At 34.8% G+C, this 288358-nt stretch overlaps 1 pseudogene; it reads left to right on the forward strand.

Annotated features, from left to right (window-relative positions):
• Positions 1-323: 323 nt before the first annotated feature.
• On the forward strand, positions 324-190638 carry LOC101086539 (annotated as a pseudogene).
• Positions 190639-288358: the final 97720 nt, after the last annotated feature.

Below are 288358 nucleotides of genomic sequence, written 5' to 3' on the forward strand. Positions count from 1 at the left end.
CTATTCTATTCAATTCATATTGTTATTCAGGATGTCAGCTCAACTTCTATTTTCTCTTAGTTGATTCTCAAATATTTCGATTTATATTTGTTTTCGGAACACAATCCTCCAAGGTACTTTGACATGTTTTGTGATAGCTTTTGTTCCCAACTCTATTTTCAAGGATTTTTGTATAGCAGAAAAGCTTGAAAGACAGAAATCATGTCTCCCATTGAGGACAGGAGGTGGGTATGTTTCCTGATGAGTCTGATAAAAATGATGTCTCCATCTGGGGCAAAGTTTGGTCACGTTTGTTAAGAAGCCTCTCAAAAACAAAAATAACAATGACAACAACAACAAATGATTTTCTTCAGCTTGGACTTCCTCCATTCTTGCAAAAATCCACTGTATGTGCAGTGTACAATTGGGCCCGCTTCCGGATTGCCTCGGTGGATCTTGGCAGGCCAGTGGAAACCAATACAAATATAGAATCATGCTGTCTACTGTTAGTGAATAGTATAGCTCTTTATTTGTGGCCCAAGAGTCTCAGGTCCTCTGCCAGAGTCTGTGGAACTGTGGTAGATTAATTTCACAGTTCTCTACACTTGTAATGGTGTATTCTTTTTGTGATTATTCATTTAGAAAAAGGGCAAAAGGAGAGCACATACAGAGTTTTTTTTATAGCCTGAAACCCAATGATAAAAGGCAGAAGAAATAGTCTCTTGAATGTGACCAGAAAATGTTTATTTTAAATATTTCAAAATTTTCTCTTTGAGAAAGAAAAGTGTATTTATTCATTCATTTATTTATTTAAATTTATTTTGTTTTTCAATAACTAGTTACTTTGGATAAAAGACCTAATCAAAATATCTACTTTTTATGGGACGATGTTTGTCAATGGCCAAAGATGAATACACTTCTGTTTTTGTAATAAGGTGAGTAATGTACTTTACTATGGGAAAACTACACTAAAAGTAAATTGTGATCATTTGCAGGGATTGCTACAGACCCCACTGTTTCAGATGACATCTTAAGATAAACATTCCCCACTTATTTCCCCATTTTAAGCAACGGGGGAAAAGTTCCCAGCGTTGGTCAAAACCACTGTTAAATAGTCATCATGAACGTCTCCTTTGTCCCTAGTCACATTCATCATGAAGGTGAATGTCCAGATCATGGAAGCTTCCTGCTCTGCAGAAACTCATAACCATTTGGTTTGATGTTAGTTTATTTCCTTCTTTAGACACTGTACACAGCAAAAAAATTCCAACCCCTTCATTGTTTCAGAACCTGGTATTGAGTGATCATGCCTATTGCCATATTTTTGGGGGCTAGGGAAAATTCCTCAAGATGGTTCTGTATCTAATAAACATTAGATATGCTAAAATATTGCATCAATGTTTCTGACTATTTCTTCTGTCTCTTCTTTCTTCTGGTCTCTTTTATTCTGTTAAAAGATACCAGAGACATTTTATACTGAAAGGGTCATATATACAATTAAAATTTGTAAATTCTCTTGCAAAGTCTAAATTCACAGTGGTTTCTGATGAGCAGCAGCTTATGTTGTGTTCTATATTGTAGCCAGTAGAACCTAGTGATTTTTTTTTTTAATGTATCACATTGTCTTGCCTACTCTTGTGTATAGTGTGATTTATATTGAGTGGACCTAGAACACTATGTATATTTATGATCAAGGTTCCCCTTCTTGATTATTTCTCATAATTAACCAGTAAAATGATTGTTCTATAATTCATCTTTATATGTTAATCTTATTTCAGCCCATAATCAAAGAAATCTCCTATTTACCAAAATACAAATATATGAGACAGCCAACAACTCATTTTTGTACAGTGAAGCTAAGTAAAGATTCTGTGACAGAATTTTCAACTCTTTTTAACTCATCTTGAGTATTTAAATTTGTTTCTGAACCTTAAATATATTTCTTTCCTCTCCAACCAAAATGAGATAAATGTCAGCTTTTGGATTTGATTTAAATTTACACCAACCTTTTTCATCTCAAATGCACACATCTCATCTGTGACTGCTTATCACTGAGATGACTGAAGGCAATTGCTTTAAGTGCCTAACTCAATATATCTACATCCATCTGTAGAACTTCAGTGCCACACTCATATATCACCATGCTCCATGCTTCTGTGATTCTTTCTATGGAGAATATAAGTCTCATGAGATGAGCACTTGGCATTTGTCTTGAATCACTGTGTTAACCTAACCCCACTGCCTTTCTCTTACAAGACTGGATGAAGAAATTATAGTCAAGTGTGAAAACTGAAGACTCAGGAAAAGAATAAAGAAATATTGAATATCTGTTTCATGAATGAAAGCTAATATGCACTTTTGAAGAAAAAATAACATTTGGGCAGTTGATTCCCTTAACTATTAAAATATTTTTTGGTCTGCTAATCGCCTTTCTTGTTCCTCAACCACAGCACCCATTATAATTTGTACATTTAACTTTTATTTATTAAAATATAAAATGGCAAGAATGAACAAAATAAATAATGACCAACGTTCTCTTAGAATAGCATCAATTTTAATGTGTGAAATTTAAATATGAATGTCAAAACAGTTTTCACTTTAACAGTATTATGGATTAACATTGCCACAGTAATCTGGAAGTCTGGAAGGTTTTTTTGTTTTTGTTTTTGTTTGTTTGTTTGTTTGTTTTTGTCTAAGGTAACCATATCAAATTTAAACTTGTCAAATTCCTCCCTATACACAGAAATTTTACAACACTTTGAGTGGTCTGCAGAGTAAATATAGATTCTGATTCAGACTAGAAATAAGCAAAAAAATATTTAAAATGTTTTTATCTCATTTCCTCAATAAATTCCAGTAATCCTCTATGAAAATGTTGCCTAATAGCCTAAAAATACTGAACAAAATAATGTGCTTACGCAACATCATTATTTGTTGTTTTAACAAGAATTGGATTAGCTTAATATCCGCTGAAGCAAACCAAATACTAATTTCAAAGTTGGAGAGTATTTTCATAAATTTCATCCTTTGAAATTATTTTTATATGACTAAATTGAGTGTAAACATAGGTCACTAAATTTCCAAGTAAGATAACATTTACTGCTATGTTACATGCTGAACTATTTCCAGACATGGTTTGTTACCATACTATCATTAAGTGATATCCTGGTACTGGTCTTAGTTAAACATAACAATATTTTTACCTTCAAGGTCGCAGGACCAGGATACATTGGCAGTTGCATGAGGGGAGGAGGGAAATCCAGTGACTCTGCCTGTACAAGCATGGAGGCAGTTGAGAAACCTCCCTCCAGCACCCCACGCCTTGAACTCAGGAGAGACCAACGTCCAGGACTTTAGTTCTGGGGATTAGAGTGGATCTGCAAGTGCCCACCAGAGTTGGGGATGGCAACTTCAATTCACAAGCAGTGAACTCGCTTCTCTATTTCTTTCTTTCAGCTGTGCACTGTTTTCATCAGTAAAATACACAGTAGTTATTCTCAGGTCACATGTTTTGATAAGACTCTGCTTCTTAGCCTTCAGTTAGTTGACCTGCAACAGCTCTAAAGGAAATGGAAATCCATTTTCCTTGTTACTTTGTAAACGATTTGTCTTTTACTATATATATATATATATATATATATATATATGTAAAACATATATTACATTGTATACAATAGTGTATTTTATACACACACATACATAGCTACACATTCCTTTACTAAAGAAAATACTATGGCGAGGGTGAAAAATAGATACAAAGAGCCATAATACAAAGCAGTGTGTAATCAGAATCAGTAGTTACAAAGTGGATGCAAATAAAAGTTGGAAGTGTCCTTGAGGCATTTGGTAGGGACTCAATTTTGGCCTGGGATGGAACTGAGCTAGCATTCTAGGGAGAGGAAAACAGGAGAAGCAGAATGCTTGGGCAGGAAAACGTACAGCACCTTATAGGATTATAGAGAAATCTGCTGTTAATGGAGCACAATTTACATTTATATTAGTTCTCAAAGGTGGAAGCTCTCGAAAGCCCTGCAGAGAAATCAAGATGTTATCCTAAGGGAGGAAGGGGGAGCTTAGGAAAGGTTCTGAACAGAACCATGGTTTAAGTAGAACTATATATTAGGAAGTAGCGTTTGTGATGAACTGAAGAGAATAATGAAGACTAGAGGAGTTACAGAAACCATTGCAGAAGTCCAGGTAAGAAAGGAAGAGGCATCTGAAAACAAAACTTGTTAGAAAATGCAGAGGAAAGGACGCTTTGAGAGGGCACTGACTTCGTTAAAGTTTGCTTTGAGTGAAAGAAGCTACCAGAAACATATACTGATTTTAAGTCAATGTGTGCATAAAAACAATACTTCAAAATTATAAAGCATTATAAAGCATTAATTGATATAACTAAAAAAATATCCTAACCTATAGTAATAACAGGGGACACTAATTCTCACTAACTTGTAGATCCAGCAGGCAAAAATAATCAGTAATAATATAGATTTGCACAATGCAGCTAATAAACTTGAACTACATTTCAGGTGTAAAACATTGTGCCCAACATCAACAGAATGTACATTATTTTCATGTGAAAATGAAATATCTCCTCAAATTGATCAGATGGTAGATTATTATACATTTGTTTTTGAGATTCAATATATTTCAAAGTTTTAAAATCACTTCAGATGTTCTCTAATCACTGTGGATTTAATAATTAGTAGATATTTTCTGTTTTAAAATAAAGTGTTGAATCAAAGAAAAAAAATCACAAAAGAAATTGAAAATAATTTGAACTGCCTGGTCATAAAGAAATGATAAAGGATGCAGGCCAAGTAAAGTAGTGTTTAACTAGAAGCTTATAGCCATAAATGTGTATATTAAAAAGGAAGAAAGACTAAAAACGAATGATTTAACATTCTTTTATAAAAGTAGAAATAATCAAACTCAAAGCAGAAATAATCAAAAATAAAAATGATCAAATAAGCAACAACAAAAACCAGGCATATGGTCGAGAAAAATCAAAACAAAAATTCCATTCTTCGAAAAGATTAAAAAACTCAGTTAAGTCTCACATACTACTGTTGGCAAAATCTGCTAAAGCTGAGCCTATTAATTCACCAATTCTAATTCTATGCTTATATGACACCCCCCAAACAAATGTAAACACATGTTCACCAAAAGACTTGAATCTAAATATTCATAGGAGTCTGTTCTTAATATCTCCAATCTGGAAATTGACAATTGTCCATCAACTACAGGGTGGATAAGTAAACTGTACTGTATTCATATAATTAAATATCTTCCAGAACTGCACAATAATTTAGATGTATCTCACCAATATAATGTTGAACAAACAACCCTGAACACAAAGGTATGCATCATGCATCATTCCACTTATCTGAAGTTGAAAAGCCACACAAAACTAAACTCTATTGTTTAAGGAAGAATAGAAACCTCAATGAGCTGGAGATTAACCCTGAGGAGGAAGCCAAGGGGATTCCCTGGGAGATTGGTAATGTTGTGTCTAAGTGCTGGTTATAATGGTAGGTTCACTTTGTGAAACTTTTACATGTTCACTTTTCTGTAGACATTTTATAATTTAATACATTTAGTGAAAGCATATAAATCAATCACATTTAATGTAATATTTGTATATATACTCCACTGTGGTCAAATATAGTATTCATGTTCAGTTGAAAGCCATAGTATTAAATTTTCTAAATATACCTGCTTTGTCTTCTGAAGTTGGAGATGTTGCCTCCAGAATAAAAGCAAACACAACATTTAAAAGTGACATGATGATCCTAATATGAAGTCATATGATAGAGCACAGTTCTTTATTAGATAAGCATGGCAAAGATTCTTTTGTGCTAAAACAAACCCAAGTATGAAAGGTAATTTGGTGTAGATAAGTTATTGGGCAAAAAAATGAGAGAAAATACTAACACTTTTAAAAATAGTTTATTTCAAAAAGGCAGCACTTTTATGTTTGAAATCCTTTAAATTTTTTTTTTAATGTTTATTCATTTTTGAGAGACAGAAAGAGAGACAGAGCACGAGTCAGGGAGGGGCAGAGAGAGAGAGAGAGGGAGACACAGAATCTGAAGAAATCTCCAGACTCTGAACTGTCAGCACAGCCTGTCGCAGGGCTGGAACCCATGAACCCCTAGATCATGACCTGATCTGAAGTCAGACGCTCCAACTGAGCCACCAGATGCCCCTATGTTTGCAATGGGACACATACCATCAAATGATGTTTATTAAATATTTTTTAGTGCTGCTGGATTTAACATGCTAAAATTTAATTTAGTGAAATATTATTTGAGGGCATATATTTATATCATCTGTGTGAGATAAATGAAAACTCCAAAGATAAAAATGGCACTTCTTTAAAACAAGAGAGACCAACACATGGCCCTTGATATGAAACTTTTCCATGCCGGTCCAACCAGCTAAATAAAACCCCACAAGAACCATAAAAGCTGCTTCCTGAACTTACATGGAGAAGTAAGCAGTATGAACAATGGAAATCATGAAAATGCACTGCTCAACTCTCATGTTATAGAATTCTAAATGACTGCTGATCCTCTGTTTCCACAACTATGTTTGGACCATGGCAACATTTCCTGTAGACCGCCACGACCAAGAATGGCAAATGCATTAAGGCCTTTTACAAAGAGAAGCAAGATAAGGTTTTTTGTTTGTTCGGTTTGTTTTTGTTTTTTTAGGTTTTGTGTGTGTGTGTACATGTGTGTGTGTGTGTGTGTGTTAAGTTTATTTATTTATTTTTAAAGAGATAGAGAGCCAGTTGGGGGGGGGAGCAGAAAGAGATGGAGAGAGACAATACCAAGCAGGCTCCATGCTGTCAGCATAGGGGCTCAATCCCACGAACTGTGAGATAATGACCTGAGCCAAAGTCAAGAGTAGGACTCTTAACTGACCAAGCCACCCAGGTGCCCCAGAGAAGCAGGATCACTTTCATGGACAACCTTGGCAGGGGGCTACTAGTTCATCTGTGTTTGCCTATCAGTCTTACCCAAAAGAAAAGTACATTTTCCTACCTTTATGACAGGGGATACTTTTACAAGTTGAAGCAAGGTGTCTATGGAGGTTGGGTATCTTTCCCTGCTCAGACTAAGAGGCACTTTAGCTTCCTTCAGGATTACACTTCAAAGGGGATGGCCCTCAAGTCCATGAGAAAGATAGTCTAGGATTGTAAAAGAGGCAAGAGACTATTAAAAATATTTACAACTCAAAGGAGCAAGCAAAGAAGTTACAAAGACATATTTTCTAAAGTGAATGCTCTAAGAAGGAGAGAAGGGGCCTCTGTTTTTAGGCCATTTGAATTCTCTAAGGGCCATGGCTGTCTGTAGGAAATGTGACCATGGCCTGAACTTAATTGTGATGACAGAAGGGGACCACGTACCTAGAGGCTGGTCTAAAGTTTAGCTGAAGGGAATGTAAGGGCATCTTGGACATGTCTCCACTTCCTGCTCCCCCTCTCATCTCTTAGGTAGGTACATCCCATTTTCAATTCTCTTCTCAGTGGACCCAAACTAACACAACATACTATGTATCTCTCTAATGAAATAAACTGTGTAGCTTACTTAAAATAATATCTGCCATGCACAATATGAGAGTATCAGAGGGTGTGCTGACACATAAATGGCTTGTTTGAATAAAAACACTGGCTCCAGACTGGCACAGTTAATGCTTCAGGGCATGAGCTTATTGAACACGGGTACTAGATTTCAGTTCTCCTATAGTCCCTTTATCCTGGATTCCTTGGTTAGAACAAAAGTCATTAGTTTTGACTATTACTATTATCTGCATTGCCACTATTCCACACCACTGTCTTATCTTGTCAATTGCAGTGGTCTTGCAGCTTCATTCTTCTTATTTTTTGAGTGGAAATACACACACACACACACACACACACACACACACACACACTCTACCTGGACAGAAACATAGTCTTTTAAAAAAGTCACTGCAGGTATTCCCTTAAGGTTTTAGTAGGATTTAAACAAAGGTGATTCTAAAGATAAATATTGTATTTACCATAAAAAGCATATGTTCAACTAGGTATATACTCTATTGATTATGTATTACCATGTAAGTAACATAGTCATGAAAAATTATAACTTCTCTCAATATTTGTATGATTTTGTAGATTTTATTTTTAAGAACTTCATTTAACCCACTATGATAGGAATAATGACTTACATTAACTGCTAAACCTTTAGTTAATCACTGGCATGCTTTCAATTATTTGAATATATTGGGCATGAATAATTAATTTCTTCAGTTCTCATTTTAATATTTTTCATTATTGAGCCTGCAGAATTTCCCCACCTTCACCCACAACATACCACACACACACACACACACACACACACACACACACACCAGCAAAGCCATTCCTAGCATACTTTTTTTTTTCCCCTCTCTCGCTGTTTTATGTAGTCTTAGGGGAAACTTGAAAGGAACTCATTTTATTTCGGACCTATAAACCAGTAACTAGCCTTAAAATCTCACATATGTCATCTCATTTAATCCTGCCAACACACTGTGCGGTTGGCATTACCATTCATATTGGTAAAGACATTCAAAGCTAAATTTGGGAAGAAAAAACTTACTCAGGTTCTCAATTAGAAAATTGTAGAACCAGGAATTAAGTTCAGCCTGTCTGACTTCAAAGGCTATGGCTTTCCATTCTATGACTATCTTCTTTTTCATTATACTATTAAAGTCGTCAACCAATGAATGCATATAAACTTAGTAGTATATATTAGAGTGACATGTTTATATATTTTATTAGCATTAAAATAAGCTAATGGGTATTGCCATATTACTGAGATATATATTGCATAGACTTAATGGTTATTGCAATATTAATAAGATATGAAAGAGAATTTTTGTGGTGGTGATTGCAATTTTAAGAAGATGTATGAGGAAGTTTATAGGCTACAAAAAATAAACATGCTGAAGGAAAACACTGTCATAATGCATATTCTAAGAGTAGCACAGCTTGAATGGTTATGGATTACAAAAGTAATTCCACTGGAAAGTTTTAATGTCTGTTAAATGTAAAGTTAAAATGATATAGGGAAGGCACACTTAAATGATCTCCCTGTCTTCAGGCTCCCCCTGCTTCAGTCCATCTACTAGAATTGTCTCCTTCCTAACATACAATTTTGATTTCATTAAATAAGTTTTTCCAAGTTGTATCAGTTTCATTTCCGTCAACATTGACAGGAGAATAAAGGCCATTTCTGTAAACTGGGTTAATAAGCCATTCATGACCTGACTCTTGCCTACATTTCTCCTGTTCAATCCTACATTGCTTCTGTTTTGAACAAATTTGATTTACTAACTGTGCATAAACCCTAGTTACATATTCTCTTCTCCTAAGTTGTCAATCGTAGTCCATCCATAAAAATTTCTTCTGTGTGCTTTTAAGCCATTCAAATTACCAACTTGCTAACATCCTATTCCAGGTTTATCTCACCAATATACTTATGTTACAAATATTTTCTAAGTACTATTTGAAGTAGTACTTTTTTAGTACACATTTTAATTGTGTATTCCTTAGATATAGAAACAATTGACTTTTCTACAATAAATATATGTGGGACTCTTTGGTTATATTTTACGGTTTGCAGATTGTATCCAACATGCTGACAACATAATCTGCAAAGAGATCAGCTTTGGTTATTTCTTAATAATCCTTAGGCGTGCCATTAGGGTATACAGGCATACCTTGTTAATTTTTTTTAAGTTTTTTTTTTATTTAAAAATTTTTTTTTCAACATTTATTTATTTTTGGGACAGAGAAAGACAGAGCATGAACGGGGGAGGGGCAGAGAGACAGGGAGACACAGAATCGGAAACAGGCTCCAGGCTCTGAGCCATCAGCCCAGAGCCCGACGCGGGGCTCGAACTCACGGACCTCACGGACCGTGAGATCGTGACCTGGCTGAAGTCGGACGCTTAACCGACTGCGCCACCCAGGCGCCCCCTAATTTTTTTTAAGTTTTTAATGTTAATTTATTTTTGAGAGAGACAGAGTGTGAGCAGAGAGGAGCAGAAAGAGAGGGAGTCAGAATCCGAAGCAGGCTCCAGGCTCTGAGCCATCAGCCCAGAGCCCGACGCGGGGCTCGAACTCACGGACCTCACGGACCGTGAGATCTTGACCTGGCTGAAGTCGGACGCTTAACCGACTGCGCCACCCAGGCACCCCCTAATTTTTTTTAAGTTTTTAATGTTAATTTATTTTTGAGAGAGACAGAGTGTGAGCAGAGAGGAGCAGAAAGAGAGGGAGTCAGAATCCGAAGCAGGCTCCAGGCTCTGAGCCGTCAGCACAGAGCCCAGCGGGGAGACTCAAACGCACAAACCACGAGATCCTGACCTGAGCTGAAGTCGGATGCTTAACCAACTGAGCCACCCATGTGCCCCTGACATACCTCATTTTATTCTGCCTTGAGATATTATATATATATATATTTTTAGCTTGTTTGTTTATACTGAGAGAGAGAGAGAAAGCAGAGGAGGGGCAGACAGGGGGAGAGAGAGAATCCCAAGCAGACTCTGCACTGTCAATGCAGAGTCCAATATGGGGCTCGAAATGGTGAACTGTGAGATCATGACCTGAGTTGAAATCAGTCAGAGTCTTAACCAACTGAGCCATCCAGGTGCCCTGAGAGAAAACATTGTTTAAACTGAAGGATTGTGGCAACTCTGTGCACGGCAAGTCCATTGGCACCATTTTTCAAAAGCTTTTGCTCACTTCATGTCTCTGAGTCCCCTTTCGGTAACTTTCTCAATATTCCAAATTTGTTCATTATTATTTAATTTATCATGGTGATCTGTGATCAATGATTACAACTCCCTGAAAGCTCAGAAGATGGTTAGTATTTTTAGCAAGGAAGTATTTTTAAAGTAATGTACGTACATTGCTTTTATAGACATAACACTATTATACACTTAGTAGACTACGGTATAGTGTAAACATAACTTTTACATTCACTGGGAAACCAAAAAAAATCATTTGACTCACTCTATTGAGGTACTCACTTTATGGCAGTGGTCGGGCACTGAGCGGCAGTTTGAACTAAGCCTCTACTTGTGTATGGGTGGGAGGGCTTGAAAGGAGGGGCTGGCAGAGGTGGTGGCCTGGGGTTATCTGCCTGCAAGGTCAGGGTGTTCAGCACAGTGGCAAAAGGAGTGATGGAGAGGGCACCTGAACAGTGGTGTTGATTATTCTAAAACGTGAAGAGCTTACAAATGTCCACCATTAACTGTGGCTGCTGCAAGGTTTGGTAGATTCTCCTTATTAAGGTAATTAATTTCCTTTCTGTTCCCAGCTAAGAAGATACTTTAATTTAAAACATGATTGAATGTGTTTAATGACATGTCTATGTATTTTAAAATGATCTTAAGTTATTTTTTCTAGTGGCCTGTGATGTGGTAATTTACATTACTGGCTTGTTTAGTGCTAAATTGTTCTTGCATTTCGGCAAATAAATACAATAAGATCATGTTTGCTTTTTAAACTATTGTTAATTTACTTAAGCCTTTCCTATTAAGGGGCACCTGTGTGGCTCAGTTGGTTGAGCATCCAAGTCTTGATTTTGGCTCAGGTCATGATCCCAGAGTGGTGGGATCCAGCCCCACTTCAGGCTCCACGCCAAATGTGGAACCTGCTTAAAATTCTCTCTTTTTTTTTTCTCTCTCTCTCTCCTCTTTCTTTCTCTCCCTGCCCTTCTCCCTGCTTGCGTGCTCTCTCTCTCTTTCTAAAAAGAAAAAAAAAAGACTTTTGTATCAGAATTTGTGAGATTAAATTATTTTCCTTTCTCATTCCTGTTCCAATCTAGTTTATTGATACAATAACAACACTCTTGATGCCTAATAAGCCGTTTTAAAGTAATTCAATAGAATACCATTAGACTGAAATGGCTCTAATGTCTTGGTTGCCTACATAAGTACCAAAACATAAGCCAGCATCAATTCACACAAATCTGAGAAAATGAAATTTAAGGACAGCTAATCACAAACAGCCTAATCAGCATTTCCAAATAAGGCATATATATAGTATATAATAATATAATATAATATAAATAATATAATATGATATTATATATTATATATGTATATACTATATAGTATATATAATATTAATATAATATATATTATAAAATATCTATATATTTATATAATATATAATAATATATGTATATATATGCCATACATATATATGCCATATATAAATACTGTATATAATATATACATATAATATATAATATCATATATATTATATTATATTATATTATATTATATTATATTATATCATATATAACACTATATATATATATATATATATGCCTTATTTGGAAAAGCTGATTTAGAAAAGGTTTTATACACACACACACACACACATATATATATACCTTATATATATACTTATATATATATATATATAAGTATATAGTGTATATATATAGTATATACATAGTATATATGGTGTATACTATATAATATAATATATGCTATATAATACTATATAATATATACTATGTACTATATAATATATTATATACATAGTATATATAGTATATACTATATAATATATTATATACATAGTATATATAGTATATACTATATACTATAATATATTATATACTATATATGCTATATACCATACTATATAATATAATATATTATATAGTATATACTATATATACTATATATATGCCTTATTTGGAAAAGCGGATTTGGCTGTTTGTGATTAGCTGTCCTTAAATTTCAAATATATAAACATATATATATATGCTATGTCTTCTCTATGAAAGCCTTCACTTACCTTCTGTTTGTTGAGTGCTTCTCACCAATGTTTGGTCCTGCCTCATTGGAATTAGTTTGTTCAAATAAATTATTGGAAATGTAATGTGCTTCAGTTTATCTCTTAACAGACTTTTGCTTTAAAGTCATTTTTTCTTAATGATGTTATAACAATGACAATTTTCCTTTACTTGAATATTCTTACTATAATATTTTTAAAATATGTCTACCTTTTTTGTGGCAATTTGGATCATTCTATTAATTGTAATTTTCAATATATTAAGACTAATTTTCACCGTCACAATTTGGGTGTTCCTTTATTCAATCTTATGCTTTTTTTTTTTCTGATATCCTTGGACTTTCCATGCTTCTTATTTCCTTACCTATCCACACACTGGTTTTAAAATTTATACATTGTTATTTTTTTCCTTAAAACGATACTTTTGAAATTTTTTCATGTATCCTAGACTCTAACAAATTTTAAAAATAACATGTACATTCTTAAAATAATCTGCTTGGGGCAGCGCAGATTTGGATATAATACAACTGGTAACCATTTTTCTTTCCTCAGCAATTCCTAAGACACTATATTAATGTTTCAATAACTTGCTCTACATATTGATATGTCAGTATCTAATTGCTTTAAAGACTTCTCATTGTACTTAGTCACCTGCAGTTTTCCTAAAATATGCTGACATGCAGATTTATCCTACTTAAAACTTCTGCCCTTTGAGTCTGAGAAGTCATTTATTTCATCAAATTATTCCTTTTCCTTCTCTCCATTCCTTCCATGATAATTCCTAATAGGCATGATAAACTGCCTCCTGGTTCATTATATTCCCTTTTACATGTTTCCCTTCTATCTGTCTGTAATATATAACACAACTTCAGGTCCTACTTTTCCAGCCAAATTGAATCTTCTGGTTAAAATTCAATAAGCTTCTATGATTCAAACTCAGTAACACTCTTAAAGATCCCATTTAAATAATTTTAAAATAATCTTGTCTCTCTGCATTTTTATATGTTTGAACTTCCTATATGTTAAACTAATTTCATTATTTTAAATCAATTAAGTGTTCTTACTTAAAAGTCTATTAAACATTTCTATAATCTTTAGTTCTTGGGAGTTTACTTCTTTTACTAATATATCACTCATGAGATGTTTTCTTTCTTTCCTTTAGCCTAGATATTAATACCTTGTCAATATCATACACAGTACAAATCACTTCTTTGAAAATGTTTGTAAATCATTGTGCAAGCCCTCTGTTTAGTACTATTACTTTTAATATTGATATTGTTAACTTTGGATGCTGTTTATAAAAGTTCTTTCTTACTTACAAACACTTTTTTCCAATGCTTTTTGAATTTTTCTATTTGTGATTAGCTCTCTAGTTTTTATTAATTTTTGTATATGCAAAATATAAACCTAAATTGACTTTCTTATATCTGGAAGTCATTACCCACCATCAATTTTTGAATAACTAATACTGACCTCACAGATTTGAAATATCAAATTTATAATATAATCAATATCCATACGTGGGGAAAAAAAAGGGATAACACAGCATGAGCTGCTGGCTTTCTTCCAAAAATGGGGATGCTTCTTCAAAAGTGAGAAGAGAGAGAGAAGTATGTGGATCTGGAAAACTGTCATAAAAAGTCTGTGTGAAAATCCTTTAGAAATAGAAGACATTTAAGAAAAAATGTCATCAGGATATAGTGTGTGTCTTTGGGGTGTTATCAGAAAAGGGTAATAGTCAATGAGAAATATTTCAATGCTCTGCAACACTTTGTTTAAATCTTAGACTGTTTTATTGCCACAGTCTCATTTGTAATCTATTTTTTATTTTGCTAAGTTAATGAAATACTGCAGTGATAATATCAATAGATTCAGAAAAACATTTTGATAAATTTCCCTTTTAATATGTGTTTTTTTAAAGAAAACATAATCCATATGATGGAATAAAAAGGAACATTCTAAACTTATTATGTCTATATTATGTGCAGTTAAAGCAACCATTAAAATTTGTGGAGTTACTAAAATGCACTTCTTTTAAAGTAGGAGGAAGAATTTATAAAACCATGTCTGCCATTACTGCTATTGTTCAAGCAATATTTGAGCCTTGAAAATATTTTTAAACAAGAAATAATGCTGCAAGAAAATTCTATGAGTATGTTAAGGTGAGAAAAAATTAAGTTTTTTTTATTATTTGCAGATTTCATCAACCACATTAAAAAATCTACCATTCCCAAAAGTTATTTTATGGATATTGACAAACTGTTTCTAAAGTTTATATGGAGAAGCAAAAGACCTAAAAGAACCAATACAATATTGAAGGAGAATAAAATAGGACAGATGCTACTTAACTTCAAAATTCACTCTAAAGCTGCAGTAATGAAGAAACATTGTAGGGGTGAAAGAATAGACAAATAGATCAGTAGAATAGAATACAGAGCCCAGAAATAGACCTCTATAAATATAGTCAACTAATTTTTGATGATGTAGCTAGCAGAGGAAATACAATGGAACAAAGATAGTCTCTTAAACAAGTGGTGTTAGAATAACTGAACATTCATATGCAAAAAAAAGAATCTAAAAGAATCTAGACAGACCTTAGATGACCCACAAATTAACTCAGAATGGATCACAGACCTGTGATGCCTTTTTAGATACAATATCAAAGGCACCATCTACAAAAGAAATGATTGATAAGTTGTACTTTATTTTTTTTGATAAGTTGGACGTTATTAAAATTGTAAAAGTCTGCTCTGTGAAAATAACACTATCAACAAAATGAGCAGACAAGCCACAGACTGGGAGAAATTATTTGTAAGAGACACATTTGATAAGAGAGTGTTATCCAAACTATACAAAGAACATTTAAAAATCATCAATATGAAAACAAGGTGATTAAAAAATAGGCTAAGGATTTCAACAGTCATCTCATCAAAGTAGATATACAAGTGGCAAATAAGTACGTGAAGAGAGGTTCCACAGTATATCTCATCAGGGAAATGCAAATTAAAAACATGAGAAACCACTGCACACCTATTCGAATACAGAACACTGACAACATGAAATCTGGTGATGAGGTGAACAACAGGAACTCTCATATTTTGCTGGTAGGAATGCAAAAGAGCACAGCCACTTTGGAAAACTGGTGGTTTCTTGTAAAATGTAGCAAGCTTGTTATGGAGTTGAGCATTCGTGCTTCTCACTATGTACCCAAAGGAGGTGAAAATTTATGTCCATACAAAAACCTGCACATACATGTGTGTAACAGCTTTATTCATAATTTCCCATACTTGGAAGCAACCAATATATGCTTTAGTAGGTGAATGGATAGGTAAATTGCAGCACATCTAGACAATGGAATATTATTTAGTGCAAAAAAGAAATGAGCTATTAAGCCACAGAAAGACATGGAAGGGCTTTATGTATATCACTAAGTGAAAGAAGCCAGTCTGAAAAGCATATATATTATATACTCCCAACTATATATGACATTCTGGAAAAGGCAAAACTAAGAAAAAAAATAAAATAAAATAAAAAAATAAAACTGGTTACCAGTTTTAGAGGCAGGAGGAATGATTAGGCAGAGCACAGAAGACACCGAGGGCAGTGAAATCAGTCTGTACGGTATTATAATAATGGGTGTACGTCCTTATACATATATTGAAGCCCGTAGAATGTACAATAGCAAAATTAAACCTAATGTTCTTCATGTTATTATAATGTGTCAGTGGTAAAAACAATGCATGGTAAAAAATAAGAAAACATATGTCAATAAGCAATATAAAGAAGATCTGAATAAAAAATAGAGAGGTAAATCAGATAATTGTTTCTTTTTTTTGATAAATTTTTAAATATTTATTTATTTTTGAGAGAGAGAGACAGCTTGTGAGTAGGGGAGGGGAGAGACAAAGGGAGACACAGAATCTGAAGCAGGCTCCAGGCTCTGAACTGTCAGCACAGAGTCCAACATGGGGTTCAAATTCAGGAAAGCAGGATCATGACCTCAGCTGAAGTTGGACTCTCAACTGACTGAGCCACCTAGGTGCCCCAGATCATTGTTTCTTAAGAGCAAAGAAGTATAAAACAACTTAGCAAGTATATGTATTTTTATTTTAATTTTTAAAATAAAAATTATTTTTATTTTAATATTTTTAAATACAAATATTTTATTTTTTATTTTAATTTATGTTAACTGTATAGTTAACATACAGTGCTATATTAGTTTCATGTATACAATTAAGTGATTCAATAATTCTTTATATTGATCAGTGCTCATCATGATAAGTATGCTCTTTAATCTCTATCACCTATTTTACCCATCACCCTACCCACCTCCCCTCTGGTAACCATCAGTTTGTTCTCCATAGTTAAGAGTCTGTTTCTTGGTTTGTCGCTCTTTTTGTTTTCCCTATGCTCGTTTGTTTTGTATCTTAAATTCCACATAAGAGTGAAATCATATGGTATTTGTCTCTCTCTATTGAGTTATTTTGCTTAGCATAATACTTTCTAGCTCCATCCACATCATTGCTAATGGCAAGATTTTATTCTTTTTCATGGCTGAGTAATACTCTATTGTGTATATATGCCATTTCCTCTTTATCCATTCATTAGTCAATGGACATTTGTGCTGTTTCCATAATATGGATATTGTAGATAATGTTGATATAAACATTGGGGTATATAAATCTTTTGAATTAATACTTTTGTATTGTTTGGGTAAATACCTACCAGTGTAATTGCTAGATTGTAGAGTAGTTCTATTTTTAACTCTTTGAGGAATCTCTATAGTGTTTTCCAGAGTGACTGTACCAGTTTGCATTCCCACCAACAGTGAAGAAGTGCTCCCATTTCTTCACATCTTTGCCAACACGTGTTGTTTCTTGTGTTACTGATTTTAGCCATTCTGACAGATATGAGATGATCTGATTGTAGTTTTGATTTGTATTTCCATGATGATGACTGATCTTGACCATCTTTTCATATGTCTGTTAACCATTTGTGTGTCTTTTTTGGAAAAATGTCCATTCATGTGTTCTGTCCACTTTTTAATTCAAAAATAATAATAATCATCATTATTATTTTGGTGTTAAGTGTATCAGGTTTTTTAAAATAGATTTTGGATACTAACCCTTTGTCAGATATGTTATTTGAAAATATCTTTCCCCATTCAGTTGTTGTCTTTTAGTTTTGTTGATTGTTTCCTTCACTGTGCATAAGCTTTTTATTTTGATGTAGTCCCAATAGTTTATTTTTGCTTTTATTTCCTTTGCAGGATATAACATGCTTGCAGCAATACAACAGGATCCTTGTAGAGATTCAGCAGTTTTCTCTCATCCAGGGTGCAACGCAATTTTATAATTTTAGAAGTGTAAAAGTCAATTACATTTCATTATGTTTTTTTTTAAATTATTTTTAGTAAGGAGAGAGATTTATATAGACTTATTTATACAGTCTTATTTCGTAATGTGTTGTGTCTAGGACATAAATATTCAGTAAAGACTTATGTGGGATTAAAGACTTAATTTTTTAAAAAATGGGAATAATTTTTACATGTGATCATCACATAAAATTACATATATTTTTATATTTATATGCACTTGTGTATGTGACCTTTTCGTTATGTCCTCCTCTCTTCCAAAGCTGTCAACTATATGTGACAACTATATTTTTATATGTGGACCAACAACATAGATACACATGTTTACATCTACATATCTAGAGATACCTGAATGTACATAAACATGCATATGCATATATAGATGCATCATTAATACAAAATCTACATTTTCAAATTTTTTTTTGGTGACTGAAGTAAGATAGTAAAATAAGTAAAGCAAAGATAAGTAAAATGACTAATCGACTATGAAACAGTATAATATAATAACATAATTCACCAAATTGATTGCTGTTCAATTAAAAAAGCCATCACTTTAAGCACTTTGTCTTATTAAATTATCACTAAACTGTCCAATATGTTTATTTCAATTTGTTCATTTGAACAATGTTAAATGGATGTTTTCTAAAATTCAGGAAAATTGGAAACCAGGGTTTAATTATCATTATGACAAAGTAAAAGACATTAGTTTTATAATTGGCAAAATATCTTTTGCACTATACTGAAATAAAGTTCCATGTTACAGATTGTGAAGCATGCCATTTGAAAATTCCTGAAAAATAACACAAACATCAATAAACCAAATGCAAAAATGCCAAATCATATCAACAAGCAAACATGGTATACATAAGTGAATATTTTAGTGATGGCAGTACATTTAATTTCAAATGCTTCTGGTTCATACATAAAATAATGGAAAGTAAAAATATATATAGTATCTAAATATAGAGCATATCTTTGATAATTCACACAACACATTTTCCATATTTTTCTTTCAAATAATGACACAAACTAAAGAGAAAGCCTCACTGAGAACTGAACGAGGATACACAACATTTGCCTTCTCCCCTACACTGCATCTGTTTATCCCCACACTGCTCTCAAATAAGAGATTCAGGAATTCAAGAACTTTCCTCCGATTTTGGCTCAGAAACAGGCTGTCAGGATGAAAGAGGGTCAGGTTTTAGCAAAACAGGCACTGTACTTGAAGATTAGCCATTAGCTCCAGATCCATGCCAACAATAGCAGCTGGCTTTTAAAAGTCTCACATGCTCACTTCATTTCTGTTCATTGATTTCTCTAAAATGAGTGAGGAAGGATAAATGACAAGGATAGGAGGGCACAAGTATCTTCATGTTGTTTTCACTAAATTGGAGTCAACAGATTTAATTGTTTTTGTCATGCAATGATCAATAAACTTAAATACAGCAGTGAACGTTTTGGATCACATCTCAGAAACGTTAGACAACAAACTGCATTTATCATGCACTGTATGTATGTATATATGTATGTGCATATGTATGTATGTATGTATATGTGCATGCATGTTTACATACATGCACAAGCATGTATCATAAGGAGTTACAATAATTTGGAAAAACAGAGATACTATATTAAGTGCATAATGTATAGCCCGTCTTGAATATACACCAAGATTATATAGCGTAACTATATGCACAGATACTTAAAGATAGTTATAACTGGCTGTCAGGTGTGACTTTAATGCCCTGTATATTTGTGTGTGTGTGTGTGTGTGTGTGTGTGTGTGTGTGTGTGTGTTTAAGCACTGAGAAATTAGGTGCATCCACTAAGGTTATCTCTCTATTCCCCTTATTCCTTATTCGTCATAATATTCTTTATCATTCACTCAGTGGGTCAGCAGTAATGGCTTATAGTAGGTAAAGATCCATTTATTTTACACAATATGACAGCCAATATATTCAAATAAAAATTATGTGTCTTAGAGTACCATCAGGATGTTTAAATAGATTAAAAAACGTTAAGGAGATTTAAAAATTCTTGATTTTTTAGGAGTGGCACAATGATTAGAAATCTTTACTTTCAGAAATAAAATTTAGGTTCACATTGTGATGGACTGTGAGGTGAAGGAGAGTTTGCGTTGAGATGTATCTCCCGGGGTGCCTAAGTGGCTCAGTTGGTTAAAGGTTTGACTCTTAATTTCAGCTCAAGTCATTGTCTCATGGTTCATGAATTCGAGCCCCATATCCACCCCCACCTTGAGCTCTGCACTGACAGTGTGGAGCCTGCTTGGGATTCTCTCTCTTCCTCTCTCTCTACCACTTCCCCACTCATGCTTTCTCTCTCAAAAATAAACAAACTTTAAAAAGAAAGAAAGAAAAAAGAGATGTATCTCTCAAGGGTTTAAAACTTAGGCATAAAAAAACGGGAGTTTGGAAAGAGCTTTTGACTATTAAGAGCATTCTAAGCAATGATCACTGTCCAAAGCAGATGGAAGGACTTGGGACAGAGAATTCTAGTGGTACTTAAGAACATGGCTGGGGACTGTCCAGGGGCTTCGGAAGCACCTCAGTAGCTGAACATGTTCAGAGCACAGTCTATTAAAAATACGTAGCATGTGGGGCACCTGCGTGGCTCAGTCAGTTGAGACTCAGACTTTGGCTCAGGTCATGATCTCACCCTTTGTGAGTTCCAGCCCCGTGTCAGGCTCTGTGCTGACAGCTCCGAGTTTGGAACCTGCTTCAGATTCTGTGTCTCCCTCTCTCTCTGCCCTTCCCTCGCTCTGTCTCTCTGTCTCTCTGTCTCTCTGTCTCTCAAAATTAAACATTAAAAAAAATAAGGAAAATATGTATGTCATTTCTAAAATGGGAAGATTTATGAAAGTGGAGAGTTCACTAATTTTTTCTAAATTACCCAAACTCACTTTTTCCCATTTCCCTTTTACTTAGTGATGTTTGATATTATACTTCCAAATGATATGATTTAATTTGCCATAAAAATTGCTCCAAATGGTAATGTGTTGTCTTAAGAAGCAGAAGACATGGAAATTCAAGAAGATATCTACAGTGTTTTTAAGAAATCTGTGAGTTGAATAAATTTTGAAATCATTAAAAATAAAGTGAGAAAAATTCCTCCTCTCACAGGATTTATCATTATGGAAACATCTGGCATTTGGAATACAGATATTAAAATAAAATTCATGATATTTTACAATATCATTCACAATGTATAATTGATCTTTTTTAGCAGATTTTTAAAATTAGTCATTCTTTTTTTGCTTTCCAAACATGTATTTTATATGACCCAATCATCTTATATTACAATAAAAACATAGTAAGAAGAAAATTATACTATATGTTTTTATTTATTTTTTTAATTTTTTAATGTTTGTTTATTTTTGAGAGAGAGAGAGAGAGAGAGAGAGAGACCTAGTATGCGCGGGGGAGGGGCAGAGAGAGAGGGAGACAGAATCCGAAGCAAGTTCCAGGCTGAGCTGTCAGCAGAGAGACCCACGTGGGGATCGAACTTACCCACTGGGAGATCATGACCTAAGCCGCAGTCGAAGGTCCAACTGACTGAGCCACTCTGGCGCCCCTATACTATACGTTTTAAAGAAAATTAAAAGTAACTTCATAGAATAAGGAAATTAGTTGGGAAAAATTAAAATATGCATCATATGCTAAGGAGAAAAATACAATAAAACCCAAAATATATGTCATATTCTAAGGAGAGAAACACAATATGCAAAATAACTCCATCCGATAAAACCTTATTTCTTCTTTCTCACAGAAGCAGCTGTGTGGCTGTCATATAACTGTGCTGTTTGAAAGACAAAATGCATAATTAGTGGTCATTAAGACACTAAGGTTACTTTCTGCATGTGTCAGTCTTCTCCATGTGCCCCATGCAAGAGATTTCTTGACTAACAGCAAGAACAGAAATGTTATATTTGAGGGCCATGAAAGACTGTGTCCAATCATAATTTAGAGTGGATTTACTTCAAAGTTCTTAATTACAGGTCACTTCCGCGGTGCGACAGATGGTAGAATGGTAAAGTGGATAACAAGACAGAAAGACAGGTGGCAGAGATGCTGAGGGAATTTCTTCTAAGACCGTGTCGGTCTGGGCATTTTAGCGACATTGGGACTCCTGGGGCGAGATCATGGGTGGAGTCAGTGCTGATCTGAAATCATTTAAAGAATTGATAATTGCCTTCAGTGAAACAGTCAGCTCTTTTAATTATCACCTTGAAAGAGCATACTAACAGTACATCGAATTGTTTTGTGAAAACAAAAGAGTATGCCTCCTGGCCTTTAAATGTTTATTTAGGAATAAGCAAGTTAAATTATATGTCTAGTGAACCAAAAATAAGCAAATAAAGCAACATATTTGGAAAAATAAATTTTTGTTAGGAAGGTTTTCAAGACATCCACAAGTCCCAACATGTTTTTAAAAAAAAATTTGTAGAAAAATGCCTCATAGATCTCTTTTAAATCCCCCTCTGTGGGCATGACTATCTTCGGAGATAAAAGGAAGAGGATAGAGGCTGGGATGTTCTGCTAACCTTGAACAGGGAAGAACAGTGTCTCCACCGGGAACTGGCTATGGCTCATTTTAAAGGGCAAGAATTGGGTGGAAAGCTGCCTGGAGCAAAAGCAGTGCCAGCATCGAGAGCAAAAACACAAGACACTCCTGTTGGGATCAGTCAATAAATACTTATTCTATGGGTATTTTCATAAATCTCACATTTGTCTTACTTGCTGTAGCAAATTAGAGTTACATATACTAACCATGCCTAAATCTTTGAAAACAAACCATTGCCTGGCATGATTTAGGAACTTTGATGCTCCAAACTCCACAAGAATAGCACTACACATTTCAGCACAGTAGTATTGCATGAACACAAACTTAGAGATTGTGTAGTAATTTTGTGTTGTAGAAATAAGGATGTTGACCCTTTGACATGTCCACTTTTATTTAAAACTGTGACTCTCCTTTCAAAGCAATGAGTGGAATTATTTTTTTACGATAACAATAATAATAATAACAACAAAGTGTGTTCACAAGTTCATAATAAAAGTAATCAAGAATTATTTGGATATTATATTACTAAAGGTGATGTGATTAGTTATAGAAAGTAAGCAAATTAGATGGACTAAATCAATAGCTTTACAAGGACAGGAAAAAATATCTCCACTTTCTACTCTAGACATACATTAAATTAATTTTGAAATAAACGATAGCATTGTTGTATTTTCATTCTTGAGTAATAGTCACTTAAGAAAAATACAGGTAAAAGGATGGGAAAACATTTCCCTTTATTTATTTAGGAAGAAATATTGCCTATTCCTTGTGGTTTATTGCTAACACCTGCTATATAGGATATTTAAGGACTTAGTAAGGACCAATCAAAGGGCTAAAAAAAGTACCTTGGCAAACTACAGTGCAAATGATCTTTTAAACACAATATAATAATTTCTTTAATATTCAAATTTAAAATAATGCAAATTTCATTGAATACATTAGAATATGGCTAACTTGAAGCAGCATCCTAACATTATTACCTTGGAAAAGTTCAAGAAATTAATAGAGATTTATATATAATTTTGCATGTATCTCACAGTTTCTATTTTATTAAGATATCATAAAATTTCTAATAAGTTAAAAGCATCTAATAATATAAATGCAGAACTTTTGAAAGAGAATCACTAATCACTTCTCAAAATTAAAGTTAAAATTTTAATAGATATTTCCTTATTAGTTTATTAATCTACCTAGAAAACCTCTATTACAGAAAAATGTCATAAAAAGCCATAGAAATAACAACCTATAGTTGTTATTGTAGCCCAGGAGAAACATTCAACTGGTCTGCACTGGTTAAGATCCATTTTAAGAGTGGTCTCTATTCAGATTGGCCTGTATTTCTTGGATGGTTATTAAATATTCTGAATATCTCTGCTGAATTTGAATGTTACCTTGAAATGGTAGAGATGTTTTCATCTGCATTTTATGTTGAATTCAAATGTGTAAGCTTCCATGTCCTGCTAATGCAAGAAGATACATACCAGGACTGTGAATGAATTTTTACTATGATCTTTTAATGGCACAATTCTCTTTACCACATAAGGAGATGAAACTAACACAAGCTTATTCAGAAAGGCATTCCCTGTTTTATGTCATAGAGGTCTCTGAGTTATTCTAGGTCTATAAGAAGGCATGAGTAAAAACACTGTATTTGAAGTTAGAACAGCACTTTCTTCTAGTTGGATAGTTTTCTTTCTACCCAGAGAAAAGTTTCAGTGTCAATAAAGCTCACCAAGGTTTTCTTCAAGAAGTAGCTTACACATTCCCCACAACTTGGGGAAATATTTGGCTGAGGTATTGTAATTGTAAGTCATCACCCTTGACAAAACAATTCAATTTGCATAATTTCCAGAGTATTCATTCTCTTTACTCTTATTACAATTTAGTAGTATCTCTGTGGGGGAGGGGGGGTGGCATAGATGCTTGGTTGGTTCTCCAGCAAAAAAGTTTGAGGCCAAGGATATCCAAATTTCTTTGATTAGCTGAGTTAGTTTCTGTTGACTCTTTAAATAATAAAGAGCATCAAGTATTATGGGCTGAATTGTATTCCTTCAAAAAAATATGTTGAAGCCCTATCTAACTACCTCTCAGAATGTGATTTTATTTTGAAATAGGGTCATTACAGATGTAACTGGCTAAAATGATTACCCGAATAAGGTGGGCCCCTAATCTAGCAAGGTTAGCGTCTTATAAGAAGATGGCCGAGTGAAGTAAGAGAAACACTGGGAGTATGTCCTGTGATAATAAATTCAGAGATTTAAGTTATACAGCTACAAGGAATACCAAATGTTGCTAGCAAATCCCCAGAAGCTAGAAAAGACTAAGGAGTCCCTACAGATTTCAGAGTGAGCATGGCCCTTCCAATATCATAATTTCAGGCTTCGAGCCTCCAAAACTGTGAGACAATACATTTATGTTTTTTAAGCCACTTAGTTTGTGGTATGTTGGGATAGCAGCCCCAGGAAACTAATATTTCTGGCTAATAAAATGTTCACTTAATTAAAACCAAGGTTAAGATATTATATGTTATACTAGTTATATTAGAAAAATTGCTTTCTGTATTCGCTCCTGTTCCATAATGATAAAAACACACATGTGGAATACAATATATGTGTCCTCCTTTTTCTATAATGTTTGTGTGTTGGTCTTTAAAATGCCCGAATTCATGTTCCTACATGAAGGGATCACAAAAACAAAACACGTTCACTAAAATGCTTCAAATCGTGACTTGCTTTGTGAGGAAGCCATTTCTCTCATTCTTAGACTGATGTAAGAGCAAATCAGTTAAAGAGTTATATCTGAAGTGGTCTACCCACAAAGTATTTCTGGTAATGAAAACCAACAATAGTTCAAGGTAGCTAACTCCTTGAGTTTTCAATAAAGTTGCCTATCACCTATGAGGTCCTTATTAAACGTTTGTTGAATATCTGATTGAATTAAAATATGAATGCAGGTAAAACAAAGAATAACAATAAGTAGTAATGAAAGTGTGTTCAATATATGTTTGCTTTTATTAAATATAGAAAGAAACTATTCATATGGTGGTATTATCTGCTTCTCAAGTAATAGAATAGAGCTTGGGATATAAAGAAGACCTTACTATATTCATTTTCTTTCGCCTCTAATTTTACCATTGCAGTTATATGTTTGGAGAGGGAAACCTTGATCATCTTCACATTGTTGTAGCGTTTTTTTTAATGTTTATTTACTTTGAGAGAGAGAGAGAGATGCACAGAGACAGAGGGAATCCCAAGCAGGCTCTGTTGTCAGTGCAAAGCCTGACACGGGGCTAGATCCCACAAAACATGCAATCATGACATTGGCTGAAATCAAGAGTCTGAGGCTTAACCAATTGAGCCACCCTGGCACCCCTGTTCTAGCATTTTTATGTCAAGAATGCTCGTGGTTAGGAGATACCAAATACTAAGTCTTTAATAGCATCATCCTTAGTTTGGAAATAAAATTTACCTCTACACTTGACTCACAAGTCAGATCATAAGATAATTTGCCCAGAGAGTTCTAAATCAGTGCCTCATAGTGGAATGATCCTGTTAATTAGGATTATATATGAATGGAGCTCTGGAAAAGCTATGCACATTTAGGTTCTTTTGCTGATGTATCAGTTGTTGGTAATATAGGCTCTGTAGACACTGAAAGATTTCCAATTTAAAGTCAGGCAACTAAAAGGATTTCAGGCAAGTTTTGAGGGAACTATGATTGTTACAACACATTGATATCTATTTCATTAGGAAGCTTATTCAACATTTTGAGAAATAAGTTTGCATAATTTGTGAGCATTTTCAGAGAACATCTCTCTGGCATTCAAGAAAATTGATATGATTTATCCTTTTTGCTTCAGTCAAAACCATAGTTAGACTTCATAGAAAAGAACCTAAAAGATTGGAGAGGATATATATGTATACAATAATTGAAACTCTTTAGTACAATATACCAAGTAAGAATTAATTTTTACCATACATTTATGTCCAGGAAACCCAATAAAATGAAAAAATATAGATTTTAGTTTTTAAAGTTTCAGTTAGATTAATCTGTCACACTTGGTGGAGTAGCTATCACTAAGGTAAGTGAAAGCTCTTGCATTGCCTGGCAGAAAGTGCCATTTTGTGTTACCAGTCGAAGGCACTCTCTTGCATGTCCCTCAAACTACACTTTTGTTCTTTATTCTGTTTCTCAATGCATTTAAACTTTGAGATTTTTTTTAGCTTTTTCTAACCAGGAAAAGTTTCTCCTTCTTGCTTTTGCATATAAGTATATATTTTATGTTTTTATTATTTATCAATGTCATTTCATAAATGTATTGGGGTTCATGCCCAAAGAAGAGACGGTATGTAGTCAGCTCACAATTTGAAACTAGTAATCTGTTCGAAGGTTGAGTTCCAGTATTTGATAAAAGCCATAAACTTTGTCTGGATTGGAAACAGCACGTATATACTAAAACCAATTTTTAAGCCACTCCCTGACCCTGTCATTCCAGAGACATCATGGCTCTATCCCTTGGTATTTCAAAACACACTCCAGGCTGACTCAGTGGAAGTGTGCGCCAAAGTACAAAGTGATATATCTGAATTTCGTATAGCACTTAAGGTCCATCGATTTAATCTTCAACCACAAAGAGAGAAGTTACTGATTACAAAAATTCTATTCTTTTTATAGCTAGTAGACTTAATTATTGACATAAATGCTTTTCAGAGAATCATGAACTTTTCTGACCAATTTAAAGCAAATATGTTTTGTGCTTTTGAAGAAACCAGACAAAATAATTTCTTCAGCTAATGAAATCAGATCAGTTGCCCTAATACACACCTCAGGCAGAGGATGTGGAACTAGCTGAGTTTTTAGAAGGTGATGTGCTACCAGGTCAGAATACATTTGTAGGTCAACTTTGAATGATAACTTGCCCCCTCAGGTTACTGGAATCTTACATTTTTCCTTGTCAAAGCTCTTGATAAATTGGGAAGCAGTAAAGCACCTTGCACTTAAACACTTTTCACGTCTACTATCTTTCCTTCTGTGTGAGACGAGTCAAGTTGTCAGGCACAGATATAAACAGACTTTCTTTATGTAATGATTTCTATGGTCCTAAAAATAGTAAACCTCCCTGCATGCCAGTATGTGAAGAAGGAACAACAATTTTCATTTTGAACCAGTGTCAAAGTTAATATTAACTGAACTTAAAGACACCTAACAAGGAGCCACTGATACCTGTTTTGGGGAAATCGGCACAAACGTTCTGGATGTGTAATTCATAAACCAGGAACTAGGCTGTTTCAAAAAGTTCCCAGATATGAACTGATAACTGAGATTTGTTCCAGCACCGTGATGCACTTGGGTGGTTAGTAAGTAATGTGGTCATATAATTTGTCATATACACCTGCGCACTTTGGAGCGAATGGGGGCATTATTAATTGCACAGGAAAACAACCATAACAGAAGTGTTTTGGGCCAGGTAGAATGTATGGTGACCCAGTTTATGACTTCATGCACAGTGCCAGTAGCAAGAGGGCTCCGATGAGTTTTGTTTCAACAGACAGAACCATAAGGTCTTTAAAAATATACCTCAGATCAAGAGTTTCAGGTCACAGTGATGTTTCAAAATGTGATCCTTTACAGATTAATTTGGATGAAGTTGGCTACTCAGAATATACATGACCAAATGCTACTTCCTTAGTTTCTTCTTGGACCCATTTGGTGTGATCCAATAGTGTAAAAAGTGTGTTTGTGTGTGTGCTCACACACACGTATGTCAATTAGTAGATACATATACAATTATACACAGAGATTATCTTGTTCTGAAGCTACTTGACTAATAAGAAAATAAAACCCCAGATCCACTAATTTAACTAATTGACCTATGTGGTAAACACACTTAAAAATCACTTAATAGATAACTTTGTTGTAGTGCCATAAAATTTGGGATTTTTTAAGAAAATTAATATCGTTACAAGTAAGTTATTAAGTAATATAAAAAAAAATGAATACAAATTTGCTAAACTTGATTTTATCATAATATTTATATTTAAGCAAGCGACATAATGTATGATGAATGTTCTTTCCAGATGTTACACATATGTACAAATTCTAATACATACTAAACATAAATTGTAGATGAAACTATCTTTTATCACCCATTAAAAAACTTAAAAAGAAAAAAAAAGCCTCACCTGAGAAGTTGGTTAAAATTCTATGACATTTTGTATAGACACTCCTGGTTAAGAGCCAGGAGGCTCACTCTTAGATACATTGAAATTTAACATTGCTTTTAGTCTAAACCTATCATAATTTCATAGGCTAGATGTCTGGAAAAGAACCCACCTAAAACTATCTTTACCTTCTTTTATAGTGCAATAATTATTCTTCCTGTTCAGAACACATTTTAGTAAGGTGGAGGTCAATCTAACAGTGACGATTTTTATTTTGTAACTGTAGGTGCAAATTATAATATATATAATATATTACACATATATTGTATATAATATAATACATGATATATTTTTAAACTATCTATGAAACATGTTTATATTTTATAGGTCAACATAGTGTTCTCTGTTGTCTCAACCTATAACTGTGTAACAAAAATCTTGAGATAAAATCTATTACTATCAGATGCAGATTAATCAACACCCAAAGTACAATTTATTTACTTTTCAAAAATAAATTGGTATTTTGTGTACAAATTTGTATTAAAGTTACTTAACCCAATTTTTAATTTTTTATCTTCATTGTTTTAACAGGAAGCTCAGCTTATGTATAATGCTTTCTTTCATTTCAGGCTTACGTGTTTTAAATTTTAATTATGCATTTTCCCTTTTTACAACCTGTATTATAGTCTAATTAAGTTTGTTTAGAAAAGCAACAATCATTTAATAAATGCCAATGGTTTTAGTTTATCTTTGCATAAGTAGGTTAATTAAAGAAATTATTGTTTTTTTCTTTTTGTTTTCTTTTCTACAATGTAAAAAATGCATCCTGATACAAGGTGCAAAATTAGAATAAGATAGATTACAGACTGAAATGGATTGTAAATCAACTTCTGTACTGTGAATATTTTATAGCAGGCATTTGCAAACTAAAAAATCTGACATTTATATAGCAATGCATGCATAATTTTCCCCTTATATGTCATTTCCCTGAGATGAAAGTAATTTTAAAATGCAAGGTCAAAGAAATGATTACCCCAACAAATAATAATAGAAGTTAAGGACAAATATCAGGAAGCAATTTGGCATTTTTCTATTCCATGGAGCATTTAATATCTAATGTACACTTTCCGATAAGACCAGGGATGGTGAGGTAGAAAATCCTTGCTGTAATATGGAGATAACTTCAAGGTAGATAAATTGTTCCATTGATTTAATGGCTGTTATTGTTCCCTGGCCAAAACACAGTTGGAGCTGTTCTTGTGGGACCAGAGTATCTCCTATATCTGATAAATGGTATGACCAGGACAACCTCAGTCTCAGCAGGAAAGACGCTGAACAAATTGTCAGCATGATTTACATACAAGTTGTCAACAGCATCTGGGTTGCTCTCTGAAAGAATGATGGCTAACAGATGTTCTGGGAAATGCTACCATCTGCCCTTTCTCAAAATACATCCCCTGTGAAACAATGCATTTGAATGGATGCCACAGAGATACCTTTCTTTTGAAGAACTTAACCGTCCTCAATATTTCAACGTTACTTGCGGCCGTCACAGAAGCAAATGGTCTTAAGAGTGTAAATGCAATCAGGCTAAGTAAGCAGACAGGTCCTTGAAAAGGTCTTTAAGTTTAGTCACATAGTTTGGAAAAATAATGGTTGATGACTCTAGTGAGTATACCAGAAAAATTCCGTTGGGAGGTCAGGAACTCCTTTCGTGCATATCGTTTAGGTGCTGTCACACTAGTTAGTGGTTTGTTTAAAATCTACAGTGATTTCATATTTTAAAACTAATTACTCTACAATTGCAATAATATAAATACAAAAATCAAAACATATAATTCAATAAATTGACACCAGTATTCACCTGTTCTAGAGATATAAATACTCTCAGCAATGTATCAGTATGTTGAAGGTTAAGCGTGCCACAGTTGATCAGTATTAGCAATAGTAACAGTCAAAGCTCTCAAGAGTGAAAAAAATATTTAGCCACTTTCTCTTTGCTTTTCTCCCCAGTATGAATTATTTATTTAAGCAAAGAGTTTCTTCCTTCTGTAAAGATGGTGATAAGATTTGTGCTTGCTGGACCTGGCATCCTAAATACAGTGAAAAACTCAGAATTCAACCATATTTAAACAATCTACTAAACAGTTTTATATACTGAATTATTAATAAAATGTTATTTTTAAACATACAATTACCGCAAAAAGCATTCATAAGATTTTCTTCCTTTTCAGGATTTGTTGTGTTTTAAATTTTAATGTATAAACTCCTTATGCATATGATGAGAATACATTTATTAAAAATAAGATAATAGAGGTTAATCTTGACAGGTGTTTAGCGACATATATAACTACATTGATATAGACTTATTATATGATGCCTAATTAATGTAAATTTTTGAAATGATAATCTTGAGGAGTTTTAAGAACCAAATAAAATAGCTTTCAAATTATGACTATTTATGTTGTATATTTTTTCACATTTATATATGTCAAAATTTTCCTATCAGTTTGTTAGAGATGACAATTTTATGGTAACGAGAATATAAAATTAATGAAAGTAATTTAATCTTAATATCACTCAGAATAAGAAGAAATACAGATATTTTGCAATTGAATATGACTTGTAAGAAGGGAAGACTAGCCTAGGAGTGAAATCATCTACTCTCAGATTATACAGTGTCTTTATATGGCAAAGTTTTAAAAATGACACACATTCTCTCACTCTCTGTCTCTCTGTCTCTCTGTCTCTCTGTCTCTCTCATTCTCTCTCAGAAGAACAATAGCCAGTTTGTATGTGGGAAAATACATTTAAACCACTGAAATCTATCCCTAGCTAATTCTCTTTCATATTGGAATTCCAAAAAGAATATTTTATCTTTTTCACTTTTATCTTTTCATCTCATTTTATCTTCTCGTCACCATCACCTGTGACAAAATCAGAGAAGGAATTACAGTATTGAATTATGGCAGATTAAAAGGAAGGGATTAAGTTTGCTGACCTCTTTTTTTTTAACTAAGGTTTTAGAAAAACACAAAACACCAGAGAATTACTTATATTGACTTAAATTGTCATAATTTCATCCAGTTCAGTTGAGCAAACACTGAGGAGGCAATGAGTAGTCCTGTGTGTTAAGGAGGACACAAGTATAAAGATGCAATTGTTCACAGACGGTGGGATAGTGAGACAAACATTATACGGAAATCCACTGTGGATGCCCTAAAATTTATATTAGATGAACTCATGTGTCAATTAACATAGTTTGCTTTTGTCTGCCTTTATCAGCAACAGAGCTAAGCACATCATGACCATTTATCTATGAAAAACAAATAAATGTAGCTAATTAGCCCATTTTCTCTCAGCCCCAAAACAAAACAGACCTGTTTTTAAAGATAAAATATATCATGAAAACTGTCAGAAAGACATAAAGAAAGAATAGGTCCATAAGAGTCATTATACATGGAATATAGTCCATAAATAAAGGGATCAGATTCCATTATAACTCATACCTTGATGATCCTTAAAAGTTGATCAGCAACAGTTTCTTTGGTATAAATAGCTTTCAAGTGGGCTTGATTACACAGAACTAACCATAGATATAAATGATTCTATATAGTACAAAGTTATAGTCTCTAATAGAGGTCAAGGATGGATGCCCTTTTATTGGAGATTACATGCAAGGTATAGGAGATTGATTGCAATAATGGCCAACAATCTTCATCCTTCTCCCTTATATCTATGTTTTTTTGCCATGTGACTTCACAATTTCTCTCACTAAAGAGACTGAATCTATTCCCCTACCCCTGAATTCTGAGTTCAGGTATATAACTCACTTAGGCCAACAGGACATTAGAATATGTGATCTATGTGGAGGCTTGGAAAAAGTGTTTGTTTCCTTTTTCTCTCTTATCTCCTTGGAATGACATTAGGATATACTCACATTTGTCTCCTTGAAACAAGTCTATTTTAGGTAATCTGAAAGCCAGCTAATCCACAGGCATGTGAGTGAATTCTACAAGATCAGTAGACCAAAGGTGTATGAGCTAGCCCATTTGAAATCAATGGAATACCCAGATGTGTGACTTAAATAAATGTTTGACAACTCATGTCACGAAGGTTTTGTGATCGCTTTCTATGCAGCACGACTATAGTTGTGAATAACTGATAAACATATGCATAGGTTATTTCTGTTTGTTTTGTTTTTGACCAGCATAGTTTTTTTTTTTTTTTTTAAGATGTGATTTGAGGGGCGCCTGGGTGGCGCAGTCGGTTAAGCGTCCGACTTCAGCCAGGTCACGATCTCGCGGTCCGGGAGTTCGAGCCCCGCGTCAGGCTCTGGGCTGATGGCTCGGAGCCTGGAGCCTGTTTCCGATTCTGTGTCTCCCTCTCTCTCTGCCCCTCCCCGGTTCATACTCTGTCTCTCTCTGTCCCAAAAATAAATAAACGTTGAAATAAATAAATAAGATGTGATTTGAATGACTGTCCTTAGAAAGATGAGTTTTTCAATTAACTGAAGAGTCAATCATATATTATTGTTGTGAACCTGGAACAAAACACACATTTATGTTATTTGCTTGAATTTTATAGGGTTTTACTTTTATAGCCCTTGATCTTTGAGGATATTTATAGAATATTTATTCTCTTGATATAGTAAAGCACTATGTCAGTGCTTTACATAGACTTTGATTTTACAAATGTATTTATCTATGAGCTAAAAAATCTCTGGGTTAACTGCCAAAAAAAAATATTTCTAGAATAGTTATTCAAATGCAGTTCAGTCTGTAGAGATGAACATTGTTGACCTTTATTGCAGGATTTCCTAATTGTCAGGACCAATGTCATAGAGAACTCAGAGAAAGCACAATATAACCTTTTAAATGGTAAAGAAATTAAAGAAAAAGAAAACAAGGAAAACCTGTATCTGGCTGTAATAGTATTGAACCATGTTTTATGATTAATTTAGTTTTCAGTCATCAAAAATATAGTTCTGAGATTAATTTATTCTCATTTTTCTTTGAAAATGATAATGAAAGACAAGGTAATTTTAATGACTTGTATTTAGAGGTAGTTAAAATTATTTCCTTTCCTTCATTAATATTTTGATTAGTTTCGTCTAAAATGTCACAGTAGATAATATACCAAATTAACAGATACTCATAAACATACTGCATAGTGCAATTACTTCTGTTTTGTGAAGCCCACTACAAATAGCTCCTTTTCTGAGTCTTTCCAGGAACTACACTAAGCTTTATTGGTTCTTTTTTGTTCTTTTTTCTCCCCCATTCTTCTTTCATTTGGAATATATATCTATATACTGAGTACATGTTATGGGCTTTAACAATGCCAAGTTTTAGATGTTCCCTGCCTACAGGGAGCTATTAGTCTGGTTAGGAGGTGGACTTTTACACAAATTAACTCCTACAAGCTTTATCTAAGCCATTCATTTTATACTAAGACTAAGCAATCTTGCATTGCTGTTATTATCAACTCACCAAGGTTAGTGACTGTGCTTCAGATCTCTCTGCTTTTGTATACCACAATTCTGCTGTTCGGTTAATTCCAGGGTCTCAGGTCTGTGCATGACACACAGTAGTTCCCTTGTACGCAGTTCTGGAATCCTGAGTTTACTATTGCTGGACCCTTTGGTTTCCTCTGAAATTGGGCAAATGCTCTGCCTTTCTGCTGTCTTCCCTGGGGTCTTCTCATGAGCAGCAGGAATTCATTTGGCCTGGAAAAGTGTCCTTTAGATTGTGGAAGAGGTAGCATGTAAGGGGACAACTTCCAAACACTGGGGAAAGGGAGCTAGTGGATAAATATTACAGGGAAACCATCCTAGAATGCATTCTGTCTTCTCAAAAAATCCAGGAGAACCCAAACCTGTGCTTCCAACAGCAACTACACAGTAAACACTCTCCTAAACTGCCTTTTCCTCCTTCTCTACCCACTCTCCCTGATCTGTTGCTCCACATTTCTGGGTTGACCTCTACTTCCTTAAACCCCACTTTTTCTCTTCTCTTAGGAAAAATCAACTAAGACTTCCCTTAACAAATACTCATCAATAAATAAATGGGTTCCCTTTTCGTAGCAACATATTTTACAAAGGAGCTAAGTAAATGTTCTCAAATGATAATGACACTTGTCACATTCAAAACCTGGAGTTCCATAAGTCCATGATTGGTTGGTTAATTTTTTAGGTGAAAAATTTTATATGAAGCCTGAAGATCGGTGGAGTCCATTGTCTCTGATTATCAAAACAACTCTCATGAATTCCATATTCCTGTTATGTAAAGTAAACATTTTTAGATACTGCCAGATAATTAACAAAAACTATGTGCTTGAACCAAGTGAGGATCTGAAATGGAAAAATAAATTTCACATCAAAGATTTAGAAGTTAATGACTCCTAATCCTTGCCAGGTGAGAAATAGCTAGTGGGACCTACTTCTTTCTCTTATTATGAATTTCTAAAGTAATTTTTTTCAAATGCTATAACAATAAAGAGAATAAATTACATATGGCTCTTTAAAATTCAAGTGACCATACTAATAGCATTCTGAGTTATGCTGTTATTACTTACAGGAAATGTGGCTCTGGGTAAAAGTGATCTTCACTTATCTCTTGCCGAGTACTGAGAGCTATTGTTCTTATTACTTAAAAATAGTGAAAATAACTTCAATAGATACTTCAAATAGTTGTCTTAAAAAGAGATATAACAAACTTTAGTTAGATGTGATTTTTTTAAAAGTTAGTTTCAGTGTATATTTTTGCGTTTCCCATTTCTCCATACTTGCTACAGGTACAGTCTTTTATTGTGCAGAAAATGAGTTTTTAAAGATTTCCACTCTTGCAGTATTTCAGAGGAGTTATAATCAAATGTTTGGATCATCATCAAGGCCTGTTTTATTGCATGGATTATAATTTAATACAATATTCACAAAAAATAAATTATTAATTAAGTATTCCCCTTTATATAACTCAGTGTGGTAATATTCACTTTTATTTTTTTAATGATTATATTCATTTCTCAATGTCCCTTCATCATTGGTATATTTCTATAAGTTCAAAGCATTTTTACTTATAATTTTTCTAAACATCCTTGTTCTTTGATTATACATAAATTATACACAATGCTTATTGAAATGTTTGAATCTCATCATATATTAAGTATAAATAAATAAAAATATTTATTTTACCAAAAAGAATGGTGATAAAAATTTATAAATATCACCACTAAGTAGCTGAGTATTTTCTTTGTATTAAACATTGTGTGAGATATTTCTTAAGGAAAACCACAAAAATTTCCCAAACTGTATTTCATGTTTAAATAATATATATAACAGTTTTTTTTACATGGGCATTATTTTCATTATCAAAAGATATAATTTTATATTCTCTACTCTTACATCACACATATTTCTCATACTTCTAGAGTATATTTCTTGTTGCCATTTTACATGACTGTAGATCATTACCTACAGTTGAGGTATTATAAGTAGCTGTGTATTTTGAATACAGAGTCTCATTTAAAATTTTTGTTAGAATATTTCATATATTTTTCATCTGTAAAATAAATTTGCAATGATGGATTTATAGAAATAGGCTTAATATGTAGAATATATATTTCATGACACATTGGTGACCAAACTATTCTAATAGGAAGTTAAAAATATCATCAATCTATGAACATCAATTTTACTATGAATGCTCCAATATATATTTTCCTTCTTTTTTCCCAAGTATTATCTTCTCTAATTTATTAACACAAGTTTCAGTTTCTACAATGTTGAAATATTGTTTATATTTTTCAATTAATAATACACCTTTAATTTCTCCCTTTTTTATTGAAGTGTAATCAATATACAATGTTGCTTTAGTTTCAGGTGCACGGCATAGTAATTTGAAGCTCTATACATTACACTATGCTCACCACAAGTGAAGCTACTATCTGTCACCATAGAAAGCTGTGACAATATCTTTCTGTCTGCTGTAACTTTTGTCATTGTGACTTATTTATTACAGAATTGGAAGTTTTTCTCTCACTCCCCTCCATGCATTTTGCCCATACCTCCACACTCTGCCCCTCTGGCAACTATCAGTTTTTTCTCTGTATTATGGGTCTCTTTCTGCTTTTTGTTTGTTTTGTTTTTCAGATTTTACATATAAGTGAAATAATATGGCATTTGTCTTTCTATGTCTGACTTGTTTCACGTAGCATAATACTCTCTAGGTCCATCCATGTTGTCTCAAATGACAAGATCTCACATTTATTTTTTTATTTTTTTTATTTTTTCTTAAGGTCTATTTATTTTTGAGAGAGACCAGAGACAGAATGTGAGTGGGTTAGAAGCAGAGAGAGAGGGAGACACAGAATCTGAAGCAGGCTCCAGGCTCTGAGCTGTCAGCACAGAGTCCAACGCGGGGCTCGAACTCACAACCTGTGAGATCATGACCTGAGCCAAAGTCGGACGCTCAACCGACTGAGCCACCCAGGCACCCCAAGATCTCATCATTTTTTATAACAGAGTACCATATATATATATATATATATATATATATATATATATATACGTATATATGTATATATGTATATATGTATATATGTATATACATATACATATACATGTATATGTATATATGTATACATATGTATATATGTGTGTGTATATATATTTGTGTGTGTGTGTATATACATATATACGTGTGTGTGTGCGTGTGTGTGTGTATATATATATATATATATATCACGTGTTCTTTATCCATTCATCTATCAGAGGATGCTTTTGTTGCTTCGATAACTTAGCTATTGTTAATAATGCTGCAATAAACATAGGGCTGCATATATTTTTTCACATTAGTGTTTTAATTTTCTTTGGGTAAATACCCAATAGTGAAATTAGTGGATCACATGATATTTAGAAATATGATATTTCTATTTTTAATTTTTTGAGGAAACTCCATACTGCTTTCCAAGGTGGCTGCACCAATTTACATTCCCACCAACAATGCACAGGGTTGAACCTTCAATTTCTTATAAAAAGTCCATCTGTGTCTTTGAGCACTCTAACTCATATTTGTGTTGTAACCTAACATTTAACCAATTATGCCATTTTATACCATTCATAGCATAAACACTTAGCATTTTTTGTTTGCAAGTGAGTATGGTTATGTCATAGATATAAATCTAGTTTGGGAAAAGTAATTACCAAGTTATGATGAACATTTTATTTTGGGAAATATAGATATGAAAAGGAAGATTTCCAAACAATTAAATAAATAATATTTAATATATAATAAAATTCAGGATTATAACAAAATGGAAATTTCTAATGATAGCCTCTTCACTTACAGTGTTAAGTAGTATCTCACTGGAATAAATATGGGAAGTTTTGTATGAATATGTTGTATATGAAATTGATTATAAAAACTGTTAGATCAATTGTAAGGAAAACCATATAGAAACTAAAATTCTTAAAGGATGAAACTATCCAATTTTCATTTTTGAGGCAGAATATTAACATGGGTATGGCAGACAATTCTCTTTATTCTTGACATTTATTTACTTATATAATAATATTTGTTCCCTGTTGAAAAAAATGTTTGTTTTTTACAGAAAGTACACTTATTCTACTCCTTACTTGTTAAGATTTAAAAGTATATGTTTTTCCATTTTACAAATGACAAGAAAACAATTTTAGCTTTAGTTTAGTAAGCCGTATTTTAACCTATTTCCCTAATTTCACAAAGTATAGAATTTTAGAAATTGATTATTAATACCAATTTACGCAACATATATTTTTATTTCAGTATTTTTGTATTGGTATGGATGTACATATAAGTATCTTAAATTTAAACTTCTGTTTTAAATAGATTTTTCATTTGTTTTGGCTATTGTCAATTCATTGAAAGTACAGTGCCTTTCTTAGTATTGCCAACAGTGTACGTATATGGAATAATTTTTATACTCTCCAACCTCTGAAAATTTAGTTTCTGCTTTTTCTTGATATGTAAATGTTTGGAAAAGTCATATGGTTGTTTTTATTTTATATAAATGCAGTATTTCTCCAAATATATTTTCAAATCATTTTTTCATCATAAAGATATTCTATGTCCGTACTGATATAGACTGAATGTTTGTGTCCCCCTCCTCAAATTTATATGGTGAGGCTTAATCCCTGTTGTGATGGTATTTGGAAAGGAGCACACAGCCCTCATGAACAAGATTAATGTCTTATAAAAGGGACCCCCAAAACTCCCTGCAACATGAGAGAACACGCTGAAAATGCTGGACTATGACGCAGGATGCCAGTCTTCACTGGACTCTGGATATGTCAGCAATACTTTGATCTTGGACTTCCCAGTCTCTAACATTGTCAGAAAAAAATCCTGCTGTTTATAAGCCACCCAGTCTATTGTATTTTATTATAGCAGCTCAAACAGACTAAGACAAAATAGATTTAAATTTTCTTTTTGTCTCTGTATAATATTTACAAATATAAATTGACCTAAGTTTAGCGAGACGTTTATTACTGAAGTACATTTAAGATTTTTTTTCCAATCTAGGGGCACCAGGGCGGCTCAATCAGTTAAGCTTCTGACTCTTGATTTCAGCTCAGGTCATGATCTCATGGTTTGTGCTTTCTAGCCCTGCATCAGGTTCTACACTGAGGCTGCTTGGAATTCTCTTTCTTTCTCTCTCAAAATAAAGAAGTAAAATTAATAAAAATATTTTTTTCAAACTAACTGTAATAATCATTATAAACAATTCACTGATTAGTATATATATATTTTTAACATTCTTTGATGTGGTCCTAGAGGGGGTGTGTGTGTGTGTGTGTGGGTGTGTGTGTGTGCGTGACAGAGAGAGAGAGAGAGGGAGAGATTACTGTGAAATTGCCTTCCAAATTAACCATAGCATTTTACTCTTACCAACAGTAAATGACTGTGCTTGTTTTCAATTCTTTATATGAATGATATTCTGAGAAGCTTAAAATGTGGACTATCTAATGGTTTGTAAAATTATTTATTTTTATAAATTGTTACATATTATTATGATAAAAACATAATTTCTTATGCTTATTAATTGTGCATTTTTTCTATTGTGCATGACTTTGGTTTTTATTTTTAATTTTGATCCAGATATATATATCATATATTTCTTTAGAAATTTTGTACTTTTGGAAACTTTCCTTAACCTGATATATAAGCATATTATTCTGGTTGTTCTTTTTATTTGTAGTGTCTTTGGCGTTAGTTTTTATTTATAAAATGTTTGATTTTGAGTAACATACATTTTCACAGAATATAATCTATGTCACTTAAAATTTCAAGATTATTATATTGCATTAATTTAAAAAATATTCTTTGTACATATAATCTTCTGGATTGTCTGTGCCTTCTATGTTTTTTGTTATTTTTTAAAAATAAACTTTGTGCTTTAATGTGATTAATTCCTTAAGACAAATTCCATGATGTAGGTACTATTGAGTTATATGCTATGTATATTACAAATGCTGACACATCATAGTTGGTTGCTGTTTTCAATATTATCTGCCCAGTCCCATAAAAAATAAGTAGAACTTATTCGGATATTCATAAAAGCTTTAATTCTCTGTGATGGATAAGGCATTTAGGCCCCCATGAAACTGATGTAATTTTAAGTCATGCACTCTGGCTGGAGTGGACAAACCAAGACAGGTATGGAAATGAACCCAGCAGGTGTTATTCTCAGCAAAGATCTGGAGGTCTGATAGACAAGGAATTAAGTTATGCTCTGGCACATAATGACTAGGTGATCTTAAGTCACTACTGTCTATGACCATCAGCTTCCTCATAGCTATATGGGAATGTTGTGTAGAGTTAACAAAACTCCTACTCTATGGACAAATAAGTTTCTACCCCTGTTTTTCCTATAAAAGTAGGATGCCAGCTGTGTAACTCGGTATCATTGCTTATAGCAAACATGACCCCATATAGGTAAATGACATCTGGACAGAAGATCAATGAATAAACCATAACTGTCTAGTGAGAGTCATAACTTTGAGACTGTCCTGAGGGCAGTGGATCTTATAACTCAGATTGCCTGTTGAGATCCTGGAAGTCTTGCCTATGGAATTGTCAGGAGACATATTGGCTCCTCTTTGACACATAGCACTTCTAAGCCAGGGAAGTGCCACCATTTGTGTCTCCTGTCCTTGCACCTGGGCTATCACACTTTCATACCAGAGAAGAGCTGTATGGTTTGTGGTCTCTTCTGAGAAGACTCATTGAAGAAAAACCCCAGAGGCTGTCCTGCCCCATGCCCTATTTCCTTCCCTGTGTCCTTTTGGTAAAGCTGGTGCCACATACTGCTTATTGGAGTCTTTTAAGTTTAATGATAGGTTGAGCCTAAGAAAACCCAGACTGGGAGCAAGAAATATTAATAATAACCACGTTACAGAGTTGTGAAGAATAAATGAAATAATGTAAATGGAGCTTGGGCATAAGGTCAAAACCTTCTCTGTATCTCAGAAAGAACACTTGTGATTAAGCTCTTTTCCTCGTCTTTTCCTTGGGGAAAGCCTGCCTCTGAGCATCCAGTGTGAATAGTCAAGCCATAGTTTTTTTCTTCTTTGCTTTTCCTTTCTTCTTTCCTTTCTTCCTTGGGGAGGATCCCTAGGGGTACTGTCTCTCATTTTTAATGAGGACTTTGGTCAATGATACTCAGAGCAGCGTTCCTTGTTCTTGTAACAGATATTTCAATCCTGCTGGTCTGTAGCAACTGCTTCTTATACATGGCATTTGCACTAGCAATCAAAGACTGTTCCTTAATATAAAGATCCAAATATAAATTAAAAAAAAAACTCCAGTCTACATTATCCTATGCTAAAACATTTGTTTGCACACAATACAAAGTTCTATTTCAAATGAAAGAGAGATCTACTGAACACTTTGTGTGACTACTACAGTTATCTCAAGCAACTCTTTCTTTAAAAAGTGAGATTTGGAATGCAAACTGGTACAGCCACTCTGGAAAACAGTGTGGAGGTTCCTCAAAAAATTAAAAATAGACCTACCCTATGACCCAGCAGTAGCACTGCTAGGAATTTACCCAAGGGATAGAGGAGTACTGATGCATAGGGGCACTTGTACCCCAATGTTTATAGCAGCACTCTCAACAGTAGCCAAATTATGGAAAGAGCCTAAATGTTCATCAACTGATGAATGGATAAAGAAATTGTTGTTTATATACACAATGGAGTACTACGTGGCAATGAGAAAGAATGAAATATGGCCCTTTGTAGCAACATGGATGGAACTGGAGAGTGTTATGCTAAGTGAAATAAGTCATACAGAGAAAGACAGATACCATATGGTTTCACTCTTATGTGGATCCTGAGAAACTTAACAGAAACCCATGGGGGAGGGGAAGGAAAAAAAAGAGGTTAGAGTGGGAGACAGCCAAAGCATAAGAGACTCCTAAAAACTGAGAACAAACTGAGGGTTGATGGGGGGTGGGAGGGAGGGGAGTGTGGGTGATGGGTATTGAGGAGGGCACCTTTTGGGATGAGCACTGGGTGTTGTATGGAAACCAATTTGACAATGAATTTCATATATTGAAAAAAAGTGAGATTTGGGTGTCTCCGTGGAAATTCAGTGGAGTTTTTCTGTATGAATATCATCTTTAGATAGACCCCTACCCCCAGAAAAAGGGGTCACAGTCATTGATGTTAAGCTTTACCAGCATAGAAAGTAAATCATTCCAACTTTGGCATCCAATCTTACATTAGCCAAAGTCACACATGGGTATATTGTTAAATGGCAGTAAGAGTGGATGGGTGGAAAGAGAACAATCTATTATGATAGATGCAGTGAGGATGGATAGATCAATGCTAGATACACAAGAAATAAGCAGATAGATGATGGTAGAATCAACTGCCCTCTTCAAAAGTATTGCCTGTTTGTTAACACTGAGACTGTGATTGCCCAATAGACCACATGCTTTCTTTAGCTGCTTAGTGCATTTACTTGAAGTTAGGTTACATTGGAAGTCAAATTCAAATTACAAAGGTTCTTTGTGAGTATGGAGTCATGGGAGGAGAGACTATCTTCATTCATATCTTCTTAGATAATTGTTGTAATCACACTGATGGTTAAAGCACATCCATTGGGTTTGGGTTTTCCTACTTGACTTCCAGAGGGCAACCTAATTTCCATTGTGTCTAAATTGACAGGAGGTGAGGTTCATTGTCATCCCTTTGTAACAATAGCACTAAGTTGATGAGTGCATTATTTATCAAATTTATCAGGAACTAGATGCAAAAATTAAAGATTACCTTGAACTGGTCAGGTTTCCATTTTAATGGAAACACTCAAATATTATTTTTCATCATCTGTTAAAAACAATTGTGATAATGTCACCATTAAATTGTTGAAGACAGGGGCGCCTGGGTGGCGCAGTTGGTTAAGCGTCCGACTTCAGCCAGGTCACGATCTCGCGGTCCGTGAGTTCGAGCCCCGCGTCGGGCTCTGGGCTGATGGCTCAGAGGCTGGAGCCTGTTTCCGATTCTGTGTCTCCCTCTCTCTCTGCCCCTCCCCTGTTCATGCTCTGTCTCTCTCTGTCCCAAAAATAAATAAACATTGAAAAAAAAATTTTTAAAAATTGTTGAAGACAAATGAAGACTTTACTTCACTTCCTACATAAGTATTGTGCTTTTGCATGTCTAATATCTCATCTCTTCATTCACATCTGTTAAAACTTAAATTACCAGAGCATTTTTGCCCAATTAAAATTTTTTTGTAAATTTTCTTTAATGCTTTAATGTATAAAAATTGAAAACTCAATGTTTATTTTTCCATATATATATATATATATATATATATATGTAATTTAGAGATATTTATTCTGTAGCCTTAAGTGTCATTATGACATAATTTCCCTAATGGAAAATTACCCAGAGTATTTAATTTTCAATATAAACTGAAAAAAATATCATTAATTCTCGTATCTTTGTATTTCTTGATTTCCTTATATACAATTCATTTTACAAATTTATATTTTACTCAAGTAACATTGCTGGGCTAGATCATATTCCATAATAGTATTTAATTTATTCTATGCAATGTCAGGGGCGCCTGGGTGGCACAGTTGGTTAAGCATCGACTCTGGATTTCGGGTTCTGTGCTGGGTGCAGAGCCTGCTTAAGGTTCTTTCTTTACCCCTCCCTCTGCCCCTCCCCTGCTTGTGCTCTCTCTCAAAATAAATAAATAAATAAATAAATAAATGAGTAAATAAATAAATAAAAATATCAGTACAGCAAAGTCATAGTATGAAAAATAATATTAATAGTAGTCCTTACATTTTAATTTTTTTAATTTTTTTTGAGAGAGAGATAGAGAACAAGTGGGGAGGCAAAGAGAGAGAGGGAGACACAGAATCTGAAGCAGGCTCCAGGCTCTGTGCTGGCAGAACAGAACCTGATGCTGGGCTCAAATTCCCGGACCATGAGATCATGACCTGAGCTGGAGCTGGACACTTAACCAACTGAGCCACCCAGGTGCTCCTCAGTTCCTACATTTTAAATGTTAGATCTGGCATTATGTTAAATACTCTCTATACATTTATACAATTAGTATATCATTAATATAAATATATTAATAGAAATGGATATTAATAGAAATGGAATAATTATTGGATGAATAAATATTAATAGTAATGGAATAAATATTAATAGAAATGGAAATCCAGACTGGGAAAGAGTAAGTTCTTGTCTTAAATTACAAAGTCAATATGTTGTAGAAATTGGTCTGTGTGACATCTATGCAGAATACTTAATCATTATGGTATTGGTATCAATTCTATTCATAATATCTTAGTGAACCCAATGAATAGTTTTCTTTGAAAACACTTTTACGTAAGGGGGTACCCAGTTGGCTCAGTTGGTTAAACATTTGACTCTTGATTTCAGAGGGGTCATGAGCTCCTGGTTTGTGAGTTTGAGCCCCACATGGGACTCAATGAGAAGGCTCTAAGCTGACAGTACAGAGCCTGTTTGGGATTCTCTCTCTCCCTCCTATTGCCTTCTCTGTCTCAAAATAAATAAACTGAAAAACAATTAATGCATTGCAATAAGAATATATAGTATAGGCACTCGGAATTATTTATTCAGACACAATAAAATTGTTAGAGCTAATTTTGTGTCAATATCACATAAACCAATGTTTATTTTTAATTTTTTTAAATTTATTTTTGAAGGAGAGAGAGAGAAAGAGCATGAGCGGGGGAGGAGCAGAGAGAGAGGGAAACACAGAATTCGAAGCAGGCTCCAGGCTTTATGCTGTCAGCACAGATCCTGACGCAGGACTGGAACTCAGAAACCATAAGATCATGACCTGAGCTGAAGTCAGATGCTCAACCGACTGAGCCACTCAGGTACCCCACATAAACCAATGTTACATTGCTGTTATATGCTCCTCTATCCAAAAGCAATAAATATTCTTTTAACTTTATACTATTTTTCATCATTTTAATCTTTTTTTTCTATGTTAGGATAAAAAAGAAGGGCAAAATTATTTTTGGTGACATGAATAGAATCCAATATCAATTTTTCACATTCGTGGTGTACAGAGAACAAAAGATAATGAGTTTTATTTAGAATGTAAGCAATCAAAGAGACACAGAATTGATACTTGGCTGTCTGAGTATGCATATCAACTATGCCAAATAGACCTGCTATTTAAAACTTTTTGAGGAATTTGTAGTCAAAGAAACTACTCTGTACATTCTTAAAGTGAACTCAAGCCATAAAGAAATAAATCGTGTTTTATGGCAACAGTAGCGTGACTCAACATTGGGTAGCCTTCAGAAATGTGCACTGGGAGATCATAAGAGCTTGCCTTATTTGTAGAAATAATTAACAAGTCCATGCTGATGTCTTTGATCTCCTTCTGTTGCATTCCACTATCTATTTTGTAAATGAAACAGTGAGAAGTCTTTACTAGTGACTAGAGTTATGGAAGCTGCAAGAAGGGAAAAACAAAACAAAACAATGGACATAAGAAATGGAAGAATGTGCACAATATGGAAAAAAAGATAAAAGAAATGAATAGAAAATAAGTATAGAAGAATGTAAACATAGAAAAATTACGTCAGAGATCACATGTGTCAGGGCTGTCATCCTAATAGATACTCAATTTTTTAAAGAAATATCCGCCCTGATATATATATTTATACTAATGGTGTACATCCAGTTTTTAGCACGACAGAAACAAGTTAACATTAAAAATGTAGGTACTGCTATTCATATTATTTTTCATATTATGAATTTGTTATATTGACATTTTCCAGGATAAATTAAATACTATTGTTGAGTATAATCTAGCCCAGAAATTTTACATGAGTAAAATATAAATTAAAAGACAAATTAGAAAGAAAGAAAAAGAAAGAAAAAGAAAGAAAGAAAGAGAAAGAAAGAAAGAAAGAAGAAAGAAAGAAAGAAAGAAAGAAAGAAAGAAAAGAAAGGAAGAAAGGAGGAAGAAAGAAAGGAAGGAAGGAAGAAAGGGGTGCCTGGGTGGCTCAGTCAGTTAAACATCTGACTTCTGAATTTGGCTCAGGTCACGATCTTACAGCTCGTGAGTTCAAGTCCTGCGTCATGTTGGGTGCTGACAGCTCAGAGGCTGGAGCCTGCTTTGGATACTGTATCTCCCTCTCTATCTGCGCCTCCCCTGCTCACACTCTGTCTCTCCTTCAAAAACATTAAGAAAATGTTTAATAAAAAAAAGAAATAAAAAATAGAAAAAGATGAGAATTAACAATTTTCCTACGATCTCTGGGAATATATAGAAACATATTTTCCAAATTCTTTCCAACAAAGCTATCTTCCAAATGAAGAGGGTTTGGCAATTATTGAAGGAGTTTGTTTCTAAGATAGCCCAACATATCAACAATATCATATGCTCAGATAGGACTCCTTTTCTCTTACAAAGGAAGATATTACTTTCCTGTATGTCTAAGGAAGTCCCTGGAGATCATTGTTTGTTTGTATGTTTCTTTGTTTTTGTTTGTTGCATTTGTTTGTTAATTTACATCACTAATACATTTTAAGAATTCCTTATCAATTCCTTCTCCAAAATATTGGGCCACAAATGTTTAGAATGCAGATTGGTTTTGGAATTTAACATAATAATAAGTGGCATAAATATCATAAGCACGTCAAGATTCAAGGCTGCACTCTGTAATCAAATATTCTCCTATTGTTGATAACATATGAATAATCACTGAATGTGGGCTAAATAATTACTATACATAGCCTCATGCCCATGCAAGGCTAGTTTTGCTGCCAATGAACTAGTACAAAACCTCAGCAACAATAACAGCAACAAAACATTTTGGTTTTCAAAGCGTTTAGGGTCTTGGAATTGCTATAGGGTATTGAGAAAAGTATTATTAAAAAGGAGATTTAAGCTTTATTAAACTTCTTCTTTTCTTATTAAAAGTGATGTTTGATCATTCAGACTTAAAGTAAACCTTTTCTGTAATCCAAATATATAGGCAATTTAAATTTCTTATTACTTTTATTTTATACAATTTTTTTAAATTGGAAATCTAGAGAAAGGTGTCAGGTTATTTTTCTCATCTACAATAGATGTAATGGGTCAAAGATTACTATTGTTTATTAGTTTTTTTTCTTCAGTGTAGTGATTTTGAAATAGATTTTTGCTTAAATTTTGTATAAAGCAATTTAACTAAACACGACCATTTGAGTGTTTTGTGGTATGCTGAATTATATCCTGTTGTGTTTTTTTTTTAACTGAGATTAAATAAATAAGTGTATTGCCAAGAATAAAGGTGGTATTGAACTTAAGAGCCAATATTTTGGCAAAGCATCATTACCCATAGGGGTCTCATTAATGCTTTGGCACAAAAATTGGGTAAACAACATGTGTTTTACTAAATCTATTTAGCCCCCAGGGAGGACTTTAGCATAGGGAGAACAATATGGAACATCAGCTTTTACTGAGTTTCCCAAATGGTCATTGCTATTTTATGGAGATGAGGACACAGGTAGTATTACAAAGTTTCCCAAATAATAGTTGGGAAATCATTTCGATATTGGATACTTTAATACCATTACTACTAATTTCTCCAATCCCATTCCTCTCCCACACACACGGGGGGACACATGGGGGCACACCCACACAAAGCACTGCGTTATAAAGAATTTTTCACACTTAAAATGTATGTTTAATATTTTTTTCATGAATTCTAAAACACAACTTCCTATTTCAGATGTAATTTTTTTTTCTGATGGCACCAGAGTATGCTAATATGCAGAGGCACCACTAGCAAAGGCTTGTTTTGTTTGAATTGGATAAAGGCAGCCTGCTAGATGGCTGAATTCAGAGAAGACCCTACTAGAGCACAAGAAAGTTAACCCATCACTGACCCCCTCAGCTGAAGACTGCTGTGGGAGCGAATGTAAAAGTGATTCTTAGATAGTAAAAACCTATCTATCTATCTATCTATCTATCTACTCAGGTGTAATATGTACAAAACTTTAATGCATGAGTCAATGGAGGCAATACTCATGATGATTTTTCAAACCACTAACTCCACACTGTTTTAAAGTAAGTTGAAAATGTCATCGTTACAGTGCCTGGTCACGTTTCTATGAATCTATAGTTTTTGTCTTTTTTCCCTATACCATCACACCTTAATGTTGACATAAGTGGAGACCACCCCAGTGAGAGCAAATAGAGGCTACTTACTGAGAACTTGCTATAGAAAAGTGCCAGCCGTCATCAACTGTGTTTGGTAGAGATTTAAAGGCAGGTAGGGGAGTGGGAAAGCTTTAAAGAGAAAAAAAAAATTCAATTATGCTCTGAGTAAAGGGTATTGTCATGAGTAAGTTTAAGAGGGTTAACTTGAAGTGGGGCATCTTCGTGTTAGGCTTAGGGTGGAGGGTGCATATTTGACTTTCTCTTATTGGCCCTGAATTGATCCGCACATTGCCCAATTGTATATTCATTCTCTCATTGGATATTTAATACACAACAGTGGCTGCCTACAGTGAGCATTCTCAACAGGAATATAGGTTTTTAGGAGTACAGCCTCCCATCCCCATCCCAATCTGCTTTGAAAATCATGGTTTCAATATTTGGGTTGTTTTAAATTTCAGGAAAGAATAGATAGAAATATCTTTTTAGAAACTCTTTGAGTTTACAAAGCTTTCAGTATTCCAGATTATGGTGTTCTTCTCCAAGAATCCAGGGATGACACTAGGTCTATTCTCTACATTTCAATATTTTGTTTTGTTTTGTTTTTGGAAAAGAGACAACTGTTTATCTAGGCAGAGGGGCCACACTGCTTGAACTGAGGAGCCCTGAAAAATCCAGTCATCTGCAAGTTTTTTTCTCCATTGCAATGATCATTTTATAGACCAAGAATCAGACGAGCAGAGAATGTAAGTAGTTTGCTTAAACCCACACAATTTGTAATTTTACAATTTAGCTATGTCAAACTGTTGAACAATGTATCATTCTATCTTCTATACCATACCTCTGGTAGATAACCACGATAAAAAGAATAGAAACAGAAATCCTTGAGGATTATTCACACAAACGAATGTCAGCTCAAGCAATACAGTGTTATGCTGTCAAAAGCAATGGCATTTGTAATATTTTTATTTATAATTTATCTTCAATTTTACTTGCTTAACTGAATACATTGAACCATGTGGGAAATGAAACTCAACGAAGTCCAGGACTAGGCTCTACCTCTTTTATTCACTTATAACATAGAATATTTTGCATCATAAATAATAACTATATGGTGGGGGGATGAATATTTGAAAACTACTGTTTCATTAACATTCAACAATTCTTACCCATCACCTCCTCACCCTCTAGCTCATCTGCACACATTCATACACATCTCCTGCATAAATTATTCATGCTTATTATAATCTGTTGGTAAACTTGATTTTGATTAGAGAAAGCACATAGGTTCTGGGTTAAAGGACTCAGAAATCCACTCTGATTTGGGGGAGAAAATTTTAATAATCTTGCTTTTCTGGATATTATTCCTTCAGAGAATTTCATCCTTTTTGAATTTTACGTTTCTTGGTTATTTGCTGTCTCTATTCAACCTGGAAGGTAATAAATCCTTACTGTTTTCAGTTTACCATTACTGTATCAAAGATTTTTTTGTCCATTCTCTCTTTCATGCAACATTTTGACAACATATCAAGGATCAGACCCTGTATTAGGTGCTATAAGTAAAAAGAATGACTACAACCATTAACCTCATGGAGATCTTCCATTTCTGTATTACCATTTCCATTTAAAACAGAATTTTAAAAATACTTCTCATCTACCAACAGAATTCCATGTTTTCTCACATGCTTTGGAGTAATCTGTGTCCTACTTGAAGCACTCATACTTGTGACTCTTCTGGTTACTATTGTTATTTTTGTCTGTTTAAATGCATTGTAAACTGGAAATAACAAAAGTATGTTCAACAATTATAACCATCACCTTTAGAAAATTTGGGTTGCCAGGAGTTCAATCACCCATATGTTTTGAGATGAAGAACACAAGGTACAACTAAAGAGTCTTCTAAAATATGTCACCAAAATGTTTCTTAACTACTGTGGTGCTTTTAACATAGGCTCACAAATTGTTTGGTATTCTTCCCTCCAGGAGGGCTTAGTTGCCCTTGCTTTGAGTATAGGTTGGTCTTGGTAAATCCTCTTAATAAACAGTGTAAGCAAAATGAAAAAAATGTAATTTTACTATAGAAAACCCTGGCAGACACCACAGTAACCAAGAGGTCAAAGTTATTATCACCAGATGATATTCAAAGTAAATATCATCTACCTCCTGATAGGATGCAATGAGAACAGCACTTCGCCTCTCTGGCATCATCTCCAACATTCATAACATAGTCTAATCATGAGAGAATATCAGACAGACCTAAACTGAAAGACATTGTGGAAAATAACTAACTAGTACCTTCTGAAGTTTAAAAGCATGAAAAACAAAGACACACTGAGAAATGTCACAGACGGGAGTTTTCTAAGGAGATGTAATAACTAAATGCCACATGATATTCTGAACTACATCCTGGAATAGAATGAAAAAAAAAGAACATTAGTGTAAAAACTAGTGAAATATGAATAACGTCTGTAGTTTAGTTAATCCTATTGTATCAAAGTCTATTTCTTAGTTTTGGCAAATGTGCCATGGTGAGGTACAATGTTAACTGTAGGGAAAGCAGGGTAAGGTATATATAGGAACTTTGTAAAATTTTTATAACCCTTCCACGTATCCAAATTTATTTCAAAATAAGAATCTGAATAATAAAAAGTCTCAATCATTTAACTGAACACTAATCAACTCCATTTAAATTCTTTTTTTTTTGTAAGTCAATCATTCTTCAACTGTCTTTTTACTCCTATGCTAACTCTAAGTTGCAATTTGAAGTTCTTTTATTTCCATTTTAGTTGAGATGTGAACATTAGGGGAAATCAGGAACACTCTACCATCTGACAAAAGCAAGGGTCTCTGGAGTTTTTGATGAGCTAATACTTTCCATCTACATTCTGTGGATGAAAGAGCACTTGGATGTCTGAAGATAGGGGATCTGGTCCTACCTAGAGTGAACATATGAAAACATGCTCAACCTCAACGAAATTAAGAAAATAAAAACTACAATCATCATGGGATGCTATTTTTCATCCACTCCATGAAAACATCTAGCAATCCCATTACAGGTGAGTATTTATAACAAAAGGAGAATTATGCATAACTGGTGTGGAGATGGATGACTATAACCCTTCTAGGAAAACATTCAGTTATTATGTTGAACATTTCCATACCCTACATAGTAAACGGTACTGCTGTAAATAGTCCTTATTTCTGCTGGTGTTCATGGACATCTGAGAATGATGCGTTGAGTTGTAGGGTATGAAAATGTTCAACATAATAACTGAATGTTTTCCTAGAAGGGTTATAGTTATCCATCTCTACACCAGTTATGCATAACTCTCCTTTTGTTATAAATACTCACCAGTAATGGGATTGCTAGATGTTTTCATGGAGTGGATGAAAAATAGCATCCCATGATGATTGTAGTTTTTATTTTCTTAATTTCGTTGAGGTTGAGCATGTTTTCATATGTTCACTCTAGGTAGGACCAGACCCCCTATCTTCAGACATCCAAGTGCTCTTTCATCCACAAAATGTAGATGGAAAGTATTAGCTCATCACAACAGTACCTGTTTAAGATAATAACAGATTAATGTCCATCAGGGAAAGGGAAAAGATTTTAGCTACATCACTGTAGATCAAGAGTGGAAACTAAGGTTGAATAGGAAGAAATAGATCAGAGAGAAATCATACTTAGCATAATACTTGCATAAATGAGAAGACGCCATGAAAATAAGTTTGCCCTGAAGTAGCAACCAAGTAACAAACTAAAGCTTTTTTGTTGTTGTTGTTCTATTTGTACAGAGTCCTATGTGAGTCCATCAATGCATAGAGAGAATCTCTTCCCCATGTAAGGGCTCAGAAATCCCAGCTGCTTCCAATGTATGAATTTACCATTCAAATATAGTCTTCATTATTGACACGAAAAGGGTAACTACACACAGATAGATTATGTTCTAGTATCGAAAGGATGCATGTCCTTTGAGCCACTACTCAGAAATAATCAAGAGGGATGGTAAATTAGGGTGAACTTCTGGCTCTTTAGGAAATAACAAATGGACCTATTTCAACAGCATTTTAATGAGATCAACAACAACAATCTGTCGTTTTAGGGATAACTGAACAAGTGATAAAATTATAAGAACAGTGAGTGTATTAGGCAGGATACAGAACAATGAGGATCAAGAAGGAGAAGATAGAGAGCTTCAGTAATGTTTTATATTAGAATTCATGTTATTGGTCAAGATATTTATTTTGGTATAAATAATTCTAATATAATTTACATTTAGATTTCATACTTTCTCTTTTATGGGTAAAAAGTCTTATAATAAAAATAAAGAATAGCCATGATGTAGATAATTTTAATTTTTTGAGAAATGGACTTTCCTTCATTAGAAGAAATATACAAGGAAGGCACTTATGCCACATTAAGGCATGAAATGACTCTTTAGTGGAAACCTATAAATTTCTTCTGTGTTGTAAATTTTTAATATCTTTTTCTTGACTCTGTCTCTCCCTTCTTCTCCTGAGTTATTAAACATATTAAATAGCATAAAATTAAACTTTATGTTACCCCTAAGTAATGGCAAATCAGTTCTAAGATTGATTTTGATAATCCACAAAAGTTGAGATTTGAAATATTTTATTCATGCCCTAAAAATTAGCTGGACTAAAGCTACATACATAAAAATGTCCAGGAATTCAAAGCTGCAGCCATTTCTGGCCTTCGGGAGAATCCAAAGAAAATTGCATTTTCAGAGTTTTCCCCTTCTAAACCTTTATTTCAGAGCCCCTAAGCACAAAACCTGGCCTCATGACTTATCAATAACTTTATTCTAAGCAATTTACTTCCTTTCTTCTTATCCTATAAGCTATTTACAGATAATACTTTGGTGTAGTCAATCCCTAGTGACCTTCTGCTCCTCAGGGGACACAAGTGTTAGTCTGCTGTCGTATACTAAAGTCAGATTTTGCACAACTGGTATAATCTTAGAGTTTTTCCTGAGGTTTTGGAATTCACTAGAACCTGACTTGCATAATAACTAGCCTGCAAAATGGAGGGAGTGACAGGAATGTACTTCATATTAAAACTCTTGTCAGAACAAAAAGCATAGGACAGGAACGGAGAGAAGGTTTCTGTATGGTTTTACCTGACAGAGTTTTCTCAGTCTTCGACGTTAACCTTGCGGTCTCAACTGACACCATCTGTGTGAGGAGTGAAGCTACCCACCCAGTTAAGGGAGAGCAAAGATGTGCCTCTGACAAGATTTTATTCTCTGCTTTATGAAACTCAGGATCTGCAGTTTTTTGAATAGGTCGATGCAAATTCCTACAGTCCCTATAGGCATCATCTTTCCTGGTATGTGAGAAGCCATTGAAACGTTTTGTCCCAACAAAAACAAAATAATTAATTTGGGATATTTTTATAAGAGGGTCAAAAATTAAATGTTACTGGAGATTTAATTTTAAGAAAGGCGTAATCATAAAACAAATTGCATCTGTCCCTGACCCTAATTAAACAAATCACATTGCATTATCCATTTCTATACAAATAAGTATATCTCATGTAGCCTTTGATGACATTTAAAAAGTGACTATTAAAAAGATATTTGTTAAAAACGTAATGGTTTAAAATTATTAAAATAGATAGATAAAGCAGGAAATACGATCTTTCCCAATGAAAAGGTTTGTTTCACCAAGAAATAATCAGCTCTTCACAATTAATAGAAAAACTTGTGGTTTTGAACAAGTCACGTTTTACTTGGAACATTACCACAAATTTATTTACTTATTGTTGGTGCACCTGGCATATTTTAGAGCCTTCCGGATACTGGGCTTTTAATCAATGCTTCTTTAATGGAGTGTGTACTAAAAAAAAAATCATCAATCAATTTATAAATAAAAGAAGAACCCATGTTAGAAGAAAAAAATTAACTAGAGATAAGAAATTCAATGCCCCATTAGGTTTTATAGTGTTTTATGGTGTTTTATTTTTTTTCTTAATTCGTAAGAATGAAGAAATTGGAATGAAGCTTTATTTTAGATTTATTATTAAAACACAGAAAGTGAGTACATTTTGAGGTGACATAATTATATTCTTCTTCTATGTTAATAGGAATTGTATGAAATAATTTTACTTCTATTAAAAATAATTATTTTTGAAAAACTAAGCATATATTATCTATTATTCCTTTTTATTTTAAGTGGAGCCTAATGCCAGACTTCAAACTCATGACTCTGAGACAAGACCTGGGCAGAGATCAAGAGGCTATAATTTTCCAACTTTACTAAAGTTCCACAGAGCTAAAGACCTTAGTGTTTCATTAAGCTTTTAAAGCAGCTCTTTGAAGCAAATATTTGCTTCTAAACACTCATATCTTCCTCAAGCATTTAACACTAGTGCATGTTATTCAATTTGTCCTTCAATTATAATTTTTCCCTTGTCAAACAAAGATCAACAAGATAGTGAGACATTTAATTCTGAAGTATTATGAACAAGCTTTGTTTTGTGTATCCATAATTTGATCATTATTCAAAGAAAATATTTTATTAGTAGTATTATATTTTAACTATCTTGAAATAACAGATTGGTAAGGAAACACTTAATATGATAAAATGTATATGAGAATTCTCTTGTTTAAAATCACTGATGCATGGAAGAGGCAACTACCTATTCTATACCTTGAGAAAGACTGGAGCCTCATTTTCTGTTGGGGAAAAGAACCATGAAATAAACTACTGGAAACAGAGGAATTAAGTGTCTTATGCAAACTGGGTGGTGAGTCCAATAGTTTTCTTCTTCTATATTGATGAGTTTTAGAAAATTCTATTTAAAAAATTTTAACCAAGAAGAGGAAAAACACAAAGTCATGACTTTAAGCATGTTCTAATAAATGGACTCATGCGGATTCTCCTACAATGAAATTCAAAGTCAACAATCCACATAGATGTACTGAAAGTTTCCAAACAAAATTTTAGTCTCGGTGGAGATTAAAAAGGAAAATAAAACTAAAGATAAGTTAAAATTTTGGGAGAGAACTTAATGTAAGAGAAATTAAAACAAACAGAAAAAAAATCTGTGATATAACAAAGTCAATACAAAAAAGAAGAAAATTAAAAAGAGTATTTCTGGGGCACCTGGGTGGCTCAGTCAGTTAAGTGTCCAACTTCAGCTCAGGTCATGATCTCGTGGTCCATTGGTTCGAGTCTTGCATTGGGCTTTCTGTTGTCAGCACAGAGCCCACTTCACATCCTCTCTCTCACTCTTTCTCTGCCCCTCCCGTGTTTGTGCTTGATCTCTCTCTCTCTCTCAAAGATAAATAAACATTAAAAAATAATAATTAAAACAATATCTTCGATCATTGATCATCATGTTTTTGATGTAAGAGAATATTTTGTGACAGTAGAGCAAGATTAAGATGCTATTACAAAATGTAAAAATCTAGGGAACACAAATCTCCTTAAAACTGAAAAAGAAAAGATATCAGAATAAAAATTCCATACATTATAATAAAGACAGTGATATGCAGAACAAAGGGAAAACAAATGTAAAAAAAAATAAATAAACCTCCTTACAACCTGCAACCCATTGCTAAATACTTAAGTCAACAGGGTGACCTTTCTTCAGGAACTCAACTGCCTTAATACTTTCTGGAGACAAAAAAGCAATAGATAAAATCACGACTGAAAGAAGAGAGATTACAACCAACACCAGAGAAATACAATTATTAGAGAATACTATGAAAAAATTATATGCCAACAAACTGGACAATCTGGGAGAAATGGACAAATTCCTAGACACTCACACACTGCCAAAACTCAAATGGGAAGTAGAAAATTTGAACAGACCCATAATCAGCAAAGAAATTGAATAGGTTATCAAAAATATCCCAACAAATAAGAGTCGGGGGCCAGATGGCTTCCCAGGGGAATTCTACCAGACATTTAAAGCACAGTTAATACCTTTGCTGCTCAAACTATTCAAAAAAATAGAAATTGAAGGAGAGCTACCAGACTCATTCTGTGAAGCCAGCATTACCTTAATTCCAAAACCAGAGAAAGACCCTACTAAAAAGGAGAATTACTGGCTAATATCCCTGATGAACATAGATGTAAAAATTCTCAACAAGATACTAGCAAATCAAATTCAACATTACATTAAAAGAATTATTCACCATGATCAAGTGGGATTCATTCCTGGGCTGCAGGGCTGGTTCAATATTTGCAAATCAATCAACATGATACATCACATTAATAGAAGAAAGGATAAGAACCACATGGTTCTGTCAATAGATGCTGAAAAAAAGCAGTTGACAAAATACAACATCCTTTCTTAATACAAATCTTCACAAAAATTGGGATAGAAGAAACATACCTCAAGATCATAAAGGCCATATACAAAAGACCCACAGCTAATATTACCCTCAATGGGGAAAAACTAAGAGGTTTCCCCCTGAGGTCGGGAACAGGGATGTCTACTCTCATCACTGTTGTTTAACATAGTGTTGGAAGTCCTAGCTCAGAATCAGACAACACATGGAAATAAAAGGCATCCAAATTGGCCAAAAAGAAGTCAAATTTTCACTCTTCTCAGATGACATGATATTCTATATGGAAGACTCGAAAGACTCCACCAAAAAAATGCTAGAGCTAATACATGAATTCAGCAAAGTCATAGGATATGGAATCAATGTACAAAACTAGGGCACATTTCTATACTCCAATAATGAAGCAACAGAAAGACATATTAGGGAATTGATCCCATTTACAATTGCACCAAAAGTCATAAAATACCTAAGAATAAACCTAACTAGAGTGGTAAAAGATCTGTGCACTGAAAACTATAGAAAGCTTATGAAAGAGATTGCAGACGATAAAAAGTAATGGAAAACATTCCATGCTCATGGATTGGAAGAATAAGTATTATTAAAATGTTGCTACTACCCAAAGCAATCTACACATTCAGTGCAATCCTTATCAAAATAACACAAATATTTTTCAAAGAGCTGGAACAAACAATCCTAAAATTTTTATGAAACCACAAAAGACCCCAAATAGCCAAAGCAATCCTGAAAAAGAAAACCAAAGCTGGAGGAATTATAATCCCAGACTTTAACATGTATTAGAAAACTGTAATCATCAAGACTGTATGGTATTGGCACAAAAACAGATACATTGTTCAATGGAAAAGAAAGGAGAACTCAGAAATGGACCCATAAATAAATGGCCAACTAATCTTCGACAAAGCAGGAAAGAGTATCCAATGAAAAAGAGACAGTGTCTTTGGCAAATGGTGCTGGGAGAACTGGACAGCAACATGAAGAAAAATGAAACTGGATCACCCTCTTACACCATACACAAAAATAAATTCAAAACGGATGAAAGCCATACAAGTGAGATAGGAAACCATCAAAATCCTACAGGAGAAAACAGGCAACAACATCTTTGATCTCACCTATAGCAACTTCTTACTAGACATATCTCTGAAGACAAGGGAAATAAAAGCAAAAATGAACTATTGAGACCTCATCAAGATAAAAAGCTCCTGGGGTGCCTTTGTGGCTCAGTTGATTAAGCATCCAACTTCGGCTCAGATCATGATCTTGCAGTTCATGAATTTGAGCCCTGCATTGGGCTCTGTGCTCATAACTCAGAGCCTGGAGCCTGCTTCAGATTCTGTGCCTCCCTCTCTCTCTCTGCCTTTCCCCTGCTCGCACTCTGTCTCTCTCTCTTTCAAAAATATAACAAACATTAAAAATGTTTTTTAATAAGATAAAAAGCTTCTGCACAGCAAAGGAAACAATCAACTAAACTACATGGCAACTGATGGAATAGGAGAAGATATTTGCAAATGACATATCAGATAAAGGGTTAGTATCCAAAATCTATAAAAAACTTACCAAACTCAGGGCACCTGGGTGGCTCAGTTGTTTAAGTGGCCTACTGCGGCTCAGGTCATGATCTTGTGGTCTGTAGGTTTGAGCCCTGCATCAGGTTCTTTGCTGACAACTCAGAGCCTGGAGCTTGCATTGGATTCCGTGTCTCCCTCTCTCTCTGGCCCTGCCCCACTCTCTCTCTCTCTCTCTCTCTCTCTCTCTCTCTCTCTCTCTCTCAAATAAATAAATATTAAAAATTTTAATTAAAAAATAACTTACCAAACTCAACACCCATAAAACAAATAATCCAGTGAAGAAATGGGTAGAAGACATGAAGAGATACTTTTCCAAAGAAGATATCCAAATGGCAAACAGACACATGAAAAGATGTTTAATATGGCTCATTGTCAGGGAAATACAAATCAAAATCACAATGAGATATCACCTCACACGGGTCAGAATGGCTAAAATTAACAACTCAAGAAACAACAGATGGTGGCGAGAATGTACAGAAATGTACAGAAAGGGGAACCCTGTTGCACTGTTGGTGGGAGTGCAAACTGGTGCAGCCACTCTGGAAAACATAATGGAGGTTACTCAAAAAATTAAAAATAAAACTATCCTACAACTCAGCAATTGCACTACTAGGAATTTATCCAAAGGACACAAAAATGCAGATTTGAAGAGGTACATGCACCCCAATGTTTATAGCAGTGCTATCAACAATAGCCAAATTATGGAAAGAGCCCAAATGTCCATCAACTGAAGAACTGATTAAGAAGATGTGATATATATATATATATATATATGTATATATGTGTACATATATATGTGTATATATATATATACATATACATATATATGTATATGTATATATATATATATATACACATATATATGTATATGTATATATATATACATACAGTGGAATCCTACTCAGCAATGAAAAGTAATGAAATCTTGCCATTTGCAACAACGTGGATGGAACTGGAAGTTATTATGCTTAAGCGAAATACGTCAGAGAAAAGACAGATATTATATGATTTCACTCATATGTATAATTTGAGAAATTTAAGAGATAAACATAGGGGAAGTGAAAGAAAAATAAGATAAAAACAGAGAGTTTTAACAGTTCTCTTAAATACAGAGAACAAACGGATGGCAGATGTGGGTGGGAAGGTGGGGGATGGGTTAAATGGGTGATGGGCATTAAGGAGGGCACTTTTTGGGATGAGCACTGGGTGTTGTATGTAAGTGATGAATCATTGGCTTCTACTCCTGAAGCTAAGAGTACACTGTATGTTAAATAACTTGAGAATAAAAACAATTAAAAAGTAAATAATAAATAAACATTACAAAAAGAGCAACTTTAGCTTGACATTAGGCTGATCTCCAAGATCCTGTAAGTCTTTTTTTAACATAAAAAATCTCTTTGGAAACTTATTTTCGCTCTATTTCCCCAAGATATATGTTAGCAAGCATCCTCCAAGTATTTGGCCCACTGATATATATCTATAGGGTCTCATGACTAAGATTGTACTAAGACCTTAGTTAATGACCTAGCCCTTCAAGGTCCTAGAAATTTTGCTTCCAAATTCATTAGAGACTTACACTATCCCTAACCCCCTCCCAACTTAACAATATATAACCAATCACTCCTCACTATCCCAGTGAAGTTCTTTCTGCCCACGGGTCCTTTCCCTGTGCTTTAGTAAAACCACCTTTTCTGCACTGAAAATGCCTCAAAAATTCTTTCTTGACTGTTTGCTCCTAGACCCCACATCACATCACATCAACAGAAGCACAGGAAAGAAAAGAAATTTGAGAAAATAAAAGCAAAAACAAAAGTGATACAGTAAATAACATTTAAGAAAGTTAGAAGGCCTGTACAAAATTTAAAACATTTCAGAAATTAAATTTTCAGAAATAAAACAGAAAAAGTTGCAAGAAAGACATTTTTGATAGAAAAAAAAAAAGACAAGACATCGTTTTCTAGGTAAAATGCCTAATGAAGAATAAATAGATGAAATTAAGCCTAACAAAGACACATTTTCTGGAGAAACAATGCAATGAATAAGGTCTATAATACAATGAATAAAGGCCAGCAAGGTCTTGTGCATAGTTTTCCTTTCTCTAACAAAAAAAAAAAAAAAAAAAAAAAAAAAAAAAAAAAAAAAAAAAAAAAAAGGAGAGAGAGAGAAAGAAAAAGGAAAAACAGGCCAGACCATGGTATGTCTAGATGTAACAGTAGATTTGTATTCCAGATAAGGATGCTATTCCTGTATTAGGTTTCTAGCCTTTATATTTATGGAAGAAAAAAATTTTTGACATTTTAGAACACTGCAGACAAGGAGGAAACTATGTATTTCTAGAGCAAATGGACCATATTGTAAGGATTGAGGATAAAGAATTAGGGTGGCTACAGACTATTGTAACATTGAAATCTAGAAGTCAGTTCAGCAATGCTCTTAATACCATAAAAATTATTTCAGGCTCTTACTCTATATGCCATCAAACCATCAAGCAAGTGACAGCATAGAATAAAGACATCCTTTTTTCTCCAATGCACAAGGTCAGAAAACTTTCACTCACCAAAAATGATGGAATTAGAAATTTGAGGCAGGGCATGGAGCATCTACAACAGAAGACAAGAAAAGTAATCTCGATTATAAAGAAAGAATATTTCATTCTTAGAGATGTGCCAGTCCACTTTGAAGCAAATTATAAAGTCTGGGTGAGAGATCTCCAGTGAGAAAAAAATAATAGAATATCTGTAGTTTTCAACTGATTTGAGAGGATAAATGGATACCTGTGGCATCTGTGAGGCTGGAATAGTGTTTAAATACTAACAAAGCCAAGTGAACAAATATAAGGCAAATATCATATAGGGAAAACAAAATTATGTATAGAAAAGGAAAAGTACTAATGAATAAAAACATGGCAGAATTCCATTTAGTCATCTCATTTAGTCACAAAATGTTAAAAAAGAATATAGATTTAAAATTATGATATGGGGCACCGAGTGGCTCAGTTGGTTGATCGACCTACTCTTGATTTCAGCTCAAGTCATGATCTCACAGTTCGTGAGTTCGAGCCCCACATCTGGCCCTGTGCTAACAGTGTGGAACCTGCTTAGGAGTCTGTCTCTCTCTTTTTCTTTCTCTCTCTCTCTCTCTCTCTCTCTCTCTCTCTCTCTCTCTCTCTCCCCCCTGTCTAAATCTCTAAAAAAAATAAGCAGTTTTTAAATTTCTTTTTAATGTTTATTCACTTTTGAGAGAGAGAGAGAGACAGAGAGAGAGGGGGGCACCTAGGTAGCTCAGTCGGTTGCGACTTTAGCTCAGGTCATGATCTCAAGGTTGGTAACTTCAAGCCCCACGTCGGGGCTCTGTGCTGACTGCTTAGAGCCTGGAGTCTGCTTTAGATTCTGTGTTTCCCTCTCTTCTGTGCCCCTCCCCTGCTTGTTATCTCTCTCTCTCTCTCTCTCTCTCTCTCTCTCTCTCTCAAAATCAAATAAACATTAAAAAAAATTGTTAGAGAGAGAGAGAGAGTATGAGCAGGCTCCAGGCATTGTGCTGTCAGCACAGAGGCTGACACAAGGCTTGAACCCACAAACTGTGAGATCATGACCTGAGCTGAAATTGGATGCTCAACTGACTGAGCCACTCAGGCGATCCAATAAACAAGCACTTTTTTAAAAATTATGACATAAATATTGAGAGCATGAGAGAATGGCAAGAGTGTACGTATGTGGTGTATGTGGACAAAGAGAGCCAAATATTAATTTCCATGTTAGGAAGTTAATATATAATAAATAAATTTGAAAAATCTAGAAATTGTTATTTGGAAATGGTACTTAGAGAGGTGTTAATAAATACACAATGTAGTGCATGAATGAGTTGGAAATAATTGCCGCTTTATGGAGTAAGTATAAGATTAGCAAAGAAAAGGTATTTTTTTCTGAAATAATTTGATTAAAAATAATATAAAAGGAAAAGAATGGTGATGGACAAATATATAGGAAATTCATGTTAAAGATCCTCTCATGATTATTGGTTGGGTTTGTATTCTAAGGGAATGTGGAATAAATCTTCAAGTAGGAGAGTAGAGATAATTTTTTTGAGATAATATTTCTCAAATTGTCACTAAAATACCAAAGAAAAAATCGTCAATCTTTTTTTGACTTTTATATTACGACATGCTTCTACTTCTATTGCATTAAAAAGTTCTTGATTTTCATGCATTCTTTTGTTCAAATATAGATGTATATTTGTTTATGCTTATATTTCACAAAAAGAGACCAGAAAATAAGGAGTCTATAAAATTAATATAAATACAATTGTATAGATGAGTAGTTCTTGCAGTTGTTGACTTCAGAACTCCTTTACATTCTTAAAAGTTATTGAATAACTAAGAAGCTTCTTTTATGTAGCAAAGTCTATCGATGTTTACCATTTAGAAATTGAATCTGGGCAACTCTTAGAATATTTATGTAACAATTTGCTTGAAAAAACAATGGTAAGCCATTACATGTTAACATATGGATTTTATAAAACTACTTTTAACAAAATGTAAAGCAACTATTGAAGAGTGGCTTTATCTTACATTTTTTGCAAATCACTTTAAATACTGACTTAACAGAAGATAGCTGACTTACTATAAATTGTCTGCATTCAAGCTGTTTAAGTGTATAGTTTGAAGTCACATATCTGAGAAAATCAGGCCTCATACAGATGTATTTGTCTAAGGGAATAGGATCTTAAAAAGAAAGAGCACTTTATAATAGTATTTTCAGGTAATTATGAATACTCATCTTTGATATTACACCAATACTTGGCAAGGAAGTTTCTTAAAGGTTAATTGTAATGTGGAATCTACAACCAAATCAAGTAATTTTTTATTACTTTGTTACATTAAAACCCAATAGCCTATCTTGTACTTTCAAAGGATCTTTTATCCATGCATATTTTGTAATAGCCTGCATTGTTCACTTGGAAAATATTTGTTACTACATTGTGCAGGTTTTCCAAGATTTGACACATTTTATTATGTATATCTAAAGTCACATTTTTAATTTCTCTTATGATTTAATCAGAAAGCCTGTAAGTGTTGGCAAGCTGTCAAGTTCACAGAGACAGATACAAGTTCTCCAAATTTACAATTTTCTCTTGAGAGATTGATTTGCATGATTGGCATCAAATATTGTGTGTTGACTTCTTTGAAGTGACAGCCTCATTTGATGCATTTTTGAAAAAAATCTGTAAATAAACAAGACTGACAAACCATAACCTTTCTTTTAGAGATTGTTCCAATGAAAAATTCTGTTCCTTGAAAAAAAGCTGATAGTTGAGCTTGCAACTCAAAAAATTGGCTTTCCTTGAGACAGCTGTTGTACCTCATAAGGCAGCAGAAGTGCTTTATGCAAAATTCCCATTTCTTCACACAAAAGACTAAACAGTATTCAAGGCTAAAATGTATTCAAGTGTCAACATTAAATTAAATTAATAATTGTTTAATGCTTCATCAGGAACATTTTTATCTGTGAGTGTGGAATGGTGAAGAATTCAATGACCACTAGTCAAGATTGATACCACATTGAGAACTGCTGACAAACTATAAAGAACTGCTGAATAGTCTTTCCAATTGTATTTGAAATTAATCATGTACAATATTTGTAATGATGACTTTTAAACAACCAGACATTCTAGAAATATATCTCAGTACTTATTTTTGGAAATTCATGCATTTGTTTCTACCAAGAGAACACATTTTGCTCTAAAAAATCCAAAATGTAAAATAGCATTTCATTAGTATGGGGAAGAAATATTTTATGACGTCCATTAACTATCAGTACACATATAAAGAAAAGGTTCTGGTTTTGTTTCAAATACATATTGGAAAATATACATATGTTCGCAGAGAATTCTCAACTAGATATTTTTATAATAAGTTTATATGAAGGATTTTTCTGAAAGGATTATTTATGATAATGAAAGGTCACTTTTAGGGGCGCCTGGGTGGCTCAGTCGGTTAAGCGTCCGACTTCAACTCAGGTCATGATCTCACGGTCTGTGAGTTCGAGCCCCGCGTTGGGCTCTGTGCTGACAGCTCAGAGCCTGGAGCCTGCTTCAGATTCTGTGTCTCCCTCTCTCTCTGACCCTCCCCCATTCATGCTCTGTCTCTCTCTGTCTCAAAAATAAATAAACATTAAAAAAAAAAGGTAACTTTTAAATTTTATCTCTTACCTACTACAGGTAATGTAAAAATTTCATATGCTCTGGTCACTATGTTATTTCGAGATTGTGTAGTAGTCCTTTTTTGTTTTTGATGGATGATTATTCCTAGTGAAGAGTAATTGAGGTGCATATTGAAGGACTATATTTTTAAAATTTTGAATTTTTGAAAAGAGTCTCAGTGTTTTTGTGTGCTTAGCTATTTTTTATTATTTTTAAGTCTTTAATATAAATCTAGTTACTTAACATACACCATAATATTAGTTTCAAGGGTACAATTAGTGAGTCAACACTTCTACACAACACCTGGTGCTTTACAGTTTTTTACAGACATTGCATTTAAAACTTGTAGGTAAAATTTTTAAAACCATTCTGAGTTAACGTATATTACATATATTAGTGAGATTTCTAAATAACCTTTGTGGGGCAAATAATTATAGTTTATCTCAGAAGACATGTAAAATTGCTTATTTAAACTGTAAAGTAAAATTCTTAAATGCTTTATTTCTCACAATTGAAAATGTATTTCAGTCTTTTTGCTATTTTCTAAATCTAGGTAAGTCTGATAGAAAATCAAATGTCATATCTTTAAAATAGTTTCTTTTAAAAGTAATACCAATAGTATTTACTTGAAATGTTCACAAATTAGTATACTTTTACTGCAAATAGAAATATAATAACTATTCATTTACTTAAGATTTAGGGTTAAGTGTACACAATCCTGTTAACATTTTAAAATGTAGACTAACAGAAGATATTTGCATTTTCTTAACATTAGGATTGACTACTGTAATATCTTCCAGATTACTATCTGATGCTTGTGATAGGAACAACCTCATGGACAGTCCTTAAACTATAACAGCTTCAATTTTCTCCCAGATGGATAACAACTTGCATCAACAGCTGTTCCATCTTTGCCTAGGGGCCAACAAAGACCCTGATTCTGAAAGAGAGACAAACTAGCTAAGGGCAATGAGCCGATGATCAGGGCATTTGAACTTGGACAGTCATTCACTCATTTATGTAAACAAGCAAGTTTAGACTCATGCTTTGTCATGTAAGCTTTAGTTTTTAATTCAAAAGCATTGATCTCATAGAGATTTAATATTGCAACTTAATATGAAGTAACTAGAAAATTATGTACTGGAAATTTTTACATATAAATTATGAGTTAGCTTGGTTTTCTAGAATGTGAAGCATGTTTACACATAGTAGAGACATCTTTAAGGTGCTGTATCTTCTCACTGGCATGTATCTTTCCCAAATATTCTAATATTAACATGACATGATATCAAACTTTCAGAGTTTTGGCCTGGACCACTGTGATGGCTGTAGAATGAGATGTGGAGAATTAGAGTGAGGTGAGGGAAAACCAACGGACGGGATTGAAAAAGCATTTTTGAAATCTGAAAACAAAGCAAAAACCTTTAAATATCAGCCCAACAGTTCTCTCCAAAATGAACTATTTCACAATAACTCACTAAAAGTATACCCATTATTCCCCTGCCCATTCTCCACTGATGAAGCCATAGGTTTAAGGCAGTAGCTGTTATTTTCCTCTTTCTTGGGCTATAAAAACAGATGAGAATTTATCAAAACACAGGGATTTGGAGTCAGAACAGAGCTTCAGTTTCTGCATGTGTAAAATGGAACTGTTCCAAATGAATGTATGGTGTTAGAAGTCAGAAAACTGGTTACTGTTAGGGGAGGGATGGTCACGAGGTGTAGGTGGTTTCTTGCCAACAGCCACTCTGATTCCACTTTAAAATGGCTCCGTTCAGATCAATTTTTCACACAATATAGATTAAATTTAACTTAAAAAATAGAGATGTCCGTTTTATCATTATTCAGACAGCCTCATTTTTGCGTGTGAACCTTCGTTACCTGCACACATATATACAGACACATAGATGTAACAGGAAAGGAGAAAATATAAGTGAAGCAATGTCTGGGGACAAAAGTTGTGATTGAGAGGAAAACTGTGGATGAGGTAGGCAGCTTTGTGAATTGTCACTGTGAGTTACATACTTGGTTACTTTGAGTAGCGCCTCAGAACACCTGAGAACCTGGACTGCACCAATGGAGTTTGTAGTTACGATGGCTTCCTCGGAAAAATCACCCTTCAGTGTAGAAAGGATAGAAAGGAGACTGAATAAGCAGGAGAGCAAAGGCATTTGGACCATGGTAGATGCCACAAAAAGAGTATAGATGAGATTTCTTTTTTTAAATGGAGATCACAAAGAATACAATTGCTTTCGCCTTGGGGGCCATACAAAAGTGACGGCTATTACCGCAGCATCTGTGGCTGGTGCTAAGTGCTGATGTCGACAGGGCAGAGCTCCTGAATATTTCTTTTCAAAATGCTGGCATTTGAGTCCTTTCTCATGTTCTCCATAATATCCAGAAACAAAGATTAATTGCCATGGAAACTATGGTGAAACTACATATTTAGATAGATAAATATATCATTTGATAGATAAATGGAATGGTAATGGATATTTGCATTTAGATATTTAGGAATGGATCCAAACGGATTGTGAACAAAGGCTCTGGTCTTGTATTCTCCAACACTCTATTTTTAAAATAGTTTTTTTTAAAGTTTAGGTTTTTTATTTATTTTAAGAGAGAGAGAGAGAGAGAGAGAGAGAGAGAGAGAGAAAGCGAGCCTGTGAGCAGGGGAGGGGCAGAGAGACAGTTAATCCTAAACAGACTCTGCCGCTGTCAACACGGGGTTACACGGGGCTCCATCCCATGAACCACGAGGTCACGACCCACGACCTGAGCCAAAATCAAGAATCTGTCGCTTAACCGACAGGGCCCCGCAGGCGCCCCTTTTTAAACATTTTTTTAAAGTCTATTTTGGCCCAACACTTTAATTTTAAAGGAATTTTGCATTTCTTCTAGGCTCACTAGTTGTTTTTTTTTTTTTTTTTTTTTGGGGGGGGGGGAGGAAGAAGGAGGAGTAACTCATGTGAGGAACTTCTGAAAATAACAGAAGGACTTTATAAGGCGTCGCATTTGTTCACAGAATTTGAAGTGCACAGCACTTCACAGGGAACGGGATGGAAGAGGGCAAGAGGGGTTCCCAGATGCCTGTGTAACAGCTCACAATTAAGGCCATGTACACAGGGAGAGATCCTAGGTTATTATAAAGAACAGCTACGGTCAGCATTAAGAAGCACGTGCGATGTGTGAGAACATGGCTCGACAGCACGCACACACTGGAAATGAACCCAAAAGACAGGCCCGGTCAGAAAGCTGAGGAGTCTTTACAGTGCGTCCAGGGAGCCCAGGCATCATATCTGTGATGGGGGTGCGGCAGTTGTGATTGGAGTTGCCCCCGGGGATGGCGGAAATTGCAGCTCAAATCATCCCAGGCTCTATAACAGAGAATTAAAAATTTGTTTTCAATGGCCAGGTTTATAAAAAGGATGAAATTACAAGGTTAGGCCTTGATCTTCTGTGAAAAAAGGGTTTCCCTTCATGCATAAAGAGTGAATTCCTGAAAGGAAGGTCAGCTTTTCATTGCCACTTTGCACCTGAGCTAAGCTAGACATGGGTGGTAAGAGGGGGAGGAGGGGGAACAGGATGTGTGCCTTGCACGGAGTGGCAGAAAATAGGAGGACGCAAGGGTAATTTAACCTACTTTTGCTGCTGTACCCCCTGCACTCGTGAGAGCATTAAATGGGAGGATCAACTCATTTAAACCAGTTATTTTGGGAGTAAAAAGAGATGCTGTTAATAATTAGGTTGGACAATGGGTGTAAATTGGGATGTATGGGAACACTATCATTAAGGCAGTTTTTGCATGCATCAGCTAGAATGTTCATGACATGGGAGAGCACAGTTAATCCATTTATTCAAGACTTGAATTCTTTGTCATTTGGACCTTTTAGCACTGCCAGAGCTGTGGGAGATAACTGCTTCCCTGATATGTATCACTTACTGAATTGTCTTCCGACTTACATCTTTGTAGGTCTTGAACAAGATTGTGAATATCTTCTGATAAGGGACTATGCTTAGCATTCTATATATGACACAAAATCTATACATTAAGGTAAAACTAGAAGAAAATTTAGGAAGAAGGGAAAAAAGATTACTGTTTTTAAAATAACAGTTAAATCTCAAATCCTCCTTCTTTTATTCTTTCCATTGTTTGTGGTGATTAAAAGAAAATGTGGCATGAGACTAAAACATCAAAACTACAGAAAAAAAATCACATAGTTTGCTAATTATTGGTTTTTTTTTAATCTCTAAGTGGTCTGTTTACAAAATTCCTTTGTCAATATTTGGGCATTGATTATGAAAATTAAATGGTTTTAATTTCATCTGTATCTTCATCAACTTAAAAGAAAAAAATAAAAATTAATAAGCTACCAAGAGTTAAAATAAAATATGCAAAATGAATTTCTCATAAATATTTCAATCACACATTGCAAGCATTTATTTTTTCCCAAACATAGCAAAGAAATATATGCCAAAATACAGGAGTGAAACTTACCAGATGTCCAACAGCCTCAAGCCACACAGATATTGGTCAAAACTTGAAAATTCACAGATGTAAGACAGTCTGTTATTCTGCTTCAAGCACTAAGTCACTGAAGTGTATGACATCAAATAAATATATTTATACTTTACTTTTATAATTTTGATTAAATGAAGACTTTCAATTTATAGTATATAAGCATTGTTTCGCAAATTCTATTTATGCCATTTTATCCATAGTCATATGGATGGGATAGAATATTTCACAGGCTAAATAACATTTAAGTGTAGATATCCACAGCTAAATAAAGTTTATTAATGCATTATTGAAAATCAACTTTGTTTTAAATAATGCATTTTTTTACTGTTTATTTATTTTGACAGAGAGGGAGAGAGAGACAGAGCTTGAGGGGGGAGGGGCAGAGAGAGAGGGAGACACACAATCCAAAGCAGGCTCTAGGCTCTGAGTGGTCAGCACAGAGACTGATGTGGGGCCTGAACTCACAGACAGCAAGATCATGACCTGAGCCCAAGTTGGATGCCCAACCTGCTGAGCGCCCCTCAAATAATGTATTTTATAAAAATACAACAGAACACATTCAAGACCTAAAGTAGAATTTACTATTTTTTATTTAATTAATGGGCATCAAGTGCCTATGATGCAGCAAGATTTGTGCAAGACACAGTGCCCGGAAAATGGAATCTTGATTTCTTTTTTCATGGAGGTTATGTTCTATTAACAAAGGTGTCTCATGAACCCATTTTTTCTTTTACTTTTTTATTTTTTAACGTTTATTTACTTTTGAGAGAGAGAGAGACAAGCACGAGTTGAGGAGGGGTAAAGAGAGGGAGACACAGAATCAGAAGCAGGCTCCAGTTTCTGAGCTGTCAGCACAGAGCCTGATGTGGGTTTGATCCCACGAACCATGAGATCATGACCTGAGCTGAGGTCAGATGCTTAACAGACTGAGCCACTCTGGTGCCCCTCCCTTTTTTTCTTAATTAGACTAATACTTTATTCTGCTTGGTGTATTTAAATGCTTTAAAGAAAATACATAAAACTGAAATGAAGAATAATGAGAGAGGCAAAGGCTACTTTAGATAATGCTGGTAAGGGAAGTCCTTTTACTCAAGAACCACAAGTTTTACCAAAACCTAAGGAAAGAGGTGCTGGTCCAGTGAGAATAGGGAAGGGAGCATCACAGGCAGAGAAAACATCATGTACAAAGGTCCTGAGGAAGGAAGTACTTCCTGTGCATGAAGGACTTAAAATCATCTGGGTTTGGAGCAGAATAATAAACAGAGATTAGACAGATAGTCAAGGACCATGGCAAAGACTTCAGGGTTCATTCTAGGAAAATAAGAAAATAAGAAGCCATTAAAATCCTGTAAGAAGCAGAGTGTGTTATTAAATATGCGTTTTTAGGTACCCCTGGTGGTTCAGTGGGTTAAGCACTTGACTCTTGATCTCAGCTCAGGTCATGAGCTCACAGTTGGTGAATCTGAGCCCCACATCAGGGTGTGTGAGGACAGTGCAGAGTCTGCTTGGAATTCTCTCTCCCTACCTCTCTGCCCCTCACTTGCTTGCCACACACTCTCTCTCTCAAAATAAGTAAATAAACCTAAAATAATAAATAAATATGAATTTTTAGGAGAATTAGTATTTTGCACAGGGAGAATAAATGAGTGAAGAAGAGTCACCAGTTAATCCGACTATTGTTAACAAGAGACTGTTACATTAAAAGAGGTGACAGATAACTTCAGCTAAAACTAAGGTGTTGGCAATAGAAATGAATTAAAAAAGAGGAGAAAGTTATGTTGCTGAATTTAGGAGATGCAATTGATAAGGGCTGTTAAATCATAGGATTTGAGAACAGTCATGATGGGAATGGAAAATTAGAAATGATTTCTAGGTTTCAAGCTGGAGTAAATGAACTATGCTGTTTACTGAGATAAGGAGGGTTAAGTTGGAGGGGTGATAGTATATTCGGGTGAAAGGAGAGTTGACGTGGGAAATAAAAAGATTCTTTTTGGGCAAGATAATTTTGAGAACTCCGTGAGGCATCTATTTGGAAATGTCAGTGAAAAGTTGGATGTGTGAGCCTGGGCTTAGAAGAACATTCTGTTCTAGATCTATGCTTGTAGGAATTGTTGGACTAAGACAATATTCAAATCCACAGGAACTGATGGCGTCATTTAGGAAAGAAATCTAATAAGAGAAGAGAAGCAAAAAATTACAAGAGCTAGTGTTTTCATAAATCTCTCTTACTTTTTGTAACTATTTAATTAATTGTGCTTTTTTTAAAAGAAATATTTATGCTTTAAACTAATCCTTTTGGTTGTGCTGTAAATCTCATCTCCTCTCACCTACTCTGTAATATTACTTCAGAAATTATTCCTCACCTCTTGGATCATCAGCTGGACCATATCCATAGCACACAGATGGTAATTTATCCATACTCAGAAGAAAAAGAAAAAAAACTCCGCTGACCCACATCCCTTTCTATTTGAAGCGTTGTCTATACTTTTTTTTTTTCCTTATATTATCTTGAATGGGTTCCAAAGTTGTTTGTTTTATTTGTTTGTTTTTGTCCCCAAGGACCATCATGCCAAGGTAGCCAATAATTTCCACCTTGCTAAATTAAATGGTGAGTTTCCGTTCTCATCTAACCCATCAACAATATTTGGCACAGTTCATTCCCTTATATCCCCTGCTTCACCAGCTGCTCATTCTCAAACTACTTGTTTCCTCTTTGTATTCCCAGGCTCTCAACCTTGGATGCCCAAGACACCTCTACTCTTTCATACTACACTTAGGACCTGAGTGATCTAATTATGGTGTATAGTTGTAAATACTACCTGTGTCCTAGTGACTTCCATGGTTATATGCTCATCTTCTAAAATCAAGATAAATACAATTACTTACAAAACATTTTTATGTGGCTATCTCCTAGGCCTTTCAAACACATATGTATGAATAAACTGAGGACCTTACCCTCCTAATCTTCTTTTCCTTCTTCTATCCAATCAAACCTAACAATTGCATTCTTACAATTGATAAGGCCAAAAACAAAAACAAAGATAAAACCTCAGGTTCATGTTTGATTTATCTGTTAGCTACCTATTACTGCTGAAAAACAAACAAACAAGCAAGCAAACAAACAAACAAACCAAAGTTGCCACAACCACAATGGCTTAAATCAGTACAGTTTTATAGGTAAGAGGCCAAAAATGGGTCTTATGTGGCTATGGTTAATGTGTCAACAGGTTACTGACCCTCTAGTTTCCTTCTGGAGGTTGTAAGGTAGAATCCCTTCTTTTGCCTTTTTGAGTTCCCAGAGGCTGCCCATATCCTTTGGCCTGTAGCTCCCTTCCATCTTCAAAGCCACCAATCACACCATTCTGACTTCTCTTTCATTACCATACATCTCTCTCTGATTCTCCTGCCTCCCTCTTTCACTTATAAATATCCTTTTGGTTACATTGGTCCCAGCCAGATAATCCAGGATATACTGCCAATCTCAAGATTCTTAAATTAATCACATTTTCAAAGTCTCTTTTGACATGTAAACTAACATTTTCACAAATTTCTGGGATTAGGATTTAGGCATCCTTGGAATTTTTCCACATTTTTTTCGCCTGCCACAGTATATAGTAAGCCATCTCATAGGGTAGAGGACAGACACAAAGTATTTCAAAATAAAGCCACCTCTAACTGCTGGCTACATACACCAACAGAGTCCCTGATACATGGGAAAGGTGCTAAATCAAATATTAATATTCATTTCAGAGAACTTTTTTTTACAGTGATCAAATGGTACACATTTTTCAAATAAAATAAACCCAGACATTTCAATTACTCCATGTAGCAAGAATAAAATAAGTAATGGTATAATTACAACTAGAAGGCTCTTTGGGGAAGAAATATAGTTTAAATCCTCCATTGTAATGAATGAAAAGCAAAGATTCAGAAAAATAAGTGGCCTGTCCATGATTGCACAACTGATCAATGACACAGTTGAGACAAGAACCAGGACTCATTTCTATCTTTAATGTCTGAGATGTCCTTAAATCTAGCTAAACTCATAGCTTCCAAAGAATAAATGAAAAATATACCCACACCCTCTACTCCTAAGTTTCCTCTCATTTATCTCTATATAATTGTAAACTTTCCTATAAGATTATCTTACATCTATATTATCTTAAAAAGGAGATAAGAACTTTTAAGGTAGTCACATGGTCTTTATTGCTCATATAATGTGATAATGGAAATGACTGTATTTAAAACAATAGTTTCTCACACTTTGAAGATTTAAATGGTTACTTGATGTCAGATGTTTTCCATTTAAGAACTTTATTTCAAATACTTACTTGGAAAGAGACAATTAATGTCTTTATTTGTGAATTGCTATTGTGCAACTATTATCATTTAAATGGATTCTGGCCTCCTGTTCTTAAATGAGCCGGAGCCCAGAGATAAACAATTTGAGGCATATAAAATTGACTTGTGACATATTAGATGGCAAGATACTTTTAAGTTCTGTTTCATTTATGTTTATGATCTCTGAATGTGCTTGAAGTTCTGCTTTTATTTCTGGTAAACCTACCAATTTAAATTGACAAAGACAAAGTGATTGTATAATTTAGGTTGTTGTGGTTATTGGATTAGTTCCTCCTCTATGTGAAAGCATGACTCCAAAGAACTCTGTGATGGCAAAAACAGAGCAGAGGAAGACAGCCAGTTATTCTGTCACTTCATAATGGCAGCTTTTTATCCTCCGACCCAAGGTCAATTGCATTGTCTTTGGTGAAAGATAGAGAACTATCGCTAAGAAAGATTTTACTGGGCAGCAATTCTGAATCTATTTCCTCTGATGAAATGTCAATAGCTTTCCAGGACAAAATGTAGGTTTTTCTGGAAACAAAGGTGAAATTGGTTTGAAAATGTACTCCACAAATCAGTCCTCTTCAATATAAAACATTTGAGAGAGAAAAATTAACAAGTAATCCAATATGCTGTTATGTTTCCATCTTTTTATTTTAATTCATCAAACATATTACATTTTCTCCAAAAAACCAATTTAGGGAAGCATTGATGTTCTTCTAATGGTTTTAGAGTCATAAAACTTGTAATAAAAAGTCAGCTGCTGTGAACCTGGAAATCCTTGAAAACTAACCAGAGATAAAACCCTCTGAAGGACAGACCTATGGAACAATACATATTGCATGGCATTACAAAAAGGAAACCGGAATATTAATAAAACCCACTGGTATATGTATTCAAAATAATACACCTCTTACAGGTGATATTTTGGAATAATGGTAAAAAGTGTGTTTATCATTTATGAGAATATTAAATTCCACCTTCCACAATTTTTATCAACATCATTAAATTTTACAAAAGCTTCTTTTATTCATTTTTTAAAAATGTAGTTATTTTTCCTCAAATCAATAAAAATATAATCCAACCAAAACAGAAGAAATAAATCTTAATGTTCCTTATACAAATGCTAAACTCCTTATAATTTTTTTCATAAATGGTGTTAGTGGCTAGACAATTTCCTGAACACTGTTTGCAGTACAGATAGTTGCATACTATCAGGAATCCTCATGGAGAAGTGTAATTTCCTAAATGCATAGTTTTACTTATATGCATGTGTGAAAGGGACTTCTAATGGAAATATAGTAAGGATCAGAAGTAAGGGAGGCAGGTGAAGGCAGGGAAAAAAAGAAAAAAAGCCTGCAAATAAGCCTAGATTATTTTTGTCTAGAAGTATAGTCTCAGGTACCAGAAATAGCTCGGATGATCTAGCTCCCTTGACGAGCACAGTGGTAAGGTTATTCTGGAGATGGGCGAGTGGACACACAGGACACACAAGTCACACACTACCACTGAGATGATTCTCCTAAAATAGCAAAAGTTTTTTAGAGAATCATTTCAAGTTTGTACAGCTGGTTATGGTGATTATGGACTTTCTGGGCTCTAGTGACCTCCTCTGAAGGATCAACCCCTAACATGCTGCCCTGAGCAAGCCGTTCTATGAAAATATTAAGATGTAATAGAGCTTCTGGCACACCATAGACTGTTATGAGATAAAGGACTGGATTCATGGAACTAGCCACTTGCACCAGGGTAGGAGGAGCCTGAGTGTCTATTCAACTTGCAGTGCACTTGAATCTCCAGTAATGTCAGCACAGACAAAGAGCACATGGACGATGTTCTTCTCAATGCTCTGCTCAGTTGGATCCATACATAGAATATATCCAACCTTTTCTGGAAGGAATAATTACCAAGGCTACCACTGGGGAGAAGGACAGTGTCTCCATGTGCTTACCAAACATGGGAAAGGCTAAGGACTGACCCATTTCTGCTTCCACATAACTCAGCTACTTCAGGCTTACAGAACAGACTCCAGTGAAGGTCCAACCCAATAATCCTTGATCCACACTTGCTTCAAAAATGTGTTTAATTTTCCTCTTCCACACTCTCTGCCAGACTCAGCTGTGTTCCACTATGGAACATATTGGTATGGTTTCACATTATCTTTGAGAAGCTGTATTTCCAGACATCTGTTCAGAGAATGAGAACCACAATGACCTCTTGTCAAAGCCAAGACCATCATGAATCTCATGTGGCTGATTCCAATAACTCCAGCTCCAACTGCCTGAAAATATCTATGCTCACCTTATAATAACTGAATACGGTACTTCTATACCAGGTATCTGAGAAACTATCCTTCATGTCACCATGTAGTTTTTACATATTTCTCTTGTGTTAGTCTGTGGAGTAACAAAGGGATATCTCTGCCAGAGAAGCTGAAGCAGGATGGTATATCCTCAGAAAGACCTGTGGCACCATCAAAGGTAATGTCTAAGATTGACAAGCTAGAGATTAGCAATTTTTATTCTAACCATCTTGTTGGATATGTGTTCTGCAACAGCCTATAATGACTGCTTTTTGTTATCCTGAGTAGAAATTTTCACCTCTGTCTTTATCCAAATTACACAGGTTGAGGAAGAGACACAGTCCTTAATGAATAAAAAAAAAGAAAAGAAGAGCTCAGTAACTATAATTATTCCAACGGCAAATTGTGTTAATTTTTTGTCTTTCAGAGAGACTGCTGTCTCCCCTCTGGCAGTACCCATATGTCTCAACTCATCTGATTCAAGGGAACAAAAAATAGTAATGTAAAAATTTATGCCCATCTTATGTGATGAAAACCCCATTTATGAAAGTAGGAAAATACTATGGCTATTCTTAGATATGCAGTGGCTCTTGTCATTATTATACCTAGTGATCCACTAACTTTGTTTGTTTGTTTGTTTGTTTTTGTTGTTGCTTTCTGTCTCTATTGTATTAAGCTTCACTGGGCTAGCAATCTTTGTTTCAGGAACAGAAAAATGATTCCCTTGACCTAGAAGTTGAAATTGCCATATGGATTCTTTGGGATTCTTATGCCATTGAATCAACAAGCAAAGAAATGGATTACTGTAGATGCTCAGGAGATTAATCCTGAGCATCAAGGAGAAATGCAGTGGAAGAAACAAGCACTACATCTGAAAAATATGAGATCCTCTAGGGTGTTGTTTATATACTATCCTAAAATTAAAAGTTTATAAAAAAATGAACATGACTTGTAAGGAAACTTTGAATTTGGTGATATCATTGACCATATTGTGCTAATGCTTGGTTATATGCCAGATTTTCATCCCCACAATCAAAAAGAAATTTAACATTCAAAAATGTCAATACCACGTTTACTCTCTGACAATGACTATTCTAATTTGTCACATGTTTCAAGGCATTTGGGTTTTGATAGTCTATTTGAGATTATAGCTGATAAAGACATGCTATGGGACAATTTGGACGTATCATTGATAATACCTTAATGATAGTGTTAACATGAACTTTCTTGATGCCTGGGTATCAAAATGAGGACAACACAACTTATATTATATCCTAACACATAAAGAAAGGATCCTGAAAGAACTGATAAAACACTCTACTTCAATGTCATTAAAAGCTATACGTTTGTGATTTATAAAATAATGAGATAAGAATCAGCTGAAAAAGATCAGAGGATATTTGTAATAGGTTCATATATATCTAAAAATAAACTAAAAGAAGCAGAGATGAGCTACCCTTTTAATACTCAAGGACATAATCACAGAAATAGCTTTTGCTTTCATCATGGTAAAATATCTATACATAGGCTGATGAGTAATGATGACAAGTGTTCCATCCATTCCTAGGACCCTGCTAACTCAGTTCATTAAATGTATTCAGCTAATGAAGCTGAGGTCACAAGATCAATTCCCCTGTGGTCTTTAGATTTTCCTAACTGCCATCACACAAAATCATTTAGAGAACTCAGACTGGAAATATATAGGCATTCAGTCTAGTTAGGCATCTTAATTAGGTCAGTCCCCTGCCATCAGAAAGAAGCATCTCTTTGAAAACATTTTGCACAAAAGCTTTTTAAAAACAATTTGTTTCATTATATACCATTTGAACACTACTTTCTCCTAATTTATATTTTAATATGCTAATCTGAATACCAAATTATTCCATTAATAGGAATGATAGGGTCACAAGAACTTGTAAGTGAAGCAACAAATTTATCCCACTTTCTTTTTTGCCTTTTGGTTAATTTTCCATTTGTCCTTCAAGTGGTGAAAATGAAGTGGCCCAAATGATATTTAGGAGCTGAATTTTGTAGATATCTTTCTCCATCGTTGATATTTCTAGATGTGTTGATACAGAAGGTTTAATCATTGACATGTGCTTAAAGACTATCCATAATAGATGAAGAAAAAGAGAGAGGGAAAGAGAAGGAGATGATCTATGTAGTGAAAGTGTACTTTAAAAATCATGGATTTGGGGCCCCTGGGTGGCTCAGTCGGTTAAGCCTCTGACTTCAGCTCAGGTCATGATCTCATGGTCGGTGAGTTCAATCCCCGCTTCGGGCTCTATGCTGACAGCTCAGAGCCTGGAGGCTGTTTCAGATTCTGTCTCCCTCTCTCTCTGACCCTCCCCCGTTCATGCTCTGTCTCTCTCTGTCTCAAAAATAAATAAATGTTAATTTTTTTAAAAATAAAAATCATGGATTTATGCCCATGAATAACCAACTTATATAATGGATACATGGGTTAGTGCTCATATTACTCATACCAAAACTCCATTCCAAGTTCACCTTAGAGAAAAAAGTTCCATTTGAAAATTAGCCTGTTGACAATTATAAACATATAAAATTAATTTCACTAAAATAATTCAAACTAAATATGGTCTGGAAAGTGTATAAGCATTCAATAATTAATAACACCCTTCCCTCTGGAAACTAATGACCCACTGAAGCAAAAGTTAAAATGATATTTGTGTCATGCAGATTTATAATTTACAATATAAGCTATAATAATACTATTGCAATATCTATAATTTATATTATTATACCCTCGATAAGGAGATAGGAAAAAGAAATAGGAAAAATATCTATAGATTTACAATTTTCATCCACTAATTTGTGAAATATTAATGTAAAATTATTTACAGATTATTTCACCTTTTTCTTGTACACATACAGTACACACACACAAATTTATATATTTACCGCTGTCTAAATTCTAGGAATGAAAATGTAAACCTAAACTATTTAAAATCTTGATACATATAAAGTTTTAAATTATAAGTAAATAATTAGAATTATACTTTACATGTAAAAAGTATATATAAATACATATAACTGCAATGATTATAATTTATAATTAAAACATTCTTGGGTGATATAACATTTTTCTTACCACATTGTAGTGCAAAAGGAAAGACAGTATAGTGGAGGGATTAATATCATGTGGTAATAGATAATGAAAGGCGGAATAATTGGGATTTAAGATCTCGATTACTGAAGTAAGACTGCCTGGATTTAAATCCTGATTCTATCAATTATTAATCATGACTTAAACTTTCTTTATTTTTCCAGTACTTTACCTCCCAAATGTCATTTACTCTAGTACCTACCTATAAGATTTATTGTAATGTTTAAATGAGTTAATATAGGGAATGTATAGGGCAGGTCTGGCACATAGTGGCATTATATATATATGTTTGTATGTGTATTTGATAGCTATTATCATCATTATCTTCTTCTTATTATTATTATTATAGTTATAAAATGGCTACATCTATTTTATAAAGAATTTAAACTAGATAGCTTGTTAAAGTTATTGACCCTGGGGGTGTGTGGGTGGCTCAGTCAGTTAAGCATTGACTTTGCATTTCAGCCGAGGTCATGATCTCAAGGTTCATGAGTTTAAGCCCTGCATCAGGCTCTATGCTGGCAAAGTGTTTTCAAACACTTTCTCTCACCTTTCTGCAAATGGTCTTTCTTCCCTTTGTGCCCTTAGACCTCTCATCCTCTTCTTAGCTCATATAAGCATCATGTTGCCTCACTGTCTTTGAAATTTCCATTCCCATATGAATTCCCTATTCCCTATTAGTTTGCTCTTGTTTCTTTGTCTCATGTCAATTTGATTCTAAGTTCAGCCTCTGGACCTTGAAGGGCAGAGGAAAGTCTTCCTCTAGTACAAGCTAATTTAAGGTGCAATTGTGTATAAATACACACACATTCACCTCCATACATATACAAAAAATTCCACACAAACATGTATGTGTATATTTAACAATTTAAAACTACATATATGTGTAGTTCATTGTGACTCAACCCTCTGACAGCAGTAGACCTTATCATCTTTTAACTAAACCTTCTCAATCTTCTCATTTTGTGACCATGGGGCCTTAAGGTATCGAGAAAACAACCTGGTTACCAGAACTCTTCCAACCCTACAAAACCAATTAACCCTAATATAATTTACAATACCCTCGGTTGAAAGAATGCTTATTTCACAAAAGAAGGAGAATGTATGCAGTTTACTAATAGAAGTGGCAAAGGAATTAAAATCTTGTAACACTGATGTATCAATGAGACCCAAAGAGAATAAGGTCTAAAGTGACATTAGATGTTTTCAAAGATGCACTTTTGCAAAACATAATCATCTTCCACCTTTGTTTACTCCGTTGATTTGCAGTAACTCCCTAAAGAGAACTTGCTGCCGTTGAAGAGTTCTACAAAACTGTCCATTTCTGTGTTCAAATCAGGCTCTGCAATTCATCTCCCTATAATACATTTATACTATAATACAGAATATCTATGGGTGTATCTTGGCAACTGAGAAGTCTTTCCTTGATGATAAGTCTGAAGCTACTCGATTTTCTTCTCAGTGTGGTACAGCCATCTTAAGTTTCTCTGATGCAAATTTTGCAAAGAATCAGGCAATTACTTTCATTATCTCTTACATACACCAGTTAATGTTAAACTGACCCACTTGTTTGTTTATTGTTTTCACTGCTCTAATGAACTTGCTTTTGTTTTTGATGTCATTTGTTTAGTTTTATAGGTAATTATGGATATATATATATATATGTATATTTTAAAAATACTATTAGAGTTTGAAGATATTAGTATAATTTATGGTTAATTTTATTCCTTCTCATTTCAGTCCTAAAATCATCTACAGACTTTCCCTGAATAGATTTTAGCTCTACCACATGTGGTTACATTTCTAAGTGCTATTTACTTCATTTGCAAATGGGTTTTCTCTTTATATCGTCAATGCATGGGGTGCAAACCCATTATCAGGGCAAATGGAAGTGATATCTGCAAAGTACAGCCTTTTAGACAGCTTCAAGGCTACTTGTTCAAATGCTAAGTTCTTGGTCCACTTTACATTTATAAAGAGGCAAAAAATCCACAATTGCATATATATATGCAATTGTGGCATATATATATATATATATATATATATATATATATATATCCATCCATCCACAGGATGTTCCTGACCTTTATACATTTTACATAACTTACTAATTTTACATGTAAAAGTTTTTGAATATATATTTCCTTCTTTAACCAATATATTATCATTAGAAGTCCCCTACTAATAATCATGCTCACTTACCAAGCTTTGGACTAGAATATGTAAGATAAGTTTAAGTATCATTTTTAAGAAGCTATGGGTCAAGTACCAACTTAAAAGTTATAACATTCATACTAGCAGAGATGTTAACAGAATAAAATTGATCTAGGCAGGTAGAAGGAAACAAATAACATAGTAAGTAGAAAAGAAGCAACAAGATGGTAGAAACAAATCCCAAATATCAGTAACTCAAATAAATACAAAGCTTTAAAGTAAATGGTTAAAAGTAGAGAAACTATAATTGTTTATTTAAAAATAATTCATCATTATGTTATTTCTACAGGCATTTTTAAAAATAAAAGACATGGAAGCTTTAACAATAAAATTATAGAAATGTATGAGTCAAATAAGGAAAAGAATAACCTGCAAAAGTGAGCTTGTAATGTAATAATTGTCCAAGTTCAACATGTATACTGAAACATGTGCAAATCAAAAGTATGTTGCTTGCCACATTTCCATGAAAAGAAGAAACAGACCCACAAATTTCCCCTCATAAGAATTTCCAGCTACTCTCTTTCTCCAAAGACAACTATTACTTAGGCTTCCAAAACAATGGATTAATTTTGCCTATTTTTAACTGCTTATAAATGGAGTCACATAGATTGCGCCATTTTGTGTCTGATTTTATTGCTACAATTTTTGTTTTCAACATTTACCCGTTTTTTCATATAATTGTAGTTCATTCTCATAATTCTCTCATGTTCCACTGAATTAGTTGTCCATTGCTGTAAAATAAATTGCCACAAAACGTCAAGGCTTAAAGAAACAAATGATTATGATAGTACACTTTCTGTGGGTCAGAAATCCAGGCAGAATTTAGTTGAGTAACTCTGGCTCAAGGTCTGCCACGAGGCTGCAGGCAAGATATGAGCCAGGGTGACAGTCAATTCAAAACTTTAAAGGAGAAAAATATGATTCTGAGTTAACTCACTTGATCCACTCTGGATGTTGGGCACTTGGTCCACTCTGGATGTTGGGCATCAGTTCCTTGCCTTGTAAGTCCCTTCATGGGGCAAGTCACAGTATGGCATCTGGGTTCCTTCAGTGTGAATGGGGAAGTGAGAGAATACCTAAAACAGAAGCCATAGTCTCAACGTTATCAAAGCTCAAAAGTGAACTCTATCACTTTTCCTGTATCCCACTGGTTAGAAGTGAGTCATTAGTTCCAGCACAAGCTCAAAGAAATGTGGTTACACAGAATATAAATACATTTAGTCAGGAATTATCTGGACTCTCTTAGTGGCTGCCTACTATATCTGTTCTGAACTCAAACTTGTCGGTGAAGCCAATGCGCAGAGTAAGCCAATGTCTGAGACATCGGTTTTGAAGCAAAGAAAGCTTATGAGAAGGGCAGCCCAAAGAGAAGACAGGAAATCATTCCTAAAGTTGCCCTGTTGAGCTTAGGGGTAGTTTATATACAAGAGAGGAGGGTAAAGAGTTTCTTGAAACCTTGGAGGGGGGCGGGGGGAGGGCCTTGAAATAATCTGAAGGTAAACGTTGTCCCAAACAAGGAGGCACTATTTGGGACCTGGTATGATCAGATACATCAAGGCAAATGTTACTATCTAGTCCGCATTAGGTTTCTACAATCAGTGGATGAAGAGGCAGTAGGGGTAAAAAGGCAAAGTTAATGACTGATTGAGCGTGAAGTTAAGAGGTGCATAACCCATAATTAAGTAGGGAACAAAACAGAACATGCAGCTAAGTTAACAGCACAGCTGATACAATGATAGTTTTGCCTATTCTTTCAAACCAGGTCCAGGAACCAAGCTTCCAGTCTCAAAACCCCACTTTTATTTTATAATTCCTCAGCCTCGGGGAATAGGACTATGAGAGCTCTAGCTGCTTTCTGCTGCTTCCTATTCTTGAGTGCCTGGGTACACGGTGTGGATCTTCTTTTTGAATGTCACTGTTTCTCTAGGCTTTCCTAGGTGGCAGATCTAAGAGTGGCCAGCCATCTCATTTCTTTTTGTTTCTCAGTTCTCTGGAATCGATGCCAGTTATTATAAATCTTGAAAGCAATTCATCAATACCCAAGTAGCCTTCTCAAAGCTCCCTTCTTTTTGTAATTTTCTTCAAATAACTGGGGTGTGCTGGCTAATAAAAGTCACACTTATCATTTTTATATTTTTATGGGCTTCTTGATCAATAGCAGTATATCAATGATCTGCTTGATAGATTCACTCAAGAAAAGATGAGAGGTCTTCTTGAGGCAGCTGATTAATTTGGTGAACCTTATTTAGATTCTTTTGTTTAGGTATCCCTGTTTTTAATCCCACCAGGATAATTCTCAGTGTTTTTGAAGTCTGGGGAATCCTCCCTCATTCATATCCTAATTGAGGCCACAGGTTGACATTGCCTCTGGTGCCTCTGGCCTCAGGATCCTTTGGACCTAGTAGATGAAGCGGATGGGCTTCTTCTCTAGCTTTGTCTGAAGTCATTCAGTAGTCTTCAGCCACAGAGAAGCATTTCTGTGGAAACAAAAGAAAAACCACAAGTTCATGGTTGGAGTAGATTATAAACCCGTTGTCTAAGTCCCAAGTATTGCCAATGAAACGGTTTTTAGATGTTTTGCTCAAAGCATCCTCAGAGTACTAGGGCCAGGCAGTGGCAATCTGACACATTTTTCTGGCCCGTAGTTTGAAAGTCTCTGGTGACTGATTTCTCTGAAGGAAATTGTTCACCTTTAGTTGATTAGGTTTCAGGAAATGGATAGTCTTTTTTCCTAATTGTTTCAACATAAAAGAATGGGAGAAAATGGGAAACCTTAGTTTGTGGCATCATAGCCAGATATTGGAAGAAACTGAAAGAATTTAGGATCCAGCCGAGTTTTATATACAAACAACAATCATTTAAATGTAATGAACTAGAATTAGAATTAGAATTTATCATCCACAAAGGTGTAATTGAAACATAGTTTTTCTCTCCAACCTCACCCTCATTTTTATCAAAGATGGCCAAATTAAGACTAAAGCATTTGCAAAATAAATTCAGTTTTAACAAACTTAGCCTAATTATTTACATAAGTGCAGTGAAAATAATGATTGGCCATATAGGTTCTTCTAAATCTGCTTTGCTGTAACTTTTCATAAGGAATTTCAGATGGAACTTTTAATAGTAGTTCAAGGTCAGAAGCCAACCAAATACTCGCCATCAGATATTCCCTCAGTACCTGGAGATTTGGGTTATCTCTTCTCTTCTTGAGTTCCCCCAAATCTTCTGAGGTCCTGTATCTGCCAGGAAGTGAGATTCTTTACTTATCTGGTAAGTGAAGCAAGGTATCAGCATTTCCAAGGGGCTTCATTGGGTCTATAAAAAGTCAACTTTAGTTCCTTAAAGCTGTCTGGTTATATCTAAGTCTATGTATGTGTCTCTCAAATAAGACATTCTGGTTTTTTACTATTTTATTAGTAAAATAACCAATGTTTCCAGTGATTTCCTGTTACAAGGAAAACAGATTCTTATTGAACTTATGTAAATAATGATAATTGTCATAAAAGAAAGAATACTCACTGAGAATTTTTGAATTCTAGAGGGTTTGGCTAGAGAAAAAGAGAAATGTTTCATTTTGTCCACAAAGGAATATTTAATCAAATTTTATAAGTCATAGATATTTTAATAGAGAAATTTTCCTGAAATCTGGAAAAGCAAAAATGTGAGGACCAGCAATGTTTCAAACAAGAGTCATAAAAACTATAATGACTCCAGAAAACATGCCTATTTTAAGTAAGCTAACAAACTCAAACTTTAATTTATCAGAGATTATCCCAGATCATATGAATCTGAGAAGCATTTGAATTAGATTCTCTCTTTGAGTGTTATAAAGCCCAATTCTTGTAAGAGCTGGTCATCAACTACATCCAGCTCTTTTATATTTAATTTAGTAATACTAAGGGGAGGTAGCATCAGATATAGATAAACACAAATGATAACTTTACCAGTAAGATTCGTATTTGTCTTTGACAAGTAACCTTATGGAAGCTGCGGGCCAGACTCTGAGCAAGGGTGGATTTTTTTTTCAGCTATTTTTATTTTAGGCCTCTCCCGCCCCCCCCACCCCACTTTTCTCAGAGAGACTGAAGGATTTTGAATTCTTTCTGGGATAGTATTTCCAGTTTTGCAAATAAATAAATAAATAAATAAATAAAAATAAAAACATAAATAAAAATAAAAACAAAACAAAAAACAAAACAAAAAAACAGTTCCAGATGTATCATGGCCAAGCTACATTACTAAGATATCATTTTTCAAAGACCAGTGTTGCCTAATGCAACCCAAAGGGCTATATTTTGGGATGAATTGGTGTTTCCCATGAAAAAGATAAGATACATTGACAAGATGGGACTAACAATGTAAGTGAAAAACAAAGGCAAATGATAGACTAGCAAAGCAAATTAAGGGTGGTCTTACCATCATTCCAACTCTCAAAATGTGAGGTTCCGTCTTTAAACATCTTATTAGGAAAGATTCCTAAAAAGAACCAAAAACAAATGAGAGGAGATGCAGTCATTGTGCACATCAGGAACCCACATTTCAGCAGCAAAAGTTCTTTGCTTCAGTTGAGGCTTGGCATATAGAAGTGGCTGGGGTTGGTTGGGAAGGTATCGGGGCATTTCCCTGGATTCAACGGTGTTCCAAGCAGCAATGGGAAATTCCCCTTTAAGTCACCACCCCATCCTCCAGGCTGGTTCGCCAAAGCCACATTTGTGTTAACAAACTCAAACTCGTCCATGCCCCTGATGCACGTAGTAAGCCAATGTCTGAGACATTAGTTCAGAAGCAAAGAAAGCTTTACTATCAAAAGGGCAGCCCAATGAGAAGGCAAGGGATCATTCCCAAAGCTGCCTTTCCCAGTTGAGCCTAGGGGAAGCTTATATACATGAAAGGATGGTAGGGGTTTCTTGATACATTAAAGAGGTATGGGCTTGCAATAATCTGGAGGTAAGCATTCTCCTAGACAATGAGGCACAATTTGGGACATGGTATGATCAGATAGTCAAGATAAATATTACCATCTGGTCCCCATTAAGTTTCCACAGTCCATGAATAAACAGGCAGTAGGGATAAAAAGGTGAAGTTAATTGAGCATGAGGTTAAGAAGTGCATAAAACATAATTAAGTAGAGAGCAAAATGGAACGTGGAGCTAAGTTAATAATGGAACTAATGCAATGATATCTACTTATGCTTCCAAAACAGGTCCAGGAACCAAGCGTTCAGCCTCATATCCATTGTGGATATATCACTTATATATTTATGGAAACATTTACTTATCCGTTCTAAAGTAGATGCATAACGGGGTTGTTTGAAATTTTAGTGATTACAGAGGGGCTTCTAGGAAAGATCTCATACATTTTTTTTGAGGAAAAATGTTCATGGTTTTCTCAAGTTTATACCTAAAAGTGAAATTGTTGGACTATAGGGTTGATGTATAGCCAGCTTCATTAGATACTTCCAGTTATCCAAAGAAGTTGCAAAAATTCAAATTCCACCAGCAGAGGATAAAATAAAATTTAATAATTTTCTTACACTCTAACATCTCTACTATTTCCTTTATTTTAGTGCCTTATATGTCATAAAAATCTTTAATCAAGACCCCAAAGATATTCTTTTATGTTATCTTTTATAATTTTTGTTATTTACATATCATGCTTTGATTTGATTACATTGACAATATATTTTTGCATATATTGTGAGTTAGAAGTCAAGATATGTGTGTGTGTCTGTGTGTATATATGTGTATATATGTGTGTGTGTGTATACATATATGTATATGTATATACATATACATATACATATATGTATACATATATTTCCATTTGGATAGCCAGTTGGTCCACCGACATTTAGGAAATGACCATCATTTCTGCTGCAGGACATGTAAACAAATGGCACTATTCCTGGACTGTACTCTGTTCCATTTGTCTATTTTTTTATCTTTGATTCATTATCACGCTGGTTTAGCTGTTATAGCTCTATGATAATTATATCCAGAAACATATGTCCTCTGTACTTTTTTTTCAAGATTTCTTCAGTTATTTTTGTCCTTTGTATTTCCAAAAATATTAAAAGTGACTTGTCAGTTTGTCTCAAATGTCATTTTTTAAATTAATTCTCCTGGTAATTACCTAAGTGTCTCTGATGTTGCCTTTCCTTTATTGTCATTCTCTATGCTGTAGTTTTCATTTCAGTGATTTTTAGTCTTTCTATTTTTCAAAGGTGCTGATCACAGGTGATTCTCTATCTACACTTTGTCACTCTGATGGCAACTTTTGCTGATAATCATGGTTGCTATGGACTTGATCATTTTCAACTTGATCATATATATATATACATATATTGTCAACTCTTTTATGAGATTTACAGAGAAGAAGAGCTAGTCATGAGTAGTGCATTTCCTATCATTATCAAGAAAAAGAAAAGCATCCATGACATCCAGGAACTGACCTGGTAGTTTTAGTTAGAGGTTGGCATTGCTACGAGCTGGTTTGGCACTCACAGTGAGGTTTTGGAATTTTCCTGTTGAACATAAGCAATCTCACAGAATGTCAAAACTAGGCAAGGAGACTCTGATCATGATGGACAGAGACAAAACCAGCACCACTACCTAGTTATGTCTGAATACAGAGGAACCATGACCATTGTTCAAGACATAAAACACCAAAATTCCCTTTCACTCCTCTACATGAGTGTTGTCGCATCCTTACCAATTAGAGCTGTGTCTCAGTCTTGTCTTTCTACTTTCTAAGTCAGACTTATTAGAATACTCAATCATAGAATTATCCCCATATCCTGACACCATACAATTCAGAGTGAAGTCCCACTCCATTAAACCCTCCCCACAATCACCTACACTAGCCCACATCCTATAAAACTTCACTTATAATATATCATTTCTGATACTCATTTAATGAAACACCCCACAATTTCCCATTGCGTGGTATCTCCCTTCAGGCAACAAGAAATAATTCAACTTGTTCAACTATAGTGTTCCTGGTTGTCTTTGGCCGGAGGGCAGTGAGATTAACCAATATGAAAATCATTTATAGGATACATTTCCATGATGGATTTCTTCACAGATACAAGAAAAACAAACTTACAAGAGGAAGTAATTTGTTTTGAAATTGAGAATTTATTTATAATTTTAATTACATATTAATTAAACAAAGTAGGCTGTTTATATTTGCACACTTTAAAGTAATATTTACATCATTTTTTATTGTTTCAAAGATTTAAGTGAATCAATGTGTAATGAAAATTTTTTTCTGAACACTAGTGATGAAAATATTAATGTGCTGAATAAATAAAGGAATAAACATTTCCTCAGGTTTTGTTTGTTTAATAAATCTACCTGTCTCTACCATGTTCAAATTTCTAATCACATGCAAATATTCACCTTTGAATATCTGCTACCCTATGTCTCTAGAATAGATTATTTTATAAGGAACTAAGAAAATGCAAACATTTGATCGCAAATAAAATGCAGTATCTTTAAAAGTTGACTTTATGAGCATTATCTAATATATGCATGCTCTCACATTAATATATTATTTTTTCAACACAAACAGTTTTCATGGGATTTATGTGCATTATACTATTTATGAAGTTTAATATGATTCAACATAATAAAGGCATTTGCATTTCAACAGGATCCTTCAGTAGATTTTGTGCCAAGAAGCTTACATTGCTTTATAATTCATTTGCTTCGTAGCAGTCTCTGGACAGGATATTTCATGACCTGGCCTTATTACTTGGCGACATTGAACTCTCTCAGATGCTAAACACTTAAAGAATAAAAAGCCAACTGTCTTTATGATAGAAAGTATCTGTATACTTCTCACTCGCTTAGTTATATAAATTTCTTTACATCCTTTTGTCATACGACAAACACAAAGCTCTGTTCTTTTGTCCTCACCACCCTGTGAAATTATTGTTCTAAATGCCCTTGAATTCTGTGGCATAGACAAAAATCTTGATTTTTTTAACATAAATTCACTGTAATTGCTTATTTCCTTCTCACTCAGCTACAAACTATGTAAGTTGAAATTTCTTGTTCCAAGATCACTAACCACACCATTGTTTCCATTTGATTTGACGTCTCTACAGATTTTGATATTATAGATAATCCTCCATGTAATAACGCATGTTCTCTTGTTTCTATGACTCAGCTTTTGTCTTTCTTTTTTTCTTGAGTGTTTTTGCCCTTATTTCTCCTCTGTTGGATAATCCCCTTTTACTGTCTCATTAATGGTAAAGTTTCAAAATCTGTGATTATCGCCTCTTTCCTCTTCACACCTCCCTCTAATTGGCATTCACTATTTCATGGCTTTAAAACCATCTGTCTTTGGATGACTGCTAACTATACAGCTCTATTGCACACTTCATCTTGGAAATTCTGGATCAGACATTCAACTCTCTCATTAGCAACTCCACCTAACTAGTGCAAACTTTTCTTATCGAACATACCAACCGTGAACTCTTGAATTTCTCCTAAAATATTCTCTTTCCTAGTGTTCTCCATTTTTCATGTCTAGAGGGCACCACCTATATGATGTACCTCTGTTTTTATTCATCGTGTCTACGAAACCATCATATCCTCCCGATCTTGCATCCAAAACATCACAAGTATGCCTTTCTCTCTCTATTTCCTTGGCCCAAATCTCAGAATAGCATCAATGCGTGGTGCACCTAAGCTGCTGCAATACTTCCTAACACTTTCCTATTACTTCCCTCACCACCTGCAGTGGGTCCTGCTGCTTTTAGTCTCAGAATCCATTTCTTTATTACTTTTTTCTAAAAAAAAATGGGACTTCAAATTAGAGGGATTAATGTTCATGTCATTTAGGGAGGAGGTGGACTTGGCTTAGTAAAAAGTAGTACATCACACTGCCATAGGGTAGGGTTTGTTGAAAGGATCAGTCAATGAGAGGAACTGAGCAAATGAGAGCCAACAAGATACCACGCAGGGCATATGTTCAAGCTGTAGAGGAATAGGATGCTTTTTCTGCAGAATGTTCTTCTATTCTTATTTTTATAGAACTTATTCTTGTGCCACCTAGAAAGCAGAGTGGTCTTTATAAAGTGAAAGAGAAGTCTAGCATTGGGATCCTTAGAAGTCTTTAGTTCCCTCCTAATAGACCGAGAATAAAATGGAAGCCCTTTGCTTTAGCTTAAAAGGCCACGAGGTCCAGCACAAGTCAGTACAGAACTGCTAACTGAAGCCAGTATTAAATGGGTTTTGCTAAAGGAAGCATGATTTGCATACAACAAAAATTCTCACAATTCTTAAGGTTAAAAATGTGGACATGGGAAGAAGAACATTCAGTACATCATACCTTTCATCCCTGACAAAATCCCATCGCAATGACAGAAAAAGTAACAAATAAACAAATGACCTCATACCAGCCAGGCTTACTGAGAAGGATGCCATAATAGACCGGAAACATTAAAATATTTCTGGAATTTATAAAAGGAATGACTTTGATTGTTGAAAAAACAAAACTGAGGAAACCGGAGCTTAGTATAGGTAAATGAGTGAATATCTGACAAGTGTATTTGCTTTTTTTTAGAAACACAGAAAAAAAAAATCCAAAGACCAGAAATAGAAGGAACTTTGGTTCAAGGTAAATAGTAGGAAAACTGGGGAAATGATTAGCAGCAGGAATATAGACCAATGACCTATCCTTAGCTGGCAGTTGGATGACTGCAACTCTTTCCTTTTGAATAAAATCCAACAATTAGAAAGAAGAGCTTTATTTACTAAAAGCTATAGGGACAGTTTGCTGTAGGGAGACCCCAACTTTACACATTTTTCTATGAAACAAAAAAACTGGAACAATGTCATGTATAATGTTATGTGGCCCTGTAATGGACAGAGTTCTTCTAAACTTGGAAGTAACCTCTCTAAAATGGAGCATTAGCTTGGCTATGAATCTTCCAACACTCACCGTGACCAGGACACCTATAGTCATTTCCTGGGTTCACTCTGGAGGAGAGTAATTTTACATGAGTGGACAAATTAGTTCAGGCAACAGATATTTAACAATTTTGAATATATTTTATGAATTTAGGTAAATCAGTCTAGATTCACCAAATGTTTGAGAAAAATTACTATGGTAGATAGGCATCAAACTGGAATAAAATTCACAAAACAAACACACAAATAAATAGGGGTACCAATCTTTAAGAAGTACTATTTAAAATGAAAGGGAAGCTATATATGGAGGGAACAATCTAACTTGATTTCATAAGCATATTTTGTCAAATGTCACACATATGTGAGAACAATTGAATAAGGAAATAAGACACAAGAATTAAAAAAAAATGTTTAATGTTTAATTTTGAGCGAGAGAGAGAGAGAGAGAGAGAGAGAGAGAGAGAATGAATGGGGGAGGAGCAGAGAGATGGAGACAGAATCTAAAGCAGGCTCCAGGCTCTGAGCTGTCAGCACAGAGCCCGCCCTGGGGCTCAAACTCACGGACCGTGAGATCATGACCTGAACTGAAGTCAGATGCTTAACCGACTGAGCCACCCAGGAGCCCCAGGACACAAGAATTTTTAATAATTAAAAATAAGGTTGCCAAAATATAAGTAAGTATATATCAACAGAAAGATTCATGATAAGGCTGAAGATTAGATTGGTTATACGCAAAAGTGAGATAAGATATTCCTCCACAAATAAAATTTAAAAATTTACTCTGCTTGTGTTTCATTTCAACCTTGCTTCCTTCTTTTAGAATCTGATATTCAGGCACAATTTTGCTCTCTGCGTTGGTAAACAAATCTTTGATTTTTGTCTTGGATTTACTCTTTCTATTTTTACTTACTCTTTCTGGATGATTTGCTACCTAAATCCAACTCATTGGGACCCAACACTAAAACATATGCATTTCATGGTACTTTATATCCGTTAGAAACCCTTTTTAGTGAAAGAATCAGTCAACCTGTCATCTGGCAATACGTGGGCTCAAGGTCTGCAGGGTAACAACATCAAGAGCTCAAAATCTATCTGCTTGCTCTCTTGTCTTCTGTCTTGGCACTCATTTCTCCTGTTCATTGCTTGTGTTGATAAGCAACAGTTGCTATAGACCCAGCACTATTGTTGCATTCATGACAGAAGGAGAGAAACGCAGTGGCGAATGTGAACCCTTCTGTCACACACGTCTCTTTTCTAACGGAGAACTTCCCTGTAAGCTTCTAGAAGAGTGTCTCTGTTATTTCATAGGCATATGCCTGCCACCACCATAGGAGTTAGTACCTTCTTTCTTGAAATCAAGTTATATTCATCCAGTACTTGAAAACATTTCAGTTTTCTAGGAGGTGAGAGATTGTTTATGGTTTGATTAAGCATGGTCAAAAGATCATAACAGAAGTTCCCTGGTAGGAAGAAGTAAAACAACAATAAGGGTATATGAAATCTTTGTGAAAGTCTTGGCTATGAAATAGAGGAATGCAGTTTGGTGGAAGTTGAAGAGATGGTATAAAAACACTATGTGTATATAAGCAACTCTTCATATCTACACACACATATACACATACACACACACACACACACACACACACATAATTACTGCTATTTGGTTTTTGTTAATGGGATGACCTTGAGCATGGATAAGAAGCTGGATTTAGTCACTTCCTTCCATTTCCACACCTATGGACACAGTTTCTGTTTTGATTCCTCATCAGGAAAATGACAACACACAGAATCTATTTAATCCAGGAAAAAGCCAAAAAAAAACCCCACAAAAAACAAAAAACAAAACCAATTCCCACAAAAGCATTAGTAAACACTCCATATTTCACAGAAGGTTTTGTAGGCTATATGGAGGAGGAATTTTACATCATATATCCACAACAAATAATTTAAAATCCCCTTTGGCATTTTTTCTTATTCCATTGTCCCCCCAGTTATGATAAAATTATATCTTGATTTGCCTGAACAGTCCTAATTTGCTCTAGTTTTTAGAATAATTATTGACAGTATCCTGTTCTTTTCGAGTCCTAGTTTACCTATGAAATTATATGTTTACTCTATTACACCTGGGTCAAATAAATAACTAGTCATCAGTCAGGAGGGAGATTATAGGAGGTGATTCTTTCCTTAAACTCATCTTAATGGCATTTCCTTTCTCCCCCAACCCCAACTCAATATTTTAAAATTTTCATATCTTTATTTACACATGATCTCTTTTTTTTTTTTTTAGCTAAGCCTTGAGTTTGGCCAATGCTCATTTCATAGGCATCATGTTCAACCACAAAAACTTATTAAAATCTATTTCCAGCATGAACACCATGGGGATTTTCATACCTCTTGCTAAAATATCACAAAATCTCTCCAAACATAAAAAGGAGGAAAAGAGAGAGAAAGAGAGAGAGAGAAACCGATATGTTATATCTATATGGATTTCCTCAATACACATCATTTCATAAGGCATTTAAGTTACTTCAAAATATGTTTTTAATGGATGTATTGTTCATTTTTGCATGTTTTAGCCAGGATTCCTGCATTACCATCATTTTCAGCCTCCTCTTTAGTAGAAATTTATCTTTAACAAAGATTTTAAATCTTTATTAAGCCTAAACACAAGGATTTTCTGCAAATAACATAAATTTATGTATTTTCAAGTCACACTTCATATTTATTTTTTAACGTTTATTTATTTTTGAGACAGAGAGAGACAGAGCATGAACGGAGGAGGGTCAGAGAGAGGGAGACACAGAATCTGAAACAGGCTCCAGGCTCTGAGCTGTCAGTACAGAGCCCGACGCGGGGTTCGAACTCACAGACCGCGAAATCATGGCCTGAGCCAAAGTCCGCCGCTTAACCGACTGAGCCACCCAGGCGCCCCAACACACTTCATATTTAAAATAGATTTTGGCTCACATTTTTATGTTTATAATTGACACGCTTATTAAATGTGATGGTACTATTTATCTTTACTTTGGCTCAGTGATACCAAATCCTATTATGGCCAGATTATTTTTTTAAAATGTGAGAGATTTTTCACCACTCACAAGCTAGTAAAAATTAATAATATTAATAATGATATACAAGATTCATCTGTAAATTGTACTTTTCCACAAATCAAAAGTAAATTCACACCACTTTTTTAGATGGTTAGTTTAAGGATTTTGGAAAATATTATGTAAAATATAAAGACAAACATCAATAGACGATATGCTATCAATCATACCTTTGTCTCAAGACAACTAGATATATATATCTCATGCACACATATGAGAAAATTTAAAGTGAAGCTTTTCATTTTAAGATCTTAATCTATTTTCTGTAACTCAGTCACAAATATGGATAAACCTAATTGATCTGTTTTCCTTATGTTTTTAGATAACACTTTTTATTTTTATCCCAATCCTTTGAGATTGCTATAATATACAATAAAAATTGCTTGGTTGACAGTTAAAGAATAGGTTTGAAGCACAAACACATGCATAAATATAACTGAAAATGGGAGGAATCAGTATTCAAATACAGGATCTGTCAAACAATTCCTTATAATAATTCCAATCAAGTGCAGTCCCCTAAATATTCCATTTAAAGTATGCTTTACTATCATAAAACACTTGCATAAAATAAGAAATAGAATTCCAAATACAGTTCATGACATTTTTTATTCATGATAATCCTATCATTTCTTCACGCTATTTCAAATGCCATTACCATAATCCCTTAAATATTTTTTTTGCTTTTAGCTTCTTATAATATCTTGGTATACCAAGTGAAGAACATTTCAAACAAAAGGACACTTTCTACTTTATGATTAGATGAGAAATTGAGTTTCAAATAGATTCTCCCGATGTATTCATATTTTTTTCTAGTTTTAAATTATATAATGTATTAAAGTTTCTTCTCTTTTAGAAGTGAATTTTGAATGGCACTATTTTTATCATATCTCAACATGAATTCTCATCTAAACCAGCTGACATGATTATTCTTTTATTTCAAACTTTGATTTCCCATGCTTTTATTTGCTAAATGGCCTTTATATGCTTTGATCCTTTTTTGCCTATTATAGACAGAACTTAGTCTTTTAACTTATCATCTCTCACCTGAATCTTCGACTTCATTATTATTCCATTTTCTCTAATCTCTTTATCTCTAAATAAGCTCTGTTTTTTTCACTCTTATGTTTTCAAAATGACATAAAAACACACATTTTTTTTATGCTAATGCCCAGAGAAAGATTTTAGCTAATACAAGTTGCTTGGGTACAGTTCCTACTATCTTTAAAAAAATTTAGCAGCTACCCTTGAAAAACTATTCATTTCAACTTAACAGATCCAACACAGGCATAATCTATTCTTTTCTTTCTTTATTGAATGATTTTCTTACTGGTTTAGTTCAATGTATAGTACATAAAAATAGCTGAAAAGTTTTTGCTGGGTCTATAATACATAAAAAATATGCATACACAGAGACTGAGAGATGGATAAATAGAAATATATTAAATATGTACTTATATATAATACCCACTAGATACCACTGCTATGTCTCATATATATAATAGTATCATCTGAAATAGGCCTATGCATTTAACTATTAAAACAGTTTAATAGAATTCAACTTTCTTTTTATAATTTAATGTCAATATTTTCAGTCTCCATATTTTAATATATTTGTAAAATAGGTATCATAGTTTCTTAAGATTATTTTTAAACTTTGTTGCAGATTTTCCTTACTTATAAATTATGGAGACTGGTAGATAATAATATTAAAGTAATCAGCAACCCTACAGATGAAATTATTAAATATATGAGACATAACACGATAGAAAAGAAATAGGAAAATGTCAAATTTTATTACTCAAACCAAGGAATTATTTCCTTAAAAGTACCAACAATGGGATGGATCTTTGATAAGTATAATGAAGGCTCAACTAAGGAGCACAAAAATAAACCCTTAGGAATTAAAATAATTGCATATTTTATGTAGGTTTATGTACACACAAACACAGAAATGCATTTGAAATAAAATATACATGAAATAATTTTGAATGAAATATAGTTTGATAAAATTAACTCAGAAGTGACAGAACATTTTAATAGTCCCAAATGTCATATAAGAATTAAGAGATTCAAAGCTATGTCTCTCTTCAAATTTACTGTGTTCATCTGTTATCATATACAATTTTAAGGCATTCCACAAACCTTTATAAAAAAATTAGTACAGCTATAAAAATAAAACAGAAAAGGAAGAAAAAGACCTGACTGGAATCTTTCATTTTCCTTACGAATAGAGGTGGAAAAATCTACGTAAGGACCAGACAATCATACTGAGCTAAGTACTTGGTTTATTAAGGCTATTCATTATTTCAACTCCATATATTATTCTCAGTAGATGACAAAAAGTTGATTAAATTTGAAAATCTATTCCTGAATAAAGACTTAGAAAACTAAAAATAGAAGATATATTTCATAGATTTGCATTTCTAGGACTAGAATAAATCTACTGAAAAATTATAGAGTTAAAGCTTTCTATTAATGTCAAAAAGATGAAAAAGTCTTCACTCTGAGTGTGTCTATTATTTAACACTTTGCAGTCAGTCTTAGTCTACACTGTAAGTGAAAAAATAAATAAATAAATAAAAGCATAAGTGCCGAAAAGGGCAACAGTTACTGGACTTTTTCTAAATACATCGTTACACAACTCGAACATGCCAGACTATGAGTTGCAAAATATTACACCTAATATTAAAAGCTGGTACATTACATTAATACATGTTCAATATAAAAAGCAACTTTTCTATATAACATTATCAAAATAGAAGGTTACAGGTGAAGGGCGCCTGGGTCCTCAGTGGGTTAAGTGTCTAACTCTTGATTTAGGCTCAGGTCATGATCTCACAGTTTGGTGTGTAGGATAAATCTCCACCTTGGGCTCTGTGCTGACAGCATGGTGCCTACTTGATATATTCTCTCTCTCTCTCTCTCTCTCTCTCTCTCTCTCTCCCCCCCCACCTCCCCCATTCACCCACGTGCTCTCTCACACACTCTCTCTCAAAATAAATAAACTTAAAAAAAAGAAGATTCCAGGTGAAAGGAAGAAAATCATGTCTTTCACAAGAAAGTTGCTATATGGAAGACATATATAGACATATATGCTTCATACATCAAAATCCTACAATCACTAAAACATATTTTTAATAGAAATTTTTAAATCAAACTTATTCTTATTTTTTTTTTCAAAATCAGGACAAGAATAATGAAACATTTATGAAGCAAGAAATGACAGAACTGAATGGTGCACACTCACCACAACTCAACTCCCCTCCTCTGAGCTACTGGTATGTAGTCTTTTATATCAGTAGACATTATTATGCATTCCATAAATAATATGTAAAGAATAACATAACAATAAAGTACCTTATTTCTAAAAAAAAGATAGACTCTCTAGTTTATGGAATTTTCCAGTGTACTGAATAGTTTTCGAATTTTACTTCAATATTTCTTAGTGATTACTTTTTAAAGCATTAAAAATAAACTTGAAGTATCTTTTGCTGTCTTGTGGCCTCAGGCTGTCCCCCCTAATGTGGAGATAGGTGGAGAGAGAAGGGCAGTCTTTCTCTTCCTCTATTAGTTTTTATTTATTTAGAGAGAAAAGAGGCATTATGTTAGGGAGTATTATCACTTTTAATCCGTATGCTTTTAAAATTTCTGCACCCAAATATTGTTAACCAAACTCAAGTTCGGCTGCCATAGATCTAAAGGCCAATATTGAAGATACAAGTTTTGATTGGAAAGGAATATGAGCTTTATTCAGGAGGCCAGCAACCTGAGGAGAAGGCAGACTCTTGTCCAAAAGCCAATCCCGAAGTTTCTGCCTGGCCCAGGGATATTTAAAGGGGTTTAAGGCAGTTAATCAGTAAAGGGAGTAGAGTGGTCTGTGTAACATTTCTTGATTATGTCCGGACTTGGTGCCAGCCACAGACGTTATCACAGTACTCAGAGGTTGTGTGAAGGGGTCTGGTTCCTTAGTGCCCTGGGGCGGGGTGTGTGTGCAAGAGCTTTCTGTTTTGTGATGTACAGAAGTCCTCTGTTCTCTCTGGGAAAGAATGCATGATCTATAGATATACAAGAAAAAGTTCATCGGTCCTGCAAGCTCAGGGTGTTTGTTAAAGCTTAAAGACTACTAGGTTGGCCAGAGAGGCTGAGGTGGCTTCAATATTACTATCAAAGGGAGGTGCCGAAGAAAGTTTCCTTGTGAAAGTGCTGTTCATAATCTGAATATTTGCGCACTAAATACTCTTTTTCTTTCTTGTTTGTGACACTTTATTGATTCAAGCTCTAAATATTCTATTACATCCTCTAGGTTTTCCATTGTTTTAGAAACTAAATGGGGCTGGATTTACTTTCTGTCTAGTATTGCTTTTATAACAATTTATGATTTTTTTTTATCATAACTGAACATTAGAATCCTTGGGTGACTTACAAAAAGGAAGATAAATATGGAACCACACTGCTGGATTTTGTTTTAATTCATCTGGGTGGATTTAGGCCTTTATATTATATTAAAAACTCACTAGATAATTCAAGTGTACAGACAAGTTTGAGAATTGCCTAGAATCAAAATCAACTGTCATGTATTTGAAATGAATATTTACCAGACCAAACAATTTTCGATTCAATATCCAAAACCAGAGGAGGCTGATTTGTGAACTAGAATTTTAGTGAGTTTATTAAAAAGAGGAAATAAGAGTTCAGGTCTCTGAAAAACTCCCAGTTCTTATAAAACTGTTGAAACAAAAAGCAATTTCAAGTGTGAGAGCTGTGCAGTAAAAATAAAATTAATCACTTTGTTAAACATTATGATGGATGTTAGTTGTTCCAACATCTGGGTTAATCTCAGACTTGGTATCACCTGGTTTTCAGTCGTGATTGTTTGATCCTTATGGTTTTGAACATTCTATTACAAGACTATTGATCCTATTTGAATCTATTATTGCATCTAGTATTTATCTTGTTCAGATTTAGTGTGTAGGTTCTGGACTGCATTTGTGGATGTAATTCCATTGACTCCTTTTCTAGCACATGCTTTGCAATGCTTTTCTGGTCCTTGTTCCTCAGCTTTGAGGAGAGAGCTCCCTCTCTACCCCTGCTGGTGCTGCCTGTTGGGTCAAAAGGCACTGCCCTGGGGCTCGCTGCTAGGTGGTGAGGATGCTGGGTGGAGAATGTTTACTTTGTCCTGTTCGCCACACACAGGATGCTATAGGTTTCTGCTTTATCTTAGCTAAGCTGTTGGAGGCAGGAAATACCTCTCTGGGCAGTTTTCTGCCACGGGGTGAGAATCAGGAAATCCTGAGCTTACTCACTTTCTGCGTTGTAGTGGATGAAGACCAGGAAATACCTGACCTGTTGGAGCTGGGATTTGGTCAGATCTGTTATGCTGTTGTCAGACATGTGGACTAGTCTGTCTGCTGCTCATTAATGTTACTGCCGCTGGGTGTGGATCAATGAATGAATCTCCTTACTAGGTTTCCGCTGAGCTTAGCCTATCTTAGTCATTTGGCCAGAGAGCAAGCTTCTCTTCTCTCTCTCTCTCTCTCTCTCTCTCTCTCTCTCTCTCTCTCTGTGTGTGTGTGTGTGTGTGTGTGTGTGTGTCTTTCCTATGTCTGTTGGTAGTTCTGGGTAAAAGATAAAATTATATACATCTTTAAGAATTAAGTGCCCTAGCCAATCTATCTTCTTTCTACCTTTCAGAGCACTTTTATGGTTGTTTGTTGAATTATTTCTAAAGTATTTTGCTGTATTTAGAGGTTAGGAGAAGAGAAGAGTGAGTTCATACCATCTTATGGGACCAGAAGTATTGAAATTGAAAACTTTTTTATCATTGGAATTACTATCAAAATTAGTTCCTTTAAAAACTATAATACCTTGGGGGGGGGATCTGTATTAACAATAAAATCTACACTCTCATACAATAATGTCTATGCTTTGTTATCAGTAAAATAGTAGAGATGCAGAGTCCTCATCCAATTTTGTCCTGCATATATCCTTTCCTATTATCCCAATACTGGATCAACTACCAAATGAATATTTTAAAGCTCTCTGGCTGTCTTTTCCCATGGTTTCTGTTAATTTCTATTTCATTCCCAATTCTTTTTCTTTTGATATGTTTTCCTACTTCTCACAAGATTCATGTTTATTTCATGAAATTACTGGTTTCTAGTCCATAGTTCACATCTCATACTTAATAAATTATAATACATGGTATCTATAATATTGATTATTTCAAACTACAAATATTCTATAATTGATTAAAACTTAAAATTAAAAAAATTAAGCACTCAACTGTTATAAAGCAATCAAATCAACTCACTTAAAATAATACAAAAAAAATAAAATAAAATTCAAAATATTGGGAAAATAATTTCTGAAAAAACTAACTCAGGATACTTTTTGCTATTAAATATAATCTATAATGGTAACTAATTACGGGAGCCATAGAAATATAAAAGTAAATTCAAGCCATATTCATCTAATTGACATGTTCTAGTAGAAGTATTCACCTTAAGGGCAAAGGTATTAGAATTCATTAGCTAAACTTATTCAAATAAGTTTCCTGTTTGTTAGGATTTAAGAAACTTTGTGAAATATACAGTAATTAATGATAAATTATTTAGTAGGGTACACAGTAAGCAAATTAAAAATGTAGACTTCAATGGATTTCCAGTCAGCTCTTTTTGGACAAGCATTTATGATTCAAACATTTACCATTTTAACATTTTTTTTACAATCCACATAGCAAGAGAAAATTATAGAATATATTTTAAGTTATTCTATGATTATGCAGAAAACACTACATAACAGTAAAATTTAATGAGTATGCACTACCAAACAATTAAAATTTTCTTTCAGAGACATATGGTGCATAAGTTAAAAATGTAACATGTATGGTGGCTACTTTTTATTACTATCCAGAATGAGATAGAAATAGTGTTCTCCTAAGAATTCCAAAATATGGCTAAATCTAAAGTAATGCATCATGAACTGCTGAATAAGAGGAGCTCTAATCTGCAATATATTTCCTTATTTCTCCATTTATCTCTTATTAACTACTGCTCTAGCTGCTTAGAGATTTCTAGGACCAATTAGTGGTGACAATCATCAAAGATCAGATAATATATATTAATTCTTCAGACATTAAACTGTAGCTTGATCCTAATTCTTAAAAAGTGCATTCTAGGGGCCCCTGGTTGGCTTAGTCTGTTGAGCATTTGACTCTTGATTTAGGCTTGGTAATGATCCCACGGTTGTGGGATTGAGCCCCTCATCGGGCTCCATGCTGAGCGTGGATCCTGCTTGGTATTCTCTTCTCTCTCTCTCTCTCTCTCTCTCTCTCTGCTACTCTTTCCTGCTCATGCTCTCTCTCTCCCTAAAGTTTTTTAAAAAGCGATTTTCTATACTATAATTATATAGCTTAAGTACAATGTTTTTAGAGATATTACATTTTTCATAATATATTTTAAATAATTATTTTATGCTACAGAAAAATTTGATAACTATATGTTAATTTTTTAAGTTTATTTATTTATTTTGAGAGAAACAGAGACAGAATGAGTAGGGGCGGGGCAGAGAGAGAGAATCCCAAGCAGGTTCCACAGGGTCAGTGCACAGAGCCCAATGCAGGGCTTGGACTCATTAAACCATGAGATCATGACCTGAGCTGAAATCAAGAGTCAGACACTTAACCTATTAAGTCACCCAGGTGCCTCTGTGTTTATATTAAAATTAAAGACTATAGAAAACTGAAGGTTTTCAAGGCAATTAAAATAACAAACTGTTAGCTGTATCTCTTCATAATGAAATAAAACTAAATATTAAGTTATGGTGTCAAACGTTTGATTATTTACATAGACATCTGATATATTCCTGTCACTGTACGGAAGATAAAAAAAATTGCTGATAAAAAGATTGAAGTGTTTGTTATTTGTGCTATACTTGGTATTTTCAGTTACTATGAAACTGAGCTGTATTTGGCATTTTGTTTTTCAGTCTGCAAAAACAATGATACCAGTACTAAGAATAGATAACAGATGACAAGTTTATATCGAAATATTATAATAATAAATGTTTTTGATAGAAATACACTATATAAAAATAAAAATCAACATTCACCTGATTTAAAAAATTACACAAGAGATATTTATTTTCATTTTACAAATAGACATTATTATTATTATTATTATTATTATTATTATTATTTTACTTTGTTTTAAAAGTTTCACTAGGTAGTAATAGACTAAGTATGATTAATGGGTATCAAACTACCCTCCTGACTGAGAATAAATCTAAGACCATAAGAAATATCTGAAACAACTGTTGTAAGAATTTTGATGACAGCAACAATTCTTAGGGCAATGTACACATACAAGGTGTACTCCACAAAGGTCTGGGGGCTGCACAGAGGTGGGAGACCACCAACCAATCAGAATAAAGACACCTCACTAAACACTCTAGGAATTCAGTCAAGAACCAAGGGATACTCTAGACACGTCTCAGACAATCTGAGCATCAGTAGATGAAGCTGATCGGCAAATAAATTAACTGACAACAAGAGTAAAGGTCAATGGGAAATCTATACCCTCAACAATGTAGCATCTGCAATTTCCAGTGTACAATAAATGCTACATATATGAAGACACAAGAACATGTGTCCCATAGCCAAAGGGGAAAATTCATAGGTAATGATGAGGTTATAATTTCCAAAAAATATATATATTTAAACATTTTAACAAAAAGGATTAATGTAGTGAAAGGAAAGTTTGAGAATCTTAGCAGAAAAATGGAAATCAAGAAAAAAGGGATGACATGGAAATTCTATAACAGAGAGAGGGCTTCAGCAGAATGCGGGATTTGTCAAAGAAAACACATACATACACACACACATACAAATAGCCACCTAATGCTGGTTTCTGATAATGACATTTACAGCAACAAAATGAAGAAAGTTTTAAAGAAGGATTTGAGAGATGGGAATTCCTCTGGTTACAAAGCTAGAATTCCAGAGATCACTTTGGGCAACCTGGAGGGTGGCATGTTGGGGGAAATGAGTGTTATTGCCAGAATAAGGATGTACAAAGCCATTTGACGCACAAATTCTGATAAAATGAAATGCTCTGTGAGACTAAGAATTCTTCAGTGATTGAGGGAAACAAAGATGTAGGGCATAATGGGATTTTTCCTGGTTAGTGTTTTAGAAAAAATTCATCATTGGCCTCATTTTGGAGATGGCCTTTGGGCAATGGTAATGGCAAGGGAAGGAGATTTAGGAAGGGGAGAGTGAGAGAGATGGCCTTCTCAGGAGCATATCAAGTTATGGGGGTGAAGATTCGGTTAACTCTTGCAGTGCATACTTTTTAAGCTGGATTATGAAGAGTCTTATGTGGCCATTTATTTTGTCAGTGTTTGTTTACAAAAATAGGAATGGGGGCATCTGGGTGGCTCATTTGGTTAAGCATCTGACTTCAGCTCAGTTCATGATCTCACAGTTCATGGGTTGGAGCCTTGTGTTGGGCTCTGTGCTGAGAGCTCAGAGCCTGGAGCCTGCTTCAGATTCTATGTTTTCCCCCTCTCTCTGCCCCTCCCCTGCTTGTACTCTCTCTCTCTCTCTCTCTCTCTCTCTCTCTCTCTCTCTCTCTCTCTCAAAAATAAACATTTAAAAATTAAAAAAAAATAGGAATGAATTCTGTATGATTCTTACTTTCTTTTTTCCTTTAACAGGCTCCTTAATGGAAATTCTCCCAATTCAAACTGCGTGTATTAGCCTCAATTTTACATTATATTAATGTACCTTTAATTCAAAAGTTTAGGTAATAATAAATATTCACTCTTTTTAGATTTTATTTTGTTTTGAATTCATTTCTTGACACTAGTGATAGTCCTGTATATTATCCACTGTAGCTGGTGGTTTTCCTTTACAGATGGATTCCTGGGTGTGGGATTGGTAAGAATTCATAGTCAAGGTTACATTCATGTTTATGTTAACATGTAACTACAAGTTGCTTTATATATATAATTTTCTTTTATATCTTAATTATATTCTTCACTGATTTTATTTAATCTTAATTTTTAAAAATGTATTCTTTCCTTCCTTTTCATTTCTATTTTTATTTTCTTCTCACACTGATGCAATTGCAACACTATGAAATTGTTACTGTTTTATATAGAGTGACACTTTCTTGTTCTTTGTTAATGATGCTAAATCTTTTGTAGATCATCTGTATTTTACTCAACAATATATCTTTTCAAGATGGAAGTCCTTGATTTAAATCTCATAAACAATAACCCCTTGTCTGATTCTAAAGTTATTTTTTAAAACCACATGATAATTTATCTCCACTCATTCTGGAATGAGGCTGTTTTGGAGGCAGCTTGATCCTACTGTCTCTATTTTTTTGTAATCTTTATATTTTTAACTCTGTAGTGAAGAGCAGGATGGTGTCTAGTTCTCAATTCAATTACAATTGCCAAATCTCATAGGGATTTTATCATAGACTAAGTGGATTAAAAAGAAATTCATTGTTTTATACTTCTGGAGGCTGGAAATTCCAAGATCAAGGTTCCTCAGGGTTTGATTTTGGGTGGGGGATCACTTCTTGGCTTTCAGAGAACCACTTTTTCACTTCTTACATGAGAGAGAGAGAAATTTCCCTTTCTCTCTCTCTGTTCCTTTCCATGTCTTCCTCTTCTTATAAGACCACGGTCCAATCTAAGTAGGTCCCTACTCTTAGGAACTCATTTAAGCTTAATTACCTCCTAAGGATTCTATCTCTAGCTATCATCACCGTGAGGGTTAGAGCTTCACCATACAAACTTTGGGGGAATACAATTAAGGCCAGAGCAGGAGCTCTGGACCACAGTGTCAGAGGATATAACTATATGCCATGTGGATTAGAAAGCCCTTTATTGGGTACTATGCAGCCGTGGAAACCCAGAATTGTCTCAGAGGAGGGCTAGGTGGATGGAGGGCAGGTAGAAATAGAAGAGACTATTACTTAAAGGACTATTAAATCATCAAACCCAGTTTTGAATTTGATAGAAATAAAATCAGTTTCTCTTTTACTACCCACTGGGCAGAGGCTTATGATAATAAATTATAAAAGAAGAAAAACATATTTCCTTTGTTCACTCTTAGTAAAATGTGAATGCATTTATGAACTTGATATATAGTCCTTCACAAGTCAGAGACGATGTTAGGGGAAAAGTGTAGAAATAAAGAACACTTAAATAAATTGAAAAAGAAAATTTGAAGTCATGACAAGGGATATAAAAAAAAATAAAAAGGTAACATGATTGTAAGTTAGAGTGACAATTTTGGATGGCCCAAGAGATTTCTGATTTATGCCTTTTGTCTTAATTTAATTATTAAAAATTAAAATTTTAATATTAAATTTTTACAGATTGGTTGGATTACTGTAAATATCTTGTCATAGCAGAAAGCAAAGAAATTTTCAGACTAAAAGCATCCTTTATAAAAGGCTCAGGAGTCAGTATGGAGAAGTTCTAACAGGTTAGCAATGAAACAATTTGAGTATTAATACGAGTAACAATGCAATTGATTACAATTTATAAATATTTTAGATCAATAAGCATATCTTTATGGGATTGTTTTAACTCATAAATCAAAACATTTAGAATTAAAACATCATGATTTTGCAATCCCTAATGAGATAAAGGAACTAAAGCATTAAAATAAATACCTTTTAACGTCACAAATAAAAGATAAACATTATGTGCCTCTTATCAAAAGAATACCTATGAAGCACTTTTGCTGAAAGAGAGACAGGTTGAGAGGTTGAAAGAGAGATGGAGAGGAGAGGAGAGGAGAGGAGAGGAGAGGAGAGGAGAGGAGAGGGGAGGAGAAGGGAGGGGAGGAGAGGGAATGGGAGGGGAGAGGAGGGGGGAGAGATCAGGCCTCTAATATAATTACCAATTGAAAAATACTATGATAACGAAGGCACTTTTTTAGCAATTTGATAGGGATACAATCAGAAAAATATCCAGCATGTGAGTAACTCTATACAGAGTCTATTCAGTTAAATAAATTTTGATGGATATTAAGAGAGTGGACTTTGATAATATTAAGTTTTATATATATTTTTTAGTTTTATCGATAGTGTTTTAGATATAAATTTATGTGTCCTCATTTTATACACATCTCTACTAACATGTTTATGAATAAAATTACATGATTCTGGAATTTGCTTCAAAATAATCCATCAGGGTGTTAGAAAATGTATGTCTAGTGTAAATAAAGCAAAATTCTTTATGAATGGATAATTGCAGAACATTGTAAGTTGTTACTTGTGCACTGACTGCATTATTCTTCTAGATTTTTAAATATTTTAAAATTTACTATAATAAACACTATATATATATATATATATATATATATATATATATATATATATACCCTGTTCTGTTTTCCTTCCAACCAGTTCTAGTATTTGGGATTTTCAGAGGTAATTATTTTGATTAAATAGAAGTAATGGTTGGCTAAGTGGAAATTCATTGCTTAAAGGCAGCAATTGATGTCAGAACTAATATCATGGTGTTTTGTCATTAATTCTAAGATGAGACTCTCATTGAATTTTTCTTGATATATGACTTGTGGCAGAAGATTTTTATTATGCAGACTGGGGTTCACAGAAAGAAAGTAGGTAAATCTTTGATTAGATCCCTGATTTTTATTTGAAGGTTTGCTTAATGTGGTATTAATTAAACATATACCAATAAACGAAAGACATTAAAATTCATGTTTGTCATTGCAGCAGAAAGAGAAATGTTAAGGAAAATGTAGGTGAGAATAAATTATTTGCAGTTTAATTTAAGATGAGTAATCTAGGTCTTACACTGTCTCATTCTGGATGTTGTTAATCCTATGTGCTCCTCTTTGATGTTCCAGAAATAAGAGTATCCATAAGTTGCATGATCAATAACTCTTTGAGTCATGCTATTATGAGTATTGTGGTCATTTGTGAAATTTCCTGTGACTTCACATGCTATACCTTACAGAAAAATATCACTGAAAACATACCAGTTTCTTGAGAGGTGGATGGAATTAATTTTGTGATGTTCTACCAATATTAAATTTGGTTCATCCAAAAGGGGCAATTATGTGCACATTCAAATGGCGATATCATTACACAAGAATTTTTTCAAAATAACTTTACATTATAAGCACAAACAATTTATACATGGCTAGGAAAGTATATAAATATTAGTTTAAGAATAATTAAGTTAATAATTATTAACTTAAGCAAGGTTGGTAAGGCAGAGAAAGACACAAGGAATACACAGGGCTACATGAATTAATCTGCATTTAGCAAAAGTTTATGTTTGGAAATTTCATTGAGTTCTTTCTGGGTATGAGCTAATTTAAAATAATTTGGACACAACTCATATTTAAGTCACCCTCTACAGTAAAAGAAAATTCAAGTATAAGAGGAAAGGCTGTACTTTTTCTTCTAATGAATATTTAAGTATGAATGTTTCATTCATAGTGAAGATATTTACAAAAAGGCTGTGATCAGTTTCTCAGATTTTTAAATTAGAAAATATTATATAATGTCCATATATATCATGTTAAAGCTTCAACATAAATATATGTTGAAATTATTTATGCTAGAATACTTAAGACAACATTCTTAAATACTTCCAGTGCTGTTTACACTGAAGTCTTGCTCTTCTGGAGATGTAGTGTGTTTACAACTTGTTTGTTTTTTCACTTTATTTACTGATGGAATAAAAATTAAAATTGCTTTGGTGGTAATGTTAAAGAGGTATTAATTTTCAAAATTTCTGCTAATTAGAGGTCTTATAATGATTAATGTTGTTCAAAATTTTCTAAATTACTCTTTCAGCTAATTTATTACCCCCCAAGCAAATGCATTTGTATTTTTCTCTTAGTATTTCAATGTTGCTCTAGCATTATTTTGTTATTTTGAGTGTAGATTAACATGTGCATATTACAATTTATTTTTCTGTGAAATATTTGTTCATAGCTATAGACTATGTTCTTTTTTTTTTTTTTTTTGGCCTTAAAAGTTCTTATATGTTCAGAATATACTGTGCAAATATATACTGTGCAAATATTTTCCCATGGGTGATTTGCTTTTTTACTCAACTACAGTTGATATTTTCTTAACATACAGGTTTTCTTAATGGCCTATGATTAAATGTGTTGCTGTTTTTTTATTTTAAGCACCTAGGAGTTTGTATAGTAATATCACATATCCCTCAATTACTTATGAGAGATTCACCCACATTTCCTTCTATCACTTGTCTGGCTTTATTTTCAAATTAAAATCTTTGACGCACTTGAACTACATATCCTAATGCATGATATGAGGAACAAATCCAATTTTTAACATTCTCCACATGATTTTATAGCTATTCCAGAACCATTTATTTAAAACACCATTCTTTCCATGTTAATTTGAGATTGAAGCTTTATCAGATATAAAATTTCCATAGACTTTTTTTTTTGCATTTTCAAGATTTCTTAGGTAGATATATCTGTGTAAATGACTATAAAACTGTACAATTAAACAGTTTTTTCTAGTAAGGCAGTATTTGGAATAGTAACCAAAGCTATTTGCTTTTCCATTTACCTCTCCAGTGTAATCTTCCACCATTTGTAATAGTATTTGCTTTATCAGGGCTTTAAAAAAAATCCTACTTAGAAGTACAGAGATGAAAGTTGTTTTTATTTATTCTCATATATTGAATATTTGATCTGTCATCTACAACCATCCCAAGGTAACCTGATGACCTTCTAGGCAATGTATTGCAGTCTATAAATTGATTATTTTGTGTTATGTCCTTACACTACCATATTCTTATTCCTAATAAATGGGCTAGATCATTGTGATCAGCAACACTCTTTAAAAAAAATTAATGTTTTTATTTATTTTTGAGAGAGAGACAGAGCACAAGCAGGGGAGGACAGAGACAGAGGGAGACACAGATTTGGAAGCAGACTCTAGGCTCTGAGCTGCCAGCACAGAGCCTGACTTGGGGCTCGAACTCACCAACCACGTGATCATGACCTGAGCTGAAGTTGGACACTTAATCGACAGAGCCACCCAGATGCTCCAGAAACAGTCTTTTTGATAGTCGAGAAGAAAGCCTGAGCCTAAGACAGGCCAGTGACTTCCTTGGGTTTGTCACTCAGGCTACAGACTAACCCCAGTTATTAAAGTGAAATTAGCTCAAGATAAGGAGAATCATATCAAAGTTAAGCACATGAGGGTACATGAACATTCCTTCTGTACTAGAGCTATTAGCCTAAGTTCTTCCTGTGGAGTTCCTGATTTGTTTTCCATGGGTGATAGGAAAGTTAAAAACTTCATCATTAGAGGGCCTAGGCCATTCTTTTTCCTACCAGCGACACAGGAAAAGATCAACATATTAATTCCATAAGAGAATACATCAATCTTCATTTTCATACTGTTGAACACATTCTTTATTTCACCCATATAGCTTGTACTCCTTTTGAGCTTCTCCTTTAAAAAAATAAATAAATAAAGACATAGGGGCGACTGGGTGGCTCAGTGGGTTAGCATCTGACTTCCGTCGGGTCATGATCTTGCAGTACTTGATTTCAAGCCCCACATTGGGCTCTGTGCTGACAGCTCACAGCCTGGAGCCTTTTTTGGATTCTGTATGTCCCCCTCTCTCTCTGCCCCTCCCCTGCCTGTGCTCGCACCCTCTCTCTCTCTCTCAAAAATAAACAAAAATTTTTAAAACAACAACAAAAAAATAAGGACATAAATGAAGTCCATTTATAAGATTAGGAAAAAAATGAAATAAATGATTTAATTAGGAATTAATATGTATAAATTCACTCCATCCTTTCCTGCAGAATCTTCCTGATGTTTGCTTTTAAAGTGTCTCCCCCATTTTACTTCTGGAATTCAGTCAGTACCACTATAATACTGACAGACATATGGCAACATTGGCAAAAGACTTCAGTAGCTCAAGAATGACGGGGTCATAGAATGAGATTAATCAGGGTCTGAGGAATAATTATAGGAGGCTTCTATCAACACAAAATAGAGATTAGCTGTATGTGCATGTGGCTTATATCATCAAAGGTAGTAGGAGGCAGAGTATGGACATACTCAGCAAGAAGCACATGACCATAGGAAGCCAGAAAATCTGATTAATATAAAAGCAAGCCCTTGAATCTGAGAAAAAATACTAGCCTTGGCATCTGAAACTTGCTGTGGTTTCCATATTTGTGTATTTTCCGTGTCTGTGGAAGGTGTTGTTGCTATTGCCTGGTGCAGGATAAGGAGGTATCTCACCAACGAGACAATATGCCAACGCATAAGGTTAGGTTCTGAATGAAAATCTGAGTTGTCAAGGATTATTCTGACCCAATAATAATTGTATATTGTGATGTGCATGGTCAGGCACTCCAAACTAGATGTATCCATATATTCATGCAAATGTATAGTTGATTAGAATAGAGGAGTGCTGATAATATTCTAACATTTGTTATAAAGAATCAATACTAACACGACTGCCAATCCCTGAGGAATATTCTTTCTTGAATCTCACTTTTCCTTCTGGGTTTAATTTATTTCTACTTTAAATAGATCCTGTAGTACTTATTTCAAGAAGTTTTACTCCCGTCTCCACAAGAAAATTGTCCTAATCTTTGTTTCCTTTAAGTAAAATAATGTGTGTGTGTGTGTGTGTGTGTGTGTGTGTGTGTGTGTGTGTGTGTATATATATATATATGATATATTTGTCTCCATTTAACTCTATAAAAATGGCAGAAATAGTTTATTTGGTAACTAAATCTCATTTTGAAAATTCCTTTTGCCCCAACATTCTCAAAATATTATTCTATTGTTTTCCGGCTTCAGTTGATAATAAAAAGTCTTCTATTAGTCTCCATAATATTCCATTGTAATCATCTTAATGCCATCTTTGCTTTATTTTGATATTCTACAGGTCAATGTTATGTTTCAGGTTAAATTCGTTTTCATTCATTTATTCTGTTGTTAACTCAGTTTTATCATTTTATCACGTCTGAAAATTCTTAGGCTTATTTCATTAAACTGTTACATCTACCATTATTCTTTTTGAACTCAGATTCAATATGTTACAGCTCCTCATATGATCTTCCAAGTATTACCACCTATCTCGTACTTTGTATCTCTTTTCCTCTCTCTGCTGCATTGTGGGTAATTTCCCCAAAACTAAGTAATGTAAAACATTTACAATCCAATATTTTTTTAAACAATTAAAATAACTATATTCAACATTTATAGGAAGTCTTTAAAAATTCTTTTTGAAACTTTCTCGACTATTTTAATGGTGTCCTGGGAATTCTTACGTTAAGCATAAACCTCCTATAGAGTCTATGTAATAATAGCTTTTTATCTAAAGATATACAAGAATTGAATCCATTTTCTTTTTTGTAGATGCTGACTTTAATTTATGCTATAACAATTACTATTTTATTTTTATTTCTGAATTATGAGCTTATTTATAGAAAATTTTTGTGGGTTTTTAATTTTTTAAATTTCATTTGCATTTTTTCTTTGTAAAAAAATGTTTATTTATTTTGAGAGAGAGAAAGTATGCTTGCACACTGGTGTGAGAAGGGGAGGGGCAGAAAGAGAGGGGGGAGAGAATCCCAAGCAGGCTTCAAGCTGTCAGCAAAGAGCCCCTATGCAAAGGGGCTCATCCCAGAATGGTGAGATTATGGACCGGAGCCAATTCCAAGAGTCCAACACTTAACCAATAGTCATCCAGGCACCCCTAATTTGCATCTTTTCTGAGAAGATTTTGCATTTGCTTCTTCCAGGAAAACATAGGTAACATCCTCTAAAATTATATTTTATTATCATCTCTTAGCATGGATTTCACTTTATTGGCCTACATGTATTTGCATTCAAGATAGTGGATGCAAAGTTCCCAAACTAAGAATTATGCAAAGACACTACTTCCCTTACTATTAAAAGGCTAAATATTTGTCTTTTAGTCACCTTACCAATGAAATTTTCACAGTTTAAAATTTCAAAATTTAATCAGGCATCTCAGTTCCAAATAAAAATTTAACATGGGCTGAAGAACTGGTCTCTGACTTTGATATAAACTCAAGACATTAGTCCAACTTAGAAATCCTTAAGAGTACTGATTTCTCATCCTGGTTTTTTGTTATTTTTTTTTTCTGGCCACCAGTTATTTACCTTATTTTTTATCAACAACTTATGTGTGCTTTTAAAAGTATGTTATTTAATTCAGAATTTGTATTGGGAAAACATCAGTCTTGCTGAAGGAGAAAGAAAGAGGGAAAGAGAAAAAAGAGAAAAAGAAACAGAGTTAGAAAGAAATGTTTGAAATTTATGTCTGTGGAATATCATCACAGGTGACTTCTCACTCAGTTTTGCCAAATTGCGTCTCAACTATTATATATTAAGTGATGATTATTCTCAACAGAATCGTTATCAGAGAAGATAGCAACCATACCCACATGACAGAAGAGTTTCATGAGTAGAACTAGACATAATGTTTTCTCTTATGAAATGCTGGAAAGAATTATATACAAATAATGCAGAAAAAAATATATGGTCACACACTAAAGGTACAGTACAGATGAAAGAATCTTTTCATTATATCATAAGAAAGCTGCATTAATTACCTTAAACATTAAACGTTCACAACTCAATCAGTAAGGTTGTAAAAAATAGCCTTGCTGAAAACAATACTACATTTAAATTAAAGGCCAACCATGCATGAAAGCAGTTAAAATATTATTTTCTTAGTAGTATAGCTAACTTGTCTGAGAATTTTCAAGATTATTTTAAAAATCCTTATTCAAGTAAAATGACTAGACTATGTGTACATTGAGGTATTATTAAAATAATTAATTGTTCTTTCTTTTTTTCAGTCCAAAGCTAAACTATTATATCTTTCAAGTCAATATAGCATGTGAAATGAAAGTATTAAAAATTAATTTTCCATAATTACTCTTTATTAAAATAAATTATTTATAATTAGTATGTAATAATTTTAATACTAATTTTCCTTCTGGGTCTTTAATCCCTTTAAATAGCCTGAGGATTCTACATGAGAAATAATTTACCTTGGGAAGAGAATGGGCTACTTCAAAATAGGAAACATTGAGTGGAGGAAGGATTATAATTTAGTAGAAATGTTATAGGTGGAATATCGCTATTTATATACCTGCTAAACAGGTTGTTTCCTCCTGAAAGGATTCCACCAGTCTTTATTTCTGGAAAAAATAAGAAATATTACTTTAAAAAAATCAATGTTGTTTCTCCTCAGTTTCATTAGCTGATGATTGAGCAGTCTGACTTTTTTCTTGAGAATGGTTTGCCAGAGTTTAAAAACAAATAAAGTAAGAATCTTTATCTTCCTATTCCAAAGAATGACCTAAAATAAACCACACTTTTTGAATGTGTTTCAAAGTAATACTTCCTTCTTGGGTGTAACTAATACATGCAATTAATGCTATTATAGATTTACCTTACCAATTGGTCACAGCTCTCTTTAGGGAATCACACAATATAAGATTATTGTTGGTAAGAACACTTATTTGTCTAGCTGTGGAGACAAATACTAAGTGGTTCTAAACTTATAGCTGAGGAAAATATTTGGATCTTCTTTTAAAAAAATGTCTACACAGGACAAAGTCTTTGTAAATATACAATATTAATTTAAAACTTTCTACTACTTCAGTTACTATGAGTACTACGACTACTACAACTACTACATTATTGGGTTTGAAGACATTGATAATGATCAGTTGGTAGTTTATACCGATTAAGTATTGATATAATACATCTGAGCTGCAACCAAAGGGAGATACTCCACAAGAATGCCTTCTATGACTATTCTAAAGATATCCTACACATTTCCCCTATCTGTGTTAAGGTCAAGTGATAAATAAAAATTGTATACATTTAAGGTGTACAAATATTCAACTTGATGTTGTATATACAATATATGCATTGTGAGATAACCATCCCATTCAGCCTAATATATCCATCACCAAAGCCAAGAATAAGCCTACAGATACTGCATTTTATTTAATTTTGTTTTCCTAATTACTGGTTTCATTCACCACATTACTGACTTACAGATATATAGTGGTCTTGATAATAATATACCACATATAAATTGAGGCAATCTAATTGCTTAAGACAGAAAATAATTTTACAATGTTTTATTAACCTAAAAAATTGTTTTTTTGAAAAGTTAAAAGGTCAAGTAATATGTGTGAAGTTAAATCATGACCGACACAAAATCCCAGACACAAAAAAGCTCTAAAGTATGAATATAAGTTTAGGAGTTGTCACTTTTGGTACAATAACCAGGATTTACTTTTAACATGGATATTGGGGGGATATTCCCAAAATGAATACATCTTTAGCTGTGGTTTGTAGGTGATTTTTTGTGTGTATAAATAAGGAGGCTTTTCTAAAACAGAATTATACATATGGCTATAACTGAGGCAAAGTAAAATATAGATATACAATACTGAAAACTCTTACATGTTTTTTACCCCTAAACAGACAAAAATGATGGGCTTTTTATGCTTAAGAAAAAGTAAGCAAAAAGTCATGTATTGGTTTTTACTTCTCAAATAATGTTTCTTAAACCTATGGTTTATTTATAGGCAACGGATTCATCCCTGAAATAGAGAAGAGAAATTCACTAGATGAAGATAAGTGGATGGAAATTTACCTTAAGATAAGTCACATTTCTTTCTTCTTTTCTATGAATGTTGAACTATTTTTATACCTACACTACTTTTGGGATCAGAAATTTACTACACCTCCATTCTAGTGATCAGATGATATCTGTTAACATATTTTACATAGACAAATTGCCATTTTAACTTATCAGCCAGTCTCAAATTAATTTCACTAGTGAATTTGCCCTCTTTTAGAGATTGATAATTTGAGCTATAAAGATAAAACTGAGTTTTTGAAATTGTAAAGCCAACAACTACATGTAAAGACACTATAGCAAGTTTAATACAATAAAAATTACAATTACATCATGTCCATAAATATAATACAACCTATTAATGAGACAATATAGTAGTTTTATATTTATGAAAAGAATAAAAACATTTAAAGAGATTTTAATTTTTTAATAAATAGGATATTAGGCCAAGAAATAGGAAACCTTAAAGAAATAATTTTGTAAGAAATATGTCATACTAAAATATTTATTTACCTCTTTATAGTCCTTCAGAAATATTTATAATTCTCAAAATTTAATACACTGAAATGCACTATAAAATGTAGTGTCATTGTGGATATCTATTATTGCAGATAACAGAATTTTTACTTAATCTTATTAGCATATATATAAGAGTTTTAAAAGTCATAATTGGTGTTTAAAAGATGATAAAAATAGAACTTTGTTTCTCCTCTTTAAAAGTGCTCATTTCATTCTATTAATTCAGAGTGGATTGCAATTATTTATGGGTGCATATAAGGAGAAATATCCTTACCATTCATTTTTTTGTTTTTTTGGTTTGCTATTATTATAAACTCCCTGGCAGCTAAATTGTCATTTATAACTTACATACCAGTAACTAAGCAACACATTGCTGCCTCAAATTCTTTTTGGAATGAGGCAGGTATAATAAACAAGAAGAACAAATAAGTGGGAACAATTTAAAGTTTCTGCCGTACAGGATTTTGACTTCTCTATGCAACCTACGTAAGCAATTCCTGGGTACTTTAAACACTTAAGAGGTAAAGGGTGATAAAGTTGAAATAAGTACTGCCTGAATTTGCAGTCACGCTCTGGTTATATCAGCAAAAATGGTACATAGAGAACCTGTCCAAGAATAGCCTGTCTAGTTAGGTTTTCATTTTTGTGAGTAAAGAATATTCACTCCTGAATTGTTTAAAGGTTCTCAACTGTGGTGTTTGAAATATAACTTATGTGTTTGGGGAGTCCCACAATGAGAGTCTAGACAGACATTTTTCCTTGCTTCTCAGCCTTTGGAGACCCTGCCTTAACTCTAAAGCTGAGACTGCAAGGAGGTTAACTCAGACAACTCAAAATGCCACGTTAAATATTAGTATTGGACAAGATTTGCAGAGTGCTTATATTACCTAAGATTTAGTAGTGAGATTTTCTAAGAATCACCTCTTTGTGCCTGCTTCTACCAATGTACATACACTACCCCTTTCCTGACTGCCTGACAAAATGAAGACCATCAACTTTCCAGCCCACTGAGTATGGAGGGTCTTTGTGTCCAATGTAGTTTCCCAGGAAAATAAAGAAGACTCAGGAAGTCAGGTTGTTGAGGACATAATAAAGATGAGCCATATTCCTTCAGGGTACATTCACCCATTTGACTGAATCCATAACTACACTCCATGAATTCTCGACCATCTCTTCATAGCTGTGATATATCCTGTGAAAAGGAGGCTTCTATTTTTTATGGTGTGTTTACTACATATTGTTTTTCATTTTTGGCTTCTGGCTCTGTTCAGTGTTGTCAAGGGAAAAAAAAAAAAAAGGTAACATGTCCTACCCTGTCTGTGCCAATCTTTCATAAGCGACCCACTACAAACCATCCATCACTGATTTTCAGTCTGAGTTGATTTTAAATTCTGCTTTATTTTCTTTAACACTTAGTGGACTTATTGAAACACTTCTATTTTTTCTTATAACAGTTTACATAAAATAAAACTTTTTAGAATCGATTTTCTTGTGGTAGGAACACTTTACATGGGATCTACCTTCTTAACCAAATTTTAGGTGTAATTATAGGTAAAATATTGCACAGCAGAATTCTAGAACCTATTTATCATGTTTAACTGAAACTTTGTGCCTATGAATTAATAACTCCACATTTCTCCCTCTGTCACGCCCTGGCAACAACCATTACACTCTTTGATGCTATCAATTTCACTATTTTAGATAACTTATCTAAATGGGATTATGCAATATTTATCTCTTTTTAAGTTTATTTATTTATTTTGAGAGACAGGGGGATGCAGACAGAGGAAAGAGAATCCCAAGCAGGCTCCACACTGTCGGCATGGAGCCTGATGCGGGGCTCACATGCACGAACTGGGAGATCGTGACCTGAGCTGAAGGCAAGAGTTAGATGCTTAACTGACTGAGTCACTGAGGGACCCCATGTATTTTTTTTTTTTTTTTGTGACTGGTTTATTTGTGATCCTTTGTCTATAGTTCTTTTTCCCTCTGTTCATTTTTTTGAGATTAACAAATTAAGTAATTTGTTTTAATGTCCAAGAGTCATGACATTTTTCAACAACATATATAAAAACATCTTTTCAGGCAATTATTTGTTCATTGTATATATATTGCAGCATAAACTATGTGTCTGCACGATATGTACACTCCTAAATTGTTACAGAATTTATCCTTAAATTTATACAATAATTAAATAGAAAGATTTAAGATAAAAATATTTTTATTTCTAATTTTGTTCCAACACCACAGAAATTGTGACAGATATTGTTTAGACAAACAGCTAAATACTACATGAGACATGAAACCACAAAACTTCTAGAAAAAAGCGAACAACTAAGCCTTGTTTCAGATACTTGTATAACTTTACTAAATTAGCATTAGTTAAGTTACTTATTATGAAATCAATTGTTTCAACATAAAAAATTCCTTAATATTTGAAATACTACAAATAAAGTGGTAGAACAAAAATCATTTGCTAGATAAGATTTGTATTTTGCCTGAAGAAACACCTGTGAGTTTATTCACTTATCTCCATATTGATTTAATTAATGAAAAATATATTAAGCATAACTCCAGGCCAAACACTGCATTACAGGCAGAGGTTAAAGCTAAATTAAAACAGAACAAAACAAAAAACTAGACTCTTGTTGTTCACTGATCATTAGGCATGGGTAGACATTTATTTTCTTTAAATTTTTTTTTCAACGTTTATTTATTTTTGGGACAGAGAGAGACAAAGCATGAATGGGGGAGGGGCAGAGAGAGAGGGAGACACAGAATCGGAAACAGGCCCCAGGCTCCGAGCCATCGGCCCGGAGCCCGACGCGGGGCTCAAACTCATGGACCGCGAGATCGTGACCTGGCTGAAGTCGGACGCTTAACCGACTGCGCCACCCAGGCGCCCCAGCATGGGTAGACATTTAAATGGAGATGATAACCTAACATCCTTGGACACTTGAGAAAAATACATATATAGAAGATGTACATAAACTGAGTGGTTACCTCTGGAAGTTTCACTACTGTTTATTTCCCATCACATAAGTTAATGAATTTCATTCCTGATGAGCTGGATCCATTAATTCTATTCCCCACTTGCCCAAGAATAATGACATTCCTGACATGACTACTAAGACTTGCCTGTTTACAACCTCCCCTGGTGACCTGTGGGCCATCATGTGTCTTTCTACATAGATGGTAGTGATTTACATATGTTCTCAGAATCCTGCCAGGTAAGAGGGAGTGGAGAATAGTAAAAAGGAGTACAATGGTTCTGTGTCAAAACCTGGATATTCCTCTCTCATCTGTACAGGTACCTTGAGAATGAAACATAAGAGCATGGACAACTCCATAAATAGCCTCTTGCTTTGAAATTAGAATAGTAAACATAATTAAATCAATTATAGCTCCTCCCCACTTGCACATTATTTATGTTGATTATAGCTGACACATTAAAAATTTTAATTCTTGTATATAATTATGTATAATTATGCATGTTATGTATAATTTTAGGAGCATCTGACCCTTCCAAATTAAAAAGAAAAAGTCTTGTATTTAAGTTAATTTTACATTTAAATATACAGTAAACTTTTGTTACAGTTTGTCTCTCCTTAATTTGTACAGAATATCTAAGTAGTAAATTAAAATTTGTGAGAATTATGGGGCACCTGGGTGGCTCAGTTGGTTAAACATCTGACTTGATTTCAGCTCAAGTAATGATCTCACGGTTTGTGAGTTCAAGTCTCAAGTCAACCTCTGCACTGAATGTGCGGTGCCTGCCTGGGATTCTCTCTCTGCCCCTCCCCTGCTCTTGGTCTCTCTGTCTCTCTGTCTCTCTCTCTCTCAAAATAAATAAATAAACTTTAAAAAATTGTGAGAATTCTGTAAGTTCCAAATGATGCACTTATAGTGATTTGACCAATATTTAAATATGGGTACTGCTTAGTAGCCACTTTTTAATGTAATAAGGAAGAGTTGGACATATTACTCAATTTTATGTTTCTCAGTCAACCTCAATATGTACTCACAAACAAGCTAAATCTAATATACTCAATAACTATCAAAAGGAAAACTAAGTACACTTATTTTTCTTTTTTCCTTCACACTGTCATTTAATAATATATCTATAAAAACTGTTTACATATATCTATCTCAGTCTAAATATACACTCCTATCCTCAATATTTAAACTTAACTTCAGAAGTATTATACACTTAGAAATGATAACAATAAACACTAAACGAGCATAATTTTAGATGATAAATTATAAATTGCCCTAGTAATCATTTATTATGGTCTTTTGAAGAAGCAAAGTGTCATAAGCAAATAACTATAATTGGTATTTTGATTTGACTGGATCAATTTCAAGTCACACAAAACATTTTCTGAAACATATTCTCAGAAGAAAATTGAAGATTTTCTTTTAAAGGAAATGTTCCAGAATAAGAGCACTTGTCCAAGGGATATTAAAACTGACTGTGTTGTTTCAGCTTAAACAAAAAAGGAGCCACAAACTCTGAGTGACCCTGGATGCCAGGCCTTTACTAGATATTAACTCTCTTGACCAACGGACAATGGGAGTTTGTTTTATAAACTGCCTACAGTTCTGTGAACTTTTCCCATTCTTAAATAAATATCTAAGAGTATATACTGAGTCACAAGGTGTGTGTATGTTTAACTTATTTAAAAGTGCTGAATTGTTTTCCAAAGTGCCTATATTTTACATTTCCAGGAAGTCTTTGTGACTAATATTTTGCCAGTATTTGGTATTGTCATTCTCTTTTTCAGTTTAGCATTCTTTTTTTTTCTTAAGCATATTTATTTATTTTGAGAGAGAAAACAGGTGATCGGGGGAGGGGCAGAGAGAGGGAGAGAGAGACTCCCAAGCAGGCAATGTGCTGTCAGCATGGAGCTCCATGAAGGACTTGAACTCAGGAACTGTGAGATCATGACCTGAGCTGAAATTAAGAGTTGAACACTTAACTGACTGAGCTACTGAGGTGTTCCTCATTTTAGCCATTCTAATGAATATGTACTGGTTTTTCATTGTGGCTTTAAAATGCATGTTCTTCGGGAGCCTGAGTGGCTCAGTCAGTTAAGGCTCTGACTTCAACTCAGGTCATGATCTCACAGTTTGTGGGTTTGAGCCCCACGTCGGGCTTTGTGCTGAAAGTTCAGAGCCTACAGCCTGCCTCAGATTCTGTGTCTCCCTCTTTCTCTGCCCCTCCCTGGCTCTCTCTCTCTTTCTCTCTCTCTTTCAAAAATAAATAAGCATTAAAATTTTATTAAATGAATGTTCTTAATGACAAATGATACTGAATATATTTTCTATAACTACTGGCTTTTCATCTATTTTCTTTCTGAATTGTTTGTTGATATATTTTGCCCTTTTTTATTTAGGTGAGTTGTCTTGTTGAGTTGCAGATATTTTTTTGAGATGAAGTTTTTGTAAAATGTACATATTGTAGTTATGTTCTCCCAGTATTTACCTGCCTTTCATTTTATCAACAGTGGTATTTTAAAAACATAATTTTTTATTAACTATGTTGAAGTCAATTTAGACAATTTTGTTAATAGTTTTCCTAAAAATTGCCATAAGAATTCTTTCCCTACCCTAAGACAATGAAGATTTCCTCCCACGTTTTCTTCATGAAATGTTATGACTTTAGCATTTACAGTGAGACTACGGTCTGTCTTAGCATCTGATGCCAAAAGTTGAAATCCACAGATGAGATAGCCGGAAAGATAGATATTTATTACAGCAAAGTAAGAAAAAGTTGGCCCCACAAGCATGAGCTGAAGTTCAGGAGTGTAGACTAAAATCATGTCATCGTGTATTGCCTCTGACCTACTATGGCATGCACATCCTGCAGATTGCAGAACACATCATTATGGAGATAAACACACACATCTGAGCCAAGATTTGGCCAAATTGGAGGAAGATCGTAAGGACAGCAGGCAATTGCATGCCTACCCACTGCTTCAAGCCAGTCAGGTGAGTTAGGTGAGTAACACTTGTGTGTGATACAAAAGTTGTTGCTGTTTAACTTCCAGGATCCAGATCTCACAAAGGAATGTTGTATTGTAGTCCACTCTAACCAGAAACATTCTTAGAAGAGAATTCTGGGAAACCTAGTCCAGCCTAGCAAGTGGACACATTGCAAAGCACTGTGTTCTACCCCTTGCCATCTTGGCATTGACGCCCATATGCATTTCCTCAAACTAGAAGACTAGACTTAATATCTAATAAAGACAATAACTGTGCCATGCTTTCTCCTAGCGTAATACACAAATCCCATGTATATCTGAAAATTAGACACTATCTGTTCTTCCCAAAAGAGGATACAAACCCCTTTCAATCTTTGGGTGATGTTCATTGTTACTAGGTAATTCACTTTGACTTCCTGGTACATAAATATCATTTTAGAAAGTTAACTAGTAAGCAAACATATTATGCTATGATAAAATGATGCAGAACAACACACACATTCAAATCAAAATAAAGAAGTTATAACTGTTATAACTGTTATTGCCCTAGTTTCTGGAACTGGTTACATAGTTCACATTTATGAATAACATCTATTCACTTCATAGTTCTCATATACCTAGTGAGTGCCTCAGTTGGTTGTTACATTGTCTAGCAGGGTTACTGAAACATTCATTCCTCAAAATTCTGGGCCATTATTATTAGTCTCGCCTTGGTTGTTGGGTTGTTGTACTTTTTCAATGACTTTAATCACAAGCTATGAGAGTACTAAGAGATGCTATAGGGGATGTTCTTACAATTAAGAGCATAACTCCATTTTTGATGGAGTTTCACCATTAATAGCTTGTAGATCTCTGCATGCTCCACATCTGGGCAACCAAGGAATTTAAAAGCCCAGCACACGTCCTTTGATTTTTGAGTATGTAAGGGAATTTCAGCTAGTTGCAGCCTCTTGATTGTTTGTGGGAACTCTCCCCTTTTGAGCACCCTTTGTTCTCCTTTTTTCTCTGACCCCTGTATGAGTCCTTCAGCTGGTGTTAATCTTCAGTTTGTTGTGAGTACTAAATACACTTTATTTACGTTCATGGGTGAGTGTGTTGTGTCATCTGCCCTGACACAGAAATAAATTCTGGGAAGGTAACCATGTTTGTCTCTGTGTATATAGATGAAACACTCCTTCTCCTCATGTCCATTGTGGAGTAGCAACCCAATTCCCCCTTGGTACTCAGGATCAATCATGCAGAATCAAAATAACCTTTTTCTTTTCTTTTCTTTTCTTTTTAATCATTGATTCAATCACATGAAAATTCCAATGTGACCAGGAAGTAGTTTTAATTTCTAGTCTATTGACATCATTACTGTGTTCCCTGGTGGAAATATTTCTCCTTTTGGAACTAAGACCTCTAGTCCAGCAGAGTCTAAAGTCATGGGGATAGGAAGCAAGTACTTCGCTACTGAATCTCCAGGATATGAAGGAGAGAAGCCATTTTCATTTCCATCCCTTAATTCCCAGACCCATGAATTCAGGCTATGAGAAAAGTAACGCCATACTTTGGATGCTAATTTAGAGCATATATCTAATCTTGGCAGATACTGCTCTAGCCCAGCAAGGTGTTGCCACCTGGCTGGCACTGTAACTGAATCTTCAAAAGACATTCCACCATTCCATTAAGCTAACTGCTTCAAGATGATGGGGAGCATGGCAATCCTGGTGAATTCCAAGAGTGAGGGCCCATTGCCACACTTCATTTACTGTCAAATGAGTTCTTCGGTTAAAAGTGTTGCTGTATGTGATGCTATAATAGTGGAAAGGTATCTGTAGTTTTGTCAGAAACATTGCAGCAAGAAAGACAAAACAAAATATTCAGAGTGTGTATTCCAATAAGAAAAGAGTGCTGTTTGTTCTACAATATTAAAATGCAATGTTAACCAATTTGATTCAGGAACCTGGTCTATGGCCTGGGGAATTATGCCACAGAGCTAAATTCTGGTCTTCACTGTGTCAGATTAGAGACTCAACAGTGACTGTAATCAGATCATTTATAGTGAATATTTGTGTTGAGATAACAAGATATATTCACCATTGCTTTATTTTTACTTCATTTGAGATTGATTGATTCATTGATTCATAAATTCATTCACTCATTCATGTATTCATTCATTTACAATTTATTGTACCACTTGTTGTAGATATTTCTCAGTGTTTTAAGTATTGAAGTTAAATTTCCTATTTTTCTTTTATTTTGGTAATTTCAGGAGAAGAGAGTGTTTCAATATTTAAAATTTTAAAACCAAAGGTTTATCTGGAAGTTGCCTTTGAAATTTAAACTTACCTCAGAATAAGGAGTTCTGGTGATGTTTTTCCAATCCACTCATTAAATAGTTCAACTCAACCTATCACCAATATGACAAATGTTGATGACTATTGCCTGGTTCAATTAATTTTCAAGGGTTTCAAGGGTTGTAAAATATTACCTTTCTAATCAATTTCCCTGAGTTTACTATTCATGATGCTTCTTTTAAATATAAAGCAACTGGTCAGGGCACCTGGGTGGCTCAATCAGTTAAGCATCCTACTTTGGCTCAGGTTGTGGTCTCCTAGAGGTGAGTTCGGGCCCCACATCAGGCTTTGTGCTGACAGTTCAGATCCTGGAGCCTGCTTCAGATTCTGTCTCCCCCTCTCTTTGCCCCTCCCCCACTCACCCTCTGTCTCTCTCTCTCTCAAAAGTAAATAAAAACATTAAAAAATAAAAAAAAATAAAGCAACCAGCTCTCATTAAATGTTTTGTCCTTAGATTCACTCAGTAGAGGCAAGACATGACACATACCTAATTCTTTCTCTTTAAATATACCTACCATTTGCATAAATTGTTCCCAGTAGTCATCAAGTATCTTTCATATCATTATGAGGTTATGAATTATTATTTTTAATGCTTTTCAACCCACTGAAATTATTTATTATTATTATTTACATCACTAATATTCTGCTATTATTGTCTAGTTGGGATCCTCTGACAAAACCAAAATCAATGAAAACAGGATTTCTAAAAAAAAAATCCAAAGGTTTTTTTGTCATTATATCAAGAAAACATACTGCATTCATAAAAATTCAATATAAGATAGAATTTTTTCCTGAAAAAATTTTAAGCCTACATTTTTGATAATTTATCGAATACAAATAAAAAGATATTTCAGATAATTGCTGACAATCATATATTGTTGATTTCAATGTTTAGTAATTAGGCTATACACTGTTATTATTTTCCCATGTTATTTCAATTCTTATATATTCAGAGTTCCAATCATATATGTCAAATGTCCCAAGTTCCAATGAATGCTATTATTTTTGTGAGCTTGAACATTTGACATTTTCCCTGGTGATCCAAAATTAGGGTAACTTTCCTCTTGCCTAAGTATCTGGCCAAGAAGATATTTCTTTGGTAAGCAACAAACTAAGCATGGAGAATAAAAATGCTTTGATTACAGTCTATATCTTCATAAACCAGTGTGCATACTTTAATAATTCACTGCTGTTTTCACATGCTACTTCTATATCTAAACCAAGGATTTCTTACAGGCTGCTCAAAAGAGCTTTGGAAGCAAATGCAAGTAAATGATTCAGTACATTTTAGAGTGAGGTACAAATGTAATTATTTATTGGCAAAAATAATAAACTTAGTATTTATAGCTCCCTGTCTATAATAATATGTCCCTGTGCACATAATAATCCATTTTATTAACTCAGCTCACTTTGCATAAGCAATCCTAGAACAGTTCTTCAGAGAAAAATCTTAACAGAAAATCTTCAAGTTTTGAGAAAACACTATTTTCCCTTAAGTATGTTTAGCCCAAGGTCGTTCATAGATAAGTCATTATAAACAAGTTCTTTTACTGTAGCTTATAAAAATATAATGTTTTTTTTCTTTTTTAGAAAATAGATAGCATATACCCTCAGGTAGGTCACCAATTAAGTGCTTGACCTTAGAAAAAGAAAGAAAATATTCAGAAATGTCTTCCCAATTTTCATACAATAATTTATAGACAGACCTCAGCAAAAGCATTCTTCAGTCAGGTAAAGTTGACCCAGCTCTAGAACTGCTATTTATTAAGGTCACGATCCTGGTCAAATCACAGGTCTGAACCATTTTTCTCACCTTAAGATAAAAATAATATAGAGCCTTTTTCAATTCTTACTGTGAGAATTAAGCTTTTTTTTTTTTTTTGGTGTGTGTGCACACATGCATGAATTTATATGTATTACTATCATATCTGGTGAACACATTATTAATAAACATTATAATAATGTATACTATAATTATTATCATTATGAGTAGTAATAGACTCTCACTGTCTTGTATTTATCCTTAAAGTGAATATGTAAGAAAAAAACCTGGAGTCTAAATTCCATTACTTTAAAATCTCTTTTATAAGATACTTTATTTCAGTCACAGTATTTCTCTCTGGGTTATGAGCCACTCCCCTTAGAAATGTTAGAGTTTTAAGAGGTAGCTTAATTCTCTCAGGCCATAAAGATAACATTTCTGCACTTACGCACCTATTTTCTGCAGTTATTTTCAATGATGCCCTGTTAACTCAAATATTTTAAAGCAAGTTTCATTCATATTTATATATTTTCAAAAAATGCCATAGACTGGAAGAATGTGAGTTATATTATTTCTTTCACTCAATATTGGTATTTTTGGAAGCTAAAGCAAACCTTTAACAAAGCCAATTAAGTGATGATTAGAAAAGAACATACACTGCTTAGAGACTTCTAAAGTACTTAAGCATAATGAGGAAATTTGGTGATGGTAGAGAAATTCACTCATCTATCAATTTATTCCACTAGCCACTCTAATCATTTGGATGTACTCATTTAAAGTATAATGAAAAGAATATATAATGTAAAATCCAGTTGCAATGTGATTTCACTCTACACCAAACAGACGTGTCATAATCAATCTGCTATTCTGTTGCTAGACAAAGTAGGATTTCAGATTGTTCCTGATTGGTATCGTAACTATTCTTTTGAGTTATTATGCTACTAATATATGCAGAAATAAAAAGAGGTTTATTAACCACATCAGTGTGGTTGTTTAATAAATATTGCAGTATATTTTTGTAATTAAATTGGTCCAAGGCTCAAGTATACTGATATTTTAAACCTGCACGTTATAGAAAATAAAATATCAAATGTGTAATGAGCTGCCAGTTTGATAACATGAAGTAATATACTAGTGTTTGTCCCATACAAGTGATTCCTATGAAACCTTCACCACTTTAACCTGCTCTAAGCCAAGAGTCTAATAGGTCACCTTGCTTCCACCCTTGTCATCCTATACCCATCTCTAAGCACCTAGTTATCCTTTCCATACTTAAAAGAAATCATGTCATTCAATTCTCAAAAAACATCCAGGGGCTTTCGATTCTATGTCAAAATCAGAGCCAAGTCCTTGAAATAATTTTCAAGGTCCTCCATGGTCAGGATCTTCTCCTGCCACCTCTTCCATTCCATTCCTATTGTTCTGGAACATTCCCTCCAGTCATACTAATCTCCTTGCTGTTCCTGATCCCAGATATGTGACAGACTTACATCCTTGAAGTTCCTGCATATATGTCACTGTATCTGAAAGGTCTTCCCTAATCATTTTACATAAGATGACAATCCACACTATACAGTGTGTTTCCTACCTCCTTTATTTCTAACCACAGGACGTCATCTGATATTTACCACAGCACCTACCTCATTCACTTTACCTATCTCCACCTATGGAGAGGGTGTCAAGGGTTATTCATGAACAGAAGTTTAGATAGGCAGTCAATGACTATTTGATGAATGGATGAAAGAGACTTAGGTCTTATTTTTAAATTTATTTAAATCTTCAACTTTCTATGTATATTTAGGTGCCATACAAAATTACCCACTGACTACTTTTAATTTCTTGCTTAAAAATGTCTAAGGTGCTAAACATAATGCGTAAAAGGTAAAAAAAAATGCTTAGTTATTGTGGCTATTGAAGTGAATTGTAAATTCAATGGAAATTTTAAATTAATCTTTCATGGTATGGTTTATTTTTAAATTCAGGTCAAAAATCAACTAATGCTTCTATAATGTTTCTAACCAAAGCATGCAGGTGACATTTTATATTATATAACTATAAATTATGTCCATAAGGCATATAAGAAGAGATAGACTAGGGGCACCTGGATGGCTCAGTCGATTGAGCATCTGACTTTGGCTCAGGTCACCATCTTTTGGTTTTTGAGTTCGAGCCCTGCATCGGGATATGTGCCGACAGCTCAGAGCCTGGAGCCTGCTTCTGATTCTGTGTCTCCTAGTCTTTCTCCACTCCTCCCCTGCTCTCATTCTGTCTCTCTCTTTCTTTCTCAAAAATAAATGAATATAAAAAAAGAAGAGATAGAGTATACAATTTATTTATATCAAACACTGATAAAATACTGTTATTAAATTTTCTAAAAATAAGAACATTTCAGCCATTGAACTTTCATGAAAATATAACCTTATGGTGTTGCATGGGAAATACAACACTTTTCTTATACTGTGTTACTGTCAAAATAGACCAGGCTAAATATGGCATAATATTGTCATTGAGGGTACTACCTAGAAGACAACTTTGCACATTGACTAATTGTTCTATTCATTTGACAAATATTTATTTTGAACACTTTTCTAGCATTGGAGATATAACTGGAAGAAAACAATTTTTCAGATCTTACCACGATTATATTTTAGGAGGGCTAAAATGTTTTTTTTAAGAGGGTGTGTTTCATATTTAGTTTGAGAAGGTGAAGAGTGATAATGGTTTGAACCACAAGTCTTGTTCTGAGTGAAATGGTACACTCTTAGAGGTTCTTGAGCCAAAAGATAAAAATCAATGGAAAGAATCATAAGAGATGCTGATGTAGTATATAATCTGTGGGAACTTGTAGACCATTTAAAAAGGCATAGAAATAATTTAAGAAAGTAATTATAGTGTCCTGAACTAGAGAAGTATTGGTGGAGATGCCAAGAAGCTAAACTTTTGTGAATATGTTTTGCATTTTTTTTGTTTTGTTTTTAATTTTTTTTTAATGTTTACTCTTGACAGACAAAGACAGAGCATGAGCAAAGGAGGGGCAGAGTGAAAGAGAGACACAGAATCCAAAGCAGGCTCCAGGCTCTGAGCTATCAGCACAGAGCCTGATGCAGGGTTTGAACCCACAAGCCTTGAGATCATGACCTGAGCCAAAGTCATACACTTGACCAATTGAGCCATGCAGGCTCCCCATGTTTTGCATTTGTTAAAGACGGATGTAGAACATGACAGAAAGACAAGTGTTAAGCACAACACCACCTTTTTTTTAAGCCTATGGAATGGAAGTCAGAGTTCTAAAACACTGAAATTGGGCAGAATTAATAATAAGCAGATTGAGGAGTAATGTCATGCTTTCTTTGATGAATCAATTGAGCTAGGTTACAGTCACCAGTTATTCAACTAAATGATAAGCTAGATGTTGCCATGAAATTATTTTGGAGACATGAGTAAAGTCTATTATCAATTGACTTTAAGGAAGTGATAATATCCTAGATAGTCTGAGTGAGCTTGATCCAGTTAGTTGAAATCCCTTAAAGCATAGCTAGCTAAATCTTCCCTGAAAAAGAAATTTTACCTCTGGACAGTAGCTGTAGTTCATGCTCTGGAATCCCAGCCTGCACCTAAAACTTTCCATATCATTTGAAAATTGTCCAAGTCAGCCCTCTACATTGTACAAGCCAATTTCTTGCTATATGTCTCTCTTTTTTTTTTTAAGTTTATTTTGAGAGAGAGTGAGAGACAGCACAAGTGGGGTGGGGAAGAGAGAGAGGGAGGCGAAGAATCCCAAGCAGGCTGCATACCATCAGCATGGAGCCCGATGTGGCTCTCAAACTCACAAAACTGTGAGATCATGACTTGAGCCAAAACTGAGAGTCAGATGCCTACAGACTGAGCCAGGTGCCCTGTGATGTGTCTCTTAACATATATCTTCTGATTTGCTTCTCTAGTTGAACCCTGACTGACAAAACTAGGGAGTAGTTTTTCCTTTTGTTTTGTTTTTTTCTATTCCCCTCTTGAGATACCCATGAATCTCACAAATGCAGGTGTCAGCCAAATATTTGAAAACGACACTAAATGTCATTGGAAATGTGTGGGCTGGAGAATTACATGTTGGAGTTATTAGACTACAGATTATTGATAAGCCAAAAAATGATCTCTTGGAAGCTATCCACTGGAGACCGTGAAATCTGGGAACCTGTGAATAATAGCTTATTTGGAAGAAAAGCCTTTACAGATGGAATTAAATTAAGGATCTTAAGATAAAGAGATTTCTTTTGGCCAAAAATCCGTGGCAGGTGTCCTTGTAAGAGATATGCAGAAAACTGACATACAAAGAATGAGTCAGAGGTGGCAATCATACAGCCACAAGGGAAGTCATGGTGACAACTGCCAGGAGCTGGAGACGATGGAGTGCAGTATGCCGGCACCTTGGTTCCAGACCGTTGGCCATCAGAACTGTGAGTCAATATTTTTTTAAACCACACATTTTGTGATAATTAGTTAAAAAATACTACAATCGTATCTAAAGCTGTAAGACTGAAGAAGACAAATAAGGAGCTAAGTATAGATAGAAATAAGAATAAGAGCTGACTCCTAGGGTACTCCAAATTCAAAAACTCGGGAAAAGGAGACTCTAACAAAGGTATTTGGGAGAGAACACCAAAAAGGTATTAGGAGAACTGGAAGACAGAGTTAGTTCAGCATCTAGGAAAAATAAGTGTTGTAAGGAAAATGTGGACAAACTCAGAGAGGTCAAGACAGATGAATATTGAGAACATACATTTATATTTGCTGAGTTATTGTCATTGATAATTTTTATAATGAAAGCTTCAGTCTTGTGTGGTAGTTAATGGCTGATTTCAGTGCTCAATGGAAAATGGCTGGAGTGAAAGTAAAGTCATAACCTCTCGATTGTGACAGAAGAGTTGTGACATAAGGAAATGGTAGCTAGACAAAATACTCAGGTCTAGGATGTGTATGTGTATCTAGGTTTGTGTGTGTGTGTTTCATGGACAACAATACATTATATTGGTTCATGGGCAAACTGCCACCCTTACAAAAAAAGTTATAAAATGGTAAGAAGTAACAAAAGCAAAAACAATAAAAACCTGTCCTGAGTGTGTTATTAGAATTGATTTATTGAGCTCCTGGGGAAAGAAGCCCCTACTTGAATGAGATTACTGGCAAGTGGACATTCTGGAACTTGGTCTGACTCATAATGTAGTCACTCAGTTCCTCTTTCTGAGAATACTAAGTGAATTTGTTACTTTAATTTTGTAATCAGACAAGTTAAAAGTTATTGGTCTTTATTTTCTACCTCACATGCCCAATTTGTCCAGTTCCAGAAAAGCTATGACATATTCAGAGTAGGTATGGATTATTGACAAATAAATGAGATTGTGACAACAGTTACTAGTATTTTTTGCTTTGTTACCACAATGGGTGTTGTTGTTGTTCAACTGGCAGGGCATATATTTCTCTATACATTCATTTTATTTGTCAATTTGACTTCAGCATGTTTCATAAAGAGATTTGACTCCATTCTTTGCACAATGGTTAATGGTTACTACAAAAAAAGGGTAGTGAGGTACATTTTAGGACACCAAGGAAGAGACTGATAACAAAACTTTTCTGGTGTCTTTTCTGTTTTCTTCTGGTGTCTGGTTTCTATTTAAAATAATCTTAAACACCCTTTTACGTTTTTTTTTATGAAAAAAATTTTAATGCGTATTTATTTTAGAGAGAGACAGAGCACAAGCAGGGGAGGGGCAGAGAGGGAGACACAGAATCTGAAGCAGGCCCCAGGCTCTGAGCCATCAGTACAGAGCCCGATGCAGGGCTCAATCCCACGAACCATGAGATCATGACCTGAGCTGAAGTCAGATTCTTAACCAACTGAGCCACCCAGGCACCCCAACACCTTTTTATGTTTTGAATTTGTTTCTGTGGTCTTTTAAGGTGACTTTAGATTTTTCATTGTTTGCCTCTCTTCCTCCCTCCCTCCTCCAAGTCTTTCCTCCCTCCCTCCCTCTCTTCCTTCTCTTCCTTCCTCCTTTCCTCCCTCTCCCCCTTTCTTTTCTCATTTCTCCCTCTCTTCTATATTCTTGTATCTTAATAGTTGTGGAGGAGGCAGAGAATGCAAAATTACTTCGCTTGCAATCAGATTCTTTTAAAAAATAGGGAGCGTTTTTAAAAGAGGAACATATATTGACCTTTTGTTTTATGTCTTTTCTGGAAATGGTAATGATTGGCAATGCCATTATCTAATTACATATTTTCTTACCCTATTAAACACTCAGAGGAAGATTTTTACTTTGCTGCCAAAATATTAAAAAGTTAAAAAGTATATCTGTCTCAGAGAAAGAGAAGCGCCATAAGAATCTCCTAAAAATAGCATGGACCTCTTTTTCCTTTCCTTGTTCCCACAGCATTTATTTTCCCAGGTGAAGTTCTGCCCATTCTTTCAGTTCTAACCTGCAGGACTACTTGTGACAGTTTATCAATCTTGTCTCTTTGTAGACAAAGAAAGCCTTGACATATAGCCAATATCCACAGAGCTCTCTGGCCTGAAATCTAGACCATTTGAGTATTTCCTGGAATGGATTAAATGTATTGTAATGATTCTTGTCTAGGGCCAAAAGCTAGGTAACAATACTGTGGGCAGGAATAACTTTTTAATTGATAGATGATTCAACTTCTCCTTGTGAAAAGAAGTTAGATTCTAAGGTAGGAAATAAGAATATGGCACATGAACCATGGATGAGCTTAAAGGGCAGGCAATTTCTATTTGAATACTAAAGAATCAGGCACATGGGTCAGGGAGGAAGAAACAATATGGAGCTTTCCTAGTGCTTAGAAGTATACTGGTTCTTGCCACACGGCACAAGGAAAGCAGAAGGTAGGAAAATAACATGGTAAGAAGCTCCTGTGCCCTCCTTTTTATCCTATTATACTTTACATATATGGATTTTTCTTATATTTATTTTCTTTTTAAAATTCCCGGTGATGTGAATATGCTAAGCCTACACCTTGACAAGATTACAGCAGAAGAGAGGAGTCACGGACATACAGGAGAGACTGTGATCTCTTCACCAAAACATTGTATTTGGTTAACATTTGAACTTTATTCAGCAATTTCAAAGGGCCAATCATTACTCAAAATCTTTATATTTTTAACCTATTGAATATCTACAACAAGTTTAGGAAGGTCACTTCTAAAGTGCTGAAAATGGGTAGACTGAACAGTTTGCCTACAGTTACACAGACAGGCAGCCCCACACTTGGGACTGATATCTAGCTGTGTTCTGAAGAGCTATGCGGTAAATCTGCAAGATCAATATTTGTAAGAAACATCCATGTCTGACTTACCTACATCTCAATTTTAGTTTCGACTTCATGGATATCTTATTCCTTAGAAAGGTTTCCAGGTTTTTTTCTCCATATATCTTAGAGGCTAGGTATTTCAAGAGACGCATCAAGATGCCTGCAAAAGACCACAGGACCCTTTCCTTTCAGTCTGAAGGCTTGTCTGCCCAGAACAAAAGGAAATACTCCAGGGACAGCGTCAGCACTGACTCAACCATCATTGTATGATCTACAGTACTTCAAAAACACTTCAGCGACCTATAATGTATCTTTAAGCTTTCCTGATTACTTCTCATGAAATTCGGAACACACATACTAGACAAATTTTCAGTGCCTGATTTTCTTACATTTGTGTGGCTCTCTAAACTATTCTATTTTGGAAAGTATTTAGTTGTTTGTAATCACTTTACCTACATCATGAATAAAGGTCCCAACTCGGGGTTGGAGAGTGAAACTCACAGAGATTCAGATTCTTCTTCCATTAAAAGAAGGGGCTGGACTATACAAACTTTAACATTTAGTTTGGGCCATAAACATATTATTTAGAACTTCTTCATAGATGTAATGAGATAATAGAAATAATCATTGACGTTTCTTATAAGTCTTTAGAAAAAACAAAAAGAAGATCAGCAAGACATCATGCATTTTTGCATTAGCTAAATACTTGTAAACCTGTGTACTTCATGCAAACTAGATATCTTGTATACAGGCTATAGTTCATGAAAGCAAACTTATAGTAGAAAGGCTATGTGTATGATAACCTCTGTTAGTTTTTTCAGTACTTTAAAAAAATCAAATTTCCTTTTGAAAAGATATTTGATCCTGTAATAAATTTAAAAAATGAAATTTCTATTGAGAGGTAATTATCTATAACATTTGAATATTGTCATCAAAGGAAAGTTTACTTTATCTGTAACAATATATCTGTCAATAAAACCAGTCTTCTATATACCTAAATTTTACCTTGACTGTGGATACTTAAGCGTCATATATTTCTTTGTGTGCTTGAAATAATTTGCAAATAAAAATAAAGTAAACTTTGAAAAAAAGACTATGAAAATATAAACATGGACAGAATTTCATTTTAAGGATAGCCAGGTAAAGAGCTGAAAATAATCTAAAATATTTTCAAGGTTAAAGACAAAGAGCAGGGTAGTAAAATTATTTTTTATTGAATGGTCAAAAAATATATATGGGTATCCATATCTTAAATTGCGTCAGAATGTTGCTAAATGTAATGCAAGCAAACAAATAGACTCAGAAACAAAGCACCTCAGTTTACACTAAGTTACATAATATAAAAATAAATTGGAAATAAAAGGAAAATACACACACACACACACACACACACACACACACACTTCCAAGAAAGAAAATCACAAGATCAAAACAGGCTATCACCAAAACACTGTTTAGTAAAAGAGTTATTGACTAGGTGCATATATCTTTTTCTATGTTGACCACATACATTTAAATTTCTAAATAGATCTTTCCCTGTAATCCATTCAGAAGTACATTTCTTGCTATTTTTACCTCCCATAGATTCTATTTTATTCTGAAAGTGGTCCTTAGGAGGCTGTGAATAATTTAAAAGGAAAGATAAGGCATACAATAAAAAAGAAAAGCAGGGCAGTGTTCAGAAATAATTTTTTACAATGCTGAATAAGAAACACTCGAATGCACTTGTGACGTTCCATTTGTATTAATATCGTAGAGTAAGAGTTTTCCATTTTTTTTATAGCCTGGAAACCGTCTCTTCAAACAAAGTCTTACCCAGAAGCATAAACAAATAAAAAATATAAAAGCCGCACAATGCTTGTTCAAAAGACATTTTGGGGGACAGTAGTATAGAAGGTCCTGCCCATTTATAGACAGACACACGACACACACACACACACACACAGATAGTATCAAGAGGGCTTGTTAATCATTACTATTACATTTTTTCTAGCATTTCACTTTAAATTCTTCTGTGTCTCAATCCTTAAAAACTTGGGGAGAAAAACATTTAATGCAACCATATCACAGTAAAAATAGAGAGTATATAAAATAGGAAGTGAAAATTTTACAGTTAGGAAGTAGATGCTTAATCATACATTATGTTAAGGAAATCAACTTAGATGTGAAAATAGAAGGATATCAGAAATGAGGCATGAATTATATGATTCTCCACTCTTCCCAAAAGGTAATATTTTATTACCTTTTTTTTTTAATATCATGTAACACCTGGTTATCACATATGATGTGTAGCATATAAATCACACCTTTTTTCTGGAACAAGTCCATACAAGTTTGCAAATAATAGATAAGAATATATTCAAAATACAATTTAATTTCCCGTGAAAATAGTTATTCTCATACAACATTGTGAGAATAGATTCAGTTAATACATTCTAAGAGTTACATCTTGTATGTGTGCACTTCTTTCAAGACTGCATCAGGGGCGCCTGGGTGGCGCAGTCGGTTAAGCGTCCGACTTCAGCCAGGTCACGATCTCGCGGTCCGTGAGCTCGAGCCCCGCGTCAGGCTCTGGGCTGATGGCTCGGAGCCTGGAGCCTGTTTCGGATTCTGTGTCTCCCTCTCTCTCTGCCCCTCCTCCATTCATGCTCTGTCTCTCTCTGTCCCAAAAATAAATAAAAACGTTGAAAAAAAAATTAAAAAAAAAAAAAAAAAAGACTGCATCAAACACCTTCAAGGATAAATGTTGATGAACCATTTCTGTGCAAACTATCCAAAGTAAGAATGGGATTCTGGTTCAATAATGGATTGCATCAAGAAACCATTAGTGAGGACTGAATTAATTACTACACTAATTCTAGCAACATTTTAGCAACATTTCTATGTTGACAGCAATTTCTGGAAAAAATATCTTTTTTTATTTATTGCTTTAAAAAGTGGGCCTTTGCTAATATATATAAAAAAAAAAACATAGAGCAAAGGAAAGCAGATCTTGCTCAAGGAGAAAGTTGAGAGAATCAAGAACTTTTTTTTTCAAATATATTCTTTCTGCAAATACAAACACTGGAGACAGACTATCATAATTATCAAAAGAATAATCTTTATGTATATACACATATATAAAGATTCAAAAGCAGTATATAACATTCAAAAATAGTATATAAATATCTCCAAGAAATTTTAATTTAAAAATTCTAGAAAAGGCATAGTATCAGCAAATTAGGTCATAAAAGACCTTATCAAAGAGGCAAAGAAACCCAGGTATATTTCCAGAAGCACTGACTATTTACCTAAATTACAGTCATCAGAAATACCAGCTGCATCTATGCTCCTTAGATTTTTGCTCTAGGCAACTGAAATCTTAGAACTACTTTTGGTAAAGCGATCTAGGAAGATGAAATGAGATAAATGATTGTTGCATTAAACTTATTGTGGCAGAGGAAAAAAAATAACAAAGTCATTTGGTAAGAAGTTATATCCCACTAAAAGCCTGTATGATGTAAGTTGTAAAGGATCACATCCATAAATCTTCTATGTGCTTTCTTGTTTTATTTAATAATGTTGCTTGTTTACATCATTATGCTGACCTGTGTTTACTGAGACCGTGTATCTTTCCTGTTCTCCTGCCATTATTTGACTCCTCTCCAGCTTCAGATTTTGCAGGGATCTGCATACTTTGCCATATATCAAAGTTACTTGAGAAGCTTGTCAAAGATCCAGACTCCCAGGGCCCAACCCAAGAGTGATTAAGCAGCTCTGGGGGAAAGCCTGGGTAAGGACTTTATAAATAACAAACAACACCTACAAAATAACCCCAAATCAAAGAAACAAAAACACCCGAATAATTCTGGCAAATATATTCCTCTGACTAATATTTGAAGTCTCTGTTGTGGTTTTCCCAGACATACTTTTTACCCTTTATAAAAGAAATATGGTAATGTGTTTTAAAAAATAAAATATCAAAGAAGGAAAAATGTAAATAATCATTCTCCACCCCATATTTCTGCGCCAGAATACTCTCTCATCAGGAAAACCACTATTAACACTTCAGCTTTTTTAATTCTCTTAGATTTTTTGGTGGGTCTCTTTATCAACAAAATGGTTATGTCTATATTGATTTTTCTTTTCATCTTCTCTACATCACCTGTATAAATTACCCTATCATTAATAAAGGTGTAGCTCAAACCTTCCCACTCAATAAAAAATATTACTAATGTACACACCTGAAAATTAATACAATATTATATGTCAATTATTCTTCAATATTAATATAAATAATTTTATCCTGTATAATTCTATATTAAAATACTTAATTATGTATTAAATTCTATTAAATTTATATTGATATATTTCACTAAAATTTGTCTGCGCTAAAAACATGTATTTTCAGATCGCCCTCATCTATTCTTTTTATGTCTTTTGCTGCCAAAGAGGTTGGAGAAACTATGTTTATGTTTCTATTATTCAATGTGCTTTTGTGGCCTTGACTTTCTGAACAGAGACAGCACACAAGTGACTGTATTGGTAAATGTACCAGGTGAACTTATAAACAGTTATAAGATTGCTTGCATGATTCATCACTGAACTTGAAATAAAGTAAAAGAGTTCCAATATATTATAAATATCATGTATCCATGTTAACTAGCTAAAGCTTTTTGTGCCTGGATAGTACATAATTAACATGTCACAAAAACTTACTATAAAACTGTTCACTATTTGGAAGAATAAATTCACATTCCATTAAATAAGGATCATCACCACTTTAATGGTCTACATGTTGCATTTTAATAGCCATATAAGTAACCAGAAAATTAAATAGGTCTTTTATCTAATATGTATTTTCACATTTGAGTGTTCTCCTGGCAGAAGAGAACTGGGATAGCTGAAACTGATCAGATCCCATTAATGTGAGATTGCTTGTGAAGTAGTACATTTTCTATTATCTTGTGTGGAGATGTTATGCAAATTATTTGTAAATGTGAAATCCTCAAGAGCAAAGCTACATTAACTGTTCCTATTGCTAAGGTATGCTCAATAATTTACAACCCATCAATGGCTGAATTGGAAACAAATTGGTTCTCTGCAGTTCCGTAACGCAGTAGAAATGTAAACAGCACCATCTTCTGGATTATACACACTCTCATAATTGTTTTATAAGATGTTATGCACATATTCTCTGAGACAGGTGTCTAACAGATATTAAACATTACATGTTTACCCTGCATATCTGGAAATAATTATGGTTGATTTTAAACGTGACAAGTAGATTTAGACACTAACTCAATGACGTGTAGAAACAATATAAGCATTTTTGTGTACATTAATTTGAATATTGAATTATAATTCAAATATAAGTACTTTAGCATTGAATAAATAGGGGGATAGAGTTTTGGTCTGATTAACTTCATCCCTTCCATAGCCATTGGCAGTTTAGGAAGTATCTGAAGTGGAAAAAAAAAAATTCATGACTTGAATATTTCCTTGGAAGAGTAAAACAGAAAATAGACACAACATCAATACATACAGCCAATGCTCTCATTCTAAAAAGTAAACTTCAATAAATGATTCTCCCAAACTCCAATAGCTAGAAAAAAAGTTATTTTATCATTTCCTTATCCCACTAATGATTAACCTTCACAGGAAGAAAGGATTCAAGGAAATTGTGTGTTCTGCAATATCACTGCATTTTCAACTGAAATATAATTCTAGTGATTTAAATTTACATTTGTCGACATGGGGGGTAAATTTGTGATACTTTTATTTTTTAGCTCAAGAGAATGTGAAATAATTGTAATAAAGTTGTATGGTGACAGATGGTAGCTACAGTTATTGCAGTGAGCATTGAGTAATATATAGAATTGGTGAATCACTCTGTTGTCCACCTGAAACTAATGTAACATTGTATGATTACTATCCTTCAAGTAGGAAAAAAAAATTAGATCAGCCCAACCCTCCAACTTTTTCTATGCTTTGCGTGGGCTGAACAGTGCAGACACTGAAAGACAGCTACTGTATCATACCATATATATATGTCGAATCTGCAAAACCCAAACTTCTAGAGACAGAATACAATGGTGTTTACCAAGGTCTGGAAAATGGAGGAATTGAGGAGATATTGGTTAAAGAATACAAGCTTCCAGTTATAAGTTAAGTGAGTTCTGGGGAATCTAATGCACAGTATTGTGTTTGTAGTTAAGAATACTATATGCTATACATTAAATTTGTAAAAAAAAAAAAAAAAAAGAGTATATTTTAAATGTTCTCAGGGTGCCTGGGTGGCTCAGTCGCTACGTGTGTGAGTTCAGCTCAGGTCATGACCTGAGGGTTTGTGGGTTTGACCCCATGTTAGGCTCCGTGCTGACAGCTCAGAGCCTGGAAACTGCTTCAGATTCTGTCTCTGTCTCTGTCTCTGTCTCTGCCTCCCTTCCATTCATGCTCTATCTGTCTCTCCCTTGAAAATAAGTAAACGTTAAATTTTTTTTAAATGTTCTCACAACAAAAAAGAGAAAGTAATTATGTGATGTGATGGAGGTGTTGGTAACACTAAGGTGGTAATCATACTATAATATATAACTGTATCAAAACAATAGATTGTTCAGCTTGAAGTTACATTGCCTATGTAACCTATATCTCCATAAAGTTGGACAAAAAAGAAAAGCGGAAGTTGTTAAAAATGTAAAGCTTGAACTTACTCAATTCTTTAGATTAAGGATGATTAGTATCAGGTTTGGTGTCCTAGCCCCCTATTTTCCCAATTTAGGCATGAATGTTTGAGTATGGAGGCTTTTCAGGTTGGTGATTCAGTCTCCAACTATTATTTCTCGATAAAAGATCAAATATAAAAAAAATTATAGGGAAATCTTTGGAGCAGAGGCTAGCCTATGTACAGGTACAAAGGGAAGACAAATGATAACAAACTGGAACGCAAATATATATATTTGGATTTTGATTTGTATGTATTTTTGTATTTGCAATTACATATGTATAATTATAATTACATAAGCAATCATATATAAATATATTCATTTTATATTTTATTTATTTATATTACATATTTGCATGTAAATACAATTAAATATATGTGTATATATACTATATGTAATATACGATTGTATAAGCAATAATATGAAATTTTTAGAAATCTAGACATTCCTTGGATATCTGTCAGAAGTTATTAATGATGTTACACAGACAGTGGCATGATAAAAATTTGTTTCATGAAGCTCCTGTATTCCATTATAGAAATGTGATTGAAGGGAAGCAGTAAGGGAGAAAGAACCAAGGAGGAGTTTATTTGGGGAGTTATTAAATTCTGAAGGCAATTTTAGTTTGATGGTCAGGTAAGAACAGAGAAAAGAAAATGATTCTCAGAATTCAGTCCTCTGTACATATAAAATATTGCCTTAAAATGAATTAGGGAACAGAGGAAACACAATATTTAGGGAGAAATAAGGTAATTTAATTTTGAAAATGAAGGAGTTTGAGGTGCCTGCTATAGATATAAGAAGGAAGGATAAAATGTCAGCAACAAAGTTGGTTGTGAGCTGATTAAAACCATTTCCATTTTGTTTTCCAGTTGAATTGAAAGGAACAACTGAGGTCATTTACAGAGCGTATTGGGGATATATAAATGAAGTGGCTATCTTAGGTAACAGGACAGCTAAAGAGAGATGGTTTCATAGGTGGCCAAGGAAAGGTGAGAGAAGGGACAGAAAATGGTGGCATAAAATATCTGGAATACATTATGGGAAATACAAATCTCCCCATGAACTCAGAGCTAACAGTACTGAAATGGGAACATAACCCCTTTCCACAAGAACAGAAACACTCCACATCCTGGAGGACATGGCTCAGTGGATTTGTGGCAGGGCAGTAGATCAGAAATTTGCATGGTATAAAGGGTGAAGGTCCAAATATTTCCCTATTTTAGCACCTCAGATTTCACCAATTGAGGGAGGGAATATTTAAAAGTACCCAAGTCTGCAGTCAAATGTGTCTACTGGAATTTTTGATCTAAACAAGAGTATTTGTTTCTCGTGGACTTGGGGGTGTTAACAAAGCACTCATAGTTCATGCAATGATTTTTTTTTTAACGTAAGCACAATCTTGCCTGTCTTTCACTTCTTTATTTACTCTGCCATGGGGCTTTGCAGTGGCTTATCTGTATATTTGGAATGAATGAGTGAGCATGCTCAGCTCAGCTATACCCCTCTTCAACTTGAGAATGAGTCTATTTACCATATGAATTTCCAGGACTTTTTTTGTATTGGGGTTCCCTCCTCAGAAAGAATCCTACCCATCAAATGAGACCTTGACTGGATGGGTGTATTAGTTTCCTGGGACTGCTGTAAAAAAAGTACTACAAACTGGATGGCAACAGAAATTCTTTGCCTAATAGTTCTTTAAGTTAGAAGTTGAAGATGAAAGCACAGTTGGTTCCTTCTGAGAGCTGTGAGGGAGAATTTATTCTATGCCTCTTTCTTAGCATCTGGTAATCTCAGGCACTCTTTGGCTTACAGGCGGTGTTCTACCCATGTCTTCATAGTCTTCCCTGTGTACATGTCTATCTCTGTGTCTAAATTTCCCCTTTTTATAAGGACATCAGTCATATTGGATTGGGACCCATGCTAATGTCCTCATTTTAACTTGCTCATATGCACAGACCCAATTTCCAAATAAAACCACATTCACAGGTAAGGGTGAGGACTTCAACATTTTTGGTGGGGGGATAAGTAAACCTATAATTGTGGGTGAGTCTGACTAATGGTGGTGCCCTTCAGGTACTGAGATGTGAGGCCATATTGTGTAGTTTAGTTATCAAACAGGTCAACTTTGGCTGGCTCCTATATGTATCTTTGCTACTTCTCAGTTGGTCCAGAAACCATGTAGAGAAAGATATTTGTTCTTTATTTGGCCCTCTCAGAGTTTACACATGTGGGAGAAATGTAGTTTGAAAGACTCTTGGGATCATTACAATGGCAGGTTAGAGCCAGTTTGTACCAGCTCACAAGAGCCAATTCTTACATATTAAAGAATTTTGAAAGTTAATTACTAAACACAGTTGTTAATTAAATCATATAAACTTGACATGCAAAATTATCCCTTCCCAATTGTGTCTTCCTACTATCTATGCTTTGGGGATATTTGCTCTATTGTATCTATGCAGTAGAAATACTACATAAGTTTACTGATGTGTTGCTACTGCACATCTCTTTCAACTTTGCAATCAGTGACATCATAATACTAATTTGAAATGGACAACGGGAGGATGTTTACTCCACATAAATTAGCAAACAGTACCAATCAGGAGTTAAGTTGTTGTTTTGATAAATCCTTAGAAAAAAAAAAGAGTGTGGGTGAGAACATGTTGAGAATGCACAGTAAACTTAAATGTGTTATGTCTACAGCTGATTGACATGGATATTGTAAATAACAAAAAAAATTGAGAAAATGGTTTTCCAATATTCTAACACTATTCTGATTAAACAAAGTAGCCACTTGCATCATCGGCAAGTGAGTAGATTTCCAACACATATCTGCATCATCTCACTTTTGTTTTACTCATTAACATAAACAAAAATACCAGTCAACACTCACATTGAAACTACACTTGAAGAATCAGTTGCTAAATCTTTACTAGCCCATCACAGAACAGTGAGCAGTTAATGACAGCACGTTTAGATTTTTTTATAAGAATCTTGACACTATAGGTAAATTGGAAAATGTGCAGTTAATGTCACTTTGTTGTTTTGTTTTTGTAGTGTAAAAGATTTAAGAGGTTTAAATATCCATTGCAAATATGTGTGGTAGAAAAGAGGGAGACCGAAAGGAAGGGAGAAGGAGAACCTGAATCTCCATATGAAGGAAATATACTTGAAGAGATGAGAGCCAACCTATATTATAGTTGAAGAGTATGCCATGGCAGTTGGCGGTAACTCTTCCATCCTGAGAAGAAGGAGGAATGAAATAATAGGTGCGGGTATAGGTAATTGGTAATTGGCATTGTAGTACATTAAGAGAAGTCCACACCTGGTGTTTTTATATGTACTTTTTTAAATCAAATAAGTTTACTACTGAAAGCTAAAGAGAATTCAGAAAAGGAAAGGACTTTAGATCTAATGGATTGGTTTTGAGTTATCTATGAATAATAGTAAAACTGAATATTGAGGGGAAGTAAGATTGGAAGTGTTATGTAAGGCTTTGAGGAATCCTATTTCTGGATGTACCAGTGGGTCAAGACCCCTCCTCAGGCCATGGCCTATGGAGCTGAGTCCCATAACCCAAACAGAGGCACATCTGTTCATGGATGGATACTGAAAGTTTGTTGCTGAAGGGGTTATTTATTTTTGAAGGTGCCATTTATTTTGCCATCTAAAATGGGTTCATTCAGGATTAGCCAAGAATTATAATCAGGACAAGTAAGATATGGCAAAACCAAAGGCAAGTCCACAGAACAAAGGAGATGAGGCTTTTTTATACAGGGAAAGGGGAAGCTGAGAAGGGTGTTATAAATAAAAAGTACACTTGAGTCAACTGGGAGTTTGAAGTATAGTGGCTCCTCATTGGCTGAGTTGTAATAGTCTGTCATTATTTCTTCCTCTAGCTGGGATAGTAAAGTAGCATACTCATGCAAGGTCTCTCTTTCCTGCTGGGTCTACAATTGACAAGAGTGGTAAGGAGTGAGAGCTCCCCTGCTGGCCTCCCAACTCCATTTTAAATGAGATTTTCTTTTAATTTTTTTATTCCTTTTATTAATTTTCACAAAGGGGAGACATCCAAAAGAAACATTATTGAGACTTATATCTGTATAATACGTTGCAAAGAACATTTTTTCTTTTCTTGTTTTAAAAGATTTATTTATTTTTTAGAGAATGAGCACAAGTGGGGAAGGTACAGAAAGAGGGGGGCACAGAAGATCCAAAGTGGGCTCCACGCTGCCAGCAGAGAGCCTGATACATGGCTCTAACCCATGAATTGTGAGATCATGACCTGAGCCAAAGTCAGACACTCAATTGACTGAGCCACCCCAGGCACCCTGCAAATAATTGTTTTTCAGTCTTATCCATATTTTATTTTTATTGTTATTATTATTCGCCAAGGAAATCACTAATGTCAAAAAACACATATTTAATTCCTTTTCTTCATGGTATCCCAATTTTGTGTCAATATAAGAAAATCTCCATCTGGCTGACTTTCTTTCACATAGCATAATACACTCTAGTTCAATCCACATTGTTGCAAATGGCAAGATTTTATTCTTTTTCATCACCAAGTAGCATTCCATTGTCAGTCAGAGAAAGACAGCTAACATATGAGTTCACTCACATGTGGAATTTGAGAAACTCAAATGAAAAGATGAAAAGATGAAAAGAGGGGAAGGAAAGAAAAAATAAGATAAAACAGAGAGGGAGGCAAACCGTAAGAGATTCTTAAATACAGAGAACAAACTGAGGGCTGCTGGAAGGGGAGTGTGAGTTAAATGGGTGACAGGCATTAAGGAGGGCACTTTTGGGGATGAGCTCTGTGTGTCATACTAAGAGATGAATCACTGGGTTCTACTCTTGAAGCCAAGACTATACTGTATGTTATCTAACTTGAATTTAAAAAAAATCTTTTCTATGAAAGTTTTCTATTAGCATTTAAATGCTTATTTTTCTTTTTAGTATTTTTAATATCTTACTCTTTGAATGACATGGGAGTAACATAGGTAAAAATTTGTTTGGACAAGTGGCTGTATCTAATGTTTTGCTAAGAAAAAAAATGTCACTTCTGAATGGATGTATCTTGAGAATTTTTTGATTTGTTGACATTTTGGGAAGAAACAATTTGTTTTCAGATAAATACACCCAATTTTTCAAATAATTGGTGTATTTGCTAAAAAACAAAATAATGTCTACCAAGGAAAATAAAATTTATACTATTGAAATTAGAATAACTGTATTTAAAATATATGAGTTTTTCAGTTGGAGCATAGGGATACTTTATGCATATATACCTATATATTTATAATATATAAAAATATAAATTTACATTATGTTTTATTTATAAATATACTGTAGTAGAGTGATGTCTGGACAATTGAGTGATATGTGTATTATTAATACTAATTTTTAATTCCTACCACTTCCATGAAAAACAAATTGCTGTAAGGTGTATATTAGGAAACACTGCAAAAAAAATTAAAAACTAGGCATTAGGGAATATGTTGAAAATATGTCATATGGAATTTTACTCCTGCATTGTCTTTTTCATATGATTTATACTCTCTGAAAAAAAAAGACTAAAAACGTCCAAAGTTGGTACATACACATGGTTTCTAGGGTTATCACCAAAAATCAATGAAATCATATAAACAATTTATACATATATGTTTGAATTTAGAATTTTTAAATTCATAATGGTATTTCCAGACTTTCCCTCTATCAAGTCACTCTTGAGCCCATTTTGATAAAATCCTTTTTACAGAATGCTTTTGACATTCTTTTTCTTCTAATCGCTGTCTGATATAAAGGCAAATTAGTTTTAATGATAAATGGGATATAATAAAAAATTTCCACTATAGTTTCTGTTCCTAAAACAATTACTGTATTTCAATAAATATTGTATTAGATAATTACCTCCTTTATTATATAGAAAATAGATTATGATTAAATAATACCTTTGTTTACTATTACTCTACCATTCTCGTATATTACAGGAAATTATTGACAAGAATTATGAGTACTGTTTTCATACAGATTTTCATTTATTGGACATATTTTTCTGACCATAACAATCAGTTTGTCTAAAAGACTGAAATCATTAAAATAGTTTATATCCAGTTTTACCTGCAGGTAGCAGCAAAATACTATTAACTGAGAACAATTATCCTCTCTGCTATCAGGATTTTTATTGTAAAACACATGTTTACACTCAGGATGCCTATATTCCTTGAGATACAGTTACTCAGGTTTTTTTTTTTTCTATAAGTTTATGCAAATGGATTAACAACTAAATTAATGGCTCTTATTTGTGTTTTACAGAGAAATAACTTCAATCTAACCTTGAAACTTCATAGAAATGCAATTCTTAGATGTCACCTTAGTCCTACTGTGGAAGGAGAGTAGCATACTGTTTAACAAGCCTTTCAAGTGATTCTGGGGCAAGCTAAAGTTTGAGAACCATGGAACTAAGCCAAGCCATACAACAGAACTTTCTTTGATGATTAAAATGGCCTATATCTATTTTTTCCAATACAGTAGCCAATAGTCACACATGCCTACTAAGTACCTGAGAAATGGCTAATAACCAAGGGACTGATATTTAATATTATTTACTTTTAATTTATTTAAGGTTAAAAAGCCTCATGTGGCCGATGGATACTGTTTTGGACAGCACAAGTCTGAATGAGCCCACGATTTCATGTGATTAGAATGGCAGATTAGATTCTAAAGGAAACAAGCTTATTACATCTTTCCACCATTACTGGAACTTGGTGCTTTAATTTACTACAAGAAAAAACTTAACCCATTCTAATTTTGATCCTAACAAAATGACTATAATGGTGGAATCAATCACTTTGGAAAAATTTGTGAAGTGAAATGCACTTAACAATGTTTGCCCTTTTTACCAAAAAGTGTTGTTAGCTGAGTGAGGCAGAAAGCTCAGGTGATGTACATATCCGCTATAATCCTCCCTCCTTTCGTGAGAATAGGATCAATGAATGTGATGGCATTATGTTCATGGTTAGGTTACTTTTTATGTTAAAGATAAATGGATTTTGCTGATACAGTAAACATCACTATGCATTTGATAATAAGTTAATTAAAAAGGAGATAATCCTGAAGGGGCCTGTCAGGTGAGCTTTTTTTTTTTTTTCAATATATGAAATTTATTGTGAAATTGGTTTCCATACAACACCCAGTGCTCATCCCAAAAGGTGCCCTCCTCAGTACCCATCACCCACCTTCCCCTCCCTTCCACCCACCCCCCCAATAACCCTCAGTTTGTTTTCAGTTTTTTTTTATTTTTTTTTTCAACGTTTATTTATTTTTGGGACAGAGAGAGACAGAGCATGAACAGGCGAGGGGCAGAGAGAGAGGGAGACACAGAATCGGAAACAGGCTCCAGGCTCTGAGCCATCAGCCCAGAGCCTGACGCGGGCTGGAACTCACGGACCGCGAGATCGTGACCTGGCTGAAGTCGGACGCTTAACCGACTGCGCCACCCAGGCGCCCCAATGTTCTCAGGTTTTAAGAGTCTCTTATGCTTTGGCTCTCTCCCACTCTAACCTCTTTTTTTTTTTTTTTCCTTTCCCTCCCCCATGGGTTTCTGTTAAGTTTCTCAGGATCCACATAAGAGTGAAAACATATGGTATCTGTCTTTCTCTGTATGGCTGTCAGGTGAGCTTTTAAGAGAGGGTCATACCATAAGCAAGTGTGATTTGTCACTGGTGTGCAAAAATGGTTCAATATATGAAAATCAATGTGATACACCATATTAAAAGAACAAAAAAGAAAAATCACATGATTAACTCAAAAGATACATTTGAAAACACCGTTTCATAGTAAAAACTCTTCACAATTAAAAATAAACTGGGAGCACCTGGGTGGCTCAGTTGGTTAAGTGTCCAACTTCTGCTGAGGTCATGATCTCATGGTTCATGGGTTCCAACCCTGCCAGGCTCTGTGCTGATAGTTCAGGGCCTGGAGCTTGCTTCAGATTCTGTGTCTCCCTCTCTCTGTCCTTCCGTCACTTGTCCTCTCTCTCTCTCAAAAATAAATAAACATTAAAATTGTTTTCAAAAAATAAAAATAAAAATAAACTCTATATAGAAGGAATTGACCTCAAGATAATATGAGAAGCACACAGCTAATATCATACTCACCAGCAGAAAACTGAGTTTTCCTCTAAGATTAGAAACAAGACAAGGATGTCCACTCTCACCATTTCCATTCAATATAGTAAAGTTTTAGCCAAAGTAATTAGGCAATAAAAAGAAATAAAATGCATCCAAATCAGAAAGGAAGAAGTAAAATTATCCTTGTTCACAGATGACATGATCTTACATATAGAAAACTCTAAAGACCCTACCAAAACAAAACTGCTAGAACTAATAAGCAAATTCATCAAAGGTGCATAAAACAAAATCAAAACACAAAAATCAGTTGCATTACTGTAGAGCTGAAACAGACTATCCAAAAAGGAGATTAAGAAAATGATACCATTTAAAATAGTATCAAGAAGAATGAAATGTTTAAGGACAAACATACTCAAGGAGGTGAAAGAATTGTATGCTGAAAATAACAAAACACTGATGAAAGAAATTAAAGAAAAGAATCAGTGCAAAGACATCCATGTTCATGGATTGGAAGATTTAATATTGTTAAAATGTCTATACTACCCAAAGATATCAATAGGTTCAATGCAATCTCTATCAAAATCCTGATGGCATTTTTCACAGACTTCGAGAAAATCCTGAAGTTCATATGGAACCACAAAAACAAACAAACAAACAAACAAATAAACAAAACCCCAAATAGTCAAAGTATTTTGAACAAGAAGAACAACTAAAAGCATGACATTTCTGATTTCAAAATATATTACAAAGTTATAGTAATTAGAATAGTATGATATTGGCATAAAGGTAGACATATAAACCAAGGGAAGAGAATAAAGAGCTCATAAAATAGACACACATATACTATCAATTGATCTTCCACAAGGAAAATAAAAAACACACAATAAAGAATAGATAGTGTGTAGAACAAATGATGTTGGGAAAGTTGGATATTCATATGCAAACGAATTAAACTGGATGCTTATCTTACATCATACACAGAAATCAACTCAAAATGGATTAAAGAATTAACTATAAGAAGTGAAACCATAAAACTCCTAAAAGAAAATATAAGGAAAAAGTTTCTGACATTGGCCTTAGCAGTATTTCCTGCATGTGACATCAAAAGCACAAGTAACAAAGGCCAAAATAGACAAGTGAGACCACATCAAATTAAAAAGCTTCAAATAATGTTCAAAAGCTTCAAACTAAAAAGCTGCAGCAAATAATCAATGGAGTGAAATTAGGAAATAGGTATTGCAGAATGGCTCACATAGACTATTTTATATATGCTAACTTTGATGCTAAGAACTTTACACATATTAATTTATTTAATTATTAGTGGAAAACTACTGAATGACGACCATTATGGTTAAATTTTCTTGTTGGGAAAATTGGGATTTGGGGCACAGAGATATAAAGTAATTTATCCAGAGTTACACAAGCAGGTAGTAAATGGAGAATTTGACAACAGGGGTTATAGTTCCAGAGTCTTTGTACTTATACAATTCTCTATTTGCCTTTCAATGGGACCCTTAATTTTGGAATGTGGAATGTGGAATGGAAGCTCTTTCTCATGTTAAGAAAAGTGTTGAAGGTGTTTAGAGGGCTTGTGTAGGGGTTAGTAGGTGAAGCACAGGAAATTCTTTTAGGCAGGGAAACTGTTCTGTATGATACTGTAATGATAGACACATGACATGTATTTGTCAAAACCCATGGAACTGTACAACACTAGTAGTGAACATTAATGTCAACTATGGACTTTCGTTAATAAGAGTATATTAATATTATTTCATTAATTATAACAAATGTCTCACACTAATGCAAGGTATTAATTATAAAGGAAAAGTATATGGGGCACAGCAAGTGGTAACCTGGACATTTCTGCACCATCTTCTCACTTTTCCTGTAAATGTAAAACTGTTCTTAAAAAATTCAGTTATTTAAAAAAAAAAAGAACAAAAAAGTGTTGATATTATAGATGAAGACAAAAGACATTTGAAGGTGGAGAACAGCATTCTGAGGGATGTCGATATTGAAGGAATTGAGAGACTCTTGAAAAGATGCAATGATTCTGAAGGTAAAATGGAAAGTAGGATAATACTTACAAAATGGTAGATGACCAAATAAATCACTAAATGTAGCAAATGACAGCCTGAAATGACAGCCTGAAAAGAACGTTTGGAATAGTTGTTCTGTGATATTTCATAAATATCCCAGAAAAGTAAGAAAGGTATTTACAATTTAAAGTGGGCAAACCACAACCATAAATGTTAGCCCTAAAATATAAAGCGTAACAACCACGAATTACAAAGTGGACTAGTATAAAAAGGACTTGCTAGTGGTTTAGAACCTGGTCCTGGGGCCAGGAGAAATATGTAAAAGTAAAAGTCACAGTTATTTTATTTGAGACATGTGGTCTAGGGGTCTACAATCAAATATTCCTATTAGCATTCAATTAAGTTCTAAAGAGTAGAAGAGAGGATAAAGGCAAAATATGGCTGACATTTAATGTTTATTGCTTACAATCTGGTTGATATAAAAGGAAAGTAGATGGAATTGAAGTGTGATAAGGGAAGAAAAAGACAGTTATAAATAACTTTTATAACTTTACAAAAAAACCTTTTATAAAAAAGGTTTACAACAAAAATGTGTTTATTAAAAAGAGAGGTGGTACAAAAAGAAAATAAAAAAATCAAGACACTTAGAATACAGAAGATATACATCAAAAAAGCATAAACCAGAAAAATACTTTTCTACAAAATCTATTCAGTACAGACCATTTTATTAAACCCATGTAAGAGATCAATTAGGAGATATAAGTTATCTGAAGAAGATTTTGCAATAGAAAGAATAGAAGAAGGAGAAGGAAGGAGGGAGGAGGAAGAAAGAAGAGGAGGAAGAAGATGAGAAGGCAAGGAGGAAGCAGAGAGAGAGAGGGAGAGAGATTAAAAGGAAAACAGCAGTTTTCAGGAAAAATTAAAAGAAATTTAAAACTTCATGAAGTGAAAGTCACACTGAAAACAGCAAAATTTGTATAAACATGAACAGAAATTTACAACAATACGAAATATAGACTTATGAAATATGATAGTTAATTGTATGTTCAAATTAATTGGCCATGAGGTGCCCATATATGTAGTCAAACATTATTCTGGGTGTTTCTGCAAGGGAGTTTTTGGATGAGACTAACAATTTAATCAAAGCAGATTATTCTTCATAATATGGGTGGGCCTCATCCAATCATCTGACAGCCTAAAAAGAACAAAGCAAACCCTGCTCCTCTCTTAAGTAACAGGAAATTCTCCAGCAGACTGCTTTTCATTTTCATCTGCATCATTGACTCTTCTGGATCTCTGCTGGCTAACTTTCAAACTAATACTGCACCATTGACTCTCTTGGGTCTTGAGTCTGTGGGGCCACACTGCCAATCACCATAATAATTGAACCCCATTCCTTATAATAAATCTCTCTCGGGAGGGAGGCAAACCATAAGAGAATCTTAAATACAGAGAAAAAAACTGAGGGTTGATAGGGTGTAGGGAGAGGAGAAAGTGGGTGATGGGCATTGAGGAGGATACTTGTTGGGATGAGCACTGAGTGTTGTATGGGAGCCAATTTGACAATAAATTATATTTAAAAAAATCTCTCTCTATGTCTTTCTCTTTCACATGCACACATACACACACACATACACACAAATACATGCACATATGCACACCTTCTATTTTTTCTGTTTCTCTATAGAACCCTAATACGCAAAATTCACTCACTATGCAATGGAAGGAAAGCAAGGTTTAAGCAAATTTCAGTTTTGACCATGAAAAAGTAAATGGCAAGTGATCTACCTTCTTACAAAAATATCAGCTATAATATGTATAAAATTTATACATGGACTAGCTTCAGGCATAGAGCAAAAAGAGGTAAAAAGTTGTGATCCTGGAGGGAAAGGAATCATAAGAAGGAAGCTCCAACATTCAAAACAACATTGTGCCTGGGGGAGCTTTTCAAACTGTATCACAGGAAATGGAACGCAATCATGAACCAGTTTTTTGAATGAGTAAAATAAGTAGAAATCAAACTGGCATTCCTGAGACATCTAGGATTTGAGAGACAATTAAACTAAAAGAGTTAATGTACAAACGAGATCCCTAAAACTGCTTCCTTCAGCCTGTATCATAATATTAAGTTAAGTATACCATGGGCAATGTTCTGCAAGGTCTGGCAGAAAACACTATTGGAGGGTTGTGAGTAAAATACAGATTATAAAATTTGTACAATTAAATGGAGTCATTATCAGATCATGTAGTACGAAGTGGCCCTGCTATAAAACACATAATGTTTTTAAGCACACATGGATCATTCAAAAAGGTGAACCATTGTTTGGAACATGAAACAGGTCTTGATAAATTTTAAAGAGTTTTAATCATACATAATATATATCTTGATCAAAATTAAATTAAATTAAAATTAATAACAGAAGTAGCTGGAAAATCCTCAAGTAGTTGAAAACTGATCAATAGAGTTCTATATAGTCCTGAATAAAAGAATAAATAAATAATAAGAAAATATAAAAACATTTTGAACTACATAATAATGAGAACATAATCAAAATTTTAGTGATGTATTTAAATCAATGCTTAAAGGGACTTTTATAGCTTTGGAATTTTTCTATATTTTATTCATTTCATTTCATTTCATTTCATTTCATTTCATTTCATTTCATTTCATTTCATTTCGTTGTGACTCCACGACCAATGTGAAGCTCAAACCCATGACCCCTGAGATCAAGAGTCACATGCTCCACCAACTGAGCCAGCCAAGTGCCCCTACACTTCTATAGCTTTGAATGTTTATATTAGATAAGAAGAAAATTTTACGTCAATGGACAATGCTTCCATCATTGAAAGCTAGGAAAAGGAAAGTAAATTAAACCTAAAGCAAGTTAAAATATGGAATGAAAAACAGAATAGCTGAAATTAATAAGAAAAGGACAAATAAAAAAATGAATAAAATTAAAAGTAGGTTATTTGAAAGTAGATTACTTCTACTTTAATCTTTTAATCAGTAGATTACTACAACTGATAAAACCCTAGCAAGGCTTATAAAGGAAAGAGTGAAATCAAAGTGTCATAAAGGATTGCAAACTCACGGTTCAATATACCCTTCCAATTTCACTGGTTGTTGGTAGAATTACTAATATAATGAGTGAAAAAGGGGACATCACTACAGATCCTGTAAACATTAAAAAGGTAATGATAATAATATAGAAAGAAGTAATACTCTCCATTTATTAAATGGATCCAGCAAAATATTGACACTCTTTGCTTACACTAAGAAGATAAAAATTGGACAGATAAATGATGCTCATGGAAGCTCATGGGATGAAAAATTGAATATTTTTAATATGCTTATTCTTGGGGTGCCTGTGTGGCTCAGTTGGTTAAGTGTGAGACTCTTGATTTTGGCTCAGGTCACAATCTCACAGTTTGTGGGACAGAGTCCCACACCCGGCTCTAAGCTGGCAGTACAAAGCCTGATTGGGATTCTCTCTCTCCCTCTCTCCCTGCCCCTTCCTTGCTCATGGCTCACTCTCTCTCAAAATAAATAAATAAACTTAAACAAAAAAAGATGTTTATTCTTCTCAAATTGACCTAAATATTAAAAAACAAAAACAAAAACAAAAACAAATTCACCAGGCTCTTTTGTGCTAAAGATTTATATTAATGGGAAAGAATTTACATTAAAGTATAATTTCAATTCTAGTTAGGAAGTTAGAGAAAGCAATTAGTTTATATACACGTATATTTGTGTTGTCCCAGAATACAATAGAGACTCTACAGAACACAAGGTTTCTTTAAAGAAAAAGAAGGCTGAAAATTTAGTATTAATGAGGAAATGGTCAAAGAAAGACTTTGGAGAAATCAAATAAATAGGGGTTAAGGGCAGTGGGTGTAGACTTTCAACTTCACCTCTGCCTAGTTCTGCAAGGGATAAGGGAGATAGCTTTAAAGCACTCAGTCACTGTCCAGCACATACTAAAACCTTATGCAGAGTTATCATTACTAATATTAATGTTGGAAGCAAGAATGAAAGTGTAAGAGTCTTATGAAGTCTGAGATTCACTTTTGTCAGACTCCATTAGGTTGGGAAAGAAGAAGAAAGAAATGGAACAAGGCCATTTGCATTAATCCAAATTAATACTCCATCTGAATAAAATATTTTTATTGAAAATGTTTTTATTAGACATTATAAATTTTCCCATAATTTACCCAAATAAGTGTATCGACAATTCACCAAGGAAAATAACCCAGCATTTTCACAGAAGGCTTTCTGCATGATTTTATTCATATTACTCTATTTAATCCAATCAAAATAATTATAAATTATGAGAATATATTTTGAATTTGAGGCTTCAAATTTGAGAATAACTCTTGTTTTATTTAGCTTTTTTTCAATGTATAATTGAAGACTAAGAATTAACTTATTTTGAGTGGAAAAAATTAAGTGAGGAAAATAAAATTTTTCTTCCATTAAGAAACCATTTATCTTCCATAGCTCAATGCTTGCCTATTCCAAGAACAGCCAAATGTCCTTACCTTTTTCAGAAAGGCATTAATACCTGTTGTGAAAAACCTTTATTACTGCTAATTGTTCCAGCAGCAGTGAATGGGAAACAGCAGGCCTAGGGGTTGTCTGTGACTATCTACAATAAAAGGAAGTTCTATACTTCATGGGCCTCTAAGCATGCAGCTAACCCTCCTGATTACAAAAGGTACAGAGTGCCATTAAAAGGCATCGAGATTTCCTGAAGACAATTATAAAGGCATACAACATCTGTTCTCAATCATGGGCGACAGAAGAGAAAATGCGCACCACATGATATGTTACCTACAACAAAGAAGTCCAGCTGTGTGAAGAAAAGCATGTGAACAGGAGATGGCCAGGCAAGAACAGTGCAAAGTAAGCATTGTTCCAATGACAGTGACCCATGGCGATCTCTTTGAGTAGCTCTGTGGTGCCAAGCTCTGTTTGTTCTCCTACAAAAAGGGCCACCTGGGACATCCTCAATTATTGGTGCTGTTCATAAAAGAGTACTATTCACCAGACAATTTGGGTTTAACATTTAAAGTGACAAACTTCAAAAAAGCTACATGGGGGCAAAGCATTTTCTTAGCCCTTTGTTCTAATTGTCCAGGATTGAAAATACCTTTATCTCCTTATAGAAATCTATGCCATTCCAAACCATTTTTACAGAATATAAAATAGAACCAAAATAGTTTCATAGTAAGTGTCAATAGGAAAAATTATTGTGGAAAATAATGATTAGAGAGAATTATGCAACCGTTTACATCGCTGGCCCTGCCACTTCCTTCTGTCTCTCATTCTTACTGGGCTTCAGCCAACTTTCCCCTTGCGGTTTTCCCCACATAACATGTGCCTCCAACTGGGCCTTTGTATGTGGTGTTCTGTCCACTTGGGATGTTATTCACCCAGTTAGTTACCCACATCTTGCTTCCTCATCATCTGAATTTACTTACTGACATTGCCATCACAGTAAGGCCATTTCTGAAAAGCCCAATTAAAACTGAACCCATTCCACACCTTTCCTGCTGTTTATGATTTATTTTTTCACATAGCATTTTCATACATAATAATATCTTCTTAGAAATTAATTTTGTATATTTGTTATCTTTTCCTGGAAAACATAAGCTTTCTGAAGTCAAAACTGAAGCTCTTTCATTCAGTGCTGCCTCATCAATACCCACATGACAGAAGTCAAAATTATTTCTCAAACAATTGAATGACTTGATGATTTTTTGGTTCTAAAATTCGACTGGATAGTAAAGGATTAATCCAGCAGGTTTAGGGTGCTCAAAGCTACATGTTCCACATAAAGGACTGGCCCTTCACCCACTTAAAAGGGAGATTGCCTCTGAGCCCGTTAAAATATCCTGCCTGATAAGAATGTCTTTCTATACCTGAGACATTAAGCCACACACGTGGTTTATGGTAACACTGTAATTTATGGTGACCATCTATTTTTGTTTACCTGGGATCTGAGGCCACTCTGTCAGTTTGACCTCTGGGGGATTGGAGTCCAAGTAGCTTAGGTCATTAACATCAGTATTCCATGCCTCATGACAACCATTAATAAAATCCCTGGCCTCAAGGGTCAAGAAGGCCTGAGCTTCATTTTTTGACAACACTTGGCAAATGTCATCATACATTGTTGCTATCTCTTTTACTCTACTGGGTCAAAGACAGTAGAGGTCAGAGGGACAGTTGAAAGGTGGTGCCTCGTTCCTCCTACACTATGCCATATACACCTTTGCCCTTTACTGATTTAAATCTGTATCCTTCCACGATAATACACTGTAACTGTGAGTATAGCAGCTTTCCAGAATTCTGTAGGTCCTTCTAGCAAATCATGAAACCTAAGAGTGGTCTTAGGGACCTATGAGACAGTAATGACATCCATACTTGGATAAAAATGACTAATCATCATTTTGTGGTCAAACTATAATTTCTTATTTATGAAACTCAATGTTTAGGGTCCATTCCATTAAACCTACAAAGTTTAGATTTTTATGTGAATAAATAATGGTATTCTTTGCAAAAATAACAATACACTAATTTTTGATAAATAAGTATTTGAGAGTCATTATCATATAGATATCAGTAGTTAAATATTAATATAATTGATTGTTTCCATTTCCAACACTGAAATTACCTAGGAAAAATAGATGTAAATTAGCATGGTGTCTCAAAATGAATATAAGCCACACTCTATGAAAAATAGCGCATATTACCATTTTTCCTGTTTTGAATAACTTTGAGAACCAAAGTGGACATGCACATAATCAAAAATATAAGCCATGGGTTTGCAAATATAAATTAGACACATACAATAGATAAATTATTCACAAGTATACAAGACCACGTATTTCTTTCAACTTATACTAATGTAATGTGACTACAGTACCCTTATCAGTGATAATGAATTCAAAAGGAACTTGAATGCTCCCTAGATATCATGACCACATATATCCCCTTGATTAAATTAAAGCACCTGATGATTACCTTGGATTCTTTACATATACATAAAAATCCAACCAATTATATTTTGTATATCTGTGTGATATCCACAAACTTGCTAAGGATATTTGATTTTGTTGAATTGCTTAAAAAAATAAACACTTAAATTTTATAGCATGCTGAACTTGCACACATGTGCATGCATTAGAGGAAACAAATATTTTTGACAACTTTGAATTTTATGCATTTTGAAAAAGAGAAAAGAAAATACATTTGGTAATTATTTGAGTTAAAAACAGAAATGCAAATATCCATTGATGTTCTTGTTTCCAAATTTCCCATGATATACCAAAACCATGTGAAGTTTACTCACTTAACTATTTCTCATAAAAAAGCAGAAGAAACAATTCTGTTTTAAAGCTTAATAAAACTGCAATGTGTGTGAATATTATTTAGTATTTTATATATGATTTTTACATTTAGTACATTTAATACACTAAAAATTCAATGACAAATTACTAAGTAAATATAATACTAAAAATATACAAATATGTATAAATATATTTATATATAGCAATAGGCAGACACATATACATTTCTGTGTTTGTGTATGCATGTGTGTGTATCCATAAGTAATATATTTAGTAAACAGCATATTTATTAATTTAGTATTTTATATAGCTATATATAAAATATATGATATATATACATGTATATAAATATATATTTCACACACACACATGCACACACATACACACCTGGTGCATGTGTGCATATCTCCAAGTAGAAGTTTTAGAAATCTGAGGAGAGAATTTCATTATCATTGCATGGGGGCAGCAGTACTAATATTTAAAGGCAAATCTTTAGAGACTAGGAATCCTGCACCATATAGATAGTCACCTCAATGAAGAGATTCTAAGTCCTTACTCTTTTTAAATTCTTCCAGATATGCTTACAAGTGAAAACCTGGAACCAAGTTGATTTTACATATAAATTTAAATATTTTAGCAGTTTTCCAGTAATGCAAAAAAAGAAAAACAAAGCCAAAAATGATAAATACCATTTCGAGCCAAGGCTTCACATATTCATTTAATCAAATTTAATGGAAAAATATTACCAAGAATACTGTGGTTTCTATTCTTTTGTTGCAACTTCATATTATTTAAGTAGTTACTAGAATGATCACACAATCTAAGTTCAAGATAGCAAGTAAAAAATGTTCTGTTCAACATCAATTTATTCCAGCTTATCTAGATACAGAACACTTAGGTCAGACAGCTATCAGACCTTTTATATCTGAAGGCCCTCTTAGTAATGTTCACTTTGAAATCATTTTTTGGCGTATTATCTGCAAATCTCCAATAAAGCATTATGAAGTACAATGGCCCCCGACGTACAGATGATTTGACTTATCATTTTTTGACTTACAATGTGTGAAAGTCATTCGTATTCACCAGAAACTATATTTCAGATTTTGAATCCTGATCATCTCCGAGGCTAGCCCTATGCAGGACATACTCTCTTTTGACGCTAGGCAGTGGCAGCGAGCTGCAGCTCGCACGCAAGCAGTCGGCCATCATGAAAGTAAGCAACGGATACTTTTACAGCCATTCTGTACCCACACAACCATTGTGTTTTTGAGCTTCCGAACAATGTTCAACCAATTACATGAGATATTCAACATTTCATTGTAAAACAGGCTTTGTGTTAGATGATTATGCCCAACCCTAGGCTACTGTAGGTGTTCTGAGAATGTTTAAGGTAGGCTAGGCTAAGCTATGATGTTCAGTAGGTTAGGCGTATTAATTAATGCATTTTAGCTCATGACATTTTCAATTTAAGATGGGTTTATCAGGATATAACCTTATTATCAGTTTGAGGAAGATCTGTACTTGACTTTAGGTAATAATTTAATTTCATATATATTGTAGACACTGTAATTTTATGGATTTTCAAAAGATTCATATAAATTTAGTAAATTAAAAATAATATCAGTGATTTGGATTTATATGATTATTTCTGGATTGATTATTGCCATAAGTCATCATTCAAATCTCACTTAGATTATTTCTTTAAAAAGATGATATTATATTTCAAGTATACCCATATTGAGAAAATTAGAAAGACTTTTATAAATAAAATTTCTAAAAACCCACTCAGTTCTTACTGGTTTTATGAGTATTATCATAATTTATATTGATATATTTATTACTATAGATTTTTTTCAAAGAAACACTAATGTTTACAGTTTAATTGTTTATCTGGAAATATCTGGATTGTTTTTCTAAGCAAAGGTAATTTTAATTACACAATCATAAATTCTAATGAGTTTCACATATGGGCATGTGTGTCATGAGTGGCATGTGTGGTCATGGTCATGAGTTTCACATATGGGCAGAGAGAGGGAGAGAGAGAGAATCCTAAGCAGGCTCTGCACCATCAGCACAGAGCCCATCATGGGGCTCGATCCCACTAACCATGAGATTATGACCTGAGTCGAGATCAAGAGTTTGGTGCTTAACCTACTGAGCCACCAGGCACCCCCACAGTATGGTATTTTTGAATGATGATCTTGTCCATGGAGCCATGGTCTTCAAGTGTTACAAAAGAAGTGTTACAAAAGCAACGCCTCTCTTCTTGCCAGTGCCTCAGTCAGTCACAATTTCAATCACCTCAATTTTCCCATACTATTTAAAATAATCTCTGAGATGATGTCCTTCAGTGTCTTCTTTAATGCCACCTACAAAAACATTTTTCACAGTTAAGTGGTACCAGGTCTTTGAGAATCTTCTCTTGAGATTATTCTTTTCTCTTTGGTTCCACACCTCTTCCATCCACTTTGTGTGGCCCTGATTCATGGCTGCATCCACCCCCTCCACAGGGGCATACATGATAGACCCTAACCCTCTGGAAAGTTTGGTGTTTGGGTCTCTCGTTCCTACACACTCTGTAAATGTTCCCCGTTGCTCAAAATGGTTCCTCAAACTCTCATCAATTATTTTTAAAGCTCAAACCTCGGATGAAGAGCCTCCACAGTTCTTCAGGCTCTTTGGGAGATTCTGGTTTAGACATGACAGCAGTGGGAGGGCAGACTTTAACAATGCTTCCTCGGCAGCATTCATGGGAAGAAAGGGGAATTCTGTATTTTTTAATCAATTTTTATGTAAACCTGAAACGGCTCTAAGAAATAAACCATTAATTATCAAACAAAAGTAATAATTATATTTATTATTACAATTAATAATTATACAGAAAACAATACAAAAGATATGCAAACACATGCAAATTCTTAAAATTGCACATATCTATGACCTCTGCATCTTTTTCTTACTAGCCAAACCTATTTTTTCTCTGAATCTGAATTTTCTACTAACTTTTTAACTGCCTTTGTCTGACTTCTAATACCATATGTTATTCATGGAAACAACCGTCCCTAAGGTAATCAATGACATGCATTTCTCTAAATCTATTGAAAAGTTTGGTTTTCATTTTACTTGATCAAGCAACAGAATTTGACAATATTGTAGTATTTTTCCTTCTGTAAATTCTCTCTGTGTGTGTGTGTGTGTGAGAGAGAGAGAGAGAGAGAGAGAGAGAGAGAGAGAGAGAGATCATACTGCCTTGCTTCACTGTGATTATCTTTGGCTACTCCCCAGTAGATTTCTTCTCAGGCTCATTATCTCCCTCCACTCTGCAAATTAACTGTATTTCTATATTGTTCAGTTGAAACCCTTCTTTGTGTTTATTCTAATATTTCTCCCTTGAAAAATAAAATGCTTTACTTGTTATTTATGGACTTTATGTATTCTAGTTTACTCATCTGAGTTTGTGATCAATGACATGATTGACAAATTTACTTGTGTGTTTCAAAGTTACTTTAAATCAGCAAGTGCACACTAAATTTATGTTCTCTTTCAAAAGTCAATCCTTTCTTAGAAAACATCATCTTTTTAATCACTTGAAAAAAACGAAACAACAAAAGGTCATTCTGATAACATCTTTCCATCTTGATCTATATCCAAGGGCTTTAGTTTCAAATAATAGAAAAATCTTGCTGGTTTAAACCAAAAAGTCAATATATTGACAGCTTTAACTTAATAGTTTGGAGGTTGGATAGAATACAGACATAGTTCTTTTACATAACTAGCTATGTTTCTTGGTGAATCTCTTTTCTATACCCTTATCTGTATCCAAGCTTCAATTTAAGGTTGCTAAACACTAAACATCATACACAGCAGTGTATGTTTCATTATTCAGAACAAGGACAGAAGGAAAATCACTCTTCTGACAACTCTAACATAAAAGCTTTATTTTCTTCTGGTTTGAAGATACTGGGTAACTTGAATAACCTTGAGCCACAAACATTACACATACGATAGTATTGGTTTTTTTAAACTAATCAAGGTCTGTTCTTGCAGTTATGACTGGGTTAATCATATTCAGGCAAATGGGGTAGTTTTGAAGGATTAATAAAAAGGTGATAGCCAACTTCAGAATCTATCATTTGTCCACTTAATATTCATATATATCCTCTTTCTCATGCAGAAAGTTTCTAAAATGAATGTGTTTAAATTCATTATACTCAAACATTTTCAAAGGGACACAAATCAATGTTTATTCTAGTTGCTGTGGTAAGCTTTGGTTCTAGAATCTTAGCTAGATCAGCTCTCATTTTAATTGTATATTGTCAGTGCTCCTCATGTTCCAGTAATTGATAAAATATCTACTTCTAACACACATGATCTGTATTGAAAAAGAACAGAACGTGTGGAAGGAATTACCTTAGTTAATGTGCTGATATGTGAATTAGTCACTATTGTGGGATGCTGAGATGTTTAATGTGGGTGACTTGGCAGGTAGTGGGGTCTGAAAGATTAGCTAAATAATGAAGAATAAAAAGATAAAGATCAAATTGTAAAAGTTCTAAATGATAAAGCTCAGAATTAAGATTCTAATAGCCAAAAATATTATTAAGTAGGGACACAATTATGTCACTTTTGATAATTATGTGTCCCCTGTGCTGGTGTAAAGAAGATGGAGTCATGAAGCTATTTAGTCAAGTGAAACTTAATATTGAGCAGTGAGGTCTGTTCAAAGAAACATGAAAAAAGTTAACAGCCATATGGATGTAAGACAATGAGAGAGGTGACAGAATCAAGCACACACTATATGTTTTAAATTTTAGTGGGATTTTTTTTTTCATGAGTATCTTATTTGTAGATGCAGTCAATAATTATTACTTTATATTATTTGTTAAGGTTTATGTATTTTTGAGAGAGAGAGAATGAGTGTGGGGAGAGTAGAGAGAGAGGTCAAGAGACAGAATTCTAAGCAGGCTCGGCAGCCTCAACGTACAGCCTGACACAGGGTTCCAACTCATGAAACATGAGATCATGACCTGAGCCAAAATCAAGAGTCAGACGCTAACCAACTAAGCCACGCAGGTGTCCCTAATCTTATTTTAAATACAAAGTTCTGCTACCTTGCAAAATAAAATGGGAGAAGTATCTTTTTTTATTATCTAGATGAATTTGTGTAAAGCAGATGTTTTCCCCTTAAATGTTTGAAGGAATCTACAATGAAGTTTATCCAAGACTAGAGTTTTCTTTTTGAGAAGGTATAAAATGATGAATTATAGTTTACTAATAGGTAGAGGATTATTCATATTTCTTTTTTTTGGTAATTTTTAATGTTTATTTTTGAGAGAAAGGGAGAGAGAGTGCAAGCAGGAGAGGGGCAGAGAGAGGGAGACACAAAATCTGAAACAGGCTCAGGTTCCAAGCTGCCAGCACAGAGCCTGATGCAGGGCTCAAACTCACGAACCATAAGATCATGACCGGAACCAAAGTCAGGAACCCCATCAGATTTCTTATTCTTATGTCAATTATATTGAATTTTTGAGAAAAATTTTACATACACATTTTTTTAAATTTTCGTAATTTTTATTTTTTATATTTGTAAGATATATTTAGAAATATTTTTTATTCCTGTAGAGAAAATTTTTATTTTCAGCTTTATTAATAGAATACATTTGATTTTTTAATAAATTTTTGTTTTTAAAATTTGTTTTCTTTTTTTTTAAGTTTGTGTATTTAGAGAGACAGAGAGGTGGGAAGGGCAGAGGGGGGGGGGGAGACGGAATGCCAAGCAGGCGCCATGTTGTCAGCACAGAGCCCAGCACCGGGTTTGAACCCCCAAACCATGAGATCATCACCTGATCTGACATCGAGAGTCAGACGCTTAACCTATTGAGCCACCCAGGTGCCCCTTTAAAAATTGATTTCTGATTTCATATTTATCATAATTTCCTTCCACTTCTCTTGGAACCATTTTGCTTTGCTTTTTCTAGCTTTGTATACTATTTACTACTATATTCATTTCCTGTGGCTGCTATAAATAATTTGGTGGCTTCAAACAGGAGAAATTTGTTCTCTCATGGTTCTGGATGCCAGAAAACCAAACTCAAGGTGTTGAAAAGGCTGTTCAACCTCAAAAGTCTCTTCGGGAGGCTTGAATCTTTGCCTTTTCCGGTTTCTGGAGATTTCTGGCTTTCCAACCCTGGGGATTCATCCCTCCAGTCTCTTCCTCTGTAGTCACATTGCCCCTTCCTCTTCTGTCTGTCACAGCTCCCTTGTGGATCTCCTACAAGGGAACTTGATATTGGACTAAGGGACCAAGTGGGTACACAGGATGTTCTCTTTATTTCAAGATTCTTAACTTAATCACACCTATAAAGACCCTTATTCTAAATAAGGTAAGAATCTCAGGTTCTAGGAATTAGGTTGTAGACATATCCTTTGAGGGCTACCATTCAACTTACTGCACTTTGGTAGTTACAGGTTTAAATCATAGAGTTCCTGACAGGCGCTTAAGGCTCGCCCACTGAAGACAGACTCTGCAGGTTCCCACAAGGTATGATGCATTTTACTTGCATTATTTGATTCAAAATATTTTATGTATATAAAATATGCACATTTTACTTGCATTATTATTTGATCCAAAATATTATTAGATTCAAAATGTTTTGTGAATTCTTCAATGAAACATAGCATGTAGCATATTTAGAACTATGTTGCTTAATACTATTGTGTCACATCTTCAGTAGTAATTTTTAGATTGCTTTCACTGTGGTTAATAATTAGTCCCAGGATGGTTTTGTTCTTTTAAATGAATTTATATTTTCCCAGAATTTAATCAACATTAAAAGTTCCCATCTTCTGTTGGTATGACTTTTACCAAGTTTCTTAATCTTGATATTCAAACACTATCTTTCTTGAGTTTTTGTCTGACTTTGTACTGTGGTGTAAGTTGCATCGGTATCTCCAATTATGATTCAGTATCTTTCAATTTCAACTTTACTTTAGTCAGTTGTTGCTTTATTATATATTTTAAAGTTAAGTTATTAGCTGCATTAAAATTTAGGATTTTTATAGCTTTTAAAATTGAACCTTTAATCATAGCTAAATGTTCCTTTTTATATCATATAATATTTCTCCCTTTAAATCTATTTTGACTCATAGTCATACAGTGTCATCAACTTAAATATTCACATATGCTTCCATGGCAAATGATATGCAGAATATCAGGCTAATCTCTTCCTTGTGTTTATGTTATTTAACCCTTTCAAATTAGGTCACTTTGACAATCTGGAAGTTCAGTTTTTGTCTATCATTGCAATGAAAAGGCCAAAAATCTAAGAATGCTCATTCCTCCTCATTTTCCATTCCCTGCACTGTTAATCCACACATGCCCTGGATGAAATAGCAGTGGGAAATGTGTGACTTATAACACCATCCTTTTCTATGAGGTACTGGTCACTTGAGTTTAGTTTTCTTGGCTGTACTCTGAGGCCTTCAAATAATTTATTTGTGCATTTTATACAATGTTTATAATTGATCTCTGTAAGTGGCTTTAACTCTGATATAGCTAAAATCCATTGTGTTTAATTAGGGTGGTTGGGGGTAAGTAGGCAATACTGGAACAGGGATGAATTACTTGATTCTCATTCATTTCAAGTCATGCCCGGAGGCAAGCTGCCCTTTAAGGTGGACACAGCTTATCACAATCAAACTTCTAATAGTTCTTCGGAATTCTTGATTCAACTCATAGCTATTCCTCTGTGTTAGTTGTGGGAAGAGGAGACACACACATAAAGCTGTGGCTTATAGAAGAATAGAAGTTTATTTCTCTCTAATGGAATGGTTCAAATGAAAATGTTCCTGGTTAGTATAGCAGCTCTTCCATTGTAAATATACTGCTGTTTCAATCTCTATGTTCACAGTGGATGCCATGGTTTTCATCTTCCCACAGTGTGGGGAATAAGCTTAGGAATTCCCTGGGCTTATACCAATGGGTTAACAAGGCTTAAAGGATTACAAAGCCATAGGATCACACCTGAGTTTGGGTAAACAAGATTAGGACCCCAGAATAGAGAGGGAGGGGCAAAGTCCCCAGAATAGGGAGGGCAAAGGCCCCAGAATAGAATAGGGAGGGGGTGCAGAGCCCCCAGAACAGAGAGGGAGGGACAAAGGCCCCAGAATAGAGAGGGGCACAAAGGCACCCAATACAAAGTTATATGAGGTAAGCAAGATTAGGCCTTCAGGGAGGAAGCACCCCACAATTTAGTAGTATAGCAGAAAGCTACTTTCACAGGAGGGAAGGACCAAGTTAGGTAAACAGGTAAATTGAGGTATAGACTGCTGTGCTGAAGGTAAACAATCCCAGAGCTGGTTAACAAAAGAAAAGGTGCCTTGTTAACCTCGAGGTTATTTCCCCTATCTACCTTATACCCTAGGCTAACTAAGATAAAGAGATATAGTGCCTCCTGTCTCCATTAACAACCATCTGCCCATCTGCAGGCACCAGGATTTTGTTTTATATTGACCCAAACCCCAAACACCGTATATCTTCAAAACCCCCCTTTCCCTCATGCCCATGAGTTAATGTTCACCAATTCATTGTTTCCTGGTGCATGACCTCACATTTGTGAGCCTCTGATCCTAATAAATATGGGGCAAGGACCCTTATTCGGGGCTTTTGTCTTTTCCGGGACATTAGCCATCTCTTGCCTTTCATCCTGCATCCTGCTCTTTTGTTGGCCAAAAGAGAACTTCATATTTAGAGTCTATGACACCCCAGAACTTGCTAAGAGATAGAAAAGTAGGGTAAAAGATGTTCATTCTTATTTAGAAGTGACCCATAAGTGGTATACTGGTACAAGAATTTGGATACATAGCCACAACATGCTGCATTAATCAAGATGAAACTTGAGAGTTCCACAAATAAAGAAGGAAGTGGATATAACTACATAGCTAGAAGTCCCTGTCATAGTTCTTTGCTTTCCCAGGAATGGAAAAGGCATGAACAAGATATTCCTACACCATGGATGTTTAATGCCAAACACGAAACTCAAAGCTCTGGTCTTTTGTAAGGAGTCAGATATTACCACCCCCACTCCTGCACGGTCACTTTCTACCAAATAATATTAGTATTAGGTGACACTGTTCTCCTGAGAATGCACTCATGGAAAATTACACTGTGTAAAGTACATCCTCCACAGCCAGTTTATAGCTTATTATAGCATACTCACAACGACATAGAATTGAATTTTTTATGCAGGCTTTCAGTTCAGTTTCTTCTAAGCTCTGCAACATATTTCATTTTCTCTTTGACTGACTTTTACCATATCAAAGTCCAGTTTTGTGAAGTAGTGTTTTAAGTACAATTCTGGAAGTTTAAGGTAGGTATCATATTTCAATACATTGCATGTAATACTTTGGCTTCCCAGGATATACAGGTCAGTATCAAAACTGTCATGTTAGGACATTCTAAGTCCACATGGCAATGCCATCCTTTTCATAAAATTTAGTCATTTATCTTTGTCAATCAGCTTAACTACAGTTTGTAGTACAGTTAATATTATTAAGATATCTGTTTCAATGCACAATGGAAATAGAAGTATAGAATAAAATTACCTTTTAATCATTTTTTTAAAATTTATTTTATATGGTTTTAAATGAAACTATTGGAGTTAATGGTGATAACCATATTGGAAGTATCTCTTACGGCTGAGTGAATCTTTAACACATTCAGAAGAGCTTCTTATTCTGCACATCAATTATCACCATTGTATGTTTCCCAAGGATCATTTATGATGGACTTTCTCTGAAAATGTAGAGATATAGATGCCTAAACATTTCAAGTTTGAGTATTTTATCTTTTTGAAAAAGATACATTTGGTAAATGGAAATAAGGTTTGACAAGGTCAAGTATACTTACATTAGATCAGCTGTTGTGGACTGTTCCAACTGTGTTTTTCTGTCCAGTCTATATGTATTGTTCAAGATAAAGATATTTTGCAGGAAAGAGATACTTTGTAAATAGTTTTTGAATGGGAAGATGAATGAAATAAATAATCAATAGAGAAAACTAAAGAAAAATGAATACCCATTTTTATGTGGCATGTATGAGTCGACATTTGAAAATTTACATGAGGCCATCTGAAAAGCATGAGGTAATTTATGTCTAGAATTCCAGAACTGGGTCACAGTTTTCTACACTGAATAATTTATACAAATATGTATATAAGGAATACCTTTTTAATAAATGTTGAAAATAAATCTAAGGGGCGCCTGGGTGGCGCAGTCGGTTAAGCATCCGACTTCAGCCAGTTCACGATCTCGCGGTCCATGAGTTCGAGCCCTGCGTCAGGCTCTGGGCTGATGGCTCAGAGCCTGGAGCCTGTTTCCGATTCTGTGTCTCCCTCTCTCTCTGCCCCTCCCCCGTTCATGCTCTGTCTCTCTGTCCCAAAAATAAATAAACATTGAAAAAAAAATAAAAAAAATAAAAGAAAGAAAATAAATCCCAGATCACTAATATTCCATTAAGAAGGTTAAATTTAATTGTGTGTGTTACAGATCTTATATTTCCATTTACTCAACTGACAAGGAAAATGTAATTATTTTTGAAACATTATAATATGCTAAGAATGTGTGACCTTTCCACAGTTTAAGCAGTAAAGCTCACTCAAAGGTGTTCTGCTCAAGCTTAATATTAGTATACCTAAACTACACTGATTTTTTATTAAACATGCTAACGTACCAACTACCAATGGCATATCCTGTGAAGTGTTAGAAAAGACAACCAAGTATTAAATGAAGAAGAATTGCTCAATACTTGATAAAATTTATTTTTCTACAATTATGCTGACCTGTTTACATAATACTTGGGAAGACATATTCTTATTTAAAATACTCATTTAATGTATAATGTAATATTTCTCATGAAAAATACAATCTTATTTTCATATATTTGGAAAATCAGATGTTCCTGTTCAGTGGATAATTACTGATATACTAACGTTACATGAATAGGATAAAACAAGGTTCTGTACTAAAAATATTGAAAACTTTAAAAGTTGTGAATTAATCCTTTCAATTTTATGTTCTGGTGTTTTAGAGATGCTCAGAAACCAGAAGTCACATAAATGGGTTAATTCTAAAATTGTTTAAACATTAGCCATCATCACAATTTAATGTTTAACAATTCTTGCCAGATTCATGAGTTCATATATTTCACTAAATAGAACTTTTCCCTTATTTTATTAATTGTAGATTGCATATGATTCTTAATGAAATATTCACATTTCATTGACAAACCAAGGTAGCACTGCAGGTGTCCCAAGTTGTAAAATGTCACACACATTTTAGTAAAAGTGTAAGCACTATTAACTGAGGATTTAAATACATTAGCTCACGTGATTCTCTCAACAGCTCCATACAACAGAATAATTAGGTAAAATAATATGAGTTTCTATAATAGATAAGGCCCCAAATCTTAGTGGCTCACTTAACACAATAGAATTAATCTTATTCATGTGAATTCTAAATGAGGGCTTCCTGATTTGGACTCAGTTCCATCCAGTCTATTCAGGACACCAGGCTGATAAAAGTTCTTCCCATTTCAAGCCAATATTGCTGGGGACATCAATATCCAATCAGCAGATTGGGAAGTGAAAGAATCATATTCAGGAAGTTATGATAAGCCAGACTTTGCTCTAATTTCACCGGTTCTAACTCTGTCACATGGTAATGACTCAGAAAACAGGGAGCCTTATGAGCACAGGGAGAATGGTCTATTTTCTGTGCCACCAGTCTCTTATTACAGTTTGCCCTTCTATTCATCAAATCCCAATTTCATCATTTTTCTGCACACAGAATATGTTCATTCTCTGATAAAGATTCAGGGTATATCTCACAAGTTTCTGTATTCAATTAAATGGAGCTATGATGTAGAATATAGGAATTAAGAAGACTAGTAATTTGTTCTCAACTTATACAATACTCAATGGTAGCGTAGGAGCAAGATCATTGCAACTAACTTCCACATTTTGAAAATGAAGTAGAGAGAAACTCCAATGCAATGGTAAAGTCCTGCCAACTGGAATTGAAAAGATCCTTGATTGCAACCTAACTTTGCTCTCTGAGAAAATTCTCTCATTTGTTTCCTTTTGGAGCCCCTTGCTCACCTTTCTTGGACATCCCTTGTCCTTTCCTCTCAGGCCACACAAAGTGAATATTGAGGCAGAAGGCTGCCTCTGGTATGTGAGGCTTCCATAGACAGCCTCCCAGGCATGCAAGTTTGAGAACTTGAGTTCTGTTAAAACCTGTATAGTCAAGATACATTTTAGTTCCATTAGCTAGTTTCATTGACATTCCCTTAGAAGAATAGTAGGTTTCTAATTTATTTGTTTCTAGTAAGTACCATGTGCCAGTAACCATACTGGAATTCTGTACTAGACAAAAGTCCAAAATGTAATTCCTTTCCTTGCCTTACTTTGCATTCTATTCCCTTCTTTCCGAAAAAAATGACAGCTACACTGAGGCAATCTTACATGGGAAAGAAATACTCTCAGTCCTATTTGTGTCACAGGGATGATTCTTAATTGGCTGCTTGTACACACTTTTTTTTTTCAGCTTATTTTTCCCTTCAAGGTGAAAGAAGAGCCAATTTATCTACCTGTTGAGGCTTCACATTAGCTGGCAGTTTTCATTCCAACAGGTAAAATTATTGTGTCATTTACAGGTGAGAGGAATGAAGTACAAACTAAAGGTTATGTGGCATATCTTGTGTTAAACGGCTAGTGGTTTTGAGGCTAAGGTTTAAATTCAGCCATTTTCCAAAAGATAGCATCCGCTTCTATACTGTCCCTCACATCTGTTATCTTCTGCCCATAGCACTTCTCTCTGTGGGGCTTAAATACCAATCTATATGGCATAGAAGTGGATAGACTTTATCCCATGCCCCCATCATCCTCATCAATCATTATGCGTTTCTTCAGAGCTAATCCCTCTTCTATATTTCAGTGACAAACTGAAGTTCTTATGCTCATATTCTCACTGATATGGTTATCTGGAAGTAGATGCCATTAACATTTCTTCTACACCCACGGGCAAGTCCACGTTTTTCTTACACTGCCAGAACAGCTCATGCTACATATGCAAATCTCCAAGCATATGACAAATTTGCATTTTTGCAGTGGTATTGACTTTTTTTTTAAAGATAATGCACACATGTTAAGTCTAGGGTTATATATATGCATGTTTGTGTGACCACATCATACATTTTTCATAGCACTTTGAATTAGAGTGGAAAAATATTTTAAGTGGCATAATATGATAGATATATTTATTGTGTATTTTCCCCTAAAATACTGTCTTTATTTAAACATTATCATATTTTTGTACCCATGCCTGTCAATTAGCAGAAATATTTAAAATGAACATGGGAGGACCCAGCACTGAAGATCCTAAGGCAGTATGTCTGGGAGAGATCCTCTCTCTCTCTCTCTCTCTCTCTCTCTCTCTCTCTCTCCATTCTGTAGTGTATTTTGATGCTTTAGGTGAATACACCAATGCTTTCTTAATTTTTTTTTTACGTTTATTTTTATTTTAGAGAGAAAGAGACAGAGCGTGGGCAGGGGAGCAGAGAGAGAGGGAGACACACAATCTGAAGCAGACTTCAGGTTCTGAGCTGTCAGCACAGAGCCTGACGCTGGGTTCAAACTCATGAACCGCGAGATCGTGACTTGAGCCTAAGTCTGAGGCTCAACTGACTGAACCACCCAGGCACCCCATTCACTGCTTTCTTTAACAGGTCTGTGGTAGACAAAATATTGGTTCCTCAAAATCCCAATGTCTTAATTCCAGGAAACTGTGAATATATTACCTTGACATGTCAAAAGGGATTTAGTATATATATGATTAAGATTAAAACCGAGATAAGAAAATTATCTTAGATTATCCTGGTGGTCCTAAAATAATCTCATGAATTCTTAAAAGCAAAGAATCAATCAATCCCAGCTATGGTCAGAGGTAGCAATCGTCATAGCTATGGTCATAGGGAGCTATGGAAGGAAAGGGCCAAGGAATGTTGTGACCTCAAGAAACTGGAAACGCAAACAAATGGATTCTCTCTTAAAGCCTCCAAAAAGGAATGCAGCCTCACCTACTCATTGATTTTAGCCCAATGAGACCTGTGTTAGACTTCTAACTTATAGAATTGAAGACATTAAGTCCGTATTGTTTTAAGCCACTAAACTTGTGGTAATTTGTAACAGCAACAATAGAAAACTAATATGCTGTCTTTATAACTTATATATAACTTCATTTTAACACCTGATCGTTTCTTATTTCTTTTTAGTTGGATCTCTTTGTATTAAAAACCAACCACACCAAACAAAACAAAACAAACAAAATTTTTAAAAAAAGACACCTAAGGCCAGCATCCACTTATTTTACAAAGCATGAAATTTCAGTGTTTTACATAATTGTGAACGGTGAGTAGAGTTTCTTATTATTCCAAAATTGGCAACTAGAATACACAGCTGAGGATAGAGGATATGCTTCCCAATTTAATACTAAAGAAAGTCACAGATAAAAATTTGTGGTGTCAGAAGAAAGGACACTATTGCCTCTCCCTAGTACTTGGTGTCTAGTGAACTGTAGAAACTAACCATTCTCATTCTTATCTGGGGACAGCACTTTGAAAGGAAGTTCCTTATAGTTTGACATGGTTCAGGAAGGCTGGGTGGTTCAATAAGTTAAGCGTCGGACCTCGGCTCAGGTCATGATCTCATGATTCGTGGGTTTGAGCCCCAGGCCGGGCTCTGTGCTGACAGCTTGCTAAGGGCCTGGAGGCTGCTTCAGATTCTGTGTCTTCTCTCTCTGTCCCCCCCCCCTCCCCCCCCCCCCCCGCTCACACTCTCTCTTTGTCTCTCAAAAATAAGTAAGTGTTAAAAAAGTTAAAAAAAAAGATTTTGACATGGCTCCCTTTAAGTGAGAGCATTTTTTGTGTTTCTTCATGGGTATTTCTGATGGAGAAATTGTCATTTGGCCTGCATCAGTTGGATAGTGTATCTGAGTAGAAATGGGTAGAAACTGTATTCTTCATCAGATATATCCTTATATCCTTAGCATAGGGCTTGGTCTAAAGAAAGCATGCAATAATTGTGTCATGAATCTGTGCTCTAATGTAAAACAACATGCATTAATTAAATGCAGAGGAAATGAGCTTTATATCCCTAAATATAAATTATAGAGTTTCCATTTAAGTAATGCACCTTTCAATGTAAAATTTAAAAAAAATGCCATATCTTATGCATACATATGCAGAAAAAAGCTAATTGCCAGAAAGACAAGAAGGTCATATTCAGATTTAATAATTACACAGACATGACCGAATTAACTGATAATGAGAATGAGGATAAATATGGACTTCTATTACTATGTGATAAACGGTTTAAAATTTTGTTTTACCACAGTCACACTTTCAAAAATATCATATTTGTAGTCAAATGACCTTTTCTAGGAAACAAAAGTATGTATGGCTACATAAATATTTTGCAAAATGGTTTTACGCTTAGGTAGCTTTTCTATTTAAAATTCATTATTTTGTACCCTTATATTTCAAAAGATATACTATCTAAAAATGAGTAGTCACTTAAAATTGGTTATTTTCTAAAGTCAATATATGATACAAGGTAATTAAAATGAAATAGAACACCTAGAGTAGTTCAAAATCAAACTACTTATATCCAGCTTAGAATAATGACCGTATTACTAGGTAATAGCTTTTCAAATAATGTACTCTGTTTTGATATAAGAATAAGGTGGTTCTGTATGTAAATATATGATGATGGCTCATTAAAAAATAGTGGTGTCAAAACCTCAGTTAGGTAAGAAAATAAGCATATATTAGGAACACATCTAGGGAGGTCAACCAGATGCCTCTGTTGAACTTGGGTTGATTTGATCACATCTGAGAATTGGCTCTCTGACAAATAATCTAGGATGATGGTGGCTCAGACGATTGGGGTAATTTGATTCTGTTCCATGTGTTGCTCTTCCTCCTTCCTGGAATGACTTGGATATCTTGAGAAAGTCCATCTGACAGCAATGGCAGAGAGTAATTGCAGAAGCAGAAATGTGTAAGCCCTTTATACATCTGTCCAATAGTCCATCCCCAGAACAAGTCATAAGACCAGGCTAGAGTCAAAGTGGAAGGGCACTGAAAGTTTGTAAGGCAAATGGTGTGATCACAAGCGGGGGTTAAAAACTGGGGACATTAATATGCCATATAGTCAGACCTCAGCTGAAATTATTCATGACTCTCCCACATTGCAAAATAGTCTCAGTCCTCTTCCAGAAACCTCAATTATCTCACTACCGCTCATCAGTATTGGTCTGTGTGTCATCTACATCAGCGCCAGGCACAGCTTCTCCTGATTTGGAGATTTCAAGCTAAAAAGGGCAAGATATTATGCTCAACCCCCAACAAACAGTAGTTAACGGCTGTAATAAACACTGCTCTTTGAAACATAAGAGAATGGTAGGTACATGGCAGTAGTGTTCCATAATAATTTTTTGATGCCACTAGGTAATCATTGTCAAGTATCCTACACCAATAGGATGTATCCCTTGATTAAGCCCTGCTTCTGCTCCCTGGGAGTAATTCACCACTTCATCATACACCATGACTTTGGGCTGTATTCTATTTTTTTTTTCATACCTCTCTTGACTCTCCTTGGTAAGTTGTGAAAATTATACTGGGAAATATGCCCTTTGAGCAAAATTTCAATATGTTTTTCACCAGTAGAAATCTAGGAAGGATTATATTAGTGAGGGTTCTCTAGAGAAAAAGGACCAATATGAGATTATATATAATAATAAATATTATATATATGAATGATATTAAGTATAAATAAATAGGAGGTAGCTTTAAAAAATATATGGGGATTATTCGTTTATATGCAATAGATGTCACAAACATTTTCTCCCCAGTTTGTTGTATATCTTTTGGTTTGCTAATGACTTTTGTTTTCCATATGAAGTTTTTGGTTGTCTAACTTATAAATTTTTTTTGTTATTACATCTGAATTTTGATACATAGTTAGAAAGCATATACCTACACCCATGTAATATAGAAGTGCTTTAAGAGAAATAATTGATTGATAATTCTTTCTAGGTTTTCTGTTGAAATTGTTTTAAGTTTTCTACGTTGGATGGGGTCAGTTTTTGCTAAAGCATATTTTCCAAGGCAATTACCTACTTCATCTGTATATTGAAATTTACTTCCTTAGACTTTTACAAACAATTAACTTATGCTTTTATTATCCTGTTTTTTTTCTATTGAAATTTTACAATCCAGTATAAACCCAATTCACTTACTGACTGCACTGAAAAGTTGAACTCTTCAAATTATAACACAGAAAAACTTCTCCATGTGACATCAGTACCACCAGCATTCTCAATGGTTCTCTCATACAAAATAGAATAGCAGGATACATGTAAATGCAAGATGTGGACAGTGACCAAAAGACAGCAAGAGAAGATTGACAAATATTCCAGAAATTGCAGTTGAAACAAATGGACTGTAAAAATAGCCACAATAAAGAGAAAGATGAACAACATGGATGAAAAAAAAAAAAGATGGCATCTAACAGAGTACTGGATTCAGTTTAAAAAATAACTAATTTGACCATTGATATAGAATGCAGGGTGAGAGAAATTATTCAAAGCACTTGAGACATTATGACGTGTACTGCACGGAGCAAAGAGACCACCCAGGTAGCTAATACCCAATGTTAGGTTAACAGATTTCAGAATTCTCTAGAATTTTTAGCATATTTTCTACATTATGTGAAGATGATATTCTTATAGAAGCCTGCACTCTCAAATCCTTAGAGATGACTGACTCAAGAATAACCATTGTTTATTCTGTGAATGAATTATTTTATCTTCAGAATGGGATGTCTATTCTGTCTTTTGTTTGTCTATTTTTGGGGGCAAGGGACTGTATTTCTAATGCGGGAGGAGAGTATATAAGTAACATATTTCTGTTTGGTAGCCACCTCTTATGTCAAACTAAAAGTGGGGAATATATCTAAAGAACACCAACTTGTTATTTTTATATTACATAGCTAATTTCAACTGATTTACAATCTTAAAAATATACTCTGAAGTCAGGGAAAAACTCAAAAGGGAATTCAATAGCTGATTCATAATCTTGTACAAGAATCAATTTTATAAGCACAAAAACACTTGTTGCTATTTTATGAGAAGATCTAGAAGGAGTATTTATACTAATATTAATACATGTAAAAATGTATGGAAAACACCTAAGAAATGAAAAACAAAGAAAACCATTGTTGAAAAATAGACACTAATGATAAAGCAGATGTACTTGTTTCTATTTTACTGAGTGGATTCAAGTAAAACATGATAAAACTCATTAATCTAGTAAAAAGAAAAAAGTCAAACTAATTTATGTAGCAGATTATTGCATATACGACCAAGAAAGAGAAACTAATAAACTATTTGAATGCTTTGATAGTGATACCCAAATCTTTGAAATGGTAGAACAGATATAAGAAGACTTTTGGATTAGACGAAATGGCAAAGTCTTAAGTTCAATGTGAAAGAATATGAATAATTCTTGTGCAGAAGGTTGTCATTTCTGTCGGTCAGAACATTATTGAAAAAAATAAATTTTCAAATAGAATTTCAGAATATTTGAAGCGATTTCCATGCTAAAGTCTAATTGCTCTAAGACCAGTTAGAAGTCCAATAATCTGATTTATTTTAGATTACCTTCAGAATATATAACAAGGTCTCTAATCAATCATTGTCATTAGAGCAATCAGGTCTTTAGGTCTCTCCAATGCTATACCCTCATTAACATAGTCAGGAGAGACCCCATTTTTTCTTCTTCTTCTTTTTTTAATGTTTATTCATTTTTGAGAGAGAAACAGAGCACAAGTTGGGGAGAGGCAGGGAGAGAGGGAGACACAGAATCTGAAGCAGGTTCCAGACTCCAAGCTGTCAGCACAGAGCACATCTTAGGGCTTGAACTCATGAAGCCTGAGCTGAAGTTGGATGCCCAACTGACTGAGCCACCCAGGTGCCCAGGAGAGACCCCATTTCTTTTTTTTTCCAATTTTTCTAAACATTTATTTATTTTTGAAAGACAGAGAGAGACAGAGCATGAGCAGAGGAGGGGCAGAGAGAAAGGGAGACACAGAATCCAAAGCAGGCTCCAGGCTCCAAGCTGTCAGCACAGAGCGCGATGCAGGGCTCGAACTCACAAACTGCAAGATCATGACCTGAGCCAAAGTCAAACACTTAACCAACTAAGCCACCCAGGCGCCCCAGGGACCCCATTTCTTAACCCCAATTCCCTTTTCCTTTGAAATAATGAATACCATATGGATATTTAATTATAATGTGTCCTCTTTTGTCTCTATAACTGTTTTCTAAAGAGTGTATATTATGTCACTCTGAATTTCTATAGTCAACCCAAGTATCCTATTAACCTATGGGACTAGGACTAGATCTTTTTTGTTTGTTTTTCAATTTAGAGCATGGCACTCACTGCACTCAGTTGGTATGTGTCCAAAGTGTTCTTCCTTGTTTCATAAAATTTAAGGATTCTTTTGCTGTCAGGACAGAACACCATGGCACTTGAAAAGCTAGAAAGCAGAACTCTATATTGCAGCCCCAAACAAAAAGGCTGTCAGGCAGGACCATACAGGGAGGTGCCTTTGGAGAGGGTAACTGAAAGTTGTTTTGCATCAAGCAGAATCCTGTTACTCAGCTTTCCCGGGCTCCCTGAGGGTTGGCTTATTTGAATAATTTTGGTGGACCCTGGGGCATAGGGATTGCCCTGGTTGTGTGCTGCTTGGTCCCTGGGCTGATACTTAGGGTTCCTATCTATGAAAGCCCAATAAAGGATGTGATCGAGGTGTGGACCTAATGAACTGTTCAAGAAGCTACCTGGCCTTTTTCAGGATATCATAACTGGGCCAAAAAAGTGCAAACACACCAACCAACCCCAGACTAAACTGTATTATCGTCCTTAAAAGGAATCTTAGCACTTGTTGCCTTAGCTGACGCCCAAAGAACAACCATATCTTCCTCCAATAATTGTGCTAAAAGAAAGCTTAATTTCTCTAAAATTGTGTCCAGCATGGGAGTAAAATGGGACTGACTAAATGTCCAGATAGTTGAGATTAGAATAAATGTATATATTTCTTCTCATAAAAGATCCGATCCTAATCCTGAGTCCTTGCAAATGCTCATCTTAACTAATCAACAAACCTGATAAATAATGATTTGTACAAGGCCTAAAGCCATTACATTGCATTTTCCCGTTTTTAAAATGTGTCATGTGGTGTCTCCTGGATTGGATGGGAGCCCCCAAAAGTGGGGTGACCATTGATCGGGTGGAAGCCAGTGACACACGCTGGTGGTGAAAGAAGTCACCTGAGGCAAAACAAAGGAGATAGAAGTTTAGTGGATACACTGGAAGGGAGCAGTGGACAAGACAGCAGAGTCATTGTCTGCAACAAGGCAGTGGGTGGGGGCTTTATTTAAAGGGAGAAGGTGAGGCAGCTGGGGACATAATGGATTTTCCCTTCTTTGGTTTGTGTGCGTGATTGTAAGTAGCCCATTGGTTAGTCAGGGCTTATGGATATTTTGAGGTGGGTCGCCTGATGGCTGTTAGTACCCAGCCAGGTGGTCCTGTGGGCCCTTTTTACATTCCATGGCTCAAATCTGTTGCCTAAAAGCGACCTCTACATGTCACTGCTATTATTTTCCATGCATTTCACCTGTTTCTAAGTACGTCATTGTTGTGGTAACTTTATTCTACACTTTATCTATCCTTATGAGCATTTTTGCCTTTATTTTATTAAGTCATTCATTATAATTATAGCAGAATTCCCCAACACTACACTCAGAGATTTTAATTTTTTTTTATGTTTGTTTACTTTTGAGAGAGAGAGAGAGAGAGACGGTGTGATTGGGGAGGGGCAGAGAGAGAGGGAGACACAGAATGAGAAGTAGGTTCCAGGTTCTGAGCTATCAGTACAGCGCCTGACCCATGGCTTGAACTCACATACTGGGCGATCATGACCTGAGCAGGTCAGATGCTTAACTGACTGAGAAACCCAGGTGCCCCTACCCTGAGAGACTTTAATTTGTTGTTTTTGTTGTTACAATTGTTTTCCTCTCAAATTCTTGAGAAAAAAAAAATCCTAAAATGTCATTTTCTGTCCTTTATCCCTATCGTGATGAGTATTTGCTGGCTTCTTCCACAAAAATGATCATATATTATGATTCTTAATTTTTCTTGAAGTTTTCTTATAAGATAAATTTATAAAGTTACATTTCATCAAGAATTTGCTTAGTTGAAGGAAAAAAACAAAGTTGGAAGATTGATACTATCCGTCATCAAGACTTACTGTAAAGCTAAGTAATCAAGACAAGAGTGATATTGGTGAAAGAATAGACAGATCATTAGAACAGAATAGAGTGGCAGGAAATAGATACATACATACATAGTCATATGGGCAATGCACATAAATATATATATAGTCAATACACATACACATACATACAGTCAAGTGATCTTTGATAAAGAAAGGAGGACAATACGATGGAAAAAAGATAGTCTTTTCAACAAATGATGTTGGAACAACTGAGCATTCACATGCAAAAACTGAATCTACACACCGGCTTTAAACCCTTCAAAAATTACTAATAAATCACAGACTAATTATAAAATATGAAACTATAAAACTCCTAGAAGATTATATAGAACAAAATCTAGATGGTTTAGGGTACCATGATGATTATTTTAGATATAACACTCATGGCATGCTCCATCAAAGAAATAATGTATACACTAGGCTTTGTTAAAATTCATAAAAATGTTTACTGGGGTGTCTGGGTGACTCAGTTAAGTGTCCAACTCTTGATATCGGCTCAGGTCATGATCTCATGGCCATGAGATTAAGCCCCGTGTTGGGCTCCATGCTAAGTGTGGAGCCTGCTTAAGATTCTCTCTCCCTCACTTTCTGCCTTCCTATAAATAAATAAATAAATAAATAAATAAATAAATTTCCGGAGGTGGGGGGAAAGGTCTACTTTGTGAAAGACAATGTCCTAAGAATAAGAAGGCAAGTCACAGAATGGGAGAAAATTTTTCCAAGATGCACATCTAATGAAAGACTATTATCCAAAACATATAGAATTCTTAACATTCAAACTTAAGCAAATAAACAATATGATTAAAAAATAGAGCAAAGATCTTAAGTGACACCTCATCAAAGAAGGTATACAGATGGAAAATAAGCATATAAAAAATGTTCTGTCCCATACATCATCAGAAAAATGAAAGGTAAACAATAAGATACCACTACACACCTCTTAGAATGGCCAAAATCAAGAACACTGACAACACCTAATGCTGGCAATGATTCGAACAAGAAGAACTCTCACACGTTGCTGGTGGGAGTTAACATGGTACAGCCACTTGGCACTCCAGAAGTGAAGTATTACTGCTTTTTATTTATTTTTTGTTTATTTATTATAAACTTATTTATTTTGTTTTAAATAATTTATCTTCAATGAGATATCAAATAGTTCATCGATCTGGAATCGTTCTTCATATTTTTCGACTACTCTTCTCACTACTCAAAAAAATAGTGTATTAAAAAAAAAAAAAAAAAAAGACTTGGCAGCTCTACACTGGGACTGGTTCCTTAGCAGCCATTTCTTGTCCAACCAAATAGCCGATTGGTAATTGGAGCCAACCAGAGCTGCACTGGGATGGATGGTGACAGTGTTACTGTGATAAACGTGATAGAGTGATAGATGCTTCTCAACTATCCATTCTATACACTACATTGGAGGAAGTCATATTACACTACTTCATGATGATACTGAAGACAGCATGAATGATCAAGAAGACATAAATGGTTCAAAGTAAAGTTTCAAAGAGAAACATATATTTTCCAATTGGAAATGTACCTAGGATGATGAAAAGTGCCATACCTCAAATGGGAAAGATTGGAAAAGATGCCCAAGAATGTGTTCAAGAATGTGTGAGTTCATTAGCTTTATTAGAGGTGAAGCAAGTGAAAGATGCCATCAAGAAAAATGGAAGGCAGTCGGGAAGATATTGTCTTTTCCATGTCTACCTTAGGCTTCAACAGTTATGTAGAACCGCTAAAATTATACATTCAGAAATTCAGAGAGGCTATGAAAGGAAAGAAAAGAATTGGGGGAACAGTCACAGCTATAGAAGGACTAAGTGACGAACATATAGAGGAGGCATTTACCAACCAGTTACCAGCTGGCCTAATAACTGCAGATGGTCAGCAACTAAATATATTGTGTTTTTTTTGTTTGTTGTTTGTTTTTGTTTTTGTTTTTTTTAGGGGAGGGGCAAAAGTGAACGAGGGGCAGAGAGAGGGAGAGGGAGAGAGAGAGAACAAAGTGGGGCTCACCCAGGGCTCATGTTTTTACCTTAAGTGGGGCTGGAGCTCACCAGAATTGGGGCATCAGCTCACCTGAAGCACAAGTCAAGCTCACCTGAAGTGGGAGTCATGCTCACCTGACATAGGCTCAAACTCACCAACCGTGAGATCATGACCTGAGCCAAAGTCAGATGCTTAACGATTGAGTCACCCAGGTGCTCCCAAAATGTGTGATTTTTACAACATGATATCAACAGATTTATGTTCTTCAGCAAATTCAGTTTTCACGACCTGAAGAAATGGTGGAATGGGGAGTGTCAGAGAAGCAAAAGAGTCTGTGTGATTCTGGGACAGACATTTAGAAGGAAAAGAGGAGAAAAGATGTCTTTGTATAGTAAATAGCTATAATGTAGCTTTCTGATGCTTGATTAATTGAGGTGTCAATTTTTACTTGAGAGAATCCTTTTCATGAATGATTTTAAAGAAAAATTGGATTTGCAAGGTATAAGATATTTTTGTTTTCTTTGAGAGTTTGTTGCTCTGTATGACTCCTGTATGCATGGTATATTGCAATTTGTTACTGACAGTGATTTGTAGATAGTTTCTTACTTTCATATTGAGTCATGTTTCTTTTGTAATTCAAGTAAGCAGCTAGGTTAATTTATGATGTTTGTTATCTTAATAAAATATAAGGGTAGGGTTCACTTTGGGAAAAAAAAGTAAGAATTTCTCAAAAATCAAAGTCAATAAAATGATGAGAATGTAACTTAGCTTTTGAACAGCTGTTCTAAGTTCACAAATAAGTCTATAGGCTCAGCAATTTCCAACCAGTTTCTAATCAATAACTAATCAACCTCACTTCTATATCTATAATTTATGTTTTAATTTGTAAAGCAAGATTTTATTCCTTTTATTTTGCTTCTCTTTTAACCATTATTTTGTAATCTAGTATTTCTATGTGTCCGAGGCGTAAAGGAGGTAATAATGTTTGTGGAAATGCCAAAACAGTTTTCTGGTTCAGATATTTTGGTCATTAATATTTGTATATTTTTATTTTCTTTGTGTTTATTTGCTTGTTTGATTTTCTTTTAGAAGGAGCTGAGTGACTGAGTTATTTAACATTGGAACAAAATTTAGAGTCAATTTCCAATAGATAAAATGTATAGTACCAATCAATCACTTGATTTACTTCATATGTTCACCAATATTTATTGCATAAAAACATCCATGGCTATCTCAAATCCACTTTTCCAATTCTTTCATATTTACATATTTACCTTTACATATTTCTTTCGTATTTACCTTGTCTTTAGATAAACAAAATATCTATCTCAAAGTGTACTCAACATGTTAATTATCAAATGCAAACAGTATAGCATAACAAATAGTTCATAGTAAAAAAAACTAAGTCAACTACAGACTTTTTTTTAAAGAAAGGCTTCTAAAATAATTACCTGAGTTCATTAACTACTACATTTCCAGAAAAATAGTTCAATACTGAATATTTTCAGAATTCAAGGCAAAAAGGAATGTTGTTAGTACCTGCTAAGAAACTTCTGTGTACAGATCATTAAGAAAGTTTAGAATGGATACAATTCACATGAGTCCTAGCAGAAATTACATAAGTAAACCTTATGTAAATATGCAATAGTAACCATGAATAACAAATCTGTAGGATGGTACAAATCAGTTTCCAAAGAGGTGTCTTAATTATCTTGAAATTTGTAAATGGGACCTGCTATTTAATTCAGTCAAACCATTTTTCTGATTGCAAAATCCAAAACAAAAATCAAAATAAAACTAAATTGTTAAATCCTTAAACAAATCACAAGTGAAATTTTACACTGATATTTTGTAGATCATGATTGTTTTATTCTTTCTTTACTTGTACTTGAATTCAAGCTTAGTGAAAATGTTAGATTTCCTCTTAACACAGGCACACTCCTTTATGCCTTCCTCAGTGCTGGAGAGAGGACTGGGCCCACGTTAACCTTCTCTACCTCACCACTCAAGTCTTCTAAATTAAAGCTGTATTACAGTTGATAGTGAAAATTTCACTTGCATTTTCTGACAAGACTGACATGTCACACTGACAAATTTCCGACTAAAGAGTAGCACATATTTTTCCAGGATTTTTAAAAATGCTTTCCTAAACTTTATGAATAAATTAGAGATATGTGTATTTTATTTTCTGCTCTCTACTTCTTCCTTTCATGTTATTTTGGATCTATTTTCTAACATATGGTGTATGGCCATATATAATAAAATTATAGAGAAGTGTGTCACAAAATTTGCATAGAAAAACTTATTTTCATCCATATGATTTGATACTTAATTCATTAATTGGTATGTTAGGAAGGTGATATGAGTATTTTTTTTTAATCTGTATAAAATCAGTTAAATAGACAAATAAAGCTGATGTCTATAGCCAGAGGAAAAACAGGTCTAAGTAGTACCAATATGATGAGCTTAATTGAAAATGCTTCATTCACTTCTCTTTATATAGCCATGAAGCTAATAGCATTGGCTTATTATTTATCCTAACTACATTACCATAATTTTTCCCTTTTTAAAGGACTTGCCAAAATGTATATAGGAGACACATTATGCCACCATGTTTACATGTCATAGAAAAATCTAATATTGTATCATGCTTTGGCCAACAATGTCTACCAGAGAAATACTATGTTATAAATAGTCCATAAAACTTTAATAATCCAATATTAAAGAACTTATGTTGAGCAACAGCAGAACAAAGTATGGTTGGTGATAGATAAAACATTTAAATTAAAACTTTTCCCCAAAATCAATGAAGTAATATATATGGGAATCAAAAGTTTACTCTGGAGTGTATTTCCATTAATGTTCACAACTACAGATTTGGTTATATTTCATAGAGTTCCCTAGAAGGGCAACTAACCCTCACTGACCAGATGCCATCATATTTAATTTTTTTTTTAATTTTTTTTAACGTTTATTTATTTTTGAGACAGAGAGAGACAGAGCATGAATGGGGGAGGGTCACAGAGAGAGGGAGACACAGAATCAGAAACAGGCTCCAGGCTCCGAGCTGTCAGCACAGAGCCTGACGCGGGGCTTGAACCCATGGACCGTGAGATCATGACCTGAGCCGAAGTCGGACGCTTAACCGACCAAGCCACCCAGGCGCCCCAAATTTAATTTTTTTAGTATATGTGCTGCCGAAGCGAGCACCAAATTTAATTTTTTTTAAAAAGTATTCAAAGTATACTTCCCATAATTGGGTAAAGTAAGCTGAAGACAACTTTTTAAAAGGGTGATTTATTGAGGCACGACGGACATATAAAACCTGTAGATATTTAACATATACTAGTTGATGTGCCTGAGCTAAATATACAGCTGTGAAACCATCATTACCATCAATGCTATAAACTCACTCATCACCTGTGAAAGTTTCCTCCTTTGTGTATTGTTTGTTTTTTTCCTTTTGTGGCAAGAGCAGTTAGCATAAGATGTACACACATAAGTAAGTTTACAATACAATATTTGTCTACAGAGACATTTAATTGATTAATAGTAAAATGCCCAATTATAATTAGAATAAAGTGTTACAGCTAATAATTGTTAAGTAAAAATGTGTCAGATTCTGTGCTACGTGTTGGAATACGAATGATGCCTGAAATACTTTTCCAGGTGAAGAGATGAGAATTCAGGTTTACTAGGTTTTATTTCAAGATGCCTGTGGAGATATCTAAAATGTATATGCCCATTATAAATTGGTTATATGCGAAAAATCTGATTTACAAGTCATATTTACAGTGTCAAGAAACACTGATTTACAAATCATATTACAAAGATGACCTTTGAAGATGTAAAAGTGGATGAGATTTCTGTGAGAGAGTACAGTAGAAAATGGAAGAGACTTAGGGGCGCCTGGGTGGCGCAGTCGGTCAAGCGTCCGACTTCAGCCAGGTCACGATCTCGCGGTCAGTGAGTTCGAGCCCCGCGTCGGGCTCTGGGCTGATGGCTCAGAGCCTGGAGATTGTTTCCGATTCTGTGTCTCCCTCTCTCTCTGCCCCTCCCCCGTTCATGCTCTGTCTCTCTCTGTCCGAAAAATAAATAAACGTTGAAAAAAAAAAAAAAAAAGAAAATGGAAGAGAGTTCAAGTAAAACAAGGAATACCATCACTTAGGGATAAGTGCAGATGAGAGCATCTTTGAATAAAATTGTGGCCAATAGTAGTAAATGAATTTATCAACCATTTTGTATAAGTGACTTGCTTTTGAAATTATTTTTACACTTAAATTTAGGAGGAGAGTATATGGAAGAAGTATATTTGAACTGGAATAAGGAAAAAATGTGTGCCTTACTCTTTGAAGATATTTGTGGACAATGGCAGTAGGTAAAGTACAGTTGCTTGAACATAGCTAAATGGTACATCTGGTGGAGGGTATGTTTCCCCTGATATTAAAGTATTTGATATGTATATTATATATATTGGAAGGGCATGTTTTAAGGAGGTGATGGGGCTTTAGAAAAGAAGAAATAGTCAACAGAACCAGGTAGAATGAATTGCCACTATGCCATATTACTAACCCATAATAAACCATCTTAGCATATTGCTTTCTAATGTATTTAATCTATCTTCACTTAGTTTTTGCATGTATGTATTTTGAAAATAGTCAAGTCTTGTGGGGAATACCTATGTAAGTTGTAGTCAATAGCACAATTTTCAGAATCAACTGTAATTATTTAAGAAACATTTATACCATAAAAGCTGATCATTTGATTATGACTAACAAACATTAAAACAAAGTGCATGTTTAGGCAGATTCTTTTAACTTATCTTACTGAAAACATTACATGGGGAATATTTGAAAATACTTTTTAAAATATTTTGTGATCTACTTTTATTCTCCCAAGTTGTTTTTCTCACAGTTCCATATTCAATTTGTATTTTAAAGGAAAATTAACCTGTATGGTTCTGAATTCTTTACAACTTATCTCATCACACTGCTTTGCATGAGCTATTTTCTATCTGTAAATTTTCCAAATCTCTTAAAAGCCCTTTATTCTATGTTGCACAAAACTATTTTATCTACAGTTTAAGTCAAGGCTGAAAGCACTCAAATTTCTTTGCAAATGAAAAGCTTATTGAGTTAGAATGAGTTGGAAACACTTCCTATTAAAATGTATTTGAATATATCTGAAAATTGCTATACCACAAAACAATTTGTGAATTTTAACTTATTCTGAACTTTTCCTCAAAATATTTAGAATAATATGATTGTTAACTAAAAATATGTATATTTTTTTGAAAGTACAAGTATTTTCTTCCTCAGTCCAAATATGGATGTTTCTGATTTATAATAATTGGAGTCATTTTTCACAATGCATTGGACTGCTCAGAATAAAATAGCATTAGTTTATAGGCTCAACACAACTGTATTTTGCTTTATTTTCCTAAATTTATGAATGCAACATATCACACTACCTAATACCACTCAGAAATGTTCCTCCTCTCAATTTCTATATTATTTACTGCTTTCATTGTTTCGATTCTTATCATAGGCAATGTTAAGTTGTTATTTCCACATTTTACCCCTTTGCTTTCTTCCAAAATATAAGTGAATTCAGTACAGATTTGTTCTTTACTTCTTTTTTTAATTTTTTTTATGTTTATTTATTTTTGAGAGACAGAGACAGAGCACAAGCGGGGAGGGGCAGAGAGAGAAGGAGACACACAATCCGAAGCAGACTCCAGGCTCTGAGCTGTCAGTACAAAACACGACTTGGGGCTCGAACCCACGAACCCTGAGATCATGACCTGAGCCAAAGTTGGACACTAAACCGACTGAGCCACCCAAGTGCCCCTGTTCTTTACTTCTTTGTGTTCCATAAATGATAAAGACCATAGTTTGTGACTAAAATTAGTACACTAAGTCATTAATTTCTCGTATTCTATTTATAGCTAAATATTGAGCTTGGGATCCAGGTATGGTAGTTTTAATTACCTGTGATTTATTAGTTATTAGTGCTTCTTATCTGAGCAAAGGCTTTCTTTATCCTGAGATGCATTATCAACCTGAGTGAAAAAGGTGGCTGAGCCAAGGATGCTGTGTTTGCATAAAGAACTGTGGAGACTTGTAGTAAAGAATTTCAATTTGGCTTAAGGAACATAGACAATGCTGTAAATATAAATATTTTATTTTATTTTATTTTATTTTATTTTATTTTATTTTATTTTATTTTATTTTTAAATACCATTTTAAAAATGTTTATTTATTAGTTTTGAGAGAGAGAGAGAGAGAGAGAGCGCCAGGGAGGGGCAGAGAGAGAAAGAGGGAGACAGACAATCTCAAGCAGGATCCGGGGTGTCAGCCCAGAGCCCAATGCAGGGCTCGAACTCAGGAACTATGAGAAAATGACCTGAGCTGAAATCCAGAGTCAGATTCTTAACTGATTGAGCCACTCAGGCTCCCCAAATTATAAACATTTTACATCATCGCTTCATGTCTCTCATTTTATTTTCTCCCCAGCCCTCAGTGATTCATAATGTGCAAGATGGCATGTGGTTCACAATTACACACACACACACACACACACACACACACACACACACACACGGAGACAGCAGTGAAAAGAAATTTTCTAGAATTTCTATAACTTCATTAGTTCAAAGCATCTGCAGTAGCATCAGCAATGGTTTCAATAGAAACAGATACAAAAACTTTGATATATGTATCAAATCTGTTGCTAATTAGTTAATAGTTAATTATAGTAACATATCAAAGACAGCAAGAATATCATCAGTCAGCTCATATCACTGTCATTTACTTGAAAAGGCAAGGAGATTAAGTGTTACTATTCTAGGGAGAAATATCAGTACTATCTGCACCAAATATTAAAAACTGCAGTGTGGATTCCATAATTTATTTGCAGCAATATTGTTTTCAGCAAAATAGTTGCTGTTTCGGGTAAGTGTGGTGACTGAAAATGCCACCAGATAACGATACAGATGGATAAAGTGGCTGACACCAGAAAATATCTAAAAGAACTATTTTTCAGAGGAAAAGGTAATATCCCCTGTTTCAAAATGACTTGAAAGAGGATGGAACTTTCTAAGAGTGAGAAAAGAATTTCAAAATGTTTGTGATTCTTTCCAGGCTCTATTTTTATCTTGAAACTGTTGAAGACTAGGAAATAGTCTGTTTAGGAAGCACCAAGCAAAAGGGAAAAAAAAAAAAGCGGAATTTACTAACATTCTTCTGGGTGTAAGAGACATGGAGATTAAGTAGATTTATTCCCTGTGCCTCCAATGGGATTGACAGAGGCTTAAAGAGATTTTTAAAATATGATGTTACATGTATTATAATAGAATACAAATGTTTCTAGTCTTTGTGAAACTCATACATATCTGAGCTGTTAAAGATGAATAAAAGTTACAAAGGCCAAGAGAGCCACCTAATCAAAGAGTGAAAATGACAAGAGCTAACATTCATTTAGTGCTTTCCTGTGGTTGACGCTCTTCTGAGCACTTGACATAGATCATTCATTAAATCCTCAAAACAACTATATGAGAGGATCCTATTACAACAGTTTTACAGATGGGGAAAACAAGTTTTAGAATAGTCACATAAATTGTACAACATCACAAAACTAATGGCAGAAGAGATGAACTGAAAACCCAGGCAGCCTGACCCCAGAGCCAACACTTAACATTTTTCTACTAACCAGGTCCTGGAGAACAAAGTCAATTCACCCTACAATATTCAAATTGTTTCTGTCAGTTATTTAAACATTTTTAAAAGTAGGAAAAACACTGCGAGATTGATACTCAATATGTTATGGTTTTGTGCTGGGAAATTTTGAGATGGCATAGGACTAAAGGCTGGAACATTGTTTAGAAATAATTTCATATGAAATATGTCAGGGTCTGATTTATGATAGAGCAGTGAGTAGAAAAGGGGATAGAATTGAGATATGGAGATTAAAATTTCTAGGAGTCAATGTTTTATCAGGTGCAGAAAGTAGGTAAAGGATGAAAGAGGATTGGGTAGATGATGTTAAATTTAACTGACAGAAGAAATGCAAGCATAATAAACTTAGAGTGTGATTTGAAAGGTGGGACAGGACAAGGTGATTTGAGTAAATGGAGACTGAAATGTCAGGTGAACATTTACAGTTTGTGCACAACAGGCAGTTCAATGTGTAAGTCTGAAGTGGAGGGAAAGAAAAGAGTTTGTGAGTTAGATTTCAATTCCTTTTGTTTAATGACTATTACTGAGCAAGTAGTATATTCTGTCAAAGTAAGACAGATAGATGGAAAGACTGGTAGGAAATCATCACTGTTTTCAAGGATCTAAACATCTACGAAGATTCATCAGTCTGTGGGTGGAACATGAATTACATTACCCTAGGATAACGTTAGATGGAAAGGCAGAATGGACCAAGTGCAGAATAAAGTGCATACGATAAGGAGACTGATTAAAACAGTAAAATGATTAGAAGAAAACATAACAGCTGGGTGTAATGGTAGAAGGATTAGAATAAGGGAAATCTCAACAGTGGCCCGCACTGCACAATGTCACGATGCAGCATGCTTTTCAGTAATTCTCTCTTGGTTCTTAGTTAGCAAAATTTATCTGCAATCTTAGAACCACTTTACCTATTCAAGAATACACTCTAAATGTGCACCAAAAATAGCATTGGTCATCCGGCTCCTTTCAGCTGGTTGTGTTAGGATTGTGCTGAATACAATGGGAAGAAAGGAGACAAGTGTAGCAAAACCAAATTCTAGCTTGTGGGAAGAGTATGGCCCCAAAATACAGCCTTTGTCAAAATCACATGAAGAAACGCAATCATATCTCAGTCATAGGTTAATTTCTTAGAGTCAAAAGATGTAGAAAAAAACATATGTGAGGCAATATTTTGTATAGAAGTATAATCTACTTGAATAAAATTGTTTCTACGTAGTTGCAACTTTCATATTTACATTAGCACTTTTAAGCAGGAAAAATTACAGGATAATTTCAATGTTCATAAACAGAGACAGCATACATATTTTAAGTCTTTTTCATACATGGAATTATCAGACATTTATAGAACTGAATCCTGAAAAGAGTGTGAGGCAACAAAAAGTGAACGAAACCCAAATACCAAGAAGTAGACAGTCCACAAACATGCCACTTATAATCTATTACTGAGAAAAATTTCAAGAATATTTTATTTGGCATTTGTTAAATGTGGAAAAATGTAAAGGCTTACTGTATAGCTTAACTTTTCCTAACATGTTAAAATTACAGATATTTTCTGATATATATATTCTGTTACTTAATCGAAAGTAAAAGGAGTAAAATACATTATAAGTAATACAAGATGATCTGGTTCCTTATGTTCAAGCATACATCTTTCCTAAGGATTTATATTGAATCTGAGGTTTAAAAATGTATCAGAAGAAAGAAATAAACGTGAACAAAAAATTGTTATTCACAAAAACAACTGATTTTTTTTTAACTGGCTGAAAGTTGATCTTATAAAATAAGCTATTTTCTCTTTAAGTGAATTTCTTAAAACTGTGTAGCACTATTACTTTTTTGTAATTAATGGTACTATTTATTCACAAGTAATATAAAATACATAATAAGATGTCAGTTAGGAAGGGCAGCTTCACAAGAACAAGTTCTAGAACATGCTGTACAGCTTCCTTTTGTATTTGCCATAGTAAAGACACTGATACTTTCAAATAGGTTAACTGATAAATAGAAATAAATAATGTGATGTTTACCATCCGGAATGTGGTCAAGAGCCTTAAAGCAAGCTCCTTCTCACCTCCTTCTCCAGAATTAAGCCCCTGAGCAGCCAATATCAGTTCTGAAACAGTCACATTCTTAAGCTCACACAATCTCCGTGCTGTTTCTCAAATGTCTCCTCAAAAGTCACTTTACTTTAGTTGTGGTTATACCAAGCTCTTTGTTTGGTTTTTCCGCCCACAGTAAGTCAGATACAACAAATTGGAAGTTTCAGGGACAAGGCATGAGGCTCAAAGTTATGGATGATACCAAGAAGGGACAGCTGGTCAACTAATAGCCAGGGAGGAGACCTAAGGACAATAGAAAACAAGTCCAAATACTAAGGAATCCAAATGGGCATAAGTAGGCCTATTAACCTCAATAGCCTTTGGGGGAATTACTACTTTAGAGTAAAATAATGTTCATAATGTGACCATCAATCTTTAAGAACAAATAAAATTCTCCTTCAGTATATTCTTTGTAACAAGATAACTGTTTAACATCATAACCTTTACCAAATTTTTATAAAAAAATATTTAAATTAGTAATCTTAATGCTTTGCTCATATAGAATTTTTTTCTGTATGAATGTAGGACAAGTGAAGTAGTTTTGTACAATGGTTGTTCAACTCACTTAAGCTCTGATGAAAATTCAGATACTAATTTTCACGTATTTTATTTAGTTCCTTTATTTTCTCCTTCCCTATCTCAAGGAGAAAATATCTTTACAACAACTATATTATATTCTGGTTCTTATTTTTTAGCCTCTGACCTTAGGCAATCCAATTAAGAAAGCCTCTCAATTCCTAACACTATTAATTTTATATTTAAAAATATTTAAAGTTAAATATTTTAGGAAAAAATTGTATACATCTATGTTTGTCTTATTATTTTTAACTGTAAGAAAATTGAATCTTGAAAGGTATGGTTCTCATGTACAGTAATTATAACTACGCATTTAATCACCAACTGGTCCATCTATTTAGTTTGCCACCAAGAATCAGGTAACAGCAGTGGTCAACTGATTTTTTTGAGCCCAAGGTCCATCTGGGTGGATTTCTCACAGAATAACTCCCATATACATCTGCCAATTACTTGAAAATTATATCTAGATAAAATTTGGGGAAATATTTCTGATGGAGAGGTAATAACAAGCATAAATATAGATAATCCTACAAAAATACCTTTATTCAGATATTTATATTCAGATAGTTTTCATCTGTGTCTCTATCTCCATGGCTACTAATCCATACGTCACTTTTAAGTCCTCATTGACTGCAAGGCACATTGCACTCTATATGCATGCAATTATTTAAACACCATCACCAACCTGCAATAGGCATTATTGTCTAGATGCTTTTGAAATGACTTTCCCAGTGTCACTTTAGGCATTAAGTGGCATAGCTCAAACTGAATGCAGACTGAAACATTGCCTATGACTAATTAACTCAAATATGCAACACCATCTAGCCTTCGCTAGACAAATACATGGAAACAAGAGACAGCTATAGCTGTGGCTACAGCATTCTACAATCTCACAGGTGAAGATGAAAATCTGTTGGGGGCTCTGAGGACAGATAAGATGAACGTAGATACACAGGTCCTGAGTGGCTTAATTCAAGGAGGAGATTGTTTTCCTTAGGACCAGTCCCATGGAGAGGAAAGAACTGCCCTCAGGGGCAAAGGTAGATTTCCTATGAGTCCTTTCAAGTGTCCCACCATCACCTCTTGAAGAATTTGGCTATAATTGTAGCAGCATCCACAACCTCCTTCCTGATCCTCACTGAAGTGTGCTCCCAGCTAGAGAATCAAAATATCTTTCACAAGAATATAAGCTTCATGCTGAAGCTGTCCTATTCATTACTATGTCTCTTATTCCATGTATGATTCATACCACATAGAAAGTATTTATTAAATAGTAATTGAGCCAATGGAAGGACAGAATTGGTACCACCACTGCAAACTTCCATAATCCCAGAAAGAATGTGAATATAGGACCCCTTGACTTTTTTGGACATACTGACTAATCTCTCATCATAACACCCCCACCTATGATTCACTCAGGTGGGATGGCGCCCTTGACTGAAATCATTCAGAGCCAGCAGGGGGTGATACAGTGTATTTTCCTACCTTTTAGTGTATATGGTCTTGACCTCTTATGTAGATAATAAATATCCAAACATCCAGTGACTATATGCCAAGTATGCTTGTTAATTTTTATGTTGATAGCCAATTTATTTTTATAGGTAGTAATTTATAATATAATTGTGTTTATGAAAATTTATTATTTAATGTTTTGAAATCATTATTAGAATTTATAAAATATGTAATATAAAAATAATGTCACATATATCTAGTCTTGAAGAGGCAGAAAGTCTTTCTAAAACGTCTTAGGCTTTCAAGTTTGCCAGAGAAAATAACTTATGACTGAATTGGCTTATAGTTTCCAAGTTTTGCTTGTAGTCAGAGACAGTCATATGCTTTTCTCTCAGGAGATATTCTAAAGTTAAGTTTAACTCTGTCCCCAATGAAATGAATCAATAAACTCATTAATAACCTATGTTGATTAAACATGAAATTATGTTTGATCAGAAAAATGCATTTTAGGCCAGGTACACATAGGTTTTAATGATTATAATTAATAAAACTGAAATGCAGGTCCACTATCAATATCCTCCTAGAAGTGAGTAAGGGTCCTTGCTATAAACTAATTTGTTGAGAAGGATAATTATTTTTTTAAAAGAACTGTAAACATCCCAATCAAAGGCATTCTGCAGATGGTGCACAGAGCAGCTCCCCATTCTGTTCTCTGAAACCTGCTCTTTCACAGTGACTATTTGGAAGCAATGTTGCCCCAGAAATGATTAGAGGGTTAGGAAAGTAAGTATTTGGAATGAGGTGAGTTTTCTCCAAATATTAAACATTTTTTACATTGGAAAGGAAAGACTCATTCCTTGTTTATCCAGAGAGCAGCTTACAATGAGTATTGTCCATCTGTATATAGTGAACATCAGTGCAAAAGGTAGTGAATCAAAATTTATTCCATCCATATGTACAAAAGGCAAAAGATGAGAAATTAACATAAAATGGTCCAGAGTTGTTAAATGCTTCTATAAGGGCAAAAATAAAATTTAAATATACTGTATAGAAAAAATTGCTATCTAATCTATGTAGAAGACCCCATCAAAACAAACAACAGGCAACAAAAAAATACTCCATGTAAACCAAGCTTACAATAAAAAAGAACACATATCAAGAGAAAAAAAAAATCACGACTGTGATGAAAAGTTACAGACATAACAGAAAAACTTCACCCCCCAAGTAAAAAGACAAAAGAACACATTATAGCATAAATACATATAGTTAAAAATTGTAAAATAGTATTTTCTCCTAAAGATAAAATGTGATAGCAGCTTTAAAAGCACAAATCATTTAGTAAAGAGCTAAATAACATATCTAGAAATGAAAACAACTTTTATAAATACTCAATTCCCTGTATCAAATCTCTTTCTGTTCAAAATAACTAAAGTGGAATTTGTTTTTGTAGCTTAAATTTTTCTGATACATCAAGGATTTATTCCTCCAGAAAATTTTAGCAATAGTGTTTTTGTTAGTAATACTCATGTACTAACTAATGTTGCCATTGATAAAAATATCTTCCTGGGAATGGAGACTCTACAAAGGAACCGTCATTTGACTGATGTCTCAACATAAAATTTAAAGATGTCTAAATCATATATTTTAACGAGTTTTTTTAATACACTGTTATGGCTATCTCCTTAAATATGATACTATAACTCCATACATTAGAATAATGGCACACATATCAAACTATTGGTTGACAGATTAGGAAACGTGCTCTCAATATGGAAGCAATCCTATATGAATTAATAATACCAATACCTGTTATCACCTAAGGATTGTTGCTGCTGAAATACTTCCTGTCTTTTATATTCACTCCTAGTACTACTTTCAACATGTAGTACATTTTAAATAATCAGATATATATATCATATATATATATATAATATATATATATATATATATATGTTTTTAATTTGGCATGGTGTGAAGGGTTTCATAGCTAAGTGTATTTTCACAGATAAAGAAATAGTGGTCTAACAGTTTAAGTTAAATTATGTCAGCAAGTCCAAGTGACTAATTTAGGCACCAGCCAACATATATCAGGAATGCCTGATCTCGGAATTCAGGTTTAATCTTTATTCTGCCTGTGTCACATCATCTAAAATAACAACCAGGATGGAATAAAGTTGGGAAAAATAAAATGAAGAATGATGAGGGATATAAATATCAGTTTTAACAAACCACTGCAAAATTTAGTGCCTCCTCCACCCCAGCAAAAATAATCATTTGTTCTCATAATTCTATGTGTTAGCTGGGCATTCTTCCAGTCTGAGTTGGCCAGTCTGGGACTGGTTGACCTAGTACAGGCTGACTCATCTATGTGGGTTCTCAGCTGAAAAAAGATGGGCTAACTAGAATGTCTGAAACCACTTTCCAGGTCTTGCATTGTTCAGCCATTCTGCCTTTGACTAGTTCATATGGTGAGACATTCCATCAGAAAGACAGAAAATGTCCCAATATATAATTATTTTACATCTCTCTGCCTTCCTTACCTGTTAAATAAGCAAGGTCAAACGGGCAAGCCCAAAGTCAAGTTGGAAGAGGATTATCCAAGGACATGTATAGAAGGAGGTGTTATATAAGCATAAATTTGAATATTTCTGTAGAGTAGATTTCTGGAAGAAAAAGAAAAATTCATGCATGTACTGTGATTTTTGACATTGACCAATAAGATCACCATACTAATATTCATTGTTCCAATTAAATCCTTTCCAAATAACTCCATCATTTCATTTTGCTTGCCCATACATTTATTCCTAGTTTGAGACGATTCACTGATCAAGAATCTAAACTTTTGCATTTTTACTTCCACATATGCATATGTATTTAATACTGATCTATAATCCATAACCTTTATTTTTTATATGTATGGCATACATTTTCCTCAACACGTATCTCTTTAAATGTTTGAAGGCTTATAGCAGCAAATCCATGTGCATAATTTCTTTATTAATCTCTTCCATACCACTTTCCATAAATATAAAAAAATTAACTGGAAAGGAAAAATAAAAGAATAAAATGAATAAAAAAGAGAATAAGGCTAACTGGAATCTAAGCTTGTTATATTGTCTGTTAACAGTTCATATTGAATTAATTAATTCTAATTAAATTAAACAAATACTGATTGCCTATAATATGTGAACAACATTATTTTAGGACTCTAGTGAAATGAAAATTAGTAAAAAGTTGCCTGACATAAAATAATTTGCCACCTAGTAAGAGAAATGAGACGTGTTTACAAATAAATATCGAAGAAGAAAGATTATAATCATTGATTTGAGAAAGAGAAAGTTAAGACTTCTTATGATATTATATTTAAATTGTCTTAATCTGCTCTTACTGCTAGAATATAATGCCCATAACCTGGATGGCCAAAAAAATTAGGTTATTTTTTTCATAGTTCTTAAAGCTGGGGGAGTCCACAAATGAAGTGCTGACCTCTTCCATATCCGATAAGAGCTCTTTTCCTGGCTTGCAGAGGGCATCTTGTTGCTATATCCTGACAGGGAGTGAGATGTCTTTCTTCTGCGTATTATTATAAAGGCCTTAATTCCATTGGTAGGGTGCCATCCTCATGATCTAACTAATTCCTAAAAGCCCCACCTCCAAGGGATGCCTGGGTGGCTCTGTTGGTTGGACTTCTGACTTCCTCTCAGGTCATGATCTCAGAGCTCATGGGTTCGAGCCCCGCATCTGGCTCTGTGCTGACAGCTTGGAATCTGGAGCCTGCTTGGGATTCTGTGTCTTCCTCTCTCTCTGCTCCTCCCCTGCTCGCTCTCGCTCTCTCTCTCTCTCTCTCTCTCTCTCTCTCTCTCTCTCTCTCTTTCTCTCTCTGTCTCAAAAATAAATAAACATTAAAAGAAAAATTTTAAAACAAAGCCCCACCTCCGAATATCCTCATACTGGATATTATAGATGCAACATAGGAATTTTATGGGGACATAAACATTCAGCCAATAGCACTGTCCTTCAAACAAATATAGAAGTTTGACAAGAGGAGATGAGGGAGGATATTGTTGAAAGTAGGATGCAGACAGTAGATAATTATTAGCAACAATATTCTATGTGCTGGCCCTCTCTTCCTTTCAAAATTGTCAACTATGGGACATTTATCTATAAATAGTCTGATAACATGAATGTAGTGAAAGCCTTAAATCCATCAGAAAAGAAGTCTTGTCTGAAAACCTTTTTGTATGGTATAATATATAGTGCTTCAAATAGAATTTTATTTACAATTGATGTCTATATTTTCAAAATAATTATTTATGCAAATGAATAGCATTTGAAAACACTCAACACTTTAGAAAAAAAGAGGGAGAGAAATATATCAAATATCGGACTAAAATTTTCTTCTCTTTTTCAAGCAAAGAATTGACTTTTCGAAACAACAATGCCAGTAATGGGTAAATCAATAAGAACATTTTGGAGATTTAATAGCACTTTCAGTGAATAGCACTTGCAAATATCACTATTACCTTAGTTCAATTCAAACATAGAGTCATTACTAAAGGTTGAACTTCATACTCATCACCTGTGATTTTAGTGAATAGGAGGTGATAGAAAGTCAGTTTCAGAAAAGGTTGTGAAATAACATCTAATTGGATTGTCTTAAAGATGGTATAATATATCATTATAGCCAAAACTCACTTCTGAATATTGACCATCTTTTGCCAGACTTAATGGAAAAGAGTTTTGTATGTATTAATTACTAATATAAAAATACTTCTTAAAACTGGGATCTTGGAAAAGGCAGTTTAATATATAAAGGGTAATATTGTACATACACATGCAGTATTATAAGTATATATATATATATGTATATATATATATATATATATGCAATTTAAAACACACAAAGTGAAATATAAAAAAATAAAATAGATGTTAAAATATAAAAAACATAAAAAATATATTTAATTTTTAATCAAAATAGAAGCCAAAAGTGGGCATCTGGGTGGCTCAGTCGGTTGAGCGTCCAATTTTGGCTCAGATCATGATCTCATGGTTCATGAGTTCAAGCCCCACATGGGGCTCACTGCCGTCAACCTGTCAGCACAGAGCCTCCTTCAGATCCTCTGTCTCCCTCTCCCTGCCCCACCCCCACTTGTGCTCTCCCCCCAAAATAAATAAATATAAAATTATTTTTAAAATAAAAAAATAGAAGCAAAAAGAATTTTGGAGAAAGATCTAATAAGAAATCCAATTAGGAGGAGAGAGAGCACTGTGTTCCTGGCTTGAGCTGCCTGAGTGGAGGTTCAATGTCAGGCTAAATTTGGGAGGGTGGATCAGGGAGCGAGGGAGGCATGGTTCAAACGACACCAACTCTTGCTATTCCTACCAAGTTTCAGTGGATTTTCTAAAACGTATGATTCTTCATTTGCTATATGACCTTAGGACAATGTTCAGACTTTAAATGGTTGTTTATTGAAATTTGACCATTTATGCTTTTTCATTCCACAAAGCACCTCGCATTACTATTTTGGAAGTGGGATTCCTATATAAAATGTTTAGCTGTTAAAAAAAACAGGTTTTTTTTTAGCTGTAAAAACATCTGTCATCTATCTATCATCTATCTATCTATCTATCTATCTATCTAATCTATCTATTATCTGTCTTGATAAAATATATACAAACATATATGTGCACATTCTTCTGACACAGCTGTTGAGAGTAAAGAATCCTGGGGACTTCTTGTCTGTAAGGTGGAGTATCTATGCTGGGAAACAGAAGTTGAACAAAGCACAGTGTTCTTGTCTTAAAGCAAAGGACCACTCAGAGAGAAGCACGCCGTTGTCCCTGCCTTCGGCCCCAGAACTACGGCTCAGAGATTTTTCTCAGGGAATATCTCGGGTCATAAAATGCTTTGAAAGTTTTCCAAAGAAATCGGCTTTATTTTACACAGAGTGTGGGAAGCTCAAACGTAAGGATGCTCTCACAAATAATGGAGAATTTGGTGGGATATAACAAGGAAGAGTAGCCGCACGTGGGTGAGACAGTTCGCCAAAAAGAACCCTGGGGAGATAGCGAAACCCTTCTGCGGCTCAGCAAACAAACAAACAAAACCTCAGAGACTTGCCTTAAGAACAACTGCAAAATAGCCTGGATTTAATTGGTATTAGATTAACGATAGAGAAACAAAACACAAAGAATATTCAGTCCTACATGATTTCCCTGGTGATTTCTACCAAACATTTAAGGAAGAAATAATACCAATTGTTCATAAACGCTTCCAACGAATATAGTGGAAAACAAAACAAAACAAAACAAAACAAAACAAAACAAAAAAACCAAAAAACTTCCCAACACATTCTATACACAGAGAAAGCCATGCCCAAAAAATTAAACTAGGAACCAATATGTCTTATAAATAGGGACAAAATATACTAGCCGAATCCAGCAATCCAGCAATATATAAGAGATTATGAATGGTGACTAAGAGGGAATTATGTCTAGAATTGAGGTTAGTTTAAGGATTGAAAATCAGTGAAGGCAATGCACCATAATCAATAGAATAAAGGACAAAACTACATGATATCTCAATAAATGTAGAAAAAAGAATTACAAAATGTAGCACATCCTCATCATAAAAATACTCAACAAACTAGGTATGGAAAATAAATTCCCCAATAAAGGATATCTATGAAAAACTCACAGTTAATATCACATTTTACAGTGAAAGACTGAATGCTTTTCCTTTATTGTCTACCATATACAATTTATAATTATTGGTTTATTAAAGTTTTATTTTATATAAAGATTATTTGGCAGTATTATTTTTTCTTTAAGATTTCCCAAAATACATTCCAAATTTATGGCATAAATGTTTCCTTATGATCAACGTTATGTGTTATCTACGTCATCTTTGCCATACTAATGTAATTTTTTCTGTATTTACTTTTTTTCTGCTTTCTTCTTTTTTTGAAGCTTGTTAAATATGTTTCTGCTTTGTATCTTTCTGAAATAATAGCTTTTTTTAAATTTTTTTTTTACGTTTATTTATTTTTGAGACAGAGAGAGACAGAGCATGAATGGGGGAGGGGCACAGAGAGAGGGAGACACAGAATCCAAAGCAGGCTCCAGGCTCTGAGCCATCAGCCCAGAGCCCGACGCGGGGCTCGAACTCACGGACCCTGACATTGTGACCTGAGCTGAAGTCTAACGCTCAACCAACTGAGCCACCCAGGCGCCCCTGAAATAATAGCTTTTATATATCCTCTGGTGCCACTAAGCCTCATAGTATATACACAAAATCTGAAGCGATAGCTACAAATTCTATAGAATTTGTATAGACTTCAATAAAAGTGTATTGACTTTATGGTGTTAATCTGTCCTCATTCGCATACAAAGAGACATACTTAACTGAAATGAATGATTTTGTTAATCTGCACATTTTCATCAATAGTTTCATTTTCTGACCCATTTTTGTCACTCCTTGGCTACCCAAAACCATTTACTCTCCATTTTTTAGCAGAATATCACAGAATATTACTTTTAACGTTATCCTTTGAAAAACCTGGCATATTGTACATCTCAGTGCTTGGACCAAAGGCAATTTATTGGTGGAGGATTCTTGAACTCTATTGGTCAAGAGAAGTGTAATAGTTAATTTAGAAAATAGAGATGCACTGCATTTGAGTATTGTTTTGAAAAGTGATAAACTGATATAAATCTAGCTCAAAAGGAAATACTGAATGCTATGCTTTCATTAACAAAGAGTATTTGAATCTCTTAACAGTATTTTTAAAGAGCTATTTCTGTTATAGATTGAAAATACTACTGTTAGTGATGTTTTATGTAAGAGATCAGACTGAGAACCTCATGGTTGATGATAGAACATTTAGGATTAACATTATTGATACCAAAGTAAAACTATTATGTTGGATGAGAAAGAGAGAATACAACTGAGGGTTATTATAATATTTGACCATGAGAATATGACTGAAAACTTTACCAGTGAAACTACTTTGGGAGTTTGAGTTTTAACACACTTAAAACAAAATTTCCACATTCCCCCTTACTTTTCCAAAATGTTCTTGGGTTTCACATATGTCCAACATTATTACAAATAATCAGATACCTTTGATCTTAAAACATATGGGGCGCCTGGGTGGCGCAGTCGGTTAAGCGTCCGACTTCAGCCAGGTCACGATCTCGCGGTCCGTGAGTTCGAGCCCCGCGTCAGGCTCTGGGCTGATGGCTCGGAGCCTGGAGCCTGCTTTGGATTCTGTGTCTCCCTCTCTCTGTGCCCCTCCCCCGTTCATGCTCTGTCTCTCTCTGTCCTAAAAATAAATTAAAAAAAAAAGTTGAAAAAAAATTAAAAAAAAAAAAACATGCCTTGCCTAGGAGAAGGTACAAGTAGATGCAAATATCAAAGCCATTGAGTCCTCATATATCGTCAGATGCAATTTTCATATTATCATGACATAACAAATTTCATGACCCAGTGAATACGTATATTGAATATTACATAGCTTTAACAAAATTATAGGGCTTTATTTTTCCATGAAAATAATCATACACTTGCATATTTTTTCCACTTTTTCCTGCTTAAGCCCAAAGAATGGGATTTAAAAGCGAATTGAAGATACAGAAAAAATATGGGAAATGATTTCATAAGCTGCTTTAGTGCAATTACAGAAGTATAATTGGCAGACATTATAAAATGTCAGCTTTTATCTATAGTAAATATAATTTACACAGCCGAAAAGAGTGATTAGAGTCAGATCACTGAGAGGCTAATGAAAAGAGCCATCGGCACAGATGCGGATTGTTCATTTTGCAAGAGATCAGAGAAATGACAAGCACTGACGGTGTTTTTACATGCATTGAAACTCATCACAGACATGCTCAATCATGCCCTGGGATACAGAGCAATCTAATCATTTTTTATTAAATAATTCAAATTCTATGGCCTGTGTTTGACTCACATTTTGAAAGGTATTGAATTGAGTCATCCATTGCTTGGAAGTTAAAGTATGTTTCATAAATCGGGCTTGTAAGAAACATTAACAGAAGAGGGCCTTAACGAAACAGAACAGAATAGAGGGATAGGGCTTGGCAGGGACAATAAACCAGAGACCAAATTGCAAAACTAAATTGCAACAACAAAATAAATAGATCTGATATGCTGTTGAAAATAACAGTCCACATATTTGTTTGGTAAATGATGTCCTCTAATAACTATTAAAGGAGTTACTTGAAAAGTTTCATGTGTTTTGGTACTCCAGTTAATGAGATTGTAGAACTTAAAACATTGCCTAAGGAAGAGAGGACGAAAAAGAAAATTATGCTTCTTTAGCATCTTTTGGTAAATGAGTACTATTGCTTAATCAAATAAAATTGAATCACAAGGGAAATCAGAAGGAAGCAGAACTGAGAAAACTCTTAGAAGGACATTTAAAGGAAACTAAGAACACATGAAAAAGATAAGCTCAATAATAATTCTTGTTAAATGTATATTTATCTATTTTATTATCCTATTTTTTTAAGTAGTAACAAAATCTGTTGGGGTGGCCCACTTATATTATTTAAATTTTCATTAAAGCATTTAATTAATGTTTTGGGGCAAATTCAGGCAACAAATTTAGATGAGCATTTTGAATTATGAGTATTTAAACATTAACATATAATTATTCAAGACTGCATGTTTTCTTTTTTTTTTCAAATTTTTATTTAAATTCCAGTTAGTTAACATAAAGTGTAATATCAGTGTCAGGAGTAGAATTTAGTGATTCATCACTTAAATATAATGCCCAGTGCTCAACACTACAGGGGCCCTTCTTAATACCCATCACCCATTTACCGCCCCCGCACCTTCCTTCCATCAACCCTCAGTTTGTTCTCCAGTTAAGAGTCTCTTATGGTTTGCTTCCCTCTCTTTTTTCCCTCTTCCCCTATGTTCATCTGTTCTGTTTTTTAGATTGTACATATGAGTGAAATCATATGGTGTTTGTCTTTCTCTAACTAACTTATTTGGCTCAGCATAATACACTCTAGGTCCATCCAAGTCATTGCAAATGACAAGATTTCACTCTTTTTGATGACTGAGTAATAAATCTTTATCCATTAATCAGTCAAAGGACATATGGGCTTTTTTCACAATTTTGATATTGTTGATCATGCTGATATAAACATCAGTATTTATAGTATAAACATCCAATCATTATTTTGTATCTTTTGGGTAAATACCTAATCATGCAATTGCTGGACCATAGGGTAGTTCTATTTGTAACTTTTTCAAGACCCTCCATACTGCTTTCCAGGGTGGCTGCACCAGTTTTCATTCCCACCAACAGTGTAAGAGGGTTTCCCTTATTCCGCATCCTGGTCAACATCTGTTGTTTCCTATGTTGTTATTTTTAGCCATTCTGACAGATGTGAAGAGGTATCTCATTGTGGTTTTGATTTCTACTTCCCTGATAATGAGTGATGTTGAGAACCTTTTAATATGTCTGTTGGCCAGCTGGATGTCTTCTTTGGAAAAATGTCTATTCATGTCTTCTGCCCATTTCTTAACTGAATTATTTGGTTTTGGGGTGTTGAGTTGCATAAGTTTTTTTTATAGATTTTGGATACTAACCCTTTAAACCTAAATATGTCATTTTTTTTATTTTTTTAATGTTTATTCATTTTTTGATATAGAGAGGCAGAGCGTGAGCAGGGGAGGACCAGAGAGAGAGGGAGATGCAGAATCTGAAGCAGGCTCCAGGCTCTGAACTGACAGCATGGAGCCTGACGCGGGGCTAGAACTCACGGACCGTGAGATCATGACCTGAGCTGAAGTCGGATGCTCAACCGACTGAGCCACCCAGGCGCCCCAATGTCATTTGTAAAAATATTCTCCTTTCTGTAAGCTGCCTTTTTGTTCTATTGATTGTTTCCTTCACTGTAAAGCTTTTTATCTTGATGACATCCCAATAGTTCATTTTTGTTTTTGTTTCCCTTGCCTCTAGAAATGTGTCTAGTAAGAAGTTGCAATGGTTGAAGCCAAAGACGTTGCTGGCTATGTTCTCCTCTAACATTTTAATGGTTTCCTGTCCCACATTAGGTCTTTCATCCATCTTGAATTTATTTTTGTGTATAGTATAAGAAAGTGGTCCAGTTTCATTCTTCTGCATGCTGCTGTTTAGTTTTCCCAACACCATTTGTTGAAGAGATTGTCTTGTTTCCATTGGCTATTCTTTCTTGCTTCATTGAAGATTAGTTGACCATAGAGTTCTGGTCCATTTCTGGGTTTTCTATTCTGTTCCATTGATCTATGTGTCTGTTTTTGTGCCAGTAACATACTGTATTGATGACTAAAATTTTGTAATATAGATTGAGGTCTGGAATTGTGAGGCTTCCAGTTTTGCTTTTCTTTTTCAAGATTTCTTTGGCTATTCAAGATCTTTTGTCGTTCCATACTAATTTTGGGATTGTTTGTTCTAGCTCTGTAAAAAATACTGGTGTTATTTTGAAAGGATAGTGTTAAATATGTAGATTGCTTTGGATGGTATAGACATTTTACCAATATTTTTTCTTCCAATCCATGAGCATGGAATGTTTTTCCATTTCTCTGTGTCCTCTTCAATTTCTTTCATCAGTGTTCTATAGTTTTCAGAGTACGGGTCTTTCTCCTCTTTGTTAGATTTATTCCTCAGTATCTTACAGTTTTCGGTGCATTTGTGAATGGGATAGATTCCCTGATTTCTGTTTCTGCTGCTTCATTATTGTTGTATAGAGATGCAACAGATTTCTGTACATTGATTTTGTATCCTGCGACTTTCCTGAATTTGTGTTATCAGTTCTAGCAATTTTTTGCTGGAGTGTTTTGGGTTTTCTAAATAGAGTATACTGAAAGTTTGACTTCTTCCTTGTGGATCTGGATGCCTTTTATTTCTTTTCCTCGTCTTATTGACGAGGTTAGGACTTCGAGTACTATGTTAAAATACAAGAGTGAGAGTGGGCATCTCTGTCTTGTTCCTGACTACAGAGAAAAATCCCTCAGTTCCTTCCCATTGAGGATGACATTAGCTTTCTTTGGGTCTTTCTAATATGGCCTTTATATTGAGGTATGCTCCCTCTATCCCTAGTTTGTTGAGGTTTTTTTAATCAAGAATAGATGTTGTATGGGGCGCCTGGGTGGCTCAGTCAATTAAGTGTCCAACTTCAGCTCAGGTCATGATCTTGGTTCGTGGGTTTGAGCCCCATTTCAGGCTCTGTGCTGATAGCTGAGCGCTTGGAGCCTGCTTCGGATTCTGTGTCTCCCTCTCTCTCTGCCCCTCCCTGCTCACTCTTTCTCTTTTTCTCTCTCTCACTCTCTCGCTCAAAAATAAACATTAAAAAAAAGAATGGATGTAGTACTTCATTAATTGCTTTTTTCTGCATCTATTGAGAGGATCTTATGGTTCTTATCCTTTGTTTTATTAATGTATTGTACCATGTTGATTGATTTAAGAATATTGAATCACACAGCCCACTTGATCATGGCAAATGATTCTTTTAATGTACTATTGGATTCAATATGCTAGTATTTTGTTGAGAATTTTTGCATCCATGTTCATTAGGGATATTTTCTTGGAATTCTCTTTTTTAGCATGGTCTTTGTCTTGTTTTGGAATCAAGGTAACACCAGCTTCATAGAATGAGTTTGGAAGTTTTCCTTCCATTTCTATTTTTTGGAACAGTTTGAGAATAGGTGTTAACTCCTCTTTATTCTTTTTTAATTTTTTAATGCTTATTCATTTTTGAGAGACAGAGAGAGACAGAGCATGAGCGGGGTAGGGGCAGAGAGAGAGGGAGACATCAAATCTGAAGCAGGCTCTAGGCTCTGAGCTGTCAGCACAGAGCCCAACACGAGGCTTGATCTCCTGAACCATGATATCATGACCTGAGTCGCTTAACCGACTTAGCCATCCAGTCGCCCTGGTATTAATTCCTCTTTAAATATTTGGCAGAATTTCCCTGGGAAGCCATCTGGCCCTGGACTTTTGTTTGTTAGAAGATCTTCCATTACTGATTCCATTTCTTTGTTGGTTACTGGTCTGTTCAAGTTTTCTACTTCTTCCTATTTCACTTCTGATAGTTGGTATGTTTCTAGGAATTTATTCATGTCTTCCAGATTGCCCAATTTCTTGGCATTTTAGTCCCTGGAGAGGCAATATCACCTATCCCTTGGAGATGCACTCCAAGAAGGGGGGGGGGCATCTCTCCCAGTGCCTTCCAGGGGATCCTCAGATCGCACTGTCTGCCCCAGGGTTACCTGCCATCCTTCCCCACAGAATCCCTGCAATGTCTGCCAGGCTCCATATGAGCCAAGCTCCGACATCTATACCTCCTATCTTTAAGCTCCCCTTGTAAAAACTGATGAAAATCAGCCTTTCTCATTTCCCAACATCTTTGGGGAAGTGTTATCCTTGTGTGATCCCCTGTGTGCTCCTGTCTCTCTCTCTCTCTCTCTCTCTCTCTCTCTCTCTCTCTCTCTCTGCCTTTCCCTCTCCCTCTCCCTCTCTCTCTGTCACCTATCACCTCTCTCTCTCTCTCTGATTAAGCTCCCTCCCCTCTGCAGCACTCACAACCTTTTTCTCCCCTGTATCAGGTACCCACTCCTCCTACCTTGCACAATGTGGCCTTTTCTGTCCCTCTAGTTGTGCATTTTGTTCTGTTAGTTCTCATATTTCTTGGGTTTTCAGACTGACTTGATATTTATCTAGCTGTTGGAGGGACGAGGCAAGCCTAGGGTTTTCCTACTGCTCCACCATCTTAACTCCTGTCCTTTGAAAGAATCCATTAATTTTGATATGTTGTATTTTCTTTTTATTCAGTTAATATATTTTTACTTCCCTTTAAGTTTTCCTTTTTGACACACAGGCTACTTAGAATTATGTTGTTTAATAAGAAAATTTGTGGATTTTCTGAAAATATATTTTTAAAATATTTTTAATGTTTATTTATTCTTGAGAGACAGAGAGAAACAAAGCACAAGCAGTGAGGACAGAGAGAGAGAGGGAGACACAGAATCCGAAGCAGGCCCCGGGCTGGGAGCTGTCAGCACAGAGCCCCACGCGGGGTTCGAACTCACAAACCGCGAGATCATGACCTGAGCCGAAGTCTGACGCTCAACCCACTGAGCCACCCAGGGGCCCCTGAAAATTTTTTTTTTTAATCAGTTTCTTCTTTACTTCTCATGTAAATTGAAAAAATACTTCTGGAGAGAAGCACAGCAGTAGCTGTGAGTTGTGATGTAAGGAGCTGTGAAAAGAAAGGCAATTTGACGTAGTGTTTCTGTGAGTCAGTGATAGAGAAACACACGGAAAGTACTTGAATTGTTTTGAAATAAAGCTTTGGCCATTTTGAATTACATTAGCTACACTCTACTTCTTATTCATACACTGCTAAAATACTAATTACTAAGCTTTCTGCTTCAATTGTATTAAACATTTGGTTATTGGACACTTACTTTCTTTAAAGCAGGTTTTATCAACCTTGGCATTATTGACATTTTGGGCCAGATAATTCATTTTTGTTAGTAGCTGTCCTGTGCAATGTGGGATATTCAGAAGCACCTCTGGCTTATTTTTATTAGATGCCAGTAGCACCCATTCTCACTTGTGATAATGAAAAATACCCCCAGATGTAGCCAAATGTCTTCTGGGGACAGACTTAGGCCTGTTAACAACCACTGCTATAGGGGCACCTGGGTGGCTCAGTCGGTTGAGCGTCCGACTTCGGCTCAGGTCACGATCTCACAGCCCGTGAGTTCGAGCCCCGCATCAGGCCCTGGGCTGATGGCCCAGAGCCTGGAGCCTGCTTCCGATTCTGTGTCTCCCTCTCTGCTCCTCCCTCGTTCATGCTCTGTCTCTCTCTGTCTCAAAAATAAATAAATGTTAAAAAAAAAAAAAACCAAATTAAAAAAAAGAACCACTGCTATAAAGTGATTTAGTCCATACAAAAGATTAAAAGAAAACATTGAAATTACATGATTTCAATTTATATATAATAAGTGCAAAGTTTCTCAAACTCGATTATTTTTCCAATGCATTGATTGCATAGGATCAAATACTTGAAAGGCTCACAAGACTCTTCAGAGTGCCTCCACAAAGTCTTTAAGATATAGTATATGATGCAATAGGAGAAAGACAGCCAGGCAAACCTCAGGGGACAAAGGGACTTCCATGTGCAGCATCCCAGGTATCTAAGTGAATGTGGTTTGTCCCTGGATTATGAATTCCTAGTCTGAGAGAGAAATCTTGGTTCCAGGAACCCTCAGGCAAAAGTTTCTAAGAGGGTCTTTTATGCCCAGGGGTCATGTAGCCACAGTAGTCTGTGCAACTAGTCAGAGTAGGTTTAAGTCATCAATCTGTACTTGTATATGCCAGCTGTTCCAGAAACGTTTCAATATTTAAAGAGCATATTGTAAATCCTTAGCTATCCATCTTGTCCTTACATTAACTATGGTTCAGGACCAAGTTTGAAGCATTCCTAGAGATAAGCATAGGGCTGTCTCCACACAACTATAAGAATACTCTACGCTTCCCCCCAAAAAAATAAGCAAAGAACAAACGCTTTTCTCAAAATTTTCTGTTTCTCTGACTGGCTTCAACCCATCTTTATATAATCATGATTCTTGCTGCAATTCTCCTTTCTTGTTGTATTAATTACCAACTACACATTCATTCATTCTTTTTTTTTAAACTACTTCTAATATTACAAAGCACACTTATTTAAGAGTAGGAACTGATTAGATTTGGCAAACTGACACTATTGAGCAACTACCAACACAGTCTGGTTCTAGAACATTTCCATCCCCCGAAAGGTTATTCATGCCCACTAGCATTCGATCTCTGTCCTTTTCTTGAACACAGACAATTGATCTGAATCTTTTTTACATTATCTTTGCCTTTTTAAGAATTCCATATATGTAGAATTTTTAAGAATTCCATATATGTGGAATCACGTGAGTTTTTTTGGTTTGTTTTTGTTTTTTAGGTTTGTTTTTGTTTTTGTTTTTGTTTTTTTTTTTTTGCTTGACTCCTTTCACTTAGAATGATATTTTTGAGATGTACCCATGATGTTTCATGTATTGGTTGGTCATTCTTTTCTGTCTCTGAGTGCTATTCCATTGCATGGATATACTACACTTTGTATAACCTTTAGCCAGTTGATGGATATTTTATTTGTTTCCAGTTGCTTCCTATTATGAATACTACAGCTACGCTTATTTGTGTCTTTGTTTAGACATGTTTTAATTTCCTTGAATAGATGTCTAGGAGTGGAATCAGTGTTTCAATATAAATGTATATTTAACTTATTAAGAAACTGTCCAAAAGTTTTCCAATATTACTATAACATTTTACATTCCCACCAGCAATGTATGATAAGAGAATTTCTGTTTCCCACATCTATGCTAACATTCAGTATTGTTAATATTTTGAAAATCTTAGCCATTGTAGTGGATATATAGTGATTTTGTTTGAATTTCTCTAGTAATTAAGAATGTTGAGCATCCTTGTTGTTTTTAAGCTTTATTGAGAGATGACTAAAACATTACATTGTGTGAGTTTAAGTGTTGATTTCATACACTGATATATTAGAAAATGATTACTACCAAAGTGTTAGCCAACATCTCCATCACCTTACATAATTACCATTTTTTATTTTGTAGATAGAACATTATGATCTAATTTCTTAGCAATTTATAAGTACATAATATGGTATCGGTAGTTATAATCACCATTTTGTACATTAGATTCATGTGTTTAGTTGATATTCTTTGGAAAAGCATCTATTCAAATTTTTGTGCAATTTTATTTTTATTGGGGTGTTTGTCTTTCTAATTGAATTTAGAAATGTTTATATATTCTGTATAGAACTCCTTTATCAATACATTTTCAGAAAGTGTTTTCCTCTTGTCTGTAACTTGCTTTTTCATTTATTTAATGATATATTTTGAAGAGCAAAAGTTTGACATTTTTATGAAGAGTAGATTTATTTTACTTTCATTTCAAAGACCCCAAGATTACAATGATTTTTCACTAAGGTTTTCTTTTAGAGGTTTTATAGACTTAACATTTACAATTGTGTATCCATTTTGAGCTAATTTTTACAATGATACTAGCTAGATAATGAGATTCTGGTTTTGTTTTATTTTACATACCAGTATCCAATTGTGCAAGCACTATTTGTTGAAAAGACCATCCATTCACCATTGACTTACTTTGTTATTCTATTTAAAATCAATCAACTATATGTGTATATCTATTTCTATATTCTATCCCATAGATCTACATGTTATTGTGTTTTTACCACATTATCTTATTTACTGTGGCTTCATAACAAATTTTGAAATCAGGTCATATAAACCTTCTAAAATTATTGTGTTATTTAGATTTGTTTTTTCTTAAACAAATTATTGTGTTTTACTTGTGATATATGGTTACTGCTAGTTGACTTTGAAAACTCTTTTGGTTGGGGCGCCTGGGTGGCGCAGTCGGTTAAGCGTCCGACTTCAGCCAGGTCATGACCTCGCGGTCCGTGAGTTCGAGCCTCGCGTCGGGCTCTGGGCTGATGGCTCGGAGCCTGGAGCCTGTTTCCGATTCTGTGTCTCCCTCTCTCTCTGCCCCTCCCCCGTTCATGCTCTGTCTCTCTCTGTCCCCAAAATAAATAAAAAAAAAAAAAAAAAACGTTGAAAAAAAATTAAAAAAAAAAAAAGAAAACTCTTTTGGTTATTGTAGACACTGCTGCCATGCAATAGTTTCCCTCAAAAACCCGTTTATTCGTTAAGTACACAGATACAGATATAAGCATAGTGACACAATTATCTACAATGCTTTCAAGCTAATAATATTTACAAAACCAGTTTAAAATGAAATAGTAAAGGGGCGCTTGGGTGGCTCAGTCGGTTGAGCGACCAATTTTGGCTCAGGTCATGATCTCACGCTTTGTGAGTTCGAGGCCCGTTTCGGGCTCTGTGCTGACAGCTCGGAGCCTGGAGCCTGCTTCGGATTCTGTGTCTCCCTCTCTCTCTGACCCTCCCCCACTCATGCTCTCTCTCTGTTTCAGAAATAAATAAACATTAAAATTTTGTTTTCAAATGAAATAGTTAAGAACTATTTATTACAACATCATTAGCTATCAGAAGAATGCAAGTGCAAATCATAGGCTCTCTCTACACACCTATTGGAGTGGCTAAAATGAAAAGTAAGAATAAAAATACCATAAACTGGAAAACATACAGAGATACTAAATCACTCATGTATTGGTAGTGAAGATGTAAAATGGTACACTTTGAGAGGTATTTTGGCAGTTTGGTAGTTTGGAACAAAACTACACATATATTTATATGATTCAGCAATTGAATTTAGAAAATTATGTAAGAAAGAAATGAAAATATATGTTCACACAAAACCTTGTAAATGTAAAAAAAAAAAAAAACTGTACATGAATGTTCATAACAGCTTTGTCTTTAATAGCTAATAAATGATGGATTAAGAAACTGGCCCATACATACCAAGCAGCCATAATAAGAAACAGACTGTTGATACATTAAATGACTGAATGGTTCTTTTTTTTTAATTTTTTTTAACGTTTATTTATTTTTGAGACAGAGAGAGACAGAACATGAACGGGGGAGGGGCAGAGGGAGGAAGACAAAGAATCTGAAACAGGCTCCAGTCTCTGAGCTGTCAGCATAGAGCCCGACGCGGGGCTCGAACTCACGGACCGCGAGATCATGACCTGAGCCAAAGTCGGCCGCTTAACCGACTAAGCCACCCAGGCGCCCCAATGACTGAATGGTTCTTAAGGAAATTATTTTGAATGAGAAAAATAATTTCAAAAGTTTATATTCTATATGAATCAATTTATATAACAGTCTTGTGGAATGGGAAAATTATAGAAATAGAGAACATATTAGTTGTTGTGAGGGAGAAAGGCAGATGGCTGTGTCTATCAACGGGTAGTATGATGGACCCTCATGATGAACCTACTCTGTGTCTGGCCTGTCTTTGTGGTCACATGAATCTACACATGTGATAAAATGACACAGAAATAAATTCATGTGTTCACACACATGAGTGCATGTAACACTGGTGAAATCTTAATAAGGTCAGTGGACTGCCTCAGTGTCAATTTCCTGGTCATGGTAATAAAGTAAAAAACCATGCTACTTTTGGGGGCTATAAGTGAAAAAGGTAAACCTGATCCATCTATTTGGTAAGAGTAATATAAAAATAATTAAAACTTACTGAGTACTTGCTAAGAGGCAACACTGTTCTAAATTCGTACAGCAAGCCTATGAAGTAGGTACCAATTTTATCCTTATTTTGAAAATAGGCAAACTAAGGCATAGCGAGTAGAAAATCAATTTGAGATAACTAGTAACAAAAGAGCCAATCCTTAAAAGTAGGCATTGGTACACGGATGCTTAACTGCCTCTATCATAGTTAGCCCCTCGATGGAACCTAGTGTAAGTCTCACAGAATTTAAAAACAATGTAGGTTAGAGAAGCCTTAAAAATTGTTGTGAGCTTCTTAAACATAGTTATATTTAAAGCAAAATGAACAGATTGAAAGAACTGCACGGTTTTAAGTTGAGATATATTTTTGTTCAAGAATCACATTCAAAAGCAATGAAGAACCACAAGGATATAAGACAAATATTAAGAGGCAGTAACACCATTTACAGGAAGTAAGCTTTCTTCTTCAAGTAAAGACACATTTTAAGGTGGTGTTCAAAAGTTGAAGAGGGAATGTACTTTAAGTGGAGCAGATAGGGAGAGTTCCTAATTAACAGGATAGGGCTGGAGCCGGGGGGGGGGGGGGGTGGGGTGGGGAGAGAAATGTGGCAAGTAAGAGAAAAACTGACTGAAATTAAATAGTAAGTGATTAACAAAGGAAAATGATGAGTCAGAATGATTTTTGCAATTTTAAACATGCAAGATTGAATACCAGTGTTCTAAGAGATCTTGTCATGCACCACACAGATCCGCCTTCAGGAATGAAGGAATTTTCCCCCACGTTCTGGGAATGCTGTCAGCCAACATCCTTCCCCTGTAAGTTCTCTCAGGGAGGTGCCAGGGCTAAAGAAACTACCTTGTGTGTGCACATGGACCTTTCTGGTACAGTCCAAATCTATTGCCCAATAAATATAATGATGAAAGGATCATAGAATTGCCAGAATGAGTTAAAACCTGAAGAGTTATCTTGGCTTCAGAGATCCACATAGGGCAATGGTTTAAAACTGCAGCATAGGGGTGCCTGAGTGGCTCAGTCGGTTAAGCGTCCGACTTCAGCCAGGTCACGATCTCGCGGTCCGTGAGCTCGAGCCCCGCGTCAGGCTCTGGGCTGATGGCTCAGAGCCTGGAGCCTGTTTCGGATTCTGTGTCTCCCTCTCTCTCTGCCCCTCCCCCGTTCATGCTCTGTCTGTCTCTGTCCCAAAAATAAATAAACGTTGAAATAAAATAAAATAAAATAAAACTGCAGCATAGACTCTGGTCTCTGTTCAAATGCTCCTCCTTTCCTGTTCTTCCACAAATCCCAAGCATGCTCCCTAATGGAATTCCACCATGTTGGTCTCTGTCACGGAGTCTACTTTCATGAGAGGTTAACCTGCAAAAGTTGGCAGTTTTGAAAACACTGTAATTGGTCATTCTAATATTCAAAATTCATCTCAACACTCGCAAACTTATAATGCTTTAGTGACTTTCCATTATGTACAGGAAAACTAAAAGCATCGGCATGCTTTGTAATAGGTACTGGGCGATTATTCTCTTGCTTAAGTTGCTGGCTTGTCTCCTGCTATATTATTTTTCCATAAGAGGTTATTATTATAGAGCATAATTAACATTTGTAGCATATTTGCTATTTACCAGGACAAAAACTGTTCAAACTGCTTTACATAGATTATTTCATGTAATCCTTAAAACTTTACAAGCTTAATAAACTATTTGCAATACCCTGAATATATCAAGCTAATGTATGCCTCAATTTCATATCGCTTCCTCCACATGCAACGACCTTTCCTTCCTCTTATCTCCCATATGAACACCTACTGGTCTTCCACAACTTCATTCATTTATTATCTTCCCTATTAATACATTCTTTCTACTGACACTTCAGGTGTTAGTGTTAACTTACTCTCTGGCATTAATCTCAGATATTTCTATCATAAATACTCTATAGTTCAGTAACATATTTTTTTAAATTTTTTTCTATTTATTTATTTTTGAGAAACAGAATGAGACAAAGCGTGAGCTGGGGAGGGGCAGAGAGAGAGGGAGACACAGAATCCGAAGCAGGCTCCAGGCTCTGAGCCATCAGCACAGAGCCTGATGCAGGGCTCGAACCCACGAACTATGAGATCATGACCTGAGCCGAAGTCGGATGCTCACCCGACTGAGCCACCCAGGCGCCCCAGTAACATTTTTTTTAATCATTCACCTCCATGCTTAACTTTTAACAATTTGAAGAAATAAATCACATTGAATATTTCTGTTTTGTGTCGACCATAATCTTTAATAAGTTAAAAAAAAAACCCACACAGATAATATCACTGTCTTATGTTATTAACAAGGACAACAATTAAAGTGGTTTTCTCAAATGTATGTAGTTAACAACAGAAGTTGGCTTAGAGATGCTTTGTATGATAGCAACAAAAATGTAGCTTTTAACACCAGTCAGACCCATAATGGCACTTTGTTTTTTGCAACATATCTGATGATTACATCGTATTATATATGGTGTATAGGAAAGCCACAAATGACAAACAGGTATGCTTGACCTCACAACTAGGTTTCACTTTGCCTTCCACTATCTCAGATAGAGTTAAGACAGAATTGAGGGCTGTGCCTGAATGTCAGTCTCAGGATGCATGGTGCTACACAGGCTCGAACTGACCTTAGCTGTGTGCCAGAGTCTCATAAGTGCCTGAACTGGGGGCTGTTACTTTTTGCAGGAGCCCAATGTTAAAGCTGGGGTAGGAAGTCTTTGTCCAGGCCTGTGCTAATGGTATATGCAAGTGTGCCTTTCAGATCCTGAAAAATAAGCCACTTTGGCTGCTGGAATTGAATCACCCCACTCTCTACTGCCGCTTTTCCTTCTCTTACACAATTTCCCCTGTTCATCCAAGTCCCCCCGCATCTATACCTTTATCTCCTGCTATTTATTACCAAATTCACTCCAGTACCTTCTACCATTTGTAAAACACGGTTCTACATGATAGAAAATTAATTAATGAAGCAATACTTCATTGCACTTGTAAAAGGAAACTGGTTTCCCAGAGAGGAAAATGAAGTGTCTGCAAATTCTTTTACTTCTAATAAAAGTCAGCTACAAAAGCAAAAACTAATAAACCAGTTTAACAAACTTGTTTTCCATTTTCATTTGGATTATCTCAGTACTCAATTTAAGTGAAATTCAGAAAAATTTCCAATAGCAAAGTAGCAAAACCTGAGAAGTTTATATTAAAAACACATAAATGATCATTTTAGTAATAAATTTAATAAATGGTAATTGATAAAATTACCATAATTTCAGATAATATTTCAAGTATATTTGCATTTAGTCTTTTTCTCATATTCAACAGATATTAATCATAGCAGATGAATTATGAACAATAAGAAAAATGCATTTTCTGTGCATTTTTGAATTGTTGTTTAACAAAATTAAATCATAAATTGATGTTAACATTGAGCTAACTGGGTAGTAATTAACTTTTTGAATTTTTTCCTTAATACAATGTCTTATTAAAATGGCTTAAGGAATTTTTTATTATATTAAATTAAATCTATTTTTCACTCTATAAAAAGTAAAACCAAAACTACCTAAAGCCAACTTGGGCTACATTCTTCATATTATTGACTTATAAACAGACACTCCCCATATATTCATTATGATATATTTCTTTAAAGTACATTTTATAGAAAAGTGGTGTGAAATGTATTATCCCCCCACTGTAAGCAATTAAGAGTATTCCAAAGTACCGGGAGGGTGAATGCAGCTACTGTTTTGACACTAGATGGCATTCCTGTGTAATCAGAAGCCCACAAGGCTAATACAGTTGCTGGTCTATTTCCCTGAGACCTGTCATAAATTTAAAAATGAACGGATTACAGCTAGAGAAAGTTAAATATAGGCTTTTATTCAGAAGATTATGTGAATAAACCAATTTTGCATCATGCTATTTATAGTTTGTTGACTGTTATAAAATTAAAAACTGTTGTTCTGCCTTCACTAAATTTGAAGTGTAGATGTTAGCTACTAAAAGCTATCTTTTTTGTTTTTTATTTATGATACTTGCCCCCATGCAAATAGTTTTATATTAATAACTCAAAAAACACATTTAATTCTACTTGTATAAAATGCTGTCACAAGTTTATTTCAATGAGAAAATAATTCCAACCATCAAAATTAAAGATTATCTTAGGTTCCTTATTATTTTAAAAAGTTTAAACCAAGCATAAGAGCTTTTTAAAATTATTGTAAAAAAATTACACTTTAAAAAATATCTTACTGCTTGTTGTTTGTATATGCTGGTGAAATAAACCACTGATTTAATATGATGTGTCCTTTTAAATGTTTTTTTCTTAATGTTTATTTTTGAGAGAGAGAGACAGAGCAAAAGCAGGGGAGGGGCAGAGACAGAGGGAGACAAAATACGAAGCTGTCAGCACAGAGCCTGACATGGGGCTCAAACCCACAAACTGTGAGATCATGACCTGCGCCGAAGTTGGACATTCAACCGACTGAGCCACCCAGGCATACCTAAATATGTGTATGTTCTTATCAACATGGAGCTTTTCAAGTGTTTTATAATAAAGCAAACACAGAGAATGTAATATTAGCCTGACAAACTTGGGGAGAAGGAAGTGGCCATTGAAAGCCTAGAATTGAGGGGATCGACATGTCAGAAAACTGGAAGTCCCTCATAACATACCAGTGGAGATTCAGTGTTAGACATAAACACACAAACATTAAAATGTTAATAAAATTTTTCAAAAGTTTTTAATAAAATTAAATACGTTTCCTCAAAAAGATGCAAAAAATAATACATATTGTTGAATTTGCTTTTTCCATGAAACAAGAGGAACATTAATTTTTTGCAACATGAGGACATATTTATTGACCTATTATGTGTCTGGTACATCAAAAATAATAACTCAGAACAATACATTTAACTCAATCCTACCCCTTCCCATTAGACATGAGAAAAACCTGGATTGAAGAATTAAATTACTTATCATGGATCAACAAATCCAGACCCAGGACATGAACTGCAGACTTTTGAAACACACACAGTGAAATTTTCACTACATAATCCAGTATTCTTGTTATGGGGTGAATTGCGCTATTCCCAAATTCATATATTGAGGTCCCAAAACCCATTACCTCAGAATATAACTGTATTTGAAGAGAAGGCCTTTATAGAAGTAATTGATGTTAAATGAGATCATATGTGTTAGGAACCTCTCTAATATGATTGGTGTCCTCATAAGACGAGAAAGGGATACATATTTTCAGAGGAAAGTCCATGTAAGGACACAGCCAGAGACTGCCATTCGCAAGCCAAAGAGACAGAGTAGCCTGAAACCAAACTTGCCAACCCCTGAATCTTGGATTTCCAGTTTCCAGAACTGTGAAAAAATAAATTTTTGTTGTTTAAGCCACCCAACCTGCAACACTTTCTTATGGCAGTCCTACCAACAAAGACAATGCTCAAAACAGCATTCTCTTTAAATTTTTTTAAATTTTATTTATTTGTTTTGGGAGAGAGAGAAAGAGAGAGAGAGAGAGAGAGAGAGAAGGGGAGGGGAGGGGAGGGGAGGGGAGGGGAGGGGCAGACAGAGGGAGAGACAGAATCTCAAGCAGGCTCCACACTGTCACCAGGGAGCCCAATGCCGGGCTTGAACTCAAGAACTGTGAAATCATGACCTGAGCCAAGATCAAGAGTTGGCACGCTTAACTGACTGAGCCACCCAGGCATCCCTCAAAACAGTATCCTTAACATTTAGTAGAATCCAGTTTGTAATTACTTCCCATGTATTTAGAGCAATGAATATTTCTACAAATGTATTTTTAAATATTATGTGTGTGTGTGTGTGTGTATACACAGTGCTGTGTGTTTATATTTGTGTATGTGTCTATCTATCTATCTATCTATCTTTCAAAAGAACTATTATGCTACTATTTGTCACTGGACAAGAATGTCAAATAATATCTTAAACTTTATTCAGTGATTCTAATATTTTAGAAATAATTTTCTGCTATTTGTTCAGGTAAAAAATTAATGTTCAAGTTTTAGAAACCAATATGTTTAGTGAAATAGGTAATTTAAAAAATAAATATAGTTATTAGTTACATAAAATATCTGCAATACTAAATATATATTGGAAATGTGAAATATTAGAATGGTCACAATTTTATTAATACTTATTTTAATCTCTCTCCTAAAAATAGTTAAAAGCGTTGACGTCCCAGTAACAATAATGTAACCACAAGCGTTGGGTTTCCTACAAAAATGTATGGATAATAAATGATGCTAGACCTGGCTGAAGCACTGTACAAGGTGAGCATAATTTTATGATGCACCGGAAGCAAAGAATTCTAAGACTAATAGATTCACTCATATGGTTACAGAAGTCAGCTTAGAGATTCTAGTACTTAATCAAATTTGTGAAAACTGGTGTATCAAAATATTCATGATTTTAATTGATTGGAACAGGTTGAACAAATAAAAATATATGACTCCATAGACAGTCTCAAACAAAAGGCCAAAATCTAAATTAAAAAAAATTATCACAATTAGGTATTTCTGATATATCAGCTTCTTACTCTGAAAATTGATAGTAAATAAATAGGCAGGGACTCCTGGGTGGCTCAGTCGGTTAAGTGTCCAACTTCTGCTCAGGTCATGATCTCACAGTTCGTGGGTTGAAGCCCTGTGTCGGGCTTTGTGCTGACAGCTCAGAGCCTGGAGCCTGCTTCAGGCTGTGTCTCCCTCTCTCTCTGTCCCTCCCCCGCTCGTGCTCGCTCTCTCTCTCTCTCTCTCTCTCTCTCTCAAAAATAAATACTAAACATTAAAACATTAAAAAAAAAAGAAAGAGACAAACTCATGCTATTTCATTAGAAAGTGTATTTCATTCAACAGCTAACTCCAGATGGTTAGGAAATCACAGCCTCATGATAGTAACGTTAGTTTAATAAAAGTAAAAGGAATCATAGCATTTAAAATGGCCAATGACATCTAATGAAATCACTAATTCAGAAAAGAGGCATAGATCAGTGCTAAACTCAGTAAGTGAAATGTTGGTTAATTGAACATTCACAGTTGCAAAGTATCATGGCATAGATAACATATTATTTGCCAACAAAATAGGTAACAATGCAACAGGGAAACAAAATAACACTATGTGTCTCTTGAAGTTAAAATATTCCATTTGAATCTAACTTCTCTCCTCAGGAGATAATTCCCAATTTCAGGAACAAGAAAGATAAAGGAATATATTAAATGACAATTTGGAAACGATGAAGGAAATCTAGAATAAAGAACATTCTCCAGAGCATGTGTTCTCATCTTTCTCACTGCCAATATGGGGGGGGGGGGGGGGGAAGAAAAGGATGAAGCAGGAACTATATACTAAATTAAACAGATTGAAGAGACATAGAAAGAAAATGAAATGTAGGGGCACTAGTTATATTTTTTTGTTTGGGGAAAACAGTTACTAAAGGCATGTTGAGGAAACATTAGGGAAAGTACAAATGAAATGTATATGAGGTAGTATTAATTTCATTAGCATGATAATTGAATTGTGGTTAAATATAATTTTTATTTGTTGAATGTATATACTGAGCATATACGTTCAAGATTTTAAGGATAAAGTGTACAATATCAGTAAATAAATTTAGGTATTAGTTCTTCAATATTTGTTTTTGCAGATATGCTGATGAAGCAAATATAACAAAATTACAGAATCTAGGCATTGGCATATCTGAATGTTTGCTGTATTATTCTTTATGTTTTTATTAGTTTTATTATAAAAAATTAAAGCTTCTCAGACTGTTTCATGATACGCCTACAAAATAGAACATGTATAGTAAAAATATCCATATTTAATACATAGAATATATAGCTGTTTTCATAGTAGTGAGCGTCTTCAATCCAGAGTTCTGACATATATGTGACATGTAATTCTCCAGTGTTCTATATTCAGTGGTTATTAAGAGAGAGAAAATGTGTTATCTTAAATATTTTTTTATGTTTTATTTGTTCTTGAGAGAAAGAAAGAGACAGAGAGACAGAGCACGAGCGGGGGAGGGTCAGAGAGAGAGGGAGACACAAAATCGGAAGTTGGCTCCAGGCTCTGAGCTGTCAGCACAGAGCCCGACGTGGGGCTCGAACTCACAATCTGTGAGATCACGACCTGAACCAACTGAGATCACGACTGGCGCAACCAACTGAGCCACCCAGGTGCCCTGAAAATGTGTTATTTTAGTGCATGTCATCAGCTAGAAGAGTTATAGTTAAGATCCTTTGGGGTATTTTAAAACACCAGGCTATCAATCATTTAAAGACTTTGAAAAACCAAGTGTCATTTGGTGTGGGTTTAGATGGCAGAAAACTAATTTAATGATTCAAAGCTACGTTCTTTGTCATGGAAGCAGTGTACTGCTCAGGGTTCATTCCCAGCCCTGCGTGACCTGTCGTGAAATCCAATACAGCACATGCCTCACGGAATTCAGATGCAAGGGGCAAGAAGTCGTTTGCCTGATAAGATGACAAAGTTGGAGAGGATGACAGGTGATTTGCTTTTGGTGACCTCTTTCCCATTATTTATTCTCTGATTGCAAATTCACACAAGGTGAGCCCTGATAAGGCAAATACAACAAAAACAACAAAATCATATTGGAGTCTTATGAAATTATGTCTTACTAGGGAAAAAAAAAAACTTTTAATGGAGCTAAATAAAAAATGAATCGTGCCCTTAAGAAAATTGATGTTACAAATCAGTCAACACAAAAATTGGCTTGTTAGTTATAAATGGCCACTGGACTTCTGTATACTTGACTTTACTGGTATTCTATAAGAAACAATTAATGACTGAAAACCTAACTCATGTTCCACAATTGTAAAGTAATCCCTCACTAAAAAGATAAATATTTCTTTCACTTTATGGACACTTTCACTCTCTGAATTTTTTTTCTTTATTCTTTATTTTTATTTTTTCCTGTTTATTTATATTGAACTTAGTTAACATACAGTGTAGTCTTGGCTCCAGGAGTAGAACCCAGTGATCCACCTCTGCATGTGACATGCAGTGCTCATCCCAACAAGTGTCCTCCTTAGTGTCCATCACCCATTTAACCCATCCCCCACCCACCCTGCCTCCAGCAACCCTCAGTTTATTCTCCATTTTTAAGAGTCTCATGGTTGGGGCGCCTGGGTGGCTCAGTTGGTTGAGTGTCCAACTTCAACTCAGATCATGATCTCGTGGTTCATGAGTTCAAGACCCACGTCCAGCTCTGTGCTGACAGCTCGGAGCCTGGAACCTGCTTTAGAGTCGTGTCTCCCTCTTTCTCCACCCCTCCTCTGCTCATGCTGTCTCTCTCTGTCTCAAAAATGAATAAACAGTAAAAAAAAAAATTATTAAGGGGCGCCTAGGTAGCTCAGTTGGTTGGGCATCCAACTTCCGCTCAGGTCATGATCTCGCAGTTTGTGGGTTGGAGCGCCACATCAGGCTCTGTGCTGACAGCTTGGAGCCTGGAGCCTGCTTTGGATTCTGTGTCTCCTTGTCTCTCTGCCCCTCCCCTGCTTGTGCTCTGTCTCTCTCTGTCTCTCAAAAATAAATACATAAATGTAAAAAAAAAAAAAAAAAAACTCTGTGTTAATTAAAAAAAAAAAAAAGAAAAGAAAAGAGTCTCATGGTTTGCTTCGGATTCTGTCTTCCTCTCTTTTTGCCCTCCCCCACTTGCAAGGTCTCTCTCTCAAAAGTAAATAAACATTAAAAAATTGAAAATAAAGTCTCTTATGGTTTGCCTCCCTCTCTGTTTTTATCTTATTTTTACTTCTCTTCCCCTACATTCATCTGTTGACTTTCCCAAATTTCATGGATGAGTGAAATCATATGATATCTGTCTTTCTCTGACTGACTTATTTTGCTTAGCATATCACCCTCTGGTTCCATTCACATTGTTGCAAATGTGCATCAGCTGATGAATAGACAAACAAGATGTGGTACATGTATACTGTGTCTGCTATGTGTTTTTTTAAGAACTATACTTCTTTTCTACCCCACACATATTTCACTGTGAGGGAGAATTACTTTAAGTACTAAAATTTAACTAAATTTCAATAAAGATCCTTCTCCACTGCCATTAACATTTCATCAGGCCTTGAGGCCAAAATGTATACATGTTCTGTCACATTAAATTTTACTGCATTTAGAAATTATTTGGAGGAACTTCTTTCTCATCAAATTGTTTCTAAATTTGTTCAATTCCTTGTGGGAAGTACCTACTTACAAGTACTGAAAACAGATATACAAAATTTTTAGTAGTTATAAATATGGAACCTTGCACGTCTTTCAGTTCTAGTTGTATTAATTTACACATATTATTGCAAGATAATTATGATGTGTGGCTTGATATAGACACAGTATTTCACGTTTTTAAAAATGCTTGGACATCCACATGGATGATCTGTTTGTCACACTAATCAGTCTTGCTTCCATAGTAATGAGGCCAATTGATTTTCAACTTAATCGGGGGGATAGTATTAGTCTCACAAACTGACTCTGTCTCAATGCATGTTTGTAAGTAGAATATGTTTTTCTCCTTCCAAACACATTGTTGCCTCAAGTATGTAATATGCTACATGGCTAAGTGTAAACAAATTCTATTAATTTTCAGCAAGTTACCGTTCAGTGAAATAAAATTGCCATTTGATTGTAACAAGGAAAACTCCAAACAGAACATATAAATCAGTATTATTGGCAGTTGGAAAAGATACATTGCCTAGATTACGGTTAGTGACTAGGGAAATAAATGACCATTTTAGAGGTTTTAGAAGCACTTGGAAGAGGAAATGAAGATAGCTTTTGAAAATTGCTGATGGGAATTCATCATAATGGAGGCCTGAGTTATATAAACAACATTTATTTCCTAGACTTGATCATTCTAAAATGGAATAAAGTTTGGGTGAAAAGAGATTTCTTTATATCAGAAAAACGCTGAAAAAGCATAAGAAAAGATTCAAAAGAGTTTTTTAGTTGATACTAACAGGTAGCAGAAAAAAAATTTAGTTTATATCATGTTGAATTTAAAAGTCTGGTATTTATCTAGATGCCTAACAAGAAACTCCAGGTGTTTCCTTTTTTTGAATACAATCTGTGAGTTTCGGATGGGTTACATGTCAAGGGCATAAGCCTATCTCTGCCACTAGATGAAGCTGCAAATACAGCTGTCAATCACTAGTTCAGTAAGACAAAAATGATTGGTACAGATGGAATAAAACAGTGTTTGAAGATATCTGGGGCAGAAAATGTACCCTGTATACGGGCTTCTAGAGTATTTTTGACAAGATAGAAACCACAATTTAGTTATTTATTTTTTTACATTCTAAGACGAATTTGTAAAATTCCATGTATTTTTCAAACATGTATAATTTAGTAAACATGAGAGCAATATTCACATATATATCTAGAATCTCTTCATATCTAAGAAAAAATATATTTAACATTGATCAAGTTGAGGTAACGAAACTGAAAACCTTGTAAGATCATTAAACAATTATTTAGTTTATTGACTTTATTTTTATTTGAATTTACGGACTGGATCATTTAAAATGATTCATCATCAGGAAAAGTTTTATTCATCAAATATGTTACTTTCTTTTGAAACAACAATTTTATATTTCAAAATATAACTATTTCATTTAGATTGTTAAAAAATAGGAAACAGTATACATTTTTATCATTTGTTTGCAGAAAATTCAAATTCTAATAAACATGAATATACAGTAAAACCTTGGTTTCCAAGCATAATTCATTCCAGAAACATACTTGTAATCCAAAGCACTTGTATATCAAAGCAAGTTTCAAGAACCATTGACTCAGTTGTGATCACATGACATTGGGCGTCAGATACTACTCATATTCCAAGACGTCACTCATTTATCAAGTTAAAATTTAACAGTAATGTTTGCTCATCTTGCAAAACACTCAAAGAACAAGTTACTTACAATTCAAGGTTTTACTTATTCTCAAGCACTTCACATTAAGTAACTCACATTAATAAAGAATTAAATTATTTATTACAATGTTTTTTATATATTACCCATTAAAATTAAGACTGTTTTCTATTTATAATGTCTACAACCTTTCTACCCATAATATTCTCTTGAGATACTGTTTTTAGTGAAAGTGACACCCAGAGAAAGTGTGATATCTACATGGATATCAAACTCCACTCTTTCTCTTTATTTCATTTCTTCATATTACTTGAAATGGATTTTTTTTTACAGACAGAAGATGGTTTCAGTGCAGTGTCATTCAGATCAGTTACAAAAGGTAAATTATAATGCAAGGAATAATGAATGACGTGGCTGGAGCAGCAGGTGGTGGTAATATCCTATCCTATCCTATCCTATCACATATGATACTGTGCAGATTTCAACCGTCATGGAAGCTGTACCAAACCACTGAAATTTTAACCAGCATATTGAAATGATAAGGTATACTTTTAGACAGATGCTATTGGTTTCTTTATAAAAATAGATTTAAGTTATGAAAAACTACAGTTAAAAGGTCATTTAGAAGGGAGTAAAGTAGGACATAAAGTATGCAGAAAGGAGATTTGGAAATATGTTCTATACAAAGGGCATATATTCTGTTTCCATGTTTTGCTTTAAGTGGAACATTTGCCACTTCTTCAAAATTGAAGCATTAGATCACAGACAACGTTCCTTCTAGAAAGTACTTATTTGAAGTAGAATTAAAAACAATATGTAAGATAATGTATTAACACACTGTAATAATATGAATAAGCAATTTGTAGTAGCTGAGATTTATATTACAAATGCTGAAAGAATACATAATAAATATAAGTTGAAAATTCTGCCTGTAGGTAAAAATGAAATTAATGCAAATGACAAATGTTTGGTTAAAGTTGTTTGTGCATCTATTTTGTACACAATTAATTATAAAATCAGATGAGACACAATATAGGTAGACATTCAGAAAAGATAAATAAGTGATTATTAGGGAAAGGGTAGAAGTTTTCATATGATCTATAACATAAGCCTGGACTCAAAAATAGGTAGCAATTTAAGAAGCTTTGCTAGATTTAGGGGGAAAAAAGTTAAATTTGAATTTCAGATTAACAATGGATAATTTATCGGTGCAAATATGTCCCACACAATATTTGGTGTATACTTATAATAAAATGTATCCACTTTTTATCTAAAAGTCAAACATAACTGAATAGCTTATATTTGGCAACCCCAGATTAAAAGAAGATAGCAGCCAACAAGGGAAACCACAGGGTAAAGTAAGATGTAATAAACATACCACCTAAATATTGGGAAAAGGAATATGTTATAAACAGAGAAATGTCATCTTAGACTCACAGAAGTACAGATCTGAAGAGCATTAAATGTTAGAGAAATATAATTTGTTAAAATTAGAAATATAAAACCATTTGAAACTCTGATCAGAGGATCAAAATACATTTAAGAATAATCAATCTAGAAAATGAATTTTTTATAGTTTATTTATTTACTTAGAGAGAGAGAGAGGAGAGAGAGAGAGAGAAAGCATGAGCTGGGGAGGGGCAGAGAGAGAATGGGAGACACAGAATCAGAAGCAGGCTCCAGTCTCGAAGCTATTCTCACCGAGCTCAATGCAGGGCTAGAACTCACAAACTGGGAGATCATGACCTGGGCTGAAGTCGGATGCTTCACTGTTTGAGCCACCCAGGCACCCCACGATATTATTGTTTTTAAGTTTATTTATTTTGAGAGAGAGAGAGAGAGTGTGTGTGTGTGTATGCGTGTGTGTGAATGAGTGGGGGAGGGGCAGAGAGAGAGAGAATCCCAAACAGGCTCCTCACTGTCATTACAGAGACAGATGCTGGGCTCGAACTCACAAACCGTGAGATCACAACCTGAGCCAAGATCAAGAGTTGGACATTCTACCAACTGAGCCATCCAGGGGACCGAGATTCAAGATATTATTTAACCTAGATTTGTAGCATGCATGCCCTTTTGTTAAATTATGGCAAATAACGGAGAAAGTGAAAGAAAGGGAAAATGCAGTTAAGAATATTAAATGAAATTGCAAAGACAGAATTATTGAAAAAATTGTGATAAAAATACCAAATTTGTTACTGGTGATTTTTTTTTGGGGGGGGAGGGTGGGTGGGGAGAGGTTATGAATAGGAGTGGTTATCAAAGTTCAGTGAACAGGATCTTCTGTTCTCAGTGATAAAGGAAGTGATGGAACCACCATAGCCCTCCCCCTGTTAACAACCAGACAACAGTGCAAGATATTAGAAACGGCTATTTTCAGATATTAGATGACACGACACACAGCACTGTGAGCCTGACTAAAGGCACTTTCTGTCTTTAGAGAGGCAAAATTCAAGTAGAGCATGATGGTCATATTGAGCTAAGACATAGGTCAGTACTTGGGGAACTGAGACAGATGAAATTTGGGGGACAATACTTGAGAGGAGCTGCCTGTGGTTAAAGTCATTCAGCAAGGGAAGCATTAGACTGGGGCAATGCTAGAGCCTTTGGTAGCTTAAGGTAAACAGACTGAAACCAGTTAGCTAGGTTTTGCTTCAATCTGAGACAATGAAGCTCAAGAATCATTAATCGTGGGTAGTTAACCAGATTCTCTTGATTCTAAGAAAATGAAACTCAAGAACAGTCATCATGGCAACCAAATAACTAAATTTTCCCAAAGAAAGCAAACATTTAAGTTACAGCCAACTGAATAATTGCTTTGCTTCCCTGTCTTCTTTAGACACGTCTCTGCTCTAGCCCTCACTCACAAAAGGCTGGCAACCACCTTTCGCTTTGTGTTTCCTGATTCAAATACTTATTTGCTCAAACAAAAATCTTTAAAATATTTTTTAATGTGTCATAACTTTACATTTTAACACCATGTAGAAAAAGTTCCAGAAATCTCCATAAGGAACCACTTGAATCCTTGGCTGAATACTCAGCTTTCATATGCAGGCTGAGACTTCACAAAGCTGAGTGAACAACTAGCAAGGAAGAAAGACCTTCAGGCAGCTCTGAAACTAAGCAATGGCAACAGCTTTCAAAATACAGAGGAATGTCCAATATCCAAACACGTAGAGTGGATTGACTTTACTGAGCCCCTGGGGATTTCAGTAGATATTTTAGAAAGACCATTTCTTAGGTCAACAGGTAAATGAGCCCTAAAGTAATGCCTACTCTAGTCACATAAAAATGTACTTTATCTCCAAGTAAAGCAAATGCCTGCCATAAGAACATCAAAATTGTTTAAAGGAAGACAACAAATCCAACAACCAATGTAACATACACAATTGCTAACACACAATAAAAAAGGTGGCACATTGCCAGGGGGAAAATCAATCAATAGGAACATAAATGACAGAGATGATGGAATTGGTAGACAAAACTGCTAAAACAGCTATTATAAATGTGTTTCCAAATTGAAAAAAATATGAACATAATAGTGAGAAAATGAAAACCACAAAATTTTAGAAAACTGGTCTCTTACAGGTAGATATTTAATTAATTAATTAGTGTATTTTTTTATTTTAAAGTTTATTTATTTGAGAGAGAGTGAGCGAGCGAGCACAAGCAGGGGACGGAGAGAGGGAGAGGGAGAGAAAGAATCCTAGACAAACTTCACACTGTTAGCACAGAGCTTGAGGTGAGGCTCAAACCCACAACTATGGACTTATGACCTGAGCCAAAATCAAGTCAAATGCTCAAACAACTGAGCCACCCAGGCGCCCCTGACAGGTAGATATTTAAATGTGACACAAAATTTCAAAAGATGGTGTTACTAGCAGATAAGACATTGCAGAATAAAAGATCAGTAAACTTGAATTTAAGGGAAGAAAAACCATTCCACCAGAATCACATAGAGAAGAAAAGTAGAACACCCGTCAAAAGAAACTCAGAGATGTGTGAAATTTCAAGCAGTATAAACATCAGTGTACTGAAATTTTCAGAAGTATGAGGGTGCAGAGAGAAAGGACATTTTAAACAGAATTTAATGTTTATTTATTTTTGAGAGAGAGAGTGGGGAGGGGCAGAGAGAGGGAGACACAGAAGCTGAAGCAGGCTACAGGCTCCATGCTGTCAGCACAGAGCCTGATGCAGGGCTTGAACCCATGAACTGCAAGATCATGACCTGAGCTGAAGGTGGCACTCAACTGACTGAGCCACCCAGGCACCCTGATAAAGGACATATTAAATGCAAGAGGGGAAGACAGTGAAATGGAACATGTGAGGGGGGAAAATAAGCATAGAGAAAAGCATTAAAACAAAAGTCAATTATTTGAAAATGTTAATAAAAGTGACCAATCTCTGCCTAGAGTGATGGGAAAAAAGAAGAAAGATTAATTATCAAGATCAGTAATGAAAAAGGTATATCAATAAAAATACTAGTGATGTTCAAATGGAAATATTGTGGAGCATTATGAAGCTTCATGCCGATTAACTTGAGTACTCTGAGGAGATGACAGCTCCTTAAAAAAAATAAAATTAATCCAAGAAAAATAGACATTCTCAATTCATCAAATAAGTTGAATTTATAATTAAAAGCACCCCTTTCCCCCCAAAAAAATCAGGCCAAAATGGCTTCAGTGGTGAATTCCATGAAATATGTAAAGAAGAAATAATACTAATTCTACACAGACTCTTCCAGAAAATAAAAGAAAAGAGAACCTTTCCAAAAAAAGATAATAAAGTGCATGAACAGAAGTTCAACATCATTAGTTGTCAGCTGATTTCAAATTAAAGTTACAAAAAGGTATGAATATGTTATGAGATGAATATTTGTGTCCTCCCAAATTTTATATGTTTAAATGCTAACCTCCATTGTAATGATATTAACAGGGATAGGTATTGAACCAAAATATATGAAAAGATATGTCTACACAAAAACATATAAACTGATGTTCATCAAAGCTTGATGGTAATGACCCATCTGTCGATCACTGGTGAATTGTAGACCTAAAATGTGTATGTTTTAATTCATGTAAATTATGTTTTTAAAAGTTTGATATAAAAATATTTTGAACCTGTGAATTTCCTGTCAAGTTTATTAAAACACACCTTCTTAGACTATCTTGACGGCTATCCCTGTCAAAGAGGTAAGTTAGGGAAAAAGCATCCTGTCAAATAGAGGGAAGTTAGGGCTGAAGCTGCCAGTACTCGAATTCAGGAACGTGAATGTTTGCTTGTTCCTGATGTTGCATACTATGCAATATGTATTCTAAATATGACATGCAGTTGTCTGGTAACTTAATACCTAACTTATGTGTTATTAAAACTTTCCTATATTTAGTCTTTATGTTAAATCGACCATTCTATTGAGATAGGAAGACAGATGCATTACTATTAAAAACTATCAAGTAAAAAAATGTATTATTTTTTATGAGCCTTAAATAAATATAGTGATCCATATTCCCATTTGGAATAATGTAATCATAGGAACTAGGGCTTAGATACGGTGATATTTGTCATATCTAAATTTTTGTATCAGTTTACAGTTTATATCAGATACAGATCTTGTTACATAGAACTGTCTTGTGAATCTCCACCCCAATCACTTAACAAAAGTCCTTATCATAAAGTATATGTTGTAGCATTTCACTGATTTCACTTGTTTTAATCATTCATAACTTCAAATTGTAGACAGCAAGCTTTATGTTTTTTTTTAAATAAGTTCTCTGAGCTTGTGCATATACATTGTATCCTTCATCTGAAAGAAAGGGAAGAATTGATGCAACTCTTAAAATTTGATTAAGTTAGTGGAATGGTAAAAAGCAGTAAATCAAATATTGCAGGACAGTGGGAAAGGCCTGAGTGACACCAAAGAGAGCATGGGTAGGCAATAACCACCAGAGTTAAGGAAATGAGGGCAATCAAGTCAATGTCATCAACGACACAGTGATGCATGACAGACATATTTTTACAGTAAACAATTTCTAATTCAAATGGAATAAAATGGGAGATTCTAACAAACATTACAGAGAATGTGTAACATGTCTGAAGATATTTGATTTTGATTTGAAAAACAGTGAATTTATAGAGTTGTTAAAAAATGGTTGAAAGGGTTAGTGGAGTGTTTGCATCATAAGGAATAAATGGTATGTTTAAAGGGTTATTTCACTTTCCAATATTGACTAATAAATGCTGGTCAGAATAATGAAAATTTAAAAGGTGTTCTGATTTTTTCCTCTGATTAATGTTTTATGTTTTATTATCTAATCTGTTTGCAAAGATTTAATGAGGAGAAATAATTATGGCTGTAAAATGGTGAATTAATTCTGATCATAAAGTGATTTTAACTATATGCTATATTTAATTTCAACTGTGATGTGTTTTATCACATTGTTGATTTTTACTATCTTAAATTTAGCTTTACTGGCAGTGGCAGTTTTAGCAGATTTTTATATTTTTACAATCTGATTCTAATTCATTTGACTAGTTTGCTCATGGCAAAGCATAGTCTTATGTTATATTAACCAGCTACATGTGTGGAGTTAATAAAAATAAAGAGGATAAAAAAGCATATCTAATATGTGACATTTACCATTATTAAAGATTCCATATCCTACATTTAAAATATGTTTAGGTCCAAAATTGGGGTTATCAACCCCTTATATACTTCTGTTTCTTTATTTCATATATCAGATTATAAAATACTGGGTGGAAATTTAAGCTGCTCTGTGGAGTAGTGTGCATACTGGTCTAAAGCCAGATGTCATGAGTTCAAATCTCTACTCCTCCAATTACTGGAAATATACATTTGGATAAATTACCTAAGCAATCTATTTGTACACCAGTTCTCTTATCTGGAAAATGGGGGAGAAAATAATAATAACTTAAAAAAAAACTGTTTCATAGGATTGTTAGCAGGAACAAAAAATGTCATTACGTAAGTGTGTTTGGCACAGAGAAACTAGTGCTTTCCAAGTCATCCTACAGAGATTTGTCATATTGCATTTTTCCATTTAATACAAAAAAGGTTTACAGTCTATTTTAATCTGTTTGTCATCCTCTTGTTATTTTTCTACAATTTTTTGTTTATTTTGTATATGAATACAATAGAACAGTAGCCAGAGAATATCTTTTTAAAAGTTTGCCAAGTGTATAAAGAATCACGATGTGTTCCAAGACTCCACAACTCCCAACCATACCTTTCAACACAGCCCTGATTCTATATGAATTTGAATCTTTGGGAGGGGAGCCTGGGTATGTTTCTTTTATGAAAAGCTCAGCAGGCAAATCAGATATGCACATCTGGTTAAGAACCACAATTAAGGTTATCCTATGCAAGATTTCTCTCACAATGAAATGTTTAGGGGTCAATTCCTTGACTCCCTTGGCTTCAACAGATCAGTTGGTACCCTTGAATCAATGAATCAATCTCCTTGGACCATTCTTTCTTTAAATATTAGAATGCTTTATGATCTCCATCATTATATCTTCTTAGATATCTAGTCTTTACAGTTTTTGTGTGTGTGTGCCAGCACCAGAATTTAGCAAACAATGACTTCTGAAATTTTGAATAACGAATTATGTTTGTTCATCTAAAACATTTAAAATTTTCTGTTCTAATCTATTACATATCATGATAGAAAGTATTTACAATATATTCTATATCTGGTAACTCTGTTCCAATCTTCCTGCAAAGATAAGGTGATTTAGGTACTATTTAAAGCATGAAAAAATTAGTCTTCATAAATACTTCATTACAAGGAGCTACTGAGAAAGATATTTCAACATTCCCTCTTTCCTTTGAATTTCTTTCTCTGGGATAAATCTTTTTATCAAACTGTCAGACCTCTACTAAATTGGGAACATGATTCTCTCTTATTTTATGTTCTCAATTATAATTGCTAAAGTTAAACTCCTAGCAACAGCGAGTAGAGTATTGGTTATTTGGGGCTGAGCAGAGTGGGAGACAGACAGATGTTGGTTAAAGGTTTTCAGTTATAAGATTGGTAAGTTCTGGGGATCTGATGTACAGCACAGTGACTACAGTTAATAATACTGTGCTGTGTACTTTAAATTTGCTAGAAGAGCAGACCTTAAGCATTGTCACCACCCACAAAAAGATAACTCTGTAAGGTGATACGTGTGTTCATTATTGGGATAGTGGAAATCATTTCACAAAGCATATGTATGTCAGATTGTCACACTCTACACTTTATTTTATTTTTTTGAGAGAGAGAATCTTTCGTTTATGTTTATTTGTTTTAAAAGACACAGAGAGAGAAAGTGTGGGAGTGGCAGAGAGAGAGGGAGTGGGAGAATCTCAAGCAGCCTCCATATTCAGCACAGAGCCCAAAATGGGAGCTCACTCTCATGACCCAAGACAATACCAAGAGTTGGACACTTAGCCAACTGAGCCACCCAGACGTTCCCACATTGTACACTTTAAATACATACAATTTTATTTGCCAATTATGCCTCAATAAATGTTAAAAAAAAAAAAAGAGACTGAGCAAGGATTGTAAATACCCATTAGGAAAAACCACCAGGGAAACACTTGTAGTTGGAGAAAGCTGAGTTTATCAATTCTTGTTGCAAAAGAAAAACAGAAACCACAAAGCATGTGGAATCATGGAGTGTTGAAGAGAGTGTGTTAGGAGTGGCTTATGATTGTGCTTACACAATATTAGGCGATCTTAAAGAGGGTTCAAGAAATCAAAAGTTTGTTTGGGATAGGAAACTATCAGAAGCAGGAATGATTTTGTGATATGTGTTTAAATATATTAAAACATTTAATATAATTTAATATATTTATTTTAATCTATATGATGGGAGGAACAAAGTGAAGCTAGTTTGCAATTGGCAAAGAGGCATCAATTAATCAGAGATAACCCGAAAAGGAGATAGTCTGGATACTTTTGTGTTTTGGCAGTGCTTTTGTCTGTGTATCTCCTTAACCTGATTACAAAGTGATCTGTTTCTGCTTTTCTCCACCATGGTCATAGATGTTGAGGTTCTGTGACATTGGCGCAGGTACTAGTGCTGGCCAGCTCAGAAAACTCTTTCTCAGAAAACTCAGTAAGACAAAGAAAGTTTGTATTAAATAAGAGGTTTCAAGTTAGTCTTAGGAGGCTATTTATATGAGCCAAACCATAATCCAGGAAAACATACTGTAAGCTAGGACCTCAGGCAAAAATGAAATTGGCTGGGTGGTTGTTGGGACCTAAGGTACAATTTGGGAAAATGACTACTGTAAGGACAATTTCTAAGGAATCTGCTATGTCATCTATGACATGAACTTACAGGGCTACACAAGCACACTGGGCCTTCTCTGTTACAGTAAATCCTGGGTTTCATCAATGTCAAGTACAACCCAAAGAAGGTGAGTAGCAATAACAGGCACTGTGTAATTATGCTTGAGATCAAGTAGATGTAATCCAAACTCCAAAGCACAGTGTTGATCAATTATGATACATTGCTAGGCACTGGCAGAAGCAATTCTAGTAATTGCTTGAGCTTCTTTCCCCAAAATGGGACAGATTTGCACAATCAGCGAGAAAGTCCAGAAGAAGAAACAGTGAAAATAAAGGAAGAGCTGACATTGTTGCGTTTCTTCCCTCGGCAAATAAATGAAGAAAGGAAATGATAGGAATGGACAGTCTACATATGTTAATTTACTAGATATAACATTTATAGCAATTAGACTTTTTTTTTTCACTGCCTTAAGGATCATGAAACAGGCTCAGATGACTGAAACAACACATCTAAAGAAACAAACCTTGTAAGTACTGAAACCTGGACAGCTCTGCTTTTTTCCAGTCTTCAAAATCATAGTCTACGTTTGTGGGAAATCAAATAGCTATGTCCTAGGTTAGGAGATTACAGGGGATGCATTGCAAAGCAGAATACTGTTTTCTTGCCTTGCTGAAAACAGTGGGCCACACTTCATTTATCCAGTTAACATATATCTAGGGGTTGGGTCCAGCCTGTGCTCATGAATTCCTTAGGCCATGTTATCTATGGAATATTTTATCTTGTTTTCCACCCTGCCTTCTACATCTGCTCTTTTGTAGTCTTGGGAATGCTTGAGCTTGTTTTTCTGCACACTTTCTATACGTTCTTACTGGAGTGTAGCCCACTGATGTAATGCACGATGTTTCCCTAAATGTATCTTTAATAAATACAGGAGCTTGAGAGCAGCTCGGGGAGACTTCCCTTAGCCTCCCTCCCACCCCTCTTGACTTGCAGAGTCTTGAGTAATTCTTTCTGCTGTCTTTGGCTTTGCTGGACAAAGCTGAGAGCTGAACCCACATATATTAACTCTCCTGATGTTCTCCTTCCATTGTACCTCCATCCATAAGAAAGTTACCAGTAAAGTCTTTATAAATAATTCAAATTGATATTTTTGTCTTAGTTTTCATTGGCATCTTGTCAGCATATTGACACTGTTGCAAATGCACACCTTCTGGAACACTCTTTTCAGTTGATTTCATGAAACTACTTCATTTTCTTGCAAATATATTGCTATTACTCTTATAATTTTCTTTGCTGGATTATCATACACTGGCCAGTAAGAATTGGCATTATTCAAAATTCACTTGTAGGCTTTCTTCTATTGCCACTCTATAGTCCCTTGTTGTATGATCTCACCCACACTCCTGGGATTAAATAACATCTATCGGCTTATAATTCTAAAATACAAACTTTCAGCTTATGTCCCTCCTCTGATCTTTAGGCTACATTCCATAGCTTAATAGATGGCACTTAATGGATGTCACTCAGACCAAACTGGAGATGCCCAAATTGAACTCATGACAGTTCCTCTAAGAATCAAATCCTTCAACCTATTGTTTTACCAAGTACATTCACAATTCACCCAGTAAGAGAAGTTAGAAGAAACTTAATTCACCACAGTCAACCCAAATGTCCAATAAATCAGCACAATTTACTGCTTTTACTTACAATTATTTCTGAAATTCATGCATTATTCTCTACATTTATATCTCATTTTCCCCTAGTTCCATTTACCTTTCATCAAGACTATCATAACAGCCAAATCTTGACTCAGACACACATGCGTTAGCCTTCTCTCCATTCAATCTTTCACACTGCAGAGTCTTATATTAAATGAATACAGTTGACCCTCTAACAACACGGGGGTTGGGATGCCAACTCTCCACTTAGTCAAAAATCTGCGTATAATTTTTGACTCCTCCAAAATGTAATTATTAATTCGCTTACTGTTGATAGGGAGCTTTCCAATAACATGAACAGTCAACAAACACAAATTCTGTGTGTTATATGTAATATATACAGTATTCTTACAATAAAGTAAGATAGAAAAAAGAAAATGTTATTGCAAACATCATAAGGAAGAGAAAATATATTTACAGTGTTGTACTGTATTTATATAAAAAAAAACACATGTAATTGGACCGATGAAGTTAAACCCATGGGTTGAGTCTGTATTCTGATTAATTTGATTTTTATATCATTTTTATACATGTTTTTCATTGTTTTATAGTTCCATCTTGTCTTCTATTCATGTATGTTTTACGTTATAGTACTCTCCAACAAATTCCTCCCAAATTACATCCTAGCTCTCCCTGAAGGACTTTCTACCACCTCTGACCCCATCACCTAATTAACTCCTATTCACATTTCAGACCTATTTCAAATGAATTTCCTCATTGCAGATCTTACAGATGCCCTAGACTTTGCTAGGACCCCTTTAATCATAGTACCCCATGCTTATTTGTAACTTTGTTCATAATTGTACTATAATTAACTAACTTTCCATTTATCTGATTGCTTAATACTTTAATGTTTAATTGTTTAATGTTTAATTTGTCCTTCTAAACAAATTACAAAATGAGTTCAAAATCTGGGAAGACAAAAACTAATAAAGAATAATATGAAAATTTCACACAAATTTTCAAAATCCAAACTCATTTTTAAGAGTTGTGTTACACCACTTTTAATATAATAACAATCTATTAAAATAGCAATAAATAAAATTAAGACTTGTAATTAAATCATGTGTTATTGACTTATACCTGAATATAATATAATGACTTATAACATTTTATGGTTAATTTTAATGATTCATCAAATATGTATTTCAGGATACCTTACAACATGTTTTGTGCAATTCTCACCATTGGCAGGACACCAAGGCAGAGAGCAAAATTATCTTTTCTGTCTTTTATTTTTGAGGCTATTTCAGGAGACCAAGTTGAATTACACATAGAAGAAATAATAATTCGTAGTCTCTGGGACCAGTTGTCAGTGAGTATAGGATTTCAAAGAAGGTAGACATTTATATACTGCTTTCCAGTGGCTTCAGGAACCATTAAAATTTGATTTGAGTTTTAAAGCCAATCTGTATGTTGAAAGATGTATGTGTGTTTTAATTTGGAAATAATTAAAATTTTATTTATATCTTCTAGCACTGCCCCACTTATTGGCAAATTGCAAATTATCTGCCACTATCCAGTTGTCTTCTTTATAACCATATCGTGGTGTTTCATCTACCTCTTCACTAAACCACTGACCACACAGCACAATTACAAAAGGAATTACCACCAACTTCTCATTCATCCTTCAGGGAAGGACACTGATTCTCAAAATCATATTCATTAAGAATGAAAGAGCATACTAGTTTGAGGTTAACAGTGACATTTTAAAAGATTGTAAATGTTGTTTTGAACTGAAAAACTTGCAAATCATATCGTTTTCCCCACAGAGGTATCTGAATTCATGTTAATAAAACATAAATTTAAAAAAGTGTTCTTGTGAGTCTGGTAATGTGTCATAATATTCAATTAATTTTAGTGTTTAGAGAAGAGATATTATCTGAATAAATATAGTTAAAGGTATGAATAAGGAACTGAATGATTACTCTTCAGGTTTACCCTTTGGTATATTCTTACCTGCGATGACACATAATTACAGATGTAAAAATCTGATTAGGTTATTTTTTATTTTATTTAATTGTACAGTTTAGCCAATACTTACTGCACTGTGAGTAATTTCATATGCATTAATGGATATACCTGTGTTAAATACATGGGCATAATTTTATTCTAGTGTCTTCTCCCAAGCTTCCTATTTTATATGAAAATTAGATTAGCTTCTAAGAGAATTGTTTAATTGCCTAATATTTAATTTCTATGGTCTACTATTTTGTGTGATCGTGAACAAATTATTTAACCTCTCTTTAAAAATATTGTTCTTTATTTTTCATCAATAAAATGGGATTAAAAATAGTACTTAATTCAGACAGTTATTTTGAGCCTTACAGGAGTTAATGACTGAAAATATTTAGAAGACAGTCTGAGATATAGTGAGGACACAATACATGTGAGCCATATTATTAGTCAATGTTTTTCTTTCACTTTATCTTCTTAACACTGCTCTTTCATTTCCTCTTTCCTTTCTTCCAGAATTTTCAATAAATCTACAGTGACACTGAGAGATATTATATCTGGAGCTTGCTATTTAAGTGATCTTGCTCTGTCATTTCTGGCCTGATGTCCCAATGCTCTAGAACAAAGGATCCCTTCTTGACCATCTGTTCTACCTGCTCTAATAAAATGAAGGAGATGAAAGTTTTGTACCCTTTTTGAAAGACTCACTATGTACTCTCCAATCCCATTTTCTCCTCTTTTTTTTCTCTCCCAGATACATTTCCCACCTTCCCTTGGAGGAGCAAGGTCATGAGAATGAATGTCAAAGAAGTGGGAATGGTAGTGATCAAGGCATTTCCACACGCATTCAGGCATACATCTTGAGTGACCCTCCATGTTTCTTCTCTTTCCTCAGCCTGCCAGTCAGAAGATAAGAGTAGCTTAGGTCCCTGAACAACTGGGTACATGATAACGTCTCACAGCTGCTCTGTATTGCATTAGTACATGAAAAAAATAAAGTTTTGTGCGTGCATGTGTGGTATAGCACCAAGATTTAATTATTGCAGTTGCAACAGTGAACTGACCATACCCACCAAGACATTATATGCCTCCAAATCCCCAGTGCTTAATAAGTGACTATTGCTTATTTAATGAATATGTAGCAGAATTTACCAGATAATATGATAACCTTAAAAAAGACACACACACAAAAACTTCTTAGTTCATAAAATGAGGAAATGGATAAACAAGTCTTTTTTTCTTTCTTTCTTTTTTCCTTTCTTTCAAGAGAGAACACACACGCGAGTGGGGCAGGGGCAGAGGGAGGGAGAGAGAGAGAGAGAGAGAGAGAGAGAGAGAGAGAGAGAGAGAGAATTTTAAGCAGACTCATCGCAGAGTGGAGCCCCATGCAGGCTCAATCTCACGACTGTGAGATCATGATCCAAGTCTGAATCAAAAGTCGGACACTCAACCAGCTGACCCACCCAGGCGCCCCAAAAATACCTTATTTCTTAAAGAATAAGTCACTTTGGGGTGCCTAAGTGGCTCAGTCGGTTGAATGTCCTACTTTAGATTCAGACTTGGATCATCATCTCACAGTTTGTGGGCTCGAGACCCGCGTCAGGCTCTGTGCTGACAGCTCAGAGCCTGGAGCCTGCTTCAGATTCTGTGTCTCCCTCTCTTTCTCTCTGCCCCTTCCCCGCTCATGCTCTGTCTCTCTCTGTCTGTCAAAAATAAATAAACGTTAACAAAAATTTAAAAAAAAATAACTCACTTTGTCCTTCAAAAGTATTTTCTCCAACAACTACATTATAGATTTTAATGTTTAAGTAAATTTGACCAGCAAAGCATAGTGTATACATTTTTAGCAAACAAATATAAATTTCTGGCATCAACCTCCTTGATTAACTGAAATATTTTAAAGCAGAGTTAACCTTGCTTCTCTTTATGTTATTAAAAAAAATAACTCAATGATACAAAGTCTTCATAGCTTCATATGTCTCTCCATTCTAGTTTCTCACCCTTAATGAATAAATGTATTCAGCATATTTCAAAATATGTATTTCACAGAAAACTCTGCAACGTTTACATTTACTGAATAATTGTGTCATAATAGTAAGAATAGGCAAAAACTTTATGCAAGTGCAGAACAGTGAACCAGCTTAGATAAAGTGAAAAGAGAAAATGAATTGAGAAAATATAAAAACAGCTGACTAGCTCCTCTCTCTTTCACTATGGGCAGTAGGAAAAAATATGAAGAGGAATTTCACCATGAAGGATTTGGAATTACTTCCTGTCAACTGGGGCCCTAAAATATATGTTTTTTTGATTGAACAATAAACTGTGGTAATAAAGCAGTAAAAAATCCAATAACGTCTGATTACACAAATATTTTATGTACCATAAGTAAGTCAATATACAATTTAAAGCAAAAACAAAACCACCAAATTGTACTGTACCTTAGGTTAAATATTTGGCCATGGCACGTTGCCATGAATTTCATATTAATAATTGCTAATCACTGTGCAATATAATCTTTGATGAAATTTTAAACTGTTTTATTTGCTATTTGGGCGCACAGAGCTTAACAGAAGTTAATTCATCTTGTAAATCTTCCATAAACCTTTCATTGAAGGTGATACCAAATCTATATCAGAAATAAAATGTTCAACAGTATATTTCCATTTACTACATGATTATTCATTTCTCCAATTATAGCATTGAAAAATACTTTCTGTGATTGTCTGATTGTTTGATGTGTATGCTGGATATTACTCACACTGTGTCTAACTAAAAGAAAACTACCCTGTTTGGTTTTAGTGGATTTTGAGGGACAAACTAACATAATGAAATTGAAGCAGGAGACAAAACAGGCTAAAGTACAATTTTTGTCCTAAATGGCCTTATAAAGAAAAATAATATATATATACATATAATCATATATATGATATATAATATATATAATATATTATATAATACGTATAATCATATATATGATATATACTATATATAATATAGTATATATAATACATAATACATATAATCGTATGTATATGATATATAATCATATATATATACATATATATATGTGTGTGTGTGTATATATGTATATGATTAATCTTCCAAGACATCTTCAAGGTGCCAGCTTAATGAGAGGGAATGGGATGCAGCTCAAGGGCTCAATATTCTCTTCAGGTAATACCCTTGGAGAGATTGTTGACTCCTAAATATGGACATGCAAAAAATGTACAACTCAAAACAAACAAGGATGTCTTGCATTGTTAATTTAAACTTATATTTATTTTATTATTTTTTTTTTGTTTATTTATTTTTGAGACAGAGAGAGACAGAGCATGAACAGGGGAGGGTCAGAGAGAGAGAGGGAGACACGGAATCTGAAACAGGCTCAAGGCTCTGAGCTGTCAGCACAGAGCCCGACGCAGGGCTCGAACTCACGAACCGCGAGATCGTGACCTGAGCCAAAGTCGGCCGCTTAACCGACTGAGCCACCCTGGCGCCCCTAAACTTATATTTAGATTACATAATTGGCTAAACCCATGTGTGATTCTTAAATTTTCTGTTTGTGCGAAAGAACACAAATTGCTGATATTGTTCTCAAGCTTTTTCAAAAGAGACATTTAAAAATATCTCTCATTTTCCTGTTAGATACTTGCATGAACTTGTTATATCTCATTATTTTGCATAAATAAACCTGAGGATTGTGATATCTGTAACATTTAGACAACTCAGGATATATGGTAGCTGGGTGGCCAATAGTTAAGTGGTCAATCTTTACTAAGGCCCGGTAGCAAGCCAAAACCTGCTTCTTAAAGGGCAGTACTATCTGCAAGGATGGCAGGACTTTGCTCCAAAATCCTAAGGGTGTTCTCTGTGACACTCCAATAAAAACCTGCCAAGTACCTGAAACAGCATCTCTGCCACTGACCGTTAAGCACCATCAGATCTGCCAGACCATGTGGCCCATGTAGAAGAGCAACATGCGTGGCAGCATGGACCTGTCACACAGCTTTCTTATGTTTGGTTCCCACCCAAAACTATCAGTCTTTCAGCTCACTGGATGGATGGGCCATCATAGCACACCTAAATGAGGAATAACTTGCTTCCAAACCCAAAGCATCCCACTAGACTATTTGTGCCTCTGCCTCAGTTGTAGTAGAGGTCACATGTGACAGCTTATCCTTGAACCTACAAGGAATAGTTTGAAATATTCCATATTACTGGATCTCTAAAAATTTCATTCAAGTGGAAGGTCCCTGAATTTTGGTCAAATTTATTTTACATCCTCCTACACACAGATGTCACAAATACGTCTATAGTAGTTGCTACTTCTAGCTCACTATATCCACTCACCATATCATTGGAACAGACAGGTGTGATGTCTTGAGGAAAGGTCTGGTGGTCAAGTTCCTTGTGGACTAAATTATGAATAGGGCTTGAAAGTTGATGACTCTCAAGGTAGGAGAGTGAAGGATTATTATTGGCCTTGCCAGGTGGAAGCAAACTGCTACAAATGGTATTTATAAGGCATAATCAAGAAAAGAAACCTTGCTAGATCACTAGTTACATACCAAAGGCAGAGTATGCGTAAATTTGCTCAAGAACTGACACAAATCTGAAACAACAGCTGCAATTGAAGTCACCACCTGGTTGAGTTTATGATAATCCAGTCATTCTCTAAAACTGGGCAGTTTTCTGTATAGGGACCAGGCTTTCTATTTGGCAAGCCAAATGCTTTTCTATATAGGCGAAACCCTGGGCTTTGATGAGGGCTCTCTTATAGTCGATAGATGTTAGATAGATGATAGATAGATAGATAGATAGACAGATGATAGATAGATAGATAGATAGATATAAGATGCTTAACATATGGAGTAGCCAGTGTGGGGATAGGAATAGATTTATTTATTTATTTATTTTTAATTTTTTTTTCCAACGTTTATTTATTTTTGGGACAGAGAGAGGCAGAGCATGAACGGGGGAGGGGCAGAGAGAGAGGGAGACACAGAATCGGAAACAGGCTCCAGGCTCTGAGCCATCAGCCCAGAGCCTGACGCGGGGCTCGAACTCACGGACCGCGAGATCGTGACCTGGCTGAAGTCGGACGCTTAACCGACTGCGCCACCCAGGCGCCCTGGGATAGGAATAGATTTAAAGAGACAGCTAATTGATCATGCTATCCCTAAAAATAAATAGACTTGGCAGTCTGCTAATTTCTTATTTCATCCACACAATTAAGTGGAAGAGTTTTAGTTTTCATGAATAGAAACCTAACTTGATTCACCAAAACAGAGAGTCATAGCCCCTCATTCAGTTCTCAGACTTGGGCCAGTTTACATACTGAGAACCCCTTAAGTGAAGGGGAAACTAGGTCTACTTAAGAAAGCCAAAAACCAAAAAATTTCCAGCACTGATAAATATTGATACTGCTAATATTTCTCCCAGCATTTTCTAAAGATACATGACAATTTACCAGGGTAATTTTACATTAGCAAATCAGACTGTTGGGAAATTCTTGAACACTGGCACTAATTCCAGGACACCTGAGAACTCACTGTGGTCCCCCAGTCAGAGAAGTGTCTTATAGAGTCCAATGATGAAGAGAATTTTAGGTCAAGTCCATCTCAGTGTGAGTTCAGGGGGTCCCTGAACCTATCCTGTGCTATTCCCTACATGGTAAAATGTATAATTGAGATAACATACATAGCAACTGACAGAATGTCCTGACCTCTGACACGAGGGCTTTTATGGTGGCAAAGGCCAAGTGCAAACCACTTGAAACAGCCTCTCCCTACAAAGCAGTAAATCAAAAGCAATACTGAACTCCAGCCAGGACTGAAGAGGTTAGTACCACCATCAAGAACTTGAAAGATTCAGTGGTGGCAATACCACTACATCCCCATTTAACTTAACCATTTGGCCTATAGAGAAAGTAGCCAGTTTTCTGAAATACATCTCTGAAGATATGTCTCCCAGTGGTTCTTTTTTCCTGGCTGCGCACTGACTGATATAGATTGTGATAACTAAAGTAGAGTACTATTATAATAAATACTTGAAAATACGGATGTGGCTTCAAAATTTAGAAGTTGATAGAGGATAGAAGAATTTTGATGACCATGGTATTCGGGGAGAAAAAAAACCCTAAATTTACTTGATGGGACTGTTAGTAGAAACACAGACATTAGGGGTGGCTAAGGGCTCAGAAATATGTGAGAAGCATGGTAGAGAAAACCGATTTTATCTTAGAGACTATCTAAATCATCATAAAAATACTTTAGGAAGTGAGAGAACAAAGGAAATGAGGAACACATCATTATAGACCGGAGAGAAGGTGATCCTTTACATGCTGGCAGAACACTTGTTAAATTGCATCGTAAAAAGATGTGGGATCATTTAAGCAATGAACTTAGTGTTTAAATGAGGAGATTTCCAATGTTGACGATAGCGTCTGGTTTCTCCTTACTGCTTATAGTAAAGCTCCAGAGGAAAGAGATAAGTTGAGAGAAGAACTGGTAAGCGAAAAACAAACAAACAAACAAAACACCCACAGCTTTCTGATTTGGGAAATTTTAAGCTTATCCAGATTGCAAAAGACACTAAAATGAAAAGATGTATGGTCAGTAAAATGTGCTCTTGAGAGAAAGCCAGCCTCTTGTTAGTGTCCCATAAATATCAGAATGTCAGCGTATTCAGTCATACAATGGGAGCTTGGAAGAGCAGGAGATGTGACAACAGAAGCTGAGAGAGAAAAGGAGATGTGACAAACAGAGCAGGCATTGGAGGGATGTAGGGCCAAAGGCCCGAGAATGCAGATAGCTTGTAGAAGCTAAGGAATGACCCGAAAACAAATTCTCCCCCAGAGCTTCCAAAAAGATCTGAGCTCTGCCAACACCTTGATTTTAGCCGATGGGTGTTGATTTTGTACTTCTGAACTCAAAAACTGTAAGGTAATAAAGTTGATTATTTCTGTTCTTGTTTTGATAAAAGAAAATTCCATTTACATCATTGGATATCCTCAACTGATTTAAAAATTCTGGAGTTTACCTAAAGAATGACACAGTTCCCCTAAGATTAAGAGAAATGTTAGATGAAAGAAACTATTTTGAGTTTTCAGGGATTTTTTTCTTAATTTCCTTTTGTTTATTTTCATCAAAATATCTTCAGTGGAGAGAGTAATCTATACATGATCTCCTTTCTATGAACTTCCAGAATGTTATCCTAAAACACAAGAGAATATCCAAATGACACACTTCAAGGATTATTATCGTATATTTTATTTTAGCATACGTGTGTTTTTATTTAGAACATACTTTCCCTAAAGTTTTGTTCATAATTTGGTTGTCCTTATAATTCATATTTGTTGATAAAAGTGTCCCATTTTTTCTTTAATATTCTGGGAGTTTCTGGCCAGAATTCCTGGTATAATGTCCTACAGTGCAGCACCCCCATTGACAATAAACTATTACTCTCAGTCTCAGCTACTAAGATGTAAGCAAAATAGAGGCAGATGTCCCTGAAGATTCTACTCAAACTCCACCTATACGTATTACTCAAAATTGAGCTGCAATTTTTTTAACAGGGGTTATTTTATAAGCAATAAAATACTTGGTATTCAGAAATTATGTACATAAGAAATACAAAAAAAAATTAAGATATTACATTTCAATAACTATTCCTCATAGAATAATTCCCTTTATACAATGTTTTTAGCCAGTTCTTCGATGCTTGTATCAGTGGCTTTTAGTTGTCCCTCCTAACATAACCTATCATTTAATAAAATAGAATTTTTGACATGTTGCTAATTTGTTTTTCTTTCTTTTTTTCCCTCCTTCCTTTCCCTCCCTCCCCCTTCTGTTTTTCCTTCCTTCCTTCCTTCCTTCCTTCCTTCCTTCCTTCCTTCCTCCCTTCCTTCCTTCCTGTCTTTCTTTTCTTTCTTTCTTTCTTTCTTTCTTTCTTTCTTTCTTTCTTTTTCTTTCTTCCATCCTTCCTTCCTTCTTCTTTCTTTCTTTCTTTCTTTCTTTCTTTCTTTCTTTCTTTCTTTCCTTTCCTCCTTTTTTCCTTTTTTTTCTTTCTTTCCTTCAAAGCATATTCTCTTTTTAAGTTTTTGTTAGATTCCAGTTAGTTAACATACAGTGTAATACCAGTTTCAGGTGTACAATTTGTAATTCAACACCTCCATACATCACCTTGCTCCTCACAGCAAGGGCATTCCTTAATCCCCATGACTTATTTCACCCACCCCCTATCCACCTCCCCTCTGACAACCATTACTTTGTTCTCTATAGTTAAGAGTCTGTTTCTTGGTTTCTCTCTCTCTCTCTCTCTCTCTCTCTCTCTCTCTCTCTCTCTCCCTTGCTTATTTGCTTTGTTTCTAAAATTTCTTACACTGTTGGTGGGAATGCAACCTGGTATCACCACTTTGGAAAACAGTATGGAGGTTTCTCAAAAAGTTAAAAATAAAACTACCCTACAGTTCAGCAAATGTACTACTAGGTATTTACCCAAACAATAAAAAAATACTGAGCTGATGGGATACATGCACCCCGATGTTTATAGCAGCATTGTATACAATACCTAAATATTGGAAAGAGTCCAAATGTCCATTGACTGGTGAATGAATAAAGAAGATGTGGTTTATATATGCAATGGAATATTACTCAGCCATAAAAAAGAAAAAAATCTTGCCATTTGCAAATGATGTGACTGGAACTAGAAAGTATTATGCTAAATGAAATCAGTCAGTCAGAGAAATAAAAATACCATGTGACTTCGGTTATATGTGAAATTTAAGAGACAACATATTCTTGACAGAAAACCTGAAAACTAATGTTTTTTACACACTTAAAATAAAATGTGATGAGTAAAACAATGGAGGTATGTATACCATTCAGTTGTATACTTATGAAGAAGTAGGTTACTCTGACTGGGGTTCAGAGAGTTTTGCACTATTGTTTCCAAGGGTGATGAATTCACCAGTCAGTGAGAAAAGAAAGGACATCCTGGGTAATGGCAGTTAGTGTGGCAGAGACACATGCTTGAAACTGTACTGTGTGTTTAGAGAGCTTTAAAAGTATACTACTGATGATGCATTGAGCTAACGGTTAGAAATGTTTGAAAAAAACAAACTTGGAATGGCATGTAGTTTTCATATCATTCCTTCACTCACTTGTTCAACAAGTATTCATTGAGTACCAACTCTGAGCCAGGAATTAGAACAGGTTTGGGGGAGGGGTCAAGTAATGAATGCAGTGACCATGGATTATTCTCATAAAAGCTGTAGTCCAATGATGGAAGAGCTTATTTAAAAATGTGTGTAAAATACAGAAGCACTATTGTGTAGATAGTGGCTGATCTGGTTATTTGTTGCTGCATAACAAACTTCTCTCAAGTTTAGTGGTTAAAGAAGTATTGTTGTTGTTTTATTATTTGCTTGTTTGTTGGACTTGCCTCAAGCGACTGGTTCTCTCATGCAGTTACCATCAGCTGTTGTGGGGGTTGAGTCATCTGAAGGCCCACCTGGCCTGTAGGACCAAAATGGCTGAATGGCAGTTGGGTGAATTCCTGGGAGCTGTTGACAACCACACAAATGTGCAGCCTCTCTGTCACTTGGCCTTCTGACAGCAGGGATGCTGCATTCTGAGAGTGAGCTTTCCAAGAATCAGGAAGCAAAAACTTCAGGTCAAAGTGGTGACATGAACTGCCCAGATTCAGGAGGATAAAGAAATACCTACCTTTAAAGTGAAATCTGCTCCATTAATCATATAATGCATTATCTAAATGAGGTTACTTTTGGTAAGAAAATATGGCACAGTTTTCCACATATTTCTAGTTTTACACTTAACTTCTAATTTCTCATGTTTCTTGCTGCCCTTGCCATCTACTGGCTTAGTGGTTCCTTGGATCTTGTCGGACGTGTCAAGGGCCACAGAAATGCAGGCTAGTGGTATGCCAAGTGGCCCAAAACAAGACACATTGTTTCTTACTGCAAGGCATGTCTTAAACTGTTCATAACTGAGCATTTTGCTTTAGTGTCATGCTCTACATACTGACCTTGAAAGAGCAATGCTGGTTATGTTGCTTTTAGAAGGGATCCAGAAAGCAAAAGTGCTGTCACCAGTCATTTTCTAGTAATTATTTATTGAACATGCATTTCAGTCACTACTAAACGAATACATGGAAGAAACTGAAAATAAAAGTTAAATGGTTTTTTTTGTTTGTTTGTTTTTTGTTTTTTTTTTTTACGGGGCGCCTGGGTGGTTCAGTCGGTTGAGCGTCCGACTTCGGCTCAGGTCACGATCTCACGGTCCGTGAGTTCGAGCCCCGTGTGAGGCTCTGGCCTGATGGCTCAGAGCCTGGCGCCTGCTTCCGATTCTGTGTCTCCCTCTCTCTCTGCCCCTCCCCCGTTCATGCTCTGTCTCTCTCTGTCCCAAAAATAAATAAACGTTAAAAAAAATTTTTTTAAATTTAAAAAAAAATGTTAAATGTTTTTTTTTTAAACCCATACACACTATTTTAATACAAATATCAAAATAATACTTATTGGGGCACCTGGGTGGCTCAGTCGGTTGGGAGTCAGACTTTGGCTCAGGTCATGATCTCACGGTCCGTGAGTTCAATCCCCACTTCGGGCTCTGTGCTGACAGCTCAGAGCCTGGAGCCTCTTTCAGATTCTGTGTCTCCCTCTCTCTCTGCCCCTTCCCGACTCATGCTCTCTCTCTCTCTCTCTCTCTCTCTCTCTCTGTCAAAAATAAATAAACATTAAAAAAAATTAAAAAATAATAATACTTATTAAAAACAAGAGCAATCTTGGGGAAATGCAAAGCCAGACAAGAAGCTTGGAAAACAGGAGGAGCACCCTGGGCAATCCAGAATGTGGTCACCCTCAAGGATACACCTAAGGCTAAAAGAATACACAGAGAAAAAGCTATTAAAATTTAATGGAGGATATAGAAGGATTTTCTGGTGAGCTAAGCATTTTTAACTTTTTCCTCAGGCTATGTACAATTCGAGCATGAAAATATAAAATCAGATTGGCATTTCAGAATCATAACTATATAAACATAATGTATTGGAGTGAGTATATACAGAGTCATAAAAGAACAATGAGGAAGCTATAACCATTTTCAATATTATTAGAAAAAGGGAAAATAAAATGATAGCTTTAAGGATGGATTAATAGAATTTTATTTATCAACAATCTAGAATGAATAATTAGACAGACATAATTACCAAACCATTAGTATGATATTATCATATCACCTTTAAAATAATTTAGTTTTAAGGTAACTTTCAATTTAATGAATGATGGCATTAGAAAATTCCAGCTTAAAAAAAAAAAATAAAAAGGAAAGCAAAGAAAATTCCAGCTGTTCTTGATCAGAGAATAAAGATCCAAGTTTCTTGAAAAGCCTTTTTACTAACTTAATATTTGAGATATTCAACAATAAAATGGTTTTTTATCAAAGCTAATTTCTGAAAAGTCAAATATAATAATTTTAGCAAAAAGTTGTAATAGGATACAAATATTCTGGAAAGTTTGTCTCAGATGAACTATCTAAGATGAGATCAGAATAGTGTGTTTTAAGGACTATCATATAGAAGACAACCTAAGACATAAGAAAGTCTGATGGTTCCACACTACTCTCTTATGGCAAACATTCTCTATAGGAGGTATGGTGATTCTAATTTGTTTATTTTTTTAACTTGATGTTTTTGAGTATTAGATATAAGGAAATCTAAACCTTCCCTTATTGTGGTTGTGCACAGGTACACATGTTTCTTTACAGTCTATAAGAGAGAGTATACAGTAGCTTGGAGAAAAGCTAAAATGACAAGAATGGGCAGCAAGGAACAGATATCAGAAAACTTATAATAATAAAATTGTTAGCTTAGAACCCATAGCTATAATTATGTCAGGTTGTAATTGTCAGGGTTTCTCTAATAAATTTGACATGTGTATCATAGGCTTTTTATATCTAAATTCCCTTACTTAAAAGTGAAACCATGGCACTCAATCTTTATCTGCACTATTGCTTAACCTAGAACCTGAAACCTAGAACTTGTATTATATACAGGAATTATCCTACAGAACTCTCCTTTGGTCATCTTTCCTTATCCAAAAGAAATCCACCAAATACTTTCTTTTCTACTGTCTTGATATAAATATATTGATCCATTTCTCTCCAGCTATTCGTATTCACATTCCTGAACATCTACAATTTCTTATCTGAATTACTAGTTAAAATCTCCCTAAGTGATCACTACTCCACACATAATATTGTCAATGTAAATTTTTTTTCTTGTTTCTAAGTTGTTTTAACTCTGCAATGGCCTCCTCATTTCTTAGAATAGATCCCAAATCCTTACCAAAAAAAGTCAAGACCTTACTCTCTGGCTTTAACTTTCTGACTTCGATCTCTTTATTTATCACTCCAGCTTCATGGCCTTAATTCATTTGCTCAAATGGGGCAATTCCATTTCTACCTCGGGACATTTGCATGTACTCTTCTCTCTACCTGAAATGAACTTCTGTACCATCGATCTATGCCCAGAAAACTTCACTCAATTTTAAGGTTTAGATTACACGTCACTTCCTCAGAAAATTATTTTGTCAACCATTGAACATTGACTCCCATATCAGTCAAATACAAAATAGAAAAGGTCTCTGATGAAAATATTGTCAGTAAAATTAAGAAATCAAATTAGGAATCAACTCTTATCAAAATGTGTTGATGCTTACCTTCTCTATTTGGAAAAGAGGACTGTGTTGAGCAAGCAGGGATATTCTTGTTTTTCTTTTTCTTTTCTTTTTCTTTTTCTTTTTCTTTTTAATGAAGGTATATCAAAGTTAATGAAAAATGACATGAATGACGACAATAAAAGTTGAACATATGGAAGTCCTAGTTCAGATGATGATGGTAAAAAGTGTTTAGTAGCTTTGTGACAACTGGTTTGAGAATAGAACTCATTGTTATTCCACAAGGTTATTGTATTTGCTTAGGCGAGATTGATGCCCAAGCAGCCATCCTGAGTAAAGCTTGGCCTCTAACACCATTCAGATGTCTCTTCAGTGGTTTTGCTGCCCTTCACGATGGAAGGTTTGTCAACAAGTGAAACAAAGGGCACACTAATATCAGATTAAGGCAAAGTCTAAGACTCTCTCTCTGTCTCTCTCTCTCTCCCTCTCTCTCAGTAGATATGCATATGTGTTAATGTTATGGTGAGTTATGGTTGTGCACGAATAGAAAAGACCCATTTTCAGAAAACAGAACAGTATCCTATCCAGAAATTTTTCTTTTTCTGGTCTTTCAATATATTTGAGATTATTAAATTGGCAGTGATATATAGAAAAGACCAATCAACTGAGATTATCAGTAAATTTTTGACAATATTCTCATCATTTTTTTCTTGATTGCACTAATTTCATTGTTTTATGTAAGAAAAAATGTTTATTTATTTTTGAGAGAGAGAGAGCACAGGGGAGGGCAGAGAGAGAGGGAGACACAGAAACTGAGGTAGGCTTCAGGCTCTGAGCTGTCAGCACAGAGCCCGATGCAGGGCTCAAACTCACAAACTGTGAGATCAAGACCTGAGCCAAAATTGGATGCTTCACCGACTCAGCCACCCAAGTGCCCTAATTTCATTGTTTAAATATAACAGAATGGTTTTGCTTTTTGAGTTGGACAGGAAATTGATCATTTTATTTAATTAAATATTCATCAAATACTCACCTAACGCAAACTATAGTATGAGCCATATATAGGTCATATATCCACAAATGTTTAATGTTTCAAAAAGTATATAAAAAGATTATAGTTGTTATTTTTTAATATTTCAAATGTACTAGAGGTTTGTGTACATAAGCAAAATCACTGAAATAGTTACCATGCTTAACGAAAGCAAGTCAATGTAAAAGTGCTTCTACAAAGATTGCTTATAATACTGTGTTTTACTAGAATTAAAGAGAAGAAAAAACATCACATAAACATTCACCATGCTGTATTACTGTGAGATACCAAAGAAAATGATAGAATCAATGTCTACCATGTGGTAAAGTAGAATTTATGAATATATATGCAGATCATAGGCCTGACATTAAGGATTCAGACAGGAAAAATGAGTCCAATTTCCAATCAATACTCAAAGCCTAGCTCACTGGATTAGTGAGATATATTACAAGTCATGATTAGGGAGCAGTTTTATAAAAAGGAAAAAAGTCTTGGGGCACCTGGGTGGTTCAGTCGGTTGAGTGTCTGACTTCAGCTCAGGTCATGATCTTGCAGTTTGTGAGTTCGAGCCCTACGTTGGGCTCTGTGCTGACAGCTCAGAGCCTGGAGCCTGCTTCAGATTCTGTGTCTCCCTCTGTCGGCCCTTCCCTGCTCATGCTCTGTCTCTCTGTCTCTCAAAAGTGAATAAACGTTTAAAAATAATTTTGTTTTCAAAAAGGGAAAAAGTCTTCCTCAAGCCAAATATGGTAAGTTCATTTTGTTTCTTAGTGCGATGACATTGGAAAAACATAAGGACAGAGCACGTGACAGTTTTTGAGGTGACCTAACAGCCTCCACTTCTTGAGAGTCACAAACTTGTATAATGCCCCCCCACTGAATTCGGATATGATTTGTGATTTTCTTGTAATTAGTGGAATATGGCAAAGATGGTGAGATATCATTCTTGTGATTGTGTTACCACACATGAGTAGATGGCAACTCATTTTACAGACTTCCCTTGCAGCCTTAAGTGGCCATGTTGACAAAGCCTATGTGGTAAAGATTGCAAGAAGCCTCTAGGAATGTCACTCTGACATCTGAAGGTGGTTTCCAACCAAAAGCTAGCCAGAAGCTGAGGTTTTCCCTCATAGGCCTAAGAAAATGAATTCTGCCAGCAACTTAGATGAGCTTGAAGAGGATAATTCCCAAGTTGAGTCACCACATATGAATCAATTCCAGCTGAAACCCTGATGGAAGCTTGTGAGGCTCTGAGCAGTGGACCCAACTAGGCTTTGCCCAGGCTCTTGACTTACAGAAAACACAGGGCAATAAACCTATGTTGCTTTAAGCCACTACACTGTGGCAATAGGTTATACTGAAGTAGAAAACTAAAATCATAAAGAAAGAAGGAAAGAGTAATCCTGAAATCCTCCTGGATGGACTATCGTGATCATGTATAAACTGGTGAAAAAAAGTCTTCCCAAGGGGAATGTTAAACTCCTTTATGACACAGTACATGGTCAAGAACTAAAGAGGAATTACCTCTGTCCTTTTAAGCCAAGAATATAAAGCATAGAAGTAGATTTCACCAGCTGACCCTGTCTCAGATATCAGACTGGAGATCTGAAAAAAAATACAGAGGGCAGTAGGTAAAATTAAACACCTGTATCTTCTCCATCTTTATGTGGTTAGTCTTCTCCTTCTTCTAAAATAATTCAAGGAGCGCCCAGATGGGTCAGTCGGTAGAACATGCAACTCGATCTTGGGGTTGTGAATTTGAGTCCCACAATGGGTGTAGAGATTACTTAAAAATAAATAAATAGAGGCTTCTGGGAAGATGGCAGCGTAGGAGGATGTTGGGCTCACCACGTCCTGCAGATCTCATAGATTCCATCCCACCTGCCTAAATAACCCAGAAAATTGCCAGAAGACTAACAGGACGGATTCTCCAGAGCCAAGTGCAGACGAGAGGTCCATGGAAGAGGGTAGGAAGGGCGGAGAGGCATTGCGCGCTCCACGGACTGGCGGGAGGGAGCCAGGGCGGAGGGGCGGCCCGCTGGCCAAGCAGAGCCCTTGAGTCTGGCTTGCAAAAGCGGAGGGGCCCGACGGAGTGTGTTCCCACAGCAAGCAGGACTTGATATCTGGAAGGTTATAAGCTAACAGCTCTGCTAGGAGAGCTGGAGGGCTGGAGAACAACAGGAGGGGGAGTTGTTGAGCCCCAGACAATTGAGTGCAGCTTGGCGGGAAGCAAAGGTGCTCACCAGCGCCATCTCCCTCGCCCATCCCCCAGCCAAAATCCCAAAGGGAACCGGTTCCTGTCAGGGAACTTGCTTGCACTGCACAAACACCCAACGCTGTGCTTCTGCGGAGCCACCCCTCCGGCAGCGGGTCTGACTCCCTCCCACTGCCACAGGGCCCCTCCTGAAGTGGATCACTGAAGGAGAAGCGATCTAAGCCTGCCCCTCCTGTCCCTGTGCACCTTGCCTACCCACCCCAGCTAATACGCCAGATCCCCAGCACCACAAGCCTGGCAGTGTGCAAGTAGCCCAGATGGGCCATGCCACCCCACAGTGAATCCCGCCCCTAGGAGAGGGGAAGAGAAGGCACACACCAGTCTGACTGCAGCCTGCAGCCCCAGCGGTGGGCTGGGGGCAGACATCAGGTCTGACTGCGACCCCACCCACCAACTCCAGTTATACACCACAGCACAAGAAAAGTGCCCCGCAGTCCCACACCACTCCAGGGACTATCCAAAATGACGAAACGGAAGAATTCCCCTCAAAAAAAAACCTCCAGGAAATAACGACAGCTAATGAACAGATCAAAAACGATTTAAACAATAAAACAGAAAATGAATTTAGAATAATAGTCATAAAATTAGTCACTGGGCTTGAAAACAGTATTAAGGACAGCAGAGAATCTATTGCTACAGAGATCAAAGCACTAAGGAACAGCCAGGAGGAGCTAAAAAATGCTGTCAATGAGCTGCAAAATAAAATGCAGACGACCACAGCTCGGATTGAAGAGGCAGAAGAGAGAATAGGTGAACTAGAAGATAAAATTATGGAAAAAGAAGCAGCTGAGAAAAAGAGAGATGAAAAAAATCCAGGAGTATGAGGAGAAAATTAGAGAACTAAGTGAGGCACTAAAGAGAAATAATCTACTCATAATTGGTATTCCAGTGGAGGAAGAGAGAGGGAAAGGTGCTGAAGGTGTAATTGAAGAAATAATAGCTGAGAACTTCCCTGATCTGGGGAAGGAAAAAGGCATTAAAATCCAAGAGGCACAGAGAACTCCCTTCAGATGTAACTTGAATTGATCTTCTGCATGACATATCATAGTGAAACTGGCAAAATACAAGGATAAAGAGAAAATTCGGAAAGCAGCTAGGGATAAACATGCTCTAACATATAAAGGGAGACCTATAAGACTAGTGATGGATATCTCTACTGAAACTTGGCAGGCCAGAAAAGAATGGCAGGAAATCTTCAATGTGATGAACAGAACAAATATGCAGCCAAGAATCTTCTATCCAGCAAATCTGTCATTTAGAATAGAAAGAGAGATAAAAGTCTTCCCAAACAAACAAAAACTGAAGGAATTCGTCACCACTAAACCAGCCCTACAAGAGATCCTAAGGGGGATCCTGTGAGACAAAGTACCAGAGACATCGCCACAAGCATGAAACCTACAGACATCACAATGACTTTAAACCCATATCTTTCTATAATACTGAATGTAAATGGACTAAATGTGCCAACCAAAAGACATAGGGTATAAAATGGATAAAAAAAAAAAAGACCCATCTATTTGCTGTCTGCAAGAGACTCATTTTAGACCTGAGGACACCTTCTGATTGAGTGTGAGGTGATGGAGAACTATTTATCATGCTACTGGAAGCCAAAAGAAAGCTGGAGTAGCCATACTTATATCAGACAAACTAGACTTTAAATTAAAGGCTGTAACAAGAGATGAAGAAGGGCATTATATAATAATTATAGGGTCTATCCATCAATAAGAATTAACAATTATAAATGTCTATGCATCGAATACAGAAGCCCCCAAATATATAAAACAATTACTCACAAACATAAGCAACCTTATTGACAAGAATGTGGTAATTGCAGGGGACTTTAATACCCCACTTACAACAATGGATAGATCATCTAGACACACGGTCAATAAAGAACCAAGGGCCCTGAATGATACATTGGATCAGATGGACTTGACAGATATATTTAGAACTCTGCATCCCAAAGCAACAGAATATACTTTCTTCTCGAGTGCACATGGAACATTCTCCAAGATAGATCACATACTGGGTCACAAAACAGCCCTTCATAAGTATACAAGAATTGAGATCATACCATGCATACTTTCAGACCACAATGCTATGAAGCTTGAAATCAACTACAGAAAAAATCTGGAAAACCTCCAAGCATGGAGGTTAAAGAACACCCTAGTAAAGAATGAATGGGTCAACCAGGCAATTAGAGAAGAAATTTAAAAATGTATGGAAACAAACGAAAATGAAAATATAACAATCCAAATGCTTTGGGATGCAGCGACGGCAGTCCTGAGAGGAAAATACATTGCAATCCAGGCCTATCTCAAGAAACAAGCAAAATCCCAAATACAAAACCTAACAGCATACCTAAAGGAAATAGAAGCAGAGCAGCAAAGACACCCCAAACCCAGCAGAAGAAGAGAAATAATAAAGATCAGAGCAGAAATAAACAATATAGAATCTAAAAAAACTGTAGAGTAGATCAATGAAACCAAAAGTTGGTTTTTTGAAAAAATAAACAAAGTTGATAAACCTCTAGCCAGTCTTCTCAAAAAGAAAAGGGAGATGACCCAAATAGATTAAAATCATGAATGAAAATGGAATTATTACAACCAATCCCTCAGAAATACAAGTAATTATCAGGGAATACTATGAAACATTATATGCCAACAAACTGAATAACCTGGAAGAAATGGATAAATTCCTAAACACCCACACGCCTCCAAAACTCAAACAGGAGGAAATAGAAAGCTTGAACAGACCCATAACCAATGAGGAAATTGAATCAGTTATCAAATATCTCCCAACAAATAAGAGTCCAGGACCAGATGGCTTCCCTGGGGAATTCTACCAGACATTTAAAGCAGAGATAATACCTATCCTTCTCAAGCTGTTCCAAAAAATAGAAAGGGAAGGAAAACTTCCAGACTCATTCTATGAAGCCAGTATTACTTTGATTCCTAAACCAGACAGAGACCCAGTAAAAAAAGAGATCTATAGGCCAATATCCCTGATGAATATGGATGCAAAAATTCTCAATAAGATACTAGCAAATCGAATTCAACAGCATATAAAAAGAATTATTCACCACGATCAAGTGGGATTCATTCTTGGGATGCAGGGCTGGTTCAACATTCGCAAATCAATCAATGTGATACATGACATTAATAAAAGAAAAGATAAGAACCATATGATCTTGTCAATCAATGCAGAAAAAGCATTTGACAAAATTCAGCATCCTTTCTTAATAAAAACCCTCAAGAAAGTCGGGATAGAAGTAACATACTGAAACAGCATAAAAGCCATTTATGACAAGTTCACAGCTAATATCATCCTCAATGGGGAAAAACTGAGAGCGTTTTCCCTGAGATCAAGAACACGACAGGAATGCCCACTCTCACTGCTGTTGTTTTACATAGTGTTAGAAGTTCTAGCATCAGCAATCAGACAACAAAAGGAAATCAAAGGCATCAAAATTGGCAAAGATGAAGTCAAACTTTCACTTTTTGCAGATGCCATGATATTATACATGGAAAATCCGATAGACTCCACCAGAAGTCTGCTAGAACTGATACATGAATTTAGCAAAGTTGCAGGATACAAAATCAATGTACAGAAATCAGTTGCATTCTTATACACTAATAATGAAGCAACAGAAGACAAATAAAGAAACTGATCCCATTCACAACTGCACCAAGAAGCATAAAATACCTAGGAATAAATCTAACCAAAGATGTACAACAGCTGTATGCTGAAAACTATAGAAATCGTATGAAGGAAATTGATGAAGATATAAAGAAATGGAAAAACATTCCGTGCTCATGGGTTGGAAGAATAAATATTGTCAAAATGTCAATACTACCCAAAGCTATCTACACATTCAATGCAATCCCAATCAAAATTGCACCAGCATTCTTCTCGAAGCTAGAACAAGCAATCCTAAAATTCATATGGAACCACAAAAGGCCCTGAATAGCCAAAGTAATTTTGAAGAAGAAGACCAAATCAGGAGGCATCACAATCCCAGACTTTAACTTCTACTACAAAGCTGTAATCATCAAGACAGCATGGTATTGGCACAAAAACAGACACAGGGACCAATGGAATAGAATAGAAACCCCAGAATTAAACCCACAAAAGTATGGCCAACTCTTCTTTGACAAAGCAGGAAAGAATATCCAATGGAAAAAAGACAGTCTCTTTAACAAATGGTGCTGGGAGAACTGGACAGCAACATGCAGAAGGTTGAAACTAGACCACTTTCTCACACCATTCACAAAGATAAACTCAAAATGGATAAAGGACCTGAATGTGAAACAGGAAACCATCAAAACCCTAGAGGAGAAAGCAGGAAAAGACCTCTCTGACCTCAGCCGCAGCAATTTCTTACTTGACACATCCCCAAAGGCAAGGAAATTTAAAGCAAAAATGAACTATTGGGATATGAAGATAAAAAGCTTCTGCACTGCAAAGGAAACAATCAACAAAACTAAAAGACAACCAACAGAATGGGAAAAGATATTTGCAAATGACATATCGGAAAAAGGGCTAGTATCCAAAATCTATAAAGAGCTCACCAAACTCCACACCCAAAAAACAAACAATCCAGTGAAGAAATGGGCAGAAAACAAGAATAGACACTTCTCTAAAGAAGACATCTGGATGGCCAACAGGCACATGAAAAGATGCTCTTCACTGCTCCTCATCAGGGAAATACAAATCAAAACCACACTCAGATATCACCTCACGCCAGTCAGAGTGGCCAAAATGAACAAATCAGGAGACCTTAGATGCTGGAGAGGATGTGGAGAAATGGGAACCCTTTTGCACTGTTGGTGGGAATGCAAATTGGTGCAGCCACTCTGGAAAAACAATGTGGAGGTTCCTCAAAAAATTAAAAATAGACCTACCTTATGACCCAGCAGTAGCACTGCTAGGAATTTACCCAAGGGATACAGGAGTGATGATGCATAGAGGCACTTGCACCCTAATGTTTATAGCAGCACTCTCAACAATAGCCAAATTGTGGAAAAAGCCTAAATGTCCATCAACTGATGAATGGATAAAGAAATTGTGGTTTATATACACAATGGAGTACTATGTGGCAATGAGAAAGAATGAAATATGGCCCTTTGTAGCAACGTGGAGGGAACTGGAGAGTGTGATGCTAAGTGAAATAAGCCATACAGAGAAAGATAGATACCATATGTTTTCACTCTCATGTGGATCCTGAGAAACTACAGAAACCCATGGGGGAGGGGAAGGAAAAAAAAAAGAGATTAGCATAGGAGAGAGCAAAGCATAAGAGACTCTTAAAAACTGAGAACAAACTGAGGGTTGATGGGGGTGGGAGGGAAGGGAATGTAGGTGATGGGCATTGAAGAGGGCATCTTTTGGGATGAGCACTGGGTGTTGTATGGAAACCATTTGACAATAAATTTCATATATTAAAAAAAAAGTTAAAATAAATAAAATAAAATAACTCAAGATTACTTTTGATTGCATTAGCATTCTATACTGACATCCTGGAGAACATCCATTAAATGCTATGATCATCATTGGGTAGTGATTTAAGAGCAAGGGCTCTGGTGTCACACAGCCTGACTTTGAATCCTACATCCTCCATGTTCCAAAAGCATAAATGAGCTTACTTCTTTAATTCAACTTGCTCATCTTTTAACCAGGGATACCAATAGTCCCTACCACTAAAGGATCTGTTAAAAATCGAGTTGATAAACATAGAAACACAAAGAACACAGAATGTCTTAGAGACAGAGAAGGGAAATTATCCGATTGTATCCAGACAAGGATCCCTTGAGAGAGATTGGTGATGCTATTCATAATTATTCCAGGTCAAATGAGAACTGAGTCTGTCCTACCCAAAAAGATTCATATATTCGACTAACAAAGAGTTATCACATGTGTTTTGTAATGTTCGTCTCTGAGTCAGCCTTTATTTCACATATACATTCAACAAATTGAGGGCCCCTTTGCACCTGACACTATTATACGTTAGTGATACATACAGTAGCCCTCCAAACATAGAAATTTTGCTTTTGTCATGGGATAGTGTTAGACTTCAATAATTGTTTATAAATTATAAATATCTATTTATAATTGCAATAAATTTACAAATTAATATTAGGAGGTTATTTTTCTTTTGTTTTTTTTCTTTATTTTGTTTACTTGTCTTTTCTTGTTTTCTAGATTTGTATTACTTACAGTAAGGCATTTCTTCCACAGAATTCATATAAGGTATTTAAAGTAATTTGCTTCTTATTACTAAGGCAAGAGGCGTAAGATCATGCACAATGATTAGGAACACAAAACAAAAACTGCACATGCGACAAAAATGAAGTAAAATAAAATTAATATATTCATTTGTATTAACAATTTAAAGCTCCAAGTTTTAGTCATCAAGAGTTTTAAATCTGTTTTTAAGTATCATGTGCCTAATGTACTACAAGAAATAAAATGTTAATTAAATAGGAAAATATGTGCCTTGTTTCACAAAATAAAGCTTTAAAAATTATTAAAGTTAATTTGTTTTACTTTTATTTAGTATTCTGAGATAGAGAGAGAGGGCGTATGAGCAGGATAGGGGCAGAGATAGAGGGAGAGAGAAGATCCCAAGCAGGCTCTATGCTGTCAGCAGAGCCTCACATGGGGCTCGATCTCACAAAATGTGAGATCATGACCTGAACCAAAATCAAGAGTCAGAAACTTATTGGACTGAGCCACCCAGGCACCCCGATTTGTTTATTTTTAAGTCATGAAATGTACAGTATTGATTCCAGAATATGGTGGGGGGAAAACTATTTTAATAAAAGGCAGTTTAGTTATTAGTATTGATAAGATATTGAACAATTCCCATGGACTTGCATCTAGATTTTTAAGATATTTTAATTGTAAATAACATAATGAATTTAGATTGCACTAACAGCATTTGAATTAGACTGGTATAAATATGTGGTGGTCTTGTGTCAGTCTTGAGGAGAACTTCACAGATAAATAGCAGACAGTAGAAAATCTGGCTGCTGAACATTAACTGTAGTCCATATAAAGTTTATTCTCAGCCATGTATATTATATATATATATATATGTATACATACACATATATATAATATATTATATATTATATAATTTTATTTTATATTATATAAAGTATATATTATATACTATGTATATATAATATATATATATACCATGTATATATATTATATGTATATTATATACTGTGTATATATATCATATGTATATATTATATTATATTATATTATATTATATGTATTATATGTATTATATATTATACTGTGTATATATATTATATACATATAATATATATTATGTATATATATACATACATATAATATATATATCTTGGTTGGGGGTGGAGAATTAGCTCTATGAGGGGGTGTGTGTACACACGTGTGAATGTGTGTGCGTTAAGTGAAGACTATGAAATTGAAGGGTTAAGGGATGAAACTAAGTGGTAATTCATGATTTTATTTATTCATTTTACTCTGGAGCCTTATTGTCAATGGTTAAGCAATGTGATCTAAGGAACAAACAAGGTAAAGACTGCTTGCAAAAGTCAATGGGATTTTTTTTTTTCCAAGAAGAAATGAGTGTCTGGAATCCACCATGATGGCATTTTTCCAACGGCTCCCATCCATCAAGAATAGGAACAAGAGCGTGTTGTTGATCATATTGAAAGTTCTATCGCAAAAGTTTGGGGCTAGTGGTAGACACTCCTGTCCTAACATTGTTCAGGTTATAACCCCTATGAAACAAAAACCAGTATCTTATTCTTGAAACTATGTTCATACCTCCATTTTCATCAAGAAATATAACAGCATTTTGTTGTCCTTAATTTATTGAGAAAGTAAATTTAAGAATTTTCCCTAGGCTGTATTTCTGAATTCCTAGAAGAAATTGGAGAAGTCATTTACTTTTCTGTGCACTTCAGCCACACTATTTGTCAGGAGGAGGAATATTCATCTTTCTCTCCCAGGTACTTGGCTTAATTTATATTAGTACAGAACTTTTCATTTTATATCATATTTCATATAAAAATATCAACCTTTTATTTCATCTTCATGTACTTCCTGTCAATTGCCTCCCTGTTTTATTTCATAGTAACATTTTTAGGATCAGTGCCATTATGATCTGTGAAAAATAGCTTTCAAGGCTGTATATCAATAGAGTACCTTTTTTTGTTTTGCTTTGTTTTGTTTTGCTTTTCAGTTAGGAAATGTGAATTAAATGTATATATTTCAGACATTACCTAGTATAACATTTCAGATGTCTCTAAAACTTATTGAGAAAACAGGTAAAAAGGTCATATGTAGATTTAAAACTTTATTTTCAAATACCTAGGGTCAAATACTATTGTTTGACATTCCTGTAGATCTTACAGTTTTCTTTAACAAACCTCAAAAAGCAGAACCTTAGAATATACTCTAGTAAAAATGAATGTACTTTTAAATTCTAAATGGAATAAATTTGAGATATATATTTGCTATTTCATTTTAATTTTGGACAAACTGTAAATGATTACAGTTTGGGTGACCACTAGTATTCCATAATTTGGAAAATAAGCTATAAGCAATATGTGCTTATAAACCAGAGTAATCATACATTTACACAAACACACAATCCAAAACATCATTTTACCTCAGGTTATAAAAGTATAAATAAGTAAATTTCCTTTTTACCACAAAGATATTTTGTATGTTATTTATGCCACAAGGTAACATAGTAACAGCTTTTTTTTATAAACAAGAAAATAACATAAAGTTAACTGTTCACTCAAAAGGTAGAGTGTAAATCCTAGTATTCACACCTTTTGATTACCTCCATTAAAGTTAAGACTTTCCATAAGTGCTTACAATTCCAAATTGAGGGATAAATGTATACATCAGTTTAATATAGCATGCATTATTTTAATGATAAAAGAACATCGTTTTCTGCTCATAGTTACATTTCAAAATAAGGCTTATTAAAAACAAACATAATGACAGTATGATGAAATACACTGTTGTAAAAACACATGATCTACTTCTTAGTTCTAAAACAAATGTCAAACCATAACTAACAAATTATACAAAGAAAATCACTTTAGCTTCTAGCATCTGATATACTGATATATCTAGTATCTGATAATAAGGAAAACTAAACAAATCCAATATCTAAAAGAAAAAATTACAAAATGAGTTAGTGAATATTCTTGACTGGGGTAATTGACTCACCTTTAGAAAGACGATAATGCTTCAGACTACATTCGGTATTTGCATCTTATATATAATGATTCATAAACCAAGCCCAAACTTTTTTGTTTGTTTGTTTTAGGCCCAGGGGTCATACAGAGGGTACGTCCCATGAGGCCATAGATGTGGGCTGAAGGCCAGGTGACAATGAAGTACAAGTAAGTGCCAGGGGAGTTTGTGCAATTTGGTGGAGTCTTAGGACCCGCTAGAGCCTGATTTCATACATACCATTTCCAGCTGATTATGGAGTCCTGTGGCACAACTTAATTTGATGATTTACTGGATCAGATAATACCCAGTTCATTAAGGAGAATTGAGAGGAAACGCCTACTTACGTGGTTCCCCATCATCAGGTATTTACACTGTATAAGGACACAATGTAAAACCATTTTTCTTTCAATCCTTAGAGACCAGATTATGATTTTCCTATTGGCTTACCAGAGCTCCTATACTACATTTGTCACTGGCCAAACCGAGCGCAATAGGATCAGAGAGGCCCAATAAGGCACAATTGGTGAAGGGACTTGCGCGGCAGACTGTATCATCACCAGTACTTATGGGTCTGATTCCCACTCAAAAGCGGTAGCCTACGGGCTTTCTGAGAATTGGTTCAAAGCAACACACACACGTCATAAATGTTGCCTCTATAAATCTTAAGAGGCTGGACAATTATTGAGCTTCTTTCTGAGGTACTGGCTTTCTAAATTTTCTCTGGGATTTTTCCCCCACCTTCTGGCAGACTTATTGTCTTAACAAGTTACATAGGCGTTTGCTGCTTCTTCCTTACAAGCCCCAACCAGCATGACATCACCGACTGAATGCAGCAGCATCTACTGTGCAATAACAAAAGATAAAAAGAACGGTGAGCCGAATTGTGACAGGGAGTTGTAGAACCATAATAGCCCTGAGCATAAACAATAAAGTTGTACTGATGTCTTTATAATGGAAGAATACATAGCTTCTGCTGGGATTTTCTATTTGATAAGGGGGGAAAGGGCATTTGTATACCAGGAGACAAAGGTTTGGTTGATCAAGTCCACTAAAGATCAAATAACCAGCACAGCAAGTGGAGTTGAAGTCGACACCTGATAAGAATACCAACAAAACATGCTCGTTTATCAATATCTGTTTTTTCTTTAAAAGTCAAATAGAAAAATTAAGATAAAGTGAAAGGAAGGACATTTTTACATTTCCATGTCTTTGACTGTAGTAATGATATTTGTAATCAATTATGTTATATTGCTTTTGGTTTATGATTTTGTTAGCACAGAAAAGCTCCAAGATCTTACACTTTCCCCTTTTTGCTGTAATAAACCCCTATCTCTGGTTAGGGGAACTGGTATAAAAACTGTTCCCAACTATGTATTGAAGAACAGAGAAATAGTATAATGTATATTTGTGGGCACATTGAGGTAGATTCAGGTAAACCTCTTCACTTGTAATTCGATCACCTGTGCTATTTATTAATTCATTTTCTCTCAGATCCAAATTCGCCTGTCGATACATGCTCTGCAACAATGAATTGAAGTTTTTTAAGGATCACTCCCCCTTTTACAGGGAGCACAGTGTTAAGCCCTCTCAGGAAAGGGCACTGGAGGGATATTGCAGGTGGAAGGCATTGTTCAAAAGTTTTGACTACTATAAATCCATTCAAACATTTCTCTCTCCAAGAGTTAATCTTTCTTGCTATAAAGAAGTAATCCTAAAGCTATATTTATTACAAGCTATTTTCAATCTAAGTTCATGCCATTCAATGAGCCTGATGATTAGAAAGACTTCTGTGGCAGGAACAAACTCAGTGAATTTAAACACTCTGAGAAGTCAAGCTTTGCCAAAACTATATACCTTCTTCCATGAGATAACCTCTTAGTTTTTTTTTTTTTTTTCTCACATTATTACTTAGGTTCTGCCAACATAAATAGCAAAAACCTTGCAGTTCCTTTAATAGCTATGCTATCTCCTTCCAAGAAAGGTTTTGCTCTCTAATTGGATGATTTAGTTATTTCACTCTAGTTATCCAGATCTAGGTGAGTCTAAGTGCAAGGAGAGGTAGTGGGATGGGTCTTAACAAAAGTTGGCATCTGTGTGCAAGTCAAACGTTCCTTTCTGGAATTTTACAGTTTCTACAGGTAAAGAGAATCTGGTCTCCTCTAAAGAAAAGAGGATGGTATTGGTTGGGAAGGTAGGCACAATGGGATAAGGAGATTTAATACAGAAATAAGGAATGTTTCTTCTTTCCTAACTCCTTGCCTTTCATAATAATGCCATTGCAGCCAACTGAAAGTTACAGATATTTCACTACTGCCTTCTTTTTGCTTATCCAAGCCCTAGATGTAGTAAGACTCTTACTAACTTGAAATCAAACCAAGTTATATGGTTATATGGAATTCTAAATTTCCATTTATGATGCTCTGTTTTGTGAAAACATTTCAAACACCTAAGCCTCTATCAGGAAAGGCTCAAATAAGAAAACATAAGTTTATGCTATGTATTTCAAATAAGAAATATTCAATAGAGAATTGATATGATTCAAACTGCTGGGAAGAATGGTCAGAGAGGCGATTTCTAACTTCAGCATTTGGATACTTTTAGGCATCACAGGGAAACAATGATTAATGATGACTGTTACTTTCAACACCAAAGTAGATGATTATTAGAAAGATGCCTAAAAGCCAACATTTGCTTTATTGCCTGTCCAAAGTAGCCAAAAGACAAATAGTTTTTAATTCCATGTTACTTTCAAGATTTTATATGAGCACTTTTTATTAGCAACATTTATTTTTGTTAGCAACATTAACCCAAGCTTGATTTTTAAGGGAGTCTAAAAAATAAAGGTTCAGGGATTTCAGTCTTTGCAGTAGAAGGGAAAGCATATATGGACAGAAGGATAATATGGTGCAGACAAGCATTGCATGTTTTCAGCAGATGATGTCTTAGTCTGTTTGGGCTGCTACAATAATAGAATTCCATAGAATGGGTGGCTTATAAGCAACAGAAATGTATATCCCACATTTCTGGAGACCGAAAAGTTTGAAATTAAGGCACTGGAAGATTTGGTATTTAGTGAGAAACAAGTTCCTATTTCATTAATGTCCATCTTCTCACTGTGTCCTCCCATGGTGGAAAGAATTAAGGACTTCTCTGAGGTCTCTTTTATAAGTACACTAATCCCATTCATGACAACTCTACCCTCATGACCTGATCACCTCCCAAAGGTCCCACTTCCAAATACCATCACACTGTGAATTAGGTTTCCACACAGGAATTTTGGAAGGATACAAACATCCTGTCTATAGCAGATGAGTTCTAAATTCTAAGTAATCTAAATTCTAAAATGCTCAGTCTATTTGCTGTTATAACAGTAGATTAGACAACATGAGTGAAGAATCAGTGAAGCCAGTTAGAAAGTTTCTTCATTAATAAGGAACAAAGATAATGGCAGTCTGTTTCAGAATGGCAATGACAGAAGTAGTCAAATTCTGGAAATACCAAAAGGGTCTGTAGGTGCACTGGATATGGAGTATAAGGGGAAAGGTGGAGTAAAAGAATATTGTTTTGCCTCAGCACCAAAAGATTGACTTGCCATTAATGTGGATGGCAAAGACTGTGAACAGAGCACATTAAGAAGAAGACAACCATTCCACTCTGGAAAACAGTATGGATGTTCCTCAAAAAACTAAAAATAGAACTACCCTATGACCCAGCAATTGCACTACTAGGTATTTATCCAAAGGATACAGGTGTGCTATTTCGAAGGGACACATGCACCCCCATGTTTATAGCAGCACTATCAACAATAGCTAAAGTATAGAAAGAGCCCAAATGTCCATCGATGGACGAATGGATAAAGAAGATGTGGTGTATATATATATACATATACAATAGAGTATTACTCGGCAATCAAAAAGAATGAAATCTTGCCATTTGCAACTATGTGGATGGAACTAGAGGGTATTATGTTAAGTGAAATTAGTCAGAGAAAGACAAATATCATATGACTTCACTCATATGAGGACTTCAAGAGACAAAAACAGGTGAACATAAGGGAAGGGAAACAAAAATAATATAAAAACAGGGAGGGGGGCAAAACAGAAGAGACTCTTAAATATGGAGAAAAACAGAGGTTTACTGGAGGGGTTATGGGAGAGGAGATGGGCTAAATGGGTAGGAGGCATTAAGGAATCTACTCCTGAAATCATTGTTGCACTATATGCTAATTAATTTGGATGTAAATTAAAAAAAATAAATTAAATTAAGCAGTCTCCAAAAAAGACAACTATTTTAGTTTACATATGATAAATTGAGAATTTTATTAAATATGGAAGCACATTGACTAAATATAACACTTCTGTCTGGAGTTTTGAGTGCATAATTTGGAAGTGATATGTGTATACATGTGTTTAAAATCATTGGACAAATAAAATAGCACAAATAGTGGATGCATTCAGGGAAGAGAAAAGAAGACTGAGGTTCATAATATAGCAAAATTTAAAGGTTTGGGAAAGAGGAGAATCCAGCAAATGAAGCTAAACAGGAATGCCCAGTGAGAGGTGCAATCTAAAGTCCAGGTGAAAAGGAAAAAAAAAAAAAAAAAAAGACTCCCTGAGAACAGAGACTGGCTGTGTGAAACACTGCTAATAAGGCATGTCAGATAAAGACTGAAAATTTGACTATTCAATTTAGCAACAGAGGATGGATATTCAATTTGACACAAAACCAACTGGATGTATTGTCATGAATCACAGAATATAATTTCATGGGGTTAAATTACTGGTATCAGTGGGACTAAAGCAGTATGAACTAGGAGTGAGAAAACAAAGAAAACAAACCTGGGAACTTACCAGCTTGAAACCTAGAAATTACCAGCTACTATTCACTTCCTCCAAAAGGATGGTTACCTAACCAGCATGGAGCAATGAGCAAATATATTGATGGCACAGTCAAAACTAAGGAGAGTCTAAAATTCCTTTTGCTGAGAAATGGCAGAGGGCAGGAGAAATGCAAGAACTTACTGCTGCGGACCAGTTATCAGTGATCTTAGAAATGTCAGTGGAAGATCTCTTTATGAAAAACAAAATTAAAGAAACTATTTAGGGTGGAATCAAACTTGAACAAAGAATCCAAGGTGAAGTCAAGAGAAGTTTGAATACCACTATGAGGGACAAGTAGAGACAAAAAGGACAGAGCTCAGAAGAACTGGGTGAGTCATAAAGGGAATATATAAAGGTGACAGGGCTAATAAATATTTGGTAAGGTATAACATATGAATATACAAATATAATTAGTTCATAAATATTATTAAGATACTCAATGTTTTAGGCTCCTGAATCCTAATTTGGAGATTTAACCATTTATATTCTGCATGCCTAGTATTACATGGTTACATATTATGAAAAATATATTAAATGAATATTTGGCACTGTACCATTTTCATTATTATTAAGTATAACTTTGCTTCTCCCTAAAGCCATTGATGTTAAACCAAAATCCACTGTCAACTATGTGTGATGAAATCACAGACTGTTCCTACAGTGACCATGCTCTTGAGATTCAAAATATAAGGACAGAAAAATATCTTCAAACATCATCAGAAAATAATGGATGGACCCAAATATAAAATTTTATAACTTTAAGCCTTTAACTCAATTCTTTTGTAATAAAGATACAATCTTTTATAATATGGAAAGTTTGAAAGGGGCTGCTTCTATTTCCAGCTCTGTAATGTATGAATTGCAAATAAATGGGAAAATTTAAACAGTGACTCTACCATTGATTACTATCGAGAGAGCATTTTGCAATTCATAAATCCTAGTGAAAACCACTTTGCAACTTGTCATCTTTTGTAAATCACCATATTCTTTGTAAAAAATAGATGTTGGAAACACAAAACAGCAAAGCATATTTTAACTTATCTAAATGTGGGATAAATTGTGTTTTTCTATTTGAAGTAGATAAAAAGAACATTTATCAGAAATACAACTTAGTTGTAGCTACAGGACATTCAAGCATACTTTCTAAATAAGACTGCCATTGATTTGGGCAGATTAAATGAAAATAAATCATGACTAAATATAATTATCTAGTCTTTGGCATGATTAAATACTTTCGGGTTGTGATTTATTTAGCTTACATACCTAGATATTTTTCTTTGTAAACAGATGTTGGTGATCTCAATATAACTGGAACAATTTACTATCTCCCTCTCTTTGCCAAGAGAAAATGAAGGAAAACTAATTTGATCCCTTACTCTCCTCTGGAAAGTGATCATAAAAATGTGATGTATATTATTTACTATGGTTGTAGGCTCCAAGTTGAAGTATTAAAGAAACCAATGAGTACTTTACACAATAATACAATTCTTGGATTGGTAAGGAAAATAGAGTTATCTAGTTTCTTCTTGACACTACACTGGATCTCAAAATAAATGTCTGTGCTTAAAAGATAAATAAGTGTTTGACAAATAAAATGTAATATTAAGGAAACTACCATTTGGCATTCTTTTGTGTGTGAACTATAAAGACAATCTGACTGTATTCAGTCTTGACCATGGTTTCTGGGGTGGAATTAGATAATTAATATGATCCTAATACTGATTCCCAGGGCTATTACAGAAAATAACACAATCAGGAAGACAACTATGAAACAAAAATAGAGATGGATTCAGAAATCGGGATATTGTCCTGTGACCAAGGGTGAAGAAATTGAAGATAATTTCTTAAAGAGAAAGAAGAAGAACTATTTAGAAAATGAAATAAAATGAGGAGTATCTACAAGAGGACATTATAATGACTTTCAAAGTTATGAGAACCCTGGGTAATTCTTATTTTAGTAACAGCCTTCAAAATTCAAATTCTAAATTATATGTCCTTTAGAAACTATCTCAAAGACTCAAAAGTGAAAATATTATAGAGATGGAAAGCCAGCAAACTTCACTCCATCTTCAAGATACTCTATATTTAAAGAAGAGGACAGCACTACAGTGAATGGCAGCCACAATGGACCTGGGACTAGGGGTGAAAGACAGCATCATAAATGAAGAGATATTTAACAGTGTAACATTCTGATTTTCTCTTTATAACAAAAAAAAAAAAAAAAAAAAAAGAAAGAAAGAGACAGAGCAAGGATGATCTCTATGTAGTGGAGACAGGGTTGGACATATGGCTTGCATTTTCCACCATAAAGGTACGTAAAAAAAAAAAAAAAAATACAGGCAATATCATAGCCTCACACCGCATACCCTTTTAGTCACTAGGAATTACGGCCCTTTCACATGCAGAATGTGCTCACCCTCAGGACTCTCAGCCTACTCAATAGTCACGTCATGAGACTCAGAGTCCAACATGTTCCCAACTATATCGGAACAACTATGACTCTTCTTAATCAGATGTAACCATGGATAAGAATGTTATTTGCCTTCCCTTATCACACATCTCACAAAAAATGTTAAAATATGGGCAGGAAAACTGCCAAAAATCTCTTATTCAACAACAAGAAGAATGATAGACATATATAACACTCACTGATTCTTAGCAATTTTGAAATCATTCTGAGTAAAGATTGACAGGTTCCCCTACAACGAGTGTAAGAGATGTTTCTTAATTAGGTTCTGGTTCTGCTCCATTGTCTCTCTGTCCATTCTCTAAGGGTTTTTCTGCTATTATCTTTGGTCACCTACAAATAGAACATTGAACAATATTGCCTCTTTGATGGCAGATAAATATTTTAGGACTGCTTTCTGCCTGTTGAGCATTGAGATTCCAGAGAACATGTCACATCTAAAAAAAAAAAATCAATTATCTATTAGGTCAAATGCAGATAACTTAGCCAATAAAGGTTTCACAGAGCAGTATTTTTTAAGCAATATTTTTTAAAAGCAGTATCGGGGCGCCTGGGTGGCGCAGTCGGTTAAGCGTCTGACTTCAGCCAGGTCACTATCTCGCGGTCCATGAGTTCGAGCCCCGCATCAGGCTCTGGGCTGATGGCTCGGAGCCTGGAGCCTGTTTCCGATTCTGTGTCTCCCTCTCTCTCTGCCCCTCCCCCGTTCATGCTCTGTCTCTCTCTGTCCCAAAAATAAATAAACGTTGAAAAAAAATTTTTTTAAAGCAGTATGAGTTTTCTATGTATTTGATGCTAGTTAGTGCATTACACAAAAACCATATCTAATATTCTTTTAGACATATGCCTCTTTCTAGACATAACCTTAAAAAGTTATGCTACTCTAGAATGATGCCCTATGCTTTTTACAGTATTTTCTTTTTTTCCAGTTAAAGAGACCAATAGAGACTCCTTTATAGGAGTCACAGATTTTTACCTGAAAAGCATATAATACTGGGTAGCACCTTAGATTTGGTCTAGGGTCGCACACTATAATTGAATTTGAAGGCTCTTTACTCAGTAAATAGTCTAGATATGAGAAGTAGTTTAATTTTCTTTTCTGAAAATAATACTGTTCTTTTTGTATCATATCACATGAGGCTAAAGAGAAACAATTCATTCTCACATATCTTACCTGAAAGCCATGTCTCTGTTGACGTTATATTACATACATGTTCAGTCTTTCAAGTTATTGTAGGTTTAATATTACCAAATGTTTCACAAGTAAATAATAAAGGACAACATTTTTTTAGTCTACTTAAATACTTTCTTCACCACTTCTCCAGCATCCATTCATTATGTGCTTCTAATGACAATGACATGTTACAGACTTTTTGTTATAGCTGTACCCCAGCTTTGAGTATCATATCTTAGATGTCAACAACTGTTGTGTATCAAATAACCCCTAAATTAAGTGGCTGAAAATTACAGCATGTATTTGTACTTATGCAGTCATAGTTCAGCACAAAGTCAATGACGGAGACTGGGGTCAGGTGGACAACTCCACTCAGAGGTATATTCACACACATATCTGTCCTTTAACTTGAAGAAAGCTGTTCTCTGTCATGGCTGAGGTGGCTTAACTGAGGCTTCTTTGTTCTATGTATCTTATTCTCCTCCTGAGATCAGCAGCATTGCCCAAGTGGGTAGTCCCAATGGCATGATATAAATAAGTACAAGTCAAGTCAAAACAACTCAAGTGTTGGAAGCAAAAGTCAAGAAAATACTGAACATTAGAGCGCCTGGGTGGCTCAATCCATTAAGCATCTGACTTTGGCTCCGGTCATGATCTCGCGGTTCGTGGGTTCAAGCCCCACGTCAGGCTCTGTTGCTGACAGCTCAGAGCCTAGAGCCTGTTTCAGATTCTGTGTCTCCCTCTCTCTCTGTTCCTCCCTCGCTCATGCTATGTCTCTCTCTGTCTCTCAAAAATAAATAAAGCTTAAAAAAAAGAAAATACTGAACATCTTTAGTGCAAACAACTTCAAAGTCATACGTATAGATGCAAGGACAGATGAACAATGAAACAAAATCACAATCTACTGAACACAGATTTACATAACTCTCTTGAGTTTTCTTTTCTCTAAAATAATGCTCAAACAAGTATCCCTGCTTGGACTTTATGTTTCTCTATATTCTATTGTAACTTAGCATTAACATCAGAATTTTTTTTAAATGCAATATACATCCTTTTATTTTCAATGAAGATTTTCTGACTTTCCCATTTAAAAATTATATTTTATCTTACTAATCTTTACAGAAATTATATAAATTTATATAAATTCTGTAAAGATTAGTAAGATAAAATGTAATTTTTGTATATATATATAGTAAGATAAAATGTATATATATAATTTCATTCATAATATGAATGTATTCTTTAGGGCTTTGTACTATCATCATCCATATTAATGTCTTCAAATTCAGCACTTATTTCAAGTTGTTAAGAAAGCAATCATAACCATCACTGTATCACCTAAGAGCATTGCATATAATCTTTTCCATTACGGTTATTCAATATACTGAATTTAGTTATTAAGTGACACCAGTTAATAAGTCAATAATATTTTTGTTCTTAAACTATTAATTTGTTCCAACTCTTCAAATTTAGGTGCTTTGAATAGATTTAAAAATATTCCTTACAAAAAAATTACACTATTTTTGTATAAATTTTACTTAATGTTGAAAAAATGAATATTGAAAACTTATTTAAATAATGAGCTTTGTTAATATTATTCTGATGGAAAGTTTACATGACTTTGAAACTTCACCTCTGGAGTGCTTTACATGACTTGGAAAAAAAGATTTCTAAAAACCATTACACAATTCATTGCCTTATAGCTAACATGACATTTATAAACCAATTCAAATGAAGTATTACTATTGTAAGAATTTCATTTTGGTATCTAACCGTGTAAAAAATCATTTTAATCATAGAGTCTACTTTTCATATATCTAGCAACCACATTATCTTTAATCTATTAACAATTTTAAATGTCTGATGTTTGACTCATGTGTTAGAGCAGGCAAATAATTGTTAGCAAATATATGCTGAGTGATCAAAAATATACAGTTTTAGATAGTAAGAGGTGCAAGACAGTACATTAACATAAGTATCTGTTGGCAACCACTAACAAATGCATATCACTGCTCAATATAGAAGTGCTAGTAATTTGTCTGGCAGCCATACTCTTCCTTTAGATTGCATGCTATTAAATGTGATGTTTTTTGAGCTGAAAGGATTTGCTTTTTTATTACCAAGTTTATATTATGTGTCATTATTTTATATTCTGATAACATGATTCTCTCATCTTAGATTAAGTTTCAACAGCAATTTAAAATAACTAATAAACTCAGGAGCAAATTAGTATTAAAGAAAAAAAGGAAAACCACAGTGCCATTTGATGCTGAATTTAATTTAAAGAATCCATTTCATCAGCAAGAAATATTTACCGAGAAGTGCATTTTTTTATGTCAAAAGTAATCTTTATCATGTTGGATTAGTAGCCATTAAGCTACACTTGAAATATTCATCTTCCCAACATGGTTGTTTATGCAGATTATATTACAAAATCACATTAAATTGCTTGGTTAAAAGTAATTTTGCCTTCTGTATCCAATCACTTGTTAGTCTTGACTCAATCAATTAATTAAAATATTTTTGAATTATTGCTACATATTGGATTATGTGCCTCTGTGAAGTTTATAGATAAAACATGGTTTCTGCTCTCAATTTTTTTATAATTATAAACACATGAACTTACACTATTAGGCACTGAGGAAAGGTTATAAATAGTATCTTAAAAATGTAGATGCAGGGAGACATTTTTCTCCTAGAATGTATGCAGCTTTTCTTCTCTTAGCGGGACTAGACAAATAGTAGATAGGTTCAAATATAAATAAAATTCTTATTTTTATTTAAATGTCAAATTGTCAAATGATTTCTTGCAACAATAACTTTAGTAATAGTTCTCTGATTATACTGATCTGAGGATGCTTTCTGAAAAGAAAGGTGAGGTTGTGTTAACATAGATGGAAGAGTAAAAAAACAAAGTATCAGAGTAAACATTATTCATTAGGTCTTATAGCCAAGGAAGGTGTCGGTTTATATAAAGGTGGTTGTGGTAGACAAACCCCAAATGGTTCCCATGAGACCCAAGTCCTGGTATTCATGTCCTTGTGATATCCTGTCCCTTTGGGTGTGGGTGGAACCTGAGACTTGCTTCTACTCAATAGCATACAGCAAATGTGATAGGATGCACGTATTGATTAACATAATTATTTTGCATAAAAGTGTCAATCATATTGTTAGAAGATACTATTTCCCTTTCCTTGCTGGCTCTTAACTCTCAAGCTTTTATGTTTGTACTGCCTATGGAAAGGACCACAAGGCAAGAAGTTGGGGGTGGCTTCCAGCCAATAACTAGAAAGAAACAGGTCTTCATCCCAGTATCCTGAAAGGAACTGAATGTTGCCAACAACCACATGAGCTTGGAAGATATTCCTTAGTCAAGTCTCATGTAAGACTGCTACCCTAATCAACATTTGGAGTTCAGCCTTGTTAGACCTTGAAGCAGAGGACCTAAATTAAGCTATGTGCTGACTGTGGACTCACTGAAACTGTGAGATAAACAAGTATTGGTTATTTTAAGCTACTAAGTCTATGGCAGTATTTTCACACAGCAACTGATGACAAATACAGTAACTAAAGATTTGAACCTTTTAAATGGAAAGCTTATGGTAGAAACATGAGAAAAAATGATTGACTGCAACATAGAATGCTCTTAAAATGTGGAGGACTGTAAATACCAGTATTTTTTAACATTTTCCTGTAAGCAGTGTGAGTCAAGGAGGTGAGTAGCATGGCCATTAAATATTATGTTAAAAATGGGAGTCAGATAAAATAACTGGAAACAGTTTCAGCATGAATATGACAAAGAAACCAGAATTTAAGAAAATGCTAAATAGGGGCCCCCTGGGTGGCTCAGTTGGTTAAGTGACTGACTTGGTTTCAGCTCAGATCACAATCTCACAGTTCATGAGTTCAAGCCCTCCATCGAGCTCTGCACTGACAGCATGGAGCTTGGGATTCTCTCTCTCCCTTTCTCTCTCAGCCCCTCCCCTGCTCTCTCCCTCTCTCTTAAAAATAAATACACTTAAAAAAAAAAAAAAGAAATTGCTAAAGAAGCTTCTAAAGGGATTTAAAGACAAAGTATGATAGCCTGTGTTAGTCTAGAGGCAACAATAAAAACAAGAAATCAGTTGCTATAGTACATTTTAGAGATTGTATAAATAGGAAAAAAGAAGGATATGATACAAATTATGAAACTGTACTTGAAAATCTGCTTTCAGATTTGGATTTTTTTTAAGGAGAATGAAATAAAAGGAAACAGAATTGATTTGTCAGGAGAAAGATTTGGAAGGAGAATAAGATGTATTCACTTTTTCAGTATTATCTTTGAGATATTAGAAGGGTAACTTAAGAAACGATATATGAAAAGAGTCTTAAAATAATAATAGTTAAAGTTGAAACTGAGGGAATGTATATTACCATTGTTAGGATTGAGGTCATAATATAGAAGTTGAGGGGCGCCTGGGTGGCGCAGTCGGTTAAGCGTCCGACTTCAGCCAGGTCACGATCTCGCGGTCCGTGAGTTCGAGCCCAGCGTCGGGCTCTGGGCTGATGGCTCAGAGCCTGGAGCCTGTTTCCAATTCTGTGTCTCCCTCTCTCTCTGCGCCTCCCCCGTTCATGCTCTGTCTCTCTCTGTCCCAAAAATAAATAAACGTTGAAAAAAATTAAAAAAAAATAATATAGAAGTTGATACAGAAAGATAAAAAGAGAAGGGAAAAAAATCCCCAAAGAGAGAAATGGACAGGAAACAAAGAGTTGAGCTTACTGTAATCAGGCATAGAGACATTATTTTGACACCTTCACTACCTAAAGAATATAATATCCCCCTTCTTTTAATTCTTACAATTTTTGTGTTATTTTTGATAGAAAATATTCATCTGTGACCCATCTTTTATATCAAACAATTATTAAGAAAGTGGATTATATTAAATATTATTTCATAAATTTCAACTTTTGTATTGTATTCAACATAAACAAATCAATATATTCTAATAATATTAACGTTAAGAGCTGAGTTGTGCCCCTCCTCCAAATTCATTTGTTAAAGTCCTGACCCCAATACCTCAGAATGTGACTGTATTTAGAATTATGGTCTTTAATTTTGTTTTAATTTATTTTAGAGACAGAGTGAGCATGTGAGCAGGGGAGAGAGACAGAGAGAGAATCTTAAGCAGGTTCCATGATCAGCACAGAGCCCGATGCGGGGCTTGATTCCATGACTCTGGGATCATGACCTGAGCTGAAATCAAAAGTCAGATGTTTAACCAATTGAGCCACCCAGGTGCCCCTGGAATTAAGGTATTTAAAGAAGTAAATAAGGTTAAATGACTTCAAAGGAAATGGATCTTAATCCAAGAACACAACCAGTGTTCTTTTAAGCTGAGGAGATTGTTATCATATACACAAATACACACAGAGGTAAGAGCATGTAAAGATATTGGAAGAAGCCATGCATCTACAAACCAGAAAGAGAGACTCTTACAAGAAATTGACACTGCTTACACCTTGATCTTGGAGCTCTAGCTTTCATAAATATGAGGAAATAAATTTCTGTTGTTCTACTCAGTCTGTGCTGCTTAACTAGGTAATCCTAGAAAACTAATGCAATCTACAGTCAATAAAACAATAAAATAATTGTTTAAAATGTATAATAGAATACTAATTTTTAATGAATACGCCTAATTATAAAGAAATGTAGTTTCAATGTGATTTTGCTTCTGAAGAACTGTCCCCATGCCTTCTATTAGGACAAACAAAATGGGAGAAAAAACATTTTGAAAAATACTACATAAGCATTAGGTTACAAATTTCAGGTCTTGCTTCCAGTAGATAAATTTTCAGAGATGGATTAAATATTAGCAATATCTGGATACTCACTTATATTAGATGTCTAAAATGGTCCATTTCACAGAAGCAGAAAGTAGAATGATGGTTGCCAGGAGCTGGGACAAGAGGGAAATGGGGAGTTGCTGTTCAAAGGGTCTAGTGTTTCAGTTATACTAGATAAGTTCTAGAGATCTGCTGTAAAACACTGTGTTTATAGTTGGCAAACTTTACTCTACACTTAGAAATTGTAGAGGGTAGATCTTATATATCTTTTCTTCCCACTATATATATGATATTATGATATGTGTATATATATATATATATATATAATCATATTAACAGCACTAAAGGCCAAGATATATGCAGAAATGCAAGTGTCAGAGGCATAGTGTTTTGCCTTTTCAAATTCCCAACTGTTATTCTAGAATCCTCTTGTGTCCTGCTTCTCTGCCAGCAAGGACGGTGAGGATTTAAACTCAAAAGAGTCATCACTGAGTCTGGACAAGTAATGCTGAATCCTGGCAAGTAAGTGAACAGGAAATTGGCTTCTGTATTACATAAAAGAAACTTTCATGCTTTTATAATTTCCGTTTGCACTCTTTCTCCAGACACTTACTTCACTTGCCATAACAATAAAGCAAGTTTTCCCTCAAATGCTGCCTTTGTATACAATGTTTGGCAGTCAGTCAAATAAACCCACTATTTTTTTTTTTCCTTTATAGGAGTGGTACCATGATGCATAATTTTGAACAGATGCATATGTGATCAGTGTTTTATGGAGTTCATGCAATTTCCTAAACCCATATAAATTGTATGATAGTAATTGTAACATGTATGCGTATACACTAAAATTAACCTTATCATCAAAAGTATTTTTAGAAGCGTTCAAAATTAAGTAAACATTCTTCTTTGTATTATACACAGGTACTATCACACATAATCTGCGTATTCAACATACCCATTTTCTGTACCCATCACTACCATCACTTTGGGACATCATGTAAGTCACTTCTAATCTCTAAATATACGTTTATGTCTATTTTATGGGCTTTTAAATTTTTTGCTTGTGTACTGCCTAGTAGGGAACTGAGTAACTATTGCAAATACACCTGTTTGTTTGTTATGAGGATCCAGGTGTGTCAACAGATATGCTAAGCATGTCAAATAAGAGGTTTCTTGTAATTATCCCAATAGGTTATAATAAAGGGTTTATGGGCTTAGATATATTCATAATTCAAATCTATGTGTACTTTTAAACATCCCAAGTCTCTTAGTATTTTCTTATTCCAACTAAAAAATACTTAGGCCATTATATTCCCACTGCCAGCAATATATGACTCAAGTTGCATGTTCTATACAATTTAGCAGATTTAGATTCATGCAGCATATGTTGTCACATAAGATTCTTAATTTGATTTCTATAATTAAATATAGCTATGAGCTTTTTTTTTTGAAAACTAGTGCTTTAAAAAACATTGTATCATTAGCACACATGCTAAAAGTTAACTTTCTGAAGATAGTCTGCTTGAAAACACGTATACAACTGATGCTTTGTCTCTTAATGTATACACATGACAGAGAAATTTAGAGCCTGAATGTCTGACAGAAACTGATGACATGAACGATAGGAATATCTTAAAAAATAACTCCTGCGGATTCTGATTAAGTCAAATTATCTATTGCCTCACTTTAAATCTGTGAATGTGGAATCCATCACTTCAACCATGTATCCTCATGTGAAGCACATGTTTCCAAATTGTGTAAATGCTTTCAAAGATCTTCAGAAAAAGTTATTTTGAGAACATAAGCATCTATATTTTCATACACTTTTAAGAAGAAACAATGTAAATATTAAATATATATGTTATAAACTTTTATTAGGCATTTTAATGAAAAAGTATTCAGTGCATTTATTATACTAAAATAAGGTGGTATTTATAACTGTTCTTTATTACAGCTATAACAGTGTGATACTGTGGCTCTTACATGCTTAAAGTTGAATTCTGATTCTGCTATTTCCTTCTCATTCATAGGTAATTGGGTTAAATTTTATTGCCTCACTTTTCTCATCTTAAAATGGGGATGATGAAAGTAATCACTTCCTATGAATTTTATGACAATTAAATAATATCATGCCAATTAAGCATGTAGAAGAGCCTGAAACAAAACAAATACATAACAAACAGAAGGATTACTACTAAGTTTTTACCATTACATGCCTTTTCTTCAGATTTCCATAATCCTCCTCCACATAAAATCATTTTGGGGTGTTTTGAAAGTTTGCCATGTTAATCATGTTTATGTTTCCAATATGAATTAATGTAAAAAATATTTTTTTAGCATAGGAACCAGGTTGGGTTGGAAAAGTTTTGCTCCCTACTTATTAAAATGTTACGCATGTGCGAACACTGCATTTCTTTAGAAACAGTCTCCTAGATGATGATGATGATGATGATGATGACAATTCACAATTCTTAATTACTTATCAGTAATGGTATTATACCTCCTTGCCTTTTGCTATGTGACTCTTTGGTACATTCTAGGAGACTAGAGACAATGTGCATTTTCACTGCACCAGCTCTGGTCTTGCCCACATGAATGGCTTCGATCAATAGACTCTGTGAAGAAGAACAGTGTGCTCAGTCCAAGTAGAGGCTTTAAGATTCATCACCTTATGCTTGCAGCTCTCGAGTTCTCTCCAATAGCAATATCATATCCATAGAGGAGATATTTCTTCACCCTGAATCCTAGAATGAAAAGCTTGTGAAGTCCAGCTGAGCCCAACAGAGGCAGAACCAGAGGAAGAAATAAAAATTTGTTTTTGTAAGCCACTGAGATTAGGGATTATTCATCACCACAGGAGAAGCTGATTAATATGTGCAATAAGGGCATTTATATGAAAAGAGGACATATATGCTCATTTCACTACTTCATTGAGAAATGAAAAAAAAGAATGAAAGATGAATTTAAATACTAATTAAAATGTGTTTTTCCCTGAAAAAGTGCTAGAAGTAGTAAAACCTATTGAAATAAAAAGGCATTTGGTATATAATGGCAAATACACAATTACACTGCAACTGTGTACAGGAGGATGGTTAATTTTATGTGTCAGCTTCTCTGGGTGATACCTAAATATTTGGTCAAACATTATTTTGGATGTTTTTGCAAAGGTGTTTTGGATGAGATTAAATTTAAATCAATGGACTTTGAGTAAAGCAGATTGCCTTCCATAGTGTTAGATTGCATCCAATCACTTAAGGGTCTGAACAAAGAATAAGACTGACTTTTCCAGGTGCAAAGAGATGCTTCCAGAAGATGATCTTCGAACTTGAACTGATCAGACATGAGCTGCAACATGTCTGATTACCTTTGAACTTGAACTGCAACATCAAATCTTCTCCAGCTTGCTTCCCCACTCTTCATATTTTGAACTTGGAAGGCTCTATAATCATGTGAGCCCATTTACCAAAATAAATATCGCTTTCTGTTTACACACACGCACACACACAAACACACAGACACACACACCCTGTTGTTTCTGTTTCTTTGGAGAACCCTGATTAAAACAGATATGTTACTGGTAGTGAGGAATAGAATCTTAAGAAAAAGTTTTGAAGTGGTTTTGCAATTTCTAAAACTGGCTTTCTATTCTGATTAGATTTCAGATCCTAACAACTCTATTTTCAGGAAGAAAGAGAGCACTTGTAGTCCATCTTGTGATGTGGCTATAGAGATACACAAATTATTAACACTGGATACTCATAATAAGGCACTTATAAAGCAAGGATTTTATAAACCAGGTATATGATACCTTTGAATATTTTAATGAAGCCAATGAATAAAATAAGATAAACTGGTTGCTCCTAGTGTCTCTGCACAAAGTACAGAAAGCAAAGAATGAGCTCAGGGATTTGAATTTCCAGCTGAAGGGCTATATAAATGGACTGAGAGTTTCTATGTCTGCCCTGAAAAAGATACTTATCTCCTATAGTCACATGGCAAAAGCAGAAATTAACTATTGGGACTTCATCAAGGTAAAAAGCTTCTGCATTGCAAAGGAAACAATCAATAATACTAAAAGGCAACCTACAGAATTGGAGAAGATATTTGAAAATGACATATGATAAAGGGTTAGGATCTAAAATCTATAAAGAACTTAAAGGGTTAGTATATAAAATCTATAAAGAACTTACCAAATTTGACAACACCCCAAAAACAAATAACCAAGAAACGGGCAGAAGACAGGAATCAACACTCTTTCATAGAAGACATCCAGATGGCCAACAGACATATTAAAAGATGCTTGGGGTGCCTGGGTGGTTCAATCAGTTGAGCCTCCAACTCTTGATTCAGCTCAGGTCATGAGTTTGAGTCCTTCTTGGGGCTCTGCACTAACAGTGTTGAGCCTGCTTGGGATTCTTTCCTCCTCTCTCTCTCTCTCTGCCCCTTCCTGGTTCATTCTCTCTCTCTCTCTCTCTCTCTCTCTCTCTCTCTCTCTCTCCCTCTCAAAATAAATAAATAAAATAAAATAAAATAAAATAAAATAAAATAAAAAGATGCTCAACATTACTCATCATAAGGGAAATATAAAACAAAACCATGATGAGATACCACCTGACACTTGTCAGAAAGGCTAAAAATTAACAACCCAAGAAATAACAGGTGCTGGCAAGGATGTGGAGAAAGGGGAACCCTCTTACACTGTTGGTAGGAATGCAAACTGATGCAGCCACTCTGGAGAACAGCATGAAGTTTCCTCAAAAAACTATAAATGGAACTACCTTATGATCCAGTAATTGCACTTCTAGGTATTTAGCCAAAAGATACAAAGGATACAAAAATACAGATTCAAAGGGGTACATGCACCCCAATGTTTATAGCAGCATTATCAAAAATAGCCAAGCTATGGAGAGAGCCCCATTGTCTATGGACTGATGAATGGTATATATATATATATATATATATATATATATATATATATATACCATATATATATATATATATACCACTTATATACACTATATATATATACTATATATATACACTATATGTATATATGTATATATATAGTATATATATAATGGACTATTACTAAGCCATCATAAAGAATGAAATTTTGCCATTTTCAATATGTGAAGGAAGCTAGAATGTAATATGCTAAGCAAAATAAGTCAGTCAGAGAAAGACAAGTACATATGATTTCGCCCATATATGGAATTTAAGAAAGAAAATAGATGAACATATGAGAAGGGAGGTATAAATAGGAGAAAAAGAAACCACAAGAGACTCAATGATAGAGAACAAACTGAGGGTTGATGGAGGGAAGTGGGTGGGGGATAGGATAAGTGGGTGATGGTTACTAAGGAGGGCACTTGTGATGAGCATTGGGTGTCTTATGTAACTGATGAATCACTGAATTCCACTCCTGAAACCAATATTGCACCATATGTGCAAAATGTAACTAAATTTTAAATAAAAAAACATTAAAAAGAGATTATTAAAACTAAACCCCAAATCTTATTCTGTCAGTGGCTGAATAACAATGCAAATTGAAACCCTAGCATCACAGGGTGTCTACTGTTAAAGTGACAGTGATTGGGAAGGGACTGGATATTGAAAGTTGGAATATGGATGTGTGGAAAGACCTAAATGAAGCTGGACTCGCTGAGCTTCTAAATTCTGATGAGTCTTCCTTGCCAGGACCAGCAGCCTTTCCATCCATGTCTGAGGAGACTAACCCTGCATTTTCTGAGGACAGTGTAACAGCCTACCCTGAGGAAGTTGTCCTGCAACACACTGCTGCCCACTTCCACAACCCCTTTTAGGTTCTTGACCTATGACTAGACTCAAGTCTCAGGAGGGTCCTAAAGGTGAGGTACAAAATGTGACCCATAAGGAAGTGTGCTACACTCAAAAAGAGCTGCTTGACTTGTCTAATTTATGCAGACAGAAATCTGGGGAATATGTGTGGTAATGCATTTTAAGGGTGTGAGATAATGATGAAAAAACCCACAAAATTGTGTCAGGACAAAATCATGGATATGGACCCACTAGGCAGGGGTCTCTGCATTTAATATTGCAACTTGGGGAGTTAGAAAGTGCTCTAACAGATTGTTTGCTTGGCTGGCTAAAACGTAGATGAAAAGGTGACCCACATTAAGTGTACTTGAAATTCCAGACCTGCTTTGGTTTATGGTACAGGAAAAGACTCAAAGGCTTAGGGGGATTGGAAAGTTACAGAGAATTTATCATTTAAGAACCACTTACCTACCCTGGGAGGTTGCAGAAGATGCAACACTCAACATTACTGTGAGAAATTAATTGCTCTGTGATTGCTCTTCTCTGTAGGTGATCCCCACCACATCTCCATATCTCCATTCAACTTATCTTTTTTTTTTTTTTTTTTTTTTTTTTTTGCACAGAGAACAGATGGATCTTGGAGACTGACAGTAGATTATCACAAGCATAACGAAGTGGTGACTCTAATTATAGCTACTTTACCAAATATGATTTCTTTGCTTGAGCAAATTAACATACTCCCTGATGGAAGGTATGCAGCCACTGAGCTGGCAAATGCTTTTTTTCTACATGCCTGTTGATAAGGAGCATCTGAATTAGTTTGCTTTCAGCAATATATCCTAATTACCCCACCTTGGGCATATATCAACTCTCCAACACTAAGTCATAATTTAACTCGCAGGGATCTTGATCACCTTTCCCTCCAGCAAGATATCACATTAATCCATTACACTGATGACATTATCCTTATGAGACTTGGTAATAAGAAGCGGTAACTACTCTAGACTTATTGATTGAATATAGGTGTGTTAAAAGGTGGACAGTGACTCCATCAGAAATTCGGGGCCTTCTAGTCAGTGAAATTTCCAAATGCCCAAGGTGTGGGGCATGTTGAGATGACCCTTCCAAGGCTAAGAATAAGTAGGTGCACCTGGGCCCTTCTACAACCAAAAAAGAGGCACAATACCTAATGGGTTTCTTTGGATTTTAGAGATGACATAGTCCTTATTTGGGTATGTTAACTCTAGTCCATTTATTGAGTGACCCAGGAGCTGCTAATCTGGCATGAGACCCAAAACAAAAGAAGGCTCTACAACAAGTCCAGACTGCTGTGTAAGCTGCTCTACTGCTTTGACCACACGATCCAGCCAGATCCAATGGTGCTTGAGATGTCAGGGGCTGATAGGAATGCTGTTTGGAGCTTGTGGCAGCCCCCTGTAGGCGAATTACAGTGCAATCCCTCCAGGTTTAAAAGCAAAGCCCTGCTATCTTCTGTGAATAACTACTCTACTTTAGAGAAACAGGCCTGAACAGAGACTGAATAATTGATTAATCCTGAGACAACAAGTTACCATGCAACCTAAGCTGCCAGTCATGAGCTAGGTGTTATCTGGCTCACACAGACTTATGTTGGGCATGCACAGCAGTACTCCATCATCAAACGGAAGTGGTATATACAATATCAGTCTGAGCAGGACCTGAAGGCACAAGTAAATTACATGAAGAAGTAACCCAAATGCCCATAATTCCCACTCTGACTCCACTACCTTCTTTCTCAGAGCCTTCAGCTGTGGCCTCAGGGGGAGTTCCCTTTGACAAAGGCAGAGAAAGCTCTGGCCTGGTTTACAGTAGTTCTGTATGAGATGCAGCTGCATCAATACAGGCCCTTTCTGGGACACCCCTGAAGGCAGTAATGAAGGGGAATCTTCCTGGGAAGCAGAGCTTAGAGAAGCATAGCTGGATGCTTGTTTTACTTGGAAGGAAGAATGGCCAATATATACTGGAATTGAGGTCATGAATTAATGACAAGGAAGTCTGGAGAGGGGTATATGGATAGAACTCTCTGAATGTGTGGGGGAGAAAGCAAAGATATTTGTGTTTATCTATGTTTTTTAAATCCAAGTTTATCCATTTATCCATGTTTTTTTTAATGGTATAATGATAGATTTTTTTTGCAACATGGTTTTTTCTTACAATTATTCACTGTCATTGTGTTTCACTTACATAGAGCTTCAAATTAGATGCACTGGTGATATTTTTGTTTCAATCTTATACTAGTAAAATTTACTTTGTGTGTATTGCCCTTACACACAATAGTGTGATTGCCCATCTTATATATACTTCTTCAACTGCCCTCTAATAAGATTTTGGCAGACATTTTAATAGGTGAAACTGAGATACACTCAGTTATAGTAACATAATTGACAAAAATTATAATAGTGCAACTACAGAATCAGAATTGAAACATATAGATATTTAGAATGTCTGCCCCCAAAATATCACCTGTGTTTGAAAGTGGCCAACTCCTGGAATAAATACCTTTTGTCCTATTCCATTTAAGTTGGAAACCCCTTCTTTACCTTAAGAGATTTTTAGGACACAGTTATATTTTTAACCCTAAACAATTCTAACTCTGACATATTGTTTCCTCTCTGTTTGTTATCTGTGTTCTGGAGCTCACTTCCTGTTCTATTTGTAGTTGAAGTTGTGCCTAGTTGTCAAAATCTTGACTCTTATTCTGTAAGATGTCAACCAAACCTGTGTGAAGCAGACTTTAATGAATGTCTTTAGGGTGAGAAAGTGTGAATTGAGAAGCTTTACACCAAAGTACCACACTGAAAGTTACTTTAAAATTATATTAATATGTCTTTATTATTTTATGGACCTTGATAGTTTTCATCAATCATCTCTTCCCAAAGCTTTCAATTTCCCAATTTTTCACTGAACACATCATTCTTTCTATGCTTTTTTCCCCTATTTGTCTTATTCCTTTCTTTTCTTCTCATTCTCCTTATTATTCTCTGTGTCTCATTTCCTCACTCCTCTGTACTACAATGACCTGAAATTAAACCTATCTCTCTTCTATGTACTGATGAGGTTGGCCCTTTCTTATTCCTTCTTCATCCTAGGACTATATCGCCTACACAAAAAGACTACAAGGTAATCTTCTAAGGCAAATGCCATTGACTTTTGAATTCCAACCTCCACCAGCAAAACCTAACCACTACTAAACTTGAAATAAAGAAACATGTTTTACTAAATCAAATCGTTAAGCATAATTTCTCCCTTTTAGAGTCCATAAGCAAATTGAAGTCATACAATATGGAAATGTTTATGTAATCTCTCAAAATACAACTTTTATAACCAACTTCCTGCTTAGAAATAGGCTATGGAGAGGTGCCTGGGTGGCTCAGTGGTTGAGCATCAGACCATCTCAGGTCATGATCTGACCTGGTGGGTTCCAGCCTTCATGACCTTCATGGTTTCCAGCCCCACATCATCCTCTATGCTGACAGCTCAGAGTCTAGAGCCTGCTTAAGATTCCATGTCTCCCTCTCTCTCTGTGTTCCTTCCCCGCTTGCATTCTGTGTGTGTCTCTCTCTCAAAAATAAATAAACATTTTTAAAAAATTAGAAAAACAAATAGGCTATATGGATACAGTCAGTTTTTTGGTTCTTGCTTTAAACAAGTTCCTGTATATAATTTATTTCTCTTTCAGCTACATAGAAAAAAGTTGAAAAGGAAACACTAGATTAATGTTAAAGAGCAGTAGAGAAACAATGAGGTGAAAACTAAATTCTGATGCTATGGTTATGATAATAAAACCTCTTAACTTGCCACTGATGCTTAATATTCAACTTGTGATCCCATCAAGAGTATATGTATTAATTTTCATTCTTTCTACAAAGACCACAAAGCTAGAAATTTTATTTTCTTTATTTAAATACATATGTAAGCCCCAGTTACTTTTTTTTCCATTGGTGCCAAAGAGCAGAATACTTTGTAATAACAAAAGCATTGCTATTGGGTTAGAAGATATTACATAACAATTAAGAATGTAGGATTTAGAGATGACATCTTCCAAGCTCTAGTAATAGCTAGCTGTATGGCTATGAGGAAGTTACTTAACTTCTTTAATTCTGAATTTCTTCATATGTAAAATGAAAACTGAAACAGTTCTTGTGTCATTTGATTGATGCAGTGATAAACTGTTTAAGAAAATGTACAATATTTAGAATAGTATCCAGTTACACTAAGATAAAAAAAAAGTTGTAATGTATATAAGACAACATTCAAATTTATTTTCCAAATAGAAGTAAATAGTTCCATCGGAGGATTAAGTACCAGATAAACAGAAAGACAAAATGTGTACACCAAATTGAGAAGAAATGCAGGGAAATAAGGGCTACAAAAACCCCAAAGTATTAGAATTTGGAAGAACCATAATTATGCATATATATTTAATGTAAAATAAATCATTGTCATTCTTATATTTATTTTCACATTCCTAAATATGTGCTGAAAAATATATTACAGGGAATTCAGGCAAAAAAATAATCTGTATACAGCATTTGAATTTAACATGAAATGTATATAGTTATAACAAAAGATAATAAAAGCCTCTAAAATTATAATTTAGACTTGATATTTAGAGTTCTTCATATTTCTGAGTTATTTAAATTCTCTTTACCATAACAACAAAGTTGTGTATTTGAAAGATACCAAAAATATGAGTACCATCTAGTGGTAAAACAGGAGGTAAGCAGCAGGCTGTGAGAGAAAGGGGGTTAAAACAGGTGAGGGGAACAAAAAGCAGGAATAAGATTATAAGGAGGAATGAGGTTATGGCCAGAGTCAGTAAATATCAAAAAAAGAGCCCATGTCATTAGTATAATGTATATGGGATTGGATGGTAAACCACCTGAGCTGTAACAAACAGGGGACAATGTATATCTGTCAGAACTATGCGTCTGACCACATTTCTGTTTACTGAAGACATACCTAAATTCTAGAACCCTGAAGGTTAGAGAGACTGGAGCTTAACCCCCTCACATCAGTTCAGAGCACAAGTAATGTTGCAAAACTCTGAATCAAGACCCAAGATGGTGGAGGGGGCATGAAGGTGTGAGACTGCTGTATCATATACAGAAGCAAGCATTTGGCAAACTGTCTTGTAACAGAGTAATGGAGTTTCCACTAAGTATAACAGTAATAATTACAGAAACAACAATTTGTTTGGGAAGATACTGCTTCAGTTGTCTTAAAAATCCACATGAGAAAAACTAAAGGCTGGCCAAGAACTCAAGTTTAGTAAGACACTAAGCAAAAACACAAATTCGAGACTGTTTGGTTATAAAATACAAACTCAACAAATAAAAGATGCTTTGCAAATTATTTAGCAATAAAAAATATTTAATATGAATGTTGTTCTAGTGGTTATGGAAATAACAAGTGTAAATATCCTAATAATGTTAAAAATCTCAAAATGTCTCAAATAAATAAAAACCCACAGAAGATGAAGACTATCTGTGCCATTTGGATATTATGAGCAAAGGAAGGAAGGAAGGAAGGAAGGAAGGAAGGAAGGGAGGGGAGGAAGGGAGAAATAAAGAGAAAGAAAGAAAGAAAGAAAGAAAGAAAGAAAGAAAGAAAGAAAGAAAAGGAAAGGAAAGAAAGGAAACAGTGGGAGGGAGGGAGGAAGGAGGGAGGGAGGGAGAGAGGAAGGAAGGAAGGAAGGAAGGAAGGAAGGAAGGAAGGAAGGAAGGAAGGAAGGGAGGGAAGGGAGGAAGAAAGAAAGAAAGAAAGAAAGAAAGAAAGAAAGAAAGAAAGAAAGAAAGAAAGAAAGAAAGAAAGAAAAGAAAAGAAAGGAAACAGTGGGAGGGAGGGAAGGAGGAAGGAGGGAGGGATGGAGGAAGGAAGGAAGGAAGGAAGGAAGGAAGGAAGGAAGGAAGGAAGGAAGGAAGGAAAATCTACACATATCAAAAAATAAAAGTATATTTTTAGCTATAGGACTAATTTTTTTCTTAGATATCTACATGCAAATGAATAGATATGATAACAAAATTAACTTACAAACTGACACATATTACATTTACATTTTTTGAAGTCTAGGTGCCATAAATTCACAGAAAGATGTTTGTCATTTTAATAAATTTGAGATTTCAATCTGTTTACATTGTTGAAAGTTCATAAAGGTTCAGAAGAGTTTTACTGTATGAAATTAAGCTGTAATACAGATGGATTGAAAAAAATAAAATTAAAAAGAAAAAAAAATGCTGAGAACTCTGAAATAAGCATGAGGAGTTTCAGCCCAACTACAAAGTTGGAGGGCACATAGTGTCCATGAGACAGCTCTTA

Source organism: Felis catus, chromosome A1 (assembly GCF_018350175.1).
Source record: "Felis catus isolate Fca126 chromosome A1, F.catus_Fca126_mat1.0, whole genome shotgun sequence".
NCBI lineage: Eukaryota > Metazoa > Chordata > Mammalia > Carnivora > Felidae > Felis > Felis catus.